Source organism: Saccopteryx leptura, chromosome 3 (genome assembly GCF_036850995.1).
Source record: "Saccopteryx leptura isolate mSacLep1 chromosome 3, mSacLep1_pri_phased_curated, whole genome shotgun sequence".
Lineage (NCBI taxonomy): Eukaryota > Metazoa > Chordata > Mammalia > Chiroptera > Emballonuridae > Saccopteryx > Saccopteryx leptura.
Window position 1 is genome coordinate 188,730,854 of NC_089505.1, and position 288,358 is coordinate 189,019,211.

General features: G+C 38.6%; 1 protein-coding gene and 1 non-coding gene across 5 annotated transcripts; one reads left to right on the forward strand and one right to left on the reverse strand.

Moving 5' to 3' along the window:
• The first annotated feature begins 33,194 nt into the window (after positions 1-33,194).
• Positions 33,195-206,710, forward strand: HIVEP1 (HIVEP zinc finger 1). Of its 4 annotated transcripts, none has more exons than XM_066377073.1 (9): positions 33,195-33,290; positions 39,930-40,072; positions 106,670-106,723; positions 145,621-151,550; positions 155,306-155,439; positions 156,147-156,322; positions 160,760-160,861; positions 202,502-203,016; positions 205,025-206,710. In XM_066377073.1, exons 2-9 carry the CDS (start codon positions 40,033-40,035, stop codon positions 206,198-206,200), a joined length of 8,127 nt encoding a protein of 2,708 aa, XP_066233170.1. In that variant the 5' UTR covers positions 33,195-33,290; positions 39,930-40,032; the 3' UTR covers positions 206,201-206,710. The 4 variants fall into 4 exon arrangements, with proteins under 4 accessions (XP_066233170.1, XP_066233171.1, XP_066233169.1 ...); XM_066377074.1 differs by lacking the exon at positions 33,195-33,290 and adding an exon at positions 36,357-36,442; XM_066377072.1 differs by lacking the exon at positions 33,195-33,290 and adding an exon at positions 36,695-36,953.
• On the reverse strand, positions 61,495-61,620 carry LOC136401570 (small nucleolar RNA SNORA28). The gene has a single exon (XR_010750596.1). It is a non-coding gene; the product is annotated as a small nucleolar RNA SNORA28 (small nucleolar RNA).
• Positions 206,711-288,358: the final 81,648 nt, after the last annotated feature.

Consider the following 288,358-nt stretch of genomic DNA (forward strand, 5'->3'; position numbering starts at 1 on the left):
TTATTTAAAGCTACTAAACTTTGTGGTGGTTTGTTATTCAACAAAAGTGAACTGACACAAGTCCCTATTCAGGACTTTTAACCTCAGAGGAAAGGAGAAGGAAGAAGTTCAAATTTTCTCCATGTTTTACTTTGGTGGTTTACAGGTGTAGCAATCTGTGGGGTAGGGAGGCAGTCAGGTGGATAGAGATTTTCACCAATCCGCTAAGGTTAGACAGTTCTAGCTAATCAATAATGCTTAGTGGGCCTTACTCTTACCTACTGGTAATAGAGTGGTGATTCAGAAAAAGTCAATGGGCCAGGTAGTGGTTTTTGTAGCATGTAGCTTCTGCTCTAGGAATAGAGCAATCCCATGTTCCTATAGATAAACATCCCTAACACAAAAGTCAATGGAAGATATGGAAATAAAACTAAATCAAGGATACCCATTTCACAAAGGCTACATTTCTGCAGTGATTCATAAGATCAAATGAGAGAGAGAATTTAAGGAGTTAGTTCAAGCCAGCAGCAAGATAGATTGCTAGTACTGAATCCTGTTTGGATAGTAGGTGACCTTAGGGCAACCCAAGAGAAGAACAAAGAAAGATATCACACACCATTTTGTATAATCGTTGTCATTACAAGTTTTCTAATAGGGAATTATGCATCTAGTTGATTTAACTTGTCATGCTAGCAGGATTGAGAAAATGCAAATACATGAGACTTCCAAACAAAAGAACAACAACAAAAAAATAAAAGAATCTTTCAAATGGTTATTCTATGTACTGCAAGCACCTTAACCCTGAGTTATCCCTATAATGCAATCCAGCAGAAAAGTTTGAAAAAGGTTTTAAGCCACTTATACAAGTTTTATTGAATACCTAATATTTGTGAGTAATTTTAAGATATATAAAAATAATCATAATAAATAAGATATAGAGGTGTTTTTCAAGGAAAAAGTAGACTACTAGAAAATGAGGCACATATTTTAGTGATATTAATACATCCTTAAAAATGATGGGTACCATTTGAAAGTGTGAATTTTAAGGAATTTCATGCAATGTAGGATCAGTCAATGCTCCATAAAAGGGGCATTATCTGATCTTGAAAGGGGCATTTTAATTATCCATAAAAGGTAGAATTAGTGTAAGGAGTGCTCTGATGAGCTGGGGAAGAAGATGGAAGCTATTTCAGCTTTGGGACAACAGCCCAGACAATGAAAACAGACCTAGATAGAGTAAGAATCAACAGACCTTGTATTTAAGAAGGAACATGAAGATTGACAGAACATCAATCAGAAAGTGGATAATTAGTTGTGTGACCTAAGGAAGTCACCCAGTCTTGGCCTCCATTTCCTTATCTATGAAATCCAGTTGTTACAGTTGATTATCTTTAAGTTTCCTGCCAGTTTTAGAGTTCTGTAGGGTTTGCAACAAAACACTGTAGTATTTTAAATCTTTAAAGTGAGTTGCAGTTATAATTTCATTTTACAGCTGATTTATTTTAACATCAAGTCCTTGTTTGAAAATGCAATAGCTGATTATAACACCAAAACTATAGAAAAATATTATTTGCTTTACAACAACATATTTTGACAGGAGCTCTAGGCCGGCTTCATGGTAAACAAACTGAAATATTGTGCATTAGTAATGTGTATGGTAGAAATCTGGAAAATATGCTAAGGGGAACTGAATTGCTATATATACCTATAAAACAAGAAAGCTATGTTTTAAATAAAAAAATTAAAGATAAAAAAATACCTTACATATAAAAAATGAGAGAGATTACAAAAAAGGAATGAGAGAAATACTCTTGGGCAAATGAGTTTATAAAATATGATTTTTGAATTTGCTCACTTTTATTGTTAAAAATGGCACTGCCCAGGTATGTGGTATTGCTGATTACCTTCCTTCCTGGAAAGGGCCATTGTTATGCTAATGTATGCTGGAAGAGAAGTTTTTACCCCAAAAAGTTTTAAGAGCAGAGTAGAAGAAGAAGGAAGAAGGAAGCCATTTTTGCAGAGTAGGAAGCCAAGATGATAGGTTACTGAAGGAGAAGCAAGTTGTGCAGAGAGAGAAGATGTGCAGATGGGGAACCAGGGGTGACTAAGACTGGTAGGGGCCTTTGATTCTAGGAGAACCCAGATGTGTCAGTGGCTCTGGGAGCCCTGAATGGAAAGGGAAGTATTTTCCCTCTATGTGTTTCTTGCCAGCCAGGTACAAGGCTAGAAGAATAAAGGAATGGACCACCACTTTTTGGCTCCATTGTTTCTTTACTGTCTGCCCAAATCTGATGGGAACCTGCATCTGCCTGGCAGCGAAGGCGGCTGCAACCCTTGGCCTTACAAATACAATTTTTGTTGAAACTTAATTATGCTGAAAAAGGAAGCTTCCAAGCTTATAAATCATTTTTAGTCTTGCCTGAATGAGAATAAACTCATTCAGAAAGAAGTGAAACTTCAAAGTAGACTGATTAAGAACTGAGGTCCACTTGCATGCATAATGACTTAATAGTCTATCCTGACTGCTGTAGTGCCGTAGTCTATAAAATCATAAAAATATATTCAAGTATATTTTTAGTACATAACCTTTAATACCTCTAAAGGTACAATTTAAATCTAAATTTAAATTTAAGTGCAAAACTTTTATGATTTTGCTAAAGTAGTGGTCATCACCATGATTGTCCCTAGAGACCATCACTAGGTATATAAAATATTACTAAGTTTACACGTATATAAAATAAAGTGTGATGAATTTTACATATTCTCCAGCTTTCTTCTGAACCCTGACCTTCTTTCAATAAACTAAGAAAACTATTATTAAATAACCTCAAGTTAAAGTGTTGTCATTTTACATTAAAATGTAAGTTGTTAATTTTTTTTCTTCACTCACCCATGACCTGTAAGAGAGCAAATATCTCTAACATCAGATGGAGGGTAAGGGTAATGGAAAATCTCTAATGTTTAGAAATTCTGTGCTGAAAAAAAAAAGTGGGTTAATCAACATATACTAGGTTAGAGAATAAATTCCTAGACTGGATTACCTAGCATTTCATTCAGACAGAAGTTAAAATACTAGACAAAAGAACTGGACTCATTTTAAAAAAATTAGACATACAATTTTCCTATTCTAAAGCATATTTGTATCTGCTGGCAGACAAGTACAGGTAATTGCCTCCAGGTGTTTGCCTGCAGGAAGTCATTGAAATTCACTGCTAGTAGTGGCAGTTCCTCAGCAGCAAACACTAACCTGCAGGAACCTTGCAGGCATAGGTATATTTTAGAATAGCAATGCCAGTCAATTGAAGAGCCATAGATATACCCAGAAGGCCCAGTTTAACAAGAAACATATTAACAAGAATCAGGAGTTTTTTTTAATTAAAAATTATGATTTTTTAAAAAGTTTTAGAAGTCGTTTCCTTTTTCTTAAAGTCTTACTTGTTTAATGGTAGCTACCTAGCAGATTCCTCTCTCCTTTTTCCAGAGAAAATATGAATTACAAGAATAACTACCCATTTCTCTAAGTTCTGTTTTTGTAGAAGTTCATGTTTAAAAAAATATTCACTATTAAAAAGTAACCTGGGCCTGACCGGGCAGTGGTGCAGTGGATAGAGCGTCGGACTGGGATGCGGAAGACCCACGTTTGAGACCCCAAGGTCGCCAGCTTGAGCGAGGGCTCATCTGGTTTGAGCAAAAGCTCACCAGCTTGAGCCCAAGGTTGCTGGCTCGAGCAAGGGGTTACTTGGTCTGCTGAAGGCCCGCGGTCGAGGCACGTATGAGAAGGCAATCAATGAACAATTAAGGTGTTGCAATGTGCAACGAAAAACTATTGATTGATGCTTCTCATCTCTCTGTGCCTGTCTGTCTGTCCCTGTATATCCCTCTCTCTGACTCTCTCTCTGTCTCTATAAAAAAAATTAAAAAAAAAAGTAACCTGGATCCTTTTTTCCACTGTGAATAGGCAGCCTAGGACATTTTATTAAAGATGGCAGATTAACCATTAGCATTTAGCTTATTTTCTTTACTCAGATGATAATGTTTTCTTTTTTCTTGAAAGATACAAACCTACAAAGACAAAATAAATAAGAATGGAGACAACAGCAACAGAAATTTGGAAGCTAAGAGCAGATCTGAGAAAGCTAAATTTTAAGCCAGCTTTGGGAAAAACTGAGAAATAGACTGATCTTTGGGCAATTTTTCAAATGAAGATCCATGAATGGTCACCATCAGGGACTTCTGGAAGTTCTGGTGCAGGTAGAGGTGTTTAGAAGGAGCCAGACCTCCAGATTCCCTCCCCTATCCCAGGCCACAGGTCAATTAGTGCCCTCTCAAGTGACTGCAGATGAGAATCAGTTCCTGGAGACAGACATACAAAGGTTACAGTACTAAAAAAAGAGGGATTGAACTCACATACTGAGTGCTAGGATTCCCAGTATCTCCTGCTCTTTTTTGGTCTGTGATACTAGTACACACACACACATACATACACACACAGGCAGGTGACTGCATGCCTTCCCTGGGGAATCTGACCAGCCTAAGAAGTAAGATCTGAAAACACAGACACTGAGGGCTCTACAAGAAAAAGCAAAGTCAGGTCACCACACAGTGAAGTCCCTGGCTAACAAGAACAAGACACACACTCATGTAATCTGTTTTCAGTGTGCATTCCTAGTGAGAGTACCAGGCAAGTATCACCAGGATCTGATTATAATATAAGAGAGACCAAAACAAATAATCAGGGAAAAGCCAATGAGAGAAAATTAAGACAGTGAGAGAGAATAAAGCTTAAAAACTACTATTAATATATTTACAGTATGCTATTGCATAGGCAGTCAGGGAGTGCTGGGGGTGTCTCCTGCACTGACCAAAATGGGGGTGGCTCTTACACCCAGCATGCCAAAAGCTGGAAACATGAATGAATAGGGCCCAAGTGTGCAAAGCTAGCAAGATAGTTGGATAGAAAATAAGCCCTCCTACCTGACCAGTGCTCAGTGGATAGAGTGTCTGACTGGGACACAGAGGACCCAGGTTTGAAACCCTAAGGTCACCGGCTTGAGTGTGGGCTCATCCTGCTTGAAGCAGGTCTCTGGCTTGAGCAAGGGATCACCCACGCTGCTGTAGCACCCTCGTCAAGGCAGATATGAGAAAGCAATCAACAAACAACTCAGATGTCCCAATGAAGAATTGATGCTTCTCATCTCTCTCCCTTCATGTTTGTATGTCCCTCTCTCTGTCTCTGTCAAAGAAAAAAGAAAGAAAAGAAAAAAGCCTTCCTCTCCCTGCCCCTATAAGAACAGGGTGGGAGACTTGAGCAGGAAGTAGAGATGGACTATGAGCTGAGAGTCCACCATTCTCCCAGGTCACAGCATGTGAATAAATCTCATTCCTTCTGCACTAGCAGTCATGATTTTGACTTTTGTTGCAGTAAGCAGCTGAACTTGCATTTGCATTTTCAATGAATTGCACTATTGCATTTATAAGACAAAAAAAAAGATGCTATCTTTTAAAAAGAATGTTTTAGGGGAAAAGAGTTCTTAGAAATTAAAATAGAATTATGGAAATGAAAAATTAAATAGGAGAGTTGGAAGATAAATAAATTAGAGGGAACCTTCCAAAAGTGTAGCAAAATGGAAAACAGTCTAAAGGATAAGAAAAATAGAGGGCATGTCCAGGTGATCCAACATCTGTATGGTAGGAGCTCCACAAAAAGAGCACTGAGAAAATAAAGAGAAAATCACCAATGAGACAGCTTAATACTCCCTTCCAAAAAAAGAGCATGAGTTTTTAGATCAAAATAAACCCAGCACCAGAGATAATAATAAACCTACACTAAGATACAACACTGTGAAACTTCAGAACTCTAGAAATACAGAGTATACAAAAAAGGGATTTCAAAATAAGAACCATATTCAGAATGGCATGACATGTCTTCATAGTAATGCTGGAAGCTAGAAGATAATGAATTAATGCCTTCAAAATTCTGAGTAAATGCTATTGTCACCCTAGAATTCTTATCTAGTCAGACTTTAAGTTAGTGTTAAGGTAGAAAGAAAAAAAGATACTTTCAGATGTTCCAAGTCTAAAAACTGTTTGTTTTCTATTAGCCCGTTCTTATATAACCCCTGGAGAATGGGCATCACCCAAATAAGGGAGTGAACGAAGAGAAAGGCATGGGGTCCAGGACATGGTGTCCCAGCTGAGGGGCAGGAAAGGTAATCCCAGGATGATGGTGAAAGGGATCCATGACAACAGTGGTATGTCGAGCCTACAGGGTGACTCTTCAGAATACAAGTCAGCAAGTTTTAGAGATACTGAATAAGACTAAATTAGTATTATGTTTAGTAAGTTTGAATGAATTAAGGTGGTGTTTACCCATCTTACATTTAATTAATAAGTGCATAGAAAGCCCAGTAAATATACAAATAAGGCAATTATTTTCACCAGGAAAATGAAGATAAAGAAAAAGCATTGTAGCACATTACATGGTTTAGCTGTGAGTACTGTTCATAATAATAACACATGTGGTTATGGAGATAAATGTACCTGTAAATACTGCTGATCTAAGCAAGACTATAGCCTATGTGGGACACCTAAGGCAATGGGCATCGTTATTGCTTGTGCTGCAGGGGAGAGGAAGTGGTGAAGAAAAAAAGACAGAACCTCTCATTTCAGAGAGAAAAATCAATAGATAATATCTAAATTGAGAAGTCAAAAATTAGCAACACACTTATGATATTTGTAGTTACACATGTAAATATTAAAAAATTGGCTAAAATAATTGAAAATATTTGTGTCTAAGGAGTGGGGAAAAATGATAATGGAGATGACAGGAATCAACTTTTTTTCATAGCGTGTGTAATAAGTTTCTGACTCTTTAAACTTTAGTGAAAAATTGTACTTTAATTTTAAAAAGAGGGAAAAAGTTCAAGTGAGAAAACAACATTCTAAAATTCTTGAGCAAATCATTTTAAGAGATAGGGCTAAAATGGACCCCTTATCTCATGAAAATTACAGATCTCTCTACTTCATTCATATAATCATATGGTGAGTGAATGTTTGTTAAATGACTATTATTTTGCAAGGTGCTGTGCACAATAACATGGAAAACATAAATAGGAAGAAATACAGTATGACTTTCTTCCTCATGTTGTTTGCAAACAAATAGGAAAGATATGAAAAACACATTTTTACATGTTTCTATGAATCAATGAAACAAGGACTAGTGTGGAAGTGAAGGAACTACATATGATATCTTTGAAAGAAACAGGATCAAGACTTTTTCTTTTTTTTTTAACATGGCAATTTGAATTGAGTATTAAAAGGAGAGGTAGACCAGGTAGTACTAACATGAGCAAAACCAGAAAGAAAGCAAATATTTCAGCAAGTGTGGATGGTTACAAATCATTCAATATAATGGACAAAAAAAAAATGACAATGCTAACTGTAAAATAGCAGGGATCTTGTGTGCTATATTTATCACTGTATTCTAAACTAGAACATAACCTGGCACATAATAATAAACATTTGCCCAATAGATGGCTTGATAAGATTGGGCAGATAAATCAGGAGTTGGTAACAGAGGTCCCTGATGCCAAGTTAAGGAAGTTAGAATTTAGACTATAAGTAATAAAATATTTGAGGAGAGGACTGCCAGAGTTCTAATTTTCATGGCTGAAATCAGGATAAACTAGAAATGAGAAATGTTATGGGGGTTGCCAGGAAAAAGTGAAAAGTAAAGGTGTGAATTATATCCATTAGTCGCTGAAGGAGAAAGGAAGAAATAAAGAGCAGTTATCACAGAAACTAGCCATGATTTTATGGAAATGAACTGTTTGGGGTCAGAAAATCTGAGTTTAAATCCTCTCTGTCATTTATTGTTGAGACATCTTAGTTGTCTTTTTTTTAAAGATTTTATTTATTCATTATAGAGAGGAGAGAGAGAGAGAGAGAGAGAGAGAAGGGGGGGAGGAGCAGGAAGCATCAACTCCCATATGTGCCTTGACCAGGCAAGCCCAGGGTTTTGAACCGGCAACCTCAGCGTTTCCAGGTTGACGTTTTATCCACTGCACCACCACAGGTCAGGCCCTCTCTGTCATTTAATAGGTGTGAAAATTCCAAGTCATCATAGAAATTCTTTTTTTTTTTTTTTTTTTTTTCAGAGAAAGAGAGAGGAATAGACAGGGACAGACAGACAGGAATGGAGAGAGATGAGAAGCATTAATCATTAGTTTTTCATTGCGTGTTGCAACACCTTAGTTATTCATTGATTGCTTTCTCATATGTGCCTTGACTGCGGGCCTTCAGCAGACCGAGTAACCCCTTGCTGGAGCCAGCAACCTTGGGTTCAAGCTGGTGGGCTTTTTGCTCAAACCAGATGAGCCCGCACTCAATCTGGCAACCTTGGGGTCTCGAACCTGGGTCCTCTGCATCCCAGTCCAACGCTCTATCCACTGTGCCACCACCTGGTCAGGCCATCATAGAAATTCTTGATGAATATTAGTTTCCTTATTAACAAAATCAAGAATCTTAAAAAATCCTTCATCTGTTGTCTAAAAGGTTTCAAATAATTTTCAAGGATATGGAAACACATTAAGGCAGTGTAAATAAGTTGAGGTGGAGACAAAAGAGCAAAACACGAGCAAGGACATAAAACATATTGAGGCATGAAGCTAAAAGTCCACTGTGATGACAAAATTCTGTAAAAATGTTGTAAATTACAAAGAGCTATACAAATAATAGGCCTAGTTAACCTACACCATTTCTGATTTAGTGGAAACTCAAAAGACATTGCCAGGGAAAGACCCTGGAAGGTTGGCTCAGTGGATAGAGTGTTGGCCCGGCATGTGGAAATCCTTGGTTCGATACCCAGTCAGGGCACATAGGAGAAGTGACTATCTGCTTCTCTCCCCTTACCTCTCCCTCTTCTCTCTCTCTCTTCCCCTCCTGCAGCCAGTGGCTCGATTGGTCCGAGAATTGGGCTCAGGAGCTGAAGATAGGTTGGTTGATTTGAGCATTGGCCCCAGAGATGGGGGTTGCCAAGTGGGTCCCAGTTGAGGTGCATTTAGAGGTCTGTCTCTAGACCTCCCCTCCTCTCACTTAAAAAAAAGATATTTCTAGGGGATAAGATAGAGGGCATGATGTGTATGCAGAGGCAAGGGGTGCAGATTGAGCTTTTAAGAAGTTAAAAGCTCAAAAGAAAGCAAGAAACAGGGTAGTCATGGTGTTAAGAAAATGAGTCTAAGAAAGGTTGTTTTTGTATTTGAGCAGATTGGAGCAGAAGAGAAGTCTATGGAGTAGAATAGATAGAGGGTAATGAGAGAGGACAATGATAGGCTCAGACCTGGAAGAGATCAATGGATGCACAGTCAGTGGGGAAGCAAATTGGCCTCAAGTGGAGAATACAGATTCCACTTCCTCAGGAGGAGAAGGAAGTAGAACAAAGGAAGGTGGAGTAAAAAAGATACTGTGGAGTATCAGGGGTTAATGGACTACTTCTCATTCTCTACGAACTAGTGAAGGGCTTCTGCTAAAATCAAGATAAGTGTTGGGCAAACAGGTGTGTTAGGCTTGCTTGCTTGTGCTTTGCCTGATTGTTGCATGAGCATGGGGCAGCACCACGTGTATATAGTTTATGTAAGGCTGCATGCAGGTGCTTGCCCTCAGGGCAGCAGATTGTAGATTCCGAATTGCCTGCTACCATTGGGAGGGGTCATTTTTGCTATTGTTTGCTGGAGAAGGGGTCCTCCCCATACACCCTGCCATCTGGGAGAGAGAAATGGTTTTCCTTGCCTGTTTGCTCATCTGCTTCCACTGTTATGAGACTCTAATAAACTAATGGGCCACTATTTTCTGTCTCCACAGTTCCTTCACCATCTGCCTGAATCCAATGTAAACCTGCCTGGCCACAGACACCGACCGGCCTTACAATAAGTGAGTGGGCAAGAGAAAGAGAAGTCTCAGAAGAGCCAACAAGTTTCCAGTCATTAGAGGGCTGAAATATAAACCCAACTGTGAAAGGATCATCAATTGTAAATATAACCAAGCTTGTTGAGACCAAGGAAACACATTAGACTCTATATTGCAGTTATAGCTTATATAGCATGTTATGCTTTTTTGAAAGTTTTTTTTTAAATATCTCACTAGGCTTATGAAAGCATATGCCATCATTATATTATAAAATAAGAAAATTGAAGCAGTGAAAGAAATAACTTGCCCAAGATAACAAGGCAAGTAAATTCTTGTCTCCCATTATAGAAATGGTAAATATGTTTGGTCATTAACTGGAGGAGATTGTTCTATTTATGTTATGAAATAGGTATTCTTTCTTGGATAGTTTCTTGATCAGCAAGAAAAGTTGAAAGCTTCACAGGGCCAAAATAAAGTCAAGATTACCCAAAATACAACTTTGGTTAGTGTTATACAAAGTATGTGTTTTGCAGTGAATGAACAGAAGAAACTTTGGTAATTGCATACAAAAAAAATTTTTTTGGAAGACCCATACGAACACCAGTCAGGTGTTCAGAAATCATATTTGCTCAGAAATCTTATTGTCATCTTTTCTACTGTGCAGTGTTTTCATGGTTAATCATATCTTAAGGAGAGGAGATATTGAAAGTAGGGGTGTTTAATGTTAACTTACACATAATTAAAACATAGTTTAAATTGGAGTAAAGGGGGGTTATTTAGAGTAAAATGCTTAATTTAGAAAGATTGGTAAATCAAATCAGGAGTTTTCTCCTGGAAAGAGGACTTTCAGTATCTCAGTTGAGAGTAAAAAGTGGAAAACTGGATAAAGTAACAAGACAGAGAAAAGTACTGTGCTTTATCTTGAAAGACATTGTAGGATAAATTGCAGTTAAAAGGGAACAGTTTTATAAAGGGTATGTATGCAACATTAATAGAACCCATAGCTTTTATAAAAATCAAGATTTTATTTTTTAGAACAATTTTAGATTTAGCAGAGTGTCCTTTCCCCTCTTACCCCCATTTCCCTATATTATTAGCATTTAACATTAGTGTGGTACATTTTATGAGCCAATATTGATAAATTATTATTACTTAAAGCCTATAGTTTATACTGGAGTGCACCCCTTGTGCTATACCATTCTATGGAGCCCATAGCTTTTTAATCTACCAGTTTTAATTGTACCACCTATAGAATAGTTTTGATTTATTAATATTTAAGTTGAGAAAAACTTTCAAAAGATTAAATAAACATTTAGAGTTTGAATTTGTGCTATTATTTCTAGATAGGTGATTTTTAGCCAAGATTTCAAAACAATCATAGAAAAAAAAAGTTTTTGTATTTTTATTACATTTTGAAAATTTACAGCCAGTAGTCTCTCTTATCTCAATATTACCTAAGTAAAATGGATATATTTTTTCTTTTTTCTTTTTGACAGAGATAGAGACAGAGAGAGAGACAGACAGGAAAGAAGGGAGAGAGATGAGAAGCATCAATTCTTCTTTGGGGCACCTTAGTTGTTCATTGATTGCTTTCTCATATGTGCCTTGACCAGGGGGCTTGAGCAGAGCGAGTGACTCCTTGCTCAAGCCAGTGACCTTGGGTTCAAGCCAGCAGCCTTGAGCTTCATGCCAGTGACATTTGGGCTCAAGCCAGCAGCCATAGGGTTATGTCTACGATCCTACACTCAAGCCATAAACCTTGCGCTCAAGCTGGTGAGTCTGGGCTGAAGCCAGCGACCTCAGAGTTTCGAACCTGGGTTCTACGCATCCCAGTCTGATACTCTATCCACTGTGCCATCACCTGATCAGTCTAAGTAGGATATTTTTTAATTTAAATTTTTATTAAAATTCAGTCATTTAAATTTAAATGCATTAAGGATTGGGGAAATTATATATTTTTTGTAGGTGTAACAAAACTTTATAGTATAAAAAAAAGGGGCAAAATGCATAGATTGATTTTGTTTTCAAATCAGTATTTTACAGTGAATGCAATTGCATCTAGCATATTATCTCAGAATGAAAGAACCCTAACATATTGTAGAATGTTTGTCTATATTGAGATAATATGTGATTTTTACAAGCTATCTCAAGTAGATCATATGAAAAAAGGAAAGAATGAAAGAGTGTATAATAAGAAAATGGATTAAACAGTCTGAAAAGATGAGGTCAATGATTAATGTTTATATTGTTACAAAGTACCTGATTAGAAAACTCACCATCTTTGAAGAACCAGCAAAATTATAGTCTTTACCCTAGAATGGACTTTAGTTAGTTCAACACAGTCACATTATAGTAGAAATTAAAACTCAACAAAGTGTCCATCTTAGTGATAAAAGGTACCACTTATCCATGTTTCTCATACATGCCAAAAGTACCGGATACAAGTACAGGTATAGTCTATGGCTCTCATTTCCCTGAAAGGATGGCTCATGACTAACATCCATGATTCTGGGAGGGCTAAGTAGAATAATAAGAATTATCTGTTCTATAAACAATTTAGACCAGAAGGTACAAACCTTTAAAAAGTAAAACAACAATAGAACTTAAAAGTTGATGGCATGATTAACTACCTGATTGCGAGTATGCTGATTTTATATGAGCCTGTTGGACCATTTCATGAAGTAGCCATGGAAAAGCGACAATTCAGTGAGATCCTATTGAACAGGTAGGGTTTGGATGAGCATAGATGAGAAAGGCAAGCATCCCGTACGATGACAGCAATTGGAAATATAGAGGAAGGGAAGCACCAAACCTATTTCAGAAACAGTTAGTGTGGAACCATTTAGTAGAAATGAAGACCTTATTTAGGGAAGCAGCTGACAATAATGCTGGCCACGTACACTTGGATCACATTGTGGTTAGAAAGCAGATAGAGAATACAGACTTCATCTTGTAGTTAGAGGGAAAAGATTTGGTTTCCTCAGTAAGGGAGTTAAATGATCAAAGCGTTATTTTTAGGAGCTAATTAGAGTGGTGTGCTTGATTAAGAAAAGCTAGGAATGTTTGGACTCTTGCCCTATTTTTTCCAAGTTGATGCCTTGGTGGACAACTGCTTTCTTTCCCCCAGATACTCTCTAATGTTAATGTTGGCAACACTTATACAACTGAATTAAACTATTGAGCAGCTTTTTATTACATTTGATAGTGTATTTGCTTTTCATCTGTAGCAATCTTTGAAAAGAATGAAGAAAAAGTTAAAAAATGTATCACATCAAACCTCTAGATCCTAAGATAATAATAGTGAAATTATAAATTGTCTAAATTGGGGAAGAAATTATAGAGTTGGTGTTAAGAAAACAGGCATGAGAGTGCTGGTTAAAAGAAAATTGAGCAATTAGAAAAATTAGGTTAGAAATGATGTTAAAATTGTGTGCTATGGATAGTTGTAAAGACCTAACTCTGATTTTAATTAGAGAATTCAAGAAGTCAGGTGTCAGGCCAGTGCAAACTAGAAGAAAAAGAGAGATTGTGTAGTATTTTTCATCCAAAGAATTCAATGCACTTGTAAATATTAATATAAGTAATTGTAATTGAATTTAAGAGGACAGATGTCCAATTCACAGACTTCATTGAACTTACAAGTAATGTAGACCTGGGTTTCAGAATAAGCCTTTCACTTCAAATTCAGAAGCAAAGAAGAGAAAGAAAATAGAGCAGGGAATGGCAAGTAGTTACAAGTAGAGAAAAAAATGCTTCCTTAGAAAGGAATCCAATTACTATGTACATGAAGAAAGAAGGGAGGAGGTAATAAAAAGACATGGAAGAATAAAATAGACATTCCACATAGTAGAAGAATAAAGAGGAGCTATTTAGTTAGATACTTTCATAGGAGTAGACACATTCAGATTACTTAATAAGCACTCACTACTCTTCTGTGAAGCATCGCTAGGAAGCAGATTATGATTATCACCCCATTTTATAGACCAGGATACTATTAGTACTTTAGCACATTAATCTTAGATTGTTAATTAGCAATGTACCTGAATTATAATTTGGCCATAATAAGAAACATTACTATTTCTTTCTTTTTCCAGGATCTTTAGTTTAACTTAGAAGAATGATTACTTTGATTTATCTGCTACATAACTGGCCAATATTCCATGATACCATCTCAATATTGCCATATATTTTAGATTACCAGAAAAATCAAGTTAGCTTTAAGGAAATCTTAGTGTCAAGAAATGCATACTATCAAATCTGCTGCTAAAAAGGAAAAAAAAATAGGGAAAAACTCATGGACAATCAACAGTGAGGTGATTTTTGGGAGGGGTGGTGGTGTTGGAGGGTATGGTAGATAAATCGTAATGGATGGAGACTTGATTTGGGAGGGTGAACATACAATATAATGTACAGAAGATATGTTATGGAATTGTGCCCCTGAAACTTGTATAATTTTGTTAACCAATGTCATTCCAATAACTTCAATAAAAAGGGAAAAATAAAATAAAGGGATATTTACATTTTCCCAAAAAATCAGCTGCTAATATTTTTGCAGCACCCAAGGATTTTTTATTTAAGTACTGATCACTTTTTTTTCTGGCTTACTTTGATTTTTTGAGAACAGACACAGATAAAACATTTTCTTGACACTGCAGAATGACAGCTTGGCCTCCTGGGAATATGAATCATAGACCATTGTTATAAAGTAACTTGTGTTTGGAAATGTTTTTTTAAAAAACGTTTATTGTATTGATTTTAGAGCAAGAGGAAAGGAGAGAGGGAGAGAGGAAGACAGGAACATAGAGTTACTCATGTATGTGCCCTGACTAGGGATCGAACGGGCAACCTCTGTGCTTCAGGATGATGCTCAAACCAACCAAGCTATCTGACCAGGGCAGGAAACTTTTAAAAATAATAAGTCTGTGACAAGACATTTTTTCTAAATAAGAAAATAAAAGATTTCTTTTTTTTTTTTTTTAATAATTTTATATTTTTAATGGGGTGACATCAATAAATCAGGATACATATATTCAAAGATAACAAGTCCAGGTTATCTTGTCGTTCAATTATGTTGCATACCCACCACCCAAAGTCAGATTGTCCTCTGTCACCTTCTATCTTGTTTTCTTTGTACCCCTCCCCACCCCCTTTCCCTCTCCCATTCCCCCCTCCCCCCCCCCCCCCCCGTAACCACCACACTCTTATCAATGTCTCTTAGTTTCACTATTATGTCCCACCTACGTATGGAATAATACAGTTCCTGGTTTTTTCTGATTTACTTATTTCGCTTCGTATCATGTTATCAAGATCCCACCATTTTGCTGTAAATGTTCCAATGTCATCATTTCTTATGGCTGAGTAGTATTCCATAGTGTATATGTGCCACATCTTCTTTATCCAGTCATCTATTGATGGGCTTTTTGGTTGTTTCCATGTCCTGGCCACTGTGAACAATGCTGCAATAAACATGGGGCTGCATGTGTCTTTACGTATCAATGTTTCTGAGTTTTTGGGATATACACCCAGTAGAGGGATTGCTGGGTCATAAGGTAGTTCTATTTTCAGTTTTTTGAGGAACCACCATACTTTCTTCCATAATGGTTGTACTACTTTACATTCCCACCAACAGTGTATGAGGGTTCCTTTTTCTCCACAGCCTCTCCAACATTTGCTATTACCTGTCTTGCTAATGACAGCTAATCGAACAGGTGTGAGGTGGTATCTCATTGCCGTTTTGATTTGCATTTCTCTAATAGCTAAAGAAGATGAGCATCTTTTCATATATCTGTTGGCCATTTGTATTTCTTCCTGGGAGAAGTGTCTATTCATATCCTCTTCCCATTTTTTTATTGGATTGTTTGTTTGTTGTTGAGTTTTATGAGTTCTTTGTATATTTTGGATATTAGGCCCTTATCTGAGCTGTTGTTTGAAAATATCATTTCCCATTTAGTTGGCTGTCTGTTTATTTTGATATCAGTTTCTCTTGCTGAGCAAAAACTTCTTAGTCTGATGTAGTCCCATTCATTAATTTTTGCCTTCACTTCTCTTGCCTGTGGAGTCAAATTCATAAAATGCTCTTTAAAACCCAGGTCCATGAGTTGAGTACCTATGTCTTCTTCTATGTACTTAATTGTTTCAGGTCTTATGTTTAGATCTTTGATCCATTTTGAGTTAATTTTTGTACAGGGGGAGAGACTGTAGTCCAGTTTCATTCTTTTGCATGTGGCTTTCCAGTTTTCCCAGCACCATTTATTGAAGAGGCTTTTTTTTCTCCATTGTGTGTTGTTGGCCCCTTTATCAAAAATTATTTGACTATATATATGTGGTTTTATTTCTGGACTTTCTATTCTGTTCCATTGGTCTGAGTGTCTATTTTTCTGCCAATACCATGCTGTTTTGATTGTCGTGGCCCTATAATATAGTTTGAAGTCAGGTATTGTAATGCCCCCAGCTTCATTCTTTTTCTTTAGGATTGCTTTGGCTATTCGGGGTTTTTTATAGTTCCATATAAATCTGATGATTTTTTGTTCTATTTCTTTAAAAAACGTCATTGGAAGTTTGATGGGAATTGCATTAAATTTGTATATTGCTTTGGGTAATATAGCCATCTTGATTATATTTATTCTTCCTAGCTAAGAACAAGGTATATTCTTCCATCTCATTATATCTTTTTCGATATCCCTTAACAATGGTTTATAGTTTTCATTATATAAGTCCTTCACATTCTTTGTTATGTTTATTCCTAAGTATTTTATTTTTTTTGTTGCAATCGTGAAGGGGATTATTCTTTTGAGTTCCTTCTCAGTTGTTTCATTGTTGGCATATAGAAAGGCTATTGACTTCTGTATGTTAATTTTGTATCCTGCGACCTTACTATATTGGCTTATTGTTTCTAGTAGTCTTTTTGTGGATTCTTTGGGGTTTTCGATGTATAGGATCATATCCTCTGCAAAAAGTGATACCTTTACTACTTCTTTTCCGATATGGATGTCTTTTATTTCTTTGTCTTGTCTGATTGCTCTGGCTAGAACCTCTAGTACCACATTAAATAAGAGTGGAGAGAGTGGACAACCCTGTCTTGTTCCTGATTTAAGGGGGAAAGCCTTCAGTTTAGTGCCATTTAATATGATGTTAGCTGATGGTTTATCATATATGGCCTTTATCATGTTGAGATATTTTCCTTCTATACCCATTTTGTTGAGAGTCTTAAACATAAAATTGTGTTGTATTTTATCGAAAGCCTTTTCTGCGTCTATTGATAAGATCATGTGGTTTTTGTTCTTTGTTTTGTTGATATGGTGTATTACGTTAACCGTTTTACGTATGTTGAACCATCCTTGAGATTCTGGGATGAATCCCACTTGATCATGATGTATTATTTTTTTAATATGTTGTTGTATTCGATTTGCTAGTATTTTGTTTAGTATTTTAGCATCTGTATTCATTAGAGATATTGGTCTGTAGTTTTCTTTCTTTGTGCCATCCTTGCCTGGTTTTGGTATGAGGGTTATGTTGGCCTCATAAAATGTGTTTGGAAGTATTGCTTCTTCTTCAATTTTTTGGAAGACTTTGAGTAGAATAGGAACCAAGTCTTCTTTGAATGTTTGATAAAATTCGCTGGTATAGCCGTCAGGGCCTGGACTTTTATTTTTGGGGAGGTTTTTAATGGTTTTTTCTATTTCTTCTCTACTGATAGGTCTGTTTAGGCTTTCTGCTTCTTCTAGACTCAGTCTAGGAAGGTTGTATTGTTCTAGGAATTTATCCATTTCTTCTAGGTTGTTGAATTTAGTGGAATAAAGTTTTTCATAGTATTCTACAATAATTCTTTATATATCTACGGAGTCCGTGGTGATTTCTCCTCTTTCATTTTGGATTTTGTTTATATGAGTTCTTTCTCTTTTTTCCTTGGTAAGTCTTGCCAAGGGTTTGTCGATTTTGTTGATCTTTTCAAAGAACCAGCTCCTTGTTCTATTAATTTTTTCTATAGTTTTTCTGTTCTCTAATTCATTTATTTCTGCTCTGATTTTTATTATCTCCTTTCTTCGGCTGGTTTTGGGTTTTCTTTGTTCTTCTTTTTCTAGTTCCTTAAGGTGGGAAGTTAAGTGGTTCACTTGGGCTCTCTCTTGTTTGTTCATATATGCCTAAAGTGATATGAACTTGCTTTTGCTGCATCCCATAGATTCTGATATGTCGTATTGTCATTTTCATTAGTCTGTATATATCTTTTGATCTCTGCACTTATTTCTTCTTTGACCCATTCATTTTTTAAAGTATGTTGTTTAGTTTCCACATTTTTGTGGGATTTTTTTCCTCTTTTTTGCAGTTGAATTCTAGTTTCAAGGCTTTATGATCAGAAAATATGCTTGGTACAACTTCAATTTTTCTGAATTTGCTGATGTTGTTTTTGTGGCCCAATATATGGTCAATTCTTGAGAATGACCCATGTACACTGGAGAAAAATGTATACTCAGTCACTTTGGGATGAAATGTCCTGTAGATGTCTATCATATCCAGGTGCTCTAGTGTTTTGTTTAAGGCCACTATGTCTTTATTGATTCTCTGTTTGGATGACCGATCTAGAGCCGTCAGCGGTGTATTGAGGTCTCCAAGTATGATTGTGTTTTTGTCAGTTTTTGTTTTAAGATCAATAAGTAGCTGTCTTATATATTTTGGTGCTCCTTGGTTTGGTGCATATATATTAAGAATTGTTATGTCTTCTTGATTCAGTGTCCCCTTAGCCATTATGAAATGGCCATTTTTGTCTCTGAGTACTTTTCCTGTCTTGTAGTCAGCATTATCAGATATGAGTATTGCTACACCTGCTTTTTTTTTGGATGTTATTTGCTTGGAGTATTGTTTTCAAGCCTTTCACTTTGAATTTGTTTTTATCCTTGTTACTTAGATGAGTTTCCTGTAGGCAGCATACAGTTGGATTTTCTTTTTTAATCCATTCTGCTACTCTGTGCCTTTTTATTGGTGAGTTTAATCCGTTTACATTTAGTGTAATTATTGACACTCGTGAGTTCCCTATTGCCATTTTATATCTTGCTTTCTGTTAGTTTTGTGTCTTGTTTGATCCTTCTCTTTCATTTTTCTATCTTTTGCTTTTATTTGGTTGTATTCCATACATCTTTCCTCTGTTGCTATCTCTTTTATCTCATGTGCTTCTGTGGTGGTTTTTTCAATGGTGGTTACCTTTGAGTAATGAAAAGGGTCCCTACCCTGTTCGTTGTAGCAAACTATTTTGTGAGTACTTTTGCACACCATCATCCTTTGCTACTGTTAATCTCCATCTTCTCCACCTCTTTCTTTTTGTTGTTGTCACAGTTTAAATTTGGTTTTATTGTGTTCTTCTTGGAGCTTTTACTTGTGGCTGTGTTTTTTTTGTTTTTTTTTTGTTCTTTGTATCTGATTGGAGAACCCCCTTTAGTAATTCCTGGAGTGGGAGTTTTCTGATGATAAATTCCCTCATCTTTTCTGTATCTGTGAATGTTTTTATTTCTCCTTCATATTTGAAGGATAGCTTTGATGGGTATAGTACTCGTGGCTGAAAGTTCCTCTCTTTCAGGACTTTAAATATTGGGGTCCACTCTCTTCTAGCTTGTAGAGTTTCTGCTGAGAAATCTGATGATAATCTAATGGGCCTTCGTTTATATGTTGTATTCTTCTTTTCCCTGGCTGCCTTGAGAATTTTTTCTTTGCTGTTGGTTTGTGTCAATTTCATTATGATATGCCTTGGAGTAGGTTTGTTGGGGTTAAGAAAACTCGGAGTTCTGTTTGCTTCTTGAACTTGAGGCTTTAGTTCTTTCCACAGGCTTGGGAAGTTCTCATCTATTATTTGTTTGAGTATGTTCTCCATTCCATTTTCTCTCTCTTCTCCCTCTAATATACCTATTATTCTTATGTTATTCTTTTGATGGAGTCAGATAATTCTTTTAGGGCTATCTCATTTTTTTTAATTTTTGAGTCTCTTTCTTCTTCTCTCTGTTGTGCCTCAAGTTGCTTGTCTTCTATTTCACTAATCCTCTCTTCTATCTGACCTGTTCTATTAGCTAAGCTTGTTACTTCGTTTTTCAGCCCGTGAATTGAGTTTTTCATCTCTGTTTGATTTGTTTTTATAGTTTCAATTTCCTTGGACATATATTCTTTGTGTTCATTGAGTTGTTTTCTGAGCTCCCTAAATTGCCTTCTGTGTTTTCTTGTATATCTCGGAGGATTTTTAGGATTTCTATCTTGAATTCTCTGTCATTTAGCTCCAAGGTTTCCAATATATTAAATTTTTTCTCCATAGATTTTTCCTCATCTAGCTGTGTTACCTCTCTTTCTTTTGTATCCATGATATTCGATTTTCTCTTCCTTAATGGCATTTGAGGGTGGTTTTCTTGATAGTATTAATGAGATTTAATAAAGAATAAAAAGTTAAAAAAAATAATAAAAAAAATAAAAAATCGAAGTTTTTTTTTTAAAAAATTAATAATGAAATAATGAAAAAAAATAAAATAAAAATTTTTTTAAAAAGGAAATTATTCCCCCCCTCCTTTTTTCCTCTCCTCTCCTCTCCCCTTTTTCTTGAGAAAATCTTGTGGTGAACTGTGAATTATAACAAACAATGCCTGTGATGGAGGGCCTGAATTGGGGAAAAGTAATAAAGGGGCAAAAAAAAAAAAAAGAAAAAAAAAGAAAAAAGAAAAAAAAAGAAAGAAAAAAAAGAGCGTATGGACCCACAAAAAGCAAATAAGGAAAAAATTTGGGTCAAGAATAAAATGATTTGCTTTTAGGTATTGGTTGTCTAAGAGTTATGATGAGAAGAATAAGAGGAAAACGGAAAAATGGGGGGACAAATTAAAAAATTACTATTGTATTTAGTGGAACAAGAACTAGATAAAATGGAGAGCCAGGGATGGGAGCACTGCTAGTGAGTTAAAAAGGTGAAGTAAAAAACCCCCAAAATGCCACAAACATAAGTTTGAGTCCCAGATAAGATAATTTGTTTGTTATTGAGGTTTGAATGAGAGGAGATGTAAAGGAGAAAGGAAGAAACTAATATAGAGGGAGAAAAGAAAGAGAGAGAGAGAAAAAAAGAGGGAACCACTAAAAGAAGAAAAAAGAAAGGAGAGAGAGAGAGTTAAGGGTTTTGGAGTGCAACCCTCATAGAGAGAAAGGAAGAGAAGAGAAAAGATAATGGGAGATGTAACACTTATGGGTAGTGTAGTTCAAGGAGAGGAGAGAGTAAGACTGGCAGAGAGTTAATTGGCCAAATTGGAGGAGGAAAAAAAGTATCAAGAATGAAGATAAGAGAAACAAACGAACAAATATAATAAAATGGGATAGGTTATAAAGTCTGCAGATTATTCTTGATTTTGAGAGGTTATCTTCTTGCTTTTTCTTTTCTCTCCCTCTTCCTGGTCGGTGACTCTGTACCCCGGGTTCTGCCCCGTTGGCACGCTCAGGTAGAGGTTTGCAGTTGATAAGTCTCTATGGCAATATCATGTATTGTGCTTTAGTCTCGTTTGGCAGTCGAGGCTCATTAGCATTTATAGGCTCCGACAGTGAGAGAGTCCGTGTTCCTGGAGCCTTTCTCCTAGTCTTTCCTTCCTCAATTAGTAGCCTGATAATCCAGCTATGGGGTTGCTGCTGCCTCTGCCTGGATAGTAAGAGGCTCAAAGAGCTGGCAACTCCCCACTCTATTTCCACTCAGCACAGGGCTCTGGGTGAGGCTCAGTCAGTCAGAGCTGCTAGCATAATCAGGCGGGCTTTCTGCCCACTCAATGACCTCTGGCTCTGCCACTCTGTCCGGTAACACAGGCGGGCGCCCACTTCCAGGGTGCTTGGAGGAAACTCTCACTCACTGTCTGCGCGCGCAGACCAGGATATCCGGCCAGCAATCTCATGGTCTGAGTGAAACCCCCAACCGCAGGGTAAAGTTGCAGCGTTGGAATTGAGTCTTGCTCTGTCCCCGTGCGTGGCTTTTGCAAGGCGCTGGGGCAGCCCGAGATTACGCTTTGGCCCACACAAAGGCCCCTGACTCTGCCCCTCTGTGCGATAACACGGGCGCGCACTGCCGAGGCACTCGGAGGAATCTCTCATTCACTATCTGCGCGCGCAGACCAGGATATGAGGCCGGCCGCGTTTGCCTCTGAGTGAAACCCCCTCCAGCACGGAAAATCTCCACCGTTCGATTTTGTTCTCACTCCCTCCCGTGCGTGGCTTTCCCAGGGCACTGGGGCTGCCCAGAGACTCTGCCCTCGGCCCACAGAAAGGCCTCTGACCCTTCCTCTCCGCGGGGCAACACGGGCACCCACTCTTGGGGCCTAGGAAGAAATCTCTCGCCCACTAACTGCGCGCACGCCGACCAGGAGACTGGGTAAAATGGCCACCCCGCTTGTCTTTCTTTGTTTGGGTTTGGCGCGAGTGTTAGCTTGTATTGCCCGGGTTGCCACAGGATCAGTTTTTCCTCGGCTTGGATCTCCGTGCCACAGCCTGGTTCGGCCGTTTGTGCTGCGGCCTGGATCTATTCACCCCCTTTGCCCGCCTCAGTTTCTATATTCACAGTTACCAGAGAAAGCTGCCCTGTTTAGGTTAGTGAGGAAGGCGGAGCATTTCTTACTCCCTATTTCCTTCGGGGTTTGGTTATATATTTAGCCAATTTTTCACTCGACCATACCTTCGGGTGTATTGCGAAGCATCTGGAGGCTCCAAGTATAGGTTTTTCTGTTTCTGGTTGAAGATCTTGTTGAGTTTTGGGGGAGATTTATCGGTATCGCTTCCTACCCCGCCATTACTCTGACGTCATCCCAAGATTTCTTCATAAGAAATCTCACTAGAAATTTGAGTGACAGACATTGTGTGAATTTGTTTTTATAATATCAAAATGGATAAAAGATTATCAGTTGCTCAAAATATTTAATAGGAATCTTTATTGAGATGGTGAAAAAAGTATTTTTAAAGAAAATCCAGAAGCTAACCACCATATCAGACTTTAGGACAATAGAAAATTATACTTTTATAGTAAGACAAATAGCAGAAAAGATACTGTTAAAGAAATGTCTGATTTACCTTTCTGGAAATAATTTTCCTTTGCTCCAGAGGGGTGAATTATGTAACTTTCTGAGAGAACATGGTTACGAAATTGTTTTGCGATCAGAGCACAGTAGGGAGGGACTGTTTTGACTCTCTTGTTACTATGTGAGGGATGGAATTTTGCAACCAGAAGGTTCCAGAGCAGTTGGAAATGACAGTTGTATGAGTAGCAAGCAGAAGAAAAATGTGTGTGTCCTGTTACTCCAGCTCTGAGCATTACATACCAAAACTGTGCCAAGATTTCTGGCTTGCATCAATATTTTTTGTAATTACCACAACCTCTTACGTGTTATCCACTAATAGCAAAATATCTTACAATAACATCTACACTGTCTTTAGGTTAGAGTCTAAAACCTCTAACTAACCATTAGACAGCCATCTGGCTAGGTGATATTCATTATACACACACACACACACACATTTATAACCTTATTTAGATACCTTATTATAACCCTTATTCCATTTCCAATCATCTACTATAAATCAAGCTCCACTTTTACAGAAATTAAAATGGCTGAAACTTAAAAAGCACCCAAACCATGTTAAAGTTTTTACCATGAGTATTATTGTCCTATATTTAGTGGCCCACTCTAATCTTTTATCCCCTTGCTTATCTCTGACTTGTGTATCAATATTACTTCATTTTCCTTAACTTCTATAAAGTCCATATCTATTGCTTTCTCCAACTTACTCCAATTTGGATTTGGACTCCAGATTCTTAAGTTCCTTTATAATGATACCCACAGACATTTTGGCATGATAGAAACTACTATGAAAAGCAGATACCAATAAACTGAAAATAATAAATTAAACCATGAGGTTTTAGAAACAGAAAATTAAACCAAATATTCAATAGTATATAATGCTATTACATTGAGTTTAGGGAAGAAAAAAAAATGATGTGTTTAAGAAGCAATTCAACCTGACCAGGTGGTAGAACAGTGGATAAATCATCTAAGGACCCAGGTTCAAAACCTTGAAGTTGCCGGCTTGAGCACAGGCTCACTAACTTGAGCATGGGGTCACTGGCTTGAGCATGGGATCATAGAAATGACCTCATGGTTGCTGGATTGAGCTCAAAGGTCTCTGGCTTGAGCAAGGGGTCACTGGCTCAGCTGCAGCCTCTGGTTAAGGCAATTATGAGAACACAGTCAATGAACAACTAAAGTGCCGCAATTATGAGTTGATGTTTCTCATCTCTCTCCTTTCCTGTCTGTCTGTCTCTCACTAAAAAAAAAAAAAAAAAAAAAAAAAAAAAAAAAAGGCAATTCAGTTGTAAAATTTCATTCATTCAATAAGCAGGTATTTGAGAAAAATTTTAGAGCTCAGTTACATATTTAAAAAACCCAGAGCTGGTGAGCTTAGAACCTGGTAAAGTCGGGGGTAACAGAGACATTACTGTAGACATTGGGAGTCAAGATGTGTTTGAAGGAAGGGAGCAATTGTAAGTTAGTGGGGGTGGAGCTGTGGGGTCAGCAGTTTATTTACAGGAAGTAGAAGATATCTCTAACTAATGATTAGAAGGGAAATTTGCAATGTTTTAGTGTTTTGTTGGCCTGACCTGTGGTGGTGCAGTGGATAAAAAATCAACCTGGAATGCTGAAGTTGCCAGTTTGAAACCCTGGGCTTCCCTGGTCAAGGCACATATGGGAGTTGGGAGTTGATGCTTTTTGCTCCTTTCCCCTTCTCTCACTCTCTCCCCTCTTTAAAATTAATAAATAAAAATTTTAAAACAAAGAGAAATCTTTTAATGTTTTGTTGACTCCTGTAACTCGATCCATATGCCTAGTGTAACCCTGTGGGAATGCTGAAATTTTGCAATTATAGACATAACTCCTATTAAAATGAAAATAGCCATAGGATTATATTATTTATAATACATAATACTTTAAATCTGTATCAGGTTCTATTAGATAGGTCATTAGGTGGAAATTTTGAAAATAAAGAACACTATCTGCTTCATAACTGTGTCTAAGCCCTACCTGCTGGCCCGGATCCTAGACTGCTGCCACTGAGAGGATCAAGGAAAGCTCAGACTCACTGGGATGCAGGTGGTCTAGGCTCAGCATATGTGTGAGGGTCGTGGTGAGGCCTTCTATGGTCGTACCGTGAACATGTTACTTAACCTCTGTAAGTCTGACCTCCATTGTTAGTATCATGTAGATAACAACACTGTAGCAGCAGGTTATTTTTTTTAAAGAAATTTTATTTTGGATATTTTAGATTTACAGAAAATGTGCAAAGATTGTACAGAGTGCTCCCATATACCCTCAACCAGTTTTTCCCATTGTTAACATCTTACATTACCATGATACATTTGTCAAAAATTATAAACTGCCATTGGTACATTACTATTCACTAAACTCCAGTCTTTATTTGGATGTCAACAAGTGTTTCCATTAATGACCCCGCTCTATTCCAGGATCCCATTTAGGATATCATATTATATTGAGTTATCAGGTCTCCTCACTTTCCTGAGACTTATTTCAAGATTTAAAAGGTAATAAATGCTAATGCACACTTAGTAGAGTGTGGAAATACAATAAAGAATTATTTATAACAGTGATAAGCACTGTTTTAAGCACGTTAGAAATATCAATATATCTAGTTGCCATAATAATTCTATGAAGACTCTAATTACATCCACTTTACAGATAAGTAAACCAAGGCACAGGAAGATCAAATAAATTGCCAAGTAATGTGCTTTCGGCAGAGCTGAGATTTAGTCTGTTCTGCTGGCTTCTAGTCCATATTGTATTCGCTGCCATAGTTTTTCTTAGTTTTATACACATACACACTTCTTTTTCTCTGTCTCTTTCAACATAAAATGCTTAAGCCATGAAACCTCAATCAAAACTATAGCAGAGGAGAAACAATTTCTTTTTTTAAATTTAGGAATACAGATTAAGAGCAAGCAAAAGGCAATGGAGTTGCTGGTGGTTAAGAATCAAGGCAGAGGAGCAACCATGACAGATCGAGCAATTCAGTCTCATACTATTCATCACCAGAATGCTGCAGCCCTGTGTAAACAGTTTCAACTTTCTCGGGAAGCAGCATGGCAGATTGGGAAATCCTGCCCAAGGGGTCCTATACTACAATCTGCCCCTTCATTTGGAGTTAACCCTCAAGGACCCCTACCAGGACAACTTTGGCAAATGGACGTTACTCATATACCTTCATTTGGCAAACAGTCCTATGTCCACGTTACAGTGGATACATATTCTGGATTTATAGTAACCTCTGTCAGAACAGGAAAGGCTGCTAAGCATGTTATAGCTCATTGTCTGTATGTATTGTTCTACTGTTGGATTTCCTAAACTGGTTAAACTGACAATGCTCCTGCGTATGGAGCAAAAGCATTTACTTTATTTTGTCATTCTTATAATCTTTAAAGTTAAGGTATTATTAAAGTGTACCCAGCAAATATTTTAAGGTCAATTTAAAAAAATTTAAAAGGGGAGAGTCATATCCTAGAACTCCTACAGGTCCACCATACCATGCTTTTTACTTAAAATTTTTTTAAATTTCTTTTGAATGCTGATGAATAGAAGACGCCAAATCTTCTTCTATAAACTTCTACCTTCTTTTTATTTGCTCCAGCTAGTAACACTGTTTTGTCTTTTTCCAAATAGCTCCAGATATATGGAAAAGATTTATGTAGGCGGATGGGGATCCTCAAACCCCTCAGCGAGATCTTCTGAGCATGGCTTTTAAGATACCAAGAGGCAGAAAAAGCCCAATAGAGATCAAGGGAACTACCAGCTTTTAGAATATGCCCTTAAAGGCTCCAATGCCCCAAAGGGGTCTCATAGGATGCCATCTGCATCCTGCTTCAATAGTGGAAAGGAAGGTCATTGAGCTAAAGCCTACCAGACTTACATGCCTCTGCTGTGAGGAAACAGGGACACTGGAAGGTAGGTTTCCCCCTTGCTCCTCTAAGGGAGGGTTTAGTCTCTTCCAGCCCTGCTCCAGCCACTTATGACCTAACCTTGCCCAGAATGCTGGGGTTTGCCATGGAAGGCTGAAGGTGCCCAGGGCCGTCAGCCCCATCTACAACACTGTGGATGAGCCTAGGGTATTTCTTCCAAGAAGCAGGTAAACTGATCTCATTTGCACAAGGGCCACTTAACTATGTCTTGCCTGAATAGTCAGGTTTTTTATTCTTCCCTCGAAGATCTCTGTTGTGGGTGTTGATAGTCCTATTTTCTGTTGCTTTGTTTAATATATAGTGTTTCCTTTATTCCTCCTACTTCAATGCCCCACTCCTATTTCAGGTTGGGCCCTACTCCTAATTTAGAGCTCTCTTTCCCCCTTTTGCCAACTTCTATTATGAATCTACCTTTGCCACCCAGCTTAGTGTATTCCAACGTTCTCTTTACCAAGCCACAGTCGCAGAGCTCCAGGGAAAAGCAACCTGGTCTCATCTCTCCAGGCAGAGGAGAACAGAAGCTCCATATCCACACATGCTGCAGATGGCCTTTCCAGTCTACCTGAATCATTACCAGCTAGAAGCAGCGGTCATTGGGACTTGGACGTGAGCTATAAAGTATAGAATTGTGACAACAATACCAGTGCCATGTGGTCTTTTCCTGGATGTGGACTTTTCCTGGACTCCTGCTCCTTGTGATAGCTCCTAACAGACTGAACTGGGGTTGGGTTGCATTTTTCAGGGATTTGGCATGATGCTGGGGCCAACTTGGACTTGGTGAACATGTTAAGGACACTACTCTTTTATGGATTCTTGCTGTATTGGCCAAGAGTTTGCTTAAAGGCTTTAATCACTGTAAAAAGAAAATAGAAGACTAGATAAAGAAGATGTGGCACATATACACGATGGTATACTATTCAGCCATAAGAAATGATGACATCAGATCACTTACAACAAAATGATGGGATCTTGATAACATTATACAGAGTGAAATAAGTAAATCAGAAAAAAACAAGAACTGCAGGATTCCATACATTGGTGGGACATAAAAATGAGACTAAGAGACATGGACAAGAGTGTGGTGGTTACAGGGGGTGGGGTGAGGGAAGGAGAGAGAAGGGAAGTGGGTGGGGGAGGGGCACAAAGAAAACTAGATAGAAGGTGACAGAGGACAATCTGACTTTGGGTGATGGGTATGGAACAGAATTGAATGACAAGATAACCTGGACATGTTTTCTTTGAATATATGTACCCTGATTTATTGATGTCACCCCATTAAAATAAAAATTTATTTATAAAAAAATAAAATAAATTAAATTAAAAAAAAAAAGAATCAAGGCAGATAGCCTGACCAGGCGGTGGTGCAGTTGATGGAGCATCAGACTGGGATGTGGAGGACCCAGGTTCGAGACCCTGAGGTAGCCAGCTTGAGCGCAGGCTCATCTGGTTTGAGCAAGGCTCATCAGCTTGGATCCAAGGTCGCTGGCTCGAGCAAGGGGTTACTTGGTCTGCTGTAGCCCCAAGGTCAAGGCACATATGAGAAAGCAATCAATGAACAACTAATGTGTCACAATGAAAAACTGATGATTGATGCTTCTCATCTCTCTTCGTTCCTGTCTATCTGTCCCTATCTATCCCTCTCTCTGACTAAAAATTAATAAATAAATAAATAAATAAATAAATAAATTAATTAATAATCAAGGCAGATAAAGGAGAAGGATTTGGGAGCAGGAAGAAGGATAAGAGGATTGACTGTGAGTTCTCCTGTCAAGCTCTATGAGTAGCCAGCTTGGTGGTATTGTATAATACACATGACCCCTTCATATTTCAGTTTCCTAGTCTGTAAAATAAGCAGTTCCCTTTTATGAATATTATATTACATCAAGTCCAGAAATTAAACATTAGATATTAATGCAAAAGTAAGAATACACTCAAGTTGACATGAAAGCCTTAGTAACTAAGCTGAAAGATGAGCAGGACTCAGGCTACAACAAAACTCTTTATTTGAGGCCATTTTGAGAGCAGGTCCTGGACAAGAAAAAACAGGACCTGAAAGTAACTAGCAGGACTACACTCAGTTGTATAGAATTTACGGTCTTCCCCTTCATTTGCTCAATAAACATTTATTGCAACATCATTCCAGGTATTGGGGATTCAGTGGGAAACAAATCAAGCCCCCTTCACTCATGACCCCCACATTTTACATGAGGACTGAGAGAAAATAGATAACTAAACCAGTATGATAGTTCCAGAATGTTAGATGTTATAAAGGAAAGTAATGGAGTGATGAGACAGAGAGTACGGGATAGAGGAAGTGATATACACGTTTTCGATAGGATAGATACTGAATGCTTAATTTACTTATGTTTGGGTTATGAATACACTAGAGAAAACAAAACCCGTTATTCCTCTGACAATCAATAAAATGGGCCTTATTTATGATGCAGTGCAGATCATCATAAATGCAGATTTATGTGCAGAAACCAAAACAGCTTTCCATAGGAGGTTTGAGAACTATTTTAATAGAAATGTTAAAAAGCAGAGTACACAATAATGTTTTAAGAGTAATTTATGAGTAATTCTTCCAGGAAGTAAGGAGACTAGAATGGAGTCCTTTTGGCCATATGAGGCTATGATAAAATCAAATTAAGTATGCCTCAGTAGTGTTTTGCTTGGGTAAAGGAGATTGCAGTCCAAAGTAGAGCCTTCCAATTTTTTTTAATGTGGTAGCATTATTAAAATAGTAATGATAGTTATAATAGTAGCTAACATAGTTATAATAGTAGCTAACCGTCAATTCCAGGCATTTTCATCTAGTATTTCACTCAGTCCTCTCTTCACCCCTACAAGGAATGTACTGAGGCTTAAGGAGATGGGAGCAACCTTTCCCACAGTCATCAATGTCCTCTTCAACTGAAATCCAGGTATGACTGAGCTCAAAGCCCAAGTCAACTTAATTCATCTTCAAGCCTCTTTCCTAGGTCGGTATTAGTTCACTCTGCATTTCCATGTAAAGATCCTCTTGTCTGCTATTGAGTGAATTGTGCCCCTATCCCAATCCCCTAATTCATATTTTGAAGCCCAACCCTCAATGTGACTATATTTGGAAATAGGCTCTTTAGGAAGTAATTAAGTTAAATGAAATAATAAGGGTGGGACCCTGATCCCATAGGATTAGTGTCTAAGAAGAGACACCGGAGAGCTCACTTACTTGCTGTCTGTGTGGGCACCCTTGGAGGAAAGACCATGTGATGACAGAGTGAGGATATGGCTGGCCAGCTGCAAGGCCTGAAGACTGTTCTCACCAGAAACTGAGTCAGCCTAACCTTGATCTTGAATTTACAGCTTACAGGTCTGTGAGGAAATAAATTTCTATTGTTGGAGTCACCCAGTCTGTACTTTGTTATGACAGCCTGAGCCAACTAATACAGAATATTAGATAATTGGACTAATACAGAGCCTTAGATTGTTGGACTAATACAGTGTCTTAGATTGTTACACTTGTTTGTTTTCACATCTTTAGATCACAGATAAGGTTGCATTGTTTTAGTTGAATGCAGTTACCTCTTTCTAGTGTTCCGCAGTAGGCTGCTTGTGGGCATTGCTTATGTGAAATTCTTTTAGGAACTTCAAGTATTACTTCTATCAATCCTTTACTTCTTTACCAGGTAGTACACCAAATAATACTCATTAAACTCTTTTACTAGTTGGTACTGAACTAGTGCTTATAAATAAAGTTAGAAACCAGTTTCCTCACATTATATATCCTTTATGGTTAGTAATATCAACATTGGCATGAATGTGAATTATCTTTATTAAATCTCAAACATCACACCAACCTAACTTTCCTATTTTGATCACACAATCTACCAAGTTTCCAAAATTGAAACTGTGGGCTGTGTGTGTGTGTGTGTGTGTGTGTGTGTGTGTGACAGAGATAGAGAGAGGGATAGATAGAGACAGACAGACAGGAAGGGAGAGATGAGAAGCATCAATTTTTCCTTGTGGCTCCTTAGTCTCCTTAGTTGTTCATTGACTGCTTTCTCATATGTCTTGATTGGGAGGTTACAGCAGAGCGACAGACCCCTTGCTCAAGCCGGTGACCTCGGGGTTTGGAACCTGGGTCCTCCACGTCTCAGTCCAATCAATGCTCTATCTACTGTGCCACCGCCTAGTCAGGCAAAACTGTGAGCTTTTAAAAAAAAATATTATTATTCTTTTTTCTTCTTTGCTCCACAGATGTAGAACATTAAGAATTACTGTAATATTTTTCACAAAATATCATCTTTAAGCTTTGAGCATCTCCATACTTTTTGGCTTCCAGTCATGGATCTACTATTTTCTAGCTCTGTAGCTACAGGCAGAGCACTTAGTATTTCTAAACCTCTTTCATCTGTTGTAGGCTTTATAGTGGAGATTGAGTTTATATAGAAAAGCGTGGCATGTCATAAGCTCTCAATAACTGTCAATCACTACCACAACCACTACTGATACTATTACTACTTCTGTTGACACCAATGCTACTATTACATCTTCTGCTAGTAAAAATACTACAATGATGGATCCTAAATCCATCAGTGACAATAATTTTCCTTAAAAAGTTTGTTTTCACGCAACATGTCTCCAAATGACTACCAACTCTAGGCATACTTCAGAGACATTGCAGGTTTGATTGAGACCACCTCAATCAAGTGAATGTCACAAGGGAACAAACAAATTTTTTTATTTCCATTGAATATATAAATTGTGTTTACACTCTACTGTAATCTAAGTGTGTATTATCTAAAAGAACAATGTATATACCTTAATTAAAAAATATTGCTAAAAAATGTTAACCATCATTTGAGCCTCCACTGGCTTGTAATCCTCTTGCTGGTTGAGGGTCTTGCCGTGATGCTGTTGAAAACACAGTATCTGTAAAGTGTAATAAAGGAAAGCATGCCTGTATTTGCAGTATTATATCTTAATTCTTTCCGTAATTCCTTCTTAATTCCTTCCTTTCCCCTGGTTGCCTGTTGCCTACCTATTCTGCTTCCATAGCTCATTACTGGAGAACCCACCCTTCCTGTTTGCCTAGGACAGCCCAGGTATGTGTCCTCATCAGAGCACAGTTATTAATAACTTCCCTTTCCCTCTCAAAAGTGTCCAGTTTGCATGCTATATTTATATGCTCACTCTACTTTTTTCACATTTGTTTTGATTTTCCACTCTAGCAGAAGAACCATCACACACAGTTTACTTGCTCTCACAGTCAAGTTATTTCCCTTGCCTGAAATGCAGTTCTCATACTATTGCCGAATCATGAAAACTCTCCTTCAAAATCCTACTCAGAACTCAACTTCAGTATGGAACTTTCTCTCATAATCCTGCCCTCCACCCAATCTCAGCAATCATGTAAATAACTCTGTATAACTTTAATTGGCTCTGTTTATAAGCTGCTTCTATCTTTTTTCCCCCTCTGGGTACTTTCCCACGTGTGTTTATCCTGTCTCCATTAATTTGCAAACTCCCAAAGGGCAAGGCCTGAACACAGGCTGGTGTGGCATAAAGCGGATGAATAGTTAAGGGCTGAATGGTAGACAGTGCAATCCTTCTTCATTTCTAATCTTTTTTTTTTAAGCACCCTTTCTCAGTGCTTTGTTTGTGATGGTCCTAAGACTGCTAACCTAATATAAATATATATCCAGTTTCTGCTAGTGTCCAGTTAGCTAATATACAATCAACAGTTACAAGTTTTCCATAATGTGAGGGGGAGGGAGCCAGATATTCTAACGTATATAGCAACGGTATATGAAAGGCATGTTATTAATGGAGTTTATTTCCTTCAGAGGTATATTCTTGTCTCTTCAAGGCCCCAGGTCTATTAAAAGAGGGAAATAACATTTACTTTTAAAACAGATCTAAAAACCAAACAAAGCCTCAGAAAACATACAATACTACCTTGTCCTAAGTCTGTGCTGACAGTGGAGGGAAATGAATCTCCAGAATTGCTACTAGATGCATGGATTGCTCATTTCAGTCCAGGTAACAAAGACAGGGCAAATGCTCCTTTTTCACAGCGGAGCTAAGAAGTGGGGATTCTTTACCGTGATCACCTGCTTCCTTCTCTTCAAACCAGCATATAAAATGGCAAATATCTGTATACCATTCTTGGCGCAGAGCTCACGGCATAAACCCACGTAGGCAGTGTACTAGATAAATAACATCAAAGCCCCAAGCATGGGCCAGAAAAGGAGGGGGGAGGGGGCAAAATCAGACTAGGGAACCAAGCGCCTCCCCCTAGCATTTCCTCTCACGCCCACTTCCAACCTAGGAGACTTTTGGTTTCTGCTTTTGTTGTTTTTAAAATGAAAACTTAAATCCAGGAAGCTTTGGTTTAGACTTTTGCGTTGCAGTTCGGGTAAGTTTGCTCTTGGTTCTTTTGTCTGGAGTCTGGCTTGGGAAGAGCCTGGGCGTTGGGCAGAGTTGGCTGGGTGCGCGAGGAAGGTTTTGTCGCCGGGTCGCCCTCAGGAGGAGGGGAAGCAGGGGTGGACAGGAAAGTCCAGCGCGCGCGGAGAGCGGAGGGGAGGGACAGGCGGCGGCGTGACCCGGTGGCCGCCAGAGAGGAACCTCGGGGAACTCCGCGTGGCGGTGGCGCTGCCGGGCTGCACGCAAGGCGGAGAGCAGGGGCCGCGCCAGGGGGGAGTCCGATCGGGGCCGGGCGGGGCAGATGCGTGGGAAACCGGGCTGGGAACGCGCGGGCAGCCGTGGCGGCACCGAGTGCGGTGGACGCAGTGGGACGGCGCAGTCCCGCGACAAAGCGGGAGGAATTCAGTCCTCCCAAAATTGCTCAGCAAAGAAAATGTGTGCAGAACCTCTCAGTGACACTACCCTCTCTCACTTGAACATCAGTCCCGGAGAGGGGCTGCAAATGAGTTCACAAGAGTAGCAGAGATGCAGCCGGAGAGAAATAGGCCCCTAGCCCCTTATTTGTGTATTTACTTATTTACTTATTTATTTATCAGAGCACTATCACCTCCCCCATTTGTTCTAGAAATTTTGACAATTGAAACTGTTTACCGCTCACATTTATCTTCTTAAAAAATTTTGTCTCTACATTTTTATAAGATACAATTTAAGAAATTATTTAAATTTGCCACAAAACAAGCCGAAAGTACTTTATAGTTTAGCTAGCTTTCCTTACTTTCTGCTAAGAAGTTAGAATTGGAGGGAGAATTAGAAAATAAATTGCACTTATAAATTAATTCACAAATAGAAAAGAGGCAACTGTTCGGTATAGTATGTAATTTAAAAAAGTTTAATATGATTTACTGCTCAAAAAAGTTAAATTGTGAGTAGTCTTTAACAAATTGAAATGACAAAATTGCATTCACAGCAATGCCAAATCCCTTTATAAACACTGTTCACAATACATATTCTGTTACCTTCAACAACTATTGTATTAAAATTATACTGTTAGCAATTTTGAGTTAATAAGTGACACAAAGTAGAATTAAAAGTTACCTTAATCTTTATCTTCTGACAGATTAGGTATCATTTCACATGTAAATAAATGTTGTTTTTTTTTTATTTAAATACCCAGTTGGGAAGGTATATTACATGCCGTTTGTGATTGTGATCCATTAGATGTCATTTCATTTTATAAGAGATGATTATATCATATCGAAAAGAAAAAACTGCATTATTTCACTGCAAGTTTGGAAATATGTTAGGCTAAACATCATTTCAAATTTAGGCAAGTTGTTGGATGTTATTTCCTCTTATGACCAAAGTTAGTTTTTAATAGGCATATTCCCCACCCCCTTTACATGACATTATTTTGGAAATGTTCGCCATTATTGAGTATTTCATTTTTAATTATTTCCATTCTTGTGCGTTAAGCTTGTCTCAGCACAAATGAGCTATAGGTAGGATTTCTTCAGGGGAATTTTAATGGTGAACCCTAGCAGGAAAGACCTAGCCATCTTTATGGAAGCCCCAGGGAACAAAGCAATTCAAGTTTGCACAGATGGTCAGCATAGTGGGTGTACGGTCGTTTAGCATTTTTATTCCATAAAAGGGGAAAGCAGTTTGGTTTGACCTGAAAAAAATCTTTCTGCATCAACATTTTTGTTTTACCTTATTCCTTCCAAATTCAGTGTGGCCCCTAAATCAGTCCCCCTTGCCTGCTTCTTCAGGTGCACATGTAGAAATTCTGAGCCCCGAACTTTAAACGTTTTTTAGGTAAATTTCCGAAAACCTTCTTCGTTACCCAGGTCCAGCCCCTCTGATTTCTTTTCTATAGATTTCCACTCCTTGCTTCCTCTATTGCTTTCTAGCGGCGGGGGTCATACTCTGGTTTATGGTAATTACTCCCTCTTCCCCCTTTCTCTTCTCTGTTGCGTCCCTAGAGTAAGCACAGCGGTTGCTCAGCGCCGCATTCCGCTTTCTTGACCTAAAACACCACTCCCCTTCTTGCCCCAGTCTGTCAGGCGGACAGTCAAGGGTTAACAGCGCTCAACGCTTGGGCTCTGGGAACCACCAGCGCGGGCTTTGGAGCAGCCTATAGAATAACCTGGGCTTTCCTCAATCTTTTAATAGAACATCCGCCACCAAAAAGTGGTTTCAGTTCAGGGTTAATAATATGTCCCCTTCCAACCTCCAAATCAACAAGCCGTCCCCCCTCCCTTTTCTTTTAAAGTTGTTTTTCCAAGTTAATTAGTTTCAAGTTTCACAATGACTTTCCCCTTCCCTCAACGCATTGCTGAGGAAACCCCCTTGGGGTGCCCCCTTTCCCTTCCCCTCCCCCTCTCGGGCCCAGGCGGGAGGGGCGGGGCTGGGAGACCCCATGACGTCACCGAGCCGGCCCACATCCTGCTTCAGAAAGTGAAGAGAAGGTAAAGGGAAACTACCGCTCAGCCCGTCCCCGCCCCTCTTCTCGAACCAACCGGCCCCAACTGCGCGAACGGGCTATGCCTTTCCTGAGCCGCGTGACTCGCCAGGCCCGCCCCACCGCCCCCACCGGGCGCCAGTCCTTAGCCGGCGCGACCCCGGACTCCCGCCCTTCTAGTCCCTAAACCAGCCCCTCCCCCATCGGGTCGCGCCGCTGCCTCCTTCCGACCCTCTTTTCTTCCCCGTGGCGGCCCGGCGGGGCGGAGCCGCGGGCGGACGACTAAGTGTACGCGTTCTCGGGCCCGCCCCGCCGGGGAGACCCGGGGTTCCGGGCTCCACGCGATCCCGGAGCGGGGCACCCACCCTCATCCTGTCCGAGGGGTGGGCTGGCGGCCGCGCCGGTCCAGCTGGGCCTCCGCGCCCGAGTTGACCTCCGCCCTTCTTCAGCACAGCTCTGGCCTCAGTCCTTACCTGGGACGCCCCTGCCCCCTCCCCGTCCTCCTGTCGCAGCCCGGGCCTCCCCGCTCCCGCCTTCGGGGATCCCCTGCCGCCCCGCCCACCCGCAGGAAAGCCTGGGACCTTCGCCCCCCGCACCCCCCACTCCTCGCGCGCGCGGCGCGCGGCCCGCGCTCCTGTTGCCCCTAAAGACGCTAAACGCGCCCTACTTTGTCCCAGGGAGAGGTAAAGCCTGCACCCGCCCTCTTCGGCCCGGCTCCCGTGGTCCCAGGCCCCCCCCCCCCACCCCATCCCGCCTCGTCGCGTTGGGCGCCCCGGGCTTCGCCGCCCGGCCCCCGGACACAGCTCCCCGTGCGCGGTCCTGCAGCGGCCGAGAACGTCGGCAAGCGCGACCGTCTCCCCCGCCCGCGCGCTCCGCACTGCCCCCCGCCCCCCGGCCTGCTCCCCTGTTTAATATTTCAGCGCTGGGTGGTGTGAGTGCCAGTCGCCGGCCTTTAGTGTGGCTGCTGCTGGGGCGGCGGCGGCCGTGGGGAGGAGGAACGGAGCCGGGTCGGGAGCAGCCGCAGGAGGAGGTTTTGTTTGTGTTTGGGGTTGTCAAGTGAGGGAGGGATCCCTGGCGCTGCCACCGCCGCCGACGCGCAGGGGTCGCGGAAATTCCGGGCTTCGGCCGCCGCCATCAGCGCAGTCCCAGGGCCGGCTGCGGAAGCAGCCGGTCTGCCGGGCGTCCTGACAGCAGGTTCGGCGGGGGCTCCGCGGCGGGGGCGCTGCAGCGGGGAGGGTGGGTGCGGTGGGGTGGGCAGAACCACATTCCCCTCCGCGGGCGGGGGGCGTACGGGCGCGCTTGTGTGTTTGCGTGTGTGTGCAACCGCCGACCTTGCAGAGGGGATGGCTGCGTGTGGGAGACGCTTGCTACTTCTGGGCGCCCTCGCCGCGCGCGAGCGGCCCAAGCTGCGGTCCCGCGAGCTGAGCGAGCTGAGCAGGTACGGAGGGACCCAGCCTCCCCGCCCGCCTTCTAGCCGCAATCGTATTTTGCAAGAGGGTGGGGGGTGAGGGAGACCAGGCCGCGGCTTCCAACCTCCCGGCTTTGTGGCTTTCTTTCCCTTTCGTTCTTTGCTCTAAGTCCCTGTTTACTCCCAGCCACCTTCTTTCCGGGTTGGGAGTACGCGCCTGCAGCAGTTGGGACGAGGGCGGTGGGTTTAGGTGCGGGTCGGATCTGCCTGCCTTCGGGGTCTGGCTGGGGAAGGAGTTGCTGCTGGAGGGGAGGAGGCGCTGGTGGAGCTGGCTGCAAGGAGGAGTCTCGGCTGCCGTGCTCGCCTCATCTCGTTGTCCTCCTGCTCTCCTCATCCACTCTGGTCTGCTTTCTGAGCTGGCACCTCCACCTCCCTCCCCTTCCTGGCATGCGAAGTGCTTTGTTCAGTGCAGCGTTGCAGAGGGGTTTTCCCAGGCTCCGCCCTCCACATTCATTCAAGTTTTTTCTCCTTGCAACTATCTTTACGCTTTTTGGTCGTGTCATGTTTTTGCTCCATGTGGTATTTATTTCTTTCCTGTAAAGGAATGATTTGTCACTCGTCCTGGTTGCTACAGTGCTCTTGTAGTCTTTGAAAATACCCACTCACCGTCTCCCACAATGATTTAAAGATGGGATGGACAGCTAGGGCCAGCGGGAAGGCAATGAATGGGGTATCAGTAAGCTGTAACTGACTGGGAATTTGCATATTTTACATTTTATGTACCTCATCTTATGGCAATCACGTGACTATAACGATTGGAGTTCACGCTTTAAGAACTTCCAAATATCATGATCATTTAAAAGGTTTAACAAGGAACATATTTAAGCATACAGTATATTTGGCCCTAATGCCTCTAAATTTTCTATTGAATCAGAAGCTTTATGAATCGGATGGTGGATGTCATAAATGCAGAGAATTGAGGAACCATATCTTTTATAGGTCATTTAGCACACTCCTAGATGAGGTACATAATAGTATTGGACCATCATATTTCATATTCTTCCCCACACATTTAAAGAACTATACAAATTTTTTTGATAATATCAGGGATAACATTTAGCCATATCAGGGATAACATACTGAGGTTAATTGTAGCATTCCTTTTATTTGTTCTGTTACAGTGAAACCATAAATTTATATACCCATATCCTGGGATACTAGTTATATAGTCTTTCCCATTTAGGCTTTCTTAAGGAGAATATTTGAGTTATTTTGTGTCAGGCAGTGGCACGTTGTTTAGTCCTTACACTCTATGAGGTGGATACTATTCTCTAGTTTTACAGTTGGGAAATCCGATCTTTGGACAGGTTAAGTATCTTAAACAAGGCTACACAGTAAGCTGTAAAGCCTGGCTTTGAACCTAGTCTGATTTGACACCAAAATATAGCCATGACTTGTGCTACACATCTTCTTTAATAAAACCCCAACAGTAGGTATTATCTCCACTGAGAAAATACTCACCCAGAGTTACTGAGTCAGATGGTGTCACTTTCCTTAGTTGCTGGTCATGCACACATTAGTTAACTACTTCTCAGCTCAATTTTCTTGTCTCTAAAATGGATAAACATTAGCTACCTGATCAATTATTAGCATTAAATTAGGTGATGTGTAGGAAACACATAGGCACACAGTAGGTGCTCAGTAAGAATTCTCTTGTTCTGTACAGGATCTAACAAGTTTGAAACAAAGCATTCCTATTCTATTTATGTGTTTGTTTAGTGATAAAAATTTTTTTTGTGTAATAATCATAATAATGAACTTTGCTTATCAGTTGTATTGTATTGAAGGAAGTTGAAACTAAAATTTTAGCTCAATGATCCTTGACCTTGTGGAAGAGGAGGCCAAGATAGCTGATTTGGGGAGAGAGAGGATTAGGTTTTGTATTATTACTGTCTTGGCATATTGCGTTTCAGATCATTGTTTTTAAAATGTCTGAGTCAGGATAGACTAGGTTATGCTGTAATAACAAATGACTCCCAAACCTCAGTGACATAAAACAACAAAGGTCTCTCTTCTTATTTATGCTGCATGATCATGTTGGGTTAGTGGGAGTTCAGCTCTGTGATGTCAGGCACACTGCCTAGAATAGTAGCTGTCCTATGGCAGAGGGGAAAGGTGCTCTTCAGGCTCTTGTCTCTATAACTAAATGCTCTAGCCTGGAAGTAATGCATGTCTCTTCCACTCACAGGTCATTAGCCAGAACTAAATACAGGGAGGCAGAAAGTACAGCCCTACCACGAGCCGAGAAGGGAGAACTGGAATAACGGGGAGCAATCACTTTAGCAACCACATATATTAACTGAATTAACTCAGTAAAACAAGATGAGTGAGACCTGGTCCCTGTGCTCAAAGAGTTTATGAATGGGTAGACATATACTAAATATAGCATATCCCTTTTATAGCCCGACGCTATACTGTACTTATACCTGATAACATTACTTAAAAACACAAGTCAGTGAATTTTTCCCCTCTTCTTTGATAAAGGTACAGTGAGTGTTTTATTCTGTTTTCTTAATGAAAAAGCCTAGATATTGACAAAATGGTGTGTCCTGTCTTTAACTAAAAGTTAGTAAATAATCTTTTGCAGCATTTTCCGGCTTGTTTATGTTTTGTTGAGTTTAGGTTAGTGCTGTCTTAAGCCGTTACTTTTGAAGTGTATTTTTTCTTTGATGGTAGTAAAATGTGATTTTTTTCTTTTTCAGTATATGGATTAATTGATGGACATTAAGTTTATGGAGCTACCTTTTTATGACCTGCTCTTCCTACAGTTTCTAAGCAGAAAAAGGGGTCCCTGAATCCAAGAAGATGCCTCGAACTAAACAGATTCATCCCAGAAACCTAAGAGGTAACACTTTGCATTAAAGAGAGGTTGGGTTGACAGTAAATCTTATAATAAGGTATCTGTTTGGTGACAGAAATGGCAGCTAATTAGATGCTGATCTTGTTCCATGGTAGGCTCCAGGAGTGCTCGTTCCATTTTTCTCATTCACTTCCACTTGCCCTGCACAATTCTTGTCTCTTAGAAGATGTTTTGTAAATATTTGTTGAACAAATGAATTGAATTTAACAAACTTAGTGTCTTCCCAACCATTAGATCAGTGGTTCTCAAAGTGTGCGCCAGGGTGCACTGGTGCGCCCTAGAAGATTTCCAGGTGTGCCGTATGATATTCCAGAGAAATATGTGCCTGTTGGGGACCAAAAAACCAGCAGGGTTTTTGGAGTTTAGATTTTTGGGGGACAGAGGTGTGGAGAATTGGCTGCAAGCTGACAGTCTGCCCAACCCCCTACCTCACTTGCCTGATTAGGTTGCAAAAGGCTGTTAAGCTGTGGTGCTGGATTGTTTACACTACCCCCCATGTTCCCTGGAAAGACTGGAGGCAAGTTTCTTCTATCCTTTGGTGTCAAGTTAAGATATGTATGGTGGGGGTTTTCTGCACTCAACACAATTAAGAGTGAAAAGAGAAGAATTCTTCAATATATTGACAAGGAAGTGAGAGTTTGCCTTTGAAATATATGCCCAAACATTGAAGAAATCAGCTAGGACACATCAGGCTCATGTTTCTCATAAACACAAGAATGAAAAAACTTAACACATTCATGCCAGGACCTGCCGAATTTACTAAATCTTACTAAGAATATATATATATATATAAAAAGATAACTTTATTGTTGTAGTTTTATTTTTTAATTCGTCTTTTTTTATGAATTTTAAAAAGCATAACTCAAAAAATGTAACATAAAACATGTTTTTTAATGTCAGAATAAATTTAATTTGTTGTACTCATTTAATTACCATAAAAGCACACTTGGGCTTTATATTTTTTTCTTTAATATTTGACTTAATTATTATAACATATTTCTCAGAAATCTATATATATAGTGCGCCTATAATTATTTGTAGGATTTTAAATGCACCCTGACTTCAAAAAGTTTGAGAACCACTGCATTAGATGGTGGTATTAAAGCCTGTGATTTACCCTGTTGTAACAGGGGCCATATTTGGATTGAGGAATTTGAAGTAAATGACTGGATATTGTTTGCCAACTGAATGACTATAGATTTTTTTCACTCCTCCCCTATATTTCTTTTCTTTTCCCTCCCTCCCTCCCTCCCTCCCTCCCTCCCTCCTTCCTTCCTTCCTTCCTTCCTTTCTTTCTTTCTTTCTTTTTTCTTTTATTCAGTGAGAGGAGAGGAGACAGAGAGACACACTCCCACATGTGCAGGAGTGGGATCCACCTGGCAAGCCCACTAGGGGGTGATGCCCTGCCCATCTGGGGCATTGCTTCATTGCTCAGCAACTGAGCTCTTTATAGCACCTGAGACGGAGGCCATGGAGCCATCCTCAGTGCCCAGGGCCAACTTGATCCAATAAAGCCTTGGCTGCAGGAGGAGAAGAGAGAGAGGGAAAGAGAGAGAGAGGCGAGAGGGGGAGGGGTAGAGAAGTAGATGGGCACGTCTCTGTGTCCTGACTGGGAATTGAACCCAGGACATCTACATACCAGATTGACTTTCTACCATTGAGCAAACCGTCCAGGGCCCCGTATATCTTTGGAGATTTATTTTCATACTACTCTTTACATTAGAGTAACAAGAAGTGAAGACAATTGTAGTTGACACTATCTCAGACCATTATTTTCAGATCTCAAAATTAAACTGATGTATTTTTCACAAGGAAGCAACTGGTCAAAAATATGCATATAATACACATTATATGCAAACATAGAAAAGAGTGTTTCCCCTTAACTGTGAAGAGATATTTTAATATTAGAAAAGTAAGCTTATTTTTAAAAAGATTTGTAGAAAGTATTGCTCAAAGGTATTTTATCAACAGGGAATTGCAATTATCTTTTATATTTAACTTTAGTAGATAAGAGTGTAGCAGTGTTAAGCAATGAACTATTAAAACAAGTAATTCTAAGCTGAGTAAAGTCTCTTATGTAAAATACTTTTACAGGAAAAAATTCTTGAGCACATGCAAGGTAAAAAATGACTTAAAATCAAGTTAATTGACAGTGTTCCTTGGTGAAATAAATTTGGTCAGTGATCATAAGGTAATAAAAATGTGGTCAATTTTGTGGCCTGCTTGAATCTGGAAACAGTGCTGTGTCCTGCCTAAAAGAGTATTAGAACTCTCTTCTGGCACTGGTAGCTGCCCTGGGCCAAGTTCAAATTGATGATTATAGTACCAGTGTATAATGAGGTGAGGATTTATACAGGGAACATCAAGTGTTGTATGTTGGATTTTGATTTTTCAGATTCATAGAAAATGTTGAAAATTGACCAGGTATTTGCTTGTCTCCCTTGCTAGAATCTTAGCCCCAGAAAGTAGGGGTTTTCTCTCATTTTAATGTTAAGCAGAGCCTCTACCCACCTGTGCCAGCTGCAGTGGTCATTTGGAGACCTGGGGCCAGTTTTTATAATTCACCTACCTAGGGAGGGTGCCTTGATCCAGTGAGGGCAGCCTAGGGCCAGTGGATGCTCAGACCCAGCACAGTCCCTGGCAGCTAACGAGCCCAGATACTTGTTGAAGAAACGAACATATGATTGATCTGAAAGTATGTATTATTCATTAGGTCACAAGTATTAAATGTTTTTCATTTTTAAAATACATACACTTGACCCTTGAACAATCCATATTTGGATAATGCAGGTCCACTTCTTTGTGAAGGATTTCTTTCAGTAAATAAATACACCATATTATTTTCTCTTCCTTATGATTTTCTTTTCTGTACCTTACTTCATTGTAAGAATACAGTATGTAGTACTTAAAACATACAAAATGTGTTAATCTACTGTTTATGGTATTGGTAAGGCTTCGATCAACAGGAGGCTATTAGTGGTTAATTTGGGAGGCAGTCAGAAGTTATTTGTGGATTTTTATCTGCAAAGGGTAGGTCAGTGCCCCAGCCCCCTGCTTTGTTCAAGGGTCAACTGTACTTTATAATTTATATAATATGACTATCCAGAGAAACATATATTTTTAAACTGTAGATTCATTTCCTTTCTGTATCAAGTAAGTGAACAACCCAACAGATATTTGTGAAACGCTTTCATGTGCCACTGTTTTAGATGGTAGGGAAAAAAATGGTAATTGGACCTGGACCCAGAGAAAAGTAAGGAATCAAGGAGGGTAGATAGGTAACCTTATAACTGTACTATTGCAGTGAGGGAGTAACAGGTAGGGAACAGAGATAGGGGATCACATATTGTCCTGGTTGTGGAGGGGCAGCTTGGAATGGGGCAGAAGGGAGATTTAGAGAAGAAAAAGTATCATTTGAACTGGGTTCTTGAGGCTGAGAAATTATCCGAGAATCTGACAAGGCAGAGTGAGTACATTTCATCTGGGAGTAGAAGCCATGAAGTAATTGGGAAATCCAAGCTCTTTTAAGTTATTCTGCATTACTAGTGCATAAGAAGTTTTCTTCCTGGGGAAAAGATGGAGGGAGAAAGTTAGGAGATTGGAATGGGAGAATTAGGAGACACAGGATAGTGAAAGTCTTTCAAATCTGAGTCTAATTTTAGTATGTGTGCAGTTAAAAGTTTTAATAATAAACTTGCTGTTTTCTGAAATAAAATGTTTTTAATGTTTTCTAGGAGAACTTAAAATAAATTGGATTCTGGCTTATTAGAGTTTAGAAAGTTGCTTGACTAAGGCAGTTATGAACTTTCAGCCACTAAAGAGATCAAAGTAGATTAGCACAAGACAACCTACTAAAGCCATGTTGGGAGACCTGCAGCCTCACCAGGCCCAGGGGTGGGGTCACCTTGATTGGGCAGTAGGGGAGGAATTCATGGAAGAAGTGGTATCTGAGCCAGGTACTTATTTAGCTCACTCAGCAGAGAAGAATGATGGAAAGTTGTTTCTGTTGGAAAAACCGAGTAAGCAAAGGCAAGAAAGTGCTAAGGTGTGGCATTTGAAAAATTTCTGCTTTTCTACTAAAAATATATTTGAAGACTTGCTCCACTTGGTACAGTTTGGTAGTTAAAGCAAGGGAAACATTAACTATTAAAATGAACTTTTTAGCATTTATTTTGTGTGTCACTGTGACAATTTGAATGTCATGTTTTGCTTTACTTGTGATCCACTGCTTTGGCTTACAGGAGACCTAGCTCATAAAGTTAGCTCTGAATTGGGGAGAGGGGAAACCAGAAGACCAACAAGAGAGTCAGTCACAGCCCTGCTTGCAGTGGTGAGCTCCCTGCTCATACAGTGTGTGCTGTCTCTCTGGGTCTTCATTGACACACAGCCTCTTGTTAGGCCTCCTTGGAAAATAGTCTGTGAAGTATTTGTTTTGTGTTTGGTAATTAGGTCAATAATAGAAGACTTATATTTTTAAAAAATATTTATTATGCTTCAGTGGCAGTTTTAATTCTTAAAATATATTTTTTGTTTGATTTATTCTTGGTTTATTAGTTGGGCTTGGTATAGCCTTATAGATATGCAAAACTACCAATAAACATAATTAATTTTCTGGAATATGAATTTTACTTCAGGGAGAATATATATACATGTGGGTATTCACATATTAAAGTGTTATGCAAGTAAAGGATACAATATATGGATCTATCATGGAGGCATATAGAAAATTTGCATGGAGGCCCTGGCCAGTTGGCTCAGTGGTAGAGTGTTGGCCTGGTGTGTGGAAGTCCAAGGTTCAATTCCCGGTCAGGGCACACAGGAGAAGCGTCCATCTGCTTCTCCACCCTTCCCCCTCTCCTTCCTCTCTCTTTCTTTCTTCCCTCCCACAGCCAAGGCTCCATTGGAGCAAAGTTGGCCCTGGGCGCTGAGGATGGCTCCATGGCCTCCGCCTCAGGTGCTAGAATGGCTTTGGCCGAATCGGAGCAACAACCTGATGGGCAGAGTATCGCCCCCTAGTGGGCATGCCAGGTGGATCCTGGTGAGGTGCATGCGGGAGTCTGTCTGACTTTGGAAAAATACAAAAAAAAAAAATTTGCATGGAATTAAAATTTAGCACACCTAGACTATGCTCCTATAAGGAGATAGAGTTTATAGTTCTCTGTTGTTAGAAGTTGTTTAGCGGGAAAGTTTGAAAAGAATTGGTGTATCAAGGGCAGGACATGAATTTTGGAGCATCAGAAATGAGACAGAGTTAGACTTGATGGGTGATCTATTCAGTTTGTTGAATTCTAGTCTCTTCACCTTTGGCCATGTAAACCAGGTAGAACCTTTGTCTTTGGTGTCTGTTTGCATGACGCAGGTGGGTAGAGTTTAACACTGACATACCATTTGTGAGGTTGAATACGAATTTCAGGAGCGCATAAGAGAAGCACGTGGTGTTCAGAAGAAAGACATTGTATGCTGTCCTAGGTCTCCAAGGCCAGAGACTGCCGATGTGTGGATGTGATAAACTTGACAGCAGGACAAGTGCCATCTTCCTAGCAGTCATTTCTTACTGATCACTCATCTTCACCACCTTCCAAGCCTTTGCTTGCATGGAGGAGCTGGGGACTTGCAGAGGCTCCATGTCAGACCCCTTAAGATAAAACGCTGTTTTTGTGCTATGTCTAAAAGCTTTGGGAAAAAAGAAAGTAGGTGTTACCTATTTTAGTTTAGTTGACTTTGAGTATAGGGTTTCAAAGACTCGTCTATATTAAGATTGGAAATCAGTGTGGAAAATACTAAGCGTTAACCTTTTGAAAAACATTTTAATAATTTGGTGTAGTTTTTCATTTTTATTGGTTGAGTGCATTTAGCTCAGAACACACTGTGGAAAAAAAGAGAGCTTATTTTCTCTTTATTATAATGTGAGACATGTGAGCAGTAGTAGCACTTAGGAGGTCATGATCTGAGCACAGCCAAGTCACACATGGGTCTATGGATGCCCATTGCCTTACAAGGTGAAGTCCAAAGTTCCGAGTTTGGTGAGGACAAACTTTCCGCAGTTTAGCCTTCATATCTTTAGTCTGTCTGATAAAAAATCTTTGCCACTTCAGGAGTTTAGCATGAAAATCCAGCTTTTTTGGGCTCGCTCATCTTTCTAGAAAGCCTCTCTTCCCCCTTTTCATTTCCACTCTTTTTTTTAATTTGTGTAGGAGTTGTTCTCTGCCAAAGATTTCACTTCTTTGAGTCCCCCCCCCCTTTCCTATTCTCTTATCCCCTTTTAATTCCTACCCCCAACATACACTGGGCCTCACTACTTGTGTCTACAGGTAGCATACTCTCCTTTTGATATTGCATAATAATTATTCTTCTACAGATCTGTTATCTTTTTTTTTTAATTTCTCTTTTCCAAATGAGAGGGGGGATAGAGAGACAGACTGCTACATGCACCTTGACCTGGATCCACCTGGCAGTCCAGACTCTTCCCATCTGAGGCCATGTTTGCAACCAAGCTATTTTTAGTGCCTAGGCTGAAGCTCCATGGAACTCAGCGCTTGGGGTTGATGTTCTCCAACCAATCAATCCAGCCATGGTTGCGGGAGGGGAAGAGAGAGAAAGATAAAGAAGGGGGAAGAGTGGAGAAGCAGGTGGTCACTTCTCCTGTGTGCCCTGGCTGGGAATTGAACCCAGAACACTCACATGTGGGGCTGGTGCTGTACTGCTGAGCCAGCTTGCCAGGGCAGGTCTATCATCTTAACACATTGTTGACCGCAATTTTATGCAGTAGTTATGTCATGTCACTGACTATTTTTTTGTAATTGAGTATGAAAGTGAAAGAATCTAAATAAACTTCAGTATACTTTATTTATACATAATGAATTTAAATGATGCTTTGTACATATCTGCTACAAATTATATTTTATACATATTATATATTTTAGTAGGTTTTTTTGGTGTGGTATACTGTATAGCAATCACCTACATGTAATGGTACACAACATGTTTAGCAAATATATCTTGGTTTCTCTGTGCTTTCCTTTTGAAACACACACTTCACACGTTCTAATTGGATTGAACACGATGAAGAAAGATTTTACAATATCCTTGATATGTATGTTCAAACTGCGAGTGGTTAGAAGATAGTCCAAGTTTAGATGGCTCAACACTGATTATTTTTGTTTACTGTACCTTCGATTTTGCGGTCTCACGCCTGGAGGGATTAGAGAAAAGGAGTCCACGTGAGAACATAGAAAGGTGTGCTGTCTTTTGAACTTCGACCCTCAAGGTGAAGATTCACAAATACAGTAAAATTGAAATAGCTAATGCAGGTGCAAACATGAGTTAACTAGTGAGCGGTAAACAATGTGTTAATCTGGATATAAATTATATGTTTAAAGATACTGTTTTAGTCGTCTGTCTGTGCTTAACAAAACAATATTTGTTAGCTGTGTAGTAAACCAGAGGGATAAAGATGATTTGTCTGTATGAAATGTGTTTACATTTTGGAACCTTGAGTAGCAAATGCTTCTTCAAATAATTGGTAGCATGTGATTGAGAAACCTGTTACAATGCAAAATTTTAATTGCCTAAATAGATTAACTACAGTAAGTCCTCACTCAGCTTCCTCAGTGGGTTCTGCAACATTAAGCAAAACTGCATACAGCTGTATAATGAAACTGATTTTTATCATAAGCTAATAGATATAAGAGTTTGTATTGTAATGAAAGGATTTTGAACAAAAGAACATTATTCAAAGATATGCTGTAATTATTAACTTTATTTTACGTAAGATTTCGCTATTAGATTCCTAGAGTTGATCTCTTCAGTACCATATAATGGTAAGAATTTGGTTTCAGGCTATTAGAAACTAGCTGTGTGGCCTTAGGCAAACTGGATTGTTGATTTCCTCGGTTTCTTGTCTGTAAACTAGAAATAATGTGTGAAGATTAGGTGACATAGCAAGTGTAAGCATTTGGCACAAAGCCTGGCACACCTATTAACACTTTCTATAAAAAACTGGTTTATGTTAAACTCTTGGGTGGCATATGCTTTGCAAACAAAGATTGCGAGGATTGCCTGTATAAAATGTTTACCTGCATTTTGATGCTGCATAAAGTGCTCAGCATTGATTACTGATATGTCTGTCTCTTGTTACTCGAGGATTGGGATTTGGAAGACGTCAGTGCAGAAAATAATTTGGGAAACAAAATTCTTACCCACTGTGCTGACTTCTCCATTTGTCCGTCTCAACTCGTTCAAACCTTGCTTCATTTTTTGACACTGAACTAAGTTAAACATAGTATTCTGCCTGCATCTAGTTGTCAGGAAAGTGATTGTGAGGTCTTTTTTATTATCATTGAACTAATTTTAAAAAATATTGACATCACAATTGTGGGGTTGAAATGAAGTGCTCTGATCATCACTGTTATTTAGGTTCTGAGATGGTACATTTTCTCCACCCCCTGCTCCCCTCCTGTGGGTAGACCAGTGGTCCCCAACCCCCAGGCCACGGACCAGGTACCGGACCGCAGAGAAAGAATAAATAACTTACATTATTTATTTATATTTAAGTCTGAACGATGTTTTACTTTTAAAAAATGTCCAGATTCCCTCTGTTACATCCGTCTGAGACTCACTCTTGACGCTTGTCTTGGTCACGTGATACATTTATCTGTCCCACCCTAAAGGCCAGTCTGTGAAAATATTTTCTGACATTAAACCGGTTGCTGGCCCAAAAAAGGTTGGGGACCACTGGTGTAGACCATGGAAACCAAGGAGTTTTCAGGATTGATCTGATCAATGGAAATATTCTTATTTGCTATCAGTGTGTGGCCCACTCTGGTTATTGTTTTATAAAACCACAATAAATGGAGTCTTCTGTTTTCTTACTATATGGGGGATTTTCCTGTTGAGTTTATGAGTAGAAGAGGTTTAACTTTGATGATTTGCAGATAGAATTTCAGCTGTTTATGCTTTGCTTTCACATAGGAATGTTAGCTCAGCAGTTCTGTGTTGACAGCCTTGAGATTTGAGAAGTCAGAAATGTTGTAGAGAGAAGAGCCCACCCCATGGCTTGTTAAAAAAAAATGTATATGACTAGCTAGAAAGGAAATAAGCAATCACTTAAAAAACGGTTTTGATGATATAGGTGAAAAAGCAATTTGAAGTTATTAGGAGCTATCATGTAAGTAGCTAATATTATTCAGTTTGACTAGGATAAAAATAGGAGAAAAAATTTAATATAGTAGCAAGTCTAGTTTTTTCCCCCAGATAATTATTTTTCAGTTTATGTTGAGAGATTATTAATGCTCTTTGAATGCTTATTAACCAAATGCTTTTTTCTTTTTAAAAGCAAATATAAAATGTAATGATGTGGTTAATCAGAGCAGCAATTTCATTTTAGAACTTCTTTGCACCAAGTATGTTCTGATGAGGTATAATTCTATATCACCGTGGAGTAAAAAAAGCATAACAGGCATAAAGTCTTCTATCATATATATACATTTTTAAGCTCCATATTTAGAGTGCAATATAATTTGAACAAGTCTGGGTTAAAGTTGATGCTTGGGTTATCTGAAGAAACATTTTATGAGTAAATTAAGTGCCTTATTTTTTTCATTCACATGTTTACTCTTAAAACATTTTAACAGTATTCTTTTGCATATTAATGTGCCAATTACAGATGATGCTCAGGTCTTCTTATAAAACAGTTGTTTTTACTGTTAGTCATTATTCTTACTCACTGTAGCACAGAAGCTTATAACCAAACAGGCTCGTTTCTTTTCAATACTCAAGTCAGTCTTTCAGAAGGAAGGTCTTGATCATTAGGCTTATATATGGTGCAGCATTATATTAATATTGATTTTTTTAAACTTTAAAATGAAGAGTTTTTTTCAGAAGGTGCTTAGGAATTTTCTATGATGAATTTTGTTCTAGACAACATTCTAAGGCTATGTTGCCATGCCAATTTATTTAAAAATTATATAGTTGGCTGCAATGTAATTAGAATAGCAGTCCTTAAGTGTGAAACTGCTTTATTGATACAAGGCTTAATTTTTAAGGTACTGAGGGGGTCTAGATACACATAATATTTCTGGATTCCTCTATGATTAGAGTATGAATTTACTGAAATATATGTATTTTGCATTTGAAGCATGCTTACCATATTTCCCCATGTATAAGATGCTCCCATGCACTTTAATTTTGGGGCCCAAAATTTGAAAAAAAAAATGTATTACATAAAGTTATTGAACTTAAGTCTTATTCATCATAAAATTCATACAACTCCTCATTATTGTCAAAACTCCCATCCATTAGCTTGTCCTCATCTGTGTCTGATGACGAATCACTGTCTTCAGATATTGCCTCATCCTCAGTTCCATCTATGGCATTTGAAATGCCACACTTCTACAATCACTGTATAAGACACACCCAGTTTTTAGCCCCCAAATTTTTTGAAAAAAGGTGCATCTTATACATGGGGAAATACGGTATATGTGCTTATCTTCCAACTCTTTCAAATTGGCCAGTGAAGAAAAAGACGAGATCATATAACTGCTTAATATACTGCTCACAAAAATTAAGGAATATTTTATTGCTTTATATTCATTTTGAAATATCCCCTAATTTTTGTGTGCCGTATATAGTTATAGTATCCAAATAGAAATAGAGTAAACATAAAATTGGGTCAGTGTTTGATAGTTTAAATAAAAATGAATTGAACTGATACATAGGTAGTTAAACCATACCAGTGTACCAGAGAGTTTTCTCTTATGGTGCTAGTTTCTTATAAGCCTCTCCAAGAGAAATTATCCAGGATCTATAGCTGGGAAAGACAGGCCTTTGAGGTCAGTTAGTTCATCGTTCTCATTATTTTACAGATGAGAAAGTTGGCCAGAGATATTTAGGTGAATTGACTTTGAGCAGCTTATGTGTATCTTGTTTGAGATGGTATTTCTAGAACGGTCTTTAGAATTTTTTTTTTTAAATCATATTGCTTTCCTTAGTTATGGTTTGTTGTGGGCTGGTGACATGAAGAAGGTTGTATTTATGGTGATGAAAAGAGCTAAGCAGGTCACAGATGGATTAGGCAGAATCAGAGTGCTTTTTGCATGTTTGCTCTTTTAATTCTAAAGACCATGTGAGGTAGGAACTATTATTAATACCTTTTTATAGACATGGGAATGAGGCATGGGGAGGTTGCTGGTTGCTCAAGGTCCCACAGGTAGGTATCTCCAGTGCCTTTTCTTTTACTTTTTCTTTTTTTTTTTTTTTTGTATTTTTCTGAAGTGAGAAGCAAGGAGGCAGAGACAGACTCCGGCATGCACCTGACCAGGATCCACCCAGCACACCCACTAGGGGGCGATGCTCTGCCTATCTGGGGCGTTGCTCAGTTGCAACCGGAGCCATTCTAGCACCTGACACGAGGCCATGGAGCCACCCTCAGCGCCCGGGCCAACTTAGCTCCATGGAGCCTTGGCTGTGGGAGGTGAAGAGAGAGAGAAAGAGAAAGGAGAGGGGGAAGGGTAGAGAAGCAGATGGGCACTTCTTCTGTGTTCCCTGGCCAGGAATTGAACTCAGGGCTACCATACAGCGGGGCCAACGCTCTACCTCTGAACCAACAGGTTAGGGCCTCCAGTGCCTTTGCTTTTTTTTTTTTTTTTTTGTATTTTTCTGAAGCCGGAAACAGGGAGAGACAGTCAGACAGACTCCCGCATGCGCCCGACCGGGATCCACCCGGCACGCCCACCAGGGGCGATGCTCTGCCCACCAGGGGGCGATGCTCTGCTTCTCCGGGGCATCGCTCTGCCGTGACCAGAGCCACTCCAGCACCTGGGGCAGAGGCCAAGGAGCCATCCCCAGCGCCCGGGCCATCTTTGCTCCAATGGAGCCTTGAAGAGAGAGACAGAGAGGAAGGAGGGGGGGGTGGAGAAGCAAATGGGTGCTTCTCCTATGTGCCCTGGCCGGGAATCGAACCCGGGTCCCCCGCACGCCAGGCCGACGCTCTACCGCTGAGCCAACCGGCCAGGGCCGCCTTTGCTTTTAACTATTGATATTAAGCTTATACTTGTTAGTGTTGTTAGTAGAAGGAACTTTTCTGATTCAGAAGATCCTGGAAATGCTCTCCATCCCAGTTACAAAATAAAGCTTCTCAAATATAGCACATATGAGCTTCCATTACTCAGGCGGTCAGAATTTGAAGGAATCCCCTACGCCTGTGTCCTTAATTGTTGGAACTCAATTTCAGAGTTGTGTATGTACACATTACTCTAAGTTAGATTTGCTATCCCAATCAGTTGAGGGAATATCCAGACTTTTCAAGGGAGAAAAAAATAGTTGTTCCATTGTGTTTGCTTACATGGTTTGTTTAGTAATATGTAGCTGAAAGTAGAGATGTCTTGTTTGAAATGGAGCATTGCATTATTTAAATGGGAACCTCAGCATAACATTTGACACTTTGGAGCTAAAGACTTAGAAACTGTTTCTGAGGAAACTAATATGCAAACATTAAAATGCTAAATAAAATATAGAAGAAAAAGTCTTATAATTTTTCTTAAGCAGTGAGTACAGTAGAATATATAAAAAGTTTACTATTTAGGATATATGTGGACTCTTCCAGATTTCAGATGTAGATAAAGGGCAAATACAGAACCCACTTTTAAGGGATAAGCATTGGGAGATTTCTTTTTTTAAGATTTTGTTTATTGACTTTAGAAGAAGGAGAGATACAGAGTGACAGAAAGGCGGTGGGGGAGGAACAGGAAGCATCAGCTCATAGTAGTTGCTTCTCATGTGTGCCTTGACCAGGCAAGCACGGGGTTTTGTACTGGTGAACTGAGCATTCCAGGTCAACGCTCTCCACCCACTGCGCCACCACAGGTCAGGGAGGGTTAGGAGATTTTATTAGTCTTCCATTTTAACTCTGTAAACAGTGAACATGCTAGTGTACTATGCTTAGAAATAAAACCTCATACCTGCCTCCTAAGAGCTTTTAATATGTCTCCAAACACATAAGGGCAATATAAAGCAACAAATATGTAATTTCATATTAATATGGTACATGCAGTATGTAATTCTCAAAGGGAAAATGGAGCAAAAAAATATCTGGGTAGGACAAAAGCAGCCAGAAAATACTTGGAGGTATTGTTTTCTTAGTGAAAGCCTGCATGGGGCAGAGTTTTGAGATGGGTTTTTAAAGAAAGAATGGATAGATTAGCAGAGAAAATAAGTTGTTCTGAGACTTTGGCAGAAAAAACGTGTGTGTGGGGGGTGATATAGAAGTGGTTGTTGGTCTCGTTTGTTTAATTAGAGTGGATTTCTCCATTACCTTGAAACTTTAAGGAAGAAGAGGAAAGAAAACCTTTTATTTGATATGTGTAGCAGGCTTTATTTATGACAGCTATAAAATTACCAAGTTGAATGCTTTTATACTAAGTTGAATATTTACAGGAGAAATATCAGAGGCTAGCAACTACTTTATAATACTTTGAAATTAAAAACCAACCTCACAGAGGATTTTTAGACTAGTGAAACTACTCTATGTGATATAATGGGGGGTAGATATCATTACACATTTGTCCAAACCTATAGAATGTACAAGACCAAGAGTGAGCCTTAATGTGAACTATCGATTTGGGATGATATGATGTATGTTCATAAGTTGTAACAAGTATACCACTCTGGTGGCAGATATTGATTGTGGGGGAGGCCATGCATGTGTAAGGGGAGGGTATGTATGAGAAATCTGTGAACATTCCTCTGAATTGTTCTGTGAGCCTAAAATGGCCCCCCAAAATAAAGTATATTTTAAAAAAACACCAACAACACCTCTTTCAGAAATAGGATGGTAGATTGAATAAGACAATCTCTTCTCTTTTTATTTTAGAAGAAAATCATCTTAATGTATATGAACAAAGCAGCAAAGGGGAACTATATGACCTTGAGCAAATAACTTGAATTGAGTTTCTTATAGAGAACAGGGCATGGGAGCAGGCAGGGGTTGGGGGGAGGGTTGTGTTGATTTGTATTTCCTTTCTAGCTTTAAATAGCTATTATTCTAGGGTAAGGCCAGCACACTGCAGTTTGCTAGTTGAATTCAGTCTTCCAAGTCTTCAGCTGTGTAAGAACAGTTTTATTGGACTGCAGCCACACCCATTCATTTATATTTTGTCTGTGACTGCTTTCTTGCTATGTGCTATAGAGGCCGAGTTGCAAGTGACCTGAAAAGCCTAGAATATTCACTTTCTAACTCTTTATAAAGAGAGTTTGCTGGCCTCTGTCTAGGAAATAGAGGCGAATCAGCATATTTATTTATAAATGCCTTTAAGTTTGGGAATAAATAAGTATGTTTCGTCTTTCTATAGAGGACACTGTCGGGATGAATTATAGGGGAACTAGAACTACTGCTTTATTTCTCTTTGCCAGTATGTGAGGTGTCTGCCGCTTTCCAAGCACAACAAGGGAATTGACGTTCTGTTTGGGGAGGAAGTCCCTTTGCTTGTGGGTTCTGTGGTGAAGAGAGAGCCATAGAGGCTGAGTTGGTCTCACCAGAAAAATTCTCTTGTTCTTGATGTTCTGATGCCAAGATGTGGGTGCCTACCCACATCTAGATCATCAGGGAGCCTGCTTTTGTGTTAGATACAATACTGTCCTTTTTCTTAGTGGATTATCCTTCTTTAGCCACCTCTACATATAACTCACAGTGGCAGAAAAATATTATACTCAGTGATTTATAGTGCTGTACCTCAAACATCTTGTGAAGGATTGCTCTTCAGAAAAATGGAACCATGTTTGAGAGGAGTTCCTTCGAAACAGTCCTGCCATCGGGAGTGGTGTGCAGAGAATGAGACCCTGAGAAATGGACGGGTCATCCGAATGATAGTAGTTTTAGTACATTAGGCATTATAATTTGTATATAGTTTTTGAGAACATGATTAAATTTCTGGTACATCTGAATTCTTAATAGTCTCTACAGTACTTTAATGTCCAAGAAATATTTTATTTATTTATTTATTTATTTTTCAAATGTTTTATTTTATTTATTCATTTTAGAGAGGAGAGAGAGGGAGGGAGAGAGAGAAGAGAGAGACAGGGGGAGGAGCTGGAAGCATCTACTCCCATATGTGCCTTGACCAGGCAAGCCCAGGGTTTCGAAACAGTGACCTCAGCATTTCCAGGTCGATGCTTTATCCACTGCGCCACCACAGGTCAGGCAAGAAATATTTTATTGATAGTGGTTTTGGGGTAGTGTGATGAGAGTGAGTAGAAAATAATGATATTTTTATGTTGGTTTATTTTCCTTAAGCTTAAATAATATGTTAAGAATAGGCTTGATTGATGTCATGATAACTATTTGAGTATTTTGAGAAATGCTTTTGAAAGCAAGATTAATTCTCGACAGATACATTGGAACATTAGCTTTTTTATTTTGATACATGCCAGTGTTAGCATGGGTCAAAATAGTATGAAAATCAGTAATGTTAGCATGTTTCCTTTCTCAGTGAAAGGAAGAGCCTGTAGTGGCCATGAAGTGAGGTGAAAACAAAGGGCCACTGTGGCTACATCTCTCGGTAGCTTTGATCTGGACCTCTGCAGGTCCTACTGGGATGTGTTAGACACCCTGTGGAGTCAACAGCTCTGCCTGTCTTCTAGGACATTTATAGTTGCAGACATAACGACCATAATGGCTTACACATGAAAGTTCAGATACAAACGAGTGTGTGACTTTACAGCAAAGGGCTTAAATGCAGTATGTTGATATTTAAGTTGATGTTGTTATGTTTTGATAGAATTAATGCCATGTAATTAATGTAACATGCTCATAGCATTTACATGAGCATCTTGGATAAGCTAGAGTTTGCATTTGGTGATATGCTCTTTCATGAGGGAATAGAATGCTCTTTTCAGTGTTCAGACTAGTTTATTGCCTCAGTCAAATCATTGCACAATAGCTTTTTTTCTTATAGCCTTGTTAAAATATAATTTACGTGCAATAAAATTTACTCATTACCAGGGTACAGTTCAGTAATATTTGGTAAAGGGGCAGTGTCATGCAGTCTTTAACACAATCCAGTTTTAGAACATGCTCGTCATCCCCAAACTTTCCCTAAGCTTGTTAATAGGCCTCACACCTATCGCCGGCCCCAGGCCACTGCTGGTCAGCCTTCTGGCTTTTTACGTTTGCCTCTTCTGGACAGTTACTATAATGGAAATCATACAAATGGTAGTCTTTTAAGTCTGTTTCTTTCAGCTAGCATAATGATTGAGATTTTGAGATTTGTCTGCATTATAGCATGTATCAGGATTTTTCTTACCCTTTATTGCTAAGTAATATTCTGTCATGACTGTATTACATTTGATTTATCTGTTCACCAGTTGCTGGACATCTGAATGGTTTTTGGGTTTGGACTGTTATGAATAATGTAAGCAGACATGTCCAAGGCTGTCATTAGCTGGAGTGTTCTATATATGTCACTTAGGTCAAGTTGGCTGCTCACATCTGTTTTACCTGATGTTCTTAAGAGATTCCAGCTCTCTTAGGGTTGCAGTTTGCATGATGTTCTCTTTCCCTGCCCTTTTACTTTGAAGCTAAGGTTTGCCTCCTGTGGACAGCATGTTGTTGGAATAGGTCCTTATCCAGTCTGACAGTTTGTCTTTTCAGTGGTGTGGTTATTCCTTTCACATTAATGTCATTATTATTACTGTTGGATTTGTGTCTGTCATTTTATTTTTTTAAAAATTTTTTACTGCTTTTTAATTCTTTTAAATTAAATTTATTGAGGTGACATTGGTTAATAGAATCGTATAGGTTTCAAGTGTACATTTCTGTGATACATGGTTTGTATATTGCATTATGTGCCCACAATCCGAAGTTAGATAATATATTTAGCCATCTTTATACCCTTTACTATCCCCCACATCTTCCTTCTGGTAACCTCCGTACTGTTGTCTGTGTCTATGAGTTTCAGTTTTGTATTTCACAAATATGAGTGAAATCATATGGTTCCTAGCTTTTTCTTAGCATAATATTCTCAAGGTCTATCCATGTTGTTGCAAATGGCAGTATTTCATCTTTTCGTATGTCTGAGTAGTATCCCATAGAATATATGTACCATATCTTTACCCAGTCCTCTATCAGAGTATACTTTAGTTGTGTCCATGTCTTGGCCACAGTGAGTTTTGCTGCAATGAACATAGGGGTCCATATATCTTTGTGAATAAATATTTTTGAGTTTTTCAAATAGTTGCTGGGTCATATGGTAACACTATTCTTAAATTTTTTGAGGAATGACCATACTGTTTTCCATAGTGACTATACCATTTTACATTCTCACCAACAGTGAATGAGGGTTCCTTTTTCTCCACAGCCTCTCCAACACTTATTACCTGTCTTGTTGATAATAGCTAATCTAACAGGTGTGAGGTGTATCTCATTGTAGTTTTGATTTGTATTTCCCTAATAGCTCGTGAATTTGGACATCTTTTCATATATCCTTTGGTCATTTGTATGTCTTCTTGGGAGAAGTGTCTGTTCAGATCCTCTGTGCATTTTTTAATTGGATTGTTTGTTTGGTGTTGAATTGTATGAGTTCTTTATATGTTTTGGATATTAACCCCTGTTGGGGCTGTTGTTTGCATGTATCATCTCCCCTTCGGTTGATTCCCTTTTTGTTTTACTGTCAGTTTCTTTTGTTGTACAGAAGCTTTTTAACTTGATAGAGTCCCATTCATTTATTTATGCCTTTACTTCCCTTTCCTTTGGGTTCAAATTCATAAAATGTTCTCTATTATTTCTTTTTTATTTGACTCATACTTGTTATTCTGTATGTCAGTGCCCTTTTCTGTGTTAATTTTTTTTTATTATACTGTTTTTTATTTCTGCATTGCTTTTTTTTGTTTTTACTATACTTTCGAGTAATTTACTTAGTGGTTGTTCTAGAGATTATAATAAGCACTGTAGTATACTACTATCTACCAGCTGAGTAATACTGGTGCAACTCTGGTAAAATATACAAACTTTGTCCCAGTTTGCCTTTTTTTATTTCCCTTTTCTTTATGTGTTACTGTCATATATGTTTAATTCCTCTATGTCATAAACCTATCTATACAGTGTTAAATTATGACTTTATACAATCTTATGTTTTTTAAAAGAGTTTAAGAGAACAAATAAGAAAAATATTAATAAAGTCTTATAACTAAGTACATATTTACCATTTCTGGTCCTCTTCATTTTTTCTTGTGGATTTGAATTAATAAACTGTGTCACTTTATTTAACCTGAAGGACTTCATATAGCATTTCTTGTAAGACATGTCTTCTAGCAACAAATTCCCTTTGTTAAAAAGTTCATGGAATATCTTTTTTCTCCTTTCAGTTTTGAAGAGTAGTTTGTGGATATAGGATCTTGGTCGATGATCCCCCTTACCACATGCCCTTCAGCACTCTGGACAGTTTTCATTGCCTCTGGCCTTCATTGTTTCTGCTGTTTATCTTGTTTTCCTCGATGTACAACGAATTTTTGTTGTATGCTGCTTTCAAGTTTTTCTCATTGTCTTTGAGCAGTTTGACTACTCTGTACTTAGGTGTGCATCTCTTTGTATTTTGAGTTTTGTTGAACTTTTTGGATATGGAGATTAGCCATTTTGCTTTTTATCAAATTTGGGAAGTTTTAGGCCATTGTTTTTGAAATGTTTTTGCCACTTAATTCTCCTCTTACATTACAAATAGTATATTTGTAAGTTTGATGTTGTTTCACAGCTCTCTGTTTCTCTGTTTGTTTTTTTAAATCTTTTTTCTTTCTGTTTCTCACCTGCTTAAATTCAATTGGCCTGTTATCAGCTGTACTAATATTTTACTGTGCTAGCTGAAATTTCTGTTGAACCCCGCTAGTAAATTTTAATTCATTTATTGTACTTTTGTACTCCAGAATATCCATTTGGTTCCCTTTTTTATAATTTATATCTCTTTATTATGATTTTTAAAATTGTTGAGTTATCATTGTCATATGTTATTTTAAATGCTTTACAAATGGTTTCCTTCATTCTTTAATATATTCATATAATAGCTATTTTGAAGTCTTAACCTTTTAAAGCTAACATTTGGAGACACTTGAGACAGTTTCTTTTGACTGCCTTTCTTTTGGAGTATGGATCATACTTTCTTGTTTCTCTTAATGTCTTCAAGTTTGTGTTGTTTGTTTTTTTAGAGAGAGAGAGAGAGAGAAAGAGGCAGCAAGGAAGATAGATTAGAAGCATCAATTTATAGTTGTATTACTTTCGTTGTTCATTGATTATTCTCATACATGGCTTGACCAGGGGCTCAAGCTGAGCCAGTGAACCCATGCTCAAGCTGGTGAGCCTGCTCTTAAGCCTGATGAGCCCACACCCAAGCCAGCATACTTGGGGTATTGAACCTGGGACCTCAGCATCCCAGGCCAATGCTCTTTCCATTGTGCCACCACCAGTCAAGCTGTCTTCAAGTCTTTTGCTGGTATTTTATATATCAGATAATGGAATTTAGCAGTTCTGGATTCTAATTCTTATTGCTCGTGAGTTGTTATTTTTGTTTTGTTGTTATTGGTTTGTTTTAATAACTTGCCTGAAATAAATCTGCGAAGGCTGTTACTTCCATTTTGTGAGATTGGTGATATCTCTGTTCATTTGTTTTTTGATTGTTTTCTTGTTGCTTTAAGCCTAGCTTCCTAGGGGGTTACCCTTGAGTAGCATGGTTTTGTGTTCAGCCAAAGATTGATCAGAGGATGACCTCACGTCAGTAAAGCTTTCACTCCCTGCTAATGGATCTGTGTGTGGGTCTGGGGTACACATGAAAATTTCAGGCACTTTTTATGTCAGCCATGGCTTTCCTTTCAGTGGGACCCCCTACATCTTCTTTGTGTGTATATTTTTTATCTCTGTCAGCAAGGGATGTGTGGGTGTTATGAGCCTACTCTGGTGTCTGTGATACTTGTGTAGAATCTCTGCTCAACCTGGGATATCTGTAGATAGTTAATTAGGGGCACTGTGGTTGTCTCACCTCCCAGAACTCCCTGTTAAAACAGATCTCTTGCTTTCCCCTAACAGGCCTTCAGGCTAAGGCTAGTAGAGGCCCACTCTTTGTGTTTTCTTGCTGATGGCATTGCCACTTAAAGGGACAATGCTGCTTTTCTAGTGAGCCTGGCTTGGCAGTGGCAGTGAAGTTGTTGGTTTCTCAGCTCACCCCTCTTAGTTGAACTGTTGTACTGATAGAGCTGATGGCAAGGGAATGGAAACAGCCTCAATCAGAAATGCCATAGGCTGTTTCCATCTGAGCTTCTAGGACTGAAAGTGTGTTTTAGTTGGGGTGGGGGGTAGCAAATGCTTTGGAGTTTGGAGTTGTGGAATTGGGATTCAATCTTGATTCTGTGCTAGATCTGTCATTTATAGGTTAATTCCTGAATTCATGTTTCCTCACCTTAAATTATGAATAATATCTTATTCGCTTATTGGTGACGTTTTTTTTTTAATTAAAATTTTTTTTTATTTTATTTATTCATTTTTAGAGAGGAGAGAGAGAGACAGAGAGGGAGAGAGAGACAGAAAGAGAGAAGGGGGGAGGAGCTGGAAGCATCAACTCCCATATCTTGACCAGGCAAGCCAGGGTTTCGAACCGGCGACCTCAGCATTCCAGGTTGACGCTTTATCCACTGCGCCACCACAGGTCAGGCCGCTTATTGGTGACTTAATGGAAAGAGTAACAGCATAGATACACTATCAGGCATATAGTAGGTATTCAGTAAATGTTAGTGAGTACACTATCAGGCATATAGTAGGTATTCAGTAAATGTTAGTGAGTGTACCTACCCCCAAAAAAACTCTGGTTGGGAATATAGTTTTGGTAACTTCTTTATCAGATCATGTACTTCTTGCTTTATCTACTTTTGCTTTTAAGTTTTCCTTTTATAGAATAATGTTGTTACTTTCTACAGTAATGGAAGCATTCACTGTATTTTCCTCAGAGTACATTTTGGTTCAATGCTCTTTCCAGATATCCAAATGTTCCCAATACTTCATAGTGATTTCCTTTCTAAAATCTAAATTTTATATGCTTATAAGTGTCAGTGAAACTTATTACAGACACTTTATGGTGAATGAGCTCATGTACCGCAAATCCTCTCTCTAATAAGGTCCTTTCATGACAACATTGATGAGATGCTATAGGAACTTAACTCTTGTTTATATCAATTAGCTTGTGATAACATTGGATTTGTTATTCATTGTTTCTCAGAACCTACTGATAATATTAAGTGAGGATTTACTGTGTATAAGATTGTCTTGTGAGGGAGGTCTATAAAATGAAAGAAGATAATTCATTATCTAGACAATTCAGGACATGATTGTGAGGGTCAAAAGAAGGTCTCTAGTAGAGAGAAAATACTTTTTTTTTTTTAACACCAACTGAGTGTATATAATGGCTTGTCTCATAGAGGAGGGAACACTGGAATAGGTTAGACTTCGTTGCTACAGCAAACTCATACTGTGTCTGACAGTTTTTATCATCTGCCACAGAGTGTTGCTTACAACAGAGATAAAAGGCTTTTATAGGCCATTTTCTTGGATCTCGATGGACCAGAGCTCACTCTGTTCAACTTCAGAGCCTCTGTGTGGAGGAACTGGTAACTTTGGTTACTTCAGGTTTTAATGTCATTTTTGGTTTTGGAGAGGATATGTTTGGACTGTGGCACATTCAGATTCTCTTAATAAAAACTATTCTTTCATATGATTCTTAGAACTGAGAAGTTAACAATTCCTTTACTTAACATTTTACTTAATTTTAGCAAATACCTTAGCCAGAATATTTTATAATGCTTTTTATTAAATTTTTAAAAACTAAATATTTAGACACTGCCTCTTCTTTTTGGGAGCTTTTAATTTCTTATGAGGAATATGTTTGTTGTGGATCATGTGTTTATCAAGAGGAATTTTTGAAAATAAAGTACTTGGATAGGTATAAATTTAACAATATTGACATTGCAGAATATAAACATACAGGAAATCAGGATTCATAGCTCCTTCATGAAGTAAAGCCAGTAAGTTGCTGGTTACATGGTGAATGGGAGTATGCGGGAGTTTTACAGGTAGCCACCTCGCACAGGAAGTTGCTGGTTACATGGTGAATGGGAGTATGCGGGAGTTTTACAGGTAGCCACCTCGCACAGGAGCTGCATGCCTATGCTGTCTGGAATAAGGTCTGATTTAACAACTCATATGTGCCCCAACAAACATGCTGCAGCCAAAGTTCTCTAGTGAAAGAATGGATTTTTTTAAAAACATTAAATGGCCTTTTAGCACCTGCATTTATTGCAAGAATGAAGTGTGGAGTTACAATATGCATGTCATTTCTATGAAACATGGGTACAAGTATATCTCTTAAGACAAGTCTAGGCCCTGGCCAGTTGGCTTAGCAGTAGAGCATCGGCCTGGTGTGCGGGGACCCGGGTTCGATTCCCGGCCAGGGCACATAGAAGAAGCGCCCATTTGCTTCTCCATCCCCCCCCCCCCTCCTCTCTGTCTCTCTCTTCCCCTCCCACAGCCAAGGCTCCATTGGAGCAAAGATGGTCCGGGCGCTGGGGATGGCTCCTTGGCCTCTGCCCCAGGCGCTAGAGTGGCTCTGGTCGTGATAGAGCGACGCCCCAGAGGGACAGAGCATCGCCCCTGGTGGACGTGCTGGGTGGATCCCAGTCGGGAGCATGCAGGAGTCTGTCTGACTGTCTCTCCCCGTTTCCAGCTTCAGAAAAATACCAAAAAAAAAAAAAAAAAGACAAGTCTATAGCAGGTTTATAAAATTATTACTTTTTTTACCCCGTTGACTTTAAAAACCGTATTTTTGGAAATAGTACCTATCATAATTTTTTTTAGAAGAGTTTTGTTACCTAAAGTAAGGGTTTAGACTTTTTATTCCATGTAGATTGGATATTTTTTCTTGTACATTCAGGAAAACCATGCATGGTGCCATGCCCTTTGAGTGATGTGGAGGATGCCAAAGTGACTGGCAGAAATGCCAGCCTCCCAGACCCTGCTGTCAGTAGGAGTGCTAAGACAAGATCCTGACTATAACCTGTGCTAAGTGCTGTGGGGCCACTGGGGCTGCAAGAAGACCCTGGGAAGGAAAGGGAAGCAGTGCTCTCTGGTTCAATGGGAATACTACCCTCAAACCCCAAGAATTCTCTCTACTTTCTCTGTGACATTAAACTAATTCTCCAATTCCTTATTTTAGTGCATAAAACCTGCATAGACACAGACACACACTCACACATGTAATATTTCTGATTTCCCTTTATTATTGGGGTCTGAAAGAGAAGAAAAAGAAATTCAGTGTTGAGAGACTTGAGTAAGGAGAGCAGCTTGGACAGTTGGTGTGGTTTCTCCACTTAAGGGATGGGCCAGGCTCCATGTGGCATCTGACCTGACATGTCACTGGAAAAGCCCTGTAAGTGCAGGCTCTCAACAAAAATATCCTGGAAAAACAACACTGGTAATCTCAGGGTTTGGACATGTTGGATTCGGGAAAAATACCATTTGTGTGAATCAAGGCCTTGCCACCAAATGTGTGAAGAACTACTGACACCTCATGGATGTGGGTATTATTTTTAGTTACATAAAGTATGTGAGCATACATGGCAGAGTCTATCTGTGTATGAACACACACATATATGCTCTTGCCTCAGGTTGACCTGAGTTTAATCTGAGACAGTGAAAGCTGTTTATCATATTTCCAAGTTATTTGAACTGCTAATTTTTTCTAAAAGTATTCATATTCTGTAAAATTCTGCCAGTAGGACTTACTGAAGCTGAAAACAAGGTGCATTTAAATAATTCATTATCCTTTTCAAATTTGTATATATTATTGTTTTAGGAAAGAATTATGATCATGCTTTTTTCTTTTCTTTTTTTTTATTAATTGATTTCAGAGAGACAGAGAAGCATTCATTTGGGGTTCCATTTAGTTGTATGCTCATTGATTGCTTCCCATGTGCCCTGACCAGGGATCAGAACCACAACACAACCTTTGTGTTTTAGGACAGTGCGCTAACTGGCTGAGCTAACTGTCCAGGGCTTCTTTTCCCTTTTTAATAAAATAATAAGAACAGTTCAGAGAAGTGGAATGTCAGGACCCATTGATAGGTAAAATCTAATTTTGGTGAAAATTGCATGTAATATCTTACTTTTAATGTATCCCTTGTTCTTTGGTCTTGTGTCTATATCAGCAAAGTTGCTTGTTTCCAAATCTATTTCTAAAGTGAATCTTACTTTCTAACATTCACAATTTTAGAATTATTCTTATACATTCATAAACATATACACATAAGCAGGAAAGGATCATTTAAAAACAATGATGGGATTTACTGAATAGGTGTTTGGGGGGTAAAGTACATACTGAAACCCCACCTCACAAATCAAAATGAATTTTAAAGAGCAGATACATAGAAAATCAAAATATAGGGGAAAAGTAGAAAATGTAGGAGAACATTCAGGCCACTGGAGAGATTACACTCTCAGTTTTAGAGAATTAGAATGCATGTGTAAAAATTTATCTCAGAGCTGATAGATGAAGTTAATATTAAAAAAGCAGCTTATTCTAATATTGATGTATAAGAAGAGATAATAGGTAAATGGGTAGAGGAAATTATAAATGATCAAATAACATGTGGAAAATTGCTCTCAGTAATAAAATGTGAAAACGGAAAGTGTGGAGATAACAATTTTTATTTACCAATGCATTTGTTACTGATTTTAATACCCAGTTCTCCTGAGGTTGTATGGAATAGATATAGTCATTTTTTAGACATAGGGGAACTTTATACCTGAGTATTAAACCCCTTTAAATAACCCATTTATCTAGATGTTTTATTTCTTGAAGTTGAACCCAAGAAATTATTAGAGGCAAAATCATACTTGCCCAGGGATATTCATTTTAGTGTTATTTTTAATGGCAAAATAGTGGAAATGACACAAATGCCCTTTAAATTAGATAGTAAATTAATTCTCTGTACCAACAGCCTTTTAAAATGATCGTTTTGGGGATCCTGTGGAAACATGAAAAATGATTGCTGTATATAAAATATGTGTGTACTATAGAATATACAATGAAATGGTCTTTGTGGAAATGCTTTTGCAGTGGTGATAGCAATGTGAGCATTTTAAATTATTTCAGACATTGGTTGAGGATTTGCTGAGTGACTTTTCCCTCTAATATGTCAGACTGTGTTCTCGCACTGCTCTAGAGACCAGAGATGCAAAGCTTCTTAGGTGTCTTTATATGATCGTGTAGATGGACACTTAAACAGCTGACCATGGTTTGAAAAAGTGGTTTTCCAGAGGAGAGGATGTGTGAGCTGGGTCTTGGAGAGTGATTAGGAAGGAGTTGATCTGATCATCTGAGCACAGGCAACAGTGCAGATGAGGTGTGGCTGTGAGTCATGGGGGATGTGTGTACTTAGAAGGACCTTCTTTTCCCCAGGGTGAATTTCACAGTGAGGAGTGGTGCAGGGGGCACAGCGGGTGGTGGAGCCCAGGTCTCAGAGGATGGAGGGGTGTATATGTGGCCTGCAGGATGGTAAGGACTGCCTCATTTGTACCTCCTGCAGCTCTTCTTCTTTCAGAGCATGGTCCGCATTATTCATCTTTTTCCTTGTGCACCATTCTCATAATCATCAAACAGTTTTGGTTGTCTGGCTTTTCAGCAAACACAGATGAAGTGCACAGAATCAAAACTACTGTCTGTGTACATTTCTTTGTGTATTTGCTATTATGGTCACTCATATTTTGCTTAGTGATATTCTTGAGGCAGTACATGAATTAGTAGCAAAAATTAAATTTTCTGACTCCTGATTCATGAAACTGTAGTCCCCTTCTGTATTTTATTGCTGAGCTGTAGGTTATGGCTGAAAATGAACATAGTGTTTGTGGATAATAGAGTTTTGTGTGGTTATAAGTTTTATTGAATATTACAGAAAAAGTATTCTGTGTATATAGTAGGTTATGGTAATGAATGTTTTTTTAAATTCTTCAACATAAAATTTAAATGATAAATTCTACCATTTATTGTTTTTTTTAAAGCAGGCTATATATGCATTAAGGAACATGGTATATCTCTTAGGACATTGATGCATGCAAATTTACTGTTTTAATTTTTTGATATATTGATGTTCTTTCTATTGAAGGCAGGTAACAGTAGTTATTAGGTGCTATATTAGATCTTATTGAATGCGTTCATAAAGAAGCATAGATATCACAGTTTCTCAAATAAGTTTTTTAATGCTTGAGAAGTGTATTTTGGTATAATTGATTTCTCTTTTTAATCTTAAATTTGTTAGGCATTTAAAATCCCTCTTTGACAAAATTCATATTTTATTAGACTACAGAGACATAGATAGCATACGCAAAATGTTAAGAACACCACTGCCCTCACTCCAATTTTCAAACCACAAAGCTGGGAAAGTAACAGACCAGGATAAACTTAGAAATGAACAAAGAGTTTTGAATCTCTACTCTGCTTCTTATGAGCTCTGTGGATGGGCGTTTAACTTCTGAGCTTCATTGTCTTTGTTATAAAATGACTTTGATACATCCATCACTGGTTTGTGATAAGAATTAAAACAGATACTCTATTTAATATGCTTATCAGGGTAACTGGCATATAGAATAAGTTTTATCAAACCCTGGGTCCTAGCTCTTCCAGAGACTAGCTGTGTGTCCTTATATATCATTTCTTGCTTTTTGTCATGTATTTATCTGAACTAAAAGGATTTAGAGTTCTTTTTTTCTATTTCAACTAAAAAATACTGAGATTTTAAAAATTAGGGTTGCCCTTTTCAAATTGGAATGCTCAGTCAGGTGTGCTGAGGGCACATTGATATACTTGTCTTCACATGGCATCCCTAAAGGGAAGGAGGTACAGACCCCTATTTTGTCCATTAAAGATATGTATATAAAGATGGGCATTATCCTTTGTTTCTATGACACCTAGCTTTTCTTTACCAGTTTTCTTTCAGTAAGTGTTTGCCAATCACCTTTGATTGAAACCATGCCTGTTTTCTTAAGTACCAGCTAGAGCCACATGAGAGCTACCCTGATAAGCAAGCCTCTTTGGGTTGGCTTGTAGGAATTCTGCTTCAATTGTAATAACAATATTCTTGCATTTGTCTGCTCATCTTTCTTATCTTCACTTCCAGTTGCCCTTTAAACTTTTATTTGATCTATTGGCTCCAAGTCGGTAAGAAGGCCATAGGTTTGGTTGATTGGGGATTGGAAGCTTATAATAAAGTAGAAATTTGTGATTGCAAAGAATAGAAATAGACTCTAACTCAGAGAGGAAATTTATTGGAAGGATATTGGATAGCTCAGATAACGGCCAACACAGGTGGACGTCTGTTGGACATCTATTTTAAAATACAGGGAAGAAGCTGTGTGTGCCGCCAGAACATGGAAGGCCACAATAAGGACACTCCTGGACATTAAGCAGTGTATGATGGGGAGCACCAGCCCTCTGCGTGCCCTGCTGTGGGTACAGTATGCAGGTACATGCTCTGGTTGCATGACCACACCCTGTGGCCAGATTTCAGGAAGGTTGAGCATCTATCTGGCCTTGTGGCTCTAGGGAGAGAAGGGAGGGCTTGACTGCCCAGGACTCACTTAGTGGTGGATTTTCCAACTATAGTGTAAAGATTCAGACTCTGGCAGCTAAGAGGAAATACAAACAAAAAGATGAATGTTTTCTATTGCTGGATCCAGGAGTTGTTGAAAGTACTTATTATTTGTTTGAGTGTGCACCTGCTGTGAGTATGCATGTATGTGCCTGCTTTTGGAGAGAAAGGGACTCAGGGCTTTCTTTCATCAGCTTTTTTGATCCAAGAAGACCTAAGAAATGCTCTGTAATGAAGATATTTAACTGTGTTTGAATCTTTGCTTTTCCACCAGGTGGTGGTGCAAATCATTTATGATATTCACAGAAGATAATCTTAAAAGATAAGAAAAATTTTAAATAAGTCACATTTTCTTTTAAGAATTTAGTTTTATCACACAGCAAAGGATCATTGATCTGATTCTTGACTTGTCTTTCATAAGGAAATATGTGGATTTCGGTAATGTCTTAAATGTTGACTGTTGATTTAAATTAGCCATAGATTTTTGAGACTGTATCACAGCATTTTGTTTTGTTTTTTTCTAGAAAGAAACTATGACATCTGGGAAAGAGTAGTAATATGTTCAATATACTGACTGTTTCATGTTCTTTATGAAGCAAGTTACATTCCATTTTTGTAACTTTTTGCTTGATACAGACAACTTATGTGAATTGAATTATTAAGATAAAAGTACCTCGTACAGATGTGTCAGACATTTTAACACTTGTGCCCCAAGTGACAAGTGGAATTGTAATCAGAGAGGGCTGCCGAATGGAACAGGCCCCTTGACAAAGTTTTCACCTGTGTGAGGTAGGAAAACGTGGGCTTGGAGCCTTGTAAGCAAAGTATGAGTAGTTCATTGCCAGGATAAAGACAAATAAAAGTGGATTTTGAGTTTGTATATAATTAGAATTGTCGTAGAAACTTGTAAGTTTTTCAACTTAGACATGTTTTGAATATTTTGGGGAAAATATTTGAATACACTTACTAAATTTAAATATTATATGCACACATTGTTAGAGTTGCTCAAAATATATATTTACATTGTTAGACTAATTTTTAACAATTCAGAGGCAGCTTAACATTTATTTGACTTTCGTTATTTAACAGTTTGGATGTTTATACCAGTGATTAGTTCATAACAGTTTTAATTTGCACCTAATAACAGTTAAACTATTTTAGCCAAATAGATAGCCTCAAGGTCAATGCTGTGTGTCTAGTGTTAAGGTGAGAACTTATTAAATAAGATCTTTTTATACTACTTGTAACTCTAGGTATGATCTGGATTAGTATATTGCAGTTTTTTTTTTTATTATTACCCCATTCAGGAGAAAAATTAAACTAGCCATTAATTAATTTAAAATTAAATTTCTGCCTAATGAGAAGAATGAAATACTAAGGGATAAGATTTTGTTGAGTATGGCTAATTTTGAAAGGCCACAGACCATGGTAATAGCTAAGGTATTTTTGTTCCCTCAAGAACCAGATTTTTCCTTTGAGGCAGTATTGCTCTGTAGAAAAGCATAAATTAGCCTTTATTATCCTTTTATAAAAAAAATAACATTTCTTAATGTTTGCTTTAAATGTCTTAAATTTTGATTCTAAAGTCTGTTTTTACCTATTCTGTTTTTTTAAAGAAATGGTTAATTAGCTAGGTATTTCCTGTGATACCTGCACACCTGTAAGTGCTCATGTGACAGTTTTCTGGATTTGATTGCAGCTTGGAAGGCGTTGGTTGCTTCACTGTCAAGCACGGAAGAGATTCTTTTTGTTTTGTTTTTTTTGTTTGTTTGTTTTCCTGTATTTTTCTGAAGCCGGAAACGGGGAGAGACAGTCAGACAGACTCCCACATGCGCCCGACCGGACCGGGATCCACTCGGCACGCCCACCAGGGGCGATGCTCTGCCACGACCAGAGCCACTCTAGCGCCTGGGGCAGAGGCCAAGGAGCCATCCCCAGCGCCCGGGCCATCTTTGCTCCAATGGAGCCTTGGCTGCGGGAGGGGAAGAGAGAGACAGAGAGGAAGGAGGGGGAGGGGGGTGGAGAAGCAAATGGGCACTTCTCCTATGTGCCCTGGCCGGGAATCGAACCCGGGTCCCCCGCACGCCAGGCCGACGCTCTACCGCTGAGCCAACCAGCCAGGGCCAAGAGATTCTTTTTGAATCAGACACTCACCAGTATTTTCTTGCTGGATTATTACTGCCTCTTCTGGAATTTTTAGTTCTAGGCTTTGTGAGATTTCTAATGCGTCTGATTTCTGTCCTGTGAATGTCCTCAGAGTAGTCTTAGGGGTGGATCTCAGGTAGTGGAGGGAGGAGTAAGGGTGATGGCTGAAGACGGGTGAGAATAAGAAGACAGGGTTATACTGTTTTCTCTATTTTTATATATATTTGGGATTTTGCATGATAAAAAGGGGTGAGTGTGTGTGTTTGTGTGTGTGTGTGTGTGTGTTTAATGCCTCACATGCACATTATGCATTCTGTGGGGTGGGCCTGCCCTTGCCGAGACCACTATTTTAGTGCCCTGAATGGTAGCCACTGAAAATGGGTTTCTGGATTCCTGAATAAGAATTTGTCCTCCCAAGGAACAGTGTTACAATGAATAATTAGGATCTGTATTATATTTTCTTATTTTAGAAGGCAGATTTTATGGACTTTTTAAATGAGCTAGTCAACCCGCCAATCAACATGTGTATTTTTTTTTTTCTAATGGAAAATATAGTCTCATTTATAAAAAAAAAATTTTTTTTGGTTGAACTTTAAAATTTTAGTTTTTTAATTAGGGTCTCAGGGCAGGTACCAAAACATACCTCTGGAAGCTCTGGGCCCAGCACTGGCAGCCCTGTATCATCACTTCATCCCCTTCCCCTAATCATATGTCTCTGATTCCCATCTCTGACTACAGCTCTGTGCTTGCCATGTAAGTACAGTTTGTAGTTACATGTCTCAGCTACCTCCTTTCTTTCCAAGCAGACTGGCCCTGCATCCTTCCTGTACAGTCATTCTGGATCCTTCACTGTGATGCTTACCTGTAATTGTCTGTACAGCTAAGTTGAATTTGCTTTGTGAGAGAGTTCATATTTATTTTCTAGTTATAAGGCTCCTGTGTCGATTTAGCTGAGTTGTTGAGAACACTAGATTAATGAGATCACCAGGGTGATGAAACATTGTGTGAATCTTGGCTTTCTTTTAGTACACTCATCTCTATTCTTAACCCTGGTCGTCTGTGGGGCATTTTTATATGTACTATTGGTCAGAAGTCAGATTGGATGAACTTGTGTGTGGGTGCAGATAAATCCATCATTCTCCTCAGACAGGCATCTCAGCCCCTGGTCCTTGGAGGGTCCCAGTAATTGCTTAGTGGATAGAGGAGCAGGATGGCTCTGCTCCACATTAGAACTGTCTCCTGACATATTAGATCAATCTGAAATAAAGGTGGGGCATATTTGAGTCTGTTTGGCATGTTAAGGGAGATTTATTTGGTTTGTTTCATGAGGTAGGCATATTTTTCAAGGTGCTGTCATAATGGAAAGGTGGCCCAGGGCCCCTGTGCTGCGAACTCCAGAAGAGTGTGTGAAGGGTTCCCTTGGGATGTACAGCGGGTAAAGCCTTGAGTTAGCCATTATTTTTATTAGTAAATTTCTGATGAATTTACTCACCAATGAAATGTGAAGAGACCAATGTTACTGGTGATTGACCTCCCTAACCTCAGCGGCTGTGTTAGCAGTGGTTTTCATAGCATACAAACACCTTTTTTCTAACATCTCAAACCTCATTTATTAACAATTAAAAATGCATTATAATTTTAATAGTGCATGCCTCTTACATGCTTTCTATAACATCTATAGTGGCACAAACTTGCCTGTTAAAACTTCATTATAATGTACAAATATCGGAAATCCATGGTTGGCAACAGTTCTTTAAAATTCTACCAATGTGAAACCCAACAGTTAATTTTTAATATCTGAAGTTTCCTTTTATAAATGAATGTGGTTTCCAAAGAATATCATTACCCAGAATTCACCAGGAGAATTTTTAATGATTTAAGTCATATAGAAAGTAAAAGTTTTTACCTTGTTTGTCCTGAATGTCTGAACCACTTCTGTGGATTTTATGGACTTTCAGATTGTGTTCAGCAACTTTTTTTTCTATATTCTCAAGCACTTTGATATTCTAAACTTGAGTAGTAGTTTAAAAATTAACCATATGGTAATAATATTTTATATGTTATTAAGGATAATTAAGACCAACATTTATTGAGTTCTTACTATATATTTGTGGTCTTGTCCTTATCTCATTACTGCATTGAATAAAAACAAAACAAACAAAACCCTTGTACGATGTTGGTACTTGCGTTCCTATTTTGGAAAGAGGAGAACCAAGGCTTACCAAGGCGTACATGAGCAAGGAGCCATGGCCCCACAGGAACTGAGTGGCAGAGCAGACATGGACATAGGATTCTGGTGTGTCTTACCCAGAGTCTTGTCTTGTATCTCATCTTACTGCTGTCACACTTTTAAGTTCATAAAATACTATTCAAATACTTAAAAATTTTTTAAATTTATTGATTTATTATTTTTTTTATAGAGAGAAGAAGGGACATAGAAATATTGATTTGTTGTTTCACTTAGTCATGCACTTACTGGTTGATTCTTAGATATGCCCTGACCAGGGATCGAACACACAACAACCTTGGCATGTCAGGATGACACTAACCAACTGAGCTATGGCCAGGGCCTTCACTTTTTACAGTAATTTATAAATGACATAATAGTAACATAATTCTGAATGCCTATGCAATATGTGTAAGTCTTAAAACTTTTAAGTTTAGGGACATGCTATTTGTAAAGTATACCTCATGTACAGTAATGTATCAGGACATGAAATGACTGTAGTTTTAAATGACTATAGGCACTTTGCCAAGATCATTGTCAAAGGAATTAGGAAGCTGTGCAGTTGGCTAGTTGGCGGAACAGTGGTTTTGAAGGGGGAGTCCTTGGAAAAGTAAAAAGGGAGGATGATATTGAGTGCTCACTTTACGGCAGGCCCTATACTAGATACAGTCTCATGTGTTGCCACATCTTAATGATCATGGTACTGGGAAGATAAACTGTCATCCCTGCAGCTCAGTTGTGTCCCAGATCACTCAGCCATTGAGGCAGAATTGTTACAGGTGCATGTCATCTACCCACAGACACGTCTACGGTGTGTCCTTAAAGTCATTCATGGTACACTTTTGACCGGTCACAGGAAAGCAACAAAAGACGATAGAAATGTGAAATCTGCACTAAATAAAAGAAAAACCCTCCCAGTTTCTGTAGGATGATGTGGCAGCATGTGTGGAGCAGCCCACGGCCATGCCAGTCGAGATGTGGGCGGTACAGAGGAGAGGTCAGTGTGTTCTATGGCTCGCTAAATTCAAATCCATGACCAAAGTGCAACGTGAATATCGGTGCATTTATAACGAAGCGCCACCACATAGGAATAACATTACTTGGTGGGATAAGCAGTTGAAGGAAACCGGCAGTTTGGCGGAGAAACCCCGTTCTGGTAGGTCATCAGTCAGTGAGTCTGTAGAGGCTGTACAGGATACCTACCTAAGGAGCCCTAAAAAATCTGTGTGTGAGCCCACATTGAACTGCACTGAATAGGTATGAAACTGGGAGAGTTTTCCTTTTATTTGGTGCAGATTTCACAATTCTATCGTCTTTTGTTGCTTTCCTGTGACCGGTCAAAAGTGCACCATGACTTTACAGACACACTGTATTTTTTCGATATCACATAATGGATTGCTGTTGCACCGTTTGGCGTTTCCCTCACTCTGGTTTTGGGGAGGCGTTATCTGAAGATGGTGTTTCCTTTTGTTTTCATCCTTAAGTTTATGAAGCTGCAGGCCATTCCATGCAGGCCACCTTATTGCTATAGGTGCACTGAGTAGGAAGCATTTGGATTTACTGCTCTCTCCATCATAAGAAGTATTACCTTCAGTCATGGAAGACTCTTTCCTTAGTAAACCATCTGGGAAAGACATTCACACTCCTGTTTGGGGTTAATTGTACTCTTTTATTCAGTACAGTGCTTCTTTGCTTTTTAAAATTTGAGTACTTCAGCAGTTGGCATAGTTTGGGGATGTAGCTAAAGCCCCTCTGAGTTTATAAGTGAACTCTGTGCTTGACTCTTCATATTCCCCTTAAGCAGTTATGATATATCTGGAACCTCCTTTTCTTACTAGCTTTTTTGTCCTTGAATGCTTTAAGCTTTTACCAGGCTCTTAATTTAATCAGGCATCCCTGATTAAATTGTTCATCAAATCTGAACAATTTCAGATTTGTTCCCCTGAAAAAGTCATGAATTCTATATGTACATTGGGATCCCCTGGTGAGAGCTGGTGGACGGTGCATAGCATATGCCTGACCGTGGGAAGGCACCTCCATGTGCACCTGAAAACAGAATGTTACAGAGACTCAAGAGTCTAGATTTTTCACTCCTGGAGATAAGGAAATGACATTTTGCTTGAATAAAGCATTATGATTATAATATTCTGAACTCTGTTACCCAGACATGAAATGATCATTTAGTATTTAGAAGGGATGGCTTATATTTTTAATACGACATCTCCCCGTGGACGTGCACTGCCAGATGCTATGCAGGCTCCTTTTCCCAGCCCTGGGGCTATGTTGGGGGTCCCATTATGGGATTAAGACCTCACGCTTCTCAGGGGGACCGCTGCAGCAGTGATGTCCCTCTGGCTTTTCAGCCACTACATGTGGGTGCCAGGCCAGCCCACTCTGTGTCTCTGCCCTTCTTACCAGTCTGTTTAGCTGCTTCTGCAAATCCTTGGATATAGTACTCTTGTTCAGCTGTCCTTCACTTGGTCATTCAGGTTGACTGCTCTATAATTTAGTTGTAAATTCGGTTTGGCTCTGGGCGGAGGTGTTTATAGCTTCTACGTACTCTGTAGCCATCTTGGATCCCCAAATTCTTCTGTTTTTTAAGAAAAGTAATCAAGATGTTACTTGTGATTTACAGGATATTTTAAAACATGCATTAGGAATATTGTTAATGTTACCAGAATGCACTCTTTATTTGGAAATTCAATATAAATGTCTAAAATAGAATGTTTATTTTTCAAAATACTTATATTTTTCTAGTTGAGTTAAGGAACTCTGGAAGTTAAAAACAGTTTCCTTTTTTAGTTATTATTTAAGTAAAAATGCCCTCAATCTTTGTGAAAATGGCACACAGGCTTGTTTCCCTGGCACTGACCTTTGAGCAAAGTGGTGAAGCTGTTATTTCTGCTTTGGGAACATTTTTGTATTATTTCCTCACCACTAGTCTGCTCAGTTCAGATCAGAATCAAGCCTCGGTGTTGTTTATGTGATCTGCACTGAGCACACTAGCTGTGGTACTGCATTTTAATAGATAATAAGAGAAAGTGTTAATGTAGCGGTTCACAGTGTATCATAAAATCATGTATTTCAACTGATAACCATCTCCTGGTTTGGTTATCCCAAGGAGAAAAGCTCAAGTTAGAATAAAAAAAAAGTATGTGTTGGAGGGCAGGCAGCAGGGTGCCAAACCATTTATCACATTTATTGTGGGGTTTAGATTATCAAGTAATAGGAGTACCTTTGAAGCAGGTGTTAACATGTGGGAGTATTGATGGAATACTATACTATATGGAAGTTTGGGATTAATGCTATTTATTATGGTATTATTCATCTGCATTTAAGGTGAAAGGTAATTTTGGCACATGCCCTTCCTCAAGAGTAGCCTCCCATCTGAGGGTTTCTCTTTGTGCCTGCTCTCCTTTCTTTTTTCTCTCTCTGAGAGTCACCTGATGGGTGAGGCATCACCGTTGGGAAGAGGGACCCAGTGGTATTTGACCATGGTGGGTAGCTTGTGGGGTGATGGCAATCTGTTTCTGTGTTCAGTGGAGTGTGTGAGGCTTTGCGCAGACCATCGTGCTAGATTGCTCTCATTCAATGACTATATAATATTAAAAATCTAAGAAGTGGTTTTTGATATACAGGGTGGGATAAAAGTAAGTTTACAGTTGTTGGTATGAAGAAAACACAATAATTAATAATATGGGAGTAAACTCTGTTTCATGTACTCACAACTGTAAACCTACTTTTGCCCCTCCCTGTATACACTTGACTCAGTTCTCTGTTCACAAATTATCACAATAGTGGATGAAGATAGTTTCTGCTACCTCAGGTAAGAAACACCATTTATGCGTAGTATGATTTAGAGATGATTCAAGATTATTTTTTTTTAAATTGTATTTGTGAATATTCAGCTAATAAATGTATTCTCTCCTGGCAAGTTTGAGTAGCTTTACTGAATAAGCTTCCTTTCTTTCTAGCATGCCTTCTTTGGGACTTCAACAATTTTTATTATGTAATGAAGGAACATTTCTTTTGTGAAATTTTGCTTTCTTTTTAGATGTCAACAGCTAGAATTAGATGAATTAGTTTGTAACATTAAAATAAAGATAAGCAATTAGGTATTTCCTGGGAGAATGTTTATAATTGGGGTGGGCGTTGGTGGGTGTTATGGGCTCTCATATAGAGTCTAGGTCAGTACTCATTCAGTGTCCCTGTCCCTGTTGCTCCTGAAAACAATTGAAGCCTCCTGTCTATCTGATCAGCTTGGCCTGGGCCTCTCACTTGTAACCTGTCCTTACACTAACACCATTATCTGCCCTAAGCACAGGGGCACCTACTCCATGAGTTCTGGAAGCAACTCTGTTTTTAGAGAACCACTGCAGGTTTATAATCTTGTTTTTTCCACTTACTCTGTGGTCAGGCGGAGCCATGAACTTCCTCTAAACAGACCGTGTTCCTTCGTTTTTGCAAGTCTATGCTCACCCTGTGCTCAGCTGTGCTCTTGTTCCTGGTTGCCACCAGTGAAAATGCTTTATTTTTGTTGGAGCCCAGATGTGCTGGGAGATGAACTATCTGGGAACCACAGTCTAGGTCAGGGGTCCCCAAACTACGGCCCGTGGGCCGCATGCGGCCCCCTGAGGCCATTTATCTGGCCCTCGCCGCACTTCGGAAGGGGCACCTCTTTCATTGGTGGTCAGTGAGAGGAGCATAGTTCCCATGGAAATACTGGTCAGTTTGTTGATTTAAATTTACTTGTTCTTTATTTTAAATATTGTATTTGTTCCCGTTTTGTTTTTTTACTTTAAAGTAAGATATGTGCAGTGTGCATAGGGATTTGCTCATAGTTTTTTTTATAGTCCGGCCCTCCAACTGTCTGAGGGACAGTGAACTGGCCCCCTGTGTGAAAAGTTTGGGGACCCCTGGTCTAGGTGCAAGGTGTAGTCATTGCTGCTGGGTTGGCCATTGATTCTTGGCTTATTCAGTAAACTCTGTGTTTGTCTATGTGTACAAAAAATACACATATGTTTTAAGACAAAAATCTGAATTGTAAGGTTTTTACTAAACCTCTTTGATCTTGTATATCCTTTCTCTCACAGTGAAAAACCTTATTCTCAATGACTCCTGGTATGATAGAAGCACTTATTTGCTTTATCCCATAATTCAAACAGTTTCAGAATAATAACACCAACACCATTGTCACCATTTTTTGTGAGTGTTTCCTTTTGTCCTTAGAGTATTTACCAATAGTTAAAGTATTGTGTCTTAATGTCACTTACTCCTCTCTGTATGGTTATGCCACCACTCAATTAGTACATACTGAAATTTCATTTGTTACATTTTTTATTTTTAGTGATGGTTTCAGTTAAATTTTTATTTTGTAATTATATAAAGTAGTACTTACATAGTTCCAAAGTATAATTTAGTAAACAAGGTATTGTCAAAAAAGTCCAGCTTTTGTCTCTGACATGCCCCCTTCAGTAAGCATTTAAAAATAACCAGGTTAGGCCCTGGCTGGTTGGCTCAGTGGTGGAGCATTGGCCTGGCGTGCAGGGGTCCCGGGTTCGATTCCTGGCAGGGACACACAGGAGAAGCGCCCATCTGCTTCTCCACCCCTCCGCCTCTCCTTCCTCTCCGTTTCTGTCTTCCCCTCCCGCAGCCGAGGCTCCATTGGAGCAATGTTTGCCCGGGCGCTGAGGATGGCTCTCTGGCCTCTGCCTCAGGCTCTAGAATGGCTCTGATTGCGGTAGAGTGACATCCCAGATGAACAGAGCATCGCCCCCTGGTGGGCATGCCAGGTGAATCCCAGTCAGGCGCATGCGGGAGTCTGTCTGACTGCCTCCCCGTTTCCAGCTTCGGAAAAATACAAAAAAAATAATAAATAAATTAAAAAAATAAAAATAACCAGGTTATTCTTCCATTTTTGTCTTTGCTGTGTAAGTGTGTATATGTGTAAACATACACATTACATAAGATATAAGTGAAATATAAAAGTGCAGATATGTGTAGACATGTAGTGTCCTGTGCTTTATATTTCCAAAGGAAAGGAAACTAGCTTAATTACATGGTACCCATTGACATGCAGACCTTTTTTTTCTATTCCCTGTTGTGGGGGAGGGAGGTTGTGGGGAGGAGTGCATAAGTAGGAATTCTAAGTTTGCCTGATTAGAGGGATTAGAGTTTATTTGTTGTTATTCATCCTTTATGACTTAGTGTGCTCTGTCTTTGCTTTTTGTTAGCTTTTCTGTCCATAAACATACTTGCTCATCATTATGCTTCAACATTTGTGGGAGAGACTATGTGGCTTTTTGGAAAATTGTTCTTATATGAATTTATCCAGATGAATTATAGGAGAAACTGTCCTCTTTGGTTTCAAAATGAATTCAAATACTGTGTAGAGGGACTTTCCAAATTTGTAAAGCATGTCATGGTGTGTAGTTAGCTCTTAAAAATCAAAGAGAGAGCAACAGCTGTTGTTAATGTGTGAAACATGACTTTGGGTTAAAAGCGGTTCGGTGTTTGGAAACTAACTTCCAGGTGTACCCAGCTTTAAATGAATAAACTGCAGGCGTCCCCAAACTATGGGCCCGCGGGCCGCATGTGGCCCCCTGAGGCCATTTATCCAGCCCCCTGCTGCACTTTCAGAAGGGGCATCTCTTTCATTGGTGGTCAGTGAGAGGAGCACTGTATGTGGCAGCCCTCCAACGGTCTGAGGGTCAGTGAACTGGCCCCCTCTGTAAAAAGTTTGGGGACCCCTGGATGGTATATCTGTTCAGATTGTGAATATATTTATTCTCCTCTTAGGTTATGTTCTATCTAGCAAGGACACACCTGTAAGTAATGAAATTCATCTTATCAGAAACAACCAAAGTAGGCAAATACGTATTTAAAGAGCTACCTATTGATATAACAGTTGTTTCCATGATTTAAAAATGAATGCCAAAATGGTTAGGAAAAGTTACCTTTTGAACACATGTAACAAATGCTCAGGCAGTAGTATCTTGGAGTAAGGGGTTGGGATTCTCATCACCAGTTTTTGAAATAATTTTATTTTCATTATTAAAAAGCTGTATAGTTACTGTAATTGGACTGTGTGCCTACTGCACTGTGCAGCTGTATTTCCCCCTTGTAATGCCGGTGGCCGAGGCCAGGCAGGTTCCCATTGAATTCAGGCAGACAGTAGAGGAACTGCGGAGCCAAAAAGCATTGGGCCATACCCTTGGATTGTAGGTTTGTGAGGACGGGTGAGCGAATAAACAACAAAAGGGAAGAGCTAATAAATAAAGGAAAATCAATCTGCTAGTCACAGTAAGGGCAAGGGAACAAGAAAAACCGCACCTCATGGTGGTGGGAGAGTGATCTGGGAGAATCACCGCCCCGGCGAAGCACTCATAGCCTTACATAGGCTGTGCACACAGGCCTCTGCCTTGTGCTCAAGCACTAAGTGCTTGCAGCCAGTAAACCCGTGAATAAGCCTAACACAGCTGCCCCACATCCCACCCCTTTAGGGTTGTTCACCTCACAGTCTACGCGACAGGTTTCTTCTGTGCTAGTCCCTGTGCAAGGAGTGAGGGACATTACAAAAACAAAAACAGTACAGACTACAACATAATTACAAACACAGCTATGGGCAAAACGAGAGAGTGGTCAGCAGCACCAAGGGAGGCAAATCTTTCCCTTCTGGCAGAATCCAGGCCAGAGTTCTGTCTGCAGACGGCACAGTAGCAGGTACCAGAGGCTGCCCCGGGCGGGCATTCCAAACCTTGTCCTGCTCACCAGGATCTGCTGCTTCTGTGTGCAGCAGAATGGGGGAACTCATTATGGGCCATAGAGAAATTACCAAGGTGCCCTTCATAATGCTGTCTCCCTGAGCACTCAAGGGATAATACACTTCTGCCTTAGGTGGCTAGATGCTGGTTGCCTGGGGAGTTAACTGGAGGTCCACCTCCAGCCCCCAACCCCATGGTGACAACGAGGCCACCCATCGTAGGTGGGGGGCCTGTGTAGTCCAAGGCTGTGGGGCAGCTGTGTTAGGCTTGTTCTCTGCAAGCCCTTTGCCTGATTAGTGCTGGAGCACATGGCAGTGCCACGTGTGTATGGCCTATATAAGGCTATGGGTGCTTGCACTTAGGGGGGATTGTGGATGGTATATTGCCTGCCCACCACTATGAGAGGCCATTTGCTGTTTGTTTGCCTGAGAGGCAGTTTCCCCTGCCTGTGTGCTTGTCCGCCATTGTGAGACTTTATTAAATGGAATGGCCCAACCCTTTCTGGCTCCGCAGTTTTTCTGCTATCTGCCCAAATCCAATGTGAACCTGCCTGGCCTCGGCCACCGGCATTACAAGGGCCATGTTCATTGAAGCCGTTGTCCTTTAAGGAGGACTGTTGAGGCAGGCAAAAGCACATTGCCCTGCTGTCCAAAGCCCGGCCTGAGCAAAGCGTTCTTGGTGCGTATCTGCAACTGGATGGGAGCAGCTGTCCGGTGCAGGAGGGCCTCATTTGGAGCTGCCCTCTCCCCCGCCCCTTGTTGAGGTCTCTCATTCAAAATCCAGAGTACTGTCGACAAGTGGTGTGTCCATCCAGTAAGAGAGCTAGTCCCCCTCTTGTCACAGTCCCTGCTTTAACAGTCCATTTATACCGCTCAAGGATACCAGCAGCCTTTGGGTGGTAGGGGACATGGTACTTCCAGTCCACCCCTAGGTCTTGAGGCCATTGCTTCACTATAGAACCCGTGAAATGGGTACCACTGTCACTTTCAAGGACCACGGCAGCATGTATGCAGCACTCAGATGGTCCAGAGCCTGTATGACTGCCCTCTGGTTAGGGTTATGGGAAGGGTAAGCAGCAAGTGGACTGGTGGCAGTATCTACACATGTGACTGCATACTGCTACTCTTTTGACTTTGGTAAGGGTCCAGTGATGTCTATTTGCCACCGTGTCAGTGGAACACGACCTCTCTGGATCTGTCCAGGTGATGCCAGTTGTCTCCATGGGTGCTTGTTGGACTACACTACACACTGCTCGCAGGCTGCAAGTAGCTCTGCCTAGAACACTGTGGGGCAGTTCTGTTAGGCTTGCGTGTGGGGTTACCAGCTGCAAGCACTTTGCTTGATTAGTGCGTGAGCATGTGGCAGAGGAACATGTGCATAGCCTGTATAAGGTTATGGGTGCTTACACCAGAGAGAGATGGGAGACTGGGTATTGTAGACGCACGGACTGCCTGCCTGCAGCTGTGAGGCCATCTTGCAGTTTGTTTGCCTGAGAGGTGGTTTCTCCTGCCTATGTACTTGCCTGCCGTTGTGAGACTTTATTAAACACAATGACCCAACCAACCCATTCTGGCTCTGCAGTTTTTATACCGTCTGCCCGAATCCAGTGTGAACCTGCCTGGCTTCGGCCACCAGCATTACAGACACAGGCAAGTTCCATGCCTTAAGGGTAACCCACATAGTTTTTTGCATTTATTAAAATTTCTTATAGACAACAGTTTCAAATGAGTACTTGATATTGCATCATATTACTTTGGCATAATTAACATTCTCTTGCTGTGGTATTAGTTTGTTTCCATTTTATCTAATGATTATCATGGAACTTCTTTTTTTTTTACTTTGCTGATTAACATGCATGATTTAATGGCATAACATAGTATTTGATCAGAAATGTCTTCTTTCTTGTTCATTAAAGTCTGAGCATTTGAGAACCTAATTCAGGATTGTAATATTTATGTTTTTATCTTGCAATAACTTTAAGAAAAAAAAATTTGCATTTTAAATGCCTACTTTAGAAAGTCATCAAAAACAGTTTAGTAACTGTTTCAGTTTTTATCTACTTGTATTTACTCTTTTGCAAGATGTCCATTGAGTATCTTCACTCCAGGTGGTCAAGACTACAGTGTAAAACAAGATGGACCAGGCCCTGGCCGGTTGGCTCAGCGGTAGAGCGTCGGCCTGGTGTGCAGAAGTCCCGGGTTCGATTCCCGGCCAGGGCACACAGGAGAGGCGCCCATCTGCTTCTCCACCCCTCCCCCTCTCCTTCCTCTCTGTCTCTCTCTTCCCTTCCCGCAGCCGAGGCTCCATTGGAGCAAAGATGGCCCGGGCGCTGGGGATGGCTCCTTGGCCTCTGCCCCAGGCGCTAGAGTGGCTCTGGTCATGGCAGAGCAATGCCCCAGAGGGGCAGAGCATCGCCCCCTGGTGGGCGTGCTGGGTGGATTCCAGTCGGGCGCATGCGGGAGTCTGTCTGACTGTCTCTCCCCGTTTCTAGCTTCAGAAAAATACAAAAAAACAAAAACAAAAAAAAAACAAGACGGACCAGGTTCCTGTTCTTATAGACCTTACTGCTCGGTGGGAAAGTATAACAGTAAACACATAAATTATTATAGAATTACATTGTAATATATGTTATAAACCAAATGTTACAATATGCCATAAGAACATGCACTTGAATCTACTCTGGGAAGAAAAGAGAATTCTTCAATTAAAATTATTCTCAGTAATTTTATTATCTTTTATGGCTTCTATTTAAAATAGAAAACTTCTGTGCTTTATCTGAGGAGCTGCCACAAAGCAGACACAATAGATACTTTATTTATAGTTTTCCTCTCACTAAATAACTCAGTCAAGAGTAGAAGAAATTATTAATGCTTTTGGGTATTTGACTTCTGAGCTGAAATTTTTTCTGAGCCAGCCAGTTGCAGTTTTTGAAGCATGAGATTTCATAACCATGATTAAAAAACATCCACCTATTCACAAAGGAAGCAAAATGATGTAGATAAAAGTGTGCCCAAGCCAAGGGTCTTACTAAGATGCTGTTTATAATGTTAGTACAGTGAAACATGTGTGTGTGGGGGAGTATTGTACCTCATTTAGTAGAAATGGACTTTGTGGAGTATTCATGGAAATGGTGAGTTAATATGTGGTTCTTTTATTATATGTTTGATTAACCAGCAGTTTAGTTAACAGAAGTCATATATTGGATCCGAAGAGCTCTGCAGTTGTTCTTAGGGGTACAATTAGATTTAACCTTAATCTGGGGCAAAAGTTGGAACAAAGGTTAGATATAAAGTGATTAATTAACAAAGAACTGAACATGAAGGAGATTGAACAGAAAATGTCTAAATGTCCTGGGATTTATTTGGAGGTAAAATAGGATAAACTGCTAGTAGGGTAACTGGGCAAAGTGAGAGTATTTGAGAAAGGAATGTCTTAAATTTACTTACCATGTTGTTGAAATCTTCTACTGAGGGAGTGTGATATTCTTAAAAGTAATAAGATTAATATAATACTCATGTTTTCTTCACTTAAGTTCACAGCTATTAATATCTTGTCAAATTTGCCTTGCTGTCTCTATATGTACTATTTTTGTTTTTGTTAAAGTACATTAAAACTTAATTTTTATAAGTTGTTTTTGTATATAGCAAATTTACTGAATTCTTACTCATTCTTACCAATTAAGTTGATGTTTTGGATTTTTCCAATTAAATTATCATATAGGTATAAATAAATTATTTTGTGTATGCCTTTAAGATTTTTGTACCTCTTAAAAATTTTTCTTATTTTATTGAATTGTCTAGGACCTGTAGCGAAGTATTAAATAGTATCACTGATAAAATTCTGACTTCAATGGGAATACTTCTGATAATGCACACTTAAAGTCAGTGACTGCAGTTTACTTCTCAGATATATTTTGCATAATTTCAGAAATTATTTTCTAATCATAACTTTCTGGGTATTTTGCTAGGTATAGATATGGGATTATTATTACTCTGTTTTGGCTTCCATAGTGGTATTTTTCTTAATATTATCTATGTAATGAATTAGTGATGATCCTTTAATCATTTAATGTATTGGTGCTACTATATTTTAAATAGCTCAGTGAATGTATAGCTATTGTGACTAATGAAATACAGATTTATTTAAAATTATTGCTTTTACATATTTTTATCATTTATATGTTTCCTAGTTCAACATAGAGTAAAAGTACAGCTAAAGTCAACAGGAGGAATACATAATTTTTTGTTAAAAAGACATCCTAACACTTGAGATGGTTGGGAATCAGTAATCTAAGACACTTCAAGGCAAATTTCATGCTCATCCTTGCCTTCATTCTGGTAGTTTGCAGGTGAGTCTGTTGTCTAGAGATGATCTTGATGTTAATCAGTACATCCTACTATCTCAGACGTAAAAGGAGCTTTAAGAAATTATCTCAGTTATCATTTCTAAATAGATTAGAATGGTAAATGTAAAATTTGATTCATCTTTGGAAGATGGGAGGGGAGTTGGTATTTCTTCAGAATCCCTCCTAGTAATCAATATGTGAAGGGTATTAGGTTTAGAGTTAATAAATCTCTGAAGCCAGTGTGATGAACTGTCATGTCTCTTTAGTGGGGGGAGGACAGAATCTAGATAACCACACTTATTCTGATAGCTATTGTGTGTGTTTTTTAAAATGCCTCAATATCATTGAGAAGTCTGAATGTATTCCTTTTTCCTTTTTACATTATCCATAGCTGTATGTATGGATTCTAGAAAGAAGATCATTTTAAAATCAGAACACTTCAGTAATGTAAGGGACATTCATCTGGGAACAATTGCCAGTTGTCAGTAATTGCCAGTGATTTGAAAAATGTTGTATAAAACTTATATTTACTGCATTTATAAACTGTTTAATAGTAATTCTGAAAATATTAGTATTTTTGAAAATAGCATTCATTGGTCATGTGTTTAGAGAATGGGAAATAGGTCAAAAGACGGTTAAAGAAAGCAATTGATGATTTACATTACATTTTAAGCTTATATCCAAGTTAACTCTTTTGAAGTTAATTTTTTTTTTTTTTACAGTGACAGAGTCAGAGAGAGGGATAGGGACAGAAAGACAGGAATGGAGAGAGATGTGAAGCATCAATCATTAGTTTTTCGTTGTGACACCTTAGTTGTTCATTGATTGCTTTCTCATATGCCTTGACCGTGGGGCTACAGCAGACCGAGTAATCCCTTGCTCGAGCCAGCGACCTTGGGTCCAAGCTGGTGAGCTTTGCTCAAACCAGATGAGCCCACGCTCAAGCTGGCGACCTCGGGGTCTTGAATCTGGGTCTTCCGCATCCCAGTCTGACGCTCTATCCACTGCATCACTGACCAGTCAGGCTGAAGTTAATTCTTAAATAAAAATTTAAAATTATTGCTCTTAATAGCTGAGAAGAACCTGGAAAGTATTTGTTCAAAATATTTTTGGCCATTTCTGTTGGAGCAAATACTGTGTTAGATGTTAGGGGTATAAAAATGAATAAAATTGCCCATTAATTCTTAGCCTGGAAGACAGATAACATGAACAGAGAACTTTGGCATAGGAAACCCTGAAATGAAACATTGAGGCAGAAGGTAGATTTTTCAGGAGATGGATTGCTAGGTATGAGTCCCAGAGTTGAGCAGGCAGCCCAGGTGCATACAACTTTCTAATGCTGGTGGCATTGCTTAAGACTATGTTCTTAGACTCTTGACATAAGTCTGATGGTCTGGTTCACACTGGGTTGACCTGTTAAGCTCTGAAAAATTCACTTTGTACTTTTTTTAGAGTAGTTTGCTCTGTGTAGTTAGCAGCTGTTTAATTTGATATACATAGACATTCCTACTTTCTTATTCCTCACTTTTTTGTAGGGCAGGGGGATCCTACTAACAAGCAATGAAGAATTTTAGTTATTTTTTGCTCTGAATATCTCATTGTGTTACCTAAAATCCTGTACTTTAACGATTGACCTCAGGATCAATTCTTAGATGCGTTTCATGGTGCTGAGTTCTTCATGATCTTGTCTCTCTCGCTCCGTTATATCCTAGAACTTCATAAAGGCTTAATACCAGCCTGTGGTTGGCCTCTTTTGCTGAGCTGTTTCCAGCCTTCATGCTTTATCTAGAATCTCTTGACTCTACTTCTGGCACATTGGTAGTTAGCTAGTAAACATTTGCTTAATAATTCAAGTTTTTAAATTGCCTTGTTCATGGGACAATAAAAATTAAAAAATGTGTTCACACACTTGTATGTGCTTAAAAAATTTACTGATTATTCTTTTGTATTGTTTTCCATGTATGCACAACTATTTTGAATTTTAATTTATTTCTTCTTGAGAATACATCTTTTGGAGGATATTAAAGCAAGCACATTTATGTTGGTCATCCACCATTGGTGGTATCTTGCTCCATGTTGTTTCAGTTGAAAATTGTAGTATTTCTAATAATTTATAGATTTTTATATTTTGGTACAGTCCATGGATTAAAACATTTTAAATATGACTTTTTAAAATTTATCAGTTGTTGTTAGTCATCAGCCTATTAATAGTAATTACTTCTGCTCTCCAATCTCTACACTAACCATTATCTTTATTTTTAAAATAAATTTAGGAAAGGAAACTTCAGATAATTATAATACGAGCTATATCTTTTAACATTTGAAGAGTAATCTGTTCAGTTTTTTCTTCTTGTGGGATTATTAATAGATAATTGACTATTTGGTTTAAGAAATAAAAATAAAAACCTTAACTTTTCTAAATAAATATGAACTTTTGACCAGGTGGTGGCGCAGTGGATAGAGCGTCGGACTGGGATGCGGAGGATCCAGGTTCAAAACCCCGAAGTCTCCAGCTTGAGTGCAGGTTCATCTGGTTTGAGCAAGGCTCACCAGCTTGAGCCCAAGGTTGCTGGCTCGAGCAAGGGGTCACTTGGTCTGCTGTAGTCCCCCCAGTCAAGGCACATATGAGAAATCAATCAATGAACAACTAAGGAGCTGCAACAAAGAATTGATGTTTCTCATCTCTCTCCCTTCCTGTCTGTCCCTGTCCTTCTCTCAGACTCTCTCTGTCTCTGCCACAAAAAAAAGAAAAAAAGAAAAGAAAACATAATAATAAATAAATATGAACTTGCAAAAGAAGCAGTGCATATTGAGTGCTGAGTGTATTTTGCTAATCATAATGGATGACCTGTCTTTCTCTTTGTCTCTAAGAAAGCTGAATTACTGGATAGTTAATATCTGAAAGGATTCTTACCTCATACTAGGGTGCTCAGATACATTGGGGACTTGCTGAGATGTACTGGCTTAGTAAGTGCAACTTAGCAAATCATAATCATTTTTGGATTCTCAGTCACATTATGTAAGTGGTCATACAGATGGATTTTTAACTCTAATTTTCCTAAGTTACTTTCCCATCCATTGGTGGAGGTGTTCTAAAATAAAAATGAGAGAATGCATTACTGTTACTTTAAGAAGGAAATTAAGTAGGGAGGGAAAGAGGGGATGTTGTGACTGCTGACATTTGTGGCCTCTTTTCATTTGCGTAAGAGGTGGACCAGCTTTTCTGTAGCTGCGGTTGCCATGGAGAAGTAGTGGGGGAGGATTCCTAGGACTGCAACCTGTGAAAGCAATTCTGTCTTAGAGCTGCTCCAGTATGTGACTGGAAGGGGCAGGGAGCTCAGGTGTGCCAAGGCGGCACAGATTATGGGGGCTGGCTGACCTGTCATGGCTGGTAACGTGACTGTGCAGAGACCCCTGGGTGTGACGGACGTGTTTGTGGAAGTGCCTGTGGATTCTCTATGTGAAGTGAAAGGATTGTAATATTGTATGTATTTCCACCCTTCATATGATTTCTTACACTGGAGATTTGATTAAAAGAGTCTAAACATATTAAACCAAATGTACACCCTTATAATAAGAAACTAACTTCAGTTGGCATGTTTGCATAAAGATAAATGACATCAAGAGCAAGTCAAATAAATTATGATGGGAATAAAACACTCAGAAAAAGCTAATGTGGTAGATTAAACTGTAACCAAGCATGAATGTGTTACTAACCAGGCATCATTAATATATGCATGTTACAGAGTGGTATAGCTAGATAATAGGGAAAAAATGAAATAATGAAAGTTGTAAGAATTTTTCTACATAATAGGTAGAACACAGTGTGTGTTTTGTTGGTAAATATGCTTATATCTTAGCTGAATTTTAGGAATCTTGTCATTGCTGTGAATATTTTTTTAGGGGATAGTTTTATATTAAATGTAAAATTGTCAATGAGTTTGTAATGTGATCATTTTATGTTTTTGTTTTGTTTTAACGTAAGTGATAAATTGAATATGATTATATTAGTCTTGGTTTTTCATAGATAGCATTGTGGATAATTATGCCTTTTTTTAAAAACAAATGTGATTAGTAATTTTAATTTAAATTCTGACCTGTTTAAAATATGTTTAAGATATGTTCCTCTTAAGGAAATCATATAATGTGTTCAACTTATCACATACAGAGAAACTTACTTGACCTCTTAGTTTTCTGATAATATCTGAATGAGAGCCTTTTTGTTTATACTATTAATTATAATATTGTTTCATTGCATTTGAGTCAAAAATGATGTAGGTAGAGAATACATTGTAAGGTTGTTATAGTCATTGACTACTTAATGCATATTACAGTTTTTTTAAAGAGTGATAGATAGCTAGTTCTCTAATTTAATCCATGAAAGAAATGCCAAACCAAGTCTTTTTTTTTTTAATGTAGTGTTCTGGAAAATCTAGGCGTAGAAACATTCATAGTGGTATATAGTACTACTGAAAAGCTTTATAAAATGTACAAATTGATTACAGAATTTACTTGAAAAGCATTACTTCGAATTAAGGTATTTCAGAAATTGTTCAATAAATATTTGTTGGAGATTATTTGTAAAACTGTTCTTTAGATGATAAACCTTAGTTGACTTACTGAAAACTTCTATTTCTTGTTTGGAATATTGTATATTAAGATTAAATTTCTTTACTTTTTAAATATATTCAAAAGCACAAAAGTTTACAAATTATTAAGTACAGTTATTTATGAAATTTATCTTTGTTTTTTTTTTTTTTTTTCATTTTTTAATTCTAAAGTACACCTGTTTAGCATGGAAACCAAAATTAGTTTCCACTATTCATGCAAGTCAAAGAGATACCAGGTTTATATTATTTGTGTATTTTTCAGATAATAATAGGTAATTTTTAAAGAGTGTCAACTAAAGCTAAGTACTTTTATAAACGTTTACATTTATTACCTTTTTTGGATCTCACATAACTTTGTGAGGTAGGTGTTGTTTTTTTACCCATAATCACAGATAAAGAACCTGACCAATGTCATAGAGATAAGAAGATGTGGACCAGGACTTGAAGCCATAAGATTTTAACCACTGTTTCTTCCATGTGAAAACTGTAGTCTGGCAGAGTGGGAAAGCTTTCATTTCAGGGCGGAGTCCCAGCTTTCCATGTCTTAGCTGAGTGATGTAGCAGCAGCTCGACCTCTTCGTGTTTGAGCTTTTTCATAGGTAATTAATAATGAAATATGTTTTGAGTACTTTACTTTCAGTGCTAAAGTGAATGAAGTATGTTCCCCCTACCCCATGGTAGTAGTTATTGCTAACATGTATTATTATTCATAATAATGTTATACAATGTAGTAATCCAGTAATGTTTTATTGCTCTGTTTGGAAATGATTAATAGAATAAAAAGGTTAACGGCTATGATTTAAGTATTAGTAAACCCTTTTTAGATATACACTCAAATACTCATTTACAGCAGGGTTTCTCAGTTGGCACTAATGATGTTTTGGGTTGCATAGTTCTTTGTTGTGGTGGTGGTCTTGTATGTTGTAGCAGCATCCCTGGCCCCTCCCTACTCGATGTCAGCTGCCGTTGGATTTTGTCAAACAAAAATGTCTTCAGACATTGACAGATGCCCTTAAAAATCACCCCTGACTAAAAACCACTACCAATCATATATAGAGAAAGAGACATTAATGAAGTAAGTAAGCAATATATGTTGATTATGCTGTTGTGTGTTGAAGACACTGTTGAAAAAGACCAAGAATAAGCGAGAATAATGAGAGGGAGCAGGAAGGTTCTTGGGAGGGTGTGACTGCTCATAGACTGTGGGTTAGACAGCAGGGAAGGGCATGAGAGGACATAGAGGCCAGGCATAGGCTGTGGCAGAAGTCTCGGTGAGATGGGAGGGCTTGGACCAGGTGTTGGAAGTGGACAGTTTAGAGCGATTTTTGGAGGGAGAATCAGAGGTTTCTGGGTTTGCTATACTGTTATGCTCTTGACAACAAAGAGTAAAGAACAATGAAGGTTTGAGAAATAGACACTGGACAGTCTGCGTGACTGATTCACCAACTGTGTGAACCCCTGTGTGCTAGCTTGGCCTTGCATGGGATTCACATGTGTTTCTCAGCAAAGTTAAACATTGCTAAATGTCCTAGACCTTTGTGAATATTGGAAACCATAAGTCTTAAGTCTGTGGCTGCCAAGTGACCGCATATTTAAAACTTGAATGATTTGCCTTGCTTTACAGGCTAGATGTGATCTTGAGAGATAAGAGATCTCACATTTGGCAAGTGGCATGCCTCAGTACATATATAATAGCACTACTTCCTAGGCTCCTGTGCCTCCCCGTCCCTATCTAGGTGTCTGTCCTGGGCCCCAGAGCTTTCCCCTCCAAGTCTTCCACTGGTAAAGTAAATAATTCCTTGGACATCAAATAATTTCATGCTTTTTGAGTTACAGTTTTGGTTGACAGAGTAAAACAGTGCATCCCTATAGTCAGCACAGTATATGACATAAATTTTAAAATGGTAAGGACCAAGCATACCAGATCCTTTCTGTGGCACACCATTTGGGGAAACCTGACGAAATTTCTTTCAGTTTTCTGGGGTTACTTTAGATCATTGTATGCATAACTTAATGATCTTTTATTAATAATAGTGGGTAAAATCACTGTGAGTTGTAACTGAAACTTAAATGTTGGTATTGTAAAATTGTAATGGCAATTCAGCAGTGATGATAAAATCTTTTTTCCCCTCAAAATTATGTTGTTGAAATTGTGTGTGTCTGAGTGTGTCTGTTAGTGATTTCTACCATAGTAAAATGGGAGTTTCATTTCTGAGCCAAACTGAGGCCTGTAGATGCTTAGGTCTAGCTTACGGGGAGACAAAAAGGAAAGAGAGGCTACCTCTCCTGGTAGCTTCATGGAGTTTTCCTTTCTTTGTCCTCCCTCCCCACCTCCACATCTCACACTAGTTCTGTTGATCAGTTATTGGTTGCTTTATTTTCCTCTGGGAAAAGGACTTTTTCAACTGGATTTTCCACTGTGAGTTGTCTTCCCTGTGGGCCTTACTGGAGCAGTGGAGACTTTCCTGGTATCTTTGTTCATTCTGACATGTACGAATTCATCCACAGTTAAACACACACTGTGCTTCTAGGGTTGTGTGTATGCTCTGGGGATTGGTGTTTCTGTCTTCAGGTAGCTTAAAAATCTCAGAGGTGGAAAAGAGGTTTATATAAGGAATAAATGAGAACACAATGGGCATATAGGATACAATGAAATACCATTAAATAGATAAACTCTTTGACGTACAATAGTATGGAATAGAGTTCTGTGGGATGTATAGGGAGGTAAACTATTTCTTTTCTGGATTTACTAGTAGATGTTTCTGAGAGTTGGGATTTAATCTTGGTCATGAAAATATGGTGAGATAAAGATAAATACTGGGGCCAGGGTAAGGAAGTGACTTTGATAGATCTTGATCCTGGAGTTTAAGATTTTAGCAGGTGATATGAGTATGAAATGAGCAACTTCACACACACATGTACATGTTCACACACTTAATGTGAGAGGAGCTTGGTTACTGTTGCTGTGCACACTCTTAGCCCCATTTCAGGATCTTAAAAGGGCCTCAGGAGCATGTGATATTCAAGATCAAACACAAACGATGAGTAATTGCTAGTTCAGACAGGATCTTTTGGTGTATATAAATAATACGGGGAAGTAGGGTAGCACAGTAAGAAAAAGGTCACGTGTCGCAGGCAGTCTGGGCTTAAACCTGGCACTTGTTAGCTGTAGGAGGTTTGCTTTTGTGTGTCACAATTTGCTTCTTTGTAAAATGGAGATCAAGGGCAATTCCTCTTCCTGGGTAGGTTTTCTTGCGAGGATTGAATAATTCGGTACACTTTAAGGGCCTTAGAACAGTGCCAGGACATAGTAAGCACTTATATTTTATAACTAGTGATGGATTTCACCTTGCTATCTTTTTGTATCACTTTATATCTATTGATAGATTTTTTTCCCCAAAAAAAGGGTCTGAAGGAAGATGAGGGCTTCCCAGGCAGGTGTAAGGGGAGCACTGGGAGGTGGTTCTCAGAAGAAAGAACACTGAGTTGGAAGCAGAGATGGGAGACATGTAAGCTGTGTGTTGCGGCATCCCCGGAAGGTAGGGTTGCCCATTCCAGAGGAGGGTTTTCAAGAAGAGGAATTCTAATGTTGGGTTGAAATAGATGACTTGTAGTGTCTCTATCAGTATTAAGAAATGTGTGTCCATTTTGCTGGTTTATTTAAAACATATTTTAGGGAATTTAGGAAATAGTTAACCTTATTATCTATCTGAAATAATTGCAGCATGGTTAGCTTTCATGTACTACAATATTATCACTGAAAAGAGCTTAAATTTTTCTTAGGCTCAGTTATATTTTAGTGTGTTTTCCACCAGGATTTGCCTAACTTGGTTGATAAGAGGAAGTAGCCGCTAAAACAAATGACAATAGCTGATAAATCACCAGAAAGCTATTTTTGGCTTGAATAGATCAGATTCATACATGTGAAACTACAAGCCTAATTACTGTTATTTTTGGCCAGAGTCCTTGTAAGCCATGGGTATTAGCTAAGTACTTCCTTTGAGGGGAGGAAAAAATGATATTGTGTTTAATTGTTATGAATGCTTAAAACATGTGATTTTTAAGTGATTGGATTATAACAATTTAGATTGGGAATTTTATGCTCTATAAAATTTATCCTTAAGAAATACTTTCCGGAACCACTTAAGTGTACAAAGAGCCCAATAGTATTTATCTTTTATGAGTTGTTAATATTACTAGATAATAGTGAAGATAAATGAAGGAGACATACATGTGTATGTATTATGGTATGCGGGAGTATTTCAAAGATGATAACATATGCATACTATATATCTATATAAATAAAAATGTAAACGTTCGTTTGTTCAAAATCTTAAATCTCTGAAAGTTCTTCACCGATTGCTTTGAAATTTTGACACAACATTGCATTCTAATATGCGCTCTTTTTTCTATACGTACTATTATATAGATATAGATGTCACACCGGTGACAGGTAAAAACATGCTTTTTTTGAAAAACAGCGCCATCTGTTGGACGTAAAAGCAACACGCTATACTAAATATTTTACGTTTCCATTTCAATGTTTCTGATTTACGATCCATTTATGTGCAGACAGACTTGAGGATGCATGGTTGCGAGCACGGCGATTGCATTCTGCAGCTTCAGATCTGCTTCGTTCTCAACAGAATAAACATGACAGGCTGAGAGTAGCTGAAAGACATTAACGAGAAATAGCAGATCAGTGTCAAACTTGACTCCTTGCTCAGCAATCATGTGATTACAATTGCCTTGCATTTCAGTACAACCCAGCTGATGATTATAGTTTGAGCTGGCATGTTCTCATCGGCACTATGAATGAAGTGTGTCCTTATTGCAAGGCTCTGAAATTTAATGGAGAAATGAAAGGAATGTATTGCTCCGCCAGAAAAATTAAATTGCTTCAATTTGGAGAACTGCCAGAGCCATTAAAAACTTTGCTTGCCGGATATACCGCCAAATCAAAGCATTTCCTATGTAACATCAGGAAATAGAACTCATGCTTCCAAATGACGTTGTTCAGTGCAGAAATCGTAACAGCTCAATTCATGCCAACTTTCAAAGTGAAAGGACTAATTTATCATAAAGCCGGCTCCCTGCTTCCGTTTCTAGATGGTCAACATAAATTCCTACAAATGTATTTTATCGGTGATGGCAATGATGAATTGAATGCATGCTGTGGAATTTCTACCAGCATAAAAAGGTCCATCGTTTCCCAACTGCAAGAGCTTCTTCACGAAAAAAAACAATTTAGTGTGTTTGTTCAAAACAGCAATTGACATGATGTCATCTGATACACACAAGATTGTTATTCATGCTGACAGAATGGCTGCTGAAGAACATGTGCGAAGATTCAATGCTCCAACTATAGATGAAGTGGCAGTTGTTATAGTCAGAGATCAATTCCAACCTAGAGATATTGGTCTTCATCAGAGAAACAATCAATTGACAAAACTTGCAGAAACTCATTGATGCTACGATGCCCTGCAATAGCCAATCATTTTTTGGGATGGTGCTGATGGATATCACTTCAACGTTAAGATGATAAATCCAGTCAGTGGCGAAGAAACAAATATGAAATGCAGCACAATGAACTATTATTCATACCGATTAATGATTCGAGAGAATGAAGACAATCACATTTTGAAATGCCGTCAATTGTTTCACCAATACATTGTAGATATGTATGCAAAAATCAAAATAACGTTTGATAGTCATCCATTTGTATCAGACCAAGCTTTGCTCTGAAGAATATGTTCATTTGCAAGATGCAGTTGTAAGTGATGGTAATACAAGTAACGTTGGAAGACTAATGATTTTGCCATCTTCATATACAGGCAGTCCACGTCATATGCATGAGTATGCTCAAGATGCAATTGCGTATGTTTGTCCAGACCTATTCATTACATTCACATGCAGTCCAGCTTGGGACAATATATAACAGCTCTTACTTCCTGGCCAATCACCGGTGGATAGGCATGACATCACAGCACGTGTTTTCAGACAGAAGCTGAAATCGCTGATGGATTTCATGGTAAAACATGAAGTGTTTGGGTCTGCGTGCTGTAAAAAATTAATGAGCAACGTTGTAGAAACAACAATCTTGACAGGATCTTTCAAAGGTGAAAGTCCTCACATTCCTATGATTCCAAAGGATATGCATTTCAGTTTAAGAGATTGCAGTTCCCAATTTGATTGGCATTTGCAATCACCGTCAACAAAGCTCAGGGCCAATCTTTAGAATTGTGCGCTTTAGATATACACATGGATTGCTTCTCACATGGACAATTATATGTTGCCTGTTCTAGAGTTGGGAAACCAGACAATCTCTATATCTGCATAGACAATGAAACAACAAAAAATATTGTGTACCCATAAGCATTGTGAAATTAAACATATTAGAAACGTGCGCTTTCTCTTTTCTTTCTTTTCCATTTAACCAGACTCAGCCACAGCAACACGTGGCCGGGTACAGCTAGTTATATAAATACATCTACTACACACATGCATAGGCACACATATACAAAGTTGTATGAACTGTTGTTTGATTATTTAAGCTACTAGCCTCAAACAATAATGTGAATGGTTCTCAAATAATTTGCTTTCCTATAATACTGTATTATTCATAGTAATTTGATCAGCAGATTGAATTATGCGTTTTATAAATGTATTTAGAGAATTTCTCTCTGAGTTAAGTTTATGATTAACCAATAATATTATGGATCACACAGCTGACTTCCTATAAATGTCTATATTTCTTTATCATTTTGTATTTGTAATCTTTTCTTCCAGTCTTCTGTGCCTTTAAATACTCTTCTTCTACCTAAAAGGGGTTTGGACAGTTATTTATACCATTTCCCTTCTTCTTTCTTCACATTTCTAATCTTTATCCTCTCTCTCTCTCTTTTTTTTTTTTTTTCCTCAAGTGAGAAGCCAAGAGACAGAGAGACAGACTTCTGCCATGTGCCTGACCAGGATCCACTCAGCAAGCCCAACAGGGGGCGATGTTCTGCCCATTTGGGCAGTTGCTCTATTGTGGCCAGGCCATTCTAGCACCTGAGGTGGAGGCCATGGAGCCATCCTCAGTGCCTGGTCCAACTTTGCTCCAATGGAGCCTTGGCTGCAGGAGAGGAAGAAAGAGATAGAGAGAAAGGAGAGGAGGAAGGGTAGAGAAGCAGATGGGCACTTCTCCTGTGTGCCTGGCTGGGAATCGAACCTGGGACTTCCACACACGGGCCGACACTTTTTTTACTTCTTAAATGATATAGATTTATTTGTATCTGCCATAGTTTGAGATCGCAAAATGAAACCATTGGAACGAGAAATCTGAAATATCAAGATACTATTTACCCCAATCTATAGTCCAGTTGTCACAGTTTCTGGCACACTGTGAGCTTTATTTCCTGATGATGAGTGTGTGCTGAGTAGGCTTCCAGGAGATGAGGCTGGGCCAGGAAGAGCCCGTAGGCACATAGAAGGTGGCAGCATGCCATCAATCAGCCAGCCACAGCTCACTGTGCTTCCTGTTTGTATTTTTGCCCTAGGTAAAATAGCAACACCTTATATTTAAGCCAGCCTCCCTCCTGGCCTTCCTTCCTTCTTTTACTAATGAGGGCCTTTAAAAAATTTATTGTAGGGAAAAATGGATTTACTATTGTATTTGCTGACGGGGTGGGGCACATAGCCAGACTGAAGAGCCAGAAGTTATTTTCAGTTTTTGAAATTTACACCTCTTGGGTCTCTTTTAACCATTTCTACATCTACACCTTTTACCCTGTATGTGTATGTTTGTGGTATGTGTGTGTATGTGTGTGCGTATGCACACCTGAGTGTATGTGTACATGTGTGGATCTGTTACTGGGTTAGTAACCCAAGTAAATCTGGCATTTAGCCTCTGAGGATAAGAACACTCTGTCTTCATATTCTTTTCTGTCCCCACCATGGTTACCATGACTACTTTCTTCCATTCACTACAGTAGAAATCATCAAATGGGAAGAGGAAACTAGTGTTGTCGTACTGTAATAGTATCTAAACCACAATGGGCAAAGTATTTTAAGGTGATTATCAGAAAACAGTTAATCTATGTCAGTTTTCAGTATCTTTTCACAGTAGTTTATTATGTTTAAATAGTTTTTTTAATTTTGACACACCCAAGTTTTCAGATGGAAATTTGTTTTCTAGTTTAGGGCTTACATTAATAATAAACATTAGATCTCAGCCTGGTCATGTAACTTAGTTGGTTAGAGCATCGTCCCCATATGACAAAGTTGTGGGTACAGTCCCCGGTGAGAACACGCACAAAACTCAGCCAGTGGAAGCATAAGTAAATGGAACAACAAATCAATGTTTCTCTCCCCACTCTCTCTCCTTAATTCTCTTTCCTTCTCCCCTTCCTCTCTAAAATCAATAAATTAAAAAATAAACATTATACTTGTTTTTGGTATTACACTTATTAAGAATATATCCTTTGGATTTGATTTTTAGAAGTAGAATTTAATTGGACACCCTTACCCACAAAGCACACATGGAACTTTCCTTACCCTCTGTGGTATCCACTAACTCAGCAGTTCCTTTGATAAGGCAGACAGATAATGTCACTGCTGCTGTGCCTGTTACTTGATAAAATATTGCTTCCAAGAGATAGCTGATAAGACTTCCATATTTGCATTTTATTAATTTTGAATCTTATCTGATAATATCTGTAATCTAGAGAACATTCATTTTCAAGTTTGGCTGTATGTTGGAACCACCTGAGAACTTTTTAAAATGCTGATTTAATGTGTATAGGGTTCAGCCTCAGTATCAAGATGTTTAAACGACTAACATTATGTAACTATATGCAGTAGAGTTAGAGTTTTACTATTCTGGGTGATGTATACCCGGTCATCAGACCAGGAGCTGGAAGAGTGGCACTAAGGGACTTGACAAGCTGGGCTAAGTTGCTTTGGCAGCTTTTTAAAGAAGGAGCTATTCAACTTCAAGCTTAACCCCTTGGCTAGACTCCTCATGGACTCCCAAACAGTATGAGGCTTTGGGAAGGAAGCTTTGGGAGTTTGCTTTGCTTTTTACTTCTTATGAAATGAGTGCTCAACTGTAAATGTCAGTGTTCTTCTTAGCACCCTTTAGGGATAACATGGTATAATTACCCAGTTTTAAAAGTGCAGTTTGGCCCTCGTTGGAGACAGTTATACATTCGTCCTGCTGTCTTCACTAATGGATGTTGGGAGTGTCTTTTCTTCTGTTTAAAGATCCTGTTTGCCAAGACTAGGATGAAGGGTATTCTAGGAACCAGGGAAGTCTGTTTGAATATGTTTTATCCTGGGAAAATTAATGGGGCGGGCAATGCAAAAGAAAAAGAGACAAATTGTTCTTTTAGTTCCAAATAAATGCTTAATTTCTGGGGACAAAAAAGTGCCAAGTTTGAGAAGTGACCTGATAAAGACATAGTTCTCAGCTCTCCTGATCAAGGCTGTCTATAAAGTGAAACCGGATGATACTAAAGGGGCAAAATAATTTAAAAGCCTTAGATGGTTCAGTGTAACAAACTTATTCAATGTACATTTTGTTAGTGTCATGTTCAGTTTTGATATCAAGATGATTGTCTTCTGGAAGAAACATTGTGTTTAGTTGATTCATAATTTTAAAAACATGTTGGGCCTTATGTCTTCTTTTCTTCTTGAACTATTAAGTTTTCTCAATATCGTGATGGAACCATGCTTGAAAAGAATAAATGAACAATTTTGCAAAGGGCAGGCCATAAAAGTATAGCAAGATTAGGCATTTCATATTTTAAATTTTAATTATGGCCTACGTATTTTGTTCCTATTCTTTAACTCATTATCATACTAGGTTAGGAAATTGTTCATGTCTTGTCTCTACCTTACTTTTTCCACACCAGTCTGATCTTTTCACAGCCCTTGAAACCTTTTATCAAAATTTATTACAACCTCTCACCATATATTTTTGTGCCCACAGACCCTCAGCTGTTCTCCTCTGCCTTGGTACCTACTTCTCTTTTCTCAGTTCCTTCCTCGTCACCACCCATCTTGTATATTTGATTGATCATAGGACCAACTCTGGCACCGCATCTCACTAATTTCTTTGTCCTTCCTCCTGGAAAAATCCATACCTGGCATTCCTTCTTTGTTTCTTTATCCAGGTTGCCAAACTTTGTTAGAATAAATAACACTGCTCTGCACATTGGACCCACCAAAAATTCATGGATTTCCTCATTCCTGGATCCTTTGTTGCTATTCATCAATGCTTTTGTTTGCCTTTCAAATTGGTCAGCTCTTCCATTTACATCCATTACTTTATCTAGTCTAAGACTTCTTACACAAATATGAAACTTCTTTTTCTTTGTAGATAGCCATGCTTCTGATCTCATAAATTTAGGTAATTGGATGCGAATGCCCTCAAACTTATCTTTGCCATCAGTGAGCTTTGCAGCTGACCTGCCCTTTCCTGAGACCTCAGAGGCTCTCCCTGGGGTTGCCCTGTTCAAAACCAGCCCTCCACCTAGACTTTTGATATTGTCTCTGTCTCCAGAACCTTGCCCGTTTATATACTCTACTCTTTCTTTTTTTTTTTTTCTTTTTTTCCTTTCTTTCTTGCTTTCCTTCTCTCTCTCTCTCTCTCTCTCTTTATTTTTAAGATTTTATTTACTCATTTTAGACGAGAGAGAGAGAAGGGGGAGGAGCAGGAAGCATCAACTCCAATATGTGCCTTGACAAGGCAAGCCCAGGATTTCTAACCAACTACCTCAGTGTTATATGTGGATACATTATGCACTGCACCACCACAGGTGAGGCTATCTTTTCTTTCTTTTTATTGGTTCTTCCCTTTGGATCTATAAACATCTGAACAACTCACCAAACCAAACAACGTTCCATTGACTGTGTTTCTCTCTGATCCCTCAGGTCTCTTCTGGCTAATTTCTTTGTGGTTATTTATTAGAATAACACTTGATTAATATAAGAAAGTATAACCTTTTATATTCGTTGTTGAGGTGTTTTTTTTTTGCAGTAGAAATAGATGTGATTTAACCAAGTACATTATGTATATTATTTAGATTACCTTTTCTCCCTCTCTCTCATTTTACTTGCTGTTACATGTTATAATAACGTGCTTCCTGATATTGAAATACCTTTGCATACTTATTTTACACCTTACCTGGACTGGCTTTCTTATCTTGACTATGGTTCTTGTAAAGATGGCTACATCTTTATTCATATGTGAGACTTGTCTGTAGTGTTGATTTTTCTGCGTCTTTGTTTGCATTTTGATGTCAGATTAAACCAGCTTTATGAAATGATTTAGAACTCCATTTATGTTGTCTGTGCTCTGGAACAGTTTAGGAAATGCTTTAGTCTTCAGAATTGGAAAGAATTTGATTAAAAAACCTCCTTGTCTTAGACCTTTACAAAAGGTAGTTCTGTGTTACTCTCTGGTAACTGTTTCTATTTCATCCACGGTTGTTATTCTAGTTGAGCTTTTTTTCCTTTCTGGATCCAGTTGAGTAATTTGATATTTTTCTAGAATTTTTACTGGTTAACCACAGTTTTCAAATTTATTAGCACAGATTTGAGTCTCTGATTTTAAGCAATATTTTTAAATTTGAAATATTACTAGTCTAGACTATCATTTTTGACATTATTGTAGAGCGTCCTCTTTCTCAAAGACGTAGGTCTACAGTGATGTATAAGATATATAACTTTTAGGTTACAATGTGTTACTTATAATGGTAGATTTATTTAGATGATTTAGTAGTGAACACCAGGATAATCTTTATTGGGAAGAGGATCTATAAAGGGTTATAGGTATTAGATACATTTTTAACATTATGTCATGTTGTATATTTAGTCTTATTAAATAGCTCTGGCAGTTAGCAGTAAGAGTAAGGAGCTTGTACCGATGGATAATGAAGGGATGTAGGAGTTAGGCTTATTCAGTAGTAAAAATAGTACAGTCACATATGGTGACTTTTTTCAATCAGATGGTATCTCTTTCAGTAAATAGAGGTGCCTTTTACAGTTCATTAGGATCTATTTCAGAGAATTTTATGGTTAGCATTTCTACTTTGTTTTTTCAGAGCTAAGTGATGAAGAAGGGTGTTAGAGCAGAGCTGATAGGCAGTGGTAGTCAATCTGGTCCCTACCGCCCCCTAGTGGGCGTTCCAGCTTTCATGGTGGGCAGTAGCAGAGCAACCAAAGTATAAATTAAAAGATAGATTTAACTATAGTAAGTTGTTTTATAAAGATTTATTCTGCCAAACTTAGCGAAAATCTGACATAAAGTACTTGGTAATTATTATTAAATGCTTTAACTTGCTGTAACTCTGCTTTATTAATTTTATAAAATAAAGTTACTTCCCTACTTTATAAATCACCATTACTGTGGAACCAGTGGGTGGTTAGAAAATTTTACTACTAACAGAGATACAAAAGTGGGCAGTAGGTATAAAAAGGTTGACTATCCCTGGCTGATAGGTATCAATCAGAACAGCAAGAAGGATGAGCTAATGTAATTAAGTTAGAAATTATTTCTTTTTTCTAAACTTAGTTTTTAATTACAATTGAAATACTATATTATATTAGTTTTCATGTTTACAATATAGTGATTATATATTTATATACCTTATGAAGTAGTACCAACTGACATTATTCATGGTAATTACAATATTATTGACTATATTCCTTAGGCTGTAATTGGCATCCCGGGGTCTACTTTTTAACTGGCAATTTGTACTTCTTACTTTCAAGGTAGAAATAATTTAATTTAATAGATTAAATGCAATAATGTCTATTCAAGTGCTTTCAATGTGCTGGTACTGTTCCCTAAACGTAGAAATAATTTATAATGTTAAAGAGCATACCTAAAGTGTTAGGTTCTTAAGTGAAAATACCCAGTGCCAATTTTCAGTGTTGTGTACAGGTATTCCTTTTTCTCCTTTTCAGAATATAGCAGTATTTCTCTGTCACTGGGCAGATTATTGTCCGTGTTTATACAATCAGTAAATTACTCAGGTTGGTCTTATGTCATTATTACTGGTGATTATGAGATATTTAGCTATAGATAAATGGAGTTCTACATGCAAGATTTGGTGGTAAGGAAGGAAGGGAAAGGCTCTGAATGCAGGTGTTAGAGAAGGTGTCCGAAAGGAGGCGACATTTTGAAAGGATGCCAGATAGAAAAGGGATGGGGTGGAAGGTGTCTTCTGGGAGGAGGTTTAGGGAACTGAAAAACCTGCGTTAGATGGGACTGAAGCAGAAAAGAAAACAGGAGTGGGGGTGAAGGTACAAGGAGGCCCAGAGGTTGTGGTATGACAGAGAACTCTGATGCCACACCGGGGAATTCAGGCTTTGTGTTCACCATCAATGGATGTTAAAATGACTGGCTGAGGATACAGTCATTTGAAATCCCCTACAGGAGAGTCATTCTCATTTCTTTCTTTCTCTACTTCTTTCTGTTGAACCTGACACAATAATACAATATATAGACCTTCAATATAATAATAATGCACAGCTTTTGTGGGTTTTTTTTCCCAACTGTGTAGGGGTTGGGCCCCAAAGCTTCAATGTCCTGGATCCCAAGTCTCTCAAGGAGTGGTGTTTAGGCATCTGTGGTGGTGAGGGAGGCCTCACATTTTACCATACAGTGAAAATGCTCAGAGAGCATGTGCTTACTGACCATTTAAAGATTGCTTTATTTTTTGTTTTAGTAAAGAAATGTTTTTAAAGTATATGGTCTTCCTAGAACCCTAAAAGACAGGTTGTTTCTTAAGGGCTCTTAGGCCTTCTTCTTTATATTTTGCTCAGTGGTTCAGATTATGTTTCACAAGTATATTTTTTTCTTTATTTATAATTATTTAGGGATGGTGAAAAAATATTTTGGCATTGTTTTCAGACAAAAGGTTTTAAATATTTAAAGCATTATTCAAGATTGTTCATAGTCTTTACCATTAATTAACAAATAGTTTCTGTGCTTTATTAGAGAAGAAAAACTATAAAAAGATAAACATTTCTAATAGCTGCAGAAACAAAATTTAGCCTATAATACTAGTATCCCCGTCTCCTTGCCTGCCACTCTTTCAGCCACGGGTCCCTCTGTATCTTAGGGAAGATTATGGAGCCTTCATTTGTTCCTGGGGTTTTTTTCCAGGTGACAACTCAAATATGTCTAGTAAAAATTGAATTAGTTAGAATATAAACATCTTAATGAAGTACAGTAGGAGCTCATTATAGTGAAAATGCATTATTTACTTTAGATTTACCAACATGGTATGTGTCTATTTTGCATGAATGTTTATTTTTATTTTTAAGCAACAGCAACAGAGAAATACTGATTTGTAAATGTGTAATTCTCTGTGAAATTGTTACTGAGATAACAGTGACATTGGGGAGGCCATGATGGAAGATGTTTCAGAATCTGAGATCTCATCCTAAACAGCACACTGCCTCCCCCTCACGCTAGCTCCTAATCAAGGCTTGTAATAAGATACTGTATATTATTGCTGGGAAGTGTTACCCTTTGTTTGGTAAAGGAAATAGGGTAAAAAGTGTAGAAAAAGATGTATTGAGAACTGCTTCTTTTATCAGTGAATTTCAAGCTGTACATTCACAATCCCACAGTGGGTTGTGAAATCAGTGGAGTTGGTCCAGGCAGTGTTTTTCATCTTTAATAGGAAAGGATAGAAAGTAGAGTGTGGATGTTTGTTTCTGAATTATGTACACACATATGTATGCATGTGTAATTGGCTGGAATGTAAAATATAATTCTTGCTCTGGGCCATCGTGAAAAGAATGATAAATACTGCTTTCAAATATTAGTAAATTGCCTTGTATAAAGCAGTTATGAGCATGCAATAAATGACTACTTTCTCTGTAGTTTTGTTAGTATTTTCAAAACACCATATTTTACCAGGAGAATCATAAAACAAAGATTAAATATAAACATAATTTTGAATATAAAAATTGAAGCTAAAGCTTCAATTGTAATCATAGCTGCTTACAAACCCTCTAATGGAAGACTGTTTTCCCTCCTGAACTGGAGCTACAGGTGCAGGCAGGCACTGACGTGATGCTTACATCTAAAGTCACAGAATCCTAAGTCTGCTGATTTATACTCTGTGAATATCAAGAGAAAGGGGCAACTTAATTTAAAATTTTAAGAACAAAGACTAGAATGTTGTGATCAAATGAAAATTGAGGTCATTTTTATAAGAATATGTTAAAGTATAAACAGAAGGTGGCCGAATCCCAATCTATTAAATAAATAGTAGCTATTCTTTACAATGTGTTGTCCTGAATTTTTGTTGCTTTGATTTGCAATTGATTCTATTAATAAAAAGTTTTATTATATAATGCCAAATTATGCAACCATAAACATCTTAAACATAGTTCTTACTACTATAACTATATATAATATATACCTTTATATATTACTTATGATTCTTAGTTTGAATGAACTGCTGGCATAGAAATTATAGTGTTTTTCTCTTTATGTTTCTCCTATTGAATGTCTACAATGTATTTCACTTATTGTATTTTCTAAATGAGCCTTTCCCTTTTGTTACGTTAATATAGCTTTAATCTATGCATTTGGTATTTTTCTCTTTGAAATAACATAACTATTGAATGCAGGATCCACTTTCTGCTTTAAATATTTGTTTTTTAGTACTATTTTCAGTTTCACTCATTTCATGAGGAATAAAGTGTGTAAATAAGAAAAATTATATTATTTCCAAAGGTTGTCTCTATTCATAAATATTATTCTGGATCTGATAATTAACAGGTAGTAAATAAGATACTGTTGTGGGGAATGCATTTGTCAGGATGAAAATGTAGTTATTTATTTTTCTTTTTTGTGACAGTGAGAGACAGAGAGAGGGACAGATAGGGACAGACTGGGAGAGAGATGAGAAGCATTGACTCTTCGTTGTGGTTCCTTAATTGTTCACTGATTGCTTTCTCATATGTGCCTTGTCTAGGGGGGCTATAGCAGAGCGAATGACCCCTTGCCAGTGACCTTGGGCTCAAGCCAGGGATCCTTCGCTCAAGACAGCCACCTCAGGGTTTCAAACTTGGGCCCTCAGCATCCCAGTCCAATGCTCTATTCACTGCACCACTGCCTGGTCAGGTGGAAATGTAGTTACTTTTGGCCAGAGCTGATAGTAGTGTTCAGTATTTCAGACTCTCCATGTCCTTTATTCTGCTCCACCTCAGCCATGATTTGGCACCCTGTGTGGATCAGTGTGCAATTGAAAGAAGTTTGATTAGTACTTGGAAGGTTCTCTGAATTTCTGTTTTTTCAGGCAAAACTGATGGGGAGGCGGCAGGTAGAGAGAGTTTAAGTGTCCTATGTTGGGATCTGTACCTTTTATGTATTTGGGGAAGGATGGCTTTTTGAAGGTTATATCTTCTGTGGCTAGTAGTGGGAGGTTTATCATTGGAGATCATTTTGATGGCTGATTGTGTATGCTGGAAGGCATAAATGGCTGAAGTACCAACATTTTGAAAGCATTTAAACTATGCTTCCATGGACTATCTAAAATACTAAATAATTATTGGTATTGTATTTATTTCAGTACAAAGAGTACCCTGGGCATTTTATAATTTTTACCATTATAATTAGCACATAGACCACTGTATTTAAACTTGTAATTGATTACTGTCAATCATCAAATATATATATCCTTATAAAATTTAAATAGTTGTTGCCAAAGTAGAACATCTGCTAATTTACAAAATCCAGTTGTGCCCACAACCTCAACTCAAAAAACTGAAGGCCCTGGCCTGCAACCACCCCCCTTCCCCATTCCTTCCATATGCAGTCCTCCCAGGTCTTCATTAGTTATTGCTTCTGGCTTAGACTTACTGGTTCAGAACTTTGTGTCTATATTGAAGTTCTGTAGTCATTAGTTTTTGTTATTTTTTTAAAACACCAATAAACATTTATTTTCTCAGTTTCTGTACAACAGGGCTTCTAAACGGGAGGTTTTGGCTTGGAATTTTTCATGAATGTAGTTAGTAGTTTTATATCGTTATCTCTTTAATGCAGTATTCTACCCATATATTTCATAGACAACTCTATCCTGTTATCAAGGCTTGGCAAAAGTGATATGTGTCATGCTACTCTTCAGCTCATTTTCTTTATTTTTCTTTCTTCCATGTTTGACTTTAGTCTTAGATCATCTACAAACTTTGCTTAGACTTATTTCTAAGTTAATAGGCATTTCTTATATCTCTGATAAAATCCCTTTGGGCATTTACATGTCTTCATCAGAAAAGTATTATTTTGCTACTTTTATTAGAAAGCTATATATTTTTTAACTGTACTTCATTATTTTAAATACACTAATTATTTGCATTATGGAACGTTAATTGCAAATGGTCTTCCTGTCTTAAGACCCTGATGGCGAACCTTTTTATAAAAACCGCCCACTTTTAAGTGCTGGTCAACTTGGTCCCTCCCGCCCACTACTGGGAGGCCCAGCTTTCATAGTGGCCCAATCATGGTGCTGTTTGGTTGCTCCGCTACCTCCTACCATGAAAGCTGGAACGCCCACTAGTGGGCGGGAGGGACCAGGTTGACCGGCACTGCAAAAGTGGACAGTTTTTATAAAAAGGTTCGACATCACGGGACTAAGACATGACTAAAAGGGAATATATCATTACTTTAACAGTTTATACATGTTTGTTTCATAAATAGGTAATTCATTCAATAAATATTTATTTCTCTGTATCACGAAGTGTTTATAGGAAGTATGTTTGTTTTCCTGGAGATTCTTTTATATGAATTAATTGATTTATAAAATTTTCTTTTGTTTTTCTTAGACAAAATTGAAGAAGCACAAAAAGAACTTAATGGGGCAGAAGTGTCAAAAAAAGGTAAATGAAAATCAACCTCAGTTTATTCTTGCAGAGATTTCTATATAGAATACCTTATAATTGTAGCCTTTACTAAATTAGTGTTAGCGTATGACACTTAAAAATTAAGTTAAACTAATTAGTTTAAACTAATTGATACCTAAAAATATACGGACTTTGCTTTATATAATGTTTTAGCTACATAACATATTTTATAATTGTTTCCCACCTATTAATGTATTGCTGATAGGACAGTGATTGTTCTAGGAGTGGATGTGCTGGCAAGAGTGAAGTTTGTTGTACCTCTTTTGAAAGTCTGTTTATGAGACTTCCATAGCAGTAATAGAATTAGTACAATGGATGCTGATGGTTGTATTCATGCACGTGTATATGTATGTTTATGTGATGCAGTATTTTTTTGAAACGATAAAAATCTGAGACAACAAAAATAACCTAAATGCTAATCAGTGGAGAAGTGGTTGAAAAAAAATTGTAATAAATTCATATGTTGGGATTTTATATACCTTTTTTAAAATGTTAATTATTTCAGTGAACTGTGATAATTTGTAGCTAATTGAGAATGAAATTGCAATATAACACGTAAAGTACGATACATTTTTTTTTCAGTGAAAATCATTCATGCATACAGCACATGCAAACACATATACTGTTATATAGGATTTGATAAAGTTTGAAAGGATTTATATACAGATATCTGTACAGTGTTGGGAGAAAGGGCAGAAGAAGTTGATAAACTTTTATAGTCTTTGTGTCCTTTTGCTAGTTACAGTAGGTATAATTTTGTATAAAAACTAAGAAGTTTAAAGGTAAAAATTGGTTTTCATCATAGAAATCAGTCCGATTATCCAGGTAATATGAAAAAATACAATGACTGTAGAACAACCAATGAGGTGGGGAAGACAATGAGGTGGATAGTGTTTCAACATTATCTGTTAAAGAGTCAAATTGATTTAAAAGGATATAAAGTTTTCTTTATGGCATTTATATTTCATGATTTTTTATTTCTTTGGCCCTGTTATATCTTCTAATTGCAGTGTAATATTTTAACAGAGTAAATTAACCATGTAGGATTTCAACTGAATGTCTTTTACTTTTTAAATATCTTTTAAATCTAGTTAGGTTCCCTAACTAGGTGATTTTAGTGGAAATCATTTCTGTCTGTCCTGTTCTCCATCTCTCAGACCAGCCTGTGAAACCTCCAGGATTGTCTGGAGTTGGTAGGAATAGTTACACTGTGCTCAAAGCAAACCTTGAAGAAGGGTCCCCACCTTGTTTTTTCCTCTCTGCCTCCCCCCCTTCCATGGAATCTGTGAAAGATCCATATAAAATATGACCCTTTAATGACATTATTACAGAAAAGCAAGCATGGAAAGAGGAGAGCAGTCACCATAGCCATGCTGTGCCTCTGAAAGGTTGACTAAAAATCCTTTCCCCACACAGCTGTAGGCAGAAAGCATTTAAGATACTCAGGCTGTGATCAATCTTGAACTTTGTTTTTCATAGTCAGCCATTTTCACATCTAGTAATGGTTTAGAGCTGCTTCAAGTAGCAAAATAAATGTGTGCTTGTCTTCCTTTTCCTTCTTTCTTATCCCGTGGCAAAGACTTTTAAGAACAGTGAGCTAAATGCCTGAGAGGAAGGAGGAAATGGAACAAAGGTTCTAGAAAAAGAAAATGGATAATGAGGTTTAGAATAATTTAGTGGGCTACATTTGGCAGGCTACACTTATTTACAACCTAGGATGAATCCCAAATGAGCATTGTTCTGTGCAGTTTGCTGCTTAAAATTGCTACTTGGTTTTCATTTTTACATACACATTCTGGACAAATTAAAAATAAAATAGTTTTCTTTCAGATATAATTAAGGAGTATTACCAGTTTGTCTTAACAAGAGATAAAATATTTTAGTAGTAAAGGTGTTGAGATTTCTCAAATCTTTGCTTGCTGAGTGATTTTATTAAAGGAAGTTTAGTTCTTCCTTTGAAGATTGTACTTTAAAAATTAAATTATTTATCCCTGGCTGGTGGCGCGGTGACTGGAGTGTCATCCCAGGGTGCTAAGGTTGCTGGCCTGATCCTGGGGTCACCGGTTCAAGCAGTCAGGGTACATATGAGAGGCAGTCAGTGAATTTACAACTAAGTTGAACAAGTTGATTTTTCTCTGTCTTTCTCTCCCTCCCCCTACTCTTTTTTTCCATCACCTCAAAGTCAATGGGGAAAAAATGAGTTATTTATTGTTTTTATTGATTAAAATAATTCATCAAGGAGGGATCACTTTTCCACTATTTTTTTTCAACATGCTTTATTTTCCCTCTGCAAATCTGACTTTTTTCTTCATCTGGCTATGTTTTACAGTGCTCACAGGCATACTAAGGTCTCATCCCCATTGTGGACACTGGTCATTAAGGCTCTTTCTCCTCTTCTTCTCTCTTCTTCTCTCTTCTTCTCTCTTCTTCTCTCTTCCTCCTCCCCCTCCTCCTCCTCCTCCTCCTCCTCCTCCTCTTCTTCCCTTCTTCCCTTCTTCTTCTCTTTCTTCTTCCAACTCCTCCTTCTCCTCCTCGTTTTCTTCTTTCTTCTTTCTTTTTCCTTCCTCTTCCTCCTCTTCTTCCTCCTTTTCTTTCTCCATCTTCCTCTTCTTATTCATTAGGACACATAGCTAATTGATCTTGAGAAGTTTTAACATAATGGTAAGCTCTTAAAAAAAACCTTGTTCATTGATAGATTAAAATAAATACCTTTCCTGTTTTCTAACATTTTAAGGAAAGATTAATCTGTAATATGGTGTCATAGAAACTTACTTTTATCCATTACACACCAATAAAATATAGAAGTGCTCTAAATTATGTTAATGTATTTTCTTTCTGCTTATGAATAAAAATCAGATGACTTTGATTTGATTTGGTTTTAACCAATTTAGGGAAAAATACAGCATGCAACGTTTGCCAAGTTCTCCATTTGTCATTATATTCTTCCTTACAGTGCTATTTACTTGTTCTTAAAATCCATTGTGCTTGGCACTATTTCTATAATCAGTGTGTGGAATTTAAATAAAATAGTGAATGTCACAGATGTGGTAATAAGGAATATGTGTAAAGTAAACTGGGAAGAATTAAATAGATCATTTTATTAGGAGAACTTTTATGTGCTATCTCTTGAATAAGCTTTAATTTTAATACTTTTTTTAATTAAATTTTATTTATTTATTTTTAATGGGGTGACATCAGTAAATCAGGATACATATATTCAAAGATAACATGTCCAGGTTATCTTGTCGTTCAGTTATGTTGCATACCCATCACCCAAAGTCAGATTGTCCTCTGTCACCTTCTATCTAGTTCTCTTTGTGCCCCTCCCCCCCTTCCCTCTCCTTCTCCCCCCTCCCCCTGTAACCACCACACTCTTATCAATGTCTCTTGGTCTCACTTTTATGTCCCATCTACATATGGAATAATGCAGTTCCTGGTTTTTTCTGATTTACTTATTTCACTCCATATAATGTTATCAAGATCCCACCATTTTGCTGTAAATGATCCCATGTCATCATTTCTTATGGCTGAGTAGTATTCCATAGTGTATATGTGCCACATCTTCTTTATCCAGTCATCTATTGATGGGCTTTTTGGTTGTTTCCATGTCCTGGCCACTGTGAACAATGCTGCAATGAACATGGGGCTGCATGTGTCTTTACGTATCAACCCGGGGTACAAAGTCACCGACCAGGAAGAGGGACAGAAAAGAAAAAGCAAGACAATAACCTCTCAAAATCAAGAATAATCTGCAGACTTTATAACCTATCCCATTTTATTATATTTGTTCGTCTGTGTCTCTTATCTTCATTCTTGATTTTTTTTTTCTTTTTTATCCTCCTCCAATTTGGTCGTTTAATTCTCTGCCGGTCTTACTCTCTCCTGTCTTTGAACTACACTACCCATAAGTGTTACATCTCCCATTATCTTTTCTTTCCTCTTCCTTTCTTTCTATGAGGGTTGCACTCCAAAACCCTTAACTCTCTCTCTCTCCTCCTTTTTCTTTTTTCTTCTTTTAGTGGTTCCGTCTTTTTTCTCTCTCTCTCTCTCTCTCTTTCCTCCCTCTATATTAGTCTCTTCCTTTCACCTTTACGTCTCCTCTCATTCAAACCTCAATAACGAACAAATTATCTTATCTGGGACTCAAACTTATGTTTGTGGCATTTTGGGGGGTTTTTACTTCTCCTTTTTAACTCATTAGCAGTACTCCCATCCCTGGCTCTCCATTTTATCTAGTTCTTGTTCCACTAAATACAACAGTAATTTTTTAATCCCCCCCCCCATTTTCCTGTTTCCCTCTTATTCCTCTCATTATAACTTAGTCAGCCAACACCTAAAAGCAAATCATTTTATTCTTTTTTTTTTTTTTTGTATTTTTTTCTGAAGCTGGAAATGGGGAGAGACAGTCAGACAGACTCCCGCATGCGCCCGACCAGGATCCACCCGGCACGCCCACCAGGGCGACGCTCTGCCCACCAGGGGGGGATGCTCTGCCCCTTCGGGGCGTCGCTCTGTCGCGACCAGAGCCACTCTGGCGCCTGGGGCAGAGGCCAAGGAGCCATCCCCAGCGGCTGGGCCATCTTTGCTCCAATGGAGCCTTGGCTGCGGGAGGGGAAGAGAGAGACAGAGAGGAAGGGGGGGTGGAGAAGCAAATGGGCGCTTCTCCTATGTGCCCTGGCCGGGAATCGAACCCGGGTCCCCCGCACACCAGGCCGACGCTCTACCGCTGAGCCAACTGGCCAGGGCTTATTCTTGACCCAAATTTTCTCTTTATTTGCTTTTTGTGGGTCCATACTGCCCCCCCCCTTTTTTTTTCTTTTTCCTTTACCCCTTTATTACTTCTCCCCAATTCAGGCCCTCCATTACAGGTATTGTTTGTTCTATTTAGGACAATATAATTCACAGTTCACCACAAGATTTTCTCAAGAAAGAGGGGAGAGGAGAGGAGAGGAAAAAAGGAGGGGAAGGAATAATTCCCTTTTTTTTTTCAAATTTTTATTTTATTTTATTTTTCTTTATTTAATGATTAATTTTTTTAAAAAAATTCAATTTTTATTTTTTTAAACTTTTTATTTATTAAATTTTAATACTTTATTTCAAATTTTATCATACAATATTTGACAAATTAATCTATGTAAGCTATGAAAGCGTAAAGCATAAGAATAACATGGTAATCGGTGATTATAGTACCCAGTTTAAGAACTGACATGTTGGCCCTGGCCGGTTGGCTCAGTGGTAGAGCGTCGGCCTGGCGTGCGGAAGTCCCGGGTTCGATTACCTGCCAGGGCACACAGGAGAAGCGCCCATCTGCTTTTCCACCCCTCCACCTCTTCTTCCTCTCTGTCTCTCTCTTTCCCTCCCGCAGCCGAGGCTCCATTGGAGCAAAAGATGGCCCGGGCGCTGGGGATGGCTCCGTGGCCTCTGCCCCAGGCGCTAGAGTGGCTCTGATCGCAACAAAGCAATGCCCCGGATGGGCAGAGCATCGCCCCCTGGTGGGCGTGCCGGGTGGATCCCGGTCGGGCGCATGCAGGAGTCTGACTGCCTCCCCGTTTCCAGTTTCGGAAAAATACAAAAAAAAAAACCCTGGCATGTTGCTAGTATTGTTGCATAAACGTGCGTGATAGTCTTTATTGCAGCCCACTGAATGCTGGGTACACTGAAGCCTGTTGGGAGGTATTTACTGTCCTCACTTAGTGTTCATCATTTTAGTGCTGCTTAAAGTTAATGATGTATTCTTAAATGATACACTTTTTACTTTTGTCTGAATTTGAGCTTGAAGAATGAAAGTATACAATTGTAACAGCTTTTTCACTCAATATTGTTTCTAAGATTCGTGTACAATTATTGTATATAGCTGTTTCTTTTAACTGCTGAATGATAACTTCATTTAGTGACATAATTTGTTCCTCCATTCTCGTGTTGATGAACTTGAGTTATTTCTACCTTTCTGCTGTCACAAACAGTGCCACTGTGAATATTCTCAGATCCTTGTGCACCTGAGTGGACTATTTTTTCCTGGATACTAATAATGTCAAACATGTCTTCACTTGCACTTCTTAAAATGCTTGCTGGTATCTTTTATGCATTTAAAAAATCTTAATATATTTTTTAATATAGTTTAAATAACAACCCTTTATCCATTTTATGTGTTTTAGTTTTGGGCTTTATTTTTCTTTCTTTGAAGTACCTGTTAATAAACAGAAGTTCTTGGTTTGAATCAATCGATTAATCTTTTTCTTTTATGATTAGTATTTTTTGTTGGGATTTTTTGTTTGCTTGTCTTAAGAAATTCTTTCTTACCACAAGGTTTTAACATATTTTTTGCTTGTTTTCTTCTAAAAATCTTTCACATTCAGATGAAAAATTCCTCTGGAGTTGATGGTGTGAATTAGGGTTCCAATATCTTTTATTTTTAATCAAATGGAGAACATTTGTCCCTGCAACATTTATTGAGTAGATTCTCCCTTTTCTGTCTCACATTAACTTTCTCTGAATGTATGTGTTAGTTTCTTAGCTCTCGGTTTTATTCATGCATGCGTTAATATCATAGTGTGTTAGTTGCTATTACTTTATTGTCTTATATGCAGGAAAGCAGATTCCTCTAGTTATTCTTTTTTCAGGAGTATTTTGACTATTTCTAAATTTCTTTGGAACACTGTTTGAGATTGAATTGAACTTAGGGCAAACTGTTGTCCCAGTTTTCAGGTTTCCTATCCATAAAGATTATATGTGTGTGTGTCCACTTTATATATACACATATACACACAACTTTTTTTTTTTTTTGTATTTTTCTGAAGCTGGAAATGGGGAGGCAGTCAGACAGACTCCCGCATGCGCCTGACCGGGATCCACCCGGCACGCCCACCAGGGGGCGATTCTCTGCCCATCTGGTGCGTGCTCTGTTGCAACCAGAGCCACTCTAGCGCCTGAGGCAGATGGAGCCATCCCCAGCGCCCAGGCCATCTTTGCTCCAATGGAGCCTTGGCTGTGGGAGGGGAAGAGAGAGGAAGGAGAGGTGGAGGGGTGGAGAAACAGATGGGCACTTCTCCTGTGTGCCCTGGCCGGTAATCGAACCCGGGACTTCTGCACGCCAGGCCGACGCTCTACCACTGAGCCAACCAGCCAGGGCCTACACACAACTTTTTTTTTTTTTTTGAGAGAGAGGTAGGCAGAGAGGGACAGGAATATCGAGCTGCTCCTATATGTACTTGACTTGGGAATTGAACTGACAACCTCTGTGCTCCAGGACAACACTCTAACCAACTGAGCTATCTGACCAAGACTTAACTTTTGTTGTTGTTGTTGATTTTGAGAGAGGAAGGGAGAGAGAAGGATGGGGGAAGGGAAGCATTCACTGTTGTTCCATTCAGTTGTGCGTTCTTTGGTTGATTCTCGTGTGTGCCCTGACTGGGGATTGAACCTGCAACTTTGTTTGCAGACAACGCTCTTAACCAACTTAGCTGACTGGCCCGGGAAAGATAATATATTTTTGATACTTGTATTGTCATTAATGTTTTATTTTTTTTTTTCATTAGGACCTTGTACTTCATTGGATTTATTTCTTATGACTATTTATTTGCTGATTGATTGTACATGTATGTGAGAGAGAGTGAAATCGTTTTCTGACAAATAGAAATGCAATATTCATCTTATCTCCAGCCACCTGATTAAACTCATTCATTCTGGAAAATTTCTCTAAATGCTTTAGAGTTTCTTGTAATCAGTCATATCAGCTAAGTTTCTTTCTTTGTAAATCATTATTTATTTTTCTTGTTATTCAGTTGGCTCCAGTAGACTACCAAAAGAATGGTAGTGTTGACATCCTTGACTTGTTCGTGATTTTAAAGGGAATTTTTGTATTATCTCATCATTAAAATACTTGATGTCTTTTTATGGGAGGGTTCAGTTTGTTTTCCCCTCAATATGGAGGGTCTTCGAGTTCCGTTCCTACAATGACATAACCCAGATTTTGGTGTAAGCTGAAACACATCCTAGCTTATGTCACTTACCTATCCTAACACAGTTGTAAAATCATAATCTAGAACATAAGAACACAAGCCACAAAAAAGGGGAAAGGACATAAATATAGGAGCTATGATAAGGGCCAAAAAGTCCCTAAACAAAGCAACACAAATGGAACACTGGCACTTTTAACAGTCCAAAATGGCATAGGCAAGCATTCTGGGGACTGCCAACTCCCTCATTCACCCCCTTACTGATTGACTGAGTTAAAATGTGATAAAACTTGGAAGGTCATTAGCAATTTACAAAATGAAAGGTTACTTCGATCCCGCCAGCTGAATGCTAGTCTAGTATTTTAATGATATGTCTGAACTAGACATTTTTTAAAGAAATGCTGTTTTATTATTTTAGTATTATTATAATATCAGTTAAGTGTATATTTTCAACAAGTCATTGTTCTTGGGTTTATAAATTAATTACTGGGAAACAATATTAAAATGAACATATTTAATGGGTGTTTATTTTAAATAAAAATGTTTATAAATTCTTAATACTAAATATTCTAGAAAATTCATCGTGTTTTTCTTGTGAAGTTGTTACTTCATTATTTTACTAAGTAAATTTTTATTATGCATCAGCCATTCTTTTTAGCCCTGGTAAATAGATAAGCAGGAAGAGTTTAAACCCTAAAGGAACCTATAAACCTTAACTCAGTTTTTGCCCAAATTATCATAAAATCTGAATTGGTAGAATACAATTCATGAGGTTTTCTGTAGACAGTGCTTAACAAATTGCCCTTGGGAAAATAGCAACAGATTATCTATTTTTTACAAAAGAATGTTATCTCCTTTTAATATTACTTGGAATTTCAAATTTAAATATTCAGGTTTCATGAAGTGTTCCATTAGCATGATAGATGTGCTAGTTACTTGAATTACAGAAAGTTAGTGTTGTTTTATAGATATGTAATTGTTTATTGCCATTTTATTCTTTAAAGCTGTATTCCTCTTTTGCTATATTCCTTTTCTCCTTTGATATGTTTACAACAGGCCCCTTAGCATTTCTTGCAGCCTTGGTTTGGTTGTAGTGAATTCCTTGAGTTTCTTTTTGTCTGGAAAGCTTTTTATTTCTCCTTCAATTTTAAATGATAGCCTTGCTGGATAAAGTAGTCTTGGTTGTAGGCTCTTGTTCTGCATTACTTTGAATATTTCTTGCCATTCCCTTCTGGCCTCAAGTGTTTCTGTTGAGAAGTCGGAAGTCATCCTTATGGGGGCTCCTCTGTAGGTGACAGTCTTCTTTTCTCTAGCAGCTTTTAATATTTTCTCTTTATCACTTAGCTTTGATATTTTAATTATGATGTGTCTTGGTGTAGATTTCTTTGGGTTTTTCTTTAATGGAGTTCTCTGTGTTTCTTGAACTTGTGAGATGTTTTCCTGCCTTAATTGAGAGAAGTTTTCAGCTATGATATGTTTGAACAAAGTCTCTATCCCTTGTTCTTTCTCTTCTTCTTCAGTAACCCGTATGATGTGGATGTTATTTCTCTTCATGTTGTCACAGAGCTCTCTTAGAGTTTCCTCAGACTTTTGAGTCTCTTTTCTTTTTTCTGCTCTGCTTACATGTCTTCATTTATCTTGTCCTCTAACTTGCTGATTCGATTCTCAGCTTCATCCATCCTTCTTTTAATTCCTTCTATTGTATTCTTGATTTCTGATGAACATCCTAACAATCATTATTTTAAACTCTGCATCTGGTAATTTGCTTATATCTGACTCATTCAGGTCCTTTTTTAGGGGATTTCTCTTGATTCATTTGTGTTGCATTTCTCTGCCTTCTCATTCTGACTGTGTAAAAGAAGGTTTTGGCCACTGGAGTCTACTGGGTGTGGCCTCTGTGTTCCCTAGGTGTGGTCTGTCTGCAGGCCCACCACACCCTCTGCTGCTGCTGCCTAGGGTGTTCAGGTATGGGCGTTGCTGATGCCTGCCCACTGGGGCTGTTGCTGTGGTCTCCGCCTCTCCTTCACGGGAGTGGCTGTGATCACGTGCTCGGGTGTTCAAGCCTTGGGGACCTTGGCTTTTGTCCCACCCCTGCGGGTGGCGTTATGCTTGGCCCTGAGGGTAGGGTTGAGCACCTTTGCTTAGTTGCGGGTCTCCGCCTGATTCTGGGCTTTTGCCCCGCCCTTGCAGGAGGAACCCGCTCCTGGGACGGATGCAAGCCTTGACTCCACAGGCCGGGCAGGACTGCGTGCCCAAGCTCAGTAGCGGGACTCTGCCTGTTCTGGGCTTTTGGCTCCACCTCCACAGGAGGAGCAGGCTCCCAAGTCAGGTCACAAGCCTCAGTTCTGCGGGCGGGGCAAGGCTGTGCTCCTGCGCCCTTGCTCAAGGGCGAGTCTCCACCCCTTCTGGGGCTCCTGCCCTTCCCCCACAGGCTGGATTGCAGGCAGCCCACAGCTGGGCTTGACCACTTTTGCATGCCCCCTCCTCCCCAGCTGTGCAAGACTGAGCTCACACCTGGGCCTCAGTGGTGGACAGCTGGCTTCCGCCCTTACCGACAGAACCACGCTTCTGCATCCCACCGCCGTCCGCCCTCAGGTGAGCCCTCAGCCATGTGGGTGGGGGTGCTGCAGCTCAGACCCTAACACTCTCTACTGTAGTCCCAAAAGCTCCCTACTTCTAAGCGCCTCTGCTCTGAGTGCCGCGGGAGTGCTTGTTTGGCTGCTGTCCTGCTTCCCTTTGCTGGTATTGCTGTTTCCAGGGGAAATACTTGCTTCAGATTTGGGGAGTGACTCATTCCAGAGGTTAGGGAGGCTGTCTCTCAAAATGTTTCTCCCTGTGCCTCCTAGATTACACTCTCTTCCCACTGCTCTGGTCCTCTTCTCTCTTCCCGTCCCCCGGAGCCCCGGGTGAGTGGTTATGAGAGAGGTTTTCTGCGCGATCCCTTTAAGAAGAATCCTGGGTCTGAGAAATCAGTCTCTTTCTCACAAACAGTATCCTGACTTGTTTCCAGCTAAATACTGTCCATGCGCCTTTTCTAGGCTCTGGGTCTGCGGGCTGGGGCTTTGTTCCTGAGACTCAGGACCCTCCCCTCTCTGCTAAAGTCACTTCCCGCCACGCGAGTCTCTCCCGGCTGCCATTTGTTCCGGAGAGCTGGGTAGCCCTCTCCATATTTCCACTTTTGCTACCAGTTTCAGTGTGGCTTCTTCCGTGTTCCTTGGTTGAAGAGTCCTCTTAGTTTCGTCCAAAGTTGATTTTTCCAGATGATGGTTCTTAAAATTAGTTTGTAATCCACTTTGGTTATGGGAGGTGGAAGTTGGTACTTCCGCCTACTCCATTGCCATCTTGTCTCTCTAGTTAGTGTTGTTTTAATTTTTTTTTTCCAAACAAACATACAATTTATTTTTTACTATCATATATACATACTGATTAGAATAAAATGAAAAATACCCAAGTGTTAAGAAAATAAGTCACTTATAAGCTCACCCCCTAGAGATAATATGTAATGTTAAAACATTAATATTTTATCAATTATAAGGCACCATATTTTCTTATTTTAGCATCTCTGAAACTGAGATGCTCTTATGCTGCACACCCTGGCAGAAGTCATGATGTAGCTGTCATTACCTATGCATGTGTGACCTTGTTCATAATGCTTTATATTGTTGTCACTTCAGAATACTTAGAAACATTGCTGGTACAACATGAATTATTTGCTTTCAAATTTATTTCACCATGATTTGGTTTTATTTATTTTTTTATTTTTAAATACTTTTAAAAATTTTTATTCATTTTTAGAGAGACAGGAGAGAGAGAAAGAGAGAGAGAAGAGGGGGAGGAGCAGGAAACATCAACTCTCATATGTGCCTTGACCAGGCAAGCCTGGGGTTTAGAACTGGTGACATTGGTGTTTCAGATCGAAGCACCACCTCAGGTCAGGCTGATTTGGTTTTAAAGGACAAATTTACTTTTTATATAGAAAGACATGGAAACAGCAGCATGACACGTGATAGAATCTGATAAATTTAGAAGGGCTTGTTTAATAAGTTAATAAAATTCTACACTCATAATTGGCAGTTTTTTAGTGGAATATACTGTAAAGTATAACTGATGGTATCATATATTATTATCTATATTTCATATCTACATGACTAGCTCTAATTACATAGATAGGGTGTAACCTGGTTTTCTCACCTCACATTTCCTGTCAGTATTATTGCAGATTGACCTAAGGCCAATCTGACTATCTGGCCTAATCAGTAAGGAGGTCAGTGGGAGTATACAGTCATCCCTCACAATATCATGGTTCACTTTTCACAGTCTCACTGTATCGCAGATTTTTAAATTGTATTATATATATCGAATTTTGTATCGCGATTTTCCCTACTATATTGTGGGATTTAGCGGTACATGAGTATCTTTATATATTTATTATTTTAATTATTTTTGCGATAAAATAAGCAAAATAAGTGTGGGAAAGATTAATAACAGTGTGGGAAATGTTTATAAGAGTGTGGGGAGGGTTTATAAAGCCTTAAAATATATATAAATAATAAATATAAGATTGCTACTTTGCAGATTTTCGCCTATCGCAGGGGTTCTGGAACCTAAGCCCCGCGATAGATGAGGGACCACTGTATTAGAGTGAAAACAAGTTTTAAACCAAATTCCATCCAGTAAGTAATGTGTAACCAGCAGTCACTAGACACCCTTGTCCATATGTCCTTATATATTGATACTTTTGTATTGATGAAATAGATTTGTAAGTATGGAATAGCTGGATGAAGGGTATACACATTTCATATTTTAATAAATTGCTTTCCAAATGAGATGTAAAAGTTTACATTTTATTCAGTGGCTATCAGAAATATTTAATACCGTATTTCCCCATGTATAAGATGAACCCTTTTTCAAAGAACTTGGGGTCTAAAAACTGGGTGCATCTTATAGAGTGGTTGTAGATTTTTTTTTTTATCTCCAAAATAATGATGATTGGAAGATTTGTAAAAATTGTAAAATCCAGCTCAATTAGTCAATTATTACATTATAGAAGCCACTTTCTGTTTACATTTGTTACCCAGCATCTAACAAATATAGGTGCATGCGACATACACCTTTTCGGATATTTACCAGTTTTAACTATTTTTTTTTGGTGCCCCTCCCCTCCCCCAACCTTCTCCCTCTCCTCCCCCCCACCCTGTAACCCCTACACTCTTTTCCATGTCTCTGAGTCTCATTTTTATGTCCCACCTATGTATGGAATCATATAGTTCTTAGTTTTTCCTGATTTACTTATTTGCTCAGTATAATGTTATCAAGGTCCATCCGTGTTGTTGTGAATGATCCGATGTCATCATTTCTTATGGCTGAGTAGTATTCCATAGTATACATGTACCATAGCTTTTTACTCCACTCGTCCACTGACAGACACTTGGGCTGTTTCCAGATTTTCGCTATTGTGAACAATGCTGCCATAAACATGGGGGTGCATTTCTTCTTTTCAAACAGTGCTATGGTGTTCTTGGGGTATATTCCTAACAGTGGTATAGCTGGGTCAAAAGGCAGTTCAATTTTTAATTTCTTGAGGAATTTCCATACTGTTTTCCACAGTGGCTGCACCAGTCTGCATTCTCACCAGCAGTGGAAGAGGGTTCCCTTTTCTCCACATCCTCGCCAGCACTTATTCTGTGTTGTTTTGTTGATGAGCGCCATTCTGACTGGTGTGAGGTGATATCTCATTGTGGTTTCAATTTGCATTTCTCTAATGATTACTGATGTTGAGCATTTTTTCATATGCCTATAAGCCAGCTGTATTTCCTCTTTGGAGAAGTGTCTATTCATTTCTTTCGCCCCTTTTTTGATTGGATTGTTTGTCTTCCTGGTATTGAGTTTTACAAGTTCTTTATAAATTTTGGATATTAACCCATTATCATATGTATTGTCAAATATATTCTCCCATTGTGTAGTTTGTCTTTTTATTCTGTTCTTATTGTCTTTAGCTGTGCAGAAGCTTTTTAGTTTGATATAGTCCCATTTGTTTAACCTGTCTTTTATTTCACTTGCCTGTGGAGATAAATCGGCAAATATATTGCTGTGAGAGATATCAGAGAGCTTACTGCCTATGTTTTCTTCTAAGATGCTTATGGTTTTATGGCTTACATTTAAGTATTTTATCCATTTTGAGTTTATTTTTGTGAATGGTGTAAGTTGGTGGTCTAGTTTCATTTTTTTGCAGGTAGCTGTCCAATTTTCGCAACACCATTTCTTGAAGAGGCTGTCTTTACTCCAATGTATGCTCTTACCTCCTTTGTCAAATATCAGTTGTCCATAAAAGTCTAGGTTTATTTCTGGGTTCTCAGTTTTGTTCTATTGATCTATATGCCTGTTCTTATGCCAGTACCAGGCTGTTTTGAGTACAATGGCCTTGTAGTATAACTTGATATCCGGGAGTGTGATACCTCCCACTTTATTCTTCCTTTTCAAGATTGCTGAGGCTTTTTGTGTTCTCTTTTGATTCCATATAAATTTTTGGAATATGTGTTCTGTATCTTTGAAGTAAGTTATTGGTGGTATGATCAGTATTGCATTGAATTTATAAATTACTTTGGATAATATAGACATTTTAATGATGTTTATTCTTCCTAACCATGAGCACGGTATATGCTTCCACTTGTTTGTATCTTCCCTGATTTCTTTTATCAATGTTCTAGAATTTTCTGAGTACAAATCTTTAATCGCCCTGGTTAAATTTATTCCTAGGTACTTTTATTTTTTTGGTTGTAATGGTGAAGGGGTTTGCTTCCTTAATTTCTCTTTTTGACAGTTCATTGTTAGTGTATAAAAATGCCTCTGATTTCTGAATATTAATTTTATATCCTGCCACCTTGCTGAATTCATTTATCAGGTCTAGTAGTTTTTTGACTGAGACTTTAGGGTTTTCTATATACAATATCATATAATCTGTAAATAATGATAGTTTTACTTCTTCTTTTCCAATTTGGATGCCTTTTATTTCTTATTCTTGTCTGATTGCTGTGGCTAGGACTTCCAGAACTATGTTGAATAAGAGTGGTGAAAGGGGGCACCCCTGCCTTGTTCTTGATCTTAGGGGGATTGCTTTTAATTTTTGCCCATTGAGTATGATGTTTGCTGTGGGTTTGCCATAGATGGCCTTTATCAAGTTGAGGTATGTTTCCTGTATTCCCACTTTGGTGAGAGTTTTGATCATGAATGGGTGCTGGATTTTATCAAATGCTTTTTCTGCATCTATTGAAATTATCATGTGGTTTTTCTCCTTGCTTTTGTTATGTGATGAATCACTTTGGTTGATTTGCGAATATTGTACCAGCCTTGTCTCCCCAGAATAAATCCCACTTGATCGTGGTGTTTGATTTTTTTTCATATATTGCTGGATACAGTTTGCTAATATTTTGTTGAGGATTTTAGCATCTAAATTCATCAGGGATATTGGCCTATAATTTTCCTTCTTTGTGTTGTCTTTGCCTGGTTGTAATCAGAATTATACTCGCCTTATAAAAGGAGCTTGGAAGTCTTCCTTCCTCTTGAATTTTTTGAAATAGCTTGAGAAGGATAGGAGTTAGTTCTTCTTTGAATATTTGGTACAATTCACTTGTGAAGCCATCAGGCTAGGACTTTTCTTTTTGGGGAGTTTTTTGATAAATGTTTCAATCTCATTTGTTGTAATTGGTCTGTTTAGGTTTACTGATTCTTCCAGATTAATTTTTGGAAGATTATATGTTTTAAGGAGTTTGTCCATTTCATCTAGGTTGTCTAGTTTTTTGGCGTACGGTTCTTCATAGTATTTTCTTACAATATTTTGTATTTCTGTTGTGTCAGTTGTTATTTCTCCATTTTCATTTCTAATTTTATTTATGAGTCCTCTCTTTTTTTTGGTGAGTCTGGTTAAAGGTTCATCGATCTTGTTTTCCTTTTCAAAGAACCAGCTTCTGGTTTCATTGATCCTCTGTATTGTTTCTTTAGCCTCTATGTCATTTATTTCTGCTCTGATCTTTATTATTTCCTTCCTTCTACTAGCTCTGGGCTTTACTTGCTGTTCTTTTTCTACTTCTTTTTGATGCAGCGTCAAGTTGTTTATTCGAGCTTTTTCTAGCTTTTGAGGTATGCCTGTAAGGCTATGAACTTCCCTCTCAGGATTGCTTTTGCTGTGTCCCATAAATTTTTTGTTAATGTATGCTCATTGTTGTTTGTTTCTAGGAATTTTTTAATTTCTTCTTTTTTCTCATTGTTAACCCATTTGTTATTTAATAACATGCTGTTTAGTTTCCAAGTGTTTGAGTATTTTTCAGTTTTTCTGTTGTGGTTGATTTCTAGGTTCATTCCATGTGATCAGAGATTGTACTCGATATCATTTCAATCTTCTTAAATTTGTTGAGACCCCTTTTGTGCCCTTATTTGTGGTCTATCCTATGAATGTACAATGAGCACTTGAAAAGAATGTATATTCTGCTGCTTTAGGGTGAAAGGTTCTGAAGATATCTATTAAACTGAGTTGATCTAGTATGTCCCTTAAGTGTGCTGTTTCTTTGTTAATTTTCTTTTTTGAGGATCTATCTAGTGATGTTAGTGGGGTATTGAAATCCCTACTATTATAGTATAGCTGGTGAATTAGCCCTTTAAATCCATCAAAGCCTGCTTTATATATTTAGGTGCTCCTATATTAGGTGCATAGATATTTATAATGGTTATATCTTCCTAATGGATTGCTCCCTTTATCATTATGTAGTGACTTTCTTTATCTCTTACTATACTCTTTGTTTTAAAGTCCATTTTTTCTGATATAAGTATTGCTACCCCAGCTTTTTTTTCCATTTCCATTTGCGTGAAATATTTTTTTCCATCCTTTTATCTTCAATTTATGTGCATCTTTTGTTTTAAGGTGTGTCTCTTGTAGACAGCATATGTGTGGGTCCTGTTTGCTTATCCACTCAGCTACCCTATGTCTTTTGATAGGATCATTTAATCCATTTACATTTAAGGTTATTATTGATATGTAATTGTTTATTGCCATTTCATTCCTTAAAGCTGTATTCCTCTTTTGCTATATTCTTTTTCTCCTTTGATCTGTTTACAACAGGCCCCTTAGCATTTCTTGCAGCCTTCATTTGGTTGCAGTGAATTCCTTGAGTTTCTTTTTGTCTGGAAAGCTTTTATTCTCCTTCAATTTTAAATGATAGCCTTGCTGGATAAAGTAGTCTTGGTTGTAGGCTCTTGTTCTGCATCACTTTGAATATTTCTTGCCATTCCCTTCTGGCCTCAAGTGTTTCTGTTGAGAAGTCTGATGTCATCCTTATGGGGGCGCCTTTCTAGGTGATAGTCTTTTTTTCTCTAGCAGCTTTTAATATTTTCTCTTTATCACTTAGCTTTGGTATTTTAATTATGATGTGTCTTAGTGTAGATTTCTTTGGGTTTTTCTTTAATGGAGTTCTCTATGCTTCTTGTACCTGTGAGATGTTTTCCTGCCTTAATTGAGAGAAATTTTCAGCTATGATATGTTTGAACAAAGTCTCTATCCCTTGTTCTTTCTCTTCTTCTTCAGAAACCCATATGATGCGGATGTTATTTCTCTTCATGTTGTCACAGAGCTCTCTTAGAGTTTCCTCAGACTTTTTGAGTCTCTTTTCTTTTTTCTGCTCTGCTTCCATGCCTTTATTTATCTTGTCCTCTATCTCAGTAATTTGATTCTCAGCTTCATGCATCCTGCTTTTAATTCCTTCCATTGTGTTCTTCATTTCTGATATTGTATTTGTCATTTCTGACTGGTTCTTTTTTATTATTTCAATGTCCTTTTTTATATTTGCTATCTCTTTATTTAGATGTTTGTAATGACCATCTATTGTTGTTCCAATATCTTTGAGCATCCTAACAATCGTTATTTTAAACTCTAAAACTGGTAATTTGGTTATATCTGATTCATGCAGGTCCTTTTCTGGGGATTTCTCTTGTTTCGTATGTGTTGCATTTTTCTGCCTTCTCATTTTGTCTTTGTGAAAGAAGGTTTGGGCCACTGGAGTCCACTGGATGTGTCCTCTGTGTTCCCTAGGTGTGGTCTGTCTGCAGGCCTGCCACACCCTCTGCTGTTGCTGCCTAGGGAGTTCAGGTATGGGCGTTGCCAGTGTCTGCCCAACGTGGCTGTTGCTGTGGTTTCCACCTTTCCTTCATGGGAGTGGCTGTGATCACGTGCTCAGGTGTACAAGCCTCAGTGGCCTTGGCCTTCGCCCTGCCTCCACGATTGGCATTTTCCTCAGCCCTGAGGGCAGGGGTGAGCACCTTTGCTCAGCTGCAGGTCTCCACCTGATTCCTGGCTTTCACCCCGCTCTTGCAGGTGGAGCCCGCTTGTGGGATGGCTGCAAGCCTTGACTCCACAGGCCAGGTGGGACTACATGTCTGTCCTCAGTAGCAGTACTTCGCCTGTTCTGGGATTTTGGCTCCACCCCTGCGGGAGGAGCTGGCTCCCAAATCAGACCACAAGCCTCGGTTCTGTGGGCGGGGCAGGGCTGTGCTCCTGCGCCCTTGCTCAAGGGCAGGTCTCACCCCTTCCTGGGTTCCCGCCCTTCCCTCGCTGGATGGATTGCAGGTGGCCCGTGGCTGGGCTTGACCACTTTTGCACGTCCCCTCCTCCCCAGCCAGGCAAGACCGACCTCACACCTGGGCCACAGTGGTGACCAGCCGGCTTCCATCCTTGTTGAGAGAACCACGCTTCTGCGTCCCACCCCCGTCCGCCCTTGGGTGAGCCCTCAGTTGTCTTGTTGAGGACGCTGCAGCTCAGACCCTGAGACTCACTACTGTAGTTCCAGAAGCTCCCTCCTTCTAAGCAACTCTGCTCTGAGTGCCGCAGGAGAGCTTGTTTGGCTGGTGTCCTGCTTCCCTTTGCTGATATTGCTGTTTTCAGGGGAAATATTTGCTTCAGATTTGGGGAGTGACTTGTTCCAGAGGTTAGGGTGGCTGTCTCTCAAAATGTTTCTCCCATGTGCCTCTTTGATAACACTCTCTTCCCGCTGCTCTGATACTCTTCTCTCCCCCGTTCCCTGTAGCCCCGGGTGAGTGGTTGTGAGAGAGGTTTTCTGCGCGATCCCTTTAAGAAGAATCCTGGGTCTGAGAAATCAGTCTCTTTCTCACAAACAGTATCCTGACTTGTTTCCAGCTAAATACTGTCCATGCGCCTCCTCTAGGCTCTGGGTCTGCAGGAAGGGGCTTTGTTCCTGGGACTCCCCTCTCTGCTACAGTCACTTCCTGCCACGTGAGTCTCTCCCGGCTGCTGTTAGCCCTGGGGAGCTGGGCAGCCCTCTCCACGTTTCCACTTTTCCTACCAGTCTCAGTGTGCCTTCTTCAGTGTTTCTTGGTTGAATAATCCTATTAGTTTAGTCCAAAGTTGCTTTTTCCAGATGATGGTTCTTAAAATTAGTTTGTAATCCACTTTGGTTCTGGGCGGTGGAAGTTGGTGCTTCTGCCTACTCCATCGCCATCTGTCTTCCCCTGTTTTAATTATTTGTTTCATGTGTATGAGTTAAAGGTATCCTATGTCGATCTTGTCAGTATTTTGAGATTTAAAGATACCAAATCCCAGGAGATCATTACTTTTCAGATAAAACAGGGGTAGTCAACCTTTTTATACCTACCGCCCAGTTTTTTATCTCTGTTAGTATTAAAATTTTCTAGCTGCCCACCGGTTCCACAGTAATGGTGATTTATAAAGTAGGGAAGTAACTTTATAAAATTTATAATGCAGTGTTACAGGAAGTTAAAGCATATAATAGTAATTACTTACCAAGTACTTTATTTCAGATTTTTGCTAAGTTTGGCAGAATAAATCTTTATAAAACAACTTACTATAGTTAAATCTATCTTTTTATATATACTTTGGTTGCTCCGCTACCGCCCACCATGAAAGCTGGAACACCCACTAGTGGGCAGTAGGGAGCAGGTTGACTACCACTGAGTTAGACTGTGCCAGCTTTATAGACAAGAATTTGCATAATTATATACAGAAAGATTTTAGTACTTTAAAATAAATATCGCCTTGGCCGGTTGGCTTAGCAGTAGAACATTGGCCCAGCGTGTGGAAGTCCTGGTTCAGTTCCTGGTTAGGGCACACAGAAGAAGCATCCATCTGCTTCTCTACCCTTCCCCCTCTCCTTTCACTCTGTCTCTTCCCCTCTCACAGCCAAGGGTTCACTGGAGAGAAGTTGGCCCGGGCACTGAGGTTGGCTCCTTGGCCTCTGCCTCAGGCGCTAGTATGACTCCATTTGCAACAGAACAATGACCCAGATGGGCATAGCATCGCCCCCTAGTGGGTATGCTGGGTGGATCCCCATCGGGCACATGCGGGAGTCTGTCTCTCTGCCTCCCTGCTTTTCAATTAAGAAAAATGCCCCCCAAATTTAAATAAATTAATGTTTTTAAAATATTCTCTTCTCATGGTGTCTGAATGCAAAAATAAGAATTTGCTTGCTACAAAATTTGAGAAAATAAAATTCTCAATATTTTCTAACAATATTACTGATTGCTATTGATTCAGCAATCATATATTAAATCAGAGATTCATATACCTACCAAGATTTTATTTTTATAGGATTCATAGAGACGCTTTCATCTTTTGTACTTCTATAGCATATTCCATTGACTTCAAAATGACATGGATCGGAAGATGCATAATGAATTCATGCACCATTTAGAAAGGGAGAAAGTCACTGCCAGTTAAGCCATGACATGGTGCTTTTTCAAATGATCAGAAGATGCATCATGATTTCAGGGAGATTAAAATGTTCAAAACCCATTTTCTGAGATTCTATCAAGTATATATTTATGTTCAGTGCTTCAATTTTTACAAGATAGATGAAATAGTTTTCATGTAATGATGTGTGGATTTGAGCTGCTTTGAGGACAGGGATGGATCTTATTCTGCTGGTTCACTTGGGGATTCATGGAGGAATGATCAGGAAAATAAACACTAGTTATGTTTAACCTATTCTCTTCGCGTCTCAGATAATTGACCTCATGCATGCCTTGGTATTTTCTATATAAATAAGGGACATAAAAGAATAAAATGTGTTGCTGTTGATTTAGGTAGGCTCTTCTCCAGCTTTGCTGCTGTAATCTATGTGTAAAACAAAAGAGAAAAGGCAAAAGAAGAAACAAAGAGAGCAGCAAATTCAGATGTTTGTTGCCTACATAGAGACATGCTCCTTTTCAGGTTTCCTCAGGTCAGAGGAGGCAGTAGACATGTTGTATGAAACTGAGGAAAATAACTCTAGGGAAGAAAAAATGGAAAGTAAAAGCAAGGGGACGCAGAGTAAAATGAAGGCATATAACTGGGAGAAATTCTAGAAAAAAGTAAAAAAATTGAAACATCAACAATTATGGAAATAACAAGGTGCCTTTCATCAAAATATTCTTTTGCTACTGTTTCACTAGAGCAGTGGTCGGCAAACTCATTAGTCAACAGAGCCAAATATCAACAGTACAACAATTGAAATTTCTTTTGAGAGCCAAATTTTTTAAACTTTTAAACTATATAGGTAGGTTCATTCCTTATCGAGGTAGCGCCCGCACATGATATTTTGTGGAAGAGCCACACTTAAGGGGCCAAAGAGCCGCCTGTGGCTTGCGAGCTGCGGTTTGCCGACCACTGAACTAGAGGGTGTTTTGTTGGGCTGTGCTTTATATAAAAAGGATATCAAATTTTGAAAGTTATCTTAGAATTTTGCCCTGAGCACCAAGTATGGGATGTAATGTTAACAATTTCAAGAAAAGATTTGGAAGCAGCAAATGAGATTGATTCTATGGATGAGTGAGGAAGGTCAAGAAAAGGACTAGAAAACATTTAAATGAGAAAACATGTATGTAGGAACATTTATACTTAGTCTGATGTTTCATTGGTGGGAAAATAGATTTGAACAGACTGTATAACATTGTATTGAGGGTACAGCTGACAGCACAGGAGTTGTGACCAGTTATGTTGCTACTAGTATGTTTATCTCTGAAGACCCACTGCCTAGCATTTAGTTAGCCACTTAGAAACTGTTTTACAAAACCCTTTTCTTGGCTTCCTATGGCTTTCAGCCTGAAGACAAAGCTCCATAACAGGGCCTATGAGACCTCATTTCACCCTCTCACCCTCTCACCCCGCCATATGGATCAGGATTCCCCCAGGTGAGTTTGTCCACTAGCCTATTCTGGCCCCTCCTACAGTTTCAAGTGCACACAGAAATATTTGCAAAATATTTTTTGAATAAATGAAGATGGATGGGTGGAGGGAAGGGCAGAAGTATGGGGTTTATTTTTATACATATAACAGGCAGGGATTTTCACTAATATGTACCATTACTTTTAGTTTTGAAGTGTGTTTAAGTAGATATTTTTTTATTTCTTTTGCTAAAACCTAGATTGTATACCTGAAGTAAGTTGTTTCATTATATTAAATTATCTGTGTAATTTAACTGTGTGTGTATGTAGTACTGTGTGCAAGTCATTTATGTAAGTCAAAGAAAAATAGAATCTTCATTCTTTAAACTTTAGTAGAGACTATGGACAACTATTACAAATGAATTCTATCTTTTTAAAATTTTTTTAAATGTATTGATTGATTTTTAGAGAGACAAAGAGAGGAAAGGAGAGAGAGGGGAGGGGGAAGGGAAGTATTTTTTGTTGTTCCACTTAGTTGTGTATTCATTGGTAGCTTCCCTTGTGTGTACCTTGACTGGGGATCAAACCTGCAACCTTGTAATTTCAGGATGATGCTCTAACCTACTGAGCAGATTGGCCAGGCGTTGTCTTTTGATTTTCTCTGAAAGCTAAAGTTAAGAGAACCCTTGGTGTAGTTTTTAATATTATAACATCTTAGTCAACGTGGTGAGAAATTGATTTTCTAAAGAACTGAGGAACTTAGAAAAATCACTAAAGTTCTGGGACTCTGTCTCATGAAAGTGAAGCAAAAGGATATAAATTTGAATGACCATCAGGGCAGAGAAATCTGATTATTATCTGTGAATTTATTGTGGATTAAAATCTGAATCAGATTTCTACCATGTGATCTTTTTTTTTTTTTTTAACAAAGGATTATAGAATTTATTCTAAGTTATAGCACTTCAGGGTACTAACTCAAGGCCCAGAGTATTTACCTGGGCCCCTCCTCCTATGTGGATTCTGAACCCCAAGTTTTCTTCTGAGACTGTTAAACTGTGTTCAACTCTACAGCCTTTCAGACACTATTTTCTGTTGAGTTTTTTTTTTTAATAATTTTATCTTTTTAATGGGGCGACATCAATAAATCAGGATACATATATTCGAAGATAACAAGTCCAGGTTATCTTGTCGTTCAGTTATGTTGCATACCCATCACCCAAAGTCAGATCGTCTTCTGTCACCTTCTATCTAGTTTTCTTTGTGCCCCTCCCCCTCACTCTATCCCTCTCCCTTTCCCCCCTCCCCCCGTAACCACCACACTCTTATCAATGTCTCTTAGTTTCACTTTTATGTCCCACCTACGTATGGAATAATGCAGTTCCTGGTTTTTCTGATTTACTTATTTCACTTCGTATAATGTTATCAAGATCCCACCATTTTGCTATAAATGATCTGATGTCATCATTTCTTATGGCTCAGTAGTATTCCATAGTGTATATGTGCCACATCTTCTTTATTCAGTCATCTATTGATGGGCTTTTTGGTTGTTTCCATGTCCTGGCCACTGTGAACAATGCTGCAATGAACATGGGGCTGCATGTGTCTTTACGTATCAATGTTTCTGAGTTTTTGGGGTATATACCCAGTAGAGGGATTGCTGGGTCATAAGGTAGTTCTATTTTCAGTTTTTTGAGGAACCACCGTACTTTCTTCCATAATGGTTGTACTACTTTACATTCCCACCAACAGTGTATAAGGTTTCCTTTTTCTCCACAGCCTCTCCAACATTTGCTATTACCTGTCTTGTTAATACTAGCTAGTCTAACAGGTGTGATGTGGTATCTCATTGCAGTTTTGATTTGCATTTCTCTAATAACTAAAGAAGATGAGCATCTTTTCATATATCTGTTGGCCATTTGTATATCTTCCTGGGAGAAGTGTCTGTTCATATCCTCTTCCCATTTTTTTATTGCATTGTTTGTTTGTTGTTGAGTCTTATGAGTTCTTTGTATATTTTGGATATTAGGCCCTTATCTGAGCTGTTGTTCTGAAAATATCATTTCACATTTAGTTGGCTTTCTGTTTATTTTGTTATCAGAAAGTTTCTCTTGCGGAGCAAAAACTTCTTTTTTTTTTTTTTGATGTTTACATTTTTTTTTAAATAAATTTTTATTTTAATGGGGTGACATCAATAAATCAGGGTACATACATTCAAAGAAAACATTTCCAGGTTATCTTGTCATTTAGTTCTGTTGCATACCCATCACCCGAAGAGAGATCGTCCTCCGCCACCCTCCATCCAGTTCTCTCTGTACCCCTCCCCCTCCCCCTCTCCCTCCTTCCCTCCCCCCACCCCCCGTAACCACCACACTCCAGTCCATGCCTCTTAGTCTCGCTTCTATGTCCCACCAATGTATGGAATCCTGCAGTTCCTGTTTTTTTCTGATTCGCCCATTTCACCCCACACAATGCTACCAAGACTCCACCATTCCCCTGCAAGTGATCCGGTGTCATCATTTCTCCTAGCTGAATAGTATACCATGCAAAAACTTCTTAGTCTGATGTAGTCCCATTCATTAATTTTTGCCTTCACTTCTCTTGCTTTTGGAGTCAAATTCATAAAATGCTCTTTAAAACCCAGGTCCATGAGTTTAGTACCTATGTCTTCTTCTATGTACTTAATTGTTTCAGGTCTTATGTTTAGATCTTTGATCCATTTTGAGTTAATTTTTGTACAGGGGAACAAACTGTAGTCGAGTTTCATTCTTTTGCATGTGGCTTTCCAGTTTTCCCAGCACCATTTATTGAAGAGGCTTTCTTTTCTCCATTGTGTGTTGTTGGCCCCTTTATCAAAAATTATTTGACTATATATATGTGTTTTTATTTCTGGACTTTCTATTCTGTTCCATTGGTCTGAGTGTCTATTTTTCTGCCAATATCATGCTGTTTTGATTGTCGTGGCCCTATAATAGAGTTTGAAGTCAGGTATTGTAATGCCCCCAGCTTCATTCTTTTTCTTTAGGATTGCTTTGGCTATTCGGGGTTTTTTATACTTCCATATAAATCTGATGATTTTTTGCTCTATTTCTTTAAAAAATGTCATTGGAATTTTGATGGGAATTGCATTAAATTTGTATATTGCTTTGGGTAATATGGCCATCTTGATTATATTTATTCTTCCTAACCAAGAACTAGGTATATTCTTCCATCTCATTATATCTTTTTTGATTTCCCTTAACAATGGTTTATAGTTTTCATTATATAAGTCCTTTACATTCTTTATTATGTTTATTATTAAGTATTTTATTTTTTTTGTTGCAATCGTGAAGGGTATTATTCTTTTGAGTTCGTTCTCAATTGTTTCATTGTTGGCATATAGAAAGGCTATTGACTTCTATATGTTAATTTTGTATCCTGCGACCTTACTGTATTGGCTTATTGTTTCTAGTAGTCTTTTTGTGGATTCTTTGGGGTTTTCGATGTATAGGATCATATCCTCTGCAAAAAGTGATACCTTTACTTCTTCTTTTCCGATATGGATGCCTTTTATTTCTTTGTCCTGTCTGAGCGCTCTGGCTAGAACCTCTAGTACCACATTAAATAAGAGTGGAGAGAGTGGACAACCCTGTCTTGTTCCTGATTTAAGGGGGAAAGCCTTCAGTTTAGTGCCATTTAATATGATGTTAGCTGATGGTTTATCATATATGGCCTTTATCATGTTGAGATATTTTCCTTCTATACCCATTTTGTTGAGAATCTTAAACATAAAATTGTGTTGTATTTTATCGAAAGCCTTTTCTGCATCTATTGATAAGATCATGTGGTTTTTGTTCTTTGTTTTGTTGATTTGGTGTATTACGTTTACTGTTTTACGTATGTTGAACCATCTTTGAGATTCTGGGATGAATCCCACTTGATCATGATGTATTCTTTTTTTAATATGTTGTTGTATTCGATTTGCTAGTATTTTGTTTAGTATTTTAGCATCTGTATTCATTAGAGATACTGGTCTGTAGTTTTCTTTTTTTGTGCCATCCTTGCCTGGTTTTGGTATGAGGGTTATGTTGGCCTCATAAAATGTGTTTGGAAGTATTGCTTCTTCAATTTTTTGGAAGACTTTCAGTAGAATAGGAACCAAGTCTTCTTTGAATGTTTGATAAAATTCGCTGCTATAGCCGTCAGGCCCTGGACTTTTATTTTGGGGGAGGTTTTTAATGGTTTTTTCTATTTCTTCTCTACTAATAGGTCTGTTTAGGCTTTCTGCTTCTTCTTGACTCAGTCTAGGAAGGTTGTATTGTTCTAGGAATTTATCCATTTCTTCTAGGTTGTTGAATTTAGTGGCATAAAGTTTTTCATAGTATTCTACAATAATTCTTTGTATATCTACGGTGTCCATGGTGATTTCTCCTCTTTCATTTTGGATTTTGTTTATATGAGTTCTTTCTCTCTTTTCCTTGGTAAGTCTTGCCAAGGGTTTGTCAATTTTGTTGATCTTTTCAAAGAACCAGCTCCTTGTTCTATTAAATTTTTCTATAGTTTTTGTGTTCTCTATTTCATTTATTTCTGCTCTGATTTTTATTATCTCCTTTCTTCGGCTGTTTTTGGGTTGTCTTTGTTCTTCTTTTTCTAGTTCCTTAAGGTGTGAAGTTAAGTGGTTCACTTGGGCTCTCTCTTGTTTGTTCATATATGCCTGAAGTGATATGAACTTCCCTCTTATCACTGCTTTTGCTGCATCCCATATACCATGTGATCTTAAACCTGAAAAAATACATCAGATTATTTGGTTTAATTTGTGTCAGCTATCTTGTTAGCAATATTCAGATTATTATTATCTTTTGCTTCTTAAACTGACTATTTTTGACCAAACCACATTATAAGACATTAGAACAAGTTTTAAAATTGAAAGTGTACTTATTTCATAATTCCTCATCATAATTAGTCACTCTCTTTTACTTACTTTGTTAACCTATGGAAAATAGCCACAGAAGATCTGTCTTGAAGTAGATGATTTCTTACCACTCTCTGTGAGGTGCTTATTTAAAGGTTAAATAAGAAGTTAACATATCAAATGCTCAAAGTATTTACTTGCTCTCCTTCTCTTCCTGACATCTTTATTTTTTTATTTTTAGGGGATTTTTCAATTTTATTAGATTATAAAACATAAAACTTTAGAAACTAGGGGAAAGACTGTGAAAGAAATATAGAAAAAGACTGGGCAAAGATGAGAGATCCTAGACAAAGGGAGAAACGAGGTGGGGAGAACAAGAAAAGCCCAGGTAGGTCAGGAGTCTTAGTAGCATATTTAAAAGGCATAAGTTATATAAAATAATAATTATAACAATGTAGTGTTATAGTGTGGCATTTGTAGATATGGTATGTGTAATACCACAAAAAAGGGAAAGAGAATCGGGCTATTAAGGTGTAACATTTTCATGTCTCACTGGTGTTAAGTTAGTATAAATCTGATGTAGATTCTGGTAAGTTAAAATGTAAGGTAAACCTTAGAGCACTACAGAGGAAATATGACATTTCCCCATATATAAGATACTCCCATGTATAAGACACACCTTAATTTGCGGGCCCGAAATTTGGAATTATTAAACATAAATTTTACTCATCATAAAATTTATACAGCTGTCATCAGTATCAAAACTCATTCATTAGCTTGTCATCATCTGTGTCTGATGACATATCACTCACTGTGTTCAACAGTGAGTACAAAAACAAGCGTGAGAAAGCAGGAAATGCAAGTAAAAAATCTACAACCACTGTATAAGACGCACCCAGTTTTTGGACTCCAAATTTTTTGGGAAAAAGGTGTGTCTTATACATGGAGAAATATGGTAACTAAAAAATTAGTAAAAAAAATCATTAAAGAAATTAGAATGTTTTATTAGAAAATACTTCATGTAAAATAAAGCAGTAAAGGAGAAGTATAGGAACAAAAAGACACCAAGATATATCAAAAACAAGAAGTAAAATGGCAGAGCTAAATTCAATTGTCAGTAATATTACATGTGAATGAATTAAATAAATCAAAAAGTACAAGTTGTACTGGATTTAAAAACAAGATTCAACTATATGTTGTCTATACTGAAACTTTAGATTTTAAGACACTACTAGATTGAAAGTAAAAGGTTGGAAAATGATGTTATGCAAACAACAAGCATAAGAAAGCTTACATAGCTATGCTAATATCAGACAAAAGAGACCTTAAAATATGTTACTGGCACCTGACTTTGGTGGCACAGTGGATAAAGCTTTGACCTAGAATGCTGAGGTCAGTGGTTCGAAAATCTGGGCTTGCCTGGTCAAGGCACATATGGGAGTTGATGCTTCCTGCTCCTCCCCTCTTCCTCTCCCGTCTTCCCTCTCCCCTCTCCCTCAAAATGAATAAATAAAATCTTTTAAAAATCTTAAATATGTTACTCCACATACAGAGGGCATTTTCTAATGAAACAAGAGTCAGAATCAATTTATCAAGAAGATATAACAGTTATAAACATATATCCACCTAACAACAGAGCCCCAAAAACATGAAGCAAAGGGATAGAAATGAAGGTAGAAATAGACAATTCAACAGAACAATTGGAGACTTCAGTATACCACTTTCAGGAATGGATGGAACAAGTAGGCAGATGATCCACAAAGAAATAAAAGACTTAACAAAATAAGCCAATTAGACCTAACGGGCATTTATGGAACATTGCACCTACCAGCAGCAAAATACACATTTTTCAGTGTACATGGACTATTTTCCACAATAAGCCATAGACAATTTTTCAATAAATTTAAGAGGACTAAAACAATACAAAAGTTTGTTTTCTGACCACAATGCAATGAAATTAGAATGATCCATAACAAAAATTTTACTTCTCTGAGATAGCTCTTCTGGTCCTGTGTAATACCCCAGAGGAGGAGAAAATTTATGTATAAAACTTTCATGTACAAATGATTTAGACTTTCAAAACAAATAGACTGGACATTGTTATATAATTGATAAAAGATATTCTATATTAGATTCTCTATCCATGAAGAAACAAAGATAAGGCCCAATGGAATTGCTTTCTTTGAAAGAAAATACAGCTAGCTATAAAATTTTTTAAAACACTACAGTTCCTACAAAAGAGCAAAATGTTGTCTAGCCCTGGCCAGATAGCTAAGTTGGTTAGAGCATCATGGAGCATTACTTCGTAGCGCAGAGGTTGCCAGTCCAGTCCCTGGCCAAGGCACATATAGGAACTAATCAATGTTTTTGTTTGTCTCTCTCTCTCTCTAAAATCAACATTTTTTAAAAAATTGTTCAAAATTATTTTCTTAAGTAATCAAGAAAGGGATTATTTGAAGATACAGTTAAATATATTTGAAACAACTGTTTTATCTCCTTTAAAAAATTTTTATTGACTTTATTGGGGTGACATTAGTTAATAAAATTATCCAGATTTCAGGTGCACAATTCTATAATACTTCATCTGTATATTGCATTGTGTGTTCATCACCCCAAGTCGTCTCCTTTAGTCACCATTTATCCCCTTGACCCTCTTCCACCTCCCCCAACCTCCCCTCTAGTAATCATCATACTGTTGTCTGTGTGATGAGGATTTTCATTTGTCTTTTGTTTTTGCTTAATTCCTTCAGCTTTTTAATCTTTTTTTTTTTAATAAGGTAGAGTCAGCATTTTTGCAACTCTTTTAGCAGGAAAATATATGTGTGACTCAATGTCATTTCTTAAGGATCTAATTTTTTATGTTAAATTAATATTCTTTAGTGTTCAGCCTATTTTAAATAATTTTTTATTTTTATTCTGATACATAGAACATATCAGAATGTCAGCTCTTATAAACATTACAAAATATCAAATATTTTTTTATTAGAAGAGTATTAAAATTTAGTTTCACTGAAGCTTAAATACAAGTTACTCACTTTTTAGTATTATAGAAAGTAAATGCTTAAATACTGGTTTAGCCATTTTTGTTCTAATATTGTTGCAATTTAATTAAAATTTTCAAAGATAAATGTTAATTACTATATACTTCAAATATTTTTCAATATGATTTATTTCTGACTTTATTTTTGTTTTAATTTTATTCTCACAGTCTAATTATTTCTCTGAAGTCATACTGACTGCCTAGCAAATTTTTATATATAAACTGTTCTAGAGTATTAATATGCTTTGATTTATTGTACAAATATTTTAGTACCTGTTTTATTTATACTGCTAGATTTTGATCTTTTATTTTCAGTTATTGAATGAGCTGTTTTTTATTGGCTTCTTAATTTGCTATTTGATCTTGATCTTCTTTTGTGTCAAATACTTTATTACAAGTTTATTTGGATGAGAATAATACCTGTGCATGATTTTGATGAGAGGTAGTAGGAGTCTCCAGTGCCATCTCTGTACTCCAGTTCTATCATGTTTAAAACTTTTTGGAAACTTGATATGTGTAATAACAGTTTTGCAAGTTGTAAAATGTAGTATGTCTTATTCTACTACATTTCCTTTTTCTGTTTTCTGAGTTAAACGGATATACATTATAGCCTGTTAATGGTGAATTCTGAATTCTGACCCCATAATTATTTTACTATTTATTTTGAACAGTATTTTTAAATGTACTTTATTACCTAGTATGTTATAAAAATTTAATGTTATATCTCTTGCCTTTTTAAAATTAAATGAGTTTTGGTCTTACTCTGGATGAGAGTTGACTTCAAACTCCATTTATATTCTATTCTTGCCTTTTCAGGGTTAAAGTTATTGTTCAGGATCACTGTTTAGTTCTGATGTTTTTTCAGTGTATTCTTTCATTAGGAATATTAACAATGCTGTTGAAACCTAACTTGATCATCCTCAGTCATACTTAACTTATATTTCATTTGTGTTCCAAGACCTGCTCTAATCTTGTACTTGATATATGTTTAGTGAGGCATGGTGTTCTCGGAGGTTGCTGTTGTACTATATGCTGACTGCAGGCTCTCAGGTTCTTCATCATTGCATTATTCATCTCTCTTTCATCTATTTATCCTGCCTTTGACTTTCATGCTCTTATTATCATGTATTTTAATTCTGTATGCTTTGTTATTTTACATACAGTTGCTACTCATTTTGATTTAATCACATATATATATTTATATGTATGTGTGTGCCCATTTTACTTATTTCATCTTATATCTCTAGTTTCCTATCTGGAAACTCATTTTAATTCTAATTTTCCACTAGAATTCTATTTTACTTGAAGAATAGTTTTTAGTTTTCTATTAGAGCAAGTTCTGTTGTGACAAATAATTTCAAGTATCAGTTGTTAAAAATAATATTTTTATTTTTGAAAAATTCTTTTGTTGAGCAAAACAGCATAGAATTCTAGTTTGGCAATATATTTTCTTGAGCACTTTTTTGCCTTTGAGATATCAATTTAAGTATAATTGCTCATTTGAAGATAATTTGTCTTTTTATTATGAATATATTTTTCTGATACTTTTGTGATTTTTAGTCTGGTTACTGACTTTGGCAGTTTTCCAGTGATATGTATAGATATGATTTTTCTGTAACTTGCTTATGGCTGATAGTACTTTTGAATCTGTAGATTCATGTGTTTCATTATTTTGGAAGTTTTTAGACCTTATGCCAGTTTTTTACCTCCTTACTCCTAAGATTCTAGTTCCAACCTAATGCAGTTTACCTTCTTTGTATCAGAAAGTTGCTTCTGGATTTTGCATGTTGTTGTCTCCTAGTACTTTATTCTCTCTTTTTTTTTTTTTTTACTTATCTCTTAGTTTACTATCATTTTCACCTGTTTTAAACTTAAATCTATCCATCGATTTCTAAATTTTTTCAGTTCTGTAATTTATATTTGGCTTTTCAAGTATGCTATCTCTCTTTTATCATTTACAATTCTCTGGGCTTTTCAATATGCTTGTCTTTGAACAAAATAAGCACATTTATTTTAAAGTCTCTGTATATTAATTCTAACATATTGAAAGCATTAATCTGTTTGTAATGTTGGTTCTTTCCTATGGAATTTTTTCCTCAGGTATCTGGTTATCTTTGAAATATGAGCTAGATGTTCTATTTGAAAAATTATCAAAATGGTTTGAAGCCTAAATTGATGATATCATTCTCCAGATAAAATTTTAATTTGTTTCTGCCAGGCTCCAAGGAGGACTAGCAATCCAGTATCAACTTCTCCAGTTTTGGGGGTTTGTGATTTTTTGCGCCATTGGATGTGAGTTGCAGTGCACATGTAGCTTGGTCTACATCCATTTCTCTCTGACTCCTAGAATGAAGTCCTTCAGGCTCTCAGCTGAAAACATGTAGGTTTTCATAGAGACCCTGAGCATGGCATGCCCTGAATTTGATCATTTATGCCATCAGCTCCTTTAGACTGTCAAAAGCACTGCTCAGCCTCCAAGCTGATTTCTTCTGGATAAGCAATCTCTCTCTGATGGATAAGCAATCTCTCCCTGAGCAAAGGAGCCCCAAATGCCAATCTCATATTTTGGACTTTTATTCTCTCTTGTATTTTGGCCCAGTGTCTTTCACTGTTTTCTTAGTGTTTCAATGCCTTCAAGATGGTAATATTTATATTTTGTTTAACTATTCTGCTGTCCTGAGAGGAGGATTGTTTGAATTTCTTAATTATTCACTACTTAAAGAAGTCCTTTATAGAAGGTCTTTATATATTAAAAATGTCAATCTGTGGCCTTAGATGTTGTTATTGCTTTTTTAAATTAAAAGGTTATATATATATATATATACTCAGAGTGTGTAATTTTTATATATCCAAATGAGTATTTTTATTTGCTTTTTTGCTTAGGAAACATATTTCCTCTCTTGAGATTAGCAAAATATTCATATTTTCCTAGTTCTTTGTGGTTTTATTTCTTACATTGAATCATCAAACTTATTCTGGTACCCACCCATGGTGTTGCTTCTTTTTTTGTTGTTGTTGATTAAATTTAAAGGGGTTCTCTGATAATCTAGAATTGTCTCCCCGGTTTATTGTTTATAACCCTATCAGTCTACCGAGCCCCCTTTGCCACCATAGGTGATAGCCCCGGGTTATGGGGCATAGAGTGTGGACATTGCGCAGGGCCGTTATTTTACCTTTCATGTTACTCCATGGGACAGTGCAGCTTTACGCTGCATTATGCTTTAAAGTGGTGAAATTTATAAAAATTTAAATTACTTTAAGTTTCCTTTTATTATCATTTTCACAGGTCTTGATTTATATGTGTTGATCCAAAGTAAAATTTTAACATTTCAGTACAGGTTTGCCAGAATATGAATTCTCTCAGCTTTTGTTTCTCTGAGTCTGATTTGCCTTCATTTTTGAAAGCTATTCTTTTTCAACATAGAATTCTGGGTTAGCAGTTTATTTTTTCTCTATGTATAGTGTAAAACTGTCACTCCATAGTGTCAGTTGAGAAGTTGGCTGTAGTCTGTTTTTTGTTTGTTTGTTTTTTATTCTCGGTATGTTTCCTGCCCTCACCCATGGTAGAACACTTCTCATTTTGTTGGTATGGGATTGTGGTCTTAGGACAGTTTCCTGTCTCTGTTCAGATAGAGAGTGTTCACCCTTTTCCAAGCCACAGTGGGTTTTACCCATGCCATATGAGTATCAAATCTGCAAATCTTCTGTCCTCCGCAGCTTAAAGCTCAATGCTTTTGCTTCATATGAGAGAATAGTTCAGGCAGGCCTTGGGGCTTTGTGCCTTTTCCACAGTGGCAGCCAGCGTGCTGCACGTGGAGAACTGCTCTCCCTGGTCTCCCTCCTTGTCCCCTGTGTGAACATCTGCTGGAGGCCTACTGAAAAGAGCCTAAGAGTGAGTGTGAACTTCCTCATGTCTGAGAACAGGCTTATCCCGCTGCCAGCAGTCTGTTACAATTTTAGGTGATACTTTCTCATTAATTTGCATGGCTGCTCTGTCTGCCTCCACATCTTCTGCCCTGCTCAGCCCCAGTTGAGCCAATCCACATGTCCCTCCATGGAGTTCAGGTTGTGTGGCTGCCCTATGGCTTTGGCTTTGATAGGCTCAAGAGACGTTTGATTTTTGTGATGTTTCTGGCCTTTTTTATTGTTAGAGTAGGAGCAACACTATTTTTAAGTTTCTAAATTCTGAAGCAAACTGAGCTATTTTTATTTTTTTACAATAAGGTATAGATGTTGAATTTTATTAAGTATAATTTAACCTTATTTAAAATGGTCATGTAAAGTTCTAATTAATTTCTCCTGATGTGATGATTTGCATCATTAGCTTGCCTAATAAATTCATCCCTTAGTTTCTTTTACTTGGAAAATTCTCTCATTAGCAAATGTTTCTTGTCATTTATGTACTTTTACAAAAACAGCTCTCACTGTGTACTCTCAGATCTGTGCCTCTAGCCCAGACTTTTCTATGAAAAGAAAAGAATATGCAAGTGTATTTAATATGTTAAAATTTTTATATTAATATTTAATCTCCATAATTATTTAAATGGGTATAATGTTTCGTTAAGTGGCTATGCCATAATTAGCCTAACCATTTCCCTACTGAAAATTTCTTGTCCTGGATTTGCAGCCCCAATTTATAATTCTATGCATATCTACTGAGCTTGAGATTTGGTGGAATGGAAAGTGAATTAATTTTTTTTCCCCTCTCAAAGTAGCTCAGTTCTCCTAATAAAGACAGGAAAATCTTTGGCAACCCTTTTTCAAACTTTTTTACTTTGAATCATCCAAGAGGCCCACTGTTACTATCTGAGTTCAAAGTAGCATTTTTAACTCTTGCACAAGCTACTGAAATGCCTTGTAAATGGCCTCCCTGCTTCTGATCTCTTTGACTCTCTGACCCAGTATGTTCTCAATTGTTAGAGAACAGGAAGTCCTTATGTTCTCAAGACCCAAAAGAGATCTCAAGTCTTTCACACTGATGTGTCTCTAAGTAAAGCTTAAAAAGAGATTCACCTTCAATCAAGGTAGGATTTTAAACACATTAGTAGGTAGTAGTTTACCATGGCTTCTACCAACCTGGACAGTATTCTTTGTCACACTTAAATGGCAAGTCAGAGTCTCTCCTGAGACAGAAAAATTGCTCATTTTTATTTTATTGTACTTTATTTTATTTTTTAAATGAGAAGAGGGAAAGATAGACTCCCACATCTGCCCTGACTGGGATCCATCTGGCAACCCCATTTAGGGCCATTGCTCAAATCAGCTGAGCTATCTACAGTGCTCAGGGCCAGCGCTCAAACCATTTGAGCCGTTGGCTACAAGATAGGTAGAGAGAGAAAAGGGAGAGCAGGAGAGGGAGAGAAGCAGATGGTTGCTTCTCCTATGTGCCTTGACTGGGAATTGAACCCAGGACATTCACACGCAGTGGCAACGCTCCACCCACTGAGCCAACCAGCCAATGCCAAGTTGCTTGTTCTTTTCCATGTTATTCTCTAGAAGTAATTCTGGAAACCAGCTGGGAGTGCTATCTAAACTCCTTGATGCTTTCCTTTAAAAAATATAGGAGCCCTAATAATGATTAGGCGTGTGCGGGAGAAAATGAAAGGCCACTGCCTTAAACACAGAGAACCTAGCAACTTCAGCTCCTATTTCCCTGACCATTAACCTTCCTCCAACTAGTTGGTCTCTCTAATCTTTTCACACTTTTGCCAACTGCCAACCTGATGGCGAGCTCTAGCTTTTTTATGAAGTCCAACAAGTCAGAAAATTCTGACAGTGGCAACACTGCCCATTTTGGTTCTGTTCCTGAGTGATTTGTGTGTTAAACGAACTCCTAACTGGACTTCTGACATGTTGATATCTCAGAGTGTCTGCCTGCCTCTCAGCCATTTGAGTGTCACACTGACCAGAATGTAATTTTCAGCAGTTGATTGCTTTCTGTTTTGAACCTTTCCCACCTGCTTTCCAATCTGATTGTGTGTTCTTACTGCATAGGGAAGGAGGGTTGTATGTCTTCTTCTACATGGAGGGTTATGTGTACCAGGCTGGTTCAACCCTAGTATTGCTGTGGTTTTATTTTTTTAAAGCATCCATGAAATGATAAGGTGGTAAATATGAAGCAGTGTCCATTCTGTAAGGCAGAGGTTGGGCCTGTCCACTAGTTGAAGGGGCATGAGCATAGCATATTAAAGGGGCACCCTTCTTGGGCTGTTTTCTATCACTTGTTGCATGGTTTTATCTTTCTTCTGCTTCCTCTAGTTAATTTTTCTGTCAGTCTCCCATAAAAACGAAGTGCCTTAAAATTATTGAAAAGCTCAAGTGCTAATGGTAAATACATAGCTGCTCTCCTCCCACCTGCCTCCACCGACTATATTTCAGCTTTGAGGCATTCTGGTCTATACATCCTTTAAACTCAGTGGCCTGTGGTAACTTGAGGCTAGATGTTGTAGATATAGTCACATCACATTGTGTGATGATTGTGCTATTTTCTGTAGATAAGGAAGGGGGCAGGAGAAAATAACTCTAGTCACTCTCTAAATAGGTATGAAATTAATCAAGGTGAATTTAAAACACTTCCCCGTGTGTATCTTTCTCTGAAGACCCAAGAGTCTTCCCCTTCTAGTTTAGGGCATTGGTTCCCAAGAGGACACTTCTCTCTTTAATTCCTAGCCAGGTGGTTTAGCTACCCACTCTGTACACTCACATCCCAAATCTTAAGAACCAAGGAAGAAGACTGACAATCAGTGGTGAGGCATGCAGCTTGGTTTCCGTCACCTCTAGAATGATAGTGCAATGTTCATTTATGTGCCTGGTACCCTCCCTGTTTCTACATCTCTCTCTTTCTCTCTTATCCCTTCCACCATCCTTTCACCTCCTAACAACAATAGCAATAACAAGTCTTTGAATGTACAGACTGATTCAACATCCCAGTTCATCCTCACCCCTAACCACCCATGGTGGAATGGGCTTTATCCCTTAAACAAGGAGAGTGAACCATGTTAAAAGAGATCCAACAAAATCTTAGAAGAATAAATAAATTCAACCTAGAAAAAGACTTTTAGGAACATATTCTCAGTTGAATGCCACCCCTTGTCATTTCCGATGATCTCAGGCAGTTGAAAACAGAGACAGCATGAAAAGACGAACCAAAAGTTCAGCCTTAAGGAAAATATTACCTGAGAAACAAAAGCTTTTTTCATAGAACTTAACAAGATCATAAATTTATTAAAGCAAAAGCTCAAACATAATATGAGACAATAAAATTAGATGAAATGGGAAATATGGAACTAAGGGAACAAAATGAGAACAAAACAACATCCGTCCAAAACTAACAAATAAATTTGAAACAGTAAGGAACTTAATGGCTTAGAAATCTAATTATTGACATAAAGGAAAAGCTTTAGATAATTCTAGAGAAAGCAAAGGCAAAAAAGATAAAGATGAAAGCACATATTAACTCTATTCATCTGAAAGAGAGAAAAGCAGTGGGAAAACAGCATTTTGTAAAGACAGCAGCAGTGCAGATACTTTATTCTTTAGCTGAAATATTGTAGTTATAGCACCCCACCCTTGCCACTTTTTTTTGTCCTTCTGATTATGGTGGGTATTTGTATGTGTAACAGATTAGTATATATTTTTTCATTAAACAAATATATGACAGCACATAAACTGTCACAAGGCCACTAGAATATATTTTTATTTTATGTAAATTTTATCTTCAGTAAATGCAAAGTGGGTATTACAGTATAGACATTTTGGTCTAATATGAATTTCAAATATGTGCCTTGCAACTGCTATTTGAAAATAATGAGAAATTAGAATACTTGGCTCTTCTACAAATAAGTAACATAAATTTGAATAATTTTTGTTTAAGTGCTCAAGGACTCAACAAATGGAAACAGATTAAATTATGGCAAGTAATTATTGCTCAAAAATATAGTAGTTGCCAGAAATTGTGGGTTGTTGATATTATTTAAATGATGATTTATTTTTAACACAGCCAGAAATGGAGGTGGTTTCATCTCTTATGCAGTAAACTCTATATACATACCTCCTACCTACTATCTATCATTAATGACAAAGAAACATAGCCATTGAATATTTTGTTCAGGTAAATTGGTGCCTTTTTTTTTTAACTGAGAGATATTACAACATTATGACTTTTTAATTTTGTTAGTGAAGAGACACAAATTAAATGGCTTATTTTACTTTCATATTTTCCTGTTCATTAATATAATTATCATAAAGCAATGCTTCATGGTTCTCTCAGTTAATGTCTCATGATTATCTTGAGATATGATAAATGTACATTTACTCTAAAAATTATGTAGTAGACCATTTTCTCATAAGAGAATCAGTATTGCATAGATTGAATAATAATGTTTAAGAGTTTTCTAAGAAGTTTGCTTTAAAAGATACTAAATGTGATAAGACAGTCAAATACCGTGCATTAAGAAGCGGACTTTTCTTATTTTGGGGGCAGCTCTCTCAGGCTGTTGTGTGGACACAGTCCTCAGCTGTGAGAATGAAGGGGGGGATCATTTAGTTTGCAAAGATCTGGTTCCAAGCTCTTGGTGAGTAGAGGTCAAGAGAGGAACACAGATTCTAGAAATGTACACTGCCATCTTTTTGCAATTGCTTTAATAAGTTTTGATTCGCACAATTCTTAAGATGTTAGAATACAGTGTTATCCAAAATAGGCTTTCCTCAGACTACCTTGTTCAGTGGTCATAACACCCCCATGATGGTAATCTTTTTTTTCCAAAAAGATTATAGTTGGTGTTTGTACCATTTTACCAATTTATGTTTTGTTTTGTTTTTTTTTAAACAGAAATCTTAGAGGCCGGTATTAAAGGAACTTCAGAATCACTTAAAGGTGTGAAACGGAAAAAGGTTGTAGCTGAGAATCACCTGAAAAAAATACCAAAATCCCCACTGAGAAATCCTCTTCAGGCAAAACAGAAACAAAACACAGAAGAGCCATCTTGCGCTGTTCCTCAGGGTGCTGCAGAGTCTCACCGAAAACAGCATTGGAGTCCTGTGAAACACGCCAAGCAGTTTACCAAACACAATGGAAAAACACCTGGGATAGGTGCTGAGGCCTCTAAGACGGAAGCGTCTGTCTCCCCAAAGAAGCCCTTGTTTCTGCAACATTCATCTGAACTGCGTAGGTGGAGGTCAGAAGGCTCTGACCCTGCCAAGTTCAATTCCCTAGATGGAAAATGTGACTCTAGTTCTTTGTCAAGTAAAACCAGGACTGACCATGGTGAATGTATCTCCTCTAATTGTAGTCCTCCCTCCTCCTCATATATAAACACCGCATTTGATGTCTTACTGAAAGCAATGGAGCCAGAACTGAGCACCTTGTCACAAAAGGGCTCATCTTGTGCAGTTAAGATAGAAAAACTAAGACCAAATAAAACTGTACGACCCCCCTCTCAATTAAAAAACAGCTCAAAGGATGCCCCAAATCAGACTTCACAAGAATTTGATTCTAAGTCACAGTCCTCTTGTACCTCATACACAGTGCATGTATCTGCTGCTCAGAAGAATGAGCAAGCGTCAGTTCAGTCCATTTCTCATTCTTATAATCAACATGAGCCCTTTGTTTCTAAGCCTAACCAACAAAATCAACAGCTTCCAGGGTGTTCAGTTTTCACAAGATCACTGACGGACCTGCACAACCAAGCGAACACCAAACTTGAACAAGTGTATCATATAGCAGTGACATCAACTGTAGGTCTAGTTTCACCTTCCAGTAGAACTCAGGTTACTCCTCAAAACCAGCAAACAGATTCTGCTTCACCTATGTCTATAAGTCCAGCCCATTCTACACAGTCACCCCCCACATCAGTTCATAATTCAACTCCTGTCACCTCTGTCATGAATCACAACCTAGAGCAAATGTGCAATCTTCTGAAAGATCAGAAGCCAAAAAAACAAGGAAAATATATTTGTGAGTATTGCAGTAGAGCTTGTGCAAAGCCGAGTGTACTTCTGAAGCATATCCGCTCCCACACTGGAGAGCGACCCTATCCCTGTGTCACCTGTGGATTTTCATTTAAGACTAAAAGTAATCTGTACAAGCACAAAAAGTCCCATGCACATACTATCAAACTGGGTCTTGTTTTGCAGCCAGATGCTGGTGGTTTGTTCTTGTCACACGAGTCCCCCAAAGCACTTAGTATCCATTCAGACATGGAAGACAGTGGGGAGAGCGATGATGAGAGCACTGCTGATGAAAGACAGAATGGCTCGGGCTCCCTGGACTTGCAACCTGTGCAGATTGTGACAGTGGCATCAAATTCTGAAGCTTTACCAAAATCAAGTTCCATTACAGGCAATCCAGATCACATGACGGGTAGCTTTTCAGTACAGGACAAGTCTTCAGAATCACAAGCTGTGACGGAGTTACCAAAAGTTGTGGTCCATCCTGTGAACATGTCCCCTTTAAGAGTTGATAGCCCAAAGTTTACGGATTCTAAGCCCGAACTTTCTAGTGCACAGAAACAGAAGGACCTTCAGGTTACCAGTGTACTGTCACATTCAGCCTGGACGTCTTCCCTAGAGACTGATGGAAAGTCCCATCAGAAAGGAGGCATGAGTCAGCCAGAGGCAAAACAGGAGTCTAATGTAGGAACAGTGCATGCCCAACTACAAAGACAGCAGGCTACTGATTATTCCCAAGAGCTGCAAGGAAAACTTCTGAGCCCTCGAAGTTTAGGAAGTACAGATTCTGGTTACTTTTCACGTTCTGAAAGTGCCGATCAAACAGTGAGCCCACCAACTCCATTTGCCAGAACATTACCCACAGTAGAACAAGACTCAAATAAGAATGGGCCCTCTAAACCACATATCAATACACCAGCACCTTCTACATTACCAACAGGTGAAAAAGCATCACTACCAGGACAGATGCGCCCACCTTTGGCAACAAAAACTCTTGAAGAACGGATATCAAAGCTTATCTCAGACAATGAAGCCTTGGTAGATGATAAGCAACTGGATAGTGTGAAGCCTCGGAGAACCTCTCTTTCCCGACGAGGAAGTATTGATTCCCCCAAATCATACATATTTAAGGATTCTTTCCAATTTGATTTAAAACCAGTGGGACGGAGAACAAGTTCAAGCTCAGATATACCAAAGTCTCCTTTTACCCCTACTGAGAAATCAAAGCAAGTGTTTCTTCTGTCTGTACCCTCCCTTGACTGTTTACCTATTACGAGAAGTAACTCCATGCCTGCCACAGGTTATTCTGCAGTTCCTGCAAACATAATTCCTCCCCCTCACCCACTGAGAGGGAGTCAGTCATTTGATGACAAAATTGGCGCTTTCTATGATGATGTCTTTGTATCAGGACCCAACACTTCTGTGTCCCAAGGAGGACATCCTCGTACCCTGGTCAGACAGGCAGCAGTAGAAGACTCTTCAACAAGTGAAAATCATGTTCTCAGCACTGGACAGTCCTTGGACGAGAGCTATCAAGTATGCAGTGCCCCTAGCGAAGCTGTAGCAGCAAGGAACAAGTCACTGGCGCCATGCTTGCAAATAGAAAAAAAGAAGTCTCATCAAGGGCGAGGGGCAATGTTTGAGTGTGAGACTTGTAGAAACAGGTATAGAAAACTGGAAAATTTCGAAAACCATAAAAAGTTTTATTGTTCAGAGTTACATGGACCAAAGACGAAGGTTGCCATGAGAGAACCCGAGCACAGCTCCGTGCCCAGCAGCACGCAGCCACAGATTTTACACTACAGAGTGGCTGGTTCCACGAGGGTCTGGGAACAGGCGCCCCAGATAAGGAAAAGGAGGAAAATGAAAAGTGTCGGCGATGATGATGAACTTCAGCCAAACGAAAGTGGAGCTTCTCCAAAGAGCTCCGAAGGCGTTCAGTTCCAGAACACCCTTGGCTCTGCTTCCAGTTTGCCCAAACATAGTATTGTCATCACAGGTGACCAGCAGCATCGAAATATCCGGTTGCAAAACTCCCAAATTCAGCTTGTTGCCAGAGGTCCCGACCAGATCATGGATCCGAAGCTGGCTACCATCATGGAGCAGCAGATAAGTTCAGCTGCCCAGGACAAGACAGAGCTGAAGAGACAGGGAACCGGGATCTCAGTTATCCAGCACACAAACTCCCTGAGCAGACCCAGTTCATCTGACAAGCTTGAGTCTTTTGAAAGAGGCTCTCCCATTTCTTTCCCGGAGCTGAGTAGAGCAGTGAAGCTTGGGTCCCTGAAAGTGATAGGAATCTCCCAAGAGGAAAGTCATACTTCTCTGAATGCTCAACAGCAAATACAGTCAAATGCTGTTAGAGCAGAACTTCAGGAAGATTCACGGAAGATTTCAAGTGAACGGCATGTGTTAGGACAGCCCTCGAGACTTGTTCGGCAGCACAACATCCAAGTCCCAGAAATTCTGGTCACGGAAGAACCAGATCAGGACCTTGGAACCCAAGGACCTGATCAGGAAAAATCAGAAAAGTTCAGTTGGCCTCAGCGTAGTGAAACATTGTCAAAATTGCCAACGGAGAAACTGCCACCCAAAAAGAAGAGGCTCCGTCTTGCCGAGATAGAGAATTCCTCAACTGAGTCTAGTTTTGATTCCACTTTGTCCAGGAGTCTAAGTAAGGAGAGCAGTTCCCACACCTCAAGTTTCTCAGCTTCCTTAGATGTAGAGGACGTTTCTAAAACTGAAGCTTCCCCCCAGATAGCTTTTCTCAATAAAACAGAGTTCTTCATGATTCCAGCTGGTTCTGGTACACTTAGCATTCCTGGAACTCAGCGGGAAATGAGGCGTGCTGCCTCAGAACAAATTACCTGCATGCAAACATCCATGGAGGTCTCTGATTTCAGAAGTAAGTCATTCGACTATGGAAGCATAGCTCCACCTCAGATGACGTCACTTGTTGACATACAGCCTCCAACATCCCCTTCTGGTATGGGCATGACTGGGCACGTGCCTCTCCTAGAAAGAAGGAGAGGCCCACTGATAAGACAGATATCATTAAACATAGTTCCAGAGAGTCATCTCTCCCCTGGGAACTTATTATCTTTCCAAACTATTGCTCTTCCTGGTGTGAATGCAGTGCCATTGCAGGGATCTCAGCTTACCAATACATCCTTCATCGAGTTTCCTACAACTGCTGTACACTCCCACCTTCAAGTTCAAGATTTCCAAACAGAAACTTCAAATTCCAACTCAAATAACATCTTTCCTGCTCAGCAGCTTTTTGGTATTAATTTGTTAAATCAAATCCATGCACCCCTTGGCCACCAAAATGCACAGCTGCAAGTGTCTACACAGAATGTCAAACCAGATTCAAATTCCAGCATTTGTGTGTCTTCTAAAAGTGAAGACTGCTTTGCTCCCAAGTACCAGCTTCAGTGTCAGGTTTTTACTTCAAGCCCGTCTTGCTCTTCTAATCCTGTACATTCTTTGCCAAAGCAGGTTCTTTCAGATCCATTTGGGGCCGACTGTCGAATGACTTCATTAGCATTACCAACCAGATCAGTAGGTGCCATGTCTGATTCATGTCCTCCACCACCACCAAAGCTTGGGCCACTTGGTGGTCTGGTGCAGCAGGTGCCAGCATCGTTTGCCCTGCCTGTGCACCTGCAGAGTAATGTTCCAGCATACTGCTTTGCCACCGTTGCACCTCTGCCACAAATCCTTGTGACCCAAGATCTGTCCAGCCAGTCCACTTGCCAGGCTAATTGTAGTGTGGTGCCAAGCAGTGAAGAACAAAATACCCTGCCAAAGTTGCAAAAAGTTTACCAGAATGCTTTGCCAAATCCAGAGGAAGAATTTGTTTGCAAAAATGTTTTTCCAGAGATGGGCCAAAATTCTCTATCAGAACCCTTGCCAGGAACTCAGAAAATGTCTATTGGTAGACTTTCCCCCCAACAAGAATCTTCAGCTTCAAGTAAAAGGATGCTTTCCCCAGCAAATAGTTTAGACATTGCTATGGAAAAGCACCAAAAGCGACCTAAAGAGGAAAATGGAGCTATTAGTACAACAGATACTAGACCATTTGAACCATTGAGTTTAAGAGCTGATGAAGTTAATAAACAGAAGAAACCTGTTTTAGTGAGGCAGGTTTGTACTACAGAGCCCCTTGAAGGTGTGACATTGGAACAGGGTATTTTTTCTCAACCTGAAATTAGTAGTGAGACTGTTAATATCACAGATGTTTTACCACCTGATAATTTGTCATCTGGACACTGTAAGTCTGTTGTTATAGAACCTATAAAAGAATTGCAAGAATTTGAAAGCATCAAGCCATCCACCTCACTAAATCTTACAATTAGAAATTCACCTTCGGAAAAGACCCACCTTCTTTCTTTGGAACATGTAGACAGTAACCAAGAAAGGAAGTTTCCAGAGGTTAAAAATCAAGACGACGAAGTGGACATTCAAGAACAAAGTCAACCTACAACCACTGCTCTCTCAGTGTTGGATGCCGAAGACACACAGCAGCTGTCTTTCCCTAGCCTGAAGACCACAACCAGCTTTACCTGGTGTTATCTGTTAAGACAGAAAACATTACATTTGCTTCAGAATGACCAGAAAACTTCAGCCTATACTGACTGGACAGTAAGCGCCAGTAGTCCAAATCCACTTGGTTTGCCTACAAAAGTTGCTCTTTCTCTTCTTAATTCAAAACAAAAGACTGGAAAGTCACTGTATTGTCAAGCAATAACCACCCATTCCAAATCAGATTTATTGGTCTATTCAAGCAAGTGGAAAAGCAACTTAAGCAAGGTATTTGAAATATTATTTATCTTCAGAAATAGTTGGTGCAAATGAGTTTTAACACGTTTTGATGCCTTTAAATACTTTAAATAATTTTTAAATGACAAATTATGCTTTGTGAGTGTGTAGTTATTTGAAAGAAAGGATGATAAACATGCCCTGGGGGTGACACTGGTAGGGTCACCTGGAGTCTTTTCTATCTCGAAACATTTGGAAAATGATAACCCTGAACACTTCTTTTTAGCTGAATATTTAAGTCTCTACTTAATGTACAATAATCATGGTCTTACCTTCTTCTTTCTCTTATGTGAAGGTTTTTTATTGTTAAGTGAGAGGAGATTATACTTTGTCCTTACTAATACACTGAGAGCTATTCTATAGTCCTGAGAATCATCTTCGTACTAGAGAAGATCCCCAAAATAACTCATACACTTGATAATTAAGTTGATTTGATGAAGATTTATAGAATAAGGTGGAATCAGTCTTATTAGAGTTGTTGGCTTTATAAAATGGGAAAATTATTTGCATGGTTACTGATGGATAGATAAGGGTATTTAAGGGTTAATGATGGATAGATTAGACTCTGGACATGTAGAATTATAATTTAAGTCATTGACTTCTGCGGTTTCACAAGCACTTAAGCATATACATAGTTATCAATAGGGAAACATCACAGTTCCATGTTATAATAGAAATACTAACAGCTTTAAAAGAAGGAGGTCTGTAACTGCCAATCATTGAAGAGGTGTGGTACAGGGAAGATGTTCCAAACGTGCTGATTTAGCGCAGTCTTTAAAAAGAAAAATTTTCTTTTCAGGCAGACAATAATGAGAAATTTTAATAGTTTGATGAATGACATGGAAGTGAGAAAGTATTTGCTCATTTAATGAACCCTGAGGAGTTCATGGCTAGAAGGTGTTGTAAGTTTGAAGTAGTGACATACTTCAAAGTTTGAAGTGTAGATCAAAACCAAAGAATATGCGTGGTGGTGTGGAGCTGTAGAGACTTTCTCAGTGAGGGAGGGTGCAGCCAAACCATTCAGAATTTTTAATTTTTTAGCACTCAGATTCTACTCTAGATCTACTAAATCAGAATCTTGGAAGATGAGACCTGAGCATGAGTAGTTAAACAGAGCTTCCTGTGTATTCCTGAAGCGCCTGTGAAAGACAGTTTTCCTTCAGTACCCAGTTGGTGGAAATGCCTCTGGAAATACACTTATCTGCTAGATTGGGAACTAGGAGAGAGCTCCAGGTGCAGTGTGGAGATTCTTCAGTGTGTCAGTGTAATCAATGAGGTTGCTCAGGGAAAGTGTAAAGAAGAGACAAGGGCCTAGAATGGATTCACTGTGTAAGGGCTGAATGGATGAAGAAAGTCCACATAAGAGACTTAACAGACTAAGGAAGAGAGCTGTGATAAAGTGGTATCACAGATCAAGGAAGAAGGTAGTTCAAGGAAAGTTGTTCAAGCAGAGAAGTCAAATAAAGGTGAAGACTAACATGGTATTTGGACTGAGTAATTGTAATACCATTGGAGACTTGAGTTATTTGGTCAAGTGGCTATGGAGTATTAGGTCTTGGGTTGACTGCTAATTCACAACCCAAATGTTAATGTATTTATAATTCAAAATGGGAAAGAACAGATAAATGCTAAAGTAAAAGGATTTCTACAAGAAACAGAGTGTCAACAACGTATAATGCCATGGAGTGGTCAAGCATATAAAGATGAAGGAAATGATAAAGATTTAGCATTTAGCTCATTGGTAGCTATTAAATAGAAACCAGATTTGATTGTAAGAAAATAAGCAGAAGATAGTGGAAACTTGTTGAAAAAGAAGTGAGAAATGGGATTACTCTTAAAGGCATAAAGTTAAGGAAAGATATGTATATATATTCCAAGTGGAAGGGAAACCTGATGTGTTTGCCAGGAAACAAAGGAGACGGTTGCATTTTTTTTTTTTTTTTTTTTTACATCTGTTAGGGTCATTGTCCCTTCTTGAGAAACTCGGGCCAACAGCTTTTCTTGACTTCTGGCTTTAGGACAGGGTCTTCTCAGGCTGTTCTTTCTAAGAGGCCACAGAGGCCCTCTATCAGTGGTGCACACACCCTCTTATCATTCACTATTAAGTCATCGTGGTAGCTGATTACATGGTGATATAATTTCAAAGCAGGTTTGTAACAAAGAAGCCCTTGATTAGAAAAGTTGTGTCTTGTATTGGGAGTTAGCCAGGGTACTGGAGTTTAAACCTTTGCTGTTAACACTTGACCTTGGACAAGAGATTCAACCCTGAGAGTCTTCTTCCTCACTAGGATATAATCCATTTTTGCTGCCTGCTTCACAAAGTTGTGAGAGTGGAATGGGCTGAGAAGTGAGAAAACGTGTGGATGACATGATTGTGTAAAGCCCTAAGTTGGTGTTACCATAATGTTTCTATAGAAGATCACACAGTGTTAGCATTTTGAGTTCATTACCTTTTTTTTAGAGATTTAATTATTACCAGACCAAAACCTAACTTTTGAACTGAACTGTATCTGTATCTCATAGTTCTCATTATTCAGGAGCTTTTGAGAAAACACAAAGATAAACATAATTTTGTGTGTTTTTTTGTTGTTTTGTTTGTTTTTTAAGTGAGAGGAGGGAAGAGAGAGAGACTCCTGCATGTGCCCTGACCAGGATCCATCTAGCAACCCATATCTGAAGCCAATGCTTGAATCAACCAAGCTATTTTTAGTGCGTGAGACCAACACTCGGACCAGCCGAGCTATCCTTAGCACCCAGGGCCAACACTTGAACCTATTGAGCCCCTGACTGCAGGAGGAGAAGGGGAGAGAAGGGGAAGAGGGAGGGAGAGAGAAGAAGATGGTTGTTTCTCTTGTGTGTCTTGACCAGGAATTGAACCTGGGACTGGGACGTCCATATGCTGGGCCTACGCTCTATCCACTAAGCCAACTGGCTAAGTCCAATTATGGTTTAAAGTCATGAAAGAAGGGCAGAATAAAATAATGGGAAATGTGGCTTATGCTTTAATTTAACAATCCATGGAAATTAAAGGGGACTTAGTCATATTTCTCAGGAGTATGAGACAATGTTATGCCAAAAAGGGTAACTAGTTCTTTGCCATCTTCAAAGAATAAACTCTTTAAGAAATACACTTAAGGCCTGACCTGTGGTGGTGCAGTGGATAAAGTGTCAACCTGGAAATGCTGAGGTCGCCGGTTTGAAACCCTGGGCTTGCCTGGTCAAGGCACATATGGGAGTTGATGCTTCCAGCTCCTCTGCCCTGTCTCTCTCTTCTCTCTCTCTCTCTCTCTCTCTCTCTCCCGCCCTCCCTCCCTCCCTCTCTCTCTCCCTCTCTCTCTCCTCTCTAAAATGAATAAATAAAATAAAAATTTTAAAAAAAGGAAATACACTTAAATTGTAATATGAGTGGTTGGTTAGCTATAAGAAGAGATACTTAATTTATTAAAAACCCTATGAAACTCATGGAGTACCAGGGTGGGAGGTTGTAAAGCCTTCATTTGGAGGTCAGTGGACTGTGGTGAGATTTTAAAATAGCATAAGATTTACCAGTTTGCTGTGGCTTAGGTATATTGAAGATAAGGAAGGAGATAAAGCAAATGACCTTTAACTTGTTACTTCTTTGAAATGCATTTCATGAAGTTAACTCCATGCACTGTACTCTGCCTTTTTTTATTTTCCAAGTGAAACATCAGCATGTTTGTGTTTTCAGTTTCATTAAATTAGTTTCTCTTTTTTTTCCCTTTCAGAGAGCATTAGGTAATCAAAAGTCCACAGTAGTTGAATTCAGCAATAAAGATGCCTCTGAAATTAACAGTGAGCAAGATAAAGAAAATTCCTTAATCAAAAGTGAACCAAGAAGAATTAAAATATTTGATGGAGGGCAAGTACAAATTTTACTTCTTAAATGTACATTTAAACTTACTTTTTAAATGTACATTTGCTTTCCTGTGAATGAAGACTACCCAGTGCCAATTTTATATAAATACTGCAAGGTATCTCAGATTATTGACAGAATCTTTATGGCAAAATATATATTCAGTATTATATTAATTGTTTTGTTCAAGAAAATGATAACTATTTAGGAAATACTATAGGTCCTAGGAAGCAACTAAGAACAAAGTTTTCAGAGTGAACCTTGAGGTTCACATTGATTTACAATAAGAAATGACTTGGAAAACCTGCTCTAAGAGAGATGATCTCATTGCCTGTTTGATGTCCTTGTGTATTTGGCTATGAGAAAAGCAAAATGTGAAAGCCAATTGTAGTTATCGTTAAGCTCATATATTTCAGTAATTACAGTGGTTGTGATTGAATTTAACAATAATGAAGACTTAAACCCAGTGACTTCAGAGAGGAAATATTTTTAAATTAAACCTAGTATTGAATAAAGTTGGTTGGTTAGAATTAGCTATTAGAATCTTAATGATTGATAAGAAAACCTGGAATGTTCTGTTACTTGTACATGCGTAAACTTTAAATTGAGTCTAAAAATTGTGCCTTGTTTTATTTTTTAGGTTGAATTTTAATCAATATTTTCCCAGAGACATAGAATCCAATTTCCTATTCATTTTTCTTTCTTTAAATTAGATATAAATCAAATGAAGAGTATGTATATGTCCGAGGCAGGGGAAGAGGAAAATACATTTGTGAAGAATGTGGAATACGTTGTAAGAAACCTAGTATGTTAAAGAAACACATACGAACTCATACAGATGTCCGCCCCTACCACTGCACTTACTGTAACTTCTCCTTTAAGACAAAAGGTATGAGATGACATCACTTCATGGTCCTTTTTATATGCATTGAGTTAATAGCACTAAGACCCAACTTTATATATTCTTTGACCAAGGATGCAGTAGCTTAAATAGACTAATATAAATTGCATCTTGTTAAACTTGTAGTCTTTTTTCTTTATGTTTCTGGACCTTTAAAAAAAAAGTTTTTAATTACATGTTCTTAGAATACATATAATAAATATAACATTTTAAAAGGAGCAATGGCCTTTTTATATTTTACTACCCCAGTTACAGTCGTATAACATGACTAAGACATTTTCAAAAATACTTAATTTAGGGCTGAAAAAGAAAAAGAAATTTTCATGATTCTTATTTTTATGATTACTTAGGTATTAAAAGATTGAAAAATTAAAATAATAACTGCAGTAAATTTAGGATTTCATTCATGAATTTATTATCTAATTTTAGGTATCTAGCTGTTTTTTTCTTTTTCATGATTGTTTTTACTCAAATTCTGTAGAATTTCAGCTTCAGAAATGTTCTAACTTTTCTACTATTTATTGTTTCTAAAACTCTGAACTAGTCATTAAAATTATATTTAGTATTATTTATTTATATTGCAACTGTGAAAGTAGGTTTGCAGTTGTGAGTACTCAAAACAGTTAACTCTTCATTATTTTTTAATTATTTTATATTTTCCATATGAGCAATTAATTGTAAATCTACTTTTGTCCCACCCTGAATATTATTAAAATTGTAAGCCTTTATTATAGTCAAGGTAATTTTGCCCTCTTCAAGTTTGCTGTTGCATATAATGAATGCACTACTATAAAATGTTTACTTTCTCCATTAGGACCCTTGTTGATGAATCATTATGTGAAAGTTTGTTACTGAAAATTTTAATTTTACCTAACACCCTTTAAAAAGTAATTATAAATTATAAATTATCTGTCTGAGAGGATTATATTTGTAAAAATATTTAATTGATAATTTCTAACAGAATATTTTTATCTTTTCTGAGTTAACATTTCCTTTATAAATTATAAATTATCTGTCTGAGAGGAATATATTTGTAAAAATATTTAATTGATAATTTCTAACAGAATATTTTTATCTTTTCTGAGTTAACATTTCCTTTACCTTTTTTATTGGTTGTCTTTGCAGCTTTTCTCTTAAAGATTATTCAACTCTTTAGCAAAATTTATTACATTTTTGACCAGTATTTATTGACATTTAAAGAGAGTTCTAAGCTGTAGCATCTAAGTAACTTCAAAGTAGTTCTCCTTAAATGCCAATAGTATCTGAAATAAGAATGATGAAAAAATAAACTGACCTTTAAATAGCCTTGAATATTTCTGAAAAGCTTCAAGAAATCATGAGGAGTTGGGGGAAGCAGTAATGCTGTAGTCCTTTGATTGTGACATAGAACCTCCTGGAAATGGAGGATGAATTACATGATAATTTTACTGGTCTAGTGTAAAGGCTTTGATAGGATAAAGTGCTTTCATCTTTAACCCAGTTTATTATTTTTTTCTGCTGGTTTTGATTCTATGATTAAGAAACATCTATTAATTTCTAGTATGAGACCAGAACATCAGTAATAGGCCCATATACCTAATAAAAGATTACCAAGAAAAGGATGATATTACCAAATAAAGAAGATTGAGGTATAATATGAAATGGGTATTTCTCAATAGAAGGAGGGCAGGGAATCAGGATATTAAAAAAAATATGTTCATAAAATAAGGGCAAGAAAAGAAGGAAAATGTAGATGTGGAAAATAAATGAATCTCCAAAGAAAAATATTATGACTCACCAAGTATTTAATCTTGGTGAAATAACTCAAAACAACATCATGTAAAATTTTAGATAAATGTTTACTAACTGGTAGACAGAGCATAATGACCCCTGAAAAGTGATCATTGTATGTTAGAAGTTTTCATTTCTCTAATATGCTGCATATCTGAATTTACATTTTTTGTTTTGTTAGATAATTCATAGGAATTATGTGATAAATATTTATTTGAGGAAAGCTACCCTTGCTAAGGTGACTGGTAAAGAAAATATTAGAATTTAATATTTCCCTATTCTTGGTATGACAGTACACTTTTTTATGGTCAGCTTCCTTTATAGCAGTCTACCTTTTGTAAATGAGATTTCATAGTTCCTCTTAAAGATAGCTAAATAGTAATAGATTTGTATTAGGCTGTAATTTTTGCCCTACTCATTTACTTTTTTTTCCTAGCCAGTTCAATTCTACTCACTGAATGTGTCTGGTTATTAAGCAAAAGTAATAGTGGTGTAATGGCATGCTATATATATGTATATATATATATAACATACATGCAAGGATAGCAAAATATTGTATCAAAGGAATGATATGTAGTGCTAGAAATTGATGCTTCTGATGATAATGTGTATAAATCTATACTTCCATCTTCTGTGCTCTTAGTTTATTTTATTATGTTTTCAAAATAATTGGATTTGTTTTCACTAGTCTTCTTTAAGATCAGTCAGCAGGAAATAAGCAGTTAGCTTGCATCTTTGTAGGATTTAGTGCCATTTACATCACAGAAAGTTAAACTCTATTTGTAACTAGAGGAGCAAAGAAACAAAATCTCTCATGCTTTCCAGATGATTTAGATTAAGGTTTATTAAATCTGTTGAAAATTATATCTATTAAATTAATGCACAAAGTTTCCATTATTGCCAAGGGATATTTGCATTTAAATATGCATATTTAAATGCAAATTGTTTTGTTTCTATTAAATTATTTAAGAAGTTGGTTAATAGTAATAGCTCAAGTTATGAGAAAATATGCTTATTAAAAATTTATATTCCCAAGTATGCCTAGTTAAAATTATACATTAACTTTTTAGAAAGGAAATAACCTTCTGTGGCTATCTATTTAGAGAACAAAATCATCTTTAAAGGAACTTATTAGTGAACCTTGTATTTTGGTAATATTATTATACTAGAAAATATTTTTTTTTATAAGTGGAAATATTAGCCATTTAACAGGACCAGATCATTTTTTATAACCTTTTAATGTGAAAATTCTGAAGCATACAGAAGAGTAAAGATTTGTATAATAAACACCCATATACCCATTATTTTAAAATAATTATTGTTCTTTTGACATATTTGCTTTATATTTTATTTTTTAAGTGTATTTAAAGTAAATGTCCGATGTGACCAAGCTATTTAAGTCAGGTGTTATCTCTAGAATCATAAGGGTCAGAGTTTGATGAAACCTAGACATTATTTGGATCGGGCACCCTCTTATATTTGAACCTCTGGAGCACTGAGCTATGGGATGCTATGCATACTATCTAGTGCAGACTTGAACAGGTGTGACCAGTTCCATGGGCTTAGTGCATTTTTAGTAGAATTGAGGCTACATACATACAGTAATTTTGCAGGTCCTTCATCTACTGCAGGCCCAAACTCTACCAATGATTCAGACATTTTTAGCTCTTAGACTTTAGTCTCAAATACTAATTTGCTCTACTACCAAACTCAGTATTTAGATTTTATTTTCTCACAAGAGGCAATTTTCCCTTGTTGGCAATTTTGTATGTATGTGGCATTCTGCTCGGTAGCCCTCAGAGGAATCTGAACTCTCCCCTGCATTCATGATCACTTGGGGCTAGCGTGCTCAGTGGTTCCCACTTAAACTGGTAATACAGAGGACCAGAGAACAGCTGCCAGAGGAAATACACCTTTAGAGATACAACTTTGAGACTTCTAGTCAATATGGTGAAGTGAAATTAATGCAGGGAATTCTTTCTTTGGTTCCAAACACACACACAGAATTACTGTTCATAATATAACAACAACTAAATACAGTCTTTAATAGTCAAGCTCAAAATTTAAAAAGGCTAACTCTCAGGTACCAAAAAGAAACTCCAAGATAGCATGATGAACAGATACAAAAAAAAGAAGTCCATAGGGACATTAAAGCCAGATATATGCCTGCAAACATGGGGTTTTAATGCTAATACTGAAAGGGTGGGGGAACCCAGGGCTTCTGAAATAAGCTTAGCTCTCCTGCCCAGTGACTTGGACCATGTTGGGAGGAAGCTGCCTGCTAAAAAGCAAAAGCCTATTCCTATGCCACATAAAAAAGAGAGAGAGAGAGAGAGAGACAAAACCTGGTACAGAATCAGTGATATGAAACCATTAAGGTCCCAGGCAGAAGCATTGGGATTTTGGAAAACTGACCCAAAGTAGACATTATCGAAGAAGTGGAGTAGATTTGAAAAAGAGAAACTATTACTAAAAACAAATAACAAGGTTTCTACAACATACAGCTACCAATATTTTTTGGCCAAATTTTAGTCATTGGAATTGTACAACCACAACCTTACTTTCACTTGAAATAAGAATGGAATTTGCCAGTGTTGACAAATGCAATAGCAAAATAATACTATGTAAGCTTAGTAAACATTCTTTTCCCTTAAGGAAATCTGACAAAACACATGAAGTCCAAGACACATAGCAAGAAATGTGTGGATTTAGGCGTCTCAGTAGGTTTAATAGATGAACAAGATACAGAAGAATCAGGTAAGGCTTTATTCCATATTTTTCATAAGTGCTATTTATAATGTACTGGGGTTTTTTGCATCCATATTCTTTACATTTCCACTGATACTGCTTAGTTTTTATTTTCACTCTTATTTATACTATGCGATAGATTCCTCATGTGATAGAGTTTGCTCATCTCTAATTTGTGTTCCTTTCTATCTATATCCCACTGATGTTAAATTAATCTTCCCGAAGCATGTGTCTGATCATACTGCTCCTCTGCTGCAAGTCTTCATTGGTTTCCATTTGCCTACCAGATAAAAAGTATGAGCCACTTGACCTTACGTCCTCAAAGTCCTCTGTAATCTGGTGCCTACTTCTTAACTCCTTTTTTTTTTTTTCTCATTTCTTTTACCTACCCTAATGCTTGAATTTCTTGCTTGTATGACACTGATCAAGCTCTCTACTTACACAACCCGCCCTGAAAACCGTCCTCAATCTCTATGCAGACCTGTCTGCCAGTCCACGTTGGTCAATGTCTTACTTTCCTTCAAGATCTACTCATATCCACTGCTGTCATGAAGCCTTCTCTGATTTTCCCTTCTCACACTACTTGTGGGAATCAGTTTTCCCTTCTCTGAACTCCTATAGTGTACTTTAATTTTCTGTCTGAAAATATTGACTCCTTTTCTGCCTTACTTTGTGAGTGATGATCTCCATGCTTCCTTATCTCCCCACTGAAGCTCCTGAGTACTGTATATATCATGAGCAGAATAGGTGACTGAACCATACTTGCTTCACCCACAGCTGTTAGCAGAGTGCCCTGCACCTAGCAGCTGCTCCAGAAATATTTGTGGAATAAAACGTTTGCTTGCTCCACAAAATGTTTGCTACTTTGAAAAACTTAACGAATTGTTTTCTTTGCGATGTTAACTCAACAATGAAAATATTTATCTAACCAATGTTGAGGGAAAATATACCTGCTAATCTGTTCTGTCCAATCAGAAACTAGAATTATCCTTTTTAAAGACTTTTTTAAAACCCAGGAAATTATCAACAAAAATTAAATTGCAGGAGAAAAAGTTGTTCTACTGCTTTTTGGAAAAATACCTTAAACATTTACCTGTTTGATTGTTTTATTTAATATACATTAGTTTGGTGTAGAGAAAATTTCCAAAGGAAAACAAGGCATTTTGGAATTATGGAATACCAGAGGCCTAGTAATTTTTAATATGACAACAAAATACATCATTGAAAATATAGGTAAAAAAATGCTTCTAATCCACCTGACAATCAGTAACACACTAAATGAATCAGCTTGAATTTATTTTTGAATATGCTGGAAAAGTGATTTACATCTTAAATGGTACAGTTGATATGACTTGTTGTAAGCCCAGGAAAGGACTGTCTGTAACTACCCTTTGGGGGAATAAACAGATGTATTCTTGTAGAAAGGAAAGATAATCATAATGTTTAGGACAGTAAGGAGCTTTTTAATTTTATACACAATTTGATACTTTGATACATGTTGAGGATGACAGAATTAGGATTTAAAACTACATACCCCATTAATGTGTAATTTTTTTGTTTTAGGAACATATTTATTAAAAGCTGATTTTTTTCCCCCAGTTTTACTGAACTGTAACTGACATATCACTATAAGGTTAAGGTGTACAACACAATGGTATAACACACACATATGTATATGTAAAAGTTTTTATATATAAATATATAGTGAAATGATCACCATAATAAGTTTAGTTAACATTCATTATCTCTTTTAGATACAATAAAAAGAGAAAGCAAAAACTGAAAAAAAAATTTACCCTTGTGATGAGAAAACTCTTAGGATTTACTCTCTTAAAACCTTTCATAGATACCATATAGCAGTGTGAACTACAGTTATCATCTACACATTACATCCCTAGTACTTAGCTTGTGATTTGAACTTTGTACATTTTGACCACCTTTCTCCAGTTCCTTCTCCCCTTACTGCCTACCTCTGGTAACCTCAGATCTGATCTCTTTTTTTTGTGGGTTTGCTTTTTTATTGGAGGGGTTTGTTTTTTGTTGTTGTTGTTTTTAGATTCCACATATAGAAGCTGTTTTTTTAATTTCTAGGAATTTAATTGTGTATCTTTTGTGTCTTTTATGCTGAGTTAATTCAAAACTAAAAAGCTAGGAAAAAGGAGTAACAGTGTCAGCAAGTATATTGATTACCCACAGATTAGAAAAGTTATGAAGTAGAGGTTTCATTATGAAATACTGATGTCTAGAAAATGTGTAAAAGTAAAAGGTATTATTATTATAATATAGTCTTATATGTTTTACTTCTTCAAGTAGAGGAATCTTATAAAAAATTAAAATGTTTGTAGAGTCTTATAACTCATTAAGGAAGAGAGTATTTATATCTCACATTTGCAAAGGAGAATTAAGTATGGTTTCATGAATTATTATGTGTTGTTTAGATTGGCTGACTGACTGACTGACTGACTGATGGACTTACATATCTGTTCATTCATTTTGGTATTCCTCATCTCACTCCAGAAGCACTGATGCAAGTCTTTGATTATAACTCAAACTGATAGCCTAATTCTCTCCTCAGATTAGATCTGATAAAACTAGGTATTTTTAACATGTTCTTCTCTCAGTTTAATTTTTTTTAATTACTTTATTCATGGGTAGTGTACTCAAAGTTATTTCACAGTTTTTATTGAATAGTAAATTATAGCATGTGGGTGTATTTTGGAATTATGGAAAACCAGAGGCCTAGTAATTATTAATATGCCAACAAAATACATTCTTCTGCTTTTGTTTTATTAAAGACTTGGGATATAGGTAGTAAGCATTTGTTGTTTTAAACAAATTGTCTTGTTTTCCTTTTATTCTTTTTGCTTTTAAAAAACATTTTAAATTTTTTTAAATACAAAAAGATTACATGCACTTATGTCTTCACACCAGAGTTGATGATTATACTGGGTGAAAGTAGGTTTACATTTGTGAGTACGTAAAACACAGAATTTATTCTTGTATTATTATTTATTAATTATTGTATTATTTTCCATATGAACAACTGTACACTAACTTTTTCCCTGCCCTGTAAATATTTTCTCACATATGTTTCAAATATTTTTCATAAATTGAATGTATGTTTTTTTTGGGGGGGGAGGGGTTTGTGACAGAGAGAGAGAGGGGGACAGATAGACAGGAAGGGAGAGAGAGGAGAAGCATCAAGTCTTCATTGTGGCACCTTAGTTGTTCATTGATTGATTTTTCATATGTGCCTTGACTGGGGGGCTACAGCAGAGCAAGTGACCCCTTGCTCAAGCCAGCAACCTTGGGTCCAAGCTGGTGAGCTGTGCTCAAACCAGATGAGCCCGCACTCAAGCTGGTGACTTTAGGGGCTTCAAACCTGGGTCCCCCACGTCCCAGTCTGATGCTCTATTCACTGCACCACCGCCTGGTCAGGTTTCTTGTATGTTTGAAAAAACAGGCTAAGTAAGGCATTACACATTAGGTAATTGCCAGACACTCTCCCCCTAGAGGCAAACGCTAACTACCTGTAAGAGTTTTTCTTTCAATTCCTTTAATGCATATATATATATACATAAATACACAGTGAAATGATCACCACAGTAAGTTTAGTTAGCATTCATTATCTCTTTTAGATATAATAAAAAGAGAAAGCAAAAAATGAAAAAAGAAATTTGCCTTATGATGGGAACTCTTAGGTTTTATTCTCTTAAAACCTTTCATTATATCTTATAGCAGTGTGAACTATATATGTAATATATATAAAATATGTACTATCTATTTATCTATCTATATAATTATATATCTCTGTGAATAGTATATAGTTTTGTTTTTTTACACAAACAGTACCACATGTATGTAAACACCTAGAAATTAATTTTGCTTTATACTTCTAAATTGTTCTTCCAGAAAAGACTTTCCATTTTGGAACATCCTAAATTATTCCTAATATTGTAAGAATTTAAATTTTTTAATGATTTGATGGATGATAGTTTGCTGTCTTTATTTGTGTTTTCCTTTTTTTTAATAAATTTTTATTAATTTTAATGGGGTGACATCAATAAATCAGGGTACATATATTCAAAGAAAACATGTCCATGGTTATCATCATTCAGTTATGTTGCATACCCATCACCCAAAATCAGATTTTCCTCCGACACTTTCTATCTAGTTTTCTTTGTGCCCTTCCCCCTCCCCCTTCCCCTCCCCCTCCTCCCCTTCTCCCCCTTAACCACCACACTCTTGTCCATGTCTCCTAGTCTCGTTTTTATGTCCCACCAATGTATGAAATCATGCAGTTCTTGGTTTTTTCTGATTTACTTATTTCACTCCATATAATGTTACCAAGATCCCACCATTTTGCTGTAAATGATCCAATGTCATCATTTCTTATGGCTGAGTAGTATTCCATAGTGTATATGTACCACATCTTCTTTATCTAATCTTCTATTGAAGGGCTTTTTGGTTGTTTCCATGTCTTGGCCACTGTGAACAATGCTGCAATGAACATGGGGCTGCATGTGTCTTTACGTATCAATGTTTCTGAGTTTTAGGGGTTATATCCAGGAGAGGGATTGCTGGGTCATAAGGTAGTTCTATTTTCAGTTTTTTGAGGAACCACCATACTTTCTTCCATAATGGTTGTACTACTTTACATTCCCACCAACAGTGAATGAGGGTTCCTTTTTCTCCACAGCCTCTCCAACATTTGCTATTACCTGTCTTGTTGATAATAGCTAATCTAACAGGTGTGACGTCGTATCTCATTGCAGTTTTGATTTGCATTTCTCTAATAACTAATGAAGATGAGCATCTTTTCATATATCTGTTGGCCATTTGTATTTCTTCCTGGGAGAACTGTCTGTTCATGTCCTCTTCCCATTTTTTTATTGGATTGTTTGTTTGTTTGTTGTTGAATTTTATGAGTTCTTTGTAAATTTTGGATATTAGGCCCTTATCTGAGCTGTTGTTTGAAAATATTTCCCATTTAGTTGTCAGTATCTCTTGCTGAGCAAAAACTTTTTATTCTGATGTAGTCCCATTCATTTATCTTTGCCTTCACTTCTCTTGCCTTTGGAGTCAAACTCATAAAATGCTCTTTAAAACCCAGGTCCATGAGTTTAGTACCTATGACTTCTTCTGTGTACTTTATTGTTTCAGGTCTTATATTTAGGTCTTTGATCCATTTTGAATTAATTTTAGTACAAGGGGACAAGCTGTAGTCGAGTTTCATTCTTTTGCATGTGGCTTTCCAGTTTTCCCAGCACCATTTGTTGAAGAGGCTTTCTTTTCTCCATTGTGTGTTGTTGGCCCCTTTATCGAAAATTATTTGACCATATATATGTGGTTTTATTTCTGGACTTTCTATTCTGTTCCATTGGTCTGAGTGTCTATTTTTCTGCCAATACCATGCTGTTTTGATTGTCGTGGCCCTATAATATAGTTTGAAGTCAGGTATTGTAATGCCCCCAGCTTCATTCTTTTTCCTTAGGATTGCTTTGGCTATTCAGGGTTTTTTATAGTTCCATATAAATCTGATGATTTTTTGTTCCATTTCTTTAAAAAATGTCAGAATTTTGATGGGAATTGCATTAAATTTATCAATTGCTTTGGGTAATATGGCCATTTTGATTATATTTATTTTTCCTATCCAAGAACAAGGAATATTTTTCCATCCCATTGTATCTTTTCTGATTTCCCTTAACAATGCTTTGTAGTTTTCTTATATAGGTCCTATACATTCTTTGTTATGTTTATTCCAAGGTATTTTATTTTTTTTGTTGCAATCGTGAAGAGGATTATATTTTGGAGTTCATTTTCTAATATTTCATTGTTGGCATATAGAAAGGCTATGGACTTTTCTATATTAATTTTGTATCCTGTGACTTTACTGTATTGGTTTATTTCTAGTAATCTTTTTGTAAAGTCTTTGGGGTTCTCGATGTATAGGATCATATCATCTGCAAAAAGTGATACCTTTATTTCTTCTTTTCTGATATGGATGCCTTTTATTTCTTTCTCTTGTCTGATTGCTCTGGCTAAAACTTCTAGCACCATGTTAATAAGAGGGGAAAGAGTGGACAACCCTGTCTTGTTCTTGATTTAAGGGGTAAAGTCCTCAGTTTTAAGCCATTTAATATGATGTTGACTGATGGTTTATCATATATGGCCTTTATCATGTTGAGATATTTTCCCTCTATACCCATTTTGTTGAGTGTCTTAAACATAAAGTTGTGTTGTATTTTACCGAATGCCTTTTCTGCATCTATTGATAAGATCATGTGTTTTTTGTTCTTTGTTTTGTTGATATGGTGTATTATGTTAACCGTTTTACATATGTTGAACGATCCTTGAGATTCTGGGATGAATCCTACTTGATCATGATGTATTATTTTTTAATATATTGTTGTATTCAATTTGCTAGTATTTTAGCATCTGTATTCAGTAGAGATATTAGTCTGTAGTTTTCTTTTTTTGTGCCGTCCTTTCCAGGTTTCAGTATGAAGGTTATGTTGGCCTCATAAAATGTGTTTGGAAATATTGCTTCTTCTTCAATTTTTCGGAAGACTTTGAGTAGAATAGGAACCAAGTCTTCTTTGAATGTTTGATAGAATTCACTAGTATAACTGTCTGGGCCTGCACTTTTATTTTTGGGGAGGTTTTTAATAGTTTTTTCTATTTCCTCCCTGCTAATTGGTCTGTTTAGGCTCTCTGCTTCTTCATGACTTAGACTAGGAAGGTTGTATTGTTCTAGGAATTTATCCATTTCTTCTAGGTTGCTGAATTTGGTGGCATATAGTTTTTGTAGTATTCTACAATAATTCTTTGTATATCTATGATGTCTGTGGTGATTTCTCGTCTTTCATTTTGGATTTTGTTTATATGAGTCCTTTCTCTTTTTTCCTTGGTGAGTCTTGCCAAGGGTTTGTCAATTTTGTTGATCTTTTCAAAGAACCAGCTCCTTGTTCTATTAATTTTTTCTATAGTTTTTCTGTTCTCTATTTCATTTATTTCTGCTCTGATTTTTATTATTTCCTTTCTTCGGCTGGTTTTGGGTTGTCTTTGTCCTTCTTTTTCTAATTCCTTAAGGTGTGAAGTTAAGTGGTTCACTTGGGCTCTCTCTTGTTTGTTCATATAGGCCTGAAGTGATAAGAACTTCTCTCTTATTACTGCTTTTGCTGTATCCCAGAGATTCTGATATGTCGTATTGTCATTTGTCTGTATATATCTTTTGATCTCTGCGCTTATTTTTTCTTTGACACATTCATTTTTTAAAAGTATGTTTTTAGTTTCCACATTTTTGTGGGTTTTTTCCCATCTTTTTTGCAGCTGAATTCTAGTTTCAAGGCTTTATGATCACAAAATATGCTTGATACAATTTTGATTTTTCTGAATTTGTTGATGATATTTTTGTGGCCCAACATATGGTCAATTCTTGAGAATGTTCCATGTACACTAGAGAAAAATGTATACTCTGTCGCTTTGGGATGAAGTGTCCTGTAGATGTCTGTCATATCCAGGTGCTGTAGTGTTTTGTTTAAGGTCAATATCTTTATTGATTTTCTGTTTGGATGAATGATCTAGAGCCATCAGCGGTGTATTGAGGTCTCCAGGTATGATTGTATTTTTGTCAGTTTTTGTTTTTAGGTCAATAAGTAGCTGTCTTATATATTTTGGTGCTCCTTGGTTTGGTGCATATATATTAAGAATTGTTATGTCTTCTTGATTCAGTGTCCCCTTAATCATTATGAAATGACGATTTTTGTCTCTGAGTACTTTTGCTGTCTTGTAGTCAGCATTATTAGAAATGAGTATTGCTACACCTGCTTTTTTTTGGATGTTATTTTCTTGGAGTATTATTTTCCAGCCTTTCACTTTGAATTTGTTTTTATCCTTGTTGCTTAGATGTGTTTCTTGTAGGCAGCATACAGTTGGATTTTCTTTTTTAATCCATTCTGCTACTCTGTGTCTTTTTATTGGTGAGTTTAATCCATTTACATTTAGTGTAATTACTGGCACTAGTGGGTTCCCTATTGCCATTTTATAAATTGCTTTCTGTTAGTTTTGAATCTTGTTTGATTTTTCTCTTTTGTTTTTCTATCATTTATTTTTGTTTTGTATTCCATACTTCTTTCCTCTTTTGCTACCTATTTTAAGTCATGTGCTTCTGTGGTGGTTTTTTTAAGGTTGGTTACCATTAAATAATGAAAAGGGTACCTATCATATTCAATGTAGTACCCTATCTCATGAGTGTTTCTGCACTCTGTTGCCCTTCGCTACTTTAATCTTTGTCCTCTCCCTTTTTTTTTTTTGTTGTCACAGTTTAAATTTGGTTTTATTGTTTTCTTGGTGGAGCTTTTAGTTGTGGTTTTGTTTTGTTTTGTTCTTTGTATCTGGTTGGAAAACCCCCTTTAGTATTTCCTGGAGTGGGGGTTTTCTGATGATAAATTCCCTCATCTTTTCTGTATTTGTGAATGTTTTTGTTTCTTCTTCATATTTGAAGGATAGCTTTGATGGGTATAGTATTCTTGGCTGAAAGTTCCTCTCTTTCAGGTCTTTAAATATTGGGGTCCACTCTCTTCTAGCTTGTAGAGTTTCTGCTGAGAAATCTGATGATAATCTAATAAACCTTCCTTTATATGTTGTATTCTTCTTTTCCCTGGCTGCCTTGAGAATTTTTTCTTTGTCGTTGGTTTGTGCCAATTTCATTATGATATGCCTTGGAGTAGGTTTGTTATGGTTAAGAAAACTTGGTTTTCTGTTTGCTTCTTGAATCTGAGGCTTTAGGTCTTTCTACAGGCTTGGGAAGTCCTTGTCTATTATTTGTTTGAGTATGTTCTCCATTCCATTTTCTCTCTCTTCTCCCTCTGATATACCTGTTATTTTTGTTATTCTTTTTGATGGAGTCAGACAATTCCTGAAGGGCTTTCTCATTTTTTTTTTAATTTTTGAGTCTCTCTCTTCTCTTCGTTGTGCTTCAAGTTGCTTGTCTTCTATGTCACTAATCTTACCTTCTATCTGGCCTGTTCTATTAGCTAAGCTTGTTACCTCATTTTTCAGTTCATGATTTGAGTTTTTCATCTCTGTTTTTATAGTTTCAATTTCTTTGGTAATATATTCTTTGTGTTCGTTGTTTTTTGAGCACTCTAAATTGCCTTCCTGTGTTTTCTTGTATATCTGAGTATTTTTAGAATTACTATTTCAAATTCTCTGTCATTCAGCTCCAAGGTTTCCAATATATTAAATTTTTTCTCCATAGATTTTTCCATATCTGTCTGTGCTACTTCTCTATCTTTTGTATCCATGATACTCAATTTCCTTTTTCTTGATGGCATCTGAGGGCGGTCTTGTTGATAGCACTAATGAGAATTAATAAAGAATAAAAAGGGAAAAAAAGGAAAAAAATTAAAAAAAATAATTTATTATTTCCCCTCTTTTTTATTCTCTTCCCCTCCTCTTCCCTCCTCCTTGGGAAAAATATTGTGATGAACTTTGAATTATATTATGCTAAATGGAACAAACACTGCCTATAACGGAGGGCCTGAGTTGTGGAGAAGTGTTCAAGGGGCAAAAAAGGAGGTAGGGACCCATGAAATGCAAAAAAGGAAAATATTTGGGTTAAGTATAAAATGATTTGCTTGTAAGTGATGGTCGACTAAGAGATATAATGAGAGGGATAAGAGAGAAACAGGAAAACAGAAAAAAAATTACTATTGTATTAAGTGGAGCAAAAACTAGATAGAATGGAGAGCCAGGGTTGGGAGGAATGCTAATGAGTTAAAAGGTGAAATAAAAAGCACCCAAAGTGCCACAAAAAATTTTTTTGAGTCCCAAATAAAATAGTTTGTGATTGAGGATTGAATGAAAGGAAAAGTAAAAGGAGAAAAGAAGAAACTAATAGAGAGGGAGAAAAAAGAAAAGGGGGGAAAAGAAAAGAAGAAAAAAGACAAAAAGAGAGAGTTAAGGGTTTTTTAGTGTAACCCTCATGGAGAGAAAGGAAGAAGAAAAGAAAAAAATGGGAAATATAACATTTATGGGTAGTGTAGTTCAAGAAGAGGAAAGAATAAGATGGGCAGAGAATAAAAGGACCAAGGTGGAGGAAAAAGAAATAATAATAATAAAGGCAAGAAGATGAAAGAAACAAAAAAAAATAGTGGAACAAGTTATAAAGTCTGTGGATTTTTCTTGATTTTGAGGTTAACTTCTTCCTTTTTTTTCCTCTCCCTTTTCCTGGTTGGTGACTCTGTACCCCAGACTCTGCCCCTGTGTCACGCTTAGGTAGAGATTTGCAGTTGTTGAGACTCTACAGTAATGTCATATATTAGGCTTCAGTCTCGTTGGTAGTCAAGGCTTATTAGCGTTTTCAGGCTCTGACAATGAGAGAGTGTTTTCCCGGAGCCTCTCTTCTAGTCTTTCCTTCCTGAATTAGCAGCCTCATGATCCAGCTATGAGGTTGCCGCTGCCTCTGCCTTCATTTTCAGTGTGTGGGACTCCCAGTCACTCCATGAATAGATTTTTCTGTCTCTGGTTGATGAACTTGTTGAAATTTTGGGGAGATTTTTCCGTTGCGCTCCTCACGGCACCATTTCTCTGACGTCACTCTATTTGTGTTTTCTTGATTACTGTCTAGGTTAGACCTGTTCTTTAAAAGTTTCATTCCAGTAATTTGATGATAGTAAAAGATGGAATTTTGCCTAGCAATTCTTCAGGTGCCCATGTGTGTAGAGAGAAAGCCTATAAGATAGTGCTATGCTACCGTGTGCCTGGAGGGTGTACTGTGTTCTAGTCTAACACAACCCCAAAATATACTAGCTATTCTTTTTGGTCTCCTTTTTTGACTTCCCTTCATTTCCTTAGCCCCTAAATATAGGGCCCAATGGGTGTGGTTTCCAATCTCTTTTCTAGCAACACTCACTTTCTAGTTAAACTCACATTGTCTTCTGACTTTAAATACTACCTAAGCTGATAATTCCCATATTCACTCCAAATTTATATACCCATCTACCTGTACACCATCTCCAGTTGGATATCTAATGGGCATTGCAAGTTTGATGGGGCCCAAACTTCTGATACACCTCTTACCTCTAAGAAACATGCATTCTGTTTAAATCTTCTCCCATTCTTTCAGCTGCTACACCGAAAATCTTGAAGTCATGATTGATGTCCTCATTTTGCCTCTAATCCACCAAATGACCACCTTCCTGCTCTTCTTCAAAATATATTCAGAATTCAGCCAACTTTTACTTCTTTTGCCACTTGACCCTGGTCAAAACTACCATCACTCTACTGAATTCCTTGTAGTAGCTCCTGACAGGTCTCTTGTCGTTCAGCCCCTGCCCCTTTACAGACTGTTTCCAAAACAGCAGCTGCCGCAGACCAGCGTGGCTCCAAATAATGGTGTGGAATTAAGGAAACACACTTATCAAAACAAAAACAATGGGACCACAGGACTCTTCAAAATGCCTGGCAGTATCTGAGTGCCCCATATCCCCAGTTTGCTTTAATATATAGCCATATGCAAATCAAGGACCTTTATACAAAGTTGCACATCCAAAGCTAAGACAGGAACTCTCCCAAGGCAAAAACAGGATACATTAGTGAAATCTACCAACATCTGAAACAAACAAAGAGTCAGAGGGAGGACATGTATATTGCTTCCAGCAACCCAAGGAAGCAAGTAGAGTGGGTGCAAATACTCAGCATCAAAGCCAAATATGGAGATGTAGGGGGGGGGGGGAACTTAGCCTTTTGCTAAGCCTTGAATCTAAAATGGTTTTTTGCCATTTATGGTCCACAACAAATCCCCCTTTTTTATATTTAATTTGTGTGCTGAGATTTGCACTCATCTGATTTCCTAGTTTCCCAGATTCTAATTTGGAGGCAGATTGAAAAAATACAGAACAAACACAAAATTAGTATAGTCAATGCTAACAGATACCCAAACAAACATTCTAATACATTACAGTGATTAAAGCCTTTAAGCAAACTCTTGGCCAATACAACAAGAATCCATAAAAGAGTAGTGTCCTTAACATGTTCAACAAGTCCAAGTTGGCACCAACACCATTCCAAATTTCTGCAAATGCAACCCAACCCCAGTTCAGTCCATCAAAAGCTGTCACAGGAGCAGGAGTCCAGGAAACAAATCCAGGAAAAGTTCACATGGCACTGGAATTGCTGTCACACTTCTATACTTTGCAGCTCGCGTCCAAGTCCCAAAGACCACTGCTTCTAGCTGGTAATGACCCAGGTAGACTGGAAAAGCCATCTGCAGCACGCATGAAGACGGAGCTTCCATTTTCTTTAAACTGGAAAGATGAACCCAGGGGGCCTTATACTGGAGCTTTACAGCCATGGGGTGGTGAAGAGAACCTTGGGATACACTAAGCTCGGTGGCAGAGGTAAATTTGTAAGTTGGCAAAAAAAAGGAAAAAAGGAGCTCTAAATTAGGAGTAGGTCCTAGCCTAAAATATGGGTGGGGCATTGAGGCAGGAGGAATAAAGGAAACACTATATATTAAACAAAGCAGCAGAAAATAGGACTATCAACACCCACAACAGAGATCTTTGAGGGAAGAATTAAAAACCTGAATATTCAGGCAAGACTTAGTTAAGTGGCCCTTGTGTAAATGAGATCAGTTTATCTGCTACTTGGAAGAAAAACCCTAGGCTCGTCCACAGTGTCGTAGATGGGGCCGACGGCCCTGGACACCTTCAGCCTTCAGTGGCAAATACCAACATTCTGGGCAAGGTTAGGTCACAAGTGGCTGGAGCAGGGCTGGAAGAGACTGAACCCTCCTTTAGAGGAGTGAGGGGGCAGCTTACCTTCCAGTGTCCCTTTTTCCTCACAGCAAAGGCATGTAAGCCTGGCAGGCTTTGGCTTAAATGACCATCCTTTCCACTATTGAAGCAGGGCCCTGATGGAGTCCTATGAGACCCTGCTGGGGCGTTGGAGCCTTTTGAAGGTGTATGCCAAGAGCTAGTATTTCACCTGATCTCTTTTGGGCTCTTTCTGCCTCTTGGTACCTTAAAAGCCATGCTCAGAAGATCTCACTGAGGGGTTTGAGGATCCCCATCCGCCTATATAAACCTTTTCCGTATATCTGGAGCTGTTTGGAAAAAGACAAAACAGTATTATTAGCTGGATCAAATAAAAGAGGGTAGAAGTTTGCAGGAGAAAAAGATTTGGCATCTCCTGTCCATCAGCATTCAAAAAAAAATTTTTTTTAAAGATAAGGTAGATTTGCAGGAATTCCAGGACTCCCCCTTTTATATATATATATTTTAAATTGACCTTAAATATTTGCTGGGTACACTTTAATAATACCTTGACTTTAAAGATTTTAAGAAATACCCACAGTTTGACAGGTTTGAAAGGTTTGACAAAATACAGTAAATGCTTTTGCTACATATTCAGGAGCATTGTCAGCTTTAATCACATCAGGAAGTCCAATAATAGAAATTGCATATAGACAATGAGCTATAACTTGCATAGCAGCCTCTCCTGTTCTAGTAGAGGCTACTATAAATCCAGAATAAGTATCCACTGTAACGTGGACAATGGACTGTTTGCCAAATGAAGGTGTATGAGTAACATCCATTTTCCAAAGTTGTCCTGGTAGGAGTCCTTGAGGGTTAACTCCAAATGAAGGGACAGACTGTAGTATAGGACACCTCGGACAGGATTTACCAATCTGCTGTGCTGCTTCCCAAGAAAGTTGAAACTATTTATGTAGGGCTGCAGCATTCTGGTGATGAATAGTATAAGACTGAATTGCTTGATCTGTTATGGTTGCTCCAATAATTTTCTTTTGGGTAGTTTGATCAACAAGGGCATTCCCTTGTGATAAAAGCTCCAGGGAGCATAGAGTGAGCTCGAGTATGTCCTATAAAACATGGAGCTCTATGTTGACATACAAGTCTTTGAAGAAGGAGAAATTGCTGAAATAGTTCATCAGCAGTTGTCCCTAAGATAGCAGTCTCTATAGTGGAAACAACCATAAGTAAATAGTGAGAATCAATTTGGCCTGTAAAATTTGCGAAGGTAATTTGCCATTTAGTGGAAGTTTACCAGAGCCATTGTTGTTGATCCTTTGAAAAAAGAAACAACAATAATTTTGAGGCTCAAAACCTATAAGCTGTAAGGGTCGCCTATACCCCTTGATAATCAAGGAGGTGACAAGATCAAAATATGGAGAACAGCTAAATGAATCCATTCAATAGGATGTGAAGCTTGCCACAATAGTTCCGTGGAGTGTAACTTGAGGGACACATTAGTAAGGCAATTGATTCTTTAGGATTTATGCATTTTAGTTGTGCTTGTTGCAAGGCTTTTTCTACAAGCTTTAAAGCTTGTTATCCCGCAGGTGTAAGTAGCTGAGGAGAAGCTGGTTCAGCTGAGCCTCTAAGAATATCAAAAAGCAGCTTCAGCTCTCCAATAGTTAATTTCAAGGAAGGTCTAAGCCAATTAAGGTCTCCTAACAGTTTCTGGCAATCATTTAAAGTTCGCAAATGATCTGTCCTGATTTCTATTTTCTGTGGGCAAATTTGTTGTCCCTCAATAATTTGGCCTAAATAAGAAAAAGGTAAAGATTGCTGTACCTTTTCAGGAGCTATATAAAGTCCTAATTCTTTCAGAGAATATTCTAATTGTTGCAAAATGGTCAACACAGTGTCTTTATCTGAATGAGTAATAAGAATATTATCCATATAATGAATTATGTACATCTTAGGGTGCTGCCGTCATACTGGAGAAATAACTTGAGAAATGTATTTTTGGCACAAGGTAGGACTGTTAGCCATACCTTGAGGCAAAACTCTCCACTGGTATTGCTCCATGGGAGCCTGGAAATTAAGTGAAGGAACACTGAATGTAAAACGCTTACAATCATGCGGGCTTAAAGGAATAGTAAAAAAGCAATCCTTCAAATCAATAATTACAAGGTGATAATTCCATGGAATGGCAGTAGAAGAAGGAAGTCCTAGCAGAAGAGGACCCATAATTTCCATAGTCTTATTTATTGCTCTTAAATCTTGTAATAGTCTCCAGTTTCCTGATTTCTTTTTAATGACAATTATAGGCGTATTCCATGGACTATTAGCTGGTTCAATGTGCTCAAGCTATAACTGCTCTTGTACCAATTGAGCAGCTGCCTTAAGTTTCTCCTGAGAAAGGGGTCATGTCTACCCATACAGGATTATCTGATTTCCAAGTACACACAATGCATTATTTGGGTAGCAGGAGCTACCAAGGCCCCTATGCTAAATTTTGATATCCTAATCCACACCTTCTGGTATTGGATGCCACTTCTATGAGGGTGAGAATTCCCCGTTGTTCTTTTCCCTAGACCCTTAGTGGGCAAAAAATCCCTGATCAAGCATTTGAGTATTAACTAAATTATTAGGACTAACAAGCAATGCTCCCATATTTTTCAAAACATCTCTACCACACAAGTTAACTGGCAATCCAGGGAGCACATAAGGCTGAAAAAATCCAGAATGACCCTCTTTATCTTCCCATTGTAAAAAACTAGAACTTTGTTGAGGGGATGTATTCTGCCCTATATGTTGTAATTCTGTGGCTGCTGCATGAGTGGGCTAGGAAGGAGGCCAGTGTAACTTAGCAATAACAGATACATCAGCTCTAGTATCTTAATAGTCCTTTAAATTTATGTCCTTGTATTGTTAGTTCCATTTCAGGGCATTCCTGACCTTTTTTTTTAAATCCAATTGGTAAAATCAGAGGAGCCAAATCACCGGTTTCCTTGGAGCCTCCTTTGCAGGATGTGGCCTGAGAAGCAGAATTAGCATCCTTATACTATTCTTCTAAGTGCCTGAATTAGCTGTGAGACAAATTCTTGAAATGACTTATTAGGGCCCTGCTTAATTTTGCTCAATTTCTATTTTTGCCTGAGTATAACCTTATACATAAACAAGACAATTTATGCACAAAAAACACAAGTATAACATATAACTTTGATTAATCCTAATACTTAAATTGCCTATTTGGCTCCTAACTGAACACACCTAACAATGCACTAACCAAATCAGTAAGTCTTAAGGATCTACATTCTATTCTATTTAAGTTTAAATGAGTGCTCCTTACAAGTTCTAAAAACATTTTATTTTTTCTAAATATTAGAGCCAGCATTTTCAATTTTTGCATGCAAAAAAACCCCCTTAATTCAGGCCTTAAAAACAGACACATTTTGACAACATAAACAAAGACTAAACAGAAACAAGAATTAGACAAACTAGAGTGAAACCCGGGATTTCAGAGCACATCCAGATTAGAAAGATGCCTGCCTGATATTAGGGCGTTTTCTGACAGAGGGACTGAAGGATGTGACTAAACAAAATCTCCCCGAGAAAATTTGCTCTCAGCAGCTGCTGCGATATTTTCTATAGTCAGATTCAACACAGGTCCCCTGCCTCAATTTCCAGGCAAAGAATAAGAAAGAAACAAAATGATAGCTCAGAAGATTGTAGTTAAAACATTAAAGAAAATCAGACCATGACAGGAAAAGCTGTAACTTTCCTAATACCTGAGTCTCCTTTCCATTCTCAAATTCTATAGTTGCTGTAACCGGCAGCTCAGGTTGACTATGCTGAGATTTCTCCCCTACTGCAACAGCCCCTTCATGAAAGTCCAACTTCCACAGCAAATAATCACCCCCGGAGAGACAATCACAAGCGATCGTCTTCCAGTAATTTGGGGGAAGAGCCTTTGCCCTAATAGTATCTAATAAACCAAGTGAAAACGGGGCAGTAGGCCCATACTGAACGCAAGCAAGTTTAAGCTCTTTCAGAGTTCTAAAAGGTACAGGTTCATGTTCTTGCACTAGTGTCTCTGTATCATCCTGTCTTTCTATAACAGGAAAACAGGCAAAGTCATCTATTGTTTCCCCTACATTTCAAGCCTGGTCTATAGTTTGTTGGAGAGGGGATTTCCCAGATTTTGAGCTATAGACTCCTCAGTCAGCCCAATAAGGGAACGGAGGAGCAGAGGGTTGAATGTAGGAAGAAGCTGAGGGCAGCGGAGGCCCCACGGCTAAGGCAGCCATAGCCACGGATTTTTCATCCTCCCTGTCATCCTCAGACTCCAAGTTATTCTCGTTTTCACATCCCTCTGTTTCCAGCTCACCCTGATACTCTTCAGACGATTTGTCTTCATACGGAAACATTTCTACATAAAGGTCCCTTACTTTTGACCCTATCTGTCCCATAATCTTTTACGCTCGACTATACTTTCCCAAAAAACTTTCTTTACCCACTGTGCGCACTTCACTTTGGGGAGTTCTGTCACCTTCCTTCAGTTTTAGTTTCCTCGTACTCAAGTCGTCTGTTTGGGCACCACTTGCCGCGAACCAGAGCGGCTCCAAATAACGGTGAAGAATTAAGGATACACACTTATCAAAACAAAAACAATGGGACCGGGAGGACTCTTCAAAATGCCTGGCAGTATCCAAGTGCCCCACAGCCCCAGTTTGCTTTATTATATAGCCATATGCAAATCAAGGACCTTGATACAAAGTTGCACATCCAAGGCTAAGACAGGACCTCTCCCAAGGCAAAAACAGGATACATTAGTGAAATCTACCAAAATTTGAAACAAAGAGTCAGAGGGAGGACATGTATATTGCTTCCAGCAACCCAAGGAAGCAAGTAGAGTGGGTGCAAATACTCAGCATCATAGCCAAATATGGAGATGGGGGGGGGGACTTAGCCTTTTGCTAAGCCTCGAATCTAAAATGGCTTTTTGCCAATTATGGTCCACAACAAGCAGCCAAAGTGATTTTTATAAAATATCATTACTTTGCTTAAAGCCCTCCCGTGGTTTCCTGTCTCCTTCCGAGCAGTGATCTGCTGTACTCAGAGCTCTCCAGCCCACTCACCCTTCCTGGCCATCTCTGAAACTCTTCTCTTATTCCTGCCTTCCTTTTCACCCAGCTCCATCCTCATAACACTGAGCGTCACCAGAGGCGAGGGCAGGGATCTCATTCTGTTTGCTGCTCTTATCTCAGCTCCTTAGTATTGCAACTAGTAAGTAGAACACAGCACTCAGTAATTGTTGATCGAATGGATGACAGAACAGATGACCTATATCTGTCAGGAAATAATTCAGGATTAATTTTCTTTACTAAAATCAAATAGTAGCTATAATGTAATATTTAATGCCTTTGCCTATGCCTATAAATAGTGTTTGCTTGATATGGCCAAGGTCAATATAGGTATTGTTAAAGTGGTGAAGGCATTTGTTTGATAATTTCTTAATTTTTAGTCATTGGCTCAGAAAAGTAGAATATAATTTATCAGACTATTCCATTTTTGCATCCTCCGTAATGATCTCTCCAGATTGATAAAAATCTCTTTTATCTTTTCAGTAGTTCCAGAGAAGAAAAATTTATGCCCTTTTAGATTCCTTTATTTCTCTATTTAGCACTTGAACAGTTTCATGGATGATGGTTATTGCGCCTAGGAGTTCCGCTCCCTGGCTGTAGGCTGGAGTGTGCTCAGATGTGGCAGGGCTCATGTCCCAAGGCTGGCCTCAGGGAAGAGCAGTGATGGCTTAGTTGGTTGCAGAAGGGTGACTAATTATTCCAGAAGAAAGGGAAGAAAGTTATTTATTCATACACTGCTTTATTTCAAAAGGTATCCATGAAAGGATAGGGTAAAGGAAGGCAGGCGTTCTGAACTGAGGGAGGTGTTTAAGCAAAGGTCCCTGGAATTTTCATTGCTGAGGTTTGTTTTTTCCCCTGCTTCTGATTATTTTGCAGTAGGAATTTAGACAATAATGACTAAAAGAAGCATGATTTTGGACCTGGTCCGTTGGCTCAGCAGTTGAGCATTGGCCCAGCATGTAGAAGTCCCGGGCTTGATTCCTGGTCAGGGCACACAAGACAAGTGACCATCTGATTCTCCACCCCTCCCCCTGCTCTCTCTCTTTCTCCCCCTTCTACAGCCATGGCTTGAATGAGTAAGTTGGCCCCAAGCATTGAGAATGGCTCCATGGTCTCATCTCAGGTGATAAAATAGCTTGGCTGCCAAGCAACAGAGCAGTGATCCCAGATGGGCAGAACATCAGCCCCAGACGAGGTTGCTAAGTGAATCCCGGTCAAGGCGCTTGCAGGAGTCTGTTTCTCTGCTTCCCTGCCTCTGACTGGAATAAAAAAAGAGCATGATTTTATTAAGTTATATACAGCAATAATAATAATAATAATAATACCAAAGAGAAAAACTCTTTTTCTGGAAGGCTGTTTTTATAAACAAAGTAAGTCCCTCGCTCTCCACCAAATAGAGTTTACACATTTGGGTAGAAAGTTTGATACAATTTTTCCCTCTTGACATTCAGTTTGTGTGTATATATAAATGTATGATAACTGATTTAGAAATGTTACTCTTCATTTATTAAATTAGGAGGCACTATTTCCCCTGGAGTTAATTTTCACTCTGGCCCAGCATCACATCACTTATGGTGTAGAGTTTCCTTCATAGAATAGGCTATCATGAAAGATAGGGCTTGACTTTTTTTCTACTTTAATATTTCTGTATGTTTTAAAACATTGCCCTATCAATGCCGTAAAGCTGTTACAAGTAGAAACGTGTTATAAAATGTTTAATTTTACTATCAATTTCATTTTCTGAGGAAAAAATATAAATTATTAGATATAAGTAGTAGATGAAATGGATGACTTTTAAAAAATTAGAAGTGAGGATAAATATTTTCAAGTTTACAGTGGTAAGTTTTGAAGTTTATAGCTACTAGAAGAACATAGCTCTGAGGTTAAGAGGCTGGTTAGTGTCAAGTGATCTTACACTCTGGGTTCTCTCCCTGCCTCCTCCCTGCAGGATCACCATATTTTAAATTTTTTTTTATTAATATTAATGGGGAGACATTGATAAATCAGGGTACATATGTTCAGAGAAAAGAGCTCTAGGTTATTTTGCCATTTGCTTATGCTGCATTCCCATTACCCAAAGTCCAATTGTCTTTCGTCATCTTCTAACTGGTTTTCTTTGTGCCCAGAAAAAATCCCCTCCCCCAATCCCCTCCCTCTCCAGCCCCGCACCCCATAACCCCCACACTCTTGTCCATGTCTCTGAGTCTCATTTTTATGTCCCACCTATGTATAGAATCATATAGTTTTTAGTTCCTTCTGATTTACTTATTTTGTTCAGTATAATGTTATCAAGGTTCATCCATGTTGTTGTAAATGATCCGATGTCATCATTTCTTATGGCTGAGTAGTATTTCATAGTATATATGTACCAAAGCTTTTTAATCCACTCGTCCTCTGATGGACACTTGGGCTGTTTCCAGATCTTCACTATTGTGAACAATACTGCCATAAACATGGGGGTGCATTTCTTCGTTTCATACAGTGCTATGGTGTTCTTGGGGTATATTCCTAACAGTGGGATAGCTGGGTCAAAAGGCACTTTGATTTTTAATTTTTTGAGGAATCTCCATACTGTTTTCCACAGTAGCTGCACCAGTCTGCACCCCCACCAGCAGTGCAGGAGGGTTCCCTTTTCTCCACATCCTCACCAGCACTTATTCTGTGTTGTTTTGTTGAGCACCATTCTGACTGGTATGAGGTGATATCTCATTGTGGTTTAATTTGCATTTCTCTAATGATTACTGATGTTGAGATTTTTTCATATGCCTATTGGCCATCTGTATGTACTCTTTGGAGAAGTGTCTATTCATTTTTTCCCCCATTTTTTGATTGGATTGTTTGTCTTCCTGGTATTAAGTTTTACAAATTCTTTATAAATTTTGGTTATTAACCCCTTATCAGACGCATTGTCAAATATGTTCTCCCATTGTGTAGTTTGTCTTTTTATTCTGTTCTTATTGTCTTTAGCTGTGCAGAAGCTTTTTAGTTTGATATAGTCCCATTTGTTTATCCTGTCTTTTAATTCACTTGCCTGTGGAGACAAATCAGCAAATATATTACTGCGAGAAATGTCATAGAGCTTACTGCCTATGTTTTCTTCTAAGATGCTTATGATTTCACGGCTTACATTTAAGTCTTTTATCGATTCTGAGTTGATTTTTGTGAATTGGTGTAAGTTGGTGGTCTAGTTTCATTTTTTTGCAGATAGCTGTCCAATTTTCCCAACACCATTTGTTGAAGAGGCTGTCTTTACTCCAATGTATGCTCTTACCTCCTTTGTCAAATATCAGTTGTCCATAAAGGTGTGGGCTTATTTCTGGGTTATCAGTTCTGTTCATTGATCTAAATGCCTGTTCTTATGCCAGTACCAGGCTGTTTTGAGTACAATGACGTTATAGTATAACTTGATATCCGGAAGTGTGATACCTCCCACTCTGTTCTTCCTTTTCAAGATTGCTGAGGTTATTCGTGTTCTCTTTTGGTTCCATATAAAGTTCGATATCTTTGAAGTAAGTCATTGGTAATTTAATCGGTATTGCATTGAATTTATAAATTGCTTTGGGTAATACAGATATTTTAATGATGTTTATTCTTCCTAACCATGAGCACGGTATATACTTCCACTTATTTGTATCTTCCCTGATTTCTTTTATCAATGTTTTATAATTTTCCGACTACAAGTCTTTAATCTCCCTGGTTAAATTTATTCCTAGGTACTTAATTTTTTTGGTTGCAATGGTAAAGGGGATTGATTCCTTAATTTCTCTTTCTGACAGTTCATTGTTAATGTGTAAAAATGCCTCTGATTTCTGAGTATTAATTTTATATCCTGCCACCTTGCTGAATTCATTTATCAGGTCTAGTAGTTTTTTGACTGAGACTTTAGGGTTTTCTATATACAATATCATATCATCTGTAAATAATGATAGTTTTACTTCTTCTTTTCCAATTTGCATGCCTTTTATTTCTTTTTCTTGTCTGATTGCTGTGGCTAGGACTTCAGAACTATATTGAATAAGAGTGGTGAAAGGGGGCACCCCTGCCTTGTTCCTGATCTTAAGGGTATTGCTTTTAATTTTTGCCCGTTGAGTATGATGTTGGCTGTGGGTTTGTCATAGATGGCCTTTATCATGTTGAGGTATGTTCCCTGTATTCCCACTTTGTTTGCTGTATTCCCATCTTCTAACTGGTTCTTTCTGATTTACTTATTTTGCTGATCATGAATAGGTGCTCGATTTTATCAAATGCTTTTTCTGCATCTATTGAAATTATCATGTGGTTTTTCACCTTGTTTTTGTTTATGTGATGAATCACATTGATTGATTTGTGAATATTGTACCAGCCTTGCCTCCCAAGAATAAATCCCACTTGATCATGGTGTATGATTTTTTTCATATATTGCTGGATCTGGTATGCTAATATTTTGTTGAGGATTTTAGAATCTAAATTCATCAAGGATATTGGCCTATAATTTTCTTTGTGTTGTCTTTGCCTGGTTTTGGAATCAGAATTATGCTCGCCTCATAAAAGGAGCTTGGAAGACTTCTTTCCCCTTGAATTTTTTGAAATAGCTTGAGAAGGATAGGAATTAGTTCTTCTTTGAATATTTGGTAAAATTCACTTGTGAAACCATCAGGCCCAGGACTTTTTTTGGGGGGGGAGGGGGAGTCTTTTGATAACTGTTTTGATCTCATTTGTTGTAATTGGTCTGTTTAGGTTTACTGATTCTTCAAGATTAATTTTTGGAAGATTATATGTTTCAAGAAATTTGTCCATTTCATCTAGGTTGTCTAGTTTTTAGGCGTACAGTTCTTCATAGTATTTTCTTACAATATTTTGTATTTCTGTTGTGTCAGTTGTTATTTCTCCACTCTCAGTTCTAATTATATTTATTTGAGTCCTCTCTTTTTTTCTTGGTGAGTCTGGTTAAAGGTTCATTGATCTTGTTTACCTTTTCAAAGAACCAGCTTTTGGTTTCATTGATCCTTTGGATTGTTTCTTTAGCCTCTATGTCATTTATTTTTGCTCTGATCTTTATTATTTTCTTCCTTCTACTAGCTCTGGGCGTTACTTGCTGATCTTTTTCTAGTTCTTTTAGATGTAGGGTCAAGTTGTTTATTTGAGCTTTTTCTAGCTTTTGAGGTATGCCTGTAATGCTATGAACTTCCTCTCAAGACTGCTTTTGCTGTGTCCCATAAATTTTGAGTTGATGTATGCTCATTATCGTTCGTTTCTAGGAATTTTTTCATTTCTTCTTTGATCTCATTGTTAACCCATTCGTTATTTAATAACGTGCTATTTAGTTTCCAAGTGTTTGAGTATTTTTCAGTTTTTCTGTTGTGGTTGATTTCTAGTTTTATGCCATTGTGATCAGAGAAAGTGTTCGATATGATTCCAATCTTCTTAAATTTGTTGAGACCGCTTTTGTGCCCTAACATGTGGTCTATCCAAGAGAATGTACCATGAGCACTTGAAAAGAATGTATATTCTGCTGCTTTAGGGTGAAAGGTTCTGAAGATATCTATTAGATCGAGTTAATCTAGTGTGTCCTTTAAGTCTGCTGTTTCTTTGTTAATTTTCTTTCTTGAGGATCTATCTAGTGATGTTAGTGGGGTATTGAAATCCCCTACTATTACAGTATTGCTGTTGATCTTTCCCTTTCAATCCATCAAAGCCTGCTTTATATATTTAGGTGCTCCTATATTAGGTGTGTAGATATTTATAATGGTTATATCTTCCTGTTGAATTGCTCCCTTTATCATTATGTAGTGACCTTCTCTTTCTCTTACTATAGTCTTTGTTTTAAAGTCCATTTTGTCTGATATAAGTATTGCTACCCCAGCTTTTTTTTCATTTCCATTTGCGTGAAATATTTTTTTCCATCCATTTATCTTCAGTCTGTGTGCATCATTTTTTTAAGGTGTGTCTCTTGTAGACAGCATATGTATGGGTCCTGTTTTCTTATCCACGCAGCTACCCTATGTCTTTTGATTGTATCATTTAATCCATTTACATTTAAGGTTATTATTAATATGTAATTGTTTATTGCCATTTTATTCTTTAAAGCTGTATTCCTTTTTTATTATATTCTTTTCCCACTTTGATCTGTTTACAACAGGCCCCTTAGCATTTCTTGCAGCCTTGGTTTGGTTGTAGTGAATTCCTTGAGGTTTTTTTGTCTGGAAAGCTTTTTATTTCTCCTTCAATTTTAAACGATAACCTTGCTGGATAAAGTAGTCTTGGTTTTAGGTTCTTGTTCTGCATTATTTTGAATATTTCTTGCCATTCCCTTCTGGCCTCAAGTGTTTCTGTTGAGAAGTCGGAAGTCATCCTTATGGGGGCTCCTTTGTAGGTGATAGTCTTTTTTTCCCTAGCAGCTTTTAATATTTTCTCTTTATCACTTAGCTTTGGTATTTTAATTATGATGTGTCTTGGTGTTGATTTCTTTGGGTTTCACTTTAATGGAGTTCTCTGCTCTTCCTGAACATGTGAGATGTTTTCCTGCCTTAATTGAGGGAAGTTTTTAGCTATGATATGCTTGAACAAAGTTTCTATCCCTTGTTCTTTCTCTTCTTCTTCAGGAACCCATACAATGCGGATGTTATTTCTCTTCATGCTGTCACAGAGCTCTCTTAGAGTTTCCTCAGACTTTTTGAGTCTCTTTTCTTTTTTCTGCTCTGCTTCCATGCCTTTATTTATCTTGTCCTCTAACTCACTGATTCAGTTCTCAGCTTCATCCATCCTGCTTTTAATACCTTCCATTTTGTTCTCATTTCTGATATTGTATTTGTCATTTTGCCTGATTCTTTTTTGTTATTTCAATGTCCGTTTTTATATCTGCTATCTCTTTATTTAGGTGTTCATAATGACCATTATTGTTGTTCTAATACCTTTGAGCATCCTAAAATTGTTATTTTAAACTCTGCTTTTGGTAATTTGGTTATATCTGATTCATGCAGGTCCTTTTCTGGGGATTTCTCTTGACTCATTTGTGTTGCATTTCTCTGCCTTCTCATCTTATCTGTGTAAAAGAAGGTCTTGGCCACCGGAGTTTTCTAGGTATAGCCTCTGTTCCCTAGGTGTGGTCTGTCTGCAGGCCCGCCACACCCTCTGCTGTTGCTGCCTACAGCGTTTGGGTATGGGCATTGCCGGTGCCTTCCCACTGGGGCTGTTGCTGTGATTTCTCCCTTTCTTTCACGGGGTGGCTGTGATCATGTGCTCGGGTATACAAGCCTTGGTGGCCTTGGCCTTTGCCCCACCCCCGTGGTTGGCGTTATGCTCGGTCCTGAGGTCAGTGGTGAGCACCTTTGCTCAACTGCTGGTCTCCACCTGTTTCCGTGCTTTTGCCCTGCCCTTGCAGGAGGAGCCCACTCGTGGGACTGCTGCAAGCCTTGGCTCCACAGGCCAGGCGGGTCTGCGTGCCCACGCTCAGTAGCGGGACCCCTCCTGTTCTGGGCTTTTGGCTCCACCCTCACGGGAGGAGCCAGCTCCCAAGTCAGGCCAGAAGCCTAGGCTCCCCAGGCGGGGCAAGGTTGTGCTCCTGCGCCCTTGCTCAAGGGCCTGTCTCCACCCCTTCCAGGGTTCCTGCCCTTCTCCCGCAGTCTGGATTACAGGCGGCTACAGCTGGGTTTGACCAATTTTGTACGCCCTCTCCTCCCCAGCTGGGAAAGACTGAGCTCACACCTGGGCCCAGTGGTGGCCACCCAGCTTCCACCCTTGCCGACAGAACCACGCTTCTGCATCCCACCGCCGCCCGCCCTCCGGCGGGCCCTCAGCCATGTGGGTGCAGGCGCTGCAGCTCAGACCCTAAGACTCACTACTGTCTTCCTGCTACACCGGTCCTCTCCTCTCTCCCCGTTCCCCGGAGCCCTGGGTGAGTGGTTGTGAGATAGGTTTTCTGCGTGGTCCCTTTAAGAAGAATCCTGGGTCTGAGAAATCAGTCTCTTTCTCACAAACAGTATCCTGACTTGTTTCCAGCTAAATAGGCCTCTTCTAGGCTCTGGGGCTGCAGGCTGGGGCTTTCCTGGGATTCAGGACCCTCCCCTCTCTGCTAAACTCAATTCCCGCCATGCGAGTCTCTCCCGGCTGCCGTTCGCTCTGGGGAGCTGGGCAGCCCTCTCCGCATTTCCGCTTTTTCTACCAGTCTCGGTGTGGCTTCTTCCGTGTTCCTTGGTTGAAGAGTCCTCTTAGTTTAGTCCAAAGTTGGTATTTCCAGATGATAGTTCTTAAAATTAGTTTGTAATCCACTTTGGTTCTGGGAGGTGGGAGTTGGTACGTCGCCTACACCAGCGCCATCTTGTCTGAATCAAGATCACCATCTTAACAAACAAGCTCATGCAGTGGTTCCTCTGAGACCTTAGCCACCAAATGGGGTTCCCCACCCTATTGAAATTCCTGCCTGACAGTATATTCTCTATTTTCTTGGTCCAATGAGTGATAAAATAAGTGATAAAATTGCATTATGCAATTTAGGGTCTTCTGACACATAACTTGCTATTTTGGTGAACTTTTTTTTTTAATTTATTAACTTTAGAGAGACAGAGGAAGAGAAAGAGAGAGGAGCATTCATTTATTCCAATTAGTTGTGCATTCATTGGTCACTTCCCATATGCACCTTGACCAGGGATGCTACCTTGGTATTTTGTGACGACGCTCCAACCGGCTGCCCTAACTGGCCAGGGCTAATGCTTTTGTAGCATCTTGGGATCATGATATCATTTCTCATATTCTTAATCTAACAGAAATCTGACATTGAGCCCCTTTCACAGTCCATGTGCAAAAACTACACTAGGATTCCATTAGTTGGAGGTCTGCGATAAAATTCAGGAAAAAACTAAGGTGCCACAGCAGTTATCACAGTTTGCTTTCAAACCTGCATTCCAAAAGGTAGTGCTTACAGTGGCTTTTCAGATGCCTTTCATTATGCCTCTACCACTGCACTTAATGAGGGACATGTGGTCTAGCTGTGTGAAAAGTAAAAGTCTGAAATAACTAAGAAAAACACTATTGACAGAATATCTTTCATCATCTAGGTTTTTTTAAGCAGTTGAAATTTGTTCTTTAATTACATATGTTGGTAGATTACAGATGCCAATTAAATAATAATACAGTGATTAAAGAAAAATAAGTAGCCAAATTAAGGAGCCACATACCTTTTAGAACAGTGGTCCTTAACCGCCAGGCCGTGGACCAGTAGCGGTCCGTGGGCCATTTGGTACTGGTCCTCAGAGAAAGAATAAATAACTTACATTATTTCCGTTTTATTTATATTTAAGTCTGAACAATGTTTTATTTTTTTAAAATGACCAGATTGCCTCTGTTACATCCATCTAGGACTCACTCTTGAACTTGTTTCGGTCACATGATACATTTATTCGTCCCACCCTAACGGCCGGTCCATGAAAATATTTTCTGACATTAAACCGGTCCGTGACCCAAAAAAGATTGGGGACCACTGTTTTAGAAAACCAGTACTGTAAAACATCAAGTTTTAAATAATATGAAAATTTGTGACATTGTCTTTGCTTGATACTGAATAAAATTCCTGGGTAATTTTGATAGCCATAGTTTACATTTCATATTTTAAAATGTGGTAGTAATTTTTAGTAGTGGAGCCCTACAATACCTTAAAAAGAACTGTTAGATTTGACACACTTTATGCAGTCACATATACTTCATCAAATAAACAGGATAGAAAAGAACTTGCTACATGTATTTAAATCTTGATTATCACAGACATCCAAGAAATGGAGTAAATCTTTTCAAAGAAAAAAAACACACTAAGTGTTATTTGGTAGACAGCATTCTTACTCTAGTCCTGCCAGACTTTGCATAACAGCACCCACAAACCAAAAGACAGTGTTTTTAGGGTTATTGGACAAATTTAGAGGGCTTGGTCATTTATTTGATCTTTTCTGTAGCACACATATAATTGACACCAAGAAATTTTATCTCTGAGCTTTCATTTATTTAACAAAATGTATTAAATGCTAACTAAAGGTCAGAGTATTGCTCTCTATGCCATCATACTAATTTATTTTGTAAACATCATTACCATTTGGTAATGGGTTCAGCTTATGGATTTGTTGGCAAAATCTAAGTCTTTTTGTGCTGTATTTGTATTTAGTTATTACTTTATGTCTGCCTTATTTTCAACAAAGGTGTACTCCAGATTTATTTCTATTTAATAACTTCAGTACTTTTTTTCCTGGAATTATCTTCATCCTTTTGTTGTTTGTTTTTAAGGATCCTAAACTCTTTTGTACTGTGCCAGCCACATAATACCCAGAATGTCATTCTTCAGCATAATGTGCTAGTTCCCTGGCTGAGAAAGAGTGCTTATTAAACGTCAGTGTGCACATGGTATGATGAAGGACCAAAGACCCAAAAGATCCTTAGTCTTTTTAATTCTTTGCTACCCTTAGCAACAACAGGCTGTGCGGCAACCTCTCTTTTCCTTTAGCCAACAGATGAGTTCTTGTTCTGATTTTCAAATGGATTAAATTTAAAGATGTTGGGAAGTGTTTATTTTGAATTAAGCGGAGAGAATTATAAATTTTTCTAAGCCAAGCATTAAAGTTTGTACATTTGGCATTTAAAAGAAGTTTTCATTTAGTTCAAAAATAGCAACTCAAGCTGTAATTATCATATGTACTTATGAAATCCTTCCAGGCCAGCCTCACATGCCCTCTATTCTTGTCATACAAAATTATACAGTCTCAGGAATTTTTTCCCTTGTTCTTGCTATTAACAAAAACATTTTCACTTTTGGTGTCCAAAATCATGCTGCTGGCTATTTGCTTTTCATGCTTTGATCCAAAAAAATTGTCAACAGAATTCTGGACTTCAATACTAGGAATGTTAATAATATGCACCCCTTCTGCCAAACTGAGACTCATTTGCTATGGCAGGGTATAATGTGTGTAAGATAGTGATGTTAGATCACAGTATTTAAAACCTGTATCACATTTACCATTAAAAATAATTTAAGTGGACCCTGGCCAGTTTGCTCAATGGATAGAGTGTCATCCCACATGTGGACATCCAGGGTTCAATTCCCAGTCAGGGCACACAAGAGAAGTGACCATCTACCTCTCTCCCCCTACTTTCCCTTTTCCTCTCCCACAGCCAGTGGCTCAGTTGGTTTGAGAATTGGTCCCAGGCACTGAGGATAGCTCTGTTAGTCTGTGCATCAGCCTCAGGCACTAAAAATAGCTTGGTTGATTCAAGCATCAGGCCCCAACAAAGAGTTGCCAGGTGGGTCCTGGAGTGCATGCAGGAGTCTTTCTCACTGTCTCCCCTCCTCTCACTTAAAATAATAATTTAAGTGATTTTTATAAAAATACTAACTAAAGCTTTCTAAATAAAACCTGTAAAAATATAATTTTATTGGGGTTTTTATGGGAAATTATATTACTTCCTTTAAGAAAAATATCCAGCCCTGGCCGGTTGACTCAGTGGTAGAGCATCGGCCTGGTGTGCAGGAGTCCCGGGTTCGATTCCCGGCCAGGGCACACAGGAGAAGCGCCCATCTGCTTCTCCACCCCTCCCCCTCTCCTTCCTCTCTGTCTCTCTCTTCCCCTCCCGCAGCCAAGGCTCCATTGGAGCAAAGTTGGCCCAGGAGCTGAGGATGGCTCCATGGCCTCCGCCTCAGGTGCTAGAATGGCCCTGGTTGCAACAGAGCGGTGCCCCAGATGGGCAGAGCATCACCCCCTGGTGGGCATGCCAGGTGGATCCTGGTCGGACATATGCGGGAGTCTGTCTGACTGCCTCCCCGTTTCCAACTTCAAAAAAATACAAAAAATATATATATATCATCCATGCACTATATGAAACAGTAATGGGCCTTAGGAATTACAGTTAAAATAAAATATCAGTATCATTAATAAGTGGCACATACATGATAGTCTTATGGTTTACTTCCTAAAGTGAACAAACATAAAACTCTGGCCCATTATTCTTAATGATGTTTTTATCTTTAAACACAAAAACTAAAAAACATTACTGCAGCAGTTGGATACTTTAAAAAAGTTATTTTATGCAGGTTGCTTTTGTTTATCTGAATTTCAAAGTAATATTTCTAGACATATGAGTGAAACAAAGACAGACAAACTACAACAAAAGAATACTGGCTGGGGCTGGGGCTGGGGCTGGGGGAGTGTGTTGCTGACCTCTCAGTGGAATCAGATTCCTGGTGCTGTCTCTGGGCCCAACTCATCCAGCAGGTGTCGCTATCTGGCAGCAGTGGAGGGCAGGAATGTTCATCCAACTGATCTTAGGAAGGTACTTTTGAAATACATCTTTGGGAAGTTATTTGACATAAGTTTATCAAAACATTTACTTTTGAAAAACAGTGTTGCTACATGGCACATCTCTTTTTTTCCCTCATGAATTTAAATTCACAGGCAATAAAGGAATTAATTTTCCACTTATGTAAAATTTACTGAGTATTGGAAGAATTTATAATGAATGGGGAATGTGTATAGGAGGTCATATATTAAATAGAACCTTTAAGGGCCATTTGTTTATAAATTTGTTAAGTAAGTCTATGGGTTCTTATGTCTGTTCTAGAGTGCTTAGGGGACGATAGGGGGAAGACCCAGCTTTATCTGCTTGGAATATTACAGGCTATGTAATATAACCCAAAGAAAGAAAGAACAATTGTAACAGTGAAAAGTCAGTATATCTTATTGGGTTAATGACAGGAATTTAGGATGTATAACAACCTGGTTTTAAATTCTGGCTTTGATGCCCTATATGTTTCTTAACTTCGTTGTGTATGTTTGATTTTAACTTCATCACAAGATGGTTGTTAGGTTTAAACATGAAATAGAATCTAGATTTTGGCAGACTTTTTCTGTAAAGGACCCGCCTGTAAATATTTTAGGCTTTGGGGGCCATACCTTCTCTATCATAACCACTAAACTCTGTGGTTGTGGTGCGAATGCTGCCATGGACATCATGTGAACTAAGGAGCCTGTCTGTGTGCCAAACTGTTTACAAAACAGCCAGTGAGCCACATGTGTCCAGAGACTACATTTCATATGTTCTTCTATTCATAAAATAATTATATGAAGCTTTAATGTCAGTACCTATAAACATTCAACTGATGTATATTTATAAGCTAGCTTATTGAATATAGATAATTTTTTACTTGATTGCAATTCATTCTAGTTATATTTTTAAAATACGATATTTGAATGTGGAGTGTTTAACACAGACTAAGGAGACAGGTGAAGCTGGGTCTGAATCTTGTCTCTGACACTTGAGCTGTGGGCTTGATACTTTAAAATAATTAACTGCATTTTTCATTTTTTTTAAATAATTGAGAAAAATTCAAGTTCTGAATTGTGTTTTAGTTATGATCAAATAATATTGGTCTGTATGTAGTACAAAGCCAGGGCTTCTTTTTTTTTTTTTTTTTTTTTTTTTTTTGTATTTTTCTGAAGCTGGAAACGGGGAGAGACAGTCAGACAGACTCCCGCAAAGCCAGGGCTTCTTAAGAGTCTCATTGGGGCCCTGGCCAGTTGGCTCAGTGGTAGAGCGTCGGCCTGGCGTGCGGGGGACCCGAGTTCGATTCCCGGCCAGGGCACATAGGAGAAGCGCCCATTTGCTTCTCCACCCCCCCCCCTCCTTCCTCTCTGTCTCTCTCTTCCCCTCCCGCAGCCAAGGCTCCATTGGAGCAAAGATGGCCCGGGCGCTGGGGATGGCTCCTTGGCCTCTGCCCCTGGCGCTAGAGTGGCTCTGGTCGCCGCAGAGCGTCGCCCCCTGGTGGGCAGAGCGTCGCCCCTGGTGGGCGTGCCAGGTGGATCCCGGTCGGGCGCATGCGGGAGTCTGTCTGACTGTCTCTCCCCGTTTCCAGCTTCAGAAAAATACAAAAAAAAAAAAAAAGAGTCTCAGTGGCCAGAAGTGGAGCAGAGCAAGTTAGTCATCATATGCATCACTGAATAAAAATACAAAAATAGATACAAGGTAACAGTCTTAGGTGGTAAAAATTTTAAACATGTAGATAGATAGGTTCAGGCATATTTTGGAGAAATTTCCTGTGCTTTTATATTCTCTCTCTCTCTCTCTCTCTCTCTCTCTCTTTTTAAGTGAGAAGATGGGAGATAGTGAGACAGACTTTCATATGTGCCCTGACTGGGATCCACTCAGCAACCCCCTTCTGGGGCCAATGCTTGAATCAGCCAAGCTATTTTTAGTTTCTGAGGCTGTCATTTGGACCAACCAAGCTATCTTCAGTGCCCTGGACGACAGACACTCAAATCAGTTGAGCCACTGGCTATGGGACGGAAGAGAGAAGGAAGTGGAAGAGAAAGGGGAAGAGAAGCAAATGGTCACTTTTCTTATGTGCCTTGAGTGGGAATTGAACCCAGAACATTCATACTCTGGGCCAACACTCTATCCACTGAGCCAGCTGGCCAGGTCTCTCTTTTTATATTAATTGGATTTATTGGGATGATACTGGTTAATAAAATTATACTGGTTTCAGGAGCACAATGCCATCACACATCTTCTGTACACCATATTGTGTGTTCAAAACATCTCCCTCCCCTAAGTCAAGTCTACTGTACTTTTAAATTGACCAATGGATATGTTGGAATTGGTTTATAAGAATTAATAGTTTCCGAGGCCCTGGCTGGTTGGCTCAGTGGTAGAGCATTGGCCCAGTGTGTGGAGATCCTGGGTTCGATTTCCGGCCAGGGCACACAGGAGAAGCGCCCATCTGCTTCTCCACCCTTCCCCCCCACCTTCCTCTCTATCTCTTCCCTCCAGCAGCCAAGGCTCCACTGGAGCAGTGTTGGCCCAGGCGCTGAGGACGGCTCCATGGCCTCTGCCTTGGGCTCTGGAATGGCTCCAGCCTCAATGGAGCAACGCCCCTGATGGGCAGAGCATCGCCCCCTGGTGGGCATGCTGGGTGGATCCTGGTTGGGCACATGCAGGAGTCTGTCTGACTAACTCCCCGCTTCTAACTTTGGAAAAAATACAAAAAAAGAAAAAGAAATCCTAACCCACTTGGGAAAACTGATTTACAATTACAGTGCAGTGTTGTGTTTAGCCTTCATAGTATCTAGTCAAAATCTTTTTGCTAAGGATGCTGAGGTCAGGATCTTCCTTCCCATCCCCTTCATTGTGATTATATGGTTCATTTGTTAGTCATGTTTCTCAGCTTGCATTTCATCTTAGATTCCACACATGTCCTCACTACTTATGTTTTTATCACATACAATGTAATTCTCTTTGTGGCGTATAGCTCTGTAGTTTTTGATAAATGCACAGAATTGCACAGTTCCATGCAGAACCGTTCCTTCGTTCCTTCATCTCCTGAAATTCCCCTGCCACTGCTTTATAGAAAACTCCCCTACACAACAACTCCTAGCATCCACAATCTCTTTTTCTCCGTATAGTTTTGCCTTTTCCAGAGTGTCATATGAAAAGAATCATACAATAATAAGTACCTTTTAAGGTCTGGCTTCTCTCCCCCCATTCCCCCACTACCACCATTGATTTTTTTTTTTTCTGAAGTAAGAGGAGGGGAGGCAGAGACAGACTCCCACATGTGCTCGACTGGGATCCATCCAGCATGCCCACCAGGGGCAATGCTCTGCCCACCTGGAGCATTGCTCCATTGCAACCGGACCATTCCAGCACCAGAGGCAGAGGCCATGGCGCCATCCTCAGTGCCTGGGCCAACTTTGCTCCACTGGAGTCTTAGCTGTGGGAGGGAAAGAGAGAAACAGAAAGAAAGGAGAAGGGGAAGGGAAGAGAAGCAGCAGATGGGCGCTTCTCCTGTGTGCCCTGCCTGGGAATCAAACTCTGAATATCCATATGCCAGGCCAATGCTCCACCACTGAGCCAACCAGCCAGCCCCCTCCCCCATTGATTTTTGAGAGAGAAAATGTAAGGGACAGAAAGAAGCATCAACTCATTCCTCTTACTTGTACACCCATTGATTGCTTCTCATATGTACTCTGACCAGGGCTGAAACCAGGGACCTTGGGGTTGACTTGGGGTTGACTTGGGGTTGAGCCAGTGCCTTCGGGATTAAGCCAGTAACCCTAGAGTTCTAGGATGATGCTCTAGCCACTGCGCCACTGGCCAGGGCTTGGGTCTGGGTTTTTTAACTTAGCAAAATGCATGTAAGATTCCTCCATGTTGTTGTGTGAGTCAATAGTCCATTCTTTTCTATTGCTCAGTAGCATTCCATTGTATTGATCTGCCATAGTTTGCTAGCTACTGACCATTTTAGTTTATTATTATTATTATTTTATTATTATTGGTGAGAGAGAGAGAGAGAGACAGAAAGACAGGAAGGGAGAGAGATGAGAAGCATCAACTCATAGTTGCAACACCTTAGTTGTTCATTAATGGCTTTCTCATATGTGCTTTGACCTGGTGCTCCAGCCACACCAGTGACCCCTTGCTCAAGCCAGTGGCCATGGGGTCATGTCTGTGATCCCACACTCCAGCCAGTGACCCTGCACTCAAGCTGGTGAGCCTGCACTCAAGCTGTCAACCTCAGGGTTTCAAATCTGGGTCCTCAGCATCCCAGGCTGATGCTTTACTGCACCACTGCTTGGTCAGGCCCCACTGACCATATTAAAGACATCTGTTTGTTTGTTTTTCTAATTTTGGCAGTGTAAGTTTCTGTTTCTCCAGGTCTTAATACTAGGAGTAGAATCTCTGGGTTATATGGTTGGTGTACATTTTTAGTTTTGTGAAAAACTGTAAAACTGTTTTCCAGAGTGGCTAGACCATTTTACATTCCTGTCAGCAATGCATAAGTCTAATTGTTGTGCCACTTTAGCAGCACATTTTTTAAAAAGTTCTAATAGGTGTGTAGTTTTAATTTTCATTTCCCTCCTGATTGATGACACTGAATATCTATTAATGTGAAGTTTACTTCCCACAAGGCTGCTGCAGTGAAGTGTCTATTCTGAAATTTGCCCATCTTTGAAAGCAAGTTATTTTCTTATTGTAGAATTCTGTTAATTTTTAAAATACATTGTAAATATAATCCCTTTGTCAGAAATGTGATTTGCAGATGTTTTCTTCAAGTCTGTGGATTGTCTTATTGTTCTCCTTTGCAGTGTTTTCTTCAGAGCAGTTTTTTTTTTAATATTAACAAAACCCAGTTTATCATTTTTTTTTCTTGAACTGATTGTGCTGTTGATGTCATGTGTAAGAAATCTTTGTCTAATCTAAGGTCACATAGATTTCTACAGTTTTTAACAAGTATAGTATTATATATTACCTTTAGGTCTACAATCTGTTTTTGGTAATTATATTAGGTGTAAGATATGTATCAATGTTTATTTTTTAGTATTTGGATGTCCATTTGTTTCATCACCATTTGCATGCATTATTATTTATGGAATTGCATTTGTCAAAATTTAGCTCACTGCATCTGTGTGGTTTATCTCTCAACTCTGCCTTCTATTCTATTGCTCTTAAATGATTCCTTCCCCAACACCATGCTGTCTTTACTGTGAGTCCTTCAGCTTTTCTCCTTTATCAAAAATGTTCCAGCTATTTTAGTTTCTTTTCTTTTCCATAGACATTTTAGAATTAGATTATAGATCGAAGTGTGTTGAAGTACTACCTTAACAACATTGAGACTTCCAATCTATGAATATGGTATATATCTCTGTTTATTTCCTGTCTTTGATTTCATTTAACCAGTGTTCTAAAGTTTTCAACATACAGATCCTGAACATTTTAAAATTTATATCTAAATATTGCATTATTTTGTTTCTATTATAAATATGTATTTTATTTTTAATTTTGAATTTCAGTTTATTGGTAGGGTATAGAGTTTTTCATAGCTTTCTTTATTATCATTTCAATGTTTGTAGGATCTATAGTGATATATTTCCTCTTTCTTGCCTAATGTTGGTAATTTTTTTTCTTGCCCAATTTTATTGATTCCCCCACCCCCACCCCACAAGATCCAGCTTTTGGTTTCATTGAATTTTTCTTCTTTTGTAAGTTTTATTGTTTGTTTTTTCTTTATTATTTCCTTCCCTCTTGTTGCTTTGGGTTTAGTTGTTTTGTTTCTAATTTCTAAAGTTGAGAGCTTAGATTATTTATTGAAAACATTTGTTATTTTCTAATAAAACATTTAATGCAATAAATTGTCCACTAACCATTACCTTAGCTGCATTCAACATTTTTTTTTTTCTGAAATTGGAAACAGGGAGGCAGTCAGACAGACTCCCGCATGCACCCGACCGGTATCCACCCTGCATGCCCACCAGGGGGCGATGCTCTGCCCATCTGGGGCACCGCTCTGTTGCAACCAGAGCCATTCTAGCGCCTGAGGCAGAGGCCACAGAGCCATCCTCAGCGCCCGAGCCAATTTTGCTCCAATGGAGCCTTGGCTGCAGGAGGGGAAGAGAGGGACAGAGAGTAAGGAGAGGGGGAGGGGTGGAGAAGCAGATGGGCGCTTCTCCTGTGTGCCCTGGCCGGGAATCGAACCCAGGACTCCCGCACGCCAGGCCGACGCTCTACCAGTGAACCAAACGGCCAGGGCCATCAATTTTTTAATGTTATATTTGCATTGAAAATATTTCTTTTTCTAGTTCAATTTTTTTTTTTCAAATTTTTCTCTTTGACCTGTGGATTTATTTAGAAATAGGTTATTTAATTCTGAAATATTGGGAGAAATTTTCAGATATCTTCCAATTATTGATTTCTAGCTCTTTTCATCCAGAAGTATTCTCTAGATGTGATATCTATTCATTTAAATATGGTGAGGCTTGTTTTGTATCTCAGGTTATGATATATATTGGTGAATGTTCTGTGTACATGTATAAGGGAAGTGTATTCTGCTATTGGTGGGAGAATCATTCTGTAAATGTTAGTGTTGATAGTGTTTTCCATGTTCTTACTGATTTTTTAAATACTTATTTCATCAATTCCTGAGAGTGGAGTGTTAAAAGTCTTCAACTATGATTGTGTATGTATTACTTTTTTGTTAATTTTTAGCCTCACTTATTTTGAACTCTGGTTAGTTACTACACATTTTGGGATTGTTATATGTTTGTAGAGTGTTAACCCCTTTATTATTACATAATGTTCATATTTATCCTTGATAATATCCCTTGTTATAAAGTCTGTTTTGTTTGATATTAGTATAGTGGTTTATTAAGCTATATTTTAGTTAATGGTTTAAAGTGTGTCTTTCTCCAAGTTTCATTTTCAGTTTATTTATATCTTCATATTTAAGATGGACTTCTTGTACACAATATATAATCTATGACTTGCTTTTTATCCAGTCTGGCCATTTCTCTTTTTTAATTCATGTGTTGGATGAGCAATTTTCAACCTTTTCCATCTCATAACACATGTAAACTAATTACTAAAATCCTATGGAACACCAAAAAATATATTTTTGCCGGTCTAACAATATAATAGGTATAGTTTTGATTCATTCACACCAGATGGCTATTGTGTTGATGGTGTCATTTTTTATTTGACTCTAAGGGAAAAGAGGTCAGTGCCCCTCAATAAAGAGTCAGGTAGTGCATGTTTTAAAAATTCTTGCAGCACACCTGTGTGCCATGGCGCACCAGTTGGAAATTGCGATATTAGACCATTCCTTTTAATGTTCACATAAGTTGGATTAGAACTTCCCATATTGCCAGCTATTTTTGTCTTTTTGTTTCTTTCTATGCCTTAATTGAGCATTTTTTGTGATTCTATTTATCTTCTATACTGACTTGTTATTTGTATCTTTTAAAAATTTTAGTTATCTACCTTCAAGTAATATTGCATTGTTTTACATATAGTAGAGACTTCATAACCGTATATTCACAATTTCTTTCCATCCTTTGTGCTGTTGTTGTCTTTTACGTTTACGTATATACTTATAAACACATGTACATTGTTACTATTTTGCTGTGAACTTTTAGTTTGATTTAGAGCAAGTAATTTAAATTTCTTAAAAATAATTTTAGTCTGACCAGTGGTGACACAGTGGTTAAAGCATCAACCCAGAATGCTGATGTCCCGGTTGGAAACCTTGGGTGGCCCGCTTGAGCGTGGGATCATCAACATCCTGAAGTCTCTGGCATGAGCCAAAAGGTCACTGGCTTGCAGCCCAAGGTTGCTGGCTTGAGCAAGGGGTCACTGGCGCAGCTTGAGTCCCCCAGTCAAGGCACGTGAGAAGCAATCAGTGAACAACTAAAGTGAAACAACTACAAGTTGATGCTTCTCATCTCTTTCCTCCCTCTCTTTTTTCTCTCTCAAATCAGTAAAAACTTTAAAGAAATAAACTTTTGGTTTATTCTATTTCTGATGCTCTTTGTTTATTGTGTAGATCCAAGCTTCCATTCACTACAGTACTCTCTGCCTAAAGAGCTTTCTTTAGCATTTATGGTCAAATAGGTCTGCTATCAGTGAATACCCTGCTTTTGTTTTTCTTTAAAAAGTCTGTATATCCTTTCATCTTTGAAAAATATTTTAATGGGGACAGAATTCTGGGGTTGACAGTGTTTTTAATATGCTTTTCATTCGTAGCATTTTCTTTCTTTCTTTTTTGCGGTTTCTACCTCTCATCTGAAATTCCCATTTAATGTATGTTGTCCACCTTTCCCACTGGTGCTTTTAACATATTAATCATAATTATTTTAAATTCTCTGACAGTTGTAACATCTGCCATGTTGACTGGTTGTGACTGATTTTTCTCTTCTGAATAGGTTTCTTTTTTGTCTTTTTGTATACCTTGTAATTTTTGTTGAAAGCTGATATCTAGTATGAGACAGTACAGAATAATGTAAATAGTTTTTATCCCTGGTAATGGGCATACCTCTCCTTCTTCTTGTCCTTTAGTGTTGGAGTTTTTCTAGAGTTCGACTGGGTTTGTGATATTTCTTGTTGCTATGGTTACCCTTAGCGCACCAGAGGCTTCAAATTCCTGTAGAGATACTGTATGTTTGCAGTGGAGGATGGATTACAAGACCAATACCTGTTCACTTCTCACTTTAGGTCTTCCCTTTGTATCATTGCCTCACAGAGGCTCGACATATTCTTGTTCTGCTGCCTCTGTCCTAGTAGTAGTTTGTTACTAGTCACTTAAAGCTCTTAATTAGGCATTGTGGGGTGAAGAGGCAATTGTATGCCATCGTTGTCCTGATCTAGCCTAGCCTGTCTTCTGCATGCACCATGTTTTACATTTCTGGGCTTTCGCTTCATTCTTCCCTCCTCCAGCTCTTGTGGTGGACTCAGCTCCTGATATGTTCCTCCACAAGGAGTAGAGTTGTATTTTTTTCTCTTGTTCATTTCCTTTCCTCACTTCAGTGAGCTTTTTTACTATATCCTAAGAGCAGTCATGTGCAGGGTGAGGTTTTTCTTCTATAGTGGAGAGGAGACGGATCCAGGTGGAATTCCTTGCCCCTCCTATGTGACTGTGGCTCCTCTTCTTCCAGCCTTGGACCCCTGTACTCTTTCTCTGTGTGCTTTGATGGGCTCATAGTATAGAGCCTGCAAGAGAGGGTAGACCCGGAGGATAGACACAGTCCTGCTAGCCCATCCTCGGCTCTGCCCAGTCTTCCAGCTATTTTGCAGACTTCCATTGCACACTGTCCTGTTGGACGATGATGTAAGCTGTGTCTCTGCTCTTCCTCCAGACAGCCTCTGCTTAGAGTTTGGGCCGTTTGATTATCTGGGACCTGAGCTTTATAATGGGTTTGGGAAAATTTATAAATTTAAAGCTAGGTCCACTCTTAAAAAAAATAGTTTCTGCCCTGGCTGGTTGGCTCAGCGGTAGAGCGTCGGCCTGGCGTGCAGGGGACCCGGGTTCAATTCCTGGCCAGGGCACATAGGAGAAGCGCCCATCTGCTTCTCCACCCCTCCCCCTCTCCTTCCTCTCTCTCTCTCTCTCTTCCCCTCCCGCAGCCAAGGCTCTATTGGAGCAAAGATGGCCCGGGCGCTGGGGATGGCTCCTTGGCCTCTGCCCCAGGCGCTAGAGTGGCTCTGGTCGCGGCAGAGCGACGCCCAGGAGGGGCAGAGCATCGCCCCCTGGTGGGCAGAGCGTTGCCCCTGGTGGGCGTGCCGGGTGGATCCCCCAGTCGGGCGCATGCGGGAGTCCGTCTGACTGTCTATCCCCGTTTCCAGCTTCAGAAAAAAAATACAAAAAAAAAAAAAAAAAAAAAGTCTCTAAGGTAAAGCAAGTCCCTCCCTAGTTAGACTTGGCAACAGGTTGATCTTTAATGAAATTAGCCCAGTCATCTAGTTTCTCCTGTTTTTATTTTCTACTTTCCTCTTTAAAAGAAGAAATGTCTCTAGAAATATATCTGTTTTGGCACTAATGTAGCAAATTCAAAACAAATTGGAAATGACTATAAGTTTAGAATTTCAATCATCAAAATCTAGGAGAGGTGTTATTGAGCAGGAATCAGAATGTTCATGCAGCATTCACCCATTCCATTCCCAGCATAGACACCTGATAGGACTCAATAAGTTGGTTTTACTTATTATTTTACAACAAAATATTAGACCTTTTAAAACAAAAAGCTTATGAAAACATATTTTAAAGGAACTTAAATGCATATATTTTATCTTTGAATATTTTAATTATAAAAGTAACATGTAATTGAGATAAACAGCATAAAAGTTCTGGTCTGTTCCAGCCTTGAAATAATTACCTGCCATGTTGGTGTTGGTCTTTTTCTCTATGAACTTATCTTTATAAAAGAGTGGCAAAATAAATTAATATGCATACCATTTAGGAAAGCCAGGAAATAAACCAATTGCCTACGTATATTTTTTCCTTCAAACTGTACACTTAAATGCAAATGAGTCACAGCTAAGCTGAACATGGTCTACTATTTTCTTTGCCACAACTCAGTGAGAAAGAAACATGGTAGATGTTTTGCATTCTTTTCCGATTTAAATTCTTAACACTTATTTTCTAAGGGAAAGAACCCCTCTTTTTGCATGATGTTGACTAGATAAGGTTTATGAGCTTATGAGAATTTTGAGACTTCCTGAGCCATCTTGAATGTTCTTTGTTAGATACAGTCTCACATGACATTATGAGACTGATGTGAATGACTGTTAGTTAATGCTCCCCTTCCTGGGAGGAGTGGGTTGAATCACCATAGGATAAAAATGGGAAAATTTAACACCTACCTAAAAAAAAGGTAGAGGGAAGGCTTAAATATTAGAGAATATTACTACTGAGGACAATGCAAACATGTCTAAAATACTCAAGTATTAGAAAAATTATTTTGTTTCTTAATATAAAATGTCATTAGGTTTTAAAAATTTTGTTCAGTGAAAGGAAATACCAAGAAATAGACAAAGAAAAAGACCTCAGGAAAATAATTATATTGAAATCTGTTCAATTTTTTAACATAGGTCAGTCCTTTGGGTGTATTTTACAGTGTAATATTTGAAGACTCTATTTCTGGGGTTTTTCTTTTTTTCTTCTTTCTTTTTTAATGCATGGTCCTCGCCTGTGTACTCTCTCAAGGCTTAGTTTATGTTCTGCATCCTCAACCAGGCCTGTACTGGCCATGCCACTCTATGTTGCTGTCTCACTTCTCTGATTCCTGCTGGACTGACTGACTCATTCTTTCCCATAGTGTTCTTCCTAACTAAACTGTAGGCTTTCTGTGAAAAGAGTCCTTGTCGTTTGTGTTTTTCACACTATTGCCAAGCTTATAAAAAAAAATAAAATAAAAGATTGTATTTGGCCAGTTGTAAAACATTCTATAACATACCCTCTTGGTTGTTTTTATTAGATGATAGACAACGATTCAGTTACGAGCAGTCTGGGTATGATCTCGAAGACTCTGACGGCCCAGATGAAGACGATAATGAAAATGAAGATGATGATGAGGACAGCCAGGCTGAATCAGTTTTGTCCGCAGCCCCCTCCGTTACGGCCAGCCCACAGCATCTTCCATCTAGAAACAGTAGCCTTCAGGACTCCATGAGTGCTGACGAGGACATCAGGATTACTGATTGCTTTTCTAGGGTACACACAGACCCAATGGATGTTCTGCCTAGAGCATTGCCCACCAAGATGACTGTACTTAGCACGGTGCAGTCAGACTACAGTAGGAAGGCAGAGTCCCCCGTGGGGCCCAGGCAGCAGACTGCGAAAGATGAAGATGAGGCAACTACTCCTCTAGATTCTTCTAGGTCACCTGAAACTGTACCCAGCTCTCCATGTCATCAAATGTCTGTAGACTACCCTGAATCAGAAGAAATCCTGAGAAGTTCTGTGGCAGGAAAGGCTATTGCTTTAACACAGGTAAACGGTTTGCTTGTTTTTCCTTTTGTTTAACGTGTTAAATATGGGAAGCCTAATGGCTTAAGAAAATAATGTACTTAAATTATTTATGGCTAAATCAGTTTCTTTATGCTTTTTTTTTTTTAATTTAATTTTATTTTATTTTTTGTATTTTTCTGAAGCTGGAAACGGGGAGAGACAGTCAGACAGACTCTCGCATGCACCCGACCGGGATCCACCCGGCACACCCACCGGGGCGATGCTCTGCCCACCAGGGGGTGATGCTCTGCCCCTCCGGGGCATCGCTCTGCCACGACCAGAGCCACTCTAGCACCTGGGGCAGAGGCCAAGGAGCCATCCCCAGCGCCCGGGCCATCTTTGCTCCAACGGAGCCTCGCTGCGGGAGGGGAAGAGAGAGACAGAAAGGAAGGAGAAGGGTGGGGGGTGGAGAAGCAAATGGGCGCTTCTCCTATGTGCCCTGGCCGGGAATCGAACCCGGGTCCCCCGCATGCCAGGCCAACGCTCTACCGCTGAGCCAACCGGCCAGGGCTCTTTATGCTTTTTTTATGTTTATTTTATTTAAGGGCAAAGGATATTTTATTTCCTTCAGATTCTTGTTTGGTATTTTAATCAGAGTTTACACATTATATTATAAACCTGTGAAAGAACCAAGTGAATCTTTTAAAATATACTCATTTATTATTTACTTTTTTTTACATCTTAAAATTAAAAAATATAAATATGCCTTCTAAGAACATGAATCTGGGACATATTTATCCCATGGCTACTCTGGCTGTTTCTCCGCTGGCATTGATATGATGGGTTTGCAGTAGATTAGCAAACACTCTGCACTTGGTCCCTGTTGGCAAAACAGCTACCAGTTTCTATGGCAAAGTTAACCGGACCCAAAAAATGGACCAAGAAATTCACTTTGCTTGAAGGATCAAATTGCTCTGGCAGCTTGGGAAGGCTTCCTGCCCAAGAACGAGCTCAGGGCCAGACACAGGCCTCCGAAAGTCGACCTGAGCCCAAGGGGGCTCGTGCTTGTGAATGGTCCCGCTCATGTGCCTGGCAGCAGGGAGGACTATTTAGTTCTGTGAGGAATACATTTTTCTGTCACTGACAGTTCTCTATCCTCTAGTATGTGTTGACAATTGCACTAAGATTTATTTCCTAGTATGGCAGATTTTGGTTTACTAGCTAATACTGGAGAAAAACAAAAAGACTATGAAACTTAGATTTTTGTAGACTACCATAAATTAATATAATTAAATTAGATTAACATTTAAATTAGATTAACATTTAGATTAAATTATGTAAATTAATGTAGCTCTATAATATAGATATCAAGAAAAACCTAATATTTAAATGATATAATCTTGGGGATAAGAGGATAGGCAAGATTTATTCCTACTAATAACATTTCATTACTTTCATGTTGGTCACTTATGCTCTAAGCCTCTTTGTCTCCAAATCTCTCACATACCTGCCAGTGCCTGAAAATCTCATTTTCAGTGAACATTTCTTAGACTTATGAATGGATAAAAGAAAGAACAAATGAACAATTACAGACCTTTATTAATAGGACTCTGCTTCATAAATGAATGGGTCTCTAGTTAATGTATCTGTGAGCTGATACTCATTAGCAACTCATATCTCAGTTTCTCAGTGACATCTAATCTCTGAAGTAGTATGGAGCCAGTCATGCCACCAGTGAAATAGCAAAAGCTAATTGGAACTGTGGCCACATCCCAGGGTTAATTTCAGTATAAATGAGAGGTTGGGAAATTTGAGAAATTCAAAGTACTATACAAAAATGTTCTGCTGTTATTTGTACTAGAAAATAAAGAGATTAAAAGTGCAGTAGAGTTTTTTTATTGGAAAGTTTTTTTAATTAAAATAGAGGTTTTAGCAGTCATAATTTATAAAATACAAATATGCATACTTTCACCTCACTCGGAAGAAGAGTGTTTAAGCTCAGTGATTGAGAAAGCCTACGCTGAAAGGATTCTTCTCTCTTGTCCCGTAGAACACATCCTTGGTGAGACCTCCTCCCACAGCTGAGTGCCCGCAGACCACCATTGGGGGTCCTTCCATCGCCTCGCCCCAACCCAGCATTCAAGAACAGAAGCTGCAGAGGACTCTTCCAGCAGCTGTAGGCCTGCCTACCCCCCAGACACATTTGTTCAGCCACCTTCCTTTGCATTCCCAACAACAATCAAGGACACCTTACAATATGGTTCCAGTTGGGGGAATCCACGTGGTACCTGCTGGCCTCACCTATTCTACGTTTGTACCCATTCAAGCTGGGCCAATGCAACTTACAATTCCTGCTGTCAATGTCATTCACAGAACTGTGGGCACTCCTGGGGATACTATCACAGAAGTTTCTGGCACTGCAAATCCCGCCGGAGTGGCTGAATTGAGCAGCGTTGTACCATGTATTCCCATTGGCCAAATCCGTGTGCCAGGCCTCCAGAACCTCAGTGCACCGAGCTTGCAGTCACTCCCGCCCCTGAGCATGGAAACCGTCAATATCGTCGGCCTTGCCAACACAAACATTGCCCCACAAGTGCACCCACCAGGGCTGGCGCTAAATGCGCTCGGACTTCAGGTGTTGACTGCAAACCCTTCATCACAGGGCAGTGCCACCCCTCAGGCACACATCCCTGGCCTCCAGATCTTGAACATAGCATTGCCTACTTTAATTCCCTCAGTTAGTCCAGCCACAGTGGATGCACAGGGAGCTCCCGAAACATCAGCTTCCCAAAACCGAGCCGGGGAGGTGCACCCCAAGACTCCAGTGGCCAGCGGGAGCCAGGGCAGCAGGACCGCGTCTCCTCAGGGGTCCCCTCAAGTCCAGTGGAAAAATGCAAAAAAAGTGCTAGACCCACCTGTTCCTGTGAGAGACCACGCAAGGCTTGATGACTCTAATCAAATGCACACGGGGAGGGCTGCCTCAGTCAATCACGTGGAGCTCAAGCATGAACTCCCTTCTATTCAGGGCAAACCAGCATCCACACCAGAGCCTGTGCCGAGGGCTCGTCCCGAAGCTGCCCCAGAGCTCCTGGGCCCGCGGACTCTCTCTCCAGACCGGCAGGTGCCCAGGCCCTCGGCCCTGCCCCTGCCCCGCAGGCAGGCCACTGCGCAGTTCAGCGACGTTAGCAGTGATGACGATGAGGACAGGCTTGTGATAGCAACTTAGTGGCTTTTGGATTTGGGGGGGGAGGGTTTGTTTTTGGCTTTGGGGGGTTTTTATATAACACTTAAAGGTTTCTTTAAAAACCCTTCTTCCCTTAAAGCACATTTTTCTGACACAAACTCATGACTAATCTCTGTGCAATCATGACCTTTTGACCAATAATCATTTTGTGTCAGCTCCAGCCATTTTTGTACATGTTGTATAGACAATTGTGCCTTTTAGGAGTTTTATGTTTAGAAACTGTACAGGTTGTTGAATATCTATACATACAAAATATATATTATATATATGAAAACCAGGTAGTTATTTGTGTTTAGTAAGATAAGCTGTCAAATAAATCAACTGATTAAATTATATGTTGCACCATTAAGTATAAATTTTTATGGCTGTGGGCAGAGTGTCTGTGTATAAAATAGTGTGTAAACTCCATATTTATTGTATTCATATTAGTCTTTGAAAATTGATCTGTCCTTATGTAAGACAGTCACTTTACACTTCAGACAGATTTTCTGTGTTAGGAAATGTTTCAGTAAAATGTTGTTTACTGACTTTACATTACTTCAGTTGTGCCTTCTTTACTGTCATCTAATGGTCAGTCATCTGAATTCAGAAAATAGCCCACGATCACATCCTTTCCACACTCCCCTCCACCCTTCATTTGGACCAGTAGTGATGTTACCACTATGTGAAACTCAACAAAGTCCAGCCAGCTGACAGACTTGTTTCTCTTATTTGTGAGGAGTAATTCTGTAACTATGAACTTATTAGAAGATTGAGTATTTAAGAACACTTAAGTATTTATAGCATACAGCCTCAAATGAACAAAGTCCCTAAATGTTGGTATGATGATTTCTGGTAAATGTAAAATAAGTTACAAAACTTCTTAATTACTTAACTGACTCTTTAGAAATTATTCCTTGCTGTCTTGGGAGGCTTAACTGTCCTTATTCAGAAAAATTGGGTGTGGAAACCACAGTCACTACTGCAGTGATTTGCATTACTACCTAAGCGTTACAGCTGCTAGATCTGTGAGAAAATATTTTCATGTTGGGTTTGAATATTAAGTACATCATTAAAGCAATTATTCACATTTTCAAAAGCCTGCTTCATGAAAATTTCAGGGATGTAAAGTGGTGAAATGAGAGCATGGGGACCCAGCAACTCCACTTCTGGGTATATATTTGAAGAAATCCAAAACATTAATTCAAAAGAATATTTGGGCCCTGGCCAGTTCTCTCAGTGGATAGAGCATCAGCCCGGGAGTATGGGCATCCTGGGTTCAATTCCCAGTTGGGGCACACAAGAGAAGCAACTATCTGCTCTAACCCTCCTACTCCTCCTTTTCTCCCTCTTCCTGCAGCCAGTGGCTCTATTGGTTCAAGCTCTGGCCCCAGGTGCTAAAAATAGCTCAGTTCATTTGAGCATCGGCCCCAGATGGGAGTTTCAAGGTAGATCCCAGTTGGGGCACATGTGGGAATCTGTCTCAAAATCTCCCCTCCTCTCACTTAAAAAAAAAGTAGAATGCAATGCCACTGCAAATAGATAAGTTTTTGGCAAAACAGATGAAAAGCATATGTGAAACGATTTCACTATTTTCTTGAATGAATTCACTGCAGTGTCACCATCAGAAGTGTTGGAAATAACTCAAGAACCAAAGGTCATTTTTCTAGTTTTCAAAGATCAGTGTTTGTTTTATGAACACTTGTTATGAGTTAACACAATGTCCCTCAAGTAAGTACCGGTAACTTACTTGTATTTCTGGAACTTGAGTCTGCAATAATTATTTTAGAATGATAAATAACTAATATTTTGTATATTTTTAATAATATAATACATTTTTTTCTTTTATGGTATAAATAGTATAACTAATTAATAGTTCATCTCTAACCTGAGTTTTAAATGATGATGCTTAACAAGGATTATGAAGTATAATCATTTTTGTTGGTAGGCTGTTAAGAAAGTTATTTCATTCTTGGTGCATGCTCAGGTCAAATTATAACCTCAGTGCTCTTCTTGACTTTTTAACATTACATATTGAGATAAAGTTTAAGCAACACCAAAAAGTGACTTTTATTATAGTAATTTTATTTTAAAACAATCTATAAATTCTAAAATCAGTATTCTAAATCTCCCTACTATAAGAATCCTCTCCCAAACTGATTTCCCATGACTTTGTAGAATAATCTATTTAATATTCAATGAATATAGTAGTTTAATGACAGTAACTCCCTGCTGTCATTACCAGAAAGAGAAAGAAAAAAAGGAAAGAAAAAGAAATGGAGAGAACAAACAAAATAAGAATAGCAAAATATTTTTTCTACAAATTGTATAATCTGAAAATCATGAGGTCCTTTATTACATATAGTGGGATCAGCTAGAACCTTGCACATACAAGACTCTGTGCAAGGCACTGTATGCATGAGTTAAAGCAGAGGCCCTGACTGGTTGGCTCAATGGAGAGAGCAGCCCAGCATGTGGATGTTCCGAGTTTGACTCCTAGTCAGCATACAGGAGAAGTAACCATCTGCTTCTCTACCCTTCTCCAACCCCTTCCCTTCCTCTCTCCTTCTTTCCCTCCTGCAGCCAAGGCTAATTGGTTAGAGTGCATCAGCCCAGGGCTCTGAAGACAGCTCCATGGAACCTCCTCCTCAGGCACTAAAAATAGCTCAGTTTTGAGCATGGCCCTAAGTGGGCAGAGAATTGGCCCCAGACAGGGTTTGCCTGGTGGATCCCAGTTGGTGTGCATGCAGGAAAGAGTCTGTCTCCCTGTCTCTCCTCCTCTCAACTTGGAAAAGGAAAAAAAGTTAAAGCAGCGAGATAACCTCTCATGTGTTCTTTGAATCAGGTGAACCTGAAGAAGACATATAGCCATAAAAATTGGGTAATGCTTTAAGTACCAACCAACTCTACTGTGCAAGATCCAAAAACACTTAGAAGGCACATGTTCTACCCTGAAGGAGCATGTCTGCTTAAGACTTCTGCCGTGAAAACTAAAGAGTAGCACTAGACTACATAGTAGATTATAAATATCGCAGGAGTTAAAGTTACTATCTTAAGTAATTAAAGAACAATGTATGTATGTTAAGAATTGCTGTAATTTTCATTCTGGAATACAAAGATCTTTTTAAATTCAAATATAGTTGACATATATTAGTTTCAGGTATACAACATAGTGTTTGACATTTATATACCTTATGAAGTGATCGCCACACGAAATCTAGTAACCATCTATCACCATACAAAGTATTGCTAAATTATTGACTGTATTTCCTGTGCAGTACTTCACATCCCATGTCTTATGTTATCGCTGTAAGTTTGTACCACTTAATTCCCTTTAAGTGTAGAAAAGAAAGGCTCTTAACATGAATAATTTTTGGCAAAAATTTACTTTCTCTAAAACAAAGAAACTTTTGGCAGAATTTACATTTTCTGAAAAGATTTTCTATTCCTGGCCTAGAGGCTGTTCTCCCAGACTATGGCCTTGGGCTAGCTTTGCAAGGTTACAGATGTTCTTAGAATGTTTCTCCCTGAATTAACCCTATAGATAAACATTGTAAGAAAGCTTGTTTCACTGCTTTGTTTTACTGCTTTCTCCCCTCCCCATTCCTCAATCAGTATGTAATTCTCCCTATAAAACCTAACTCCGAAATGCAGTCAGGGTTGCATTGATTTGAAGGCCTTCGGCCTCCGTGTGGTCCACAAGCATAGCTAGCTAATAAAGGCTCCCTAATTACCTAATTTGGCTTCGTAATTGTGTAGCAAGACATTTATTATCTTGCTGTTCCTTCATAACATATGGATGCCCCAGTGAGATAAGAGTCCTTTGGACTCATTTGTCTTTTTGTCCTTGCAACACAAGCAGGGCAGCTGACCTCCTCGGCCTGACTGCCAGGAGTGGAAACCCAGCAGGAGAGGCGCCACCTGAGACGTTCCAGGGCCATGCTGGTCTTTTGTGTCTGGCCAACAGTCAGCTGTGGACAATCGGTATGTCCATCCATCCATTTGGAGTCATCAAAAAAGCCTCCAGAGGTAAGCAGAGCAGATCTGCAATCTGCTCGATCTATAGTCTGTAGCTTGCCATCTGTACTATTGTGAGCCAGGGTCGGATGCGACCACTCACACAATAGGCTCACCGTTGGCAGAGGGTTATCTAGAAGAGGGATCTGTGTGCTCTTGGGAGGACAGTTGCCGGGACTGAGTTCCACCTCAAGCTTCCCAGGACACATTTGGATTTGCTTCCATATGTCTGCCCTCTGTCTGTTTTGCCACTTTTGTTTATTCTTACAGGATATCCTAAGAGACATCTCCTGGTTTGGTCCCTCTTTGGGATCTCCTTCCAGCATTCTCTGAATAGAGGACCTTTATTTTCAAGGTTCCTCTCCGATTTTACTTTTGCTAAGATCTCATTCTTTGCTTTTGTTTTGTTATTCTGTCTCTGTGTTGAAGACTCCTGAGTGAATGTGTGAATAAAGAGCTCAGGCACCTGAGCCTGAGTTTCCAGTGTGTGGCTATTCACGGGCACCCCCTTCCCTTTTGTCTGAAATTTCTTTGTCCTTTGATTCTCCAGGATATGATCCAATGGGGGACATTTTAGAGAACTGGCACAAACCTTGGTTCTTAATCCCTTTTGTGGTCTTGGGAAGTTCATTTGTACTCATATTGTTTGTAACAATGGGGGAAGGACAAAGTAAGAGTCAAACTCCTCTTGAGTGTATGCTTAAAATTTTCAAAATTGGATTTTCTGATGATTATGGTATAAAACTAAGCAAGGGGAGACTTCAAACTCTTTGTGAACTAGAATGGCCATCCTTTGGGGTAAAGTGGCCAAAAAAACAGGGCTCATTAGATCCTAGAGATGTCAGAGCTGTATGGATGTAATAGCTAAGCCACCAGGCCACCCAGACCAGTTCGATATATAGATCAGTGGAGGGCTCTAGTAGAGAATCCCCTCCCTGGCTAAAAGGCTGTACTCTCAGAGATGGTCATCATGTTTTGCTAGCAACAGCCCCCAAATCAGACAAGAAGGTCCCTGTTTTAGCCTGACCAGGCAGTGGTGCAGTGGATAGAGCATAGGACTGCGATGTGGAGGACCAGGGTTCAAGACCCTGAGGTTGCCAGCTTGAGTGCGGGCTCATCTGGTTTGAGCAAAGCTCACCAGCTTGAATCCAAGGTCACTGGCTCAAGCAAGGGGTTACTCGGTCTGCTGTAGCTCCATGGTCTATGCACATATGAGAAAGCAATCAATGAACAACTAAGGTGTCACAACAAAAAACTAATGATTGATGCTTCTCATCTCTCTACATTCCTGTCTATCTGTCCCTATCCATCCCTCTCTCTGGCTCCAAGCTGTTCAGGAAGATTCAGAGTTGCCCCTTTCATATCTTCCTCCTCCATCGGCTCCACCTTTCTCAGAAAGCCCAGAGCCGGTACCTAGATTAACTAGGAGGCAAGAAAAGAAAAAGGAAGTAGAGCCCCTCTTACCTTTAAGAGAAGCTCCATTAGCAGAGGGGAGGGAGAGAGATGAGCCTCATCTTCTCTACATTCCTTTTTTCTCTAGTGACTTCTATAATTGGAAGGCTCAGAAATCCCCTTTCTCAGAGAAGCCTCAAGCTCTAACAGGACTGTTAAAATCTGGGCTGTACACACATTGCCCCACCTGGAAGGATTGCCAGCAGCTTTTAGTTACTTTGTTTACTACTGAAGAGAGAGAAAGAATCAAATCAGAGGCCAGAAAAGCTGTCATGCAGGGGAGAAATGGCTCTGAGGAGCACGATCAGCACCACCTTGATAAGGCATTTCCCATTGTCTGGCCTAAATGGGACTCTAACACTACTGTGGTACAGAAAGCTTTGAACACTTTTCATCAGTTTCTGTTAGCCGGGATCAGGGGAGCTGCTAAGAAACCCATGAATTTTTTTTTTTTTTTTTTTTTCTGAAGCTGGAAACGGGGAGAGACAGACTCCCGCATGCACCCGACCGGGATCCACCCGGCACGCCCACCAGGGGCGATGCTCTGCCTACCAGGGGGCGATGCTCTGGCCCTCCGGGGCGTCTGCCGCGACCAGAGCCACTCTAGCGCCTGGGGCAGAGGCCAAGGAGCCATCCCCAGCGCCCGGGCCATCTTTGCTCCAATGGAGCTTCGGCTGCAGGAGGGGAAGAGAGAGACAGAGAGGAAGGGGGGGGGGCGGAGAAGCAAATGGGCGCTTCTCCTATGTGCCCTGGCCGGGAATCGAACCCGGGTCCCCCGCACGCCAGGCCGACGCTCTACCGCTGAGCCAACCGGCCAGGGCCGAAACCCATGAATTTATCTGAGGTGTCGGAGATTATCCAGGGCCCCCAGGAAACTCCCTCAGCTTTCTTAGAAAGACTTTCAAGAAGCTTATAGGGTCTACACACCTCTAGACCCTGAGGCACCAGAGAATGCTAGGGCAGTTAACTTAACTTTTGTGTCACAGTCCACTCCAGATATCAGGAGGAAACTACAAAAATTAGAAGGCTTCCTGGGATTTGTGATTTCCCAATGTTAGAAATAGCTCAGAAAGTATAACAGAGACACCCTTGAGGAGAAACAGACTAAGAGAATGACAACGGTAGTTGTAAAGAAGGACATTGAAGGAAAGACTGTCCAAAGCTGAAAGGAGAGAGTCACAGCAGACTCCAAGAATCCTTAACTTAAAGGAGCACTGATGGGGTCAGGGCTCCATACCTGTTAGCCAGAGGGCTACCTGGTAGACTTCCTCATTGACACTGGAGCTTCTCTGTTCTCACTGCCCCCTCTCGGACCACTCTCAGGGGAGAAAATGCCCATACAAGGTGCTACTGGGAATTCAATTCTTTGTCCACGGACTTCCTGGAGGACTGTCAATATAGGAGATAACACTGTCACCCATTCCTTCTTGGTTATTCCAGACTGTCCTTATCCTTTACTTGGGAGAGACTTATTAAAACTAAAGGTTGCTATCTCTTTTAGTCATAACTCTGCTGAGTTCCACGCTGAGGCTGATAGCCAGGTGAGGTTTATGGTTACTTGCCCTTTGTCAGAAGAATATCTATTAAATATAGATACTAAGGAAGAACAAGGAGTTTCAAATGACTATTTTTTTTAATTAAATTTTTATTAATGGTAATGGGATGACATTAATAAATCAGGGTACATATATTCAAAGAAAACATGTCTAGGTTATTTTGTCATTAAATTATGTTGCATACCCCTCGCCCAAAGTCAGATTGTCCTTCGCCACCCTCTATCTAGTTCTCTGTGCCCCTCCCCCTCCCCCTAACTCTCCCCCTGTCCTCCCTCCCCCCACCCCTGGTAACCACCACACTCTTGTCCATGTCTCTTAGTCTCATTTTTATGTTCCACCAATGTATGGAATCATGTAGTTCTTGTTTTTTTCTGATTTACTTATTTCACTCCTTATAATGTTATCAAGATCCCACCATTTTGCTGTAAATGATCTGATGTCATCGTTTCTTATGGCTGAGTAGTATTCCATAGTGTATATGTGCCACATCTTCTTTATCCAGTCTTCTATTGAAGGGCTTTTTGGTTGTTTCCATGTCTTGGCCACTGTGAACAGTGCTGCAATGAACATGGGGCTACATGTGTCTTCACGTATCAATGTTTCTGAGGTTTTGGGGTATATTCCCAGTAGAGGGATTGCTGGGTCATAAGGTAGTTCTATTTGCAGTTTTTTGAGGAACCACCATACTTTCCTCCATAATGGTTGTACTACTTTACAGTCCCACCAACAGTGAATGAGGGTTCCTTTTTCTCCACAGCCTCTCCAACATTTGCTATTACCCGTCAAATGACTATTTAACAGCATAGATTCCCTTCAGTTTGGGAAGAAACCAACCCACCTGGGCTTGTAAAGCATCAAACCCCAGTAGTTGTTCAGCTTACTGCAAGTGCCATCCCCTTATGGATGAAGCAATACCCTATGTCAATGGAAGCTGAAAAGAGAATAACCACCCATATTAAGAGACTGATTGAAGCTGGTATTCTTGTTCCTTGCCAATCCCAGTGGAATACTCCTTTACTGCCTGTCCAGAATCCAGGCACCAAAGACTATCGTCCAGTCCAGGACTTATGGGAGGTAAATGAGTTAAGACAACACACCCAACTGTGCCTAAACCCTACACACTTTTAAGCCTGTTGTCACTGGACTTGAAATTTTATACAGTCTTAGATTTGAAAGATGCTTTCTTCAGTATTTCCCTGGCCCCTGTATGTCAGCCCATCTTTGCCTTTGAGGGGAATGACCCAGAGGCAGGCATTTCAGGACAACTAACCTGGACCAGATTACCATAGGTCTTCAAGAATTCACTGACCCTCTTTGATGAGGTGCTACATCAGGACCTGTTCACCTTCCACCAGGAACATTCGGAGTGCATGTTGCTACAATATGTAGATGATTTACTTCTAACTGCAGAAATGGAGGCAAGCTTTTGCACAGCCACTAAGGGATTTTTACAAACACTGCAGACCCTGGGGTACCGGGTGTCAGCTAAGAAGGCACAACTCTGCACCTCTAAGTGACCTGTTTAGGCTACCACACTGACGCAAGGAAGCGTACTCTCTCCTCCAGTTGTATAGAGGCAATCCTTTGAATTCCAACCCCCACTAACAAGAGACAAGTTTGAGAATTTCTTGGAGCAGTTGGATACTGCAGGTTGTGGATCCCTAGGATTGTAGAGATAGCCAAGCCTTTATACTCCTGTACAGCAGGAACACAAGAGTTAATTTGGACAGATAATGGACAAGAAGCTTTTGAAACCCTCAAAAAGGCCCTCACTGAGGCCCCTGCCCTAGCTTTGCCAGACATTACCAAGCCCTTCCAGCTCTTTGTTTACAAAAGGGAATAGCAAAAGGGATTTTGACCCAAACTTTAGGGCCATAGCGCAGGCCTATTGCTTATCTCTCTAAGCGGCTAGACCCTATTGCATCTTAGCAGCCACTGCCATACTAGTGAAGGAGGCAGATAAACTAACCATAGGGCAAGAACTGTTCCTGACAGCCCCACATGCAGTAGAGACTTTGCTTATAGGAACTCCAGAAAGGTGAATATCTAATGCTAGGATCATGCAGTATCTAGCCCTGCTCATAGATCAGCCTCACATTAAGTTTGTTCAGATGCAGGCTATCAACCCAGCAAGCCTGATGCCTGACGAAGAACCAAGCATCCCCTTGCATGACTTCTCTGAAGTGTTAGACTCTGTTCAAATTATAAGACCCAACCTTACTAATGCACCTCTGTTTAATGCAGAAAGAAGTACAGCTATTCACCGATGGCAGCAGTTTTGACCTAGATAGGGATATGCTGGAGCAGCTGTAGTAACTCCTGATGAGACCATATGGGCCCAAGTCTTGCTTCAAGGGACCTCAGCTCAGTGGGCAGAACTTTTTGCTCACATCCAGGCATTGAGGTGGGAGAAAAAAAAGAAGGTCAACATTTATACTGACAGTAGGTATGCTTTTGCTGCTGCCCATTTTCATGCAGCAATCTAAGAGAGGATTCCTGACATCTGCCGGTAAGGACATTAAAAACAAAGAAGAGATTATAGCTTTAATAGAAGCTATTTGGTTGATGGAAACTGTAGCACTTATTCATTGCCCAGGACACCAGAAAAAGAACTCAATAGAGGCAAAAGGAAATCGGGCAGCAGAAAAGGCAGCCAAAGAAGTCGCTTTAAATTTAAAACTAGTATGGCCTCTAGAAATCTTAGTGACTTTATCAGAACACTTATTGCCAGAGATGCCTTTTTATAACCAACTAGAGGAAGATTTTGCTGTAAGAAAAGGAATGTCTAAAAATAAGGAAGGGTGGTTAGAGTTGCCAGACAAAAGACCATTCTTACCTGAAGCCCTGGGCAGAGAGAGTATCAGTCAGCTACATCATTACTCATTTAGGCCAAACTAAGCTAATAGAATTATGTAAGAAAAATTAGTACTTTCAGGCTTAGAAGCTATTGCAGAAAGCATAGTGTCCAAGTGTCTAATTTGTGCCCAAGTAAACACTAAACAAAATAGAGAAGCTGTAAAGAGAAATAGGGAAAGAGGAGCTTTCCCAGGTGAACATTAGGAGATAGATTTTACTGAGATAAAGCCACCAGCACAGGGATATAAGTATCTATTAGTTTTTATTGACAACTTTTCAGGATGAGTAGAGGCTTTTCTTACTAGAAATGAGACTGCAATAACAGCTGTTAAGAAATTACTGTATGAAATTATTCCCAGATTTGGCTTGCCCATTAATATTGGGTCCGATAATGGGCCTGGGTTCGTATCTATGGTCTCACAGCTAGTAGGAAAGGCACTCAACATTAATTGGAAGTTGCATTGTGCTTATAGGCCTCAGAGCTCTGGCCAAGTTGAACTAATGAACCGAACTCTGAAAGAAGTCCTAACCAAATTCATTTTAGAGACAGGTGAAAACTGGGTCAATCTCCTTCCCTTTGCTATTTTGAGAACACGATGTACCCCCTATAAAGTTGGGTTCACACCTTATGAATAATATTCAGGAGACCTCCACCTTTGCTCCCCAAACTTAGAGCTGAAATGTTAGGAGAATTAAGAAACCAAGAATTAAGTCTTTACAGGAACTACAGAAAACCCAGGAGCAGAGCCATAAGCAGATTTGAGAAATTCTCCGTTCGCCCAGCTCTAAACCTGCTCACCTGTTCCAGCCAGGTGACCACATTCTCACCAGGAAGTTCATCAAAGAGAGACTGACTGCAGTCTGGAAAGGACCCTACTATGTCATCCTGACTACTCCAACTTCAGTAAAGGTTGACGGCATCCTGGCGTGGATTCATCACTCTCCGATCAAAAAGGCCGACTCAAGATGGACTGTCACTGCTACCAAGGACCCTTTAAAATGAAGACTAACCCATGTCTAATTGCTTTACTTTGCTGTTTGTATGTAATTCCCTATAGTGCAGGAGATAACCCCCATAAGCCACCACAACCGTATAGGTTTCAGTTAAGTAATAGAATTACAGGGATACTATCAAAGAATATATTTGGACAGGAGGTAATGCCCAGGTCATACTTGACCTCTGTGACATTTTTCAAAGCAATTTTGAAACAGGGTACAAAGGGAACACACATTATATCAGAAAAAGAGCATTTTAAATAGATGGAATAGTGAAAGCAGAAAAGCCCTTTGAGTGCAGCTATGTAAGCCAAGAAATGGGACTAAGGAGACTTAGAATTTATATTTGCCCTGGATCTGGTAATGTACAAAGTGTTTAAATATTGAAGAATATTTCTGCCCCTACGAGGGCTGTGAAACCATTTCCACTCTAGACAACAACAAAAAGAAAAAGGATAATCATATCCTTCTATCTAGAATAGCCCCCACAGGCAGCTGCCAAAATACAGGCAGGCATAACCCTATACATGTTACTATCATAAGCCCTCAAAATACAGAATGGGCTGTAGGAAAAATGTGGGGAATAAGGTTTTATGTATAGATTAAAGATCCAGGATACTTTTAACCATGCAAAGGTATACCTACACCCCACTTAAGAAACCCATGTGTCCTCTAGCAGAATTAATATTGCCAATCCCTGTTGCTCCTCCTGTTATACAAGCAACCTTTGTTACTCCTTCCACCAGACTTAATGATTTAGAATTGTCTGGCCTGACCAGGCGGTGGCGCAGTGAATAGAACGTCGGACTGGGACACGGAATACCCAGGTTTGAGACCCTGAGGTCGCCAGCTTGAGCACAGGCCCATCTGGTTTGAGCAAAGCTCACCAGCTTGGACCCAAGGTCGCTGGCTTGCGCAAGGGATTACTTGGTCTGCTGAAGGCCCGTGGTCAAGGCACATATGAGAAAGCAATCAATGAACAACTAAAGTGTCACAACAAAAAACTAATAATTGATGCTTCTCATCTCTCTTTGTTCCTGTCTTTCTGTTCCTATATATCCCACTCTCTGTCTCTGTAAAAAAAAAAAAAAAAAGAAAAAAAGAAAAAAGTTAAGGGTTTGTTCCAGCACAATGAAAAGTTTTTCTTAGAGGCACTGAATTTTGCTAGAAGTGGGTATTTCATGTTGGGGAAATGATGGAAATGTGAAAGTTAAGAATCTAGGTAAATTTTCAATTTTATTTCCCCATAGCCCCAGGGCATGTATCTAATTCTGAAAAGATGTAACTGAGTTAGGTAATTATAATGAATCCTCAATTAAGTGTGAAAAATTCCTGGCTTAAAAGGATATGCTATATTATTTTTCAAAATTATTTAAATTTTCTTACTTAAATTAACAAGGTATTTACATAAATTTTTTTTTAAATAAATTTTTATTAATGGTAATGGGATGACATTAATAAATCAGGGTACATATATTCAAAGAAAACATGTCTAGGTTATTTTGTCATTAAATTATGTTGCATACCCCTCACCCAAAGTCAGATTGTCCTCCGCCACCCTCTATCTAGTTCTCTGTGCCCCTCCCCCTCCCCCTAACTCTCTCCCTCCCTCCCTCCCATGTCCTCCCTCCCCCCACGCCTGATAACCACCACACTCTTGTCCATGTCTCTTGGTCTCGTTTTTATGTTCCACCAATGTATGGAATCATATAGTTCTTGTTTTTTTCTGATTTACTTATTTCACTCCGTATAATGTTATCAAGTTCCCACCATTTTGCTATAAATGATCTGATGTCATCATTTCTTATGGCTGAGTAGTATTCCATAGTGTATATGTGCCACATCTTCTTTATCCAGTCTTCTATTGAAGGGCTTTTTGGTTGTTTCCATGTCTTGGCCACTGTGAACAGTGCTGCAATGAACATGGGGCTACATGTGTCTTTACGTATCAATGTTTCTGAGGTTTTGGGGTATATACCCAGTAGAGGGATTGCTGGGTCATAAGGTAGTTCTATTTGCAGTTTTTTGAGGAACCACCATACTTTCCTCCATAATGGTTGTACTACTTTACAGTCCCACCAACAGTGAATGAGGGTTCCTTTTTCTCCACAGCCTCTCCAACATTTGCTATTACCCGTCTTGTTGATAATAGCTAATCTAACAGGGGTGAGGTGGTATCTCATTGTAGTTTTGATTTGCATTTCTCTAATAACTAATGAATCTGAGCATCTTTTCATATATCTGTTGGCCATTTGTATCTCTTCCTGGGAGAAGTGTCTGTTCATGTCCTCTTCCCATTTTTTTATTGGATTGTTTGTTTGTTTGTTGTTGAGTTTTATGAGTTCTTTGTAAATTTTGGATATTAGGCCCTTATCTGAGCTGTTGTTTGAAAATATCATTTCCCATTTAGTTGGCTGTCTGTTTATTTTGATATCAGTTTCTCTTGCTGAGCAAAAACTTTTTATTCTGATGTAGTCCCATTCATTTATCTTTGCCTTCACTTCTCTTGCCATTGGAGTCAAGTTCATAAAATGTTCTTTAAAACCCAGGTCCATGATTTTAGTACCTATGTCTTCTTCTATGTACTTTATTGTTTCAGGTCTTATATTTAGGTCTTTGATCCATTTTGAATTAATTTTAGTAGACGGGGACAGGCTGTAGTTGAGTTTCATTCTTTTGCATGTGGCTTTCCAGTTTTCCCAACACCATTTGTTGAAGAGGCTTTCTTTTCTCCATTGTGTGTTGTTAGCCCCTTTATCAAAGATTATTTGACCATATATATGTGGTTTTATTTCTGGGCTTTCTATTCTGTTCCATTGGTCTGAGTGTCTATTTTTCTGCCAATACCATGCTGTTTTGATTATCGTGGCCCTATAATATAGTTTAAAGTCAGGTATTGTAATGCCCCCAGCTTCATTCTTTTTCCTTAGGATTGTTTTGGCTATTCGGGGTTTTTTATAGTTCCATATAAATCTGATGATTTTTTGTTCCATTTCTTTAAAAAATCTCATAGGAATTTTGATGGGAATTGCATTAAATTTGTATATTGCTTTGGGTAATATGGCCATTTTGATTATATTTATTCTTCCTATCCAAGAACAAGGAATATTTTTCCATCTCATTGTATCTTTTTCGATTTCCCTTAACAATGCTTTGTAATTTTCATTATAAAGGTCCTTTACATTCTTTGTTATGTTTATTCCTAGGTATTTTTTTTTGTTGTTGCAATCGTGAAGGGGATTATTTTTTTGAGTTCGTTTTCTAATATTTCATTGTTGGCATATAGAAAGGCTATGGACTTTTGTATGTTGATTTTGTATCCTGAGACCTTACTGTATTGTTTTATTGTTTCTAATAATCTTTTTGTGGAGTCCTTCGGGTTTTCGATGTATAGGATCATATCATCAGCAAAAAGTGATACCTTTACTTCTTCTTTTCCGATATGGATGCCTTTTATTTCTTTGTCTTGTCTGATTGCTCTGGCCAGAACTTCTAGCACCACGTTAAATAAGAGTGGAGAGAGTGGACAACCCTGTCTTGTTCCTGATTTAAGGTAGAAAGTCCTCAGTTTTATGCCGTTTAATATGATGTTGGCTGATGGTTTATCATATATGGCCTTTATCATGTTGAGATATTTTCCTTCTATACCCATTTTGTTGAGAGTCTTAAACATAAAATTGTGTTGTATTTTATCAAAAGCCTTTTCTGCATCTATTGATAAGATCATGTGGTTTTTGTTCTTTGTTTTGTTGATATGGTGTATTACGTTAACCGTTTTGCGTATGTTGAACCATCCTTGAGATTCTGGAATGAATCCCACTTGATCATGATGTATTATTTTTTTAATATGTTGTTGTATTCGGTTTGCCAGTATTTTGTTTAGTATTTTAGCATCTGTATTCATTAGAGATATTGGTCTGTAGTTTTCTTTCTTTGTGCCATCCTTGCCAGGTTTTGGTATGAGGGTTATGTTGGCCTCATAAAATGTGTTTGGAAGTATTGCTTCTTCTTCAATTTTTTGGAAGACTTTGAGTAGAATAGGAACCAAGTCTTCTTTGAATGTTTGATAGAATTCACTAGTATAACCGTCTGGGCCTGGACTTTTATTTTTGGGGAGGTTTTTAATAGTTTTTTCTATTTCCTCCCTGCTGATTGGTGTGTTTAGGCTTTCTGCTTCTTCATGACTCAGTCTAGGAAGGTTGTATTGTTCTAGGAATCTATCCATTTCTTCTAGATTGTTGTATTTGGTGGCATATAATTTTTCATAGTTTTCTACAATAATTCTTTGTATATCTATGATGTCTGTGGTGATCTCTCCTCTTTCATTTTGGATTTTATTTATTTGAGTCCTGTGCCTTTTTTCCTTGGTGAGTCTTGCCAAGGGTTTGTCAATTTTGTTGATCTTTTCAAAGAACCAGCTCCTTGTTTTATTGATTTTTTCTATAGTTTTTCTGTTCTCTATTTCATTTATTTCTGCTCTGATTTTTATTATCTCCTTTCTTTGGCTGGTTTTGGGTTGTCTTTGTTCTTCTTTTTCTAGTTCCTTAAGGTGTGAAGTTAAGTGGTTTACTTCGGCTCTCTCTTGTTTGTTCATATAGGCCTGAAGTGATATGAACTTCCCTCTTATTACTGCTTTTGCTGCATCCCAGAGATTCTGATATGTCGTATTTTCATTTTCATTTGTCTGTATATATCTTTTGATCTCTGCGCTTATTTCTTCTTTGACCCATTCACTTTTTAGAAGTATGTTGTTTAGTTTCCACATTTTTGTGGGTTTTTCCCCCTCTTTTTTGCAGTTGAATTCTAGTTTCAAGGCTTTATGATCAGAAAATATGCTTGGTACAATTTCAATTTTTCTAAATTTGCTGATATTGTCTTTGTGGCCCAACATATGGTCAATTCTTGAGAATGTTCCATGTACACTAGAGAAAAATGTATACTCTGTCGCTTTGGGATGAAGTGTCCTGTAGATGTCTATCATATCCAGGTGTTCTAGTATTTCGTTTAATGCCATTATATCTTTATTGATTCTCTGTTTGGATGACCGATCTAGAGCCGTCAGCGGTGTATTGAGGTCTCCAAGTATGATTGTATTTTTTTCAGTTTTTGTTTTAAGGTCAATAAGTAGCTGTCTTATATATTTTGGTGCTCCTTGGTTTGGTGCATATATATTAAGGATTGTTATGTCTTCTTGATTCAACTTCCCCTTAATCATTATGAAATGACCATTTTTGTCTCTGAGTACTTTTTCTGTCTTGTAGTCAGCATTATTAGATATGAGTATTGCTACACCTGCTTTTTTTTGGGTGTTGTTTGCTTGGAGTATTGTTTTCAAGCCTTTCACTTTGAATTTGTTTTTATCCTTGTTGCTTAGATGTGTTTCTTGTAGGCAGCATATAGTTGGATTTTCTTTTTTAATCCATTCTACTACTCTGTGTCTTTTTATTGGTAAGTTTAATCCATTTACATTTAGTGTAGTTATTGACACTTGTGGGTTCCCTACTGCCATTTTATAAATTGCTTTCTGTTAGTTTTGTATCTTGTTTGATTCTTCTCTTTTGTTTTTCTATCATTTGTTTTTGTTTGTTTGGTTCCATACTTCTTTCCTCTGTTGCTACCTTTTTTAAGTCAAGTGTTTTTGTGGTGGTTTTTTCAAGGGTGGTTACCATTAAGTAATGAAAAGGGTACCTACCATATTCATTGTAGTACCCTATCTTATGAGTATTTCTGCACTTCATCGTCCTTTGCTACTGTTAATCTCCATCCTCTCCCCCCTTTTTTTCCTTTGTTGTCACAGTTTAAGTTTGGTTTTATTGTGTTCTTGGTGGAGCTGTTACTTGTGGTGTTGTTTTCTTTTGTTCTTTGAATCTGGTTGGAAAACCCCCTTTAGTATTTCCTGGAATGGGGGCTTTCTGCTGATAAATTCTCTCATCTTTTCTGTATTTGTGAATGTTTTTATATCTCCTTCGTACTTGAAGGATAGCTTTGATGGGTATAGTATTCTTGGCTGAAAGTTCCTTTCTTTCAGGGCTTTAAATATTGGGGTCCACTCTCTTCTAGCTTGTAGAGTTTCTGCTGAGAAATATGATGATAATCTAATAGGCCTTCCTTTATATGTTGTACTCTTCTTTTCCCTGGCTGCCTTGAGAATTTTTTCTTTGTCATTGATTTGTGTCATCTTTATTATGATGTGCCTTGGAGTGGGTTTGTTGGGGTTAAGAAAACTCGGTGTTCTGTTTGCTTCTTGAATTTGAGGCTTTAGTTCTTTCCACAGGCTTGGGAAGTTCTCGTCTATTATTTGTTTGAGTATATTCTCCATTCCATTTTCTTTTTCTTCTCCATCTGATATACCTATTATTCTTATGTTATTCTTTCTGATGGAGTCAGACAATTCCTGTAGGGCTTTCTCATTTTTTATTATTTTTAAGTCTCTTTCTTCTTCTCTCTGTTGTGCCTCAAGTTGTTTGTCTTCTATTTCACTAATCCTATCTTCAATCTGGGCTGTTCTGTTAGCTAAGCTTGTTACCTCGTTTTTCAGCTCGTGAATTGAGTTTTTCATTTCTGTTTGATTTGTTTTTATAGTTTCAATTTCCTTGGTAATATATTCTTTGTGTTCATTGAGTTGTTTTCTGATCTCCCTAAATTGCCTTTCTGTGTTTTCTTGTATATCTCTGAGTATTTTTAAGATTTCTATTTTAAATTCTCTGTCATTTAGCTCCAAGGCTTCCAATATGTTAAGTCTTTTCTCCATAGATTTTTCCACATCTATTTGTGTTACCTCTCTTTCTTTTGTATCCATAATATTCGATTTCCTCTTTCTTATTGGCATCTGAGGGTGGTAGCACTAATTAGAATTAATAAAGAATAAAATGTAAAAAAAAAAAAAAAAAAAAAAGGTAAAACACCCCACAAAAAAAAAAACAGTAATAATTTATTATTTCCCCCTTTTTTCTTTCTTCTCTTTCCCTCCTTTCCCCTCCTCAGGGAAATATCGTGATGACCTGTGAATTATATTATGCTAAATGGAACAAAAACTGCCTATAATGGAGGGCCTGATTTGGGGTGAAGAGTTCAAGGGGCAAAAAAAGGGAGTAGGGACCTACTAAATGCAAAAAATAAAAATAAAAAAAGGAAGAAAATCTTAGACAAGCATAAGATGATTTGCTTGTAAGCGATGGTCGACTAAGAGATATAATGAGAGGGATAAGAGGGAACCAGAAAAAAGGAGGAAAAAAAAGGAATAATAAATAAGAAAAAAATAAAAATAATAAGTAAAAATCTGTTGTATTAAGTGGAGCGAAGACTAAATACAATGGAGACCTTGGGTTGGGAGGAATGCTAGTGAGTTAAAAAGCAACGTAAAAAGTACCCAAAATGCCACAAAAATAAACAAACAAACAAGAAAAAAACAAAAACAAAAGCGAAAAAGAAAAATAAAGCCAAAAAAACCCCTTGAGTCCCAAATTAACTAATTTGTTCGTGATTGAGGATTAAGTGGGAGGAAAGTAAAATGAGAAAAGAAAAAACGAATAGAAAGGAAAAAATAAGAAAAAGAGAAAAACGAAGGAAGAAAAAAAAGTAAGAGAAAAAAACAAAATAAAGCAAAACAAAAAAAAAAAAAACAAAAGAGGGGAGAGTGAGAGTTAAGTGTTTTGGAGTATAACCTTAAAGGAAGGTGAGGATGAAGAAGAGAAATAAAATGTAACACTCATGGGTAGTGTAGTTCAAGAAAAGGGAAGCATAAGATGGGCAGAGAATAGAAGGTCCGAGATGGAGGAAATAGAAATAATAATAATAAAGGCAATAAGATAGAAGAAACAAACAACAACAACAAAAAAATTAGTGGAACAAGTTGTAAAGTCTGTGGATTTTTCTTGATTTTGAGAGGTTAACTTCTTCCTTTTTCTTTTCTATCCCTTTTCCTGGTCGGTGACTCTGTACCCCAGGCTCTGCCCCTGTGTCACACTTAGGTAGGGATTTGCAGTTGATGGGATTCTATGGCAATGTCATATAATTGGCTTTAGTCTTGCTGGTAGTCAAGGCTTGTTGGCGTTTGCAGGGTCCAACGATGAGAGAGTTTGCTTTCCTGGAGTCTCTCTCCTAGTCCCCCCTTCCTGAATTAGCAGCCTGGTGATCCAGCTATAAGGCTGCAACTGCTTCTGCCTGGGGAGTAAGAGGCTCAAAGAGCTGGGAAATCCCCACTCTATCCCCACTCAGCACAAGGCTTTGGGAAAGGCTCTGGCAGTCAGAGCCTCCAGTGTAATCAGGCTAGCAGGAGTGGGAGTCAATTGTTGTCAAGGTGACTGTTTAGCACCTAGCATTCAGTTGGACCACTCAACCCAGGCTTTCCACACTTTGTAGCCTGTTTTGGCTGGGAAGAAGAGGCACTAGTCTCTGCTTGCGACTAGTGTAGTATAGATCTTATTATCTGCCAAGTCCCTCTTGTTAGCGTTTATCCCTGAATATGGAGGCTCTATCAATCAGAAGTTGCCCCCGCCCCTTTAGCGAGAGGCACTAAAAAATATCACGCCTCTTGTCTTGGATCGCTGAACTGAGAGAGATCTTATCAATTAGAACCCGTGGGTGCGCAGATTTCATGGGTTAAGCTAATTTCAGTGATTGGGTCCGCAGCTGTGCTCCCGAAGATATTTCAGGCTGCCTGAGCACCCCTCCCCCAACGCTTGATTGTTAGCTTGAAAGGCTGGGTGAGGTGCCCCGCCCACGGAGAGAATCTCCCAAGTAGGGAAGACCGCCTTGGCGCCTCTCCCGCTCCTCCCGCTGCTGGCGGCTGGGGCGCACCGGGCGCAGGATAATGGGGCACCCTGGGTGTGCGGGCCAGTAGGGCGCTCTGGGCGCGTGGATTGCCCAGGGCACGCGCGCTAATGGGGTGCTCCGGGCACCGGTGGCTGGGGTCTCTCACTCGCAGTGCGCGGGCCGCTGGGAACGTTAGCGGTGCTCGCTCTGCAACCGGACCGGGCGCACGCCGGCGGCTGCTCGCCGCTCCCGAGTGGGCGGTACTCGCTCTGCAACTGGACCGGGCGCGCGCCGGCGGCTGCTTGCCGCTCCCGAGTGTGGGCGGTGCTCGCTCTGCAACCGGACCAGGCGTGCGCCGGCGGCTGCTCGCCGCTCCCCAGTGTGGGCGGTGCTCGCTGTGCAACCGGACCGGGCGCGCGCCGGCGGCTGCTCGCTGCTCCCGAGTGTGGGCCGACTCACCGCAGGTGCACTCCCTCCACGGCTCCCGAGTGTGGGCGGTACTCGCTCTGCAACCGGACCGGGCGCGTGCCAGCGGCTGCTCGCCGCTCCTGAGTGTGGGCTGACTCACCACAGGCGAACTCCCTCCACAGCTTGAATGAACGTCCCTGTGGTAGCTTCCTCTACACCCTCCTTTCTCAGATTCAAGTGATAACAGTCCTTTCGCTTTCAGTTTGTGTGGAACTCTGGAATGCTCCGAGGATAAAGTTTTCTGTTTCTAGTTGATAAATTTGTTGTTATTTTGGGGAGATCTGTCGGACGCGCTGCTCACGGCGCCATTTCCATGACGTCACTCTCCTACATAAATTTTAAGTTAAGAGATTATAGGTATATATTTCATACAATAATAGATTATTTTGTGAACAAGTCACAATATATATAATATAGTATATCTAATTTTAACAGTTACAAATACTATATGATGTTATCCCCATGTTATGGTTGAAAAATTGTTTCAGGGTTACAAAGCTAGTTAAGATGTGAGACTGGAATTTAAACCTAGGTCTGTTTTTTTTTTTCTTCTAATGTACTTTTAAAAAGCCAAGTGGCTTTTTAATAATGATTTCTGGTAATTGGATTGTACTGTATTCATTTTTAGGTGAAAGTCTATTTAGTATTCATAAATAGATCCCGTTTAAGTGGCTACTGAATTGAGTGTGTTCGGTGCCATGCATATTTGTATAGATAATAGATCTTATAAACTTTCTACGACCTTCATAATTGATACAATAGGGTCCATGAAAAGATTTAGGGAGGAGGAAATATTGAATTTAAATAGCAGAAGACCCAGGAACAAAGCCCCATCCTGCAGCCCCAGAGCCTAGAAGAGGCATATGGACAGTATTTAGTTGGAAATAAGACAGGATATTGTTTGTGAGAAAGAGACTGATTTCTCAGACCCAATTTCTTCTTCAATGGACCACGCAGAAAACCTCTCTTACAACCATTAACCTGGGGCTCTGGGGGATGGGGAGAGAGGAGAGGTCTGGAGTAGCAGAAAGACAGTGTAATCTAAAAGGCATAGGGAGAAACATTTTGAGAGCCAGTCACCCTAACCCCTGGGACGAGTCACTCCCCAAATCTGAAGTGAATATTTCCCCTGGAAACAGCAATACCAGCAAAGGGAAACAGGACACCAGCCAAACAAGCCCTCCCATGGCACTCAAAGCAGAGTCGCTTAGAAGGAGGGAGCTTTCAGGACTACCATAGTGAGTCTTACGGTTTGAGCTGCAGCGCCCCCACCCACACAGCTGAGGGCTGGCCTGAGAGCGGGCAGTGGCAGGATGCAGAAGCTCAGTTCTGTTGGCAAGGACGGAAGCCAGCTAGCCACCACTGAGGCCCAGGTGTGAGCTCAGTCTTGCCTGGCTGGGGAGGAGGGGACGTGCAAAAGTGGTCAAGCCCAGCTGCGGGCTGCCTGCAATCAAGCCTTTGGGGAAGGACGGGAACCCCAGAAGGGGTGGAGACCTGCCCTTGAGCAAGGGTGCGGGAGCACAGCCTTGCCCTGCCCGCGGAACTGAGGCTTGTGGACTGACTTGGGAGCCAGCTCCCCCCGTGGGGGTGAAGCCAAAAGCCCAGAACAGGCAGTTACACTACTGAGCATGGGCACGCAGTCCCACCCAGACTGTGGAACCAAGGCTTGCAGCCATCCCACCAGTGGGCTCCTCCTGCAAGGGGGGGACAAAAGCCTGGAATCAGGTAGAGACCCACAGATGAGCAAAGGTGATCACCCCTGCCCTCAAAGCCAAGCATAACACCACCCATGGGGGCGGGGTGAAGGCCAAGGCCACCGAGGCTTGTACACCAGAGCACGTGATTGTAGCCACTCCCATGAAGGAGAGGCAGAAACCACAGCAACAGCCCCAGTGGGCAGGCATCAGCAATGCCCATACCCAAATGCCCTAGGCAGCAACAGCAGAGGGGGTGGCAGGCCTGCAAACAGACCCCACCTAGGGAACACAGATGCCACACCCAGTGGACTCCAGTGGCCAAAACCTTCTTTTACACAGACAAAATGAGAAGGCAGAGAAATGCAACACAAATGAGTCAAGAGAAATCCCCAGAAAAGGACCTGCATGAATCAGATATAACCAAATTACCAAAAGCAGAGTTTAAAATAACAATTTTAGGATGCTCAAAGGTATTAGAACAACAATAATGGTCATTATGAACACCTAAATAAAGAGATAGGAAATATAAAAAAGTATATTGAAATAATAAAAAAGAATCAGTCAGAAATGAAAAATACAATATCAGAAATGAAGAACACAATAAAAGGTATTAAAAGCAGGATGGATAAAGCTGAGAATTGAATCAGCAAAAAAGAGGACAAGATAAATAAAGGCATGGAAGCAGAGCAGAAAAAAGAAAAGAGACTCAAAAAGTCTGAGGAAACTCTAAGACAGCTCTGTGACAACATGAAGAGAAATAATATCCACAACATATGGGTTCCTGAAGAAAAAGAGAAAGAATAAGGGATAGAGACTTTGTTCAAACACATCATAGCTGAAAACTTCCCTCAATTAAGGCAGGAAAATATTTCACAAGTTCAAGAAGCACAGAGAATTCCATTAAAGAGAAACCCAAAAAAAATCTACACCAAGAAACATCATAATTAAAATACCAAAGCTAAGTAATAAAGAGAAAATATTAAAAGCTGCTAGAGAAAAAAAGACTATCACCTACAAAGGAGCCCCCATAAGGATGACTTCTGATTTCTCAACAGAAACACTTGAGGCCAGAAGGGAATGGCAAGAAATATTCAAAGTAATGCAGCCTACAATCAAGAGTACTTAATCCAACAAAGCTATCATTTAAAATTGAAGGAGAAATGAAAAGCTTTCCAGTCAAAAAAAAAAACTCAAGGAATTCACTACAACCAAACCAAGGCTGCAAGAAATGCTAAGGGGCCTGTTGTAAACAGATCAAAAGGGAAAAAGAATATCGCAAAAGGGGAATACAGTTTTAAAGATTAAAATGGCAATAAACAACTACATATCAATAATAACCTTAAATGTAAATGAATTAAATGATCCAATCAAAAGACATAGGGTAGCTGCGTGGATAAGAAAACAGGACCCATACATATGCTGTCTACAAGAGACACATGTTAAAACTAAAGATGCACATAGACTGAAGATAAAAGGATGGAAAAAAATATTTCACGCAAATGGAAATGAAAAAAAAAGCTGGGGTAGCAATACTTATATCAAACAAAATGGACTTTAAAACAAAGAATATAGTAAAAGATAAAGAAAGTCACTACATAATGATAAAGGGAGCAATCCAAAAGGAAGATATAACCATTATAAATATGTACACACCTAATATAGGAGCACCTAAATATATAAAGCATACTTTGATGGATTTAAAGGGCGAATTCAACAGCAATAGTAGGGGATTTCAATACCCTACTAACATCAGTAGATAGATCTTCAAGAACGAAAATTAACAAAGAAACAGCAGACTTAAAGGACACACTAGATCAACTTGATTTAATAGATATCTTCAGAACCTTTCACCCTAAGCAGCAGAATATACATTCTTTTCAAGTGCTCATGGTACATTCTCTTGGATAGACCACATGTTAGGGCACAAAAGCGAGCATACATTGACTCAAAATTTATGAGACACAGCAAAAGCAGTCCTGAGAGGGAGTTCATAGCATTACAAGCATACCTCAAGAAGCTAGAAAAAGCTCAAATAAACAACTTGACCCTGCATCTAAAAGAACTAAAAAAAGAACAGTAAGTGAAGCCCAGAGTTAGTAGAAGGAAGGAAATAATAAAGATCAGAGCAGAAATAAATAACATAGAGGCTAAAGAAACAATACAGAGGATCAATGAAACCAGGAGCTGGTTCTTTGAAAAGGCAAACAAGATCGATGAACCTTTAACCAGACTCACCAAAAAAAAAGGAGAGGACTCAAATAAATAAAATTAGAACTGAGAGTGGAGAAATAACAACTGACATAACGAAAATACAAAATACTGTAAGAAAATATTGTGAAGAACTGTATGCCAAGAAACTAGGCAACTTAGATAAAATGGACAAATTTCTTGAAACATATAATCTTCCAAAAATTATCTAGAAGAATCAGAAAACCTAAACAGACTGATTACAACAAATGAGATTGAAACAGTTATCAAAATACTCCCAAAAAAGAAAAGTCCTGGGCCTGATGGCTTCACAAGTGAATTTTACCAAATATTCAAAGAACTAACTCCTATCCTTCTCAAGCTATTTCAAAAAATTCAAGAGGAAGGAAGACTTCCAAGCTCCTTTTATCAGGCGAGTATAATTCTGATCCCAAAACCAGGCAAAAACAACACAAAGAAAGAAAATTATAGGCCAATATCCCTGATGAATTTAGATGCTAAAATCCTCAACAAAATATTAGCAAACCAGATCCAGCAATATATGAAAAAAAATCAAACACCATGATCAAGTGGGATTTATTCTGGGGAGGCAAGGCTGGTATAATATTTGCAAATCAATCAAAGTGATTCATCACATAAACAAAAGCAAGGAGAAAAACCACATGATAATTTCAATAGATGCAGAAAAAGCATTTGATAATATCCAGCACCCATTCATGATCAAAACTCTCAGCAACGTGAGAATACAGGGAACATACCTCAACATGATAAAGGCGGTCTATGACAAATCAACAGCCAACATCATACTCAATGGGCAAATATTAAAAGCAATCCCCTTAAGATCAGGAACAAGGCAGGGGTGCCCCCTTTCACCACTCTTATTCAACATAGTTTTGGAAGTCCTAGCCACAGCAATCAGACAAGAAATAAAAGGCATCCAAACTGGTAAAGAAGAAGTAAAACTATCATTATTTGCAGATGATATGATATTGTATATAGAAAACCCTAAAGTCTCAATCAAAAAACTACTAGACCTGATAAATGAATTCAGCAAGGTGGCAGGATATAAAATTAATATTCAGAAATCAGAGGCATTTTTATACACTAACAATGAACTGTCAGAGAAATTAAGGAAACAACCCTCTTCACCATTGCAACCAAAAATATAAAGTACCTAGGAATTAATTTAACCAGGGAGATTAAAGATTTGTACTCAAAAAATTATAAAACATTGATAAAAGAAATCAGGGAAGATACAAACAAGTGGAAGCATATACTGTGTTCATGGTTAGGAAGAATAAACATCATTAAAATGTCTATATTACTCAAAGCAATTTATAAATTCAATGCAATACCGATCAAAATACCAATGACTTATTTCAAAGATATAGAACACATATTCCAAAAATTTATAGGGAACCAAAGAGAACACGAATAGCCTCAGCAATCTTGAAAAGGAAGAATAAAGTTGGAAGTATCACACTTCCAGATATCAAGTAATATTACAAGGCTATTGTACTCAAAACAACCTGGTACTGGCATAAAAACAGGCATATAGATCAATGGAACAGAACTGAGAACCCAGAAATAAGCCCACACTTTTATGGACAACTGATATTTGACAAAGGAGGTAAGAGCATACATTGGAGTAAAGACAGCCTCTTCAACAAATGGTGTTGGGAAAATTGGACAGCTACCTGCAAAAAAATGAAACTAGACCACCAACTTACACCATTCACAAAAATAAACTCAAAATAGATAAAATACTTAAATGTAAGCCATAAAACCATAAGCATCTTAGAAGAAAACATAGGCTCTATGACATCTCTTGCAGCAATATATTTGCCAATTTATCTCCACGAGCAAGTGAAATAAAAGACAAGATAAACAAATGGGACTATATCAAACTAAGAAGCTTCTGCACAGCTAAAGACAATAAGAACAGAATAAAAAGACGAACTACACAATGGGAGAATATATTTGACAATACGTCTGATAAAGGGTTAATAACCAAAATTTATAAAGAATTTATAAAACTCAATACCAGGAAGACAAACAATCCAATCAAAAAATGGGTAAAAGAAATGAATAGACACTTTTCCATAGAAGAAATACAGATGGTCAATAGGCATATGAAAAAAATCTCAACATCAGTAATCATTAGAGAAATGCAAATTAAACCACAATGAGATATCACCTCACACCAGTCAGAATGGCGCTCATCAACAAAACAACACAGAATAAGTGCTGGCAAGGATGTGGAGAAAAGGGAACCCTCCTGCACTGCTGGTGAGAATGCAGACTGGTGCAGCCACTGTGGAAAACAGTATGGAGATTCCTCAAGAAATTAAAAATCGAACTGCTTTTTGACCCAGCTATACCACTTTTAGGAATATACCCCAAGAACAGCATAGCACTGTTTGAAAAGAAGAAATGCACCCCCATGTTTATGGCAGCATTGTTCACAATAGCAAAGATCTGGAAACAGCCCAAGTGTCTGTCAGTGGATGAGTGGATTAAAAAGCTTTGGTACATATATACTATGGAATACTACTCAGCCATAAGAAATGATGATATCGGATCATTTACAACAACATGGATGGACCTTGAAAACATTATGCTGAGCGTAGTAAGTAAATCAGAAAAAACTAAGAATTATGTGATTTCATACATAGGTGGGACATAAAAATGAGACTCAGAAACATGGAGAAGAGTGTGGGGGTTACAGGGTGGGGGGAGGAGAGGGAGGGGGTTGGTGTAGAGGGTGGGGCACAAAGAAAACCAGTTAGAAGGTAACAGAAGACAATTGGACTTTGGGTGATGGGAATGCAGCATAATTAAATGTCAAAATAACCTAGAAATGTTTTCTCTGAACATTTGTACCCTGATTTATCAATGTCACCCCATTAAAATTAATTAAAAAAATAAAATAAATAGCAGAAGATAATATGGCAAATTTAACAATTCTAATCAAGCAGAAAATGTAAATTTTAAAGTATACTAGGTTTCAATTATTAATCATTATTCAGAAAAATGTTTTTATTACACATCTGATGATAATGGAAGTTAGACTGAAAGAATAAAAACTGGACCTGGATTCACATTGCTTTGGATATAGACATGGTTTCAGCACAGCATGCCATAATATTATGAATATTCTGAATTTGGTCCTTTCAAAAATATTTCCAAAAATAAATTGGGCAATTTCTCATTACTTTTGATGTAAAAGTATTTAAACATACTTGTCCTACAAAAGGGGGCATCAAATTATACTATTTTGTTTTCCTGTGCACATTTAAACATCAAGAAAACCAAAATAGGAATTTAGAAGGAAACTGAGACATTTATAAATTCTTTTACAAAAGCATTAAGAGAAAAAGAAATCATTGACCTATTTAACAAATGATCCCATATTTCAAAATAAACCAGTAGAGATAACTGTATAGAATTTAACTCTTTTTCCCCTTCTAATTCTTACTTTTGGTTTCTGAAATAAAGAAGTAAATAATTAGATACCTGTTATGATGTTCATATATTTGTGGGTTTTAGAAAGCTATAAAGACGAATAAACATTTGTTGTGTTGTTGGTTTTGCTTGAGACAGGACATCGTTTATTTGTTTTCAGTGACTTGAAAGACAGTATATTTAGGTATTTACCTATGAATGTTGCCAAATGGGATCTAAAGAAACTATGTTAGGTGAAAGACAACAGGACCTCACATTCCTGGAGGTCAGTCATGGAATGAAAAGCCAGCTTAAGGACCAGGCAATTAGCCAGGCATGCTTCATTTTCTTTACTAATAGTAAGGCTTATTTTTGTCCAACTGGGTCAAATGTTAAGACTGGTGTTGATTTGGCAGTTGTAATCTTTGATATTTTTGAATTTATTATTTTGGAACATCTTTATACATTATATATTGAGATAGTTTGTTCCTTTGACACTCAATTCCTTAGAAGTCAATCCCTAGAAGTAGTTTACAATTTCACCGAAAGAGTCTGCTTATACATAACTAACCATGTTCACTCATAATAATTATTGAGTGAAAGATCCAGTTCCATTAAAAGTTTGTTAACTATTCTGATAGTTGAACTTGCAAAATTTCATAGTCTACAAGGGGCTCCAACCTTTTGAATTCATAATGTTGTTTATAAGAAACTGAATTTCAAAAGTTAATCTAGGAGGAGAAAAAGTAATTTTTTAAAACTTTTTTTAAAAATTAATTTTAGAGCCAAATTATTAATAATGTCTTTTTGTTAATTGCCATCAAGTTAAATCCTTAATAAAAGTCCTTTTTCTTTATCTCAGCCTGTGTTGGAAAGAGTTGGAAAGTATTAGCACACAGTGCAGCCAGTTCTCTTTGCTGCTTAAGGACCTGAATGCCTTCAGGTCAATGCTCTGCAGGTCCTTTAAATGGAGATAAGATAAAAACTGACACAGAGACCCCAGGGGCCCAGCCTGGAAAATGTTTTGTTTGTTGGGGGTTTTTTGTAACTAAACAAATTCCTGTGAATTCTTTGTTGTCACTTTTCTAAATCCTCCCTAAAAGGGGGGATTTGGAAGACAAAACAGATTCAGAGGTCAAAACATTTCAAACTCTTCCTACAGGTAGAGTCATATATTCTTTAGAATGTGAACAGAAATAGATAAAATGGTTCATAACAGACGTTATCTCTTAGAAATATTTACAGTTTTTTACTGTTGTTTTTATTGTTGCTATTTAAATAAGTCTCTGTAGCATGTAGAATACATGTTTTGTAATGTAATAAAAATGATTTGTGAATAAATGTTTTGTAAAACCAGCACATTTCACTAATTCAGTTCAGATTTAAGGGCCATTTGTTCTGTTGGCTGGAGTGTGATTGAACTTTTAGTTCAATCTCTGCTCTTGGCTTATTTCTACTGCTTTCAATCATCTCACAAATGTATAACTCAATGGGGTATAGACAAGAAAAAATGGATTTGGGAAAAACATCTCAAGGTTTATAGTCTACAGCAGGGGTCGGGAACCTATGGCTCGTGAGCCAGATGTGGCTCTTTTGATGGCTGCATCTGGCTCACAAACAAATCTTTAATAAAAAAAATAATAACATTAAAAATATAAAACATCCTCATGTATTACAATCCATTCATTTCCTACCGCTTATATTCATGGTTGTGGGTGGCTGGAGCCAATCACAGCCGTCCTCCAGGACAACACCAAATGTTTATTGGATAATGCGTAAGGTACATGGGTCATTGTATGGCTCTCACGGAATTACATTTTAAAATATGTGGTGTTCATGGCTCTCTCAGCCAAATAGTTTCCCAACTCCTGGTCTACACACTGCAACAATGTTATTAGTACAGATAATGCTGATGTTCTAAGGTTTATCTGTTTGTCCAATCAAAATAGAACCTTAAGTTTGAGGTCTTATTTTTAAGTGTTACATAGGGAGACATATTACATATGGAAACAGGTATCTTAAGAATCAATTGCCTAAATTCAAATCCCAGATCAACAATTTATCAGCTAATTGTCAAATAATTAATTTTCCTTGCTTCAGTTTTCTCGTCTGTCTTTTAGGGCAACTCAGAGGGTTTGGGGGAAGATTAAAGCAGACAGTATATAAAGTTAACAATTCCTGGTGCAGAGTAATATCTGATTATTAGAGTTTTTTAATAATTTGTAAATGGTTTACAATAAGACAGTAAGTCAACCAACAAATACTTATGGTGAAAGACCATGGTCATATCTCTATCTGTGACTATTAAAAACAATTTACACCTTTTTTTTTAAATGCTGGGCTATGTTTAAAATGTTTTCTTTCTTTTTGCTTAGCAAGAAAACAAGACAAGATAGAAGTAAAATGAATAAATTAAGCAGGTTGCCTCTAACAGTTTACATGATCTCTTCTGCCTAAAAGTTTGAAAAAGTAAAGATATTTCTGTCCATTCTCAAGGAGAAGCTATCAATTGGCATAAAAATATTTTTTGTGTGATACTTGAAGATGATGATGGACACTCCCAAAGGGAAGGTACACATTTTCTGGGCTGTCCTGTGGTTGCCTGTACTGTTGGTTGAGTCTCCCAGGAATAGGCACAAAGAGTTTTTTCTTCACCGCGAGGCCCTCCATCAATGCCAGGATTACCCAGAGATTAGCACTCAGCAATGATTAAACCTTTGAAGTTATGGGGCAGTAAAACCAGAAGTATTCAGCTTGTGCCTGTCAGCAGTCCTAGCTGTGCTTGAACTGGGACTGCATTTCATTGCCTGGCAACTTCAAGGTTACTCTCAGTTGGGGCAGGAGGATATCTGAATCAGATTGTCAAGTAGTCATTGGAAACATCTGATTGATTAGTCAAAGACCTATGTGATTCATCTATGTGTTTTATGTGATTTTAATTTTAAAAGTATTGTGTGTGTTTTTAAGAATCAGAGAATAAATTTTTTTGTGAGTGTGTGTGTGATAGAGACAAAAAGAGGCAGAGAGAGGGACAGATAGGGACAGACAGACAGGAAGGGGGGGAGATGAGAAGCATCAATTCTTGGTTGTGGCTTCTCAGTTATCCATTGACTGTTTTTTCATATGTTCCCTGACCGGGAGCTACAGCAGATCAAGTGACCCTTTGCTCAAGGCAGCGACCTTGGACTCAAGCTGGTAAGTCTTGCTCAAACCAGATTAGCCCGTGCTCAAGCTAAAGACCTTACGGTTTCGAACCTGGGTCCTCCAGGTCCCAGTCTGACACTCTACTCACTGCGTCACCACCTGGTCAGGTCAGAGAATTAATTTTTTAGTCAAAAGCAACTTCAGAGAATGTCTTCAATCTCCTCATCTAATAAATGAGGGAGGTGACATCTAAAGAAGGAAAATGCATCCTTTAAGAAAAACACAGCATGACCACATACGTGTTGGCTACCAGCACAGGCTCTGGAGACAGGGCCTAAGATTACATTCTTCCTCTTCCTACAGCTTCTAAACTAGGAAGGTCATTGAACTTTCTTATACCTCAATTTCTTCTTTTTCTTTTTCTTCTTCTTCTTCTTCTTCTTCTTCTTCTTCTTCTTCTTCTTCTTCTTCTTTTTATAATTGATTTATTAGAGGGGGGTGGAGGGAAGAGAGAGAAAAGAGAAATATCAATTTGTTGCTTCACTTATTTATGCATTCATATTTATTTATTTATTTATTATTTATTTATTATTTTTATTTGTTGAAAGGAGGAGAGGCAGAGACAGATGCCTGCATGCATCTGACTGGGATCCACCCGGCAAGCCCACTAGGGGGCAATGCTCTGCTCATCCGGGGCATTGCTCTGTTGCTCAGCAATAAAGTTCTTCTTGGTGCCTGAGACAAGGCCATGGAGCCATCCTCAGCACCCAGGGCCAACTTGCTCCAATAGAGCCATGGCTGCAGGAGGAGAAGAAAAAGAGAGAGCGAAAGAGAGAGAGAGAGAGAGAGAGAGAGAGAAGCGAGGTGGGGGGGTGGAGAAGCAGTTGGGTGCTTCCCTTGTGTGCCCTGACCAGGAATTGAAACTGGGATATCCACACACCAGGCTGATGTTCTACTATTGAGTCAATTGTCCGGGGCCTACATGTACATTCATTGGTTGATTTTTTATGTGTTCTGACCAGGGATCAACCCACAACCTTAGCTTATCAGGATAAGGCTCTACCTTACTGAGCTACCAGACCAGGGCTCAGTTTCTTGATCTATAAAATATGTATAATAATAATACCAACCTCAGATGCCAATGTGTGGAATCAGTATAATGTGTTTGGTAAAGGGCTTACCTTGCCTGTAATGAGCATTCAGTCAAAGTTACCTCTTAATATCAATATTATTATTATTATGATTATACTTATTGGTATTATTTTGGGGAAATAAAAATTAAAAAGAAACCAAAAGACAATGACTGATGATCAGACATCCCTCATGCTCGAAACTTTCATTCTAAACCTCTAATGTGTTAACTAAATGATAAAGAGAATTTTTATGCTTAGGATTGTTTTTGTATTTAACTTGTATGTCTCTCAGGTCAGTATTTGAGATAGTTGAGGGAATTAGATACCTAAAAGTTATGCTTGTAATGTTAAATATTTAAAAGAATTTAATTGTTTATAAATAATGTTTCAAAGGATTTGTTGAGTTTATGTTTTTGTGACTTTAATAAGAAATTCTTAAGATAGCATTTCAAAGTATAACTAAAAAAGGAAAGATACACATTTACTAGGAAAAAATATATTATCTTTATGACAGTGAGATAGGATTAGGCAAGAAACAAAAAATAAAAGTCATGAAGCCTCATACATTCAAGTTTATCAGAATGCAAAACTTTGGTTCTACATAAAAACTTTAAAATGTTAAAAAAAAACACCAAAAAATGACATAGATAGGAAGTAAAGATTTGTCTTATATAACTAACAGAGGACTCTCATCCAAACATATAGTTAAAATATTTTAAAGTCAATAATAAAAAGTCAAAGGACCCAATAGAAAAATGTTTAAAAGGTAAAAATAATGAACTCATAATAAAAGATACAAATAGCAAAAAATATATTAAAAGTAGAAATAGAAAATTTTAAATACAAATTAAATTGAGATATTGGTTTATTTTATTAATTATGTCCAGTGTGGGTAAGGCTGTGAAAGGAAAAGAATTTTCAGACCCAGCTGACAAGAGTCTCTATTGATGAAGATATTTAAAAAGGACAATTTAACAATATTAGTTAGAATTAAAAATGCAGTCTATGCCCTACCTCTCCATATCAACCACAGAAGAACATGTGCTAAAGCAGGGGTCCCGAAACTATGGCCCGTGGCCTGCATGCGGCCTCCTGAGGCCGTTTATCCAGCCCCCGCTGCACTTCTGGAAGGGGCACCTCTTTCATTGGTGGTCAGTGAGAGGAACATAGTTCCCATTGAAATACTGGTCAGTTTGTTGATTTAAATTTACTTGTTCTTTATTTTAAATATTGTATTTGTTCCCGTTTTGTTTTTTTACTTTATTTATTTATTTATTCATTTTTAGAGAAGAGAGAGAGAGGGAGAGAGAGAGAGAGACAGAGAGAGAGAAGGGGGGAGGAGCTGGAAGCATCAACTCCCATATGTGCCTTGACCAGGCAAGCCCAGGGTTTCGAACCGGCGACCTCAGCATTTCCAGGTCGACGCTTTATCCACTGCGCCAACACAGGTCAGGCATTTTTTTACTTTAAAATAAGATATGTGCAGTGTGCATAGGGATTTGTTCATAGGTTTTTTTATAGTCTGGCCCTCCAACGGTCTGAGGGACAATGAACTGGCCCCCTGTATAAAAAAAAGACCCCAAATAGCCAAAACAATCTTAAGAAAAAAAGAACAAAGCTGGATCCATCACACCCATCAATTTCAAACTCTCTTACAAGGCTGTAGTAACCAAAACAGTTTGATATTGGCATAAAAACAAACGGATCAATGGTACAGAGTAGAGAGCCCAGAAATAAACACATGCTTATAGGGTCATTTAATTTACAACAAAGAAGTCAAGAACATACGGGTTGAGAAACCTGGCCAGCCACATACAAGAGAATGAAACTGGATTTCTGTCTTACACCATGCATAAAAAGTAATTCAAATGGATTAAAGACTTGAATGTAAGACCTGGAACAATACAACTCCTAGAAGAAAACAGGCACTAAACTTCTTGACATAGATCTTGGCTATGACTTTTTAAATCTGATACCCAAAATCAAAACAACAGGAACAAAAATAAATAAGTGGGACTATATCAAGCCTATAAGCTTCTGCACTGCAAAATAAAGAAAATAAAAAGGCCAACCCACTGAATGGGAGAAAATAGTTGAAAATCACATATCTCATAAGGGGTTAATATTCAAAATATATAAAGAACTCATACAACTCAGTAGAAAAAATGGACAGAAGATCTGAATAGAAACATTTCCACAGAAGACATACATGTAACCAACAGTTACATGAAACGATGCTGAACGTAATTGATCATTAGGGAAATGCAAATGAAAACCACGATGAGATAGCACTTCACCCTTGTTAGAATGGCTATTGTCAAAAAGGCAAGAAATAACAAGTGTTGTCAAGAATGTGAAAAAAAGAGAACCCTTGCACACTGTTGGTGGAAATGTAAATTGGTGAAGCCACTATGGAAAACATTATATAGGTTTCCCAACTGATCCAACAATTTCACTTCTGAGTATTTATCTGAAAAAAACAAAAATACTAATTTGAAAAGATATATATACCCCCATGTTTAGTGCAGCACTACTTACGATAGACAGGATATGGAAACAACCTAAGTGCCCATCAATGGAAGAATGAATAAAGAAGTTGTGGCATATATATGAATATCATTCATCCATAGAAAAGAATGAAGTTTGACTATTTGTGTAAGTGAACCTCGAAGGCATTATGCTAAATAAAAGAAACCAGATAAAAAAAGACAACCACCATATGATCTCTCTCATACATGGAACTGAAACAAAACAAAACAAAGCAAAAAGAAATAAAAATCCACAGAAGCTTATAGATACATAAAACAGACCTGTGGTTGCTAGCGGTAGGGATTTTGAAGTGGGAGAAAAGTGGGGAGCGGGATCAAAAGGTTAAAAATAAATAAATAAATAAATAAAATAACATTTTTAAATAGTTCACAAATTTAACAACTCAAATAATTAAAGAAATAGGTATAATTTATCTTGAAATATAGATAGATGTAAACAAATAGAGTCTGGATGTTTGGAGTCATCTAGCTTTATGTCAGAGCACAGGAAAAGGCATATAATACATACAATGTGCAACACTGGCATCACTGAGGAGGAGCTGAAGATTGTGCAAAAGGTGTTCAGGAGGTGGCTGGGTTTTCAGGGGCCAAGAAATAATATGCTTGTTTTCTACCCAAGTTGACAACAAAGTAATAAATGTATAATATATAATAAATATAGATGAGGATAAGAATGTCAGCTGGCTTAGTTTCACAACCAAACGGGCTTGCTGAGGTCTTGCTCCCCTACCTCCTATCACTTGTGCCTCCCCTGCAGGTCCCTTTTCCACTCCAGTCAAAGACTTGGGACAGGCCACAAAGCAGGGAGTTTAGTTCTTCATCACGTTATACTGGTCAGAGCCAGAGTGGAGCGTGAGGGACTGATCCCTCAATTTCATAACCTTCCAATAGATTGGCTCCATCTTACTTAAAGAAATATACAGACAATAGCTGTCACCCACTAATGAGTAAGAGTTCTCTCCTGCATCCTCAGGGGAAGTGAGGGAGGAAGGGGTAGAGTAAGAGGAATACCAGGCCAAGACTGCTCTTGTAATTGCTGCTAATTTATTGTTATTACCATGTTCTACAAGAATGATGTGTTTCCTTTAACAATATTCCTAACAAGCAATGTTTTCATGCTTAAAAAAAAATGTATTCTAGTAACTCAAGTGAACAAAGCCAGCAATTAAATAGAAGTTTACACTGGGTGTTAGGCTTTTCTCCAAACAGCAGTAACCTATAGGGAATGTTTTAGTGCTTCCAAAATGGAAAATATATTCATGTTAGGTACACATGATAAAATAAAATTAAGATAGAAAACTAAATGAGAGGCTAAATAGACATACCCTGATTTTCCTTTAAAAAGACTAGAAATTATTTCTATGAAATTTAACATAGCATTACAATAAGCTTTACATTAACATAATATGCATTCAAGGTATTGAACAGCATTTGTGAAGTAATAAAAATAATAATTATTAAAATGTATAGATACTTATTGTGCATCAGGTACTCTGTTATGTACTTTACATGTTTTGGGTTCTTTTTCCACTTAGTTCTTTTATTAGCACTGTGGGGTCAGCACTCCTTTTTGGTCAAGGCAACTAAGACTTAGAATGAATAAATATTTGCTCAAGGTCCCAGAAAATGTGAGCCCATTTCAACTTGGTGTTTATTTCCTTTGTTCTTCACCCATACTCCAGGCCATCATTGAATAAGCTGACTCTATGCATTTTAAATTGAATTCAGTTGGTTCTTGGCATATACATTGCCAATGATTTGCAAACTTGATTATCTACTGCAGCGGTTCTCAACCTGTAGGTTGCGACCCTGGCGGGGTCGCCTAAAGCCATCGGAAAATACATAATGCATATCAGGTATTTACATTCTGAATCATAACTGTAGCAAAACTACAGTTATGAAGTAGCCACAAAAAATATTTTTTGGTTTGGGGTCACCGCAACATGAGGAACTGTATTGTGGGGTCACGGCATTAGAAAGGTTGAGAACCACTGATCTACTGAGAAGGAAGAGTCTTTTATTCTTACAAACTATAATTATAAGCGTTTAATATTTTTACAGCAAAGAATGTATCTGTTTACAGTAGGTGTTTAATAATCACCTACCAGCGGTTCTCAACCTGTGGGTTGCGACCCCAGCGGGGGTCAAACGACCAAAACACAGGGGTCGCCTAAAGCCATCAGAAAATACATATTTATTATACAATACATCTTTAAATAAAATACATATTTCCGATGGCTTTAGCCGCTGAGAAGCCGCACTACCATTTGCAGCAGCGCTATTTAACTTGAATGCACGCCGTTATGGATGTGTGTTCCAAACTGAATGCCTGTGGTCATGCGCAGACGTGATTGCATCATCCGTCTGGGGCCTAAGGGGTGGGGGAAGTGGGGGGAACGCTCCACAGTCCATAGCAGCGCATTACGTGTGTCCGGCGCTTGCTGATGTCATCAGTAGGTGGGTGCAGCAAGTGCCAGAGGACAGAAGCCTAGGAGGTGGAGAGGCAAGAGGTGGAGAGCTAAGAGAGCCTGCGAGACAGCCTGCTGGTGTAAAAAGGGTTAATAATGTAAAAACAGTACACACACCATACACACAATACTGTGTAAGTGTAAGGTGCTTTGTGTGTAATCATTACACAGTACACAAAGCAGTTTACACTTACATAAAGCTCCATACATTTACACAGTGTGAACTACATTGGTCTTATACTATAAGAGACCACTATAAGATGTAGTTCACACTGTTCCCCAATGTATAATTATCTCCCATATCTCCCACTATTTTCCCATATTCTGAATGAGGAAACTGCTGAAATCAGCGGTTTCCGGCATTGAATCCACCTCCTATTGATTTCATTGGGAGTGCGGTGGATTTTGTGGAAGAGAGATCCCGAGAATCTCGGGTTACCACACAATCCATTGCAGCCTCCTTTTGATTTCAATAAGAGGCGGAGAAATGACAGTTTCCGACACATTTCTTCCTCTCTTATTCAAGTCAATGGGAGGCCGCAGCAGATTCCGCTCAAATATAGAGCATGTTGCTTAATTTTTTTCACGCTAGAACTTTTCCTAGAGCAGAAAAATTCCAAAGATGGAATCCGCCACCCCCAATAGACTGAAAGAGGCCTCACACTGAGGAATCTGCTGTGCGGATTCTGCAGTGTAAAAGATCTGCCTCCTAAAGAAGTCTGGCTCAATGTCATGTTCCTCAAAGAAGGCAGATAATGTAGGAAACATGTAAATTTTATTTTTATCCAATTTATTTTTCCAAAGCTGAAGTTTCATTTGGAATGATTTAATTTTCTTGGACAAATTGAGGCACATTGCATTTGGTCCTTGCAGTGATAAATTTAAGTCATTCAAGATGACAAAGATGTCCACCAAGTAAGCTATTTTCTGCAGCTCAGTTTTATCGCTACAAAGTGCTTCAAATTGCGGTCTTGCTTTCTGATTAAAAAATGTTTTCAGTTCATCACGAAGCTCAAAGACACGTTTTAAAACTTTTCCTCTTGACAACCATCTGACTTCAGTGTGAAATAACAGAGCATTGTTTGGCGCATCTAGCTCGTTGCACAGTTGCCAAAACAGCCAACTGTTTAAGGCGCTTGACTTCTGTGAAAGAACATTTGCACATGCTTGCAGATGAAATTTCATCCTATTTTCCTAATCTACCTGACACCCCATTTGCACTTGCCAGAAGTCCATTCACAGTGAAAGTTGAAGATGTTCTGGAGACAGTGCAAGAAGAGTTCATTGACCTAATTAACAATGATGCAGCAAGAACAGATTTCTCTACGATGCCACTGACAAAATTCTGGATTAAGTGTTTACAGTTATATCCTATTCTGTCTGAGACTGTGCTGCGCCTTCTTCTTCCTTTTCCAACAACATATCTTTGCGAAAGAGGGTTTTCCAGCTTGCTGGTAATCAAGTCTAAATACCAAAGTAGACTTGTTATGGAAAATGATCTTTGCTGTGCCCTTGCAAAGACTGCCCCAAGAATTTCTGAATTGGTAAGCAAGAAGCAACCACATCCATCTCACTGAATTTGGCAGCATACTGTTGCAAAATATTGCACTGTTGTTTACTGTTATATTACTGTTGTTATATTTAAACTCATGCTATGCCATGGTGAAATGTTATTTATTTGGAATTTTGTTGTTATATTTAAACCCATGCTATGCCATGGTGAAATGTTATTTATTGGAATTAGTAATAAATATTTCTCAATATATAATTAAATATTGTTTTTATGATTAATCACTATGTTTAAATTATGTTTGATTTGTAGCAATGAGAATACATAATGCATATCAGGTATTTACATTCTGAATCATAACTGTAGCAAAATTACAGTTATGAAGTAGCCACAAAAATTATTTTTTGGTTTGGGGTCACCGCAACATGAGGAACTGTATTGCAGGGTCATGGCATTAGAAAGGTTGAGAACCACTGACCTACAGATTTGCTCTAATTGTCAGCTTCTCCAAAATTACTATTGTTTTCTAAATTTCTTAACAAGTAATTATAATTAAATGCTTTGGTATGAAAAATTAGAAAGATATTCAGTGTTTCCTGTATTTCATAAACACCATATAATTTTTAGGCAACACAATTTCCACTTGGTGATGTGAAACAGTGGTAGACCACACTGGGTTCCACACATTCTTTTACTTCTTGATTACCTCAGATTTTACACTGCAATGTTGCAAATTTACACAAAAGATTAATAGTCAAATATATGAACATACCTGTTTTTATTTGCAGCAAAGGATTGTTTTATTGTAAATGCTGTTTAACATGGAATAAGCTTGAGAGGCTCTATCAAGTACAGGTATAAACAAAATGTCACTTCATTAATCTATATGTCACTAGATAGCAATGATGGCGGCTTGGCCAGAGTCATAGGCCAACAAAGTTAGGTCGAGGTCAGAGCTGATTCTCTGAATGTTCAGACTACTTTATAATTCTGATTGTACATCTGGTTAGTTTGGCTTGTGAATTTTACCTAATCTGTTTCTTCAGAGAAGAACTGAGGATATTTGAAAGAAAAATATTTGGAGGCTTCCACTAGATTCTCAAGCCAAAAGAAATGCACTCAAATGCTGAAGCAGTGACTCCCTGGCTAACGTCCATTCGGGAAAATGTGAATATTCGCCTGCATGCCGCTGTGCATGCCGCCTGCATGCAAGTGTGCAAAGGTAAGAATTTTCCATCAAAGCGCAGATTTGGTTCTTCTTACATCATAAAACATGGAAGCTACCTTCTTGATGACTCACCTTAAATTATTTTTTCTCTTTTAATGAAATGATAATACATTTTGAGGTATACACAAGAAAATCTCCTTTTTATCTGCCAAAATGACTGAGATTTTGATCAGAGCCAGATATAGAAACTATCAGGTACCTCTCATGTCTCTTCTTCCAAAACTTGATTCCCCAGATATTCAAATCCAATCATTCTGTAGTTTGTTTATGGCTGCTAAAATGTGGGGATTAGATTACCATACCTAGGGCCCAAAGTGCTTAGTGTACTAACAATAGGGAGCAAAGTTGTTATGCAAAATGTAGGCAATTTAAAATGCTATTTAAAGCAGATATTTAGACATCTATTTTAGGAACTTCTAGAGAAGTCAGTTAGAAAACAATTCACCATGATATCAGTACCATCGCCCCTTTCCATTTTGTTCTTTAAATTTCCATTTCATTTAAAGAAAACAAAAAAATTAGGAAAAAAGGTACATGAAAAAATCACACTCAGAAATTGCTTCCTTGTGCCTCGGGTATGTGAAGATAAAGATCAGAGCAATCAGTGCACTGTCCGCAGAGCCAGCAGATCATCCATTGGGAGCTCTCAGATCTGATGTTCTTCCAACTGCTAGCAAGGGTTCTCATCATGTCAGCTAATATGAAAACAGGTGTTTTCACACATATTTCACATAAACTTCGCATTTTAATTTAGGGCTGAAGGAGATGCCTGTTTCTTCAAGGGGAAAAGATGAGGCAGTGGATTGAGTCCTGGACCAGGGGCCACAGAGTCTGGGGGTTTTCCCTCCAATTCTACCATCTACCTTCGCTGTGACTTACTATCTTCGATCTTCCATGTTTTCTTCTCAATGAGCAATGCCTGCCATGTCTGCCTCTAAAGTGACTGCTGAGAAAGACCCAACCAAGGGATATATAAGAATCACCTAATAAAATAAATAGTACTGTACAAGTAGAAGGTGTCATTATTAATATCGGAATTTCCTTATGATCACTAATGAACATGGCATCTTAATGCAAAAGAGCTCATTTTTAAATGTGAAGAGGCAAAAGCAATGGCAGAGACCAAACCCCAGCACAATATTATCTGTGGGGGAGACAGTGTCACAGGACATTTAAAAAGAGAAAATGTATCTATTAAAAATAAAATACACTTTCAACTACAACAGCTAAAAGAGATTGCTTTTTTAAAATTCCAGGGAAATTTTAAGACAAAGGAAAACAGAAGAGGCATTAGGAGCATACCAACTGTAGTTTAAATCATTTGAAAAGCAGGAAACTTGAGAACAAATGAATTCATAAACAGGGAAAAACAAAGCTGTTGTTTATACTGGTCTTAACATTTCTCTGTGTTTTTTGTTTGTTTTTCAGAGACAGAGAGAGAGGCAGTGAGAGAGAGACAGGAACATCAAGTTGTTCCTGTATGTGCTCTTTAATCAGATCCTTAAAACACTCAGAGGGCCAGGAGGAAGAGAGAGACATTTAAAGGGTATGCCTCTTATGTGGAACAAACTCTGGCTTCAGCACCCTCTCGTGTTTATTAAATATTCTGTGCAAATGTCTGGATTGTAGACTGCATCATGGAATTCTTGGAGATGTGCTCTACAGTGATCTTTCTGATAAAAGCCCTGACTTTGTCTATGAGAAGGATAACTGAAATCACTAAGCTTTAATCATTCAATTTAGTCTTGTCCTGCTTGGACTAGAATGCCAATTTCCTGATTTCTTACCTTTTAGCCACCTTTCATCATTTTTCATGTTGACAAGATACAATCATTTAATAATTGGATAGTTTTTAAAACTCACTTTTGGATACTATCTAGCCACCACAACTCAAATTATATTACAGCAATACTTCCTATATATAGATATAAATAAAAATTAATTATATCTTGATAATTTTGTAATATTCCTTGAGATTAGAGAGACAAACAAAAGGGTTAGGTAGAATCTATGCCTATAGTTTTCCAAGTAAAGTGAAACAAGTTTGAAATATAAATTGCTAACAAAATAAAATTTTTAAAAATTTTAGGTCATTAAATTCATTATTACTTTAAGAAAGTATAGTGGCATGGATTTTTAGACTAAGTCACATTCTTAATTAGATAGGTGATGATAGATAGATAGATAGATAGATAGATAGATAGATAGATAGATAGATAGATGATAGATAGATAAAGATACATAATCTTATGGAGACGTGCGAGCTATTTGTCAGAATCTAAAAGGGGGCTGTTAGAATCCTGTCAGGTCACTTTCACTTGTGGAATGTTTATCGATGATATGGGATTGGCTTTTTTGGCTTCAGAAGACTATAGGCAGAGTGTTTTCAGCAAAGATCCTAATTTTGGGTCCCTCAAAGCCTTTGTATTGAGAATTTAGATGGTATATTTGTCTCTACTTTCTAGAATACTAGCTACAAGGTTTAGATACTAATCCCTGCTGTAACATTTAGCATGCATGTAAACATTTTTTTCTTGTCACCTACTTACATTTATAGTATCATCATACTAAATACAGCTTCAAATAAACTTCTCTTTATTCTGATCCTCTAGAGAGGCACACAAAATATGCTTCGATCTGCATTCATTGCCATCTATAATTGTGGCGTTCACAAACCCACTTTGGCAGACTATATTTACATTTTAATTTCATTATGATCAGAATAATGAGGCTATTGATGTTTTCTTCCATTTTCCCTTTCAATTGCCTCTTAAATTTGAACTGCGGGCCTTTTGTCCTCAATCTGTTCTCACAGATGGAAATTTTTTAGCATGTGCTTTAGTTTCTATGAAGCAGTTAGAGTAGAAAAAAGCCACTTCATATGCGTAAGATTAAATTCCATTAATTAAATAAAAACTTTTATAACTGATTGTTTTATTGTCCCATAGTGTAAATGTTCAGCTAGAATGTGATGTTATTATTTTATTGCAACATTAAAAATCTTCCCAGGAAAAGCATTATTTATTTAAAATAAAAAGTAGTGGAGTTTTTCAAGATGTTTTTATAAAATTTTGGATGTAATCAAGTAACAGGTCAAAGTAATCAACTATCAAACTGAACAAAATAGATGAAATAACTGTTTTCAACAGTTATTGGAGAATATATATTGGAGAATATATCACACAGTTCTACCATTTTTAAGAAAAATGAAAATATATAAATTTAGATACATCTTACATTCTCCTCAGCTTTCTTCCTGGTGCACTTTCCAAACAAGATTGAGAACAACAGTCTTGCTGGGTGGAGGAAACAGGTATCAGAGTTCAAGCCTGTTGAGATAACTATAATTTATAGAAAAGGGTATCCAGAGAGGAAACCCTTGCCCAGGGAAGTAGCCCTAGAGATCTGCATATGGGTTTCTTTGAATCTTTTGCCAATACAGTACTACCTTGGGCATGCTCAGAGTGAAACTCCCTGAATACTGTGAGAAGAGCTACCAGAGGGGCTGAGAACTGGAATCCTACAGGTTACACAGTGCAGCAAAGGAGTTTTGAGCAGTCAGAGTACAATCATTCCTGTGTACCCCAGGCATTCTGTTGAAATCATAGAAAAGCCCCACCTTAAAAGTAGTACTAACAACTGAATTAAAAAATGAGCAAAAAATCTGAATACACATTTCATTTTATAAAAAGGTACACGGATAGCTAGTAAGCATATAAGAACTTGCTCAACATCCTTAGTTACTAGAGCATGTTAAAATAATACAATAATACAATGTTACCTTGAGATACAAGCAGACCAACGTACGATTTTTTTTTTTTTAAAGATACGAGCTGCGACTTGGTCTGTGTTTTTGTTCGAGATTAGAGCAAAATTCTGAGATATGAGCCGTGATTTAGGAAGCTGCCGCTAGTTGGTGCATTGGTGCACAGGTCCAGTATTGGCAGCACAACACCAGCATCTCGTTCTTTCTCATGTGTTACCCGCAGAATCAAGTTGAATCTCATGTGCTGTACTCATCCTTGCATCATTTTTGCATTTTTTACTAACTTTTTTTGTGTGCTATCATGGGGCCAAAGAAAGTGAATGTAAAGGACAGTGGTGAGAAGAAGAAGAGAATGATGTCAATAGAAGTAAAGCAAGAAATAATAGAAAAACATGAGCGTGGTGTACGAGAGTGATTGAACTGGCAAGGCTGTACGACTGCAATACATCTACAATTTGTACCATCCTTAAACTAAAGGATGCCATTAAAGCACAAATCCAGCAAAAGGAACTACAATTCTGTCCCAATAAGGACAAATATCCATGAAGAAATGGAGAAGCTTCTGCTGGTGTGGGTGAAAGAGAAAGAGCTGGCAGGAGATACAGTGATGGAGACTAATACGCAAAAAGGCACATATTATTTATGGCGACTTGAAGAAGAAAGAACCATCAACCTCAAAAGAGGCAGTGGAAGATACATTTAAGGCAAATCTCGGCTGGCTTAAAATTTTTTTTAAAAGATTTTATTTATTCATTATAGAGAGCGGAGAGAGAGAGAAGGGGAGGAGCAAGACGCATCAACTCCTATATGTGCCTTGATCAGGCAAGCCCAGGGTTTTGAACCGGCAACCTCAGCATTTCCAGGTTGACGCTTTATCCACTGTGCCACCACAGGTCAGGCTACTGGTTTGAAAATTTCAAGAAGAGATCTGGCATCCACTCGGTGGTGAGGCATGGTGAAGCTACGAGTGCTGATGTTAAGGCAGCTGAGGAGTACATCGCAAGTTTTGCTACACTTATCGCAAAGGAAGGCTACATCCCCCAACAAGTGTTCAACTGTGATGAAACAAGATTGTTTTGGAAAAAAATGCCCCAGATGACTTTCATCACCGCAGAGGAGAAGAAGCTGCCAGGCCATAAACCCATGAAGGACCTTCTGACCCTTGCATTGTGTGCAAATGTTAGTGGTGACTGTAAAGTAAAGCCACTGCTAGTGTATCATTCCAAAAATCCTTGAGCCTTTAAGACTCACAAGATTCTTAAAGAAAAACTGCAGGTTATGTGATGTGCCGATGCTAGGGCATGGGTTATGCGGCAGTATTTTATTGAATGAGTAAGTCTCGTCATTGGTCCTGCAGTGAAGAAATATCTTCAAGAAAATAAGCTCCTGATGAAAGCATTATTAATCCTTGAAAATGCTCCAGCGCACCCATCTGGTCTTGAAGATGACATTCTCGATGTGTTCAAATTCGTGAAAGTCCTCTATCTCCCACTCAACACAACTTCAATCTTGCAACCTATGGATCAGCAGGTCATTTCCAACTTTAGAAAGCTTTACACAAAGCACTTGTTCTGCCGCTGCTTTGAGGTGACTGAGAATACAAATCTAACCCTTCAGGAGTTTTGGAAAGATCACTACAACATTTTGATATGTTTACACATTATTGACTTGGCATGGCAAGAGGTTTCAAGAAGAACCTTGAACTCAGCATGGAAAAAGTTATGGCCTGATGTTGTTGCAGACAGGGACTTCGAAGGATTTGAACCAAAGACTGTGACTGAGGTAGAAGCGCTGGAGGAGATTGTGTCCTTCGGAAAATCGATGGGTCTGGAGGTAGATGAAGATGATATAAACGAGCTCATCGAGGAACATGAGGAGGAACTCTCAACTGAGGAGTTAAAGGAGCTACAGATGATGCAACATACGGAGCTTCTGCAAGAGATTAGTAGTGAGGTAGAGTTGGAGGAAGTGATTTCTACAAGAGAAATTAAAGACATGCTGGCAATATGGAAGAACAAGTTTCATTGAAAAGAAACAGTCAGAAAAAGTTTCAACTGGTCATGCTTTAGTACTTTTTAATGACACTTGTTTGTTACATTTCCGTAACATTTTAAAAGGCAGGCAAAAGCAAACCCCTTTGGATAGACTTTTATTAAAAAATCCTGCAAGTGAAAGTGCTGAAAGTGCAGCCAAAAAGGCAAAAACAAGTGATGATTAAATGAAAAATATGTAATGTTAAGCTTAGGTTAAGTTTAAAGTTAAGAAAGAGCATTTTTTTACAATTAAGTTTTTGTGGTTTCATTTTAAGTAAAGAAAGTGCAGTTTTAGTTTTGTTTAAAGCAGGGGTCGGGAACCTTTTTGGCTGAGAGAGCCATGAACACCACATATTTTAAAATGTAATTTCGTGAGAGCCATACAATGACCCGTGTATGTTATGCATTATCCAATAAAAATTTGGTGTTGTCCCATAGGACAGCTGTGATTGGCTCCAGCCACCCACAACCATGAACATGAGTGGTAGGAAATGAATGGATTGTAATATATGAGAATGCTTTATATTTTTAATGTTATTATTTTTTTTTTATTAAAGATTTGTCTGTGAGCCTGATGCAGCCATCAAAAGAGCCACATCTGGCTCGCGAGCCATAGGTTCCCGACCCCTGGTTTAAAGTAAAGATAATGCAGTTTTAGTTTACATTTAGTGTTAAGAAAGTGCTGTTTTAGTTTACATGTCTACAGTACCTGCATTCCTTCCTCCTTCCCTCCTCCTCCACTATTTACATCCATTAGCTGCACTCGTCTGTCTCCAAGGTAAGAATACAGTACTAAATAACACTTTTTTCTTTTATTTCATATATTTTGTTATGCATTGGTAAAGTATACATGTGTGTTTCTTAATTAAAAACTTTTTTTCATAATTTAGGATGGTTTGGAGATATTTCACAAGGCTGGAATGAATTAAATCTATTTCAGTTATTTTAAATGGGAGAAATTTGTTTGATATACGAGTTGACTGACTTACGAGCTTGGTTACAGAACAAATTAAACTCGTATCTCAAAGTACTACTGTACATTCTACTACATACTCACTAGAATGGCCGCAATAAACAGTCAAGCATTGGTAAGGATGTGGAGAAACAGAGAAATTCATGTATTCTGGTGAGAATGAGAATGGTACAGCTACTTTGATTAACATTTTGGCAGTGTCTTACAGTATTAAACATAAATTTACCATTTAACCTAGCAAATTCACTTCTAAAAATCTACCCAAGAGAAATATAAACAGATCTACCCAAAGAAATGTCCCCAAATGTTTACAGCAACATTATTTATAATAGCCAGCAAACAATAAACAATCTAAATGTCCATCAATTAGCAATTGGATAAACAAAAATAAGTGTAGTTATACAATGAAACTGTATGTTTAGCAATTAAAAGGAATGAACTGCTAATACATGTTATAAAATATATTAAGCTAAAGATATGCTAAATGAAAGCCAGACAAAAAAGACTATTTAATTTGTATACAAAATTATAGTTAGAAAACAGGTCAGTATCACTTAAGAATGAAGATGAAAACTGGAATGAACTGTAAATGGCACAAAGGAACTTTTTGGGATTATGAAAATGTTTTCAAGCTGGATTGTGGGGATGATGATACAATTCTATAAATTTACTAAAATAATTGACATGTTAAAAAGAATAGGGCTATGCTAACTGAAGAGTAAGTGCCACTCTAGAGTCATCCTAATAAAGCCTGAAGTCTAGTTGGCCCAACAGTAAGTTAACTTCCTGCCAGAATAAAACTCAATTATTTTGGAGGCAGCAAAATCCAGTCTCCACACAAAACAGAAGCTTTAATATCCAACATAAAATAAATAGTTACTATATATGCAAAGAAGCAGGGAAATGTGTCCCATCATCAGAAGGGGGGAAAGTGCATAGGAACAGACCTGAGATGACTTAGGAGATATAATCATGAAATAAAAATTTCAAAGAGTGTTATAAATATATTTGAGGCATAAAAAAATCCCAGACATTCTCGGTGAAAAGATGATGGGTTTCAGCAGAGAAATCAAAATTGTAAAAAATAAATACATGGAAAATATGAAACTAAAAAAAACTCAGAAATGAAAATTCTACTGAATGAGAAGCACAGCAGATTAAAAAATACAGAAAACCTACATTTAAACACTGAAAAAAAGAGATTTCTTAAAATTAAGTGGCAGAACGTGTCACCAGAGCTACAGAAAGAGAGCTTCGTTTTAGAAGCTTTCCACTGCACCCAAGGTCAAAGTTGAGCTTCTTTCTGGAGGTCCAGGCTCTCCTTGAACTGGCTTATCTCCAGTTCTTCAACATCATCTTTGAAATGTAGAAACACCATACCCTGACCATAGCACAAGTTTTGCAAGATTTGCAGATGAGTAAATGAAAAGAGTTGTGTAAAGCCATAATGTTAGTTCTGTAAAGGCCATAAATGTTCCCTGATGTCTAGATTCTGGAGAAACCCTCAGGATGCCACCTTAACAACCTCTGTAAAAGGCCAGGATAACCGAGCACATCCTTTTGCTTTTTGTAAAATGCTTCACTGAGCACTCTCTCCCTAGATTGTTACAACGATAACCAAAAGCCTATTTCACTTCTGTAAAACTGCTTTGGGTAGGTGCTCACCCCCTCCCCTCGCTTATTTTTGCCTTTAAAAGCAAACCCCTGAGTTCGTTCAGGGCCGCATGATTTGGTAATTCTAGTTCCTGTGTGGTCGCTGGCATTTATATTAAAGATTCCTTAATTTGGCTACTTAACTGTGTGGCAAAACGTTTGTTTCCTCACTGTCCAGATATAACAATCTTGTTACTTCGTCCTCCTCACACTGAAGTGTTCAGCTCTGCTGTACTCCCTTCAGTTCCTGGAACAAGTCAGCTACCCTCTTGAACATGGTAAATTACCCCAGCAGAGTCTGTGCTTGCTTCTGCCCGAAGCCCCTCTCCCTGACTCTGTGGCTGTCTGCCTTTCTCCTTCACTCTCTGCTCCAGCGGCCCCTTATTCAAAGAGCTCCCCTCCTTAACCATCCACTTGAACTACTTATGTGGCAACTAATTTTTTTTATTTATACTTACTGCACAGTAGATTTATTTATTTATTGTTTTACTTTTTTATGTTTACTGTCTTGTTAGGTACCTTCCTACACCCTTCCTCAAGACTGTAAATTCCTTGAGATACCAGTTCTATCCTATTCTCTGGTCAAAACCTATGATGGTGCCTGATACATCCCAACTTGGCTGGAATGCATACAGCTCTTACATTTATTAATTTATGCATGAAAAACCAGAAGTTTTATAACAACTTAGAATAAATGTCTTACTAATTGGTATATCACTGTAGCAATGTGTTTTCCTACAGCAGTAAGTAAGAGGCCATCTGGCATATGTGAGGTGGGAGCATCCATGCTTGATTAGGGGGGTGGTTATTTCATCTCCATCAATCTGTTGAAACACTTTCCCCTGCCCTCCAGTTGAAAAATGAAATAAAAGAATATGTACATAAATTGATATTCAATATTTGATTATTTTTCCAAAGTCCAATACATACTGCAGTCGTAGAACTAAATTTTGATAATAGTACTGATGTGAAACAGTACAATGCTTTTTATAGTTTAAATTGCTTTAATAAACATTATCTCATTATTCTCATTATAAACACACAGTAGAGATAATTTTTGTCCATGCTTTTTTTAAAATCATAGAATTTTAGACTTGAACAATTTGTCGTGTTACTTAGTTCTGTTGCTTAAGAAAACTGAGGTCAAGAAGAACTAGGTAGGTGAGCTCGGGTCTCATAGCTCATTAGGAGCAGGATTCAGGTCCTTTCTTGGGCAACTGGAAAATGACTGAATATGCTTCTGCAACACTTTACACTACACTAATGGCTTTTAAAATGTATAGTTTCATTTATTTAAGTAAATTGCAAGATTTTTTTCTGAAAGCATGGATCATGCAGCAATAAAAATACCATTTATGCCCCACTACTGAAACAGAACCATTGTTTCATTTTGGTATATTATTTTCTAGTATCTTTTTTCCATTTGCATGTTCTACAGAATTATATACATATATCATTTCATTCTTTGCTTTTCACTTAACATGTCATTCTTGTATTTTTATTCTTGAAAGCTTTAGGTAATCATAAGTTTAATACATATTTAAAGTGCTGCCTAATAAACATAGCGTCATTTATTTATCCCATTTTTTATTTTGGACACTGAGGTAATTTTCACTTTTTCCTATTATGAATTATTCTTAAGTGAACATTCCATGTGACTATTATGGTCAATACCTCTGATAGTGCCTAATGATTCCCTGCAGGATGATTACAGGATCAAATGAAGTGAATATTTTTTTAACATCACAGACTCACATTGTCAAAGAGCCTTCCTCAAAGGATGTGACAATATCACTAATAGTATGTGAGAAAAAGTTTGCAAGGTTTTATTCTCACTGAGTATTATCACTTAAGAGTCAGTCACTAATAGGCAAAATAGCTACCAATTGTTTTTTATTTTGCATTTATTGGCTTATTAATGAGATCAACCATTTTTCTATTTGTTTGCTTATTTGATATTTTTTACAGCTAGATTAACCTACTATTTATTTTTTATGACAAGCTAAGACATTTAAGATTAAAAGCAATGGAGGGTGGATTGAAGAAAACAATGGAAGAAGTGATTAGTGACTCCTTACTTGGGTAATGATTATTTCAAATGATATAGTCAGGTATGTTAATATGCAAGTTATGAGAAAGAGGAAGCAAAAATCACAAGACTTGAACTCATAAAATAGCAAAAATTACTTAGAACTGGCTCAGTTTTAGAACTTAAGGCATTTTCATCCTTTGTTAAAGTTTTTATAAACTAAATGCATTAATTAAAGGAATTAATACTAAAAGAAGACAATGACTAGCATGACTTTAGAAAAAGATAGCTTCTGCAAGATGGGTATACCACTGTGCTGGGCAGTATGGTGGTCAGCAGGGGCAGAGGCCTGTGGAATGCTTGAAACAGGGCTGCCTGAATTGAGTGTGTTGTGAATACAAAATACACATTCAATCATGAGGACTTAGCACAAACAAATGTAAAACATCTCATTAATAATTTTTTATTGATTACATCTTCAAATGGTAGTATTTTGGATATGGCAAGCTAAATAAAACATACTATTGCATGGATGGACCTGGAGAGCATTATACTTAGTGAAATAAGCCAGTCAGAGAAAGACAAGTACCATATGCTTTCACTCATTTGTGGAATCCAATGAGCCAAATAAACGAACAAACAAAATAAGAAACAGACTCATAGCTATGGAAAACAGACTGACAGCTGTCAAAGGGCATGAGGATTGGAGGGTGTGTGAAAAAGGTGAAGGGATTAAGCAAAGAAAAAACTTATAGACACAGACAACAGTGTGGGGATTGCAGGAGGGAACGGGGCTGGGGGAGGGGGGCTGGGGGGGATAGATGGTGATGGAGGAGACTTGACTTGGGGTGGTGAACACACAATACAATATAAAGATGATGTGTTGTAGAACTGTGCACCTGAAACCTGTATAATTTTATTAACAAATGTCACTGCAATAATTTTAATAAAAAATATTAAATTCTATTAAAATTAATTTTACCTGTTTCATTTGACTTTACTTTTTAAAACATAACCTCTAAAAAATGTATAATTGTATAAAAGGCTAGTTGGCCAGTACAGGTCTAAAGAACCATTATGATCTCAGATTTTAGGAAGGCTGTTACAAAATTTCAGTGCTTTGGCCAGAGATCTAGAAAACTATGTGACTAAAGAGAGAAAGAGAGACAGAATGCACCATGTAATTAAATTCAGCAAAGAGAGTGGTATTGCAGCAACCAATATGGGCAGCCAGGAGGGCTCTGCTGAGCTTAGAAATTTTTTCATAAATCCAGATTTTAAAAGACTTACTGCAAAAGACAGACATGGAAGAGCATAGCCAGCTACCTTGGGACTCATACAGAATGAGCTAGAGCAAGCTGAAGGGGCTTTGAAAACTTTGTCCAAAACAGAAAGAAGAACAAAGAACTACTGAGACTGCCCAGAGAGTTTGGGGAATTTCACCACAGGAGAGAGAAGACAGCAAGGCACGGCTCCTATCCTGCTTCTCTTTGTAAAGGAGGGTGAGCTCCCATTTGGAAACGAGAGACAAAAAAATCTCAAGAGAAAAGTGAACTCAAGATAAAAAAGAGACACTTGAGAATATGCAGGTGTGAAAAATAAGTGTTTGTCTCTAACTGCAGACAAATTTTAATTCTGGTTAATGAAATCACCAGTAAGCTTTGGTGATTGACTTGTTCCAAAATTGAACTCATAGAGTTACTTGATTATCAGTTCCATGAGAGCGGAGACTTGATCTCTTTTATTCACTGTCGTATTCTCAGTCCCTAAAACATTGCCTGGCATATAGTAAGTGCTCAATAAATATATGAAGAATGAAGGAACAGAGGACATAGAATTGCCAGATACTTAAAATGGAAAAAATATCCAAATCTTCGAAATGAGGGAAATGAGGCTTTAGAACTGTATAGATACCCAAGCATTACGCAAACAAGATGTCAATAATTGAAAAAATTTTAGACTGGGTTAATAATTTAAAAAAAAATTCACAATGTGCCAGAATTCCTCTAGCATTTTACTTCTAGTTTAATCTACACCAGGGGTCCCCAAACTTTTTACACAGGGGGCCAGTTCACTGTCCCTCAGACCGTTGGAGGGCCAGACTATAAAAAAAAACTATGAACAAATCCCTATGCACACTGCACGTATCTCATTTTAAAGTAAAAAAACAAAACGAGAACAAATACAATGTTTAAAATGCAGAACAAGTAAATTTAAATCAACAAACTGACCAGTATTTCAATGGCAACTATGGGCCTGCTTTTGGCTAATGAGATGGTCAATGTCCGGTTCCATATTTGTCACTGCTAGCCATAACAAGTGATATGACACTCTTTCGGAGCCATGATGCATGAGTCCTCCGTCACCAGAAGTAGTACTGTACATGAGCGACGCCACACTTTGTGTCACTGCCACATACAGTACTCTCACTGACCACCAATAAAAGAGGTGCCCCTTCTGGAAGTGCGGCGGGGCCAGATAAATGGCCTCAGGAAGCCTCATGCAGCCCGCAGGCCGTAGTTTGGGGACCCCTGATCTACACCATTAACTGGTGTTATACACATTTGGCAGATAAGAAAACTGAGACCCAAAGAAGTGAAATAATTTCCTAAGGTTCATAGAGCTGGTGAGCAGAAAAGTCAGCACACAGAACACATCTACTTATCATCAAAGTTGTCATTTTCCTTCTACTAGTTGTCCTTGGAAAGAGAAATGATTACTTTAAACTGACATATTTATAGTAAGATATGAGTATACTAAGCTCTCCTAATTTTCTTTTTAATTGGTTGATGCCATAGATAGTTTATAAAGTTTTTTTTAAAGCAGTAACATACCCCAAATCTGAATATATAAAAAAGTTTCTAGTAGAATTTTCTATCTATTCTTGGTATGAAATAGAGGTTCAGAGACCTATCCAAACAGTTGTCTATTCGCCTTTGCAGAACCTTATAGTCCATCACCATAAAGAAAGTATGATCAGGTTTCAGCTCATTTGATACCGTTGTTTTTAATGGTCTTGTAACTAAGGTTGGACCGTGACAATCGGATCAATGAGTAATGTCCGGAACCACTGGCCCCAAGTAGTGTGAATTAATGAATTGGAAAGAACTAAAAGAAAGTTGGGCATAGAGCTAATTTTTTATGTTAAAAAATGTGACTGATGACATTTCCATTTTTAGCTGATTACATAATTTTATTCTAATTCCTGCACTTGGAAAATTAGTTTCTACACTCCCATTTACACATATCCTCTTTTTTACTTCTTCTTCCTCTAGTAGAACAAGAAGTGAACCTTTACATGCTTGGATTATGTAATCAGAAAATTTTCGGCTCTTCAGCCCTAAAGAAAGAGTCAAGAGAATCTTAGTCTCCTCATCTCTATCGCTGCTCCAGAAAGGATTCTGGAGTGTGGACAAGCATCCTCCCATGTCAGCTTTCCAGTTCTCTTCAGCTGCAGAGTCCTGTGTCTACACAACCACTTGAGAGTATTTCTGCCACCGTTATTCTTCCTGTTAATGGTAACTGACAGTAGAGTGACTTTGGAGTTAGTTGCTGTCCTTTTAACACAACTCCTTGCTGGAAATCATTCCTCACCTCCCCCCACCCCCATCATCACGTGCCACTTCCATCACCCTTTCCATTTATGACACGTTGCACTAGTGGGATACAGGAGGAACCCGCACTCCATCAGTGGTAGAGGCCTTTTCCTGGGCTCCTGATGAAAGGAGCCTCACTCTTTTAACTAATCTACACTGTCTATGTGTCAACAGTCCATTTATTTCATTTTATTAGATTTATTTAGCTAGGAATTGACAAGAAAATCAGTCATTTCATTTAAATAAGACTCCTTGAGCAGTTATTCTATGCCAGTAACTGAGCTAAGAGCAAGGAATGAAAAAATGTATAGACAAATTCCTTTCCCTCAAAAATTGTTTGTGAAGTTCAGAAAGAGGGCAGTAAAGCAAATCAACTTTAATTCAAGGTAATAGCTGCAAGGTGCTGGCAGAAGTATAGAGGGGATGCTGTGAACCCGCAAAGGAGGGTCTAATCATCCTGCTAAAGGTGCTAACACTAAGGATAAGTACAAGTTAGCTGTGCCAATGAAAATGAGACAGTGCTCCAAACCGAAGTGTCAGCATGAGTAAAGGTAAGAAGGCCTGATGAGGTGACACTTTGGGAACTGCATTCTGTTTCTCATGGAGACAGTATAGCTCAGGGAAAACCAGGTGAGAATGATAGGTGGACTGTTGATCATTAAGATTTTATTTTATTTTTTATTTTATTTTTTACAGAGCCAGAGAGAGAGCCAGAGAGAGGGATAAACAGACAGGAACAGAGAGATGAAAAGCATCAATTATTAGTTTTTCATTGCGCTTTGCAACACCTTAGTTGTTCATTGATTACTTTCTCATATGTGCCTTGACTGCGGACCTTCAGCAGACCGAGTAACCCCTTGCTCAAGCTAGCGACCTTGGGTTCAAGCTGGTGAGCTTTTGCTCAAACCAGATGAGCCCGCACTCAAGCTGGCAACCTCGGGGTCTCAAACCTGGGTCCTCGGCATCCCAGTCTGATGCTGTATTCACTGCGTCATCGCCTGGTCAGGTGATCATTAAGATTTTAGACATTTCTTCTTAATGCTGTGGGGACCAAGGAGGGGTTTTAAGCTGGGGTAGGATTGGGTCTGATTTGCTTTGTGGAGGGATTATATCTGGCAGCCATGGAGGATTAAGTTAGTAAGAAAGAGGCAAGAGAAAGGAAGACCACTGAAGGGTAAGATTGTAATAAAAGAAAAAGTGGTGAGGGATGGATTTGAGAGTGATTTAGGAGGTAAAATTGAAAGAACTTCATGAAAATGTGTAAGTAGGGGTGAGGAAGAAAGAGGAGGTATAAGGGAACCCAAGTTTCTGGCTTGGGAAAGTTGGGTGGACAAGGATATCACGTGCAGGGGGCATACGAGAAGGGTAGATTTGGGGAATGATAATGGCTTCAGTGTTGAGTTTGATATGTTTGTGAAGCACGAGTTGGAGATAGCAGTTGTCCTAAAGGACCTACCGGTCCACAAGAGTGGGCTGGGCTAGAGATCAGGGTGCAGATGAATGTTGTCAGTGTGTGTGCTACGCTGAACACCAGGGTATTTTTTCTGGGTTTTTTTTTTTTTTTTTTCCGAAGTGAGAAGCAGGGCTGGGGGGTGGGAGGGCAGACAGACAGACTCCTGCATGTGCCCAACCAGGATCCACCCAGCATGCTCACCAGGGGCAATGCTTTGCTGCCACTGGAGCCATCCTAGCACCTGGGGCGGAGGCCATGGATCCATCCTCAGCGCTGGGGTCAACTTGGCTCCAATGGAGCCTTGGGTATGGGAGGGAAAGAGAGAGAGGAGGGAAGGGTGGAGAAGCAGATGGGCGCTTCTTCTATGTGCCCTGGCCAGGAATCAAACCCAGGACTTCCACATGCCAGGTTGACGCTTTACCACAGAGTCAGCCAGCCAAGGCCTGAACACCAGGTTTCGATGAAATGACTTAGAGGGGTGTGCAGATCAACACTAGCAGAAGACTGAGAATGGACCAGAGGATAAAGTTCATGGTTGGTTTTATTTTGTTAATATGGTGACTTTTGTAAGATTTTTATTATATTTTATTTTTATTTATTTATTTTTTTAGTGCTGAAAAGACATAGCCAAAAGAGAGAATTGGAAGCAAGTAAGTGACAGAGTAATTTTTATGAGAGGGCAGAGGCATTCATTCATTTCAACAAATATTTACTAAGGGCCTTTAGGAATCTGGGAATCAAGTTTCTGGCCCTCATGCAGCTTCCATTCTAGTGGTAACAAGAGAAAGCCAGCAAGGAGTCAGTGTGTAGGAGATGACAAGCACTACAGAGAAAAATAAGTCTGCTTACGGAGGTCAGGGCATGTGAGTGGAGAGTTAATGTGTATGACTTAAATAGTTATTAAGGAGGAGTCCTGAGGAGGTGACACAAACTTGGAGAAGATGGAGAGTCATGCGGACATATACAGGGAGTGTTCTAGACAGGGGAATAGTAAGTGTGAACAATCTGAGCCCCAGGGACAGAGAGGGGTGTGCCTACAGCAGAATGGGGGGCTGGAGGAGGGATGGCAAATTAAACCTGAGGTACAGATCTTGGAGAGATTAGTAGGCCCCTATAAAGAGCATGCCTTTTCCTTTGAGATGGGAATCCACTGGAGGGCTGTAAGCAGAGGAGGAACAGGGTCTGACTGATTTTAAAAGATCATTTTGATAACTAAGCTGAGGGTAGGCTGTTGGAAGCTATATTAGTCAAGAGACTATTTCCAGAGAAATAGAACCATGAGGATGTATGTGCACTTGCATGTATGCACACGTGTGTGCATGTGCATGCACATGCAATTGTGCATTTGTGGAGCGTTGGCCAGTAGGCCACTTCAGAGCTGAGGTGTGAGTATGATGGCAGCCTGCTGATCTTCAGAGGTCAGACTGCTTTATAAAGTCTTCAGCTGATCAGATGGGGCAGACACACATATGGTAACATGAAGAAACTTTAGTTTGTGGAGGTAAGAAACTACTCTTAGTTATATTCAATAAGAGAAGTTACTTTTTAAGAAGTTTTCCTAATTGCTTCTTTCTAAGATGTTTTTGGTAAACTTTCTATAGGTTGGTTTTATGGCTATGTATGGGGGTCTTGTGAGAATAATACCAACACAAGCTTTTACTGACTTGGAAGATAAAAGGAAATGGGAAGAAACCCAAAGGTGTTCTACTGGAAATGGTTCTCTTTACACCTAAGAAATTAGTTTTTTATGATTCAGTAGTTTAGAAAAATATTTTGATGTAAAGCAATATTTTCTAGTATTGCCTAGGAATAAAAATAAATTTGAACAATTTTAAATACTATGGGGAAAATTTTTATTTTTTACTATTTTCCCATCATTTATTTATTTTTTTAAATTCATTTTAGAGAGGAGAGAGAGAGAGGAGAGAGAGACAGAGAGAGAGAAGGGGGGAGGAGCTGGAAGCATCAACTCCCATATGTGCCTTGACCAGGCAAGCCCAGGGTTTCGAACCGGTGACCTCAGCATTTCCAGGTTGACGCTTTATCCACTGCGCCACCACAGGTCATTTTTTACTATTTTCTATCATAGAGAGTCTTTTTAAAATTACTTTGAAAGATTTATTCTACTTCATACTTTGAGGTACATTTTAAATTTTCATGCTGTTTCCAATAATACAAAATTATTGAATTTTTAAGGTATTAATTATCTCCCATAATTTAATTTGGACATTTCTGGGTCACTGTCCCCTTCCTACATCTTCTCTCTTTGTTTTCAAATGATTCATGTCATCCGAGTGTGTTGCAGATAAATACTGGTTGAATAAACAGAAGAGTTGGAGCATATCCAAAATATACAAATTCATTGTAATGTTATATCTAAAAATATGTCCCAAAGAAGGTAAATACATTCAACTCAACAACCTTCATCAAATACAGTATGATGGATGCTTGATCTCTCTGCTCTCCCTTTTATTCATCCTTATGGTATGAACCTTGAGTTAAATGTCAGAGAAGTTAGTTACTAGAAAATTACCTGGCAATCAGAACTCTCCCCTCCTTCCACTTTGTGAAAATGAAGTAAGCATGGGGCAACCTTTAAGGTCTATACCGTGAATGTAAATGCAGAATGTACATTTATTTATGAACTCTGACCCCAAAGCATTGTCTTTCCAGATTCCAAAAAAAAAAAAAAAGCATATATTTTCAAACGTTTAATGCACATTGATGTCAGACATCATGAATGACAGCACATTTCTGCATTTTGTGGTCACACAGCCAAAGAATCTCATCCAGGAAGCCTCTGCCTCTTGCCCTTGATTTGGTGGGGAGAATGGCCCAACATGTGAAGCTTTGTCCGTGAAAGCACCACTTTGGCAGCTGGAAATCACCTTCTACAGTAGCATCGCTTTACATCCCCTCTGCTAGACAGATCATCAGTACAGAATGTGGCCACAATAAGGCTGATAAGGACATTCCACAGAAGAAGCCTGGGGTCTGGTTGGGAAAGGACCACTGGAGCACAGTCAGCTATTAAACATCAGTTGTTCTTTTTTTTAAGTATCTCTTCTAATTTCTATTAATTTTAAGTTATTGTGTTTGCATAGATTCAAGTGTCTCACTTAATATAACGCCCTTATCCCCCATCCCCATGTTCCTATTTATACCCTTTTGCCCCCCTTTCTCTAGCTTCCTCCCCCTTCCCTTTTGGATTTGCTGTCCTGTTATCTGTATCTCTGTGTTATGTATATATAATTTCACTAATCCCTTCACCTACTCTGATTCCATCCCCTCATCCCCCTTTCCTCTGACTGCTTTTTCTCTGCTTCCTGTGACCCACACCTCTGCCTCTATTGTGTTTCTCAGTTTACTTTGTTCATTAGATTCCACATATATTATAAGTGAGATCATATGATATTTTCTTTCTCTGCCTGGCTTATTTCACTAAGCATAATCATCTCCAGGTCCATCCATGCCATTGCAAAAGGTAAGATTTCCTTCTTCCCCATGGCTGCATAGTATTTCATTGTATATATGTACCACTGCTTTTTTTTTTTTTTTCTGTATTTTTCTGAAGCCGGAAACGGGGAGAGACAGTCAGACAGACTCCCGCATGTGCCCGACCGGGATCCACCCAGCACACCCACTAGGGGGTGACGATCTGCCCACCAGGGGGCAATGCTCTGCCCCTCCGGGGTGATGCTCTGTCCCTCCGGGGCGTCACTCTGTTGCAACCAGAGCCACTCTAGTGCCTGGGGCAGAGGCCGAGGAGCCATCCCCAGCGCCCGGGCCATCTTTGCTCCAGTGGAGCCTCGGGAGGGGAAGAGAGAGACAGAGAGGAAGGAGAGGGGGAGGGGTGGAGAAGCAGATGGGCGCTTCTCCTGTGTGCCCTGGCTGGGAATCGAACCTGGGACTTCAGCACGCCAGGCCGACACTCCACCACTGAGCCAACCGGCCAGGGCCTGTACCACTGCTTTTTAATCAACTCGTCCACTGACGGGCACTTGGGCTGTTTCCAGATCTTGGCTATTGTAAACAATGCTGCAATAAACATGGGAGTACATATCTTCTTTTGAATCAATGATTTGGTATTCTTAAGATACATTCTTAAAAGTGGGATAGCTGGGTTAAAAGGCAGTTCCATGGAACTAGCTCTTCTTTTAGACCTGTAAGAGTGGCAGCCAGTAGGGTTTTCATTAGCCATAGACACTATGACCTCAGCTAGGCCTATTTTCCCTTTTTCACACTTGGAATTGCAAGCCAACATTCTTTTCCCATGCAGTGAGTTTGTCTCTGCTCATCTTTCAGTGTGGCAATTCATTATTATAGGAGTGACAGAGGCAGACAGAGTCACTAGCAAACTATTGTTTCCTTTGCTGAGAACAGCAGGAGACAGAAAATTCAGAAAATAATGTATCTAGACTTTAGCAAGCCAATAAGAAAATGCATTGATATGAAGCTGAGCAACTTGCCCTACTACTTAGGACATACAATGCTTCTGGAGGTGACTGCGTGTCTAAGAAGTCTCCATGCTGGTCTTGGTACTACTGTGGCTTGGAGGAGTGGTGTTCAGGGAGTCTGAGGAAAGCTTTCTCTGGAGAAATAAAGAACATCAGCCCTCTGAATGCTCTTCCCTGGAGAGAAGCAGACGGCAAACAGTAGGGTGGTTTGCCCTATGGCACCATCTGCCATGGACAGCTTCTCATGGATCCACCCTGGTTTTTCATCTTTGTCACCAACACCATAGCAAGTGAACTGTTCAGCATGAGTAGGCAGTCACATTTCCTCCCTTCCCTTTCCTTCCCCTTTGCTGCCCTTCACCATCTCGTCCCCCTTTGCTCCTTTTTTTCTTTTTCTCTCCTCTGGCTCCTTCCTCCTCGACCGTCAGGGACTGAGTGCTCTCAGGCACTGTGCCCGAGTACAATGTGGAAAGATACATGGTGAATTTCAGCAACATGCTTCCTTTCAAATATTAAGAAAAAGAATCCCCAACCAAAATCATTTGATTCTCAACCCAATTCCCTATCACTTTCAAAAAATGTTGGTTTCTGCATTAAAAATTGCAATTATTATTTGTTAAACATTATCAGTCCTTATAGTGTCATCTAATTCATTGATTCATTTATCCATTCACAAATATTTATTGAGTATCTGTCTCCCACTAAGCACTAGGATTACAGCAGCAAATAAACAAGCAGAGCCTCTAGCCTCATGAAGGCCAGGGAGAGAAGCAGTAAGCAAACAAACAATAAACATACATTACATTAGGTGTTGATGAGTGACCTGCATAAGGTGCATAGAAGGTGGCCAGCTGAAGAGATGGCTGCCTTTAGAACAATGGACTAGAGAAAATCTTGTAGAAATTATGATGGGAAAAGCATTAGAGTCAGAGGGAACAGCAAAGGCAAAGGCCCCACGTCAGAGTGCCTGAGTATTCAAGCACTGCAGTTTAGCTGGAGCAGAAAGAATGAGGGGAATTTTAGGAGGTGAGCTCACAAAACTGGCAGGGCTGAGATCTTGGACAGCCTTGTAGCCACAGTCAGGACATTGGCTTTCCTTCTGAGTCTGCTGGAAAGAAGACAGTAACATATTTTGATCAAAGGTAAGTGGGACATGATCTATTGCATGGAATGTGAAGGCCTGGTGAGTCATTTTTGGTAGGAAGAACTCGCACTGCTGGCAGAGTCCTGGGACCTTGGTCCCGACTGCTAGTTTTGAATGTACCTCTGCTTCTTGCTAGTTGTATGACTGAAGGAAGTTATTTAACTTTTGCAAGCATTACACATGACCACTGTATTTACCACCTAGGGTTGTTATAAGGATTATATACATGAATATGTGTAAACTACACATTTGTTAAATACATAAAATAAGTATATATATTTAAAGAGTCACTTTTCAAAAAATAATTGCAAGGGGGATATTACCTATCTTTCAGCAATTAATACAAGTAACATTCCTACAACCACAACTTGTCGATGACAAGGTCAGGATTTTTATCTGGATCTGCATGACCTTGAAGCCCACCTTCTACCATACAGCATGCTAGGTGCCTCTTTCCCTCAGCAATCTCAGCTGTTAGAAACATCTATCAATGAGATAGTAACACTGTGCATTATGGGTCGAATCCCCCTATCCCAATCCCTGTGTTCAAGTCCTAGTAACCAGTACCTCAGAATGTATCTGCATCTGGTCTTTACAAATATAATTAAATTAAAATAAGATCATTAGGGTGTCCTTAGAAAGAGGGAAATGTGGGCACAGGAATACACAAAAAGGGAGAGGGAGAACACCGTGTAGATATTGGAGTTACACAGCCTCAAGCCAGGGAACTACCAGAGCTTGGAGAGAGAGACGTGGAGCATATTCTGCCCTTGCACCTTTAGAGGCAGCACGGCCCTGGTGACACCTTGCTTTTGGACTTTTAACTTCTAGAACTGTGAGCAATAAATGTCTGTGGTTTAAAGTACTCTGCTTGTGGTACTTTTTTATGGCAGCCCCCCTCCCCAGGGAACAGATATACTGTGTTTAGGTTATCTTTAAAATTTTATGCACTCAGATGAGTCCTTGCCAAGTTTCTAGAAGGCATGGTCCCAGCTCAGACTCCAGAGTTCCATGCAAATTCATTGTTGTCCAAACACTGCCCAAGAGGTGAATGAAAAACTGTAGCAAATCATTTACAGTGAAAGGTGATTGCAAGGAGGAGAAATTACCTAGGTTTCTGATGTGCATTAATTTCCCCCTGTAATTAACCTGTCAACACCTCCGGTTAATAAACCTAATGGGTTGCCACATTGATCAAGTAAAAGTGAGGAAATTGGATCCCATCGAAAAGTGTCACATTAAAGATCAGAAGCATTTTAAAAAATCTGTTCCGATTCTGTTGGCTTTTTTAAGTAAGACAGAACATCCCTGATGAGTTGCGCTTGCTGTCACCTGGGCAGTCTGGTGCCTGAGCTCCATTTTAATTGCCCACAGTGTGGTTTCCTTTCATCCTGAGAGCTTAGTTCCTGCAAATGATTCCTGCAGCATGCACAGTGAGTGGTAATGTGTCTGCTGAGGATGGATTTGACCACACAAAGCTCTCTATTAAAAACCCTTGTAGGACTGTGTCTTTATTTTTTAAACATTTGCGCTGAGTCGTGGCATATGAATACTGTGTATATATATAATATAGATATATACACACACACATTTTTTTTGTGAGTGAGAGAAAGAGACAGAGACAGAGAGGAAGGGAGAGAGATGAAAAGCATCAACCCGTAGCCAGTGACCCCGCACACAAGCTGGTGAGCCTGCACTCAAGTCAGTGACCTCAAGGTTTTGAACCTGAGTCCTCAGCATCCCAGGTCTATGCTCTATCCCCTTGGTCAGGCAATAAATAAACTTTTTAAAGATTTTATTTATTCATTATAGAAAGGGGAGAGAGAGAGAGAGAGAAGGGGGGAGGAGCAGGAAGCATCAACTCCCATATGTGCCTTGACCAGGCAAGCCCAGGGTTTTGAACCAGCAACCTCAGTGTTTCCAGGTTGATGCTTTATCCACTGCGCCACTACAGGTCAGGCAAATTTTTATTACACTTAATATTTTTCCTCAATCTCGATCTCTTCCCATAGATTATTAAAAATTTTATGTTAATAATAAACAGGATTTTCACTGAATTCCTATAGTTTGCACATTCTTCTAGAAATAGTTGGTACATTGCCCTGTAACTACAGTGAAGCAGCCACTGAAATCTAGTGGGACTTGCAACTGAAAGTCTGAACTGTTGTCTAGTAATTCATTACTTTGCAATCAAGAATCTAAATTTAAGGACCATGGGTATGGAAGGCTACAGACCTTGATTTGAAATCAGCTCTTTCACCCACTAGCTATAACATAAGTCAGGTTATTGATTCTCTCTGGGATTCAATTTCTTCAACTGTAAAATAAGGATGATAATTCTCATTGAGATTTTTCTGAAAATTAAATGAGACAGTGTGAGATAGTGTATTTAAAGTGTCTGACACATAGCAAGCACTGTGGGATTAACATTACAAAAAATATCTTCTGAGGCTATTCCCCCCCAAATAATAATTAAAAATTTTTTTTTTGTTTTAAGAAGCAATTTTTTATTACAAAAGTAGAAAAATCCATAATTATTATCAATGCTTCATTAAGATTAATATTTCAATAGGAGAAACAGAATAGTAGTAATTAGTTTTGCTAACTCTTTGATTTATACAATTCATTAACTTGGATGTGTGCTTTGCAACCCCAAGCATCCCTACACCTTTTGAGCAATTTCCCAGAAAAAGGTAATAAGGAAGATAATGGCAACAACAAACATTTCTATAATACTTTCCAGGACTAGTCACTAATTAAATTATATATGTTTACTCTTTTAATCTTCCTAAATCACACCAGAGCACAGAGGAGCTTGCATAGGCCATAAAAATATGTGCACCTTTTATCACATGGCCAGAATATAATGAAATTTGGGCAAAAATCCCAAAAAATGGTTTACTCTTAACACTTTTTTCTTTGATTTTAGTTTGACTTGCTTTGAGACATTGAATGTATGAAGTGAACGCAGGGGTGAGGATGTTTCTAATTAAGGAAATTGTACAGACAAGAAAAAAGAAAGACAATGAAAAGAAAGGAGAGTTTTATAAACCCAGGTATGGTGGGTAAGAGCAGACCTTTCAGGAAGACTAATGTCTGCCTAAGGCAGTGGTTCTCAAAGTGTGCGCCAGGGCGCACTGGTGCGCCCTAGATTTCCAGGTGCTCACTATGGTATTCCAGAGAAATATGTGCCTGTTGGGGACCAAAACACCAACAGGGTTTTTGGAGTTTAGATTTTTGGGGGACAGAGGTGTGGGGAATTGGCTGTAAGCTGACAGTCTGCCCAACCCCCCACCTCACTTGCTTGACTAGGTTGCAAAAGGCTGTCAAGCTGTGGTGCTGGATTGTTTACACTACCCCCATGTTCCCTGGAAAGACTGGAGGTAAGTTTCTTCTATTCTTTGTTTGGTGTAAAATTAAGATGATATATATGGTGGAGGTTTTCTGCACTCAACGCAATTAAGAGTAAAAAGAGAGGAATTCTTCAATCTATTGGCGAGGAAATGAGAGTTTGCCTTTCAAATATATGCCCAAACATTGAAGAAATCACTAGGACACATCAGGCTCATGTTTCTCATAAACACAAGAATGAAAAAACTTAACACATTTGTGCCAGGACTTGCCGAATTTACTAAATCTTACTAAGAATGTATCTATATATATAAAAAGATAACTTTTTTGTTGCTGTTTTATTTTTTAACCTCTCTTTTTTACAAATTCTAAAAAGCATAACTCAAAAAATGTAACATAAAAATGTTTTTAATGTCAGAATAAATTTAATTTTGTCATATTTATTTCTTTTAAATACCATAAAAGCATGCTTTTTTTGTACTTTATTATATTTTTTGTACTTTTTATTTTTCTTTAATATTTGACTTAATTATTATAACATGTTTCTCAGAAATTTGTATATAGTGTGCCTACAATTATTTGTAAGATTTTAAATGTGCCCTGACTTCAAAAATTTTGAGGACCACTGGCCTAAGGCATTGGATTGGGCCAAGGTTCATCCCAGACTGAAGGGAAGGTCTCCAAAGAATGATGTGATTTAAGCTTGTCCTGGATCCTAAGCTCTGGACTTCATTAACAGTGAGAACAACCCTTTAGCCAGAGCTCTTGGTCAGTGAGCCCTCCCTGGGCTCCGCAGAGCATGAATGTGGAGGCATGAGATTGGAGATGGCTGACTTTTGTTATCCATTCAAAAGAGAAGTGCTTACCAAGCACTTTGCTCATGTGCTGAATTTATGGCTAGTAAATTAAAACTTGGTTTTTTTTTTAGTACTAGCCTTAAAAATAGAGAAATGAGGAAATAGCTCTTAGTAGTTATAAATGGCTTCATTTTGTATAGCCAACTCATAATCCCAAACTTTCCTGTTGTGAACCTTAGAAACATTCCTAAACTTGGGAAGAGTGGCCAGAATATGCACACTAACTTGTAAGCGATTCCATAAGTGTGAAATAAGGCAGTGGGTTCATCTGACCCGAGAGTCCCCAACCAGACTTGGTAATAAAATGGAAACCTAGTCCTTGTGAGGGAGTATAGTACGCATTACCACCAAACAAATTGCTGTGTGTGTTATGAACTGTTATTGGAATTGCGTCCCCCTCTCTAGACTCATAGGTTGAAGTCCAAACCCCCAGCACCTCAGAATGTGACTGTATGTGGAGATAAAGCCCTTAAAGAGGTGATTGGGGTTAAATGAGGCAACTGGAGAGGGTCCTAATCCAATAGGACTGGTGTCCTTATAAGAAGATGTTGAGGCCCTGGCTGGTTTGCTCAGTGGATAGAGCATAAGCCTGGTATGCAGATATCCTGGGTTTGAACCCCAGTCAAGGCATATAGGAGAAGCAACTATCTGCTCCTCCACTCTTCCCTCTCTCCTTCCTTTCTATCTCTCTCTTTCCCTCCCACAGCCAAGGCTCCATTGGAGAAGAGTTGACCCTGCGCTAAAGATGGATCCATGGCCTCTGCCTCATGTGCTAGAATGGCTTTGGCACCAGGGGAGCAACACCCCAGATGGGCAGAGCATTGCCCCCTGGTGGGCATACTGGGTGGATCCTGGTTGGGCACATGCGGGAGTCTGTCTGTTGCCTCCCTGCTTCTAACTTTGGAAAAATAAAAAATAAAAAAATAAAAAGACACAGACATGCACTGAGGGATAGACCATGTGAAGACACCAGGAGAACATGACTATCTACAAGCCAAGATAAAATCAACCCTGCTGATGAATCCTTAGAAGAAGCCAACCTTGCTGATACTGTGATCTCAGACTTTTAATCTCTAGGACTGTGAGGTAATACATTTTTGTTGTCTGAGAAATCTAATCTGTGGTTCTTTGTTGTGGCAGCCCTAGCAATCTAATAATGTGGGCGTTGGGTTTATACAACCATTTCATTCACAGAATGAAGCCTTCTTCGTGCTCCCATGCTCCCTCGTCCTCAGCTATCTTGGTTTCCTCACTGTTCCTTGCAGGTGCTATCCCCACTGCATGGAACGTTCTTTCTCAGATATCTTTCTTACTCCTTCTCTTACTTCCTTCAAGTCTTTATTCTAATCTTACCTTCTTAGCAAGGCCTTCTCTGTCCACCTTATTCAAAATTACAAGTTAACCACCTCTTAACCTCCTTTAATACTCTTTACTGCTTCATTTTTTTCTATAGTGTTTATCACCTCCAAACATCCTATATAAAATACTAAGTTAATTGATTGGTTTCTCTATTAGAATGAAAGCTCCATGAAGGAAGAGAGCTTTGCTATTTTATTCACTGATGTCTGTCCAGCACTAGAGCAGTGCTTAGCATGAAGTAGACACTCAAGAAATATTTGTTGAATGGATGTATAAATAGTATTAATAGTTGCATGGCTGGTGGTGGCACAGTGGATAAAGCATCAACCTGGGATGTGAAGGCCCCCAGTCTGAAGCCTTGAGGTCGCTGGCTAGAACATGGGCTCACTGGCTTGACCACAGGCTCACCAGCTTGAGTGTGGGGTTGCCGGCTAGAGCACAAGATCATCAGCATGATTCCAAAATTGTTGACTTGAATCTCAAGGTCACTGGCTGGAACCCAAGGTTGTTTGATGCCATGGCCCCGTCCTTTAAGACATGTGTGAGAAGCAATCAGTAAACTACTAAACTGATGCAACTACGAGTTGATGCTTCTCATTTCTCTCTCCCCCTCCTTCATCTCTCTTTCTTTAAAAACACTTAAAAAATAATATTAATAGTTAATATGCATTAAACAATATGTGTCAAATACCAAGTCCTTTACATGTAATGAACCATTAAATATGCACATATATTTAATCTATTATATCTGATATATAGCATATGACTGCTTCTTGCATGCAATCAAAATATTCCTGCGTGTTAAAAAAAATTGACATTTTTCTCTTTATTGATATACTGTGGAAGTGTGAGAAATAGGGAAGCTAAGGAATTCATTCAAAGTCAAACAGTTGGTGATAAAAGAAAACCTTAAAAAAGGAACTTTGATTCAAGACAAAGAAAGATTTGTCTTCTCAAAAGGAGATCATAATAAATGGGAATTGGTATTTACCAGACACCAAGGACTGTGTGAGGCAGAGTCCGGCTGAGGGCGCCAGGGAGAGGTGATAATGTAGTCTGCAAAGTAGAAAATGCAGAGAAGAGATATAAAGCCTGAATTAAAAAGTATAAAACTATGCCATATTCCAAACAATTCTTATCCTTCTTACCATAGCTGTCAACATAGGAAGTATCTTTTTTTTTTTTTTGTATTTTTCTGAAGCTGGAAACGGGAAGAGACAGTTAGACAGACTCCCACATGCGCCCGACCGGGATCCACCTGGCACGCCCATCAGGGGCGACGCTCTGCCCACCAGGGGACGATGCTCTGCCCCTCCTGGGCATCGCTCTGCCGCAACCAGAGCCACTCTAGCGCCTGGGGCAGAGGCCAAGGAGCCATCCCCAGCGCCCGGGCCATCTTTGCTCCAATGGAGCCTCGCTGCGGGAGGGGAAGAGAGAGACAGAGAGGAAGGAGGGGGGGGGGTGGAGAAGCAAATGGGCGCTTCTCCTATGTGCCCTGGCTGGGAATCGAACCCGGGTCCCCCACACGCCAGGCCGACGCTCTACCGCTGAGCCAACCAGCCAGGGCTGGGAAGTATCTTTTGTCTAGTTGGTATACTTTTAAAACAAATATCTTTGAAACACTAAATTTTAATCTGTTGCTTTTATGTGTTGTGATTTTTTATTTATTTCCTATTTCAGCCTAGTTAGTTTACAGTTCCTAGGTCAATTATAATTTAGAAAACATGAATACCACTATCAGATCTTTAAAAAGAAACATATAATTTGCAAGCGTAACAGGTGTGAAAAGTGCTGGCTCTGTTCCTTCAGGCCTGCAGTGTGTTTGTTACAATCCCAGGGGGCGGAACTGAGTAATTTGAAAGGTGAAATAATATAACTTTGTAAGTGAAACACAACCATCAGGAAGATTAATCAAATACAACCTAAATAAAACCTCATTATATATTCAGACTAAGTTTCTTATCAGTTTTTCTTGAGGGGAAAAAAAAAGATATCTTCCTAAATTGAATGTGGTTTCCCCTGGAATTGACCTTCTTTTTTGAAAAAGTTTTCCTTCTGTGGTATTAAAAATATTGTTTTTCTGCTGCTGTGGAAATCTGAAACATCTTAATACCTGATCCATAAATGCTTCATATACAAGTTCCATTTACTTTTCTTATAGGAGAGAGGATTCCCTGGAGTCTCAGTCTCAGAAGATAATAATAAAAAATCCATCTGATTCTCTCAGTACTTAGGATGTCTCTAAGGGCCTACACTATTCTTTCTTACAAAAATACTTCACCACCTTCCAGCACTTATGTGTATATAAGCATGTAGTTATGTATGAATATATGTATATTTACATAAACATTCATGTAGGTATATTATATTCAAGTTTAATGCCTGTTTTTTAAAAATAAAAATAATGGATTTTCAGCATAAAGAAAAGTCAATGAATGCAGAAAATTAAAAAAAAAAAAAAAAGTAACAACTCACTTATAATCACATGCCCCCCTCCCCCCTAGGAAAAAAATCATTATTGGCACTTGGTGAACATCATTCCACATCTCCCTCTCTAAGTTTTCCTTGCAGACTGCAATGCCTTCTGGAGTAGAATGGGATCCTCAATGATTGAAATGGGCTGAATTTAAGAAAGCTCACTCACTTTTGTCATCCTTGGGACTTTCCACATAGGTGCTCAAAAATATTTCTCTACTTGAAGAAGAGTCAAAGTGCAAGTCAAATGATGAACAGGAGCCAAAATTCTCCTCATTGCTGGGGACACATGCGGGGGGAGTGGTGGACACTGTAGCAACTTGGAGAGGAGTGTCCCAAGCAGAGGGCCAGGTATTACTCAGGAAGAGCTGATTGCTGCCAAGTGGGAATGTGGCCCATTGTTGTCAGACCTGAGTTAGTAGAAGATGTGAGACATGTGTTTGTTCTTGAAACCTCCTAATTTTAAAGTATTTTTTCAAAATTGCTTGAAAACACCATGCAGACTAAATGGAATATGGAATGTAGCCTGCTGACTGATATTTATTCTAGATGGATGGATAGGTAGAGCTATAGAAACATAACCAGCATACAAATGTGTCAAAATAAAACAATCCTATAGATGCTACTTACTTGTTAAATTACAATTTTATTTAAATTTAACAGAAGAAAAATAAACATAATAAACTGAAAATAATTGCTCACCCTCATCAAGTGTTTCTTCACCAAAAAAAGTTTTTCTAAACTCAAGAAAAAAACTTATGAAAATCATTAAGAGATTGGATATTTTATAACTGTAATTGTATTACTTGGAAATGTATTGGGGTGACACTGGGAAACATAATTTTATAGGTTTCAGGTGTCCAATTCTACAACACATCTCTATAGACCATGTTGTGTGTTCACTCCCCAAGTCAAGTCTTCATCCATCACCATTTATCCTCCCTACACCCTCCTCCTTTTTGGTAATAACCAATTTAACACGTGGGAGGTGATATTTCATGGTGTTGATTTGCATTTCCCTGATGATTAGTAATGTTGAACATCTTGTCATATGTCTATTAGCCATCTGTATGCCTCCTTAAAAGAAATGTCTATTCTGGTCTTTTGCTCATTTTTAAATTGGATTATTTGTTTGTTTTGATGTTGAGTTTTATGACCAGTATAGTTTTGAATATTAACCCCTTATTAGATATATTATTTGCAGATATAGTCTTAAATTCAGTAGGTTGTCTTTTCATTCCGTTGATGATTTTCTTCACTAGGCAAAAGCATTTTAGGTTAATGTAATTCCATTTGTTAATTTTTGCTTTGTTGCTTTTGCCCCAGGAGACATATCCAAAAAAATATTTCTGAGATCCATGTCAAAGTGTTCACTGCCTGTTTTCTTTTAGGAATTTTATGGTTTCTGATCTTACATTTAACTCCTTAATTCACTTGAGTTCATTTTGTATATGGTGTAGGAAGTGGTCCAGTTTATGTTTTGCATGTACCTGTCCAGTTTTTCCAACACCATTTACTGAAAAGACTGTCTTTTCTACATTGTATACTCTTGCCTCCTTTGTTATTGATTAATAGGCCATATTTGCGTGGGTTTATTTGAGGGCTCTCTATTCTGTATTATTGATCTACGTCAGCAATTTTCAAACAGTATTCCAACAGAGGCTCATTGGTGTGTCACAAGAATTTTTAAAGCCTGACCTCTTTTCTCTTAGATTGTCTAAAATTAAAAAATGACAACAGCTAACATGACAACAGCTTTGTGGTGTGAACGAATCAAAATTATATCTATTTTTTTGGTCAGATTGGCAAAAAATATATTTTGTCTATGCTGCAGAATTTTAATAATTTATGTGTGCCAAGAGATAAAAAAATTTGAAAATCACTGACCTACGTGTCTGTTTCTGTGCCATTACTATACTCTTTAAACTACTGTGACTTTAAAGCTATTATAAATTTTAACAAAAGATTGTTATATAAAATAGAGATTTATATCAAATAGCATGACTCATAAATCCTCAAGAACTTATAGGTATATCATTAATTTAGCACTTATATGCTACCCTATATAATGATGCTACACTTAGATATTAGTGTAGCCACATAGACTATATATTAATATCTAGTATCATTCAAAAATGGTGTCTCCAGTTAGATTTTTGGAACTTAACTTTTTTTTTTTTTTGTATTTTTCCAAGTTAGAAGCGGGGAGGCAAACTCCTACACGTGCCTGACCCGGATCCACCAGGCATGCCCTCCAGGGGACGATGCTCTACCCATCTGGAGCATTGCTCCACTGAGACTGAAACCATTTTAACATCTGAGGCAGAAGACATGAAGCTGTCCTCGGTACCAGGGCCAACTTTGTTCCAGGGGAGGATTGGCTGCGGGAAGGAAAGAGAGAGATAGAGAGGACGAAGAGGGGGAAGGGTGAAGAAACAGATGGGTGCTTCTCCTGTGTGCCCTGACTGGGAATTAAACCTGGGACTTCCACATGCCAGGTCGATGCTCTACCACTGAGCAAACTGGCCAGGGCCAGAACTTAACTTTTTTTTTTTTTTTTTGTATTTTTCTGAAGCTGGAAACGGGGAGAGACAGTCAGACAGACTCCCGCATGTGCCCGACCGGGATCCACCAGGCACGCCCACCAGGGGCGACGCTCTACCCACCAGGGGGCGATGCTCTGCCCCTCCAGGGCGTCGCTCTGCCGCGACCAGAGCCACTCTAGCACCTGGGACAGAGGCCAAGGAGCCATCCCCAGCGCCCGGGCAATCTTTGCTCCAATGGAGCCTTGGCTGCGGGAGGGGAAGAGAGAGACAGAGAGGAAGGAGGGGGGGTGGTGGAGAAGCAAATGGGCGCTTCTCCTATGTGCCCTGGCCGGGAATCGAACCCAGGTCCCCCGCACACCAGGCCGACGCTCTTCCGCTGAGCCAACCCACCAGGGCGGAACTTAACTTTTTTTTTTTTTTTGTATTTTTTTTTTTCTTGAAGCTGGAAACGGGAAGAGACAGTCTGACAGACTCCCGCATGCGCCCCACCGGGATCCACCGGGCACACCCACCAGGGGGTGATGCTCTGCCCCTCCGGGGCGTCGCTCTGCCGCGACCAGAGCCACTCTAGCACCTGGGGCAGAGGCCAAGGAGCCATCCCCAGTGCCCGGGCCATCTTTGCTCCAATGGAGCCTCTGCTGCGGGAGGGGAAGAGAGAGACAGAGAGGAAGGGGGGGGGGGATGGAGAAGCAGATGGGCGCCTCTCCTATGTGCCCTGGCTGGGAATCGAACCCCGGTTCCCCGCACGCCAGGCCGACGCTCTACCGCTGAGCCAACCGGCCAGGGCCGAACTTAACATTTTTTAAAGCTAAAAGATATCTTATAGAGAAGTTGATACTTCATCTTACAAATAATGCAACAGAGGATCACAGAGCTCAAACTGAAAAACTTTTTAATTTTTCAAGGAACTAGAAACCTGTCAAACTGATTCCAGCAATACATTGAAAAGATCATACACCATGATCAAGTAGAATTTTTTCTAGGGTTACAAGTTGCTACAATATTCACAAATCAATAAACGTGATACACCACATAAACAAAATGAAGGATCAAAACCACATGATCATATCAATAGATGCAGAAAAAGCATCTAATAAACTCCAACACTCATTTATGATTTTAAAAAAATTCAGCAAAATGGGAATAGAAGGAATATACCTCAACATAATAATAGCCATATATGACAAACCCACAACCAACATCATACTCAATGGGCAAAAACTACAAGTGTTTCCCTTATGATTGGGAACATGACAAGATGTCCACTTTCACCATTCTCATTCAACATAATAGTAGAAATCCCAGCCACGGCAATCAGACAAAAAGAAGAAATAAGTGGGGAAAGAAGAAGTAAAACTCTCATTACTTGCAGATTACATGATACTGCAAATAGAGAATCCTATAGATTTCAATAAAACACTACTAGAATTAATAAATGAATTGAGTAAAGTAGCAGGATAAAAAAAATAAATGTCCAGAAATCAGCTGCACTTTTAAGTACCAATAATAAACTATCAGAAAGGAAAACTAAGAAAACAACCTCATTTACAATTACTTCAAAAATAAAAATAAAATAAAATATGTAAGAATAAATTTACCCAAGGATGTAAAAGACTTGTACTCAGAAAATTATAAGACATTGAAGAAGGAAATTGAAGAAGATGCAAATAAGTGGAAGCAAAACTGTGTTCATGGACAGGAAGACTTAACATCATTAAAGTGTCCATACTACTCAAAACAATCTATAGATTCAGTGCAATTCCTGTCAAGACACTAATGGCATATTTCACAGAACTAGAACAAATATTCCAAAAGTGTATATGGAACCACAAAAAACCCTGAATAGCACCAGTGAACTTGAGAAAGAAGAACAAAATTGGAGGTATCACACTGATGTCAAACTAAACTACAAGGCCAAAGTAATCAAAATAGCATGGTACTGGCATGAAAACAGTCATATAGATCAATGAAACAGATAGAGTCTAGAAATAAACCCATGCCTTTATAGTCAATTAATAATATTTGATAAAAGAAGCAAAAACATAAAATAGGGTAAAAATAATCTATTAAATAAATAGTGTTGAGAAAATTGAACAGATACATGTAAAGAAAATGAAACTAGACCACCTTCTTACACCATATACAAGATAAACTCAAAATGGATTAAATACTTAAATGTTAGACTTGAAACCATAAAAATCCTAGAAGAAAATATAGGCAGTAAAATCCTGTACATTTCTCATAGTAATATTTTTTCTGATATATTACCTCAGGCAACAGAAACAAAAATTGAACTAAAAATTTTTGCCCATCAAAGGAAACCATCAACAAAATGAAAAGACAACCTACTGAATGAGAGAGCATATTTGCTAATATACCTGATAAGGGCTTAATATCCAAAATTTGTAAGACACTTACAAAATTCAGCTCTAAAAAATACTACAATTAAGAAATGGGCAAAGGTACTGAATAGACACCTCTCTAAAGAGGACATAAAGATAGAAAAGTAAAAAGATGCTCAACATCACTAATCATTTGAGAAATGCAAATTAAAACCACAATGAGATATCACCTCACATCGGTCAGAATGATTCTTCAATAAATCAACAAACAACAAGTTTTGGCAATGGTGTAGTAAAAAGGCAACCTTCGTGTATTGTAGGTGGGAATGCAGATTGATGCAGCCATTGTCAAAAGCAGTATGGCGTTATCTCAAAAAAAATAAAAAATGGAACTGCCACATGGCCCAGCAATTCCACTTCTGTGATATATCCAAAGAAACTTGAAACATTAATTTGAAAGAAAATATGCACCCCTATGTTCATCAAAACATTACTTACAATAGCCAAGAATTAGAAACAGCCCAATGCCCATTAATAGATGAATAGATTAAAAGCTGTGGTACATTTACACAATGAATTACTACATGGCCATGTAAAAGGAGGAATTCTTACTTTTTGAGACAGCATGGATGAACCTGGACTGTACTATGATAAGTGAAAGAAGCCAGTCAGAGAAAGACAAGAACCATATGATTCACTCACATGTGGAACGTCATGAACAAAATAAACTAACACAAAATAGAAATAGACTCATAGTTGCAGAGAACAGGCTGACAGCTATCAGAGGGGATAGGGATTTGGGGGCTGGGTGAAAAATGTGAAGGGATTAAGCAAAGAAAATAACTCATAAACACAGACAACAATATGGTGATTATAAGAGGTAAAAGGATAGGGGAAATAACAGGATTTGAGCATCAGCCTGAGGTGCTAAAAATAGCTTGGTTGATTCAAGCATTGGCCACAGACATCATTGCTAGGTAGGTTCCAGTCCAGGTGCATGTGAAAGTCTGTCTCACTGTCTCTCCTCCTCTCACATAAAAAAAAAGAATAATTCAACGCTCATATTTTTATGACCCAGCTAAAGATAAAAAAGTTTATCAATAACATTGAACCCTACTATGTTGTATTCCCAAGTACAACCCTTAGTTAGACGCTATCTGAATTTTGTGTCGATCATTTCCATGCACTTTTTTTATCCTTTCCTTTGTGTATCCTACTATACCAGGGGTTGGGAACCTTTTTGGCTGAGAGAGCCATAAACGCTACATATTTTAAAATGTAATTCCCTGAGAGCCATACAACGACCCATGTACGTTAGCATTATCCAATAAAAATTTGTTGTTGTCCCAGAGGACAGCTGTGATTGGCTTCAGCCACCTGCAGCCATGAACATGAACGGTAGGAAATGAATGGATTGTAATACATGAGAATGTTTTATATTTTTAACGTTGTTATTCTTTTTATTACAGATTTGTCTGCGAGCCAGATGCAGCCATCAGAAGAGCCACATCTGGCTCGTGAGCCATAGGTCCCCAACCCCTTCACTATACGATATTCTTTAGTTTTGTAGGCTTTTAAATTTAAGGTTACTGGTATCATGATGATTGCATTATTTACTGACTTTATGTTTTTTTTCTTTTCTCTTGACATTATCTAAGAGTCATCCTTGTTGTTGGCCCCTAGCCAACAACATTCTACTGCCATATGTTATTCTATGGTGTGAATATCCCATGGTTATTTAAAATGTGTTCTTTTTTTTTTTCCTTCTGTATTTTTCTGAAGCCAGAAACGGGGAGAGACAGTTAGACAGACTCCCGCATGCGCCTGACCGGGATCCACCCGGCACGCCCACCAGGGGGTGACGCTCTGCCCACCAGGGGGCGATGCTCTGCCCCTCGGGGTGTTGCTCTGTTGCGACCAGAGCCACTCTAGCGCCTGGGGCAGAGGCCGAGGAGCCATCCCCAGCGCCTGGGCCATCTTTGCTCCAGTGGAGCCTCGGCTGCGGGAGGGGAAGAGAGAGACAGAGAGGAAGGAGGGGGGAGAGGGGTGAAGAAGCAGATGGGTGCTTCTCCTGTGTGCCCTGGCCGGGAATCGAACCCGGGACTTCTGCACGCCAGGCCGACGCTACCACTGAGCTCGCTACCACTGAGCCAACCGGCCAAGGCCTAAAATGTGTTCTTGTTGATAGACATTTAGTTTTCCAGTTTGTTTTTCATTTCATATGCTGCTGATCTGAAAGTCTTTGTACATGTCTTTCTATGCACAAGCATCTGCATTTCCTCTGGAAGAAATGGTCATGCCATAGGGTGCACCCTTCTTCATTTTTTATGATGATGTCAAATTCCTTCCAAAGAACCTTTCACTTCCCATTAAACAGCTCATGTCCTTCTTCTTTTACTTTTTTAGCCAGTTCAGATTTCCTGACCCATCACTAAAATTAGTCCCTTCCATATATTATGGCCAATGTGCTTTTTCTCTTTTCCCTATAATCTCTCTAGCAAAACCCCATCCTTAACTTAATTCAATTCTTATTATTCTTCTCCTTTGTTTGAGCTGAACCTAAAAGGTAACACGACTCTGCTGAAGGATGCACTTCACCTGTGTTACTGTGCAACCCTTGAGCATCCTCAAGGCCGTCCAGTTTCCTTTCCCTCATCAACTTTCTCTCCCGGGCATCTCTTTTGCTCCTTCTCTCACTTCTGACTCTTCCCTTCACTATTTTTCTTCTCACAACATGACATAATCAGAGGAGGACTTTTGCATCTTCCGACCTCCCAGGTAGTCGGCTGACCTGCTTCTATATCCATACACTCTGTCTGCCCACCTACTAGAACAGGGACCTATCCTTGGTCCCATCTAGAGCCAACATCTCTTTTGAGGCACTGTATCCCTTCTCTCTGACCTAACTAAAGGTTTTTCTACTTTAATTTTCTCTCCTCTCTCCTCTCTGCTAGATCTTTTTCATTAGCATACAGACATATCCTGATATTTTCTGTCTTTGTATAAAAAATAAATTCCTCATGTTCCTGTCTCCTGTCTCTCAAATTATCTGCTTTGCTTCATAGTAAACTTCTCTAGAGTTATCTACAGTGATTATCTCCACTTTTTCACTCCTATCTCTTTTGACCCAGTTAATAAAACCACAATTGCCAAGCCATTGATAATCTCCATGTTACCAAATCTAAAGGTCAGCGCTCGGTTCTTACCAGGCTCCTGTCAACAGCTGAACCAGCAGTCTCTCCATATTGGCAGAGGTAGGAGCTCTGTGGCTGATCCAGGTCTGAAATGTGAATTTTGGAGTTAGTCCTGTGTGTTCAGTCTAGAATATGTAGCTCTACTTGATTCTTCACCTGGATTTCAAGACCGTCTCCTGGTCACTCAGCTCCTCACAGTGGCTTCTTCTCAGTCTCTGGGTCCCCTCTTTCTTCTGTTCTCTACATGTTAAGCACCACTGGGTTCAGACTTGCTTTTTCCTTGTGTAGGCAGCCTCTTAGAAGATCTGATTTCTCTCATGACTTTGACTACCATCGAGATCCTGGAAACTCCCAAGAGTATATCTACAGTTCCCTATACGTGACACAGATATGTGCCACTCAGTTTCATGTGGATATCCATAGGCTCTTCCAAACTTATCCACCTACAAAACAGAATTCTAGAATGTGCTTGTTCCAAGCCCACTTCCCTATTCCTAAGACTTCCCTAGTCTTCCTTCACCCACAAATAGCACTACCCTCCAGTCAGTTTCCCCGGAGTCATCCCTGAGTCCTCACTCCATAACAAATTTGTTAGCATGTTTTGTCATCCAAAATTTAAAAATATCTCCTCATCTGACCCATTTCCAGAACCCTTTCCACTACCATCCTGGTCTGAGCCATCATCTCTCTCCCAGGCTACTGCAGCAGCCTGCATGTCCTTCTGCCTCGGCTCCTGACTCCACTGTGTGTTTACAGAACATCAGATTCATGTTTTATTGTTGCCTTTTGCCTTAAAAAAATTTGCTGAGGTATAACTTACATTTAGTAAAGTGTTCAAATCTTAAGCATTCAACTCAATTTTGACATATGTATATTTATCCTCAAAAGGACCTACCATATAAAGATACAGACCACTTCCAGAAGCCTTACTTATCAATCCCTAGTCAACAAACCTCAAATACAATAACTCTTGCAATGTCTGATAGATTTGTTTTGTTCTTCAAATTTTATGTGAATGGAGAACTACTGAAGTTATCTTTTCATGTTTGGCCTCTTTCATCTCCATGTCAGGTCAGTGAGAATCATTCACTTTGTTGTATATAGTTGTACCTTGTTATTTTTCATTGCTGTATTATATTTCACTGAAGGAATATATCACCATTCATTTATTAATTCTATGGTTGATGAACATTTGGGTTGTTTTTAGTTTGGGGCTATTGTTAATCACTATGCTATAAATGCTCTTGTGCATGTTTTTTGGTAGACATAAGCTGTTTTGCTTTTTTTTAGATCTATGCAAAGGACTGCTTGGTCAAAGGGATATGTGGGATCAGCTTTAGTAGATACTGTAAGTTGGTTTTCCGGAATGGCTTTGTCAGTTTACACTCACATCAGATATAAAGATTCTAGCTCCTCCTCATCGTCACCAATACTTTAATGTTAGTCATTTTTTAGAGTATCTTGTTAAAATAAAAAAATCAAAGCACATCTTTCTCCTGTTGAAAATTCCCAGTGGCTCCTCCTCACATTTGGAGCAGGTTTTGCTCTTGTCTTCTCCTTTCTCCTGCCTGCTTGCCTGCTCCACCACCCCGTTTACTCAGCATGTGTCTGCTTCTGGGCGTTTTCTCTCTCTGTTCTTCAAAGCCTGTTGTGCTCTTTCCCCAGATATTTCAGTCTTCACTCTCTCATTATGTTTTCATTCTCAAATATCATCTCTTACCAGAGATCTTTGCCTCCTTTCACCCTCTCAGCACTCTCCCTTTACTCTGCATTAATTTTTTGCACAATACTTTTCAGTTCCTGATATTATAGCATATGCCTGTTTATTTGCTTATTCTTGTCTCCCTCACTAGGATGAACATTCCCTGAGAGCAGGGACATTGTCTTTCTTGATCATCACTGTGTATTCAGTGTTCAGTGTCTAGCAGAGTGTCTGATACTTAGCGGACACTCATATACACAGTACGGGGGAGTTTTCCTGCCCACTAAGCCTTTCTTCCCAACAATTTCATCCCATCACTTATACTTATAGTCATGGACTTGTTATTTTTCTCCTTTTCTCTCACCCCATATCTATCTTCCTTTCCTTTCCTTTCCTTTCCTTTCCTTTCCTTTCCTTTCCTTTCCTTTCCTTTCCTTTCCTTTCCTTTCCTTTCCTTTCCTTTCCTTTCCTTTCCTTTCCTTTCCTTTCCTTTCCTTTCCTTTCCTTTCCTTCCTTCCTTCCTTCCTTCCTTCCTTCCTTCCTTCCTTCCTTCCCTCCTTCCCTCCTTCCCTCCCTCCCTCCCTCCTTTCTTCTTTCTTTCTTTCTTTCTTTCTTTCTTTCTTTCTTTCTTTCTTTCTTTCTTTCTTTCTTTCTTTCCTTCCTTCCTTCCTTCCTTCCTTCCTTCCTTCCTTCCTTCCTTCCTTTCTTTCTTTCTTCATTCCTTTCTTTCCTTTAAAGATGTTATTTATCCATTTTGGAGAGAAGAGAAAGAGAGAAAAAGGGAGAAGGAGCAGGAAGCATCAACTCCTATATGGGCTATAACCAGGCAAGCTTAGGGTTTTGAATCAGTGACTTCAATGTTCCAGGTTGAAGCTTTAGCCACCGTGCCATCACAGGTCAGGCTCATCTTCCTTTTCTACTCACCTCTCTTATAGTTTCTCTTTCCTTCTTTCTACCCCGATTTTATTATTTATACCAGCCTTCAGAATCACAGAGGGGGTGGGGCGTCCAGTTGGATTTATAACACTGAGGCTCTAACTTGCATAGCAGCAGCAGGAGGGGGGAAAGCAGGAGAATTAACACTTACTTTTCTACATTAAAGTTATTACGATACTCTACAGTTTATCTTTAATTTAGCTGAAGGGTTTTATAGAACCCTCTCTGTTCACCTCTCCCTCTGTCTCCTCTCTTTTCTCTACACCATTCGCTAGACATTTCACAAACAAGACTCTGAAGTAGAGTCTAGTATTCCACTTAACAATAAGCCCCTCTTGCAGTTGGAGTCACAGAACCACCCTGTCAGATGCAGTGGCAGCTGTAAGCCCTGCTTTCCCAGATGGAGAGCAGCTGGAGCGGGATTTAGTAGATGGAGTTGGGAATACATTAAGCAAACTCTGTAATGAGAACAAAAGAGGCAGATGATGACTGTTTACCTCTCCATCATCATGGACAAGAGTGCAGCAATCCACATTTGTCCTTGCTTTGGAGCCTGGCAAGGGCATTAGCATATTTCCAATGAGCACAAGAAGTAAACAGAAAATAACGTATATCTGGGGGGTGCGTCTGCCTCCCTCTGCCTTACGCAAACAGCACCTGGAAAATAAGACTTAGTGCCCCATCCATGAGGGAGAGAGAAATTCAGAACTGTTCTGAGATGATGAAAGAGAAGAGCTCAATGAGGAGATCAAAATGCTGTTCTTAGGCTGAACAGCATTTTATTAAAGAAAAAAAAGTCTTTAATAAACTCCTACTGCAAAGAGTACAAGCACCTGGGTAGAATCTTCATACACTGTCACTCTGTTAGACAAAGAGGGGGAAGGACATCTGGCACACCCAGATGTGTGCAAGTGATCAAACAGCAATCCAGAAGGACCAAGGGAAGTTACCTGTGAGCCCCCAGGTAGGCACAGACACATGCAAGTGTAGCCCTGCCAGTCCCATGTCTAATGCCCCAGAATACTGTATTACAAGCATTGTATTTATCATTGAATTTATTATTCATTTCTCTGTGAATATGCTTATGGAAACATTTATGAACAAAGTTTACAAGTAGCACAATTACACAGGAAAAACTATTGATTTATGCAAGTGTGGGTTTATTTTAACTATCCTATGCTATGCCCTAGGAAGTTTCTGGTGTCTCTGGCTAGGCAAGTCTAGGCTCTTAGTCAGCTCTAACCCTGAAATGCCAATTCTTTGTGAATGACATGAGTATTACTCTTGTAATAACATAGAATTGGCATCTGCTACAACTCTTTATCAAAAATGACCTCTTTCTTCCCTTTTTTGTCAGAGGTTGCCTCCCTTTATAGTATCTGAAAATGTCAAGTAATCATTTTCCTAGTGTATTTTGTAGGTCAGGAGAGCAATGACACCCAATCCTGGCCAAAGGAACTTGAAGGTTTCAGAAAAATACCTTGTTTTTCTAATTTCCAAGAAGACATTTCTTCTTGTTCCTTCCTTCCATTGAAGAAGCATGTGGTGATTGGAACTGCAGCCACTATCTGGTGACTATGTGGGAATAGTCTCAAAGATCATAAAGATGCTGACCCAGATCCTGGACATCATTGACCAACTGAGCCAGTTTTGAAATTGCCTTTTTAAGCTTCTTGTTAGGTGAAAATATGAATGTATCTAAGTCCCTTTTAGTCAGATATTTTGTTTCTTGCCACAGAGATCATTAAGAATAAAATGCAACATATTTACTATAAAATGTATTAACAAAATACATTCTCATAACTCCCCTTTTATAGATTCCACAGGGCTTCCTACTGTGTATAGAATAAAGTACAAAGTCCTCTCCTTGGTCCACCAATGACTGCATTGTCAACCCCTCCACCTCTCCAAGTACTCTCAGGCCTTGTTTTATGTTCCCTACCCAAGGTCTCCTTTACTTTTTTGTTTGCTGTTACTGTCAAATTCCTACCTCAGGCCTTTGTACACACTGCCTAAATCTTATTTATTCCTCGACACTCAATCCTAAAGGCAAAGAACCTCTCTACAGCAGACTTCTCATATTATTCCCTCTGCCAGTGTTCTCTACCTTTTTCCTAGGTGACTAGGGCTGACTGGATGGACTTTCTTAACATGCATTTTGGTCTCCTTCCAGAAGTCATAAACTAAGATTAAAACTGTCTTTGCCAGCCTCCCTTGAAGCTGGGCTCTGAAGGTAGTTCAGATTCTGCTTATCAAACATATGTGCAAGAGGTACTTTTAACATGCTGTAGCATGAGCAGAGAAAAGTGGGTAGAGAAATAGATTTGGCTGGCTGTGGTCCTGGCAGAAGACATGTAATTCTCACCTTGACAAAGGCAGTGGCTTCCTTGGTGGCCTAGTTCTATAACATGGTTTGGGACATTGAGCTTGGGATGTTTGCCTAAAGCCTGTTTCTTAAGGCCTCTTTTAAATGTGGAGGTAGCTATATCTCTTAATATACCCTTGTCTGCTTAAATCATCTAAAGTAGATCCTATTGTCTGTAATTAAGAACCCTGACCCCTAGAGAAATACTCACTATAATTTGTAATTATAAATTCATTGATACATTTTTTTGTCACCTGGTATCTCCAACTGGCCTTTATGCTCTGAATACTTAACACAGGGTCTAGTGCATGTCTAGAACTGAAATTATTTATTGAATACAAAAATAAGTAGATGATTAAAAACATACAATGCATATAAAGTGATTAGAAAAATGAAGTGCTAAAATAATATCTTTATCTAGACATCATATTTAGTGATATCTAAGAAGCC

Excerpts from the sequence above, each read along its gene's own strand:
- HIVEP1 (XM_066377073.1), top strand. The coding sequence starts at position 40,033 with ATGCCTCGAACTAAACAGATTCATCCCAGAAACCTAAGAG. Across the intron at positions 151,551-155,305 it reads GGAAAAGCAACTTAAGCAAG|AGAGCATTAGGTAATCAAAA; the intron begins GTATTTGAAATA and ends TTTCCCTTTCAG. Across the intron at positions 156,323-160,759 it reads CTTCTCCTTTAAGACAAAAG|GAAATCTGACAAAACACATG; the intron begins GTATGAGATGAC and ends TTTTCCCTTAAG.